The 257,450-nt window shown below is 47.6% G+C and overlaps 2 protein-coding genes across 14 annotated transcripts; one reads left to right on the top strand and one right to left on the bottom strand.

The window, feature by feature from the left end:
• Nucleotides 1-37,478: 37,478 nt before the first annotated feature.
• On the top strand, nucleotides 37,479-64,729 carry SCN3B (sodium voltage-gated channel beta subunit 3). 5 transcript variants are annotated; one of them, XM_061440650.1, is made up of 7 exons: nucleotides 38,062-38,474; nucleotides 38,778-38,958; nucleotides 47,453-47,616; nucleotides 50,765-50,990; nucleotides 57,126-57,264; nucleotides 60,382-60,461; nucleotides 60,990-64,729. In XM_061440650.1, the coding sequence occupies exons 2-6, from the start codon at nucleotides 38,904-38,906 to the stop codon at nucleotides 60,443-60,445; spliced, it is 648 nt and encodes a 215-aa protein (XP_061296634.1). In that variant the 5' UTR covers nucleotides 38,062-38,474; nucleotides 38,778-38,903; the 3' UTR covers nucleotides 60,446-60,461; nucleotides 60,990-64,729. The 5 variants fall into 5 exon arrangements, with proteins under 5 accessions (XP_061296636.1, XP_061296632.1, XP_061296634.1 ...); XM_061440649.1 differs by having other exon boundaries at nucleotides 60,821-64,729; XM_061440652.1 differs by lacking the exon at nucleotides 38,062-38,474 and adding an exon at nucleotides 37,479-37,591 and having other exon boundaries at nucleotides 60,382-64,729.
• A 1,045-nt stretch (nucleotides 64,730-65,774) lies between these two features.
• Nucleotides 65,775-253,773, bottom strand: GRAMD1B (GRAM domain containing 1B). 9 transcript variants are annotated; one of them, XM_061440638.1, is made up of 20 exons: nucleotides 253,256-253,696; nucleotides 205,694-205,783; nucleotides 114,711-114,921; nucleotides 107,983-108,003; nucleotides 98,356-98,440; nucleotides 97,704-97,807; nucleotides 96,515-96,610; nucleotides 94,895-94,975; nucleotides 91,389-91,504; nucleotides 89,510-89,666; nucleotides 88,060-88,249; nucleotides 85,680-85,823; nucleotides 84,555-84,673; nucleotides 84,168-84,310; nucleotides 81,987-82,090; nucleotides 80,963-81,166; nucleotides 79,670-79,760; nucleotides 75,401-75,508; nucleotides 74,794-74,911; nucleotides 65,775-70,922 (listed from the first exon to the last, which is right to left on the bottom strand). In XM_061440638.1, the coding sequence occupies exons 1-20, from the start codon at nucleotides 253,627-253,629 to the stop codon at nucleotides 70,833-70,835; spliced, it is 2,646 nt and encodes an 881-aa protein (XP_061296622.1). In that variant the 5' UTR covers nucleotides 253,630-253,696; the 3' UTR covers nucleotides 65,775-70,832. The 9 variants fall into 9 exon arrangements, with proteins under 9 accessions (XP_061296622.1, XP_061296623.1, XP_061296624.1 ...); XM_061440639.1 differs by having other exon boundaries at nucleotides 205,694-205,780; XM_061440640.1 differs by lacking the exon at nucleotides 253,256-253,696 and adding an exon at nucleotides 234,247-234,596.
• Nucleotides 253,774-257,450: the final 3,677 nt, after the last annotated feature.

Here is a 257,450-nt window from a genome sequence, read left to right as displayed (position 1 = left end):
CCAGGTACTGTCCTTATATGGCACGTTCATGTGGATTATATCATTTAATGTCTATGACTCAGTGAGGTATACACCCTGCTGTCATTCCCATACATCAAATGAGAAAGCATCTAGAATTTTAGTAAATGTTCCAAGGTAACACAGCTTGTAATGGGGCACAAGCCTAGGGTGTTAAATTCTGAGTTCACACACCCATAAATACCCTATACTGGTAGGTTGCATCCAAGACTTTACCTTGTTCTTTTCTCTTTTGGCTGAAGTATAGTTGATTTACAATGTTTCAGTGTATAATAAAGTGATTTAGTTACATTTATATATACATATATATTATTTTTCAGATGTTTTCCATTGTAAGGTATTACAAGTTACTAAGTAAGTATCTTGTTGTTTGTCTATTTAATATATAGTAGCATGGATCTGTTAATCCCAAACTCCTAATTTATCCCTCTCGCTGACTTTTCTCCTTCCTTTGGTTACCATAAATTTGTTTTCTATGTTTGTGAGTCTGTTCCTGTTTTATAGATAAGTTCATTTGTATCCTTACTTTAGATTCCACATGTAAGTGGTACCATATGATATTTATCTGCTTACTGCACTTAGTATGGTCATCTCTGGGTCCATCCATGCTGCCCCATGATTTCATTCTTTTTTTATGATTGAGTAAAATTCCACTGTAGGTATATACCATGTCTTCTTTATTCATTCATCTATCAGTGGGCATGCAGGTGGCTTCCATGTCTTGACTATTGTAAATAGTGCTGCTGTGAACATTGAGGTACATGTATCTTTTTGAATTACAGTTTTCTCTGAGTATATGCCTAAGAGTGGGATTACGGGGTCATATGATCACTCTACTTTTAGTCTTTTAAGAAACTTCCATAACTACCCTCCATTGTGGCTGCATCAATTTCCATTCCTGCCAACAGTGTTGGAGGGTTCCCTTTTCTCCACACCCTCTCCTTGTTCCTTTAGATCCATCCTTTGATCCTCAATGATTGAGACCCTGTCCTTGACGCCCAGGTGGTGGCTAGGCTTCTGCCATCTGATGAGAAAATGCCCTGCTTCTGCCTCCTGTCTGCTGAGACCCTGAGTGTGGCTCACTCCCAGATTCTCTACCACTGTGTTCTGTCTGTCCAAGGAGCACTCCCCCATTGCTCCTGTTGAGTCTTCCTGATGGAAACTGCTGTACAGAATTGCTCCCCATCATATGTGCCGTCCTGTTAATTCTATACCATGATCTGCTTACCAGACAGTACCTGCTCCTTCAGCTTCAGCTAAGTCTCCCCCATCCTAGGAAGGGCTAGTGTCAGATCCATGCCCATCCCCTCTGTCCTTTCCTGCTGTTTTAAACAGATCACGCCTAGCCCTGCTCATGCATGTGATGCTATGGGGAGAATCCTAGAGATGGCAAGAGTTTGAGACCTGGTCTCTGCATGCAAAGGGCTTGCAATCTCATTGGCAGACAGAATACAGAAAAAACAATGCAAGCTAGTGCATACTATGCATACTATGCAATGATTGAGTGGCACGGACATTCATTACGCAGTAAAGACTTAGCATTAGGAAGACAGTGAAGAATCGTGGTCAGAATACAGTTCAAACAGTTTCTGTTGGCCCTCTGCACCAAGCCCAGCATCCTAGTATTAAGGGGAGCCCCATGGGGTATAGGGGGAGCTCATCTAAGAGAGCCAGGTGGCAAAGCAGCTCTATGGCATGTCCCCTCACCTCCAGCTCCACATCACTACAGAAGCTGAATCCCACTTCTGTGCCTCACCATACAGGATCCTGAACCTCTCATTTCTGATGTGGAGTCCAGCACCATGATTTAAATTCCTTCCAGGACCTAGTCTGACTGGGTCACGTAAATTGCGGCCTAAAAAGCCACATTTACTTTTGTTTGTGCTCATGCGTGCTTAGTCGCTCAGTCGTGTCTGACTCTTTGAGACTTTATGGACTGTAGCCCACCAGGCTCCTCTGTCCATGAGATTTTCCAGGCAAGAACACTGGAGTGGGTTGCCATTTCCTCCTCAAAGGGATCTTCCCCATCCAGGGACTGAACCTGTGTCTCCTGCGTTGCCGGCAGATTCTTTACCACTGCGCCACCTGGGAAGCCATTACTTTTGTTTGCTGCTGCTAAGTCAATTCGAGCCACACAAACCAAGCATTTGCTGGCTTTTTTTTTTTTTTTTTTCCATTCTCCCTTCTGCTAGCTGAACGAGCTTCATTTATCTGCAGCCATTAAGTCTGTCCACAGGCAGATATCAGGCATGACCAGGAAATCAATACAAGCCAGAGAAACAAGATATTTCCTTCCTCTTTCACGCATCTTAATGGGGAAAGCTTCCAAGGATGCTTTGAGAACAGCTAGCTGCCCATCACCCTTTTTTCTCTGCCTGCATGGCAAATACAGGAATTATTTTCTGCCAAGGATATGGGCCAAGGCTAAATTCAAAGACTTTATTCTTATGATGAAGCCAGTCTAAAATCTCCTTCACGTCTTGGAAGCTGTTATAGAATCTATTCTGGGGAAGAATGGAGAGGAGAGATCAGAGATTCACTGGGTGGAGATGCATGAAATGTTCAAGCCCTCTATTTCCAAGCAGAACGACATGGGAGCCATCCACATTTACCTCTCAAATTCTCAGGAAACTTTACTTCCAAGCCCTGTTCTAAAGACTCATATCAGGTCTTCCCTGGTGTCCAGTGGTTAAGACATTGGCCTTCCAATGCAGGGGGTGAGGGTTCAACCCCTGGTCAGGAAGCTAAGATACCACATGCCTCACAGCTAAAAAGCCAAAATATAAAACAGAAACACTGTCATAACAATTCAATAATGACAAAAAAATAAAAAAGAAATTGTGTACCTTGGGACGTCCCCCCCACCCAACATCTGGCTTTTATCCATCTAAGATAATTTATCACTGATGATAGCATTTTTCCGGAACCTCTGTTGTTCAATAAAGTTTTGGAACCTGGCAGCTTTGTGACTACAGAGCAGGCTGAATTCACCATCACTGGCAGAAGTGGACACTGGGTAAAGCTGAGGAGGAAAGCAATGGGCAAGACTTAGTCAGCTTGGGCTACCAGAAAATACCATAGGCTGAGCAGCTTAAACAAGACATTTATATTCTCACAGTTCTAGAGCCTAGAAGTCCAAGATGAAAATTCCAGCATTGTTGATTTCTGGTGAGAGCTTTCTGCCTGGGTTGGTGATGGTCACCTCCTCACTGTGAGGGCACAATGACCTCTTATCTGTGTGAGAAGAGTTCTGGGGTCTCTTCTTTTAAAAATATTTATTTTTGGCTGCATGGGGTCTTAGTTTGTGGCATGCAGGTTTAGTTGGCCTGGGTCATGTAGGAACTTAGTTCCCCGACCAGGGATCAAGCACTCATCCCTTGCATTAGAAGGCAGATTCTTAACCTCTGGACCACAAGGGAAGTCTGTGGGGTCTTTTCTTATAAGGACCTTAATCTCATCCTGAGGGCCCCAACCTCATTACCTCATCTAAACCTATTACCTCCCACTGACCTCACCTCTAAAACCATCATGTGGGGGATTAGGGCTTTAAGATGGGAATTGTGAGCAGAGGGGAAGTTACAGTACAGTTCTGTACTACAAAATTCAGTACAAAGCAGAGTTGTACTCTAGATACTGTCTGTTACTGTATGAACCATCCTCACCAGGAACAGAAGGGCCATGAGGTGCAGGGCCACATATTTCTGTGATGGCTTCTCCTCTGTTTTCCTAGGCAGTTGTGGTTGGTGTGATGTGGTATAGTTGCTTTGTTGTGGTGTCACCACACTGAATTTGCAGTTGCAAGAAAAGACTTCAATCACCTCACGCCTATTAGGATGGCTACTATCAAAAACAGAGAAAATAGTGTTGGCAAGGGTGTGTGACAATTGACACACTCATGCAGAGTTGGTGAAATTATTCAATGGTGCAACCACTATAGAAAGCAGTGTGGTGGCTCCTCAAAAAATTACATGATTCAGAAATTCCACTTCTGGGTATATACCCAGAAGAATTGGAAGCAGGGTATTGGAGAGATATTTCTATACACTCATGTTCATCGCAGTATTATTCATCATAGCCAAGAAGTAGAAGCAACGCAAGTGTTCATTAATGGATGAAGAGATAAACAAACTATTTACTTATATACATAAAATGGAATATCATTATGCCTTAAAAGGGAAGAAAGTCTTTAACACATGCTATCACATGGAAATAGTGACCCACTTCAGTATTCTTGCCTGGAAAATCCCATGGACAGAAGAGCCTGGCAAGCTATATAGTCCATGGAGTTGCAAGAGTTGATCACAACTTAGTGACTGAAAAAAAAACAACACAACATGGATGAACCTTGAAAACATCATGTTCAGGGAAATGAGCCAGTCACAGAAATCAGATACTGTATGATTCCACTTACACGAGCAATCTACAGGAGTAAAATCCATAGAAAAGGAAAGTCGAATATTGGGTTACCATGGGCTGGGGAAGGAGCAACAGGGATATTCTTGTTTAATGGGTAAAGAATTTCAGTTTTGCAAGATGAAAATATTCTGGAGATGTGCTGCATAGCAGTGCGAATACACTTAACACTTACTGAACTGTGCTCTTAGAAATGGTTAAGATGGTAAATTTATGTTTTGTGGGGTTTTCCAAACCACATACACACAAAAAACTTTTAAGTCCAAACTCAAGCAGATGCTAGCAATGAAAGAGTCACTTAAACTAAGTTTCAGTTCCTTTATCTGTAAAAAGGGGGTAATAATATCTATCTCTCAGAGTTACAGTACAACCTGCATAAGATACAATGTGTACTTGATTGTCAACAAGTACAAGACTAGTTCGCTAGTATTGCTGCTAGAAATCGCTCTGCCATGGTTCCAATTCCAAATGCATTAGTTACTGGCAAGTATTTTAATTCTGGCCTCTATAAGGAACCTTATGCAATGTAGCAAAGGAATGGCCTGCCAATTCAATTCCCCGTTTGGGAGGTTGGTAGAAGTTTTAACTGAAGTTTTGAGACTGACAATACAGTGCCTTGGCAGCAGAAAACAGAACAGGTGACCTGGATCTAAAAGCATTGAGCTAGGAGTTTTCAGTAGCAATATGGACTCATTAATGATTTCTGTTTTTAAGAGAACAGTCACGAAGACTGGTTCTGTCTGATTCACTCTCCAGCTGCTATTCAGCAAAAGCAAGCCAGTAAAATCCATTTGTGGGCTGTGAAATACTTAATGCTCATTTGCACTGATATTTTCTCATGAGAAGAATTCATTTATAAAAAGAATACTAGGCATCAGGAAGGAGCACATATTCACACTAGCCTGCCCGTCTGTCTTCAGGAAGCTTGGCTGCCAGGTCCCTGGGTTCTGAGTAAGACGGAGACAGAACATACACTTCCTGCTACCCACTCAGACTGGAAAGTCAAGGTTTTTCTTTTGTTTAAAAAAAAAACACAAAAACTGTTGCATTATATTAAAATTTTTTTTGGCTATGCTGAGTGTCATGCAGGATCTTAGTTCCCCAACCAGGGATTGAACCCATGACAACTGCAGTGTAAGGGCAAAGTCCTAACCACTGGATTATCAGGGAATTCAAAAAAGGTCCTTTTTTTAAATTGATTTTCCTATTAAAGAACAGCCCAACTGGAACCCACTTCCCCTTTGGACATCTTCAAAAGAGGCTAGAAAAGTATTTCAAGAGACAATCTGTGTTCCTTCATTCATAGCCTGTTCCCAGAAGGGAATGGTCATCAAACCACAGAGGACCTGGTCAGCCCAGACTGCTGTCCACTGTAGGTCTGTAAAAAGGGACAGGATCAGAATTGGGGTGGGGTCCTAGATGTTAGGGACAAGGGGACAGCACATCTACAATGTATTTAACTCTCACTGATCTTGACCTCATAAGGGAGCAGCAAGAAGTGATAGGCTAAGCCCTACCAGTAGGTAATAGTCTTCAAAATTCGGGTTTGATTTTTGAATGTTGTTATTTCTTTCTTCCTTTCTTTTTTTCCCCCAAGATCTTAGTTCCCTGATCAGGGGTCAATTCTGGTGCAGTGGAAGTACACAGTCTTAACCACTGGACTACCAGGGAAGTCCCTGATTGTTATTTCTTTTAGAAAGTTGACATCATGGATGAAACTTAAGGGAACATTTCTCTTTAAGACCATATGTCTGGGTGTCTGACAAGCCAAATCAAAAGTATTTTTGCTGTTTCTCTAAGAAAGTCTTCAGTTTTCATTCCAGTTCATACCCTAGTAGTCTGCTTGTTATGTCAAGAATCCCAAAGTAGACAGGCAAAGGGCTATCCTGCCAACATATCGTTACAAACACACACCAACCCCAAGACCTCATTAGAATATAAGCTCAGTGATGAAAGGAAATTTTACTATTTTTTTCACTGCTTTATTCCCATCACTTGGAGGCATTGGGAGCACAGAGTGGGTGCTGAATCACTATTTTCCAGATGAGCAAATGCATACTTGCTGAACATGCACTCACACACACACTTACACAACTCAGAACAACACAACCAGTTTTTCACGCAGGGAAAGCACATGCATCACACAGGACCGAATGTACAATGCGGAAGGAACCTGATGTCTCAGTAGGAGGATGGTGTCTAACACGTGTGCAGGTGGAGAGAAGACATTCATGCCCTCTATCCAAACACCACCTCACAGCACAGTGTGTGTGCTTAGTCACTCGGCCGTGTTTGACTCTTTGCGATCCCATGGACTGAAGTCCTCCAGGCTCCTCTCTCCATGGGATGTTTCAGGCAAGAATACTGGAGTGGGTTGCCATTTCCTCCTCCAGGGGATCTTCCCGACCCAGGAATCAAACTGCCATCTCCTGTGTCTCCTGCATTGCAGGTGGATTTTTTACCAACTGAGCCATTGGGGAAGAGCTGTCCAACACTAAGACTATATTTGGTTCAGGGAATCTTAAAATTTGAGAAAACCAGCATGTAAGTAATGAGAACTATAGGGGACTTTCCTGGTGGTCTAGTGGTTAAGACGCGGGGCTTCCATTGGCAGGGAAAGGGTTCAGTCTCTGGTTGAGAAATTAGGACCCTGCATGTTATACTATGAGGCCAAAAAAAAAAAAAGGGAACTGTAAAAACAGCTGATGTGATCTTTAGACTGAGCAAAGAATGCTAAAATCTTAAAAATTAATCATATTAAATCAGAATAAATATTATAATTAAAAGATAAACTATTAATTAAGTAATTAAGGCAATGAAATTTAATCATATGACTGTGGACATCCCATCATCTGGTCTCTGTGTCTAGTTAAATGATTGTTTTATCAAATTTTCTTTCTTAGACTTAATTACAAAGATTTTACCAGACTCGTTGACTCGATTCTTAATTTGTGACCTTGTTGTGAGTCCTTGCAAAATTACACACTATAGATTTTTAAAAAACAGTTCCAGGCACATTACACTTTCCAAAGGATCTTAAATGCATTATCAAATTAAAACATCTTTGCAAAGACTGGGGAAGATCAAATTTCTAAAGTCCAGAAACTGGGAGCAATATCTAGTTTAAATTTTTTCTTTCCCTCCACAGCCTGCTTGTTTAGCTACTAATTGCAACATTCTGAGGCTTCCTTTAGCACAGAGTGAAGTAAATAGAGGAGGACAGGTGGAACTGAGACTTCTTATCCTACAGGTAACTGAAATCAGGGTTCTGGATGCATGTTTGCATAAATACCCTCGTGTTTGTGAGGTCAGTAATGGTTGGAATAGAACAGAAAAGTGAAAGTCAGGGCAGGTTCCAGCATTCCCAAAGGCTTCACTCCCAAAGCTAAGCATGGACCACCATGCATAAGAAGCCGATGAGAAAGTGTGTGTGCGTGAGAGAGAAAGGGGTTGGGGGATATATTTTGTGCCATCAGACTTTGGAATCAACACTGTTGCCCCAGCACCACCGCATCCCCAGCTGCCACATTACTGATTCTCAGCCCTGGCTCCACATTGGAAAAATCTATTATTTACTGTTTGTGCCCATTTCAGAGATTCTGAACATTCTGATCTAGCGTAGGGTCTAGGAAGGGCTTCCCTGGTTGCTCAGTGGTAAAGATTCCACCTGCCAATACATGAGACCTGGGTTCAATCTCCGGGTCGGGAAGGCCCCCTGGAGGAAGAAATGGCAACCCACTCTAGTATTGTTGCCTGGGAAATACCAAGGACAGAGGAGCCTGGCGGGTTACATACGGTCCACCGGGGCAAAGAGTCAGACATGACTGAGTGACTAACACACACACACACACACACGCACACATGCACACACACACAAAGATGATTCTTATATACAACCAGGTTGAGAACCACTGGGTCTTGCATTCCATCAGCTTAGATGTCAGAATTTATCATTGATGAGGTTATTTGATCTTGCTTAGGAAATTTACAAGTATCATCTTCTGAGCTTTAGAAAAGAAAAAAGTCTTTGAGTAATGTATAGTGGATTAAACATGAGTTCATCTACACTGTCTCCTGGGTTCCCGTAAAATAAAAATAAATGTTTGAAACCTGTAAGGACACAGAGAGGAGAAACCAATAGATAAGCGGTACCAGCCAAGTTTTGGAAAACAGAATGCAAACAGAGGAACGGAAGCTGAGTTCATCGAGCTAGAAAAGCCAAAACCTAAGTGTTTGCACAGGGTAGAGTGGATGAGAGTCAAGCTGATTTGTGCTGAAGAATACTTGAAAAGGCTCAGAAATTGCTGGCACTAGATATTAAGATAGGAAGAGGGGTGGGAGTACAAATTAGAGGATTTGGCTGAAGGTCTGTATAATAGGCAGTTAGTCCCTTGGGTCCCCTCCGCCTGTGTGAGAAGTCAGGTGACTCCCTCCCTCGATCGTAGAAGGTCTAGGATGTGCTCACTCGCTCAGTCCTGTGACCCCATGGACTGTAGCCCGCCAGGGTCATCTGTTCATGGGATTTTCCAGAGAAGAATACTGGGGCTGGTTGCCATTTCCTACTTCAATGGGTGTTCCCCACCTGGGGATTGAACCCATGTCTCTTGCGTCTCCTGCATTGGCAGGCAAATTCTCTACCACTAGCACCACCTGGGAAGCTCAAATGTATTTTCCTGACCAAGAATCGAACCTTGGCCTCAGTGGTGAGAGCACTGAATCCTAACCAGTAAGTTAGCCTCCAAAGACAGACCCCAGGGAACCATGCTTCTTGGTATTCATGCCCTTTCCCACATGGAGGTCTGCTGTGTCCCTGTGACTCACTCTGACCGATAGGGTGGATCAGACATGATGCTGGGCCAGCTTTTGGCCTAAGCCTACAGCATTCCTGCCAGCTTCTGCTTTTGGAAGACCAGAGCTGCCACATAAAAATTCTCAGTACTCCTCTGGGGAAACCATGTGGATAGGTCATTGGCAGAGAGGAAGGTCCTGAGACTACATGGAGAACAAGAGCTCAGCCCCGCTCCCCGCCATGTCCTAGCTGAGTCGTCTTCCTTCCATCTGGCCAAGGCAGATGTATGGATGAAACCAGACTGGCTATTCCAACCCAATCTGCCCTCTGACTGAGAGGGAGACCACATGTGAGGCCCCAAGTGAAACAGATGAGCCCCAGTCAATCCATGCAATTGTGAAAAGTAATAAAATATTTGCTGCTTTAAATCATTAAGTTACAGATGCTGTGTTATGCAGCAAATATAAAATAATTGCCAAAATTTCAAAATGATTCTGAATAGCATCACACTTAACAACAACCCTGAAAGCTAAAAAATAGTCGAGTGATAGCTTGAAAAGCCAAGGAGGAGGACGTGGGTGCGTGATTTCAACCTACACTTTTACACTTAGTAAAATTAGCAATCAAGCATAAGGTTGGGTTGAAGAGGATTTCATGCAAGGCCTCAAAAATTTATATCCTATGCAACCCTTCTCAGAAAGTTATTATCAGATGTGAGTCAGTTGCATGAAGTTCTTAACCGGAGACAATTTTTGCCCTCCAGGGACATTGAGTGATATCTGGAGACAATCTGGGTTGTTGCAAGTGGAAGGGGACACAGCTACACCCATCTTGTGGGTAGAGGCCATGGATGTTGCTGCTGCTGCTGCTGCTGCTAAGTCGCTTCAGTCATGTCCGACTCTGTGCGACCCCATAGATGGCAGCCCACTAGGGTTACCCCCGTCCCTGGGATTCTCCAGGCAAGAACGCTGGAGTGGGTTGCCATTTCCTTCTCCAATGCATGAAAGTGAAAAGTGAAAGTTGCTAGATATCTTATAATGGCAAGATAGTCTTCTACAACAAAGATTATCTGGCCCCATGTGTCAATAGTGCAGAGGCTGAGAAATCCTGGATTAAACCAAGAAAGAAGATATTTTATTAGGGGTTAAGATATACAACATGGTAGATTTGCAAAGGGAAGTTCTAGGCCTGCAGTTGTATTGCAAGCTTAGAGGACTGCTAGCCCAAATTGAAAAGGGGCCCAGTTAGGATTAAACCAGGATAGAAAGGATTCCAGTAGGAATCCACCAGGAGGAGAAAAAAAGAAAGATGGAACTGGAATAATACTTGATTATTTGACTATATAGAAACAGTGTATATGTGTGTGCTCAGTCACGTCTAACTCTTTTGTGACCCTATAGACTGTGGCCCACCAGGCTCCTCTGTCCTTGGGAGTTGTCCAGGCAAGAATACAAGTGGGTTGCCATTACCTCCTCCAGGGGATCTTCCTCAAACCTGAGTCCTCTGCATCAGCAGATGGATTCTTTACTGCTGAATCACCTGGAAAGCCATACAGAAACAGTATTTGAGGGGAATAGATGGGTTTTGGTTTTTTTTTTTTTTTTGCTGCACTGTGAGGCATGCAGAATTTCCCTGACCAAGGATAGAACCCATGTCCCCTACAGTGGAAGCACAGAGTCTTAACCACTGAATCACCAGGGAAGTCCAATAGTTCTTTTGAAGAATGGAAAGATTCAGTGTAGGGTCATAAAAAAGTAAACAAATTCATCACATTCTCTTGACTCAGCATGAGGGTCAATATATTAGTGACAATATAATCATAAAATAATGCTAATAGCAAACAGGTATATGGCTTAGTAGAGCTTTGATCTAAGTGCTTTATCTGCATTTACTCATTTAACCTCCACAAAAATTTTACAAAGTAGTCACTATTATGATCCCTAATAAAGGCGCAGAGTAGTGAAGCAATTTACCTGAGGTTGCACAGCGACCAATAGCAGAAGTAGATTTTGAACCCAGGCAGTCTGCATCCAGAATTTGAGCATTCTTCTACTGTCTTAGGCTGCTTCCTAATTTAGACAAACAAACAACATGATATATACCTGATATGCACTGGTATGGCCAGGCAATCAATGATTGTTCTGCATGTTCTCCAGCAATTACTATACGTCTGGAATATTATTCCTGGAACCAGAGAAAGAGGACAGAGAAGGGGAAATCTCAGGGCAACCACTCAAATCTCCTTTAGTGGAATGTGTTGAACCCTCATCGACTGTAATAGGAAATTTATATATGTATACGTGTGTGTGTGTTTATATGTGTGTTATTGTAATCAGTAGTGTTTGATTCTTTGCACTCATGGACTGTTGCCCACCAGGTTCCTCTGTCCATGGGATTTCCTAGGCAAGAATACTGGAGTGCGTTGCCATTTCCTTCTCCAGGGGATCTTCCTGACCCAGGGATGGAACCCATGTCTCTTGCATCTCTTGCATTGACAGGCAGATTGTTTACCTCTGCGCCACCTGGGAAGCCGCATATGTTTAAATATATGTATGTCAACAATTCAGACCTAAAGTTATAGCAGCACAGCCATATTGTTTTGTTATATAGAGGAGAACTTCAGAAGAAACTGCTAAAGGAGATTTGAGTGGTTGCCCTGAGAGACTGGAACTTAAGAATGGAGAGGGGGGGAAAGCAGGGAAGACTCTTATTATTATAAGCTTTGTGGTACTATTTGGCTTTAAAATTATGTATATTTATTACTTTGGTAAAATAATACAATTTAATTAAAAATTTAATAAACTCTTTTTGGTTTAGGATTGTAGAGATTTGTCCTGCCTGAAAACAGAGGCATAATCCATTGACTCTTAAGATATTTTGAGGTGAGAAAATCTTTCTCTTGTTTCTGAGAATTCCCTGGCAGTCCAGTGGTTGGGACTCTGCACTTTCGCTGCTGGCAGCATCAGTTCAATCCCTGGTTGGGGAACTGAGATCCAGTGGGACAGCCCAGAGGGGAAAAAACGATGGCTTCTGGGCTGAGGACTGTGGAAATATTTTGTCTCAGGGAATGGCTTAAGCTCCCTTTTTATATGTAAGACAGGAATGAAGGCATTTGTCTTGAGGAACTTAAGACTCTAGATGATCCATCTGGGTCTGGAAGCCTCTCTACTTCCTCCACGTGTGGCACTTTCATGACAGAGCTTCCGTGACATCCATGGGACCTTTTCTACGGAAAGAAAACATGGACTCACTCAGGCGGGAAGGGGTTTTTGCTGAGGAAAGTGGAAGATTGATAAACTCCATTCCTGGATACAAAAGATGAAGGTAAATTGTACCAGAGGGAGAATGATTGTATGAGAAAGTCAGGCTTAACTCTACTTATATTTCAAGCGAAGATTAAGTACAAAACTTAGGAGACTATTTTTGAGATTTCTTGAAACTTAACCAATGATTGGTTTATTCTTAAACTCTTTGCTCTTGCTTTTCACTGACCCCGTGCACCTCTTCTGCACCTTTGAATAGGCTCTCAGCTTCACCATCTTGGAGGCCTTGGATCACCTGTTCTAGGTCTACTCACTGTAACAACCACCTCTACTAAACAGACCAGCTTTGTGCAGCACAGTGAGACAGTGCTTTGCTTTAGGCCTGAGCTGGTACCACTCTTGTCCAGGAGATTCGCTGTTGACATGGAGGTGAGAAACCACTGGACCAGTTGGGCACTTACACATGAGCTCCTCAGCGCACAGGAGAAAGTAACCCCGTGATAAACTCTTAACCAGTGGAAGATGAGCTCCAGTGGATAAATTCTCTCTTCCTTCCCCAGAGAAAGTGAAAGTTGCTCAGTTGTGTCTGACTCTTTGTGCCTCCATGGACTATACAGCCCATGGAATTCTAGGCCAGAATACTGGAGTGGGTAGCCTTTCCCTTTTCCAGGGGATCTTCCCAACCCAGGGATCAAACTCAGGTCTCCTGCATTGCAGGCGAATTTTTTACCAACTGAGTTATCAGGGAAGCCCCCACAGAAACTTGCCTGAAATAGAGTTATGTATAGCTTGGGAGATCCAGTGAAATCAAACATCTAGTCCTGCTCTATGTCAGCTGATGATCGAGTCAGTAACATGCTCTTGTGTTGCTTCATCCTCCTCCCTTCTCAACTCCCCTTTCCCTCTCTCCCACTTTCTGATATTTCATCCTAACCAAATAATAGCCCATAAACTTGTGTCTCCAGTTCTGCTTTCTAGGAAATCCAGATTTCAGACTTAAAAAACATTAAAGACCTCACCTAATATAAAACAGATCATCTGAACATTATTAGAGAAGTGACATCATCTGTATTTATTAAAAACATTGAAAACTTCCAAGAAGGAACTCTTCAGGCCCAGATAGTTTCACTGGAGAATTCTACCAAACATTTGAAAAAAAAATTAGCATAAGTTCTACAAAATCTTTTTCAGAAACTAGAGGGGAAAGCATTACCCAGCTCATTTTATGAGGCTAATGTTATTCTAATACCCAAACCAGACAAATACAGTTTTTCTAAAAACCATAAAACTTCAGGCTTATATTTCTCATGAACTTAGATGCAAACATACTTTTTAAAACTCCTAGCAGTGACTTCCCCGGTGGTCCAGTGGTTAAGAATCTGTCTTGTGATGCAAGGGCTGCAAGTTCGATCCCTCATTGGGGAGCTAAGATCCCATGTGCCGCGGAGCAACTAAGCCTGCACACCCACTTACTGAGCCTGCCCACCCAGAGCCTGCAGGCCACAGCTAGAGTCCACACACCACGTGACATAACGAAGATCCCGCATGCTGCAACTAAGATCTGATTAACCAAATAAATGAATACGAAAATGTAAAACTCTGCTAAAAATAAGATTTATTTTTTAAAAACCTGAAAGAGCACCAAATCCAGCAATATATTAAAAGAATTATATACCATGACCAATGGGGTAAGGACTGGAATAATTCAGCTAGGCTGAACAATATTTAAAAATCAATTAATATAGAAAAGACATTTGACAAAATTCAACATCCGTTCATGATAAAACTCTCAGCAGATTAGGGACAAAGGAAACTTCCTCAACTTAGCAAATCTCATCTATAAAAATCAGAAGTTAGCATCATATTTAACAATGAAAGACTGAATGCTTTCCTCCTAAGATTAGAAACGCAGGAATGGTGTCCACTCTCCTTCTCCTATTCAACACAGTAGTGGAGGTCCTGGTCAAAGCAATAAGGCAACAAAAGGAAATAAGAGGTATACCAATTGGAGAAGGGGCTTCCCAAGTGGTTCAGTGGTAAAGAATCTGCCTGCCAATGCAGGAGAGCCTGGTTCAATTCCTAGGTCAGGAAAATCAACTGGAGAAGGGATAGGCTACCCACTCCAGTATTCTTGGGCTTCCCTTTTGGCTCAGCTGGTAAAGAATCCACCTGCAATGCAGGAGACCTGGGTTCAGCCCCTGGTTTGGGAAGATGCCCTGGAGAAGGGAAAGGCTACCCACTCCAGTATTCTGGCCTGGAGAATTCCATGGACTGTATAGCCCATGGGGTCGCAAAGAGTCGGACACGACTGAGCCACTTTCACTTTCACTTAAAGCACTTCCTGGGGACACACAGTTTTCAGGGCATTAGCCCTCTGTGGTCCCCTTAGCCTGGCAAAGCGATAAAGCTATTCTTCAAAATCAATCAAGCAAGAAAGCAATTTCTGTCAAAATTCAAGCAAGAAATTTTGTAGACATGGACAAGCTTCATATACAATTTGTATGAAAAAAGCAAAGGAGTAGAACAGCTTAAATAATTTTGGAAAAAAATAAAGTAGGAAGAATCACTGTGCCTGTAATAAATTTATTTTGTAGATAGTGTAATCAAGATGGTGTGGTACTGGTGAATGAATAATTATATAGATCAGTGGAACAGAATGAAGAATTCAGAAACAGACCGACACAAACATGCCCAACTAATATTTGACAAAATGCAAAAGTACTTCAGTGGAGGAGGGATAGTCTTTTAGACAAATGGTGATGGAACAGTTAGACATACGCAGGCAAAAAAATGAACCTTGACATAAACCTCATATTATATACAAAAATTAAATGTACATATTTAATTTTATATAATTATAAGTTAATTATATAAATCAATTTTACATTATATACAAAATAATTACAAATTAATTTAAATATTATATATAAGATATAACATAAATTTTATATAATTATAAATTAATTTTAATATTATGTAAACAATTAAATATATCAAAATGTATCACAGATTTAAATGTAATGTGGAGGACTCCCCTGGCTGTCCAGTGGTTAAGACTCCACCTCCATACTTCTACTGTAGCAGGCGTGGTTTTCATCCCTGGTCAGAGTACTAAGATCCCACATGTTGTGCAGCATGGCCAAATAAATGAATAAATATAAAACTACAATATTAAAAAAATAAAACTAAATACATGAAATTTTAAAAATAAATTAAATGTAATGTGAAACTAGAATACTTTTACAAGAAACCACAGGAGACAATCTTTGAGCTAGATGAAGACTTAATTAGATATGATACCGAAAGCACAATACATAAAAGGAAAAAAATGATAAAGTGGACTTCATTAGAATTAAAAACTTTTGCCTGGTGAAAAATATTTAAGAGGATGAAAGTAAAAACTACAAATCAGGAGGAAATATTTATAAATCACATATCTGACAAAGGCTTTATATCTAGATCATAGAAGAAACTCTAAAAAACAAACAATTTTTAAAAAGAACAATTATAAAATTCACGGAAGATATGAGCAGATATTTTACCAAGAAGAAGATATAGGTGGCAAATAAGCACATGAAAAGATGTTCAACATCACAGCAACGAACAAAATCATAAGATATCACAACACAATTTAAAGAACATTTGTTTTTAACTGAAGGATAATTGCTTTATTGTTTAGTTTCTGTCATACAAAAATGTGAATCAGCTGTAGGTGTGCATACGTCTGCTCGCTCCCTCTTGAGCCTCCCTCCCACTCCCCACCCCATCCCATCCCTCTAGGTTAAAAAACATTTTTAAGGACAGTCAAAATTAAAAAAAAAAAATAGTGGCAACATCAAAGCTGGCTGGGATGTAGAAAAATCGATCACTCATAGATTGCTGGTGGGAGTGAAATTGTTACAGCCACTCTGGGAAAACATTTGGCAGTTTCTTATAAGAGTGAACATGCAACTACCATATGATCCAGCAATTTCTGGGTCATATGACTCTTGGGCATTTATCCCAGAGAAATAAAAACTTCACTTCAGTTCAGTTCAGTCGCTCACTCGTGTCCGACTCTTTGCGACTCCATGAATCGCAGCATGCCAGGCCTCCCTGTCCATCACCAACTCCCGGAGTTCAGTCAAACTCACATCCATCGAGTCGGTGATGCCATCCAGCCATCTCATCCTCTGTCCTCCCCTTCTCCTCCTGTCCCCAATCCCTCCCAGCATCAGAGTCTTTTCCAATGAGTCAACTCTTCACATGAGGTGGCCAAAGTACTGGAGCTTCAGCTTTAGCATCATTCCTTCCAAAGAAATCCCAGGGCTGATTTCCTTCAGAATGGACTGGTTGGATCTCTTCCAGTCCAAGGGACTCTCAAGAGTCTTCTCCAACACCACGGATCAAAAGCATCAATTCGGTGACCGGCAATGGCAGCGCTGACGAGAGTCCTGGTCAGCTGAATGTGGAAACAGGGAATTCTGCTGTCACCGTCCATGGGCTTTCCATGTCACACAACCTACAAGTAGGGAGTGGGGACAGAGAGTGCGCCTGCATGCCAATTCTAAGCTCTTCAGGATCAAATGTCGTTCGTCCTGTCCAGAATGGCAGCCTGTGGAGGCAACTGCAAGAACAAAGTGTTTTTTAAAAAAAAAAAAAAAGCATCAATTCTTCAGCGCTCAGCCTTCTTCACAGTCCAACTCTCACATCCATACATGACCACAGGAAAAACCATAGCCTTGACTAGACGGACCTTTGTTGGCAAAGTAATGTCTCTGTTTTTGAATATGCTATCTAGGTTGGACATAACTTTCCTTCCAAGGAGTAAGCGTCTTTTAATTTCATGGCTGCAATCACCATCTGCAGTGATTTTGGAGTCCCAAAAAATGAAGTCTCACACTCTTTCCACTATTTCCCCATCTATTTCCCATGAAGTGATGGGATCAGATACCATGATCTTCGTTTTCTGAATGTTGAGCTTTAAGCCAACTTTTTCACTCTCCTCTTTCACTTTCATCAAGAGGCTTTTTAGTTCCTCTTCACTTTCTGCCATAAGGGTGGTATCATCTGCATATCTGAGGTGATTGATATTTCTCCTGGCAATCTTGATTCCAGCTTGTGCTTCTTCCAGCCCAGCGTTTCTCATGATGTACTCTGCATATAAGTTAAATAAGCAGGGTGACAATATACAGCCTTGACGTACTCCTTTTCCTATTTGGAACCAGTCTGTTGTTCCATGTCCAATTCTAACTGTTGCTTCCTGACCTGCATACAGATTTCTCAAGAGGCAGGTCAGGTGGTCTGGTATTCCCATCTCTTTCAGAATTTTCCACAGTTTACTGTGATCCACACAGTCAAAGGCTTTGGCACAGTCAATAAAGCAGAAGCAGATGTTTTTCTGGAACTCTCTTGCTTTTTAGGTTCACACAAAAATCTATGCACAAATGTTAATAACAACTTTATTTATGAGAACAAAATACTGGTAACAACCGGAAAGTTTTCTTTGAATAAATGATAGAACAAACTCTCATGTATCCATATCGTTGGAAAGTACTTATTAATAAAAAGAAATTTGATACATAAAACAGCCTGAACAGAATTCATAGACCTTATGGGTGTTCATTGGTAGGACTGGTGTTGAAGCTGAAACTCCAATACTTTGGCCACCTGATGCGAAGAGCTGATTCATTTGAAAAGACCCTGATGCTGGGAAAGATTGAGGGCAGGAGAAGGGGACAACAGAGGATGAGATGGTTGGATGGTATCACCGACTCGATGGACGTGGGTTTGGGTGGACTCCGGGAGTTGTTGATGGACAGGGAGGCCTGGCGTGCTGCGATTCATGGGGTCACAAAGAGTCGGACACGACTCAGCAACTGAACTGAACTGAACTGATACTTACTGAAAAAAGTCAACATCAAAACGTTACCTTAATAGAACATTCTAAAAATGACCAAAAAAAGAAATAGAAATGGAGAACAGATTAACAGTTGCTAGGAGACAGGGATAGGACTGAAGTGGTGCGGGGGTGGGCATTCATATGAAGATGCAGCATAAGGGTGTCCTTTCGTGGTGATGGAAGAGTTCTGGATCTTAACTGTAGGGATGGTTCTACAAATCTTTACATGGGATAAAATTGCACAGAACTATATACACACACAACCACAGAAATGAATGTAGATTTTTTTAAACAGTAAACAGTGAATGAGATCTGTAGTCTAGTTAACACTATGTACTGATGTGAACTTTCCGGTTTCGATATCATACTACAGCTATAAAAGATGTCACCGTGGGAAGCTGGCTGAAGACTGGCACAAGATTATTTATACTATTTATTTTTCTTTTTAGCTGCACTACTCAGCTTTTGGGATCTTAGTTCCCTGACCAGGGATTGAACCTGTGCCCTCGGCAGTGAAAGCCCAGAATCCTAACCATTGGGCAACCAGGAAATTCCCTATTTGTACTATTTTTACAACTCCTTGTGAATCTATAATTGCTTCAAAATAAAACCTTTTGTTTTAAAAAATAGGGAAACTAAAAAATAAAAATACATTTAAAAAAATGACTTATCTCCTCAAATTTTCAAAGGCCTCTTAGTCTTCTGAAGCAGGCTAAACTGACTTCGGAGAGTCTCTTCCTAATGCTGAAGATAGAGGCAGGTATGGAAAGAAAGCCCCAAAAGGAAGCAGCTGCTAAAGAGAACAGAGGTTGTTGTTCAGTCACTAAGTTGTGTCCGACTCTTGTTGATCCCCACAGGACTGTAGCCAGCCAGGCTCCTCTGTCCAAGAGATTTCCCAGGCAAGAATACAGGAATGGGTGGCCATTTCCTTCTCCAGGGGATCTTCCTGACCCAGAGATTGAACCCGCATCTCTTGCATTGGTAGGCAGATTCTTTACCACTGAGCCACCTGGGAAGCCCAAAGAGAACAGAGGTAAGTAGGCCAAATTTCAGGAACTAACGGGAGAAAAATAATATGCCTTGAGCAAGGATGTGGGCTACAGTTTTAGTAGAAGGGGGCTGTGTGTTCACGTACATCCAAACATGGAGAGAATAACAGGGTCAGACAGGCTGGCTCAAATCTGGGTTTGAGGAGTCAGAATGGGAGGAGGGAACACCTCTGTGAGGGTGGGTGGAGAGACACTAGAAGGAAATCATTTTGAAATGAGAACACAGAGTCTGTGGTTCGGGTGTTGCAGGGATGAACATTCAGCCTTATGAGCACTGATTGTCTGGCTCAGTCATTTGATCCCTGGCTGATGAGGACTTAGCCCCCTCCTGCCCCCGTAGCATGAGCTCTTCCTGCTCCCTCAGCGGCCCCCTCACCCAAACCCAAGGCATAATAATAATAGCCATCATCACAACCTACATTTGCACAGAACCTTCTCATTTTTCTCAAAATCGTTTCACATCTATGACCTCATTTGAGCCTCACTGTTCATTTGTAAGGTTGTCAGGGAAGGTGTTTCTGAAGGTAAGAGATTTAAGAAATCTAGAGATTTCACTGACTCATGATATACGGAGTTTCATTTTAGGTGTCTGGGCTGTGGTGATCAACTCTGAAATAGGAATTGTGGTCACTAGTTTCCTATTGGGTCGTATCAGCTCTCAGTTTATAGCTTCCTTTGCCACCTGACGTACAGGGAATAAGAAATTCAGAGAGAAAAGCTATCAGCGAAATCCTGCCTCAGAGAAAGGGCTCTGCTTTTCAAGGAGCCATAATGATAAAGAAAAAGCATCAGTTCATTTGTTTGTGGGTTTTAGTTTTCTTAAGAAAGGAAAGGAAAACATGCAGATTTCACTCCGACCAGTGGTTTTATGTTTTCAGGTAATTCCTGAACCTTAGTCATACACAGGTCCTAGATTAATCAGAATTTATTTTTATCTCCTAACCTTCCAGCTGAAGCTTAGAGTGCTGTTCTTTGCCTGCTGGGTGAGGTTGCCATAGAAACTCTTTCAGGGGAAGCAGTGTCTCCCTTTATAATGTTGTGACTGCAAATCAGGGACTAACGCAGACCAGCCGCTCTGAGACTGGAATAAGAACTATGGGAGTGGGAAGGCAATCATCTCCTCTACTCCAAAGATTTCCTGTGCCCTGCGATGTGAAGTGTTTCCCAAACAGATGAGTGTCTAAGCACACAAAAGGAAGTACCTTTTCCCTCTCTGAGCCTGATCTTCATTAGCCCCTGGCCAGAGGTTGGCTGGGAAGCCCAGATTAGAATTAAGAGCACTGCTATCCTGCTGTTGGTTTGAACTGGTTCACAAGACCCATGTGTCTATTTCTTCCCAATTCCATGCTCAGGGATGTCACATCAGTAGCTTGAAGTTAGTCCTGAGGACTTCGCTAGTGGTCCAGTGGTAGAGAATCCACCTTCCAATGCAGGGCACATGGTTTCGATCCCTGGTCAGAGAACTAAGATGCCACATGCTGCAGGGCAACTAAACCCAAGCCCCCAAACGAGACAGTCTGCGTGCTACAACTCCTGAGCCCTGGCGCCAGCAGAAGATCCAGGGTGCCACAACTAAGACCCGAAGCAGCCAAATAAATATACTAATTTTGAAAAAGAAATTAGTCCTAGTAGGAGTATTTACAGAAATTGATAAATTAGGGCTTTCTACTCTTTCAGCTCACTACCAAGAATTTATTTTTCTCAAGAACTTTAAAAAGATTTAAGATCTGCCACTGAGTATTTTGTCTTCCAAATATTCCTGGTTTATAGGTATCTCTAAAGATACCTATAAGCAACTCAGTGTTAAAAAAAAAAAAAAGGCAGAAAAATAAGTTTATTTAAAGAAGCCATTCTAGGATATGGTTGTTTTCACTCAGGAAGGGTTAAGTTACTTTTTTAAAAAATGATCTTAGATTCAAATGCTTTTATATTATATCTGATCTCAGACTCTTGGAATTTGTATTCCCTTTCTTCCTGTTCTGGTCTATCTGAAAACAACAAACATTTCTGAATCACTCTTCTCTGTCTCTGAGTAGAGGTCTACTTTTGAACCTTGGCTTCCTGGATATGTCTCTTTCTATTAGTTCAAAGAGGAGCAATGACACCACCCCGAGGGGCAGAATGGAGAAGCTGGGCAAAGACTGATGGCCAGCGGGTGCCTGGGTCAAGTGTCAGGCGAGGTATTGTCAGGCTGTCCCCTAATTAGTGGAGGCTTTGGTGCTGTTGTGAACTCTACCTGTACAGGCAGCTCTAGCCCAAGTGGAGTCTTTAGCGCCAGCCTCGTCTAGCTGGGAGCAGAGTCAGATTGAGAGCAGGGGTAACTTTGGATGAGAGTCTAAATAAAGCTCCCCATTCGGCAGCTGTCACAAACGCTCATCTTACCTCACTGGGTTGGAATGAACTCTGTGTTGCTGGGACAGGAACTTCTAGGAAAGCCATGGACGTGCTGCCCTTCATTCCACTGGGGGCTGTCGGGTCAGCTGAGCCTGGAAGCTGAGGAGTGGGAGTCGGCGCTTCTCAATTCCACGAATGAAGCAACATCAACAGATCCTGTCAGCTGGCAAAGAGTCGCAGCTGTGGCTCTGCCTCCTTGCAGCCAGCAGAGAGAAAGAAAGAAAAGGGAAGGAAGGAAAGAAAAGGGGGGAAAGAAAGAAAAACAAAGGAAAATGAAAATGAGATATAAAAGGAAATGAAAATGGAGTGGGAGGTGGGAGGGAAGTTCAAGAGAAAAGTGACATGTATATACCTATGGCTGATTCAATGGTGATACAGGGCAGAAACCAACATAATGTTATAATTATCCTCCAATTAAAAATAAATAAATTTAAATTTTAAAAAAGGATATCAGAAAGAGTTGAAATCCTCCTCTCACCTTTCCATCTGGTCCTGAAGATTAAGACCCAAACAGTAGATGGTTGGTGATGAGACTGATCTTATTTAATTTTTTTTATTTGGCTGCACAGGGTCTTAGTTGTAGCACATGGAATCTTTAGTTGTGGCATTTGAACTCTTAGTTGTGGTATGTGGGATCTAGCTTCCTGACCAGGGATTGAACCCAGGCCCCCTGCATTGGCAGCTTGGAGTCTTAGCCACGGGATCACTAGTGGCTCACTAGGGAAGTCCCAGTGATGAGATTTAAAGAAGAAATAGTTTCCTTACTCCTAGTTTCCACTTCAGTTCAGTCAGTTCCGTCACTCAGTTGTGTTCGACTCTTTGCGACCCCATGGACTGCAGCATGCCAGGCCTCCGTGTCCATCACGAGCTCCCGGAACTTGCTCAAACTCATGTCCATTGAGTCAGTGATGCCATCCAACCATCTCATCCTCTGTCTTCCCCTTTTCTTCCTGCCTTCATTCTTTCCCAGAATCAGGGTCTTTTCCAATGAGCCAGTTCTTCAAATTAGGTGACCAAACTATTGAAGTTTCAGCTTCAGTATCAGTCTTTCCAATTAATATTCAGGATTGATTTCCTTTAGGATTGACTGGTTTGATCTCCTTACACTCCAAGGGACTCTCAAGACTCTTCTCCAATACCGCAGTTCAAAAGCATCAATTCTTTGGCACTCAGCTTTCTATATAGTCGACGTTCACTCTTGCCATCTCCTGTTTGACCACTTCCAATTTGCCTTGATTCATGGACATAATATTCCAGGTTCCTATGCAATATTGCTCTTTACAGCATCGGACCTTGCTTCTATCATCAGTCACATCCACAACCGGGTATGGTTTTTGCTTTGGCTCCATCCCTTCATTCTTTCTGGAGTTATTTCTCCACTGATCTCCAGTAGCATATTGGGTACCTACCGACCTGGGGAGTTCCTCTTTGAGTATCCTATCATTTTGCCTTTTCATACTGTTCATGGGGTTCTCAAGGCAAAAATACAGAGTGGTTTGCCATTCCCTTCTCCAGTGGACCACATTCTGTCAGACCTCTCCACCATGACCCGCCCATCTTGGGTGGCCCCACAGGCATGGCTTAGTTTCATTGAGTTAGACAAGGCTGTGGTCCATGTGATTAGATTGACTAGTTTTCTGTGACTATGGTTTCAGTGTGTCTGCCCTCTGATGCCCTCTCGCAACACTTACCATCTTAGTTGGGTTTCTCTCAGCTTGGACGTGGGGTATCTCTTCACGGCTGCTCCAGCAAAGCGCAGCCGCTGCTCCTTACCTTGGACGAGGGGTATCTCCTCCCTGCTGCCCCTCCTGACCTTGAATGTGGAGTGGCTCCTCTCAGCCCTCCTGCGCCCACACAGCCACCACTCCTTGGACGTCAACATTCTAGGAATCAGAGAACTAAAATGGACTGGAATGGGTGAATTTAACTCAGATGACCATTATATCTACTACTGCGGCAGGAATCTCTTAGAAGAAATGGAATAGCCATCATGGTCAACAAAAGAGTCCAAAATGCAGTACTTGGATGCAATCTCAAAAACGACAGAATGATCTCTGTTCATTTCCAAGGCAAATCATTCATATCACAGTAATCCAAGTCTATATGCCCCAAGCAGTAATGCTGAAGAAGCTGAAGTTGAACGGTGCTATGAAGACCTACAAGACCTTTTAGAACTAACACCCAAAAAAGATGTCCTTTTCATTATAGGGGACTGGAATGCAAAAGTAGGAAGTCAAGAAACACCTGGAGTAACAGGCAAATTTGGCCTTGGAATACGGAATGAAGCAGGGCAAAGGCTAATAGAGTTTTGCCAAGAGAACACACTGGTCATAGCAAACACCCTCTTCCAACAACATAAGAGAAGATTCTACACATGGACATCACCAGATGGTCAACACTGAAATCAGATTGATTATGTTCTTCGCAGCCAAAGATGGAGAAGCTGTATACAGTCAGCAAAAACAAGATCGGGAGCTGACTGTGGCTCAGATCATGAACTCCTTATTGCCAAACTCAGACTTAAATTGAAGAAAGTAGGGAAAACCACTAGACCATTCAGGTATGACCTAAATCAAACCCCTTATGATTATACAGTGGGTGTGAGAAATAGATTTAAGGGACTAGATCTGATAGATAGAGTGCCTGATGAACTATGGACAGAGGTTCGTGACATTGTACAGGAGACAGGGATCAAGACCATCCCCGTGGAAAAGAAATGCAAAAAAGCAAAATGGCTGTCTGGGGAGGCCTTACAAATAGCTGTGAAAAGAAGAGAAGTGAAAAGCAAAGGAGAAAAGCAAAAGTATAAGCATCTGAATGCAGAGTTCCAAAGAATAGCAAGAAGAGATAAGAAAGCCTTCCTCAGGGATCAATGCAAAGAAATAGAAGAAAACAACAGAATGGGAAAGACTAGAGATCTCTTCAAGAAAATTAGAGATACCAAGGGAATATTTCATGCAAAGATGGGCTCGATAAAGGGCAGAAATGGTATGGACCTAACAGAAGCAAAAGATATTAAGAAGAGGTGGCAAGAATACACAGAAGAACTGTACAAAAAAGATCTTCACGACCCAGATAATCATGATGGTGTGATCACTCACCTAGAGCCAGACATCCTGGAATGTGAAGTTAAGTGGGCCTTAGAAAGCATCACTATGAACAAAGCTAGTGGAGGTGATGGAATCCCAGTTGAGCTATTTCAAATCCTGAAAGATGATGCTGTGAAAGTGCTGCACTCAATATGCCAGCAAATTTGGAAAACTCAGCGGTGGCCACAGGACTGGAAAAGGTCAGTTTTCATTCCAATCCCAAAGAAAGGCAATGCCAAAGAATGCTCAAACTACCGCACAATTGCACTCATCTCACACGCTAGTAAAATAATGCTCAAAATTCTCCAAGCCAGGCTTCAGCAATACGTGAACCATGAACTTCCTGATGTTCAAGCTGGTTTTAGAAAAGGCAGAGGAACCAGAGATCAAATTGCCAACATCCTCTGGATCATCAAAAAAGCAAGAGAGTTCCAGAAAGATCTGCTTTCTTGGCTATGGCAAAGCCTTTGACTGTGTGGATCACAATCAACTGTGGAAAATTCTGAAGAGATGGGAATACCAGACCACCTGACCGGCCACTTGAGAAATTTGTATGCAGGTCAGGAAGCAACAGTTAGAACTGGACATGGAACAACAGACTGGTCCCAAATAGGAAAAGGAGTACGTCAAGGCTGTATATTGTCACCCTGCTTATTTAACTTATACGCAGAGTACATCATGAGAAACGCTGGGCTGGAAGAAGCACAAGCTGGGATCAAGATTGCCAGGAGAAGTATCAATAACCTCAGATATGCAGATGACACCACCCTTATGGCAAAAAGTGAAGAGGAACTAAAAAGCCTCTTGATGAAAGTGAAAGAGGAGAGTGAAAAAGTTAAAGCTCAACATTCAGAAAATGAAGATCATGGCATCTGGTCCCATCACTTCATGGGAAATAGATGGGGAAACAGTGGAAAAAGTGTCAGACTTTATTTTTCTGGGCTCCAAAATCACTGCATATGGTGATTGCAGCCATGAAATTAAAAGATGCTTACCCCTTGGAAGGAAAGTTATGACCAACCTAGATAGCATATTGAAAAGCAGAGACATTACTTTGCGAACAAAGGTCCGTCTAGTCAAGGCTATGGTTTTTCCAGTGGTCATGTATGGATGTGAGAGTTGGACTGTGAAGAAAGCTGAGTGCCAAAGAATTGATGCTTTTGAATTGTGGTGTTGGAGAAGACTCTTGAGAGTCCCTTGGACTGCAAGGAGATCCAACCAGTCCATTCTGAAGGAGATCAGTCCCGGGTGTTCTTCGGAAGGAATGATGCTAAAGCTGAAACTCCAGTACTTTGGCCACCTCATGCGAAGAGTTGACTCATTGGAAAAGACTCTGATGCTGGGAGGGATTGGGGGCAGGAGGAGAAGGGGACGACAGAGGATGAGATGGCTGGATGGCATCACTGACTCGATGGACGTGAGTCTGAGTGAACTCCGGGAGTTGGTGATGGACAGGGAGGCCTGGCGTGCTGCGATTCATGGGGTCACAAAGAGTCGGACACGACTGAGTGACTGAACTGAACTGACTTTCTATATAGTCCACTTTCACATGCATACATGACTACTGGAAAAACTATAGCTTTGACTAGATGTGTCTTTGTTGACAAAGTAATGTCTCTGCTTTTTAATATATTTTCTAGGTTGGTCGTAGCTTTTCTTCTAAGGAGCAAGCATCTTTTAATTTCATGGCTGCAGTCACCATCTGCAGTGATTTTGGAGCCCCCCAAAATAAAGTCTGTCACTGTTTCCCCACCTATTTGCCATGAAGTGATCGGACTGGATGCCATGATCTTAGTTTTCTGATGTTGAGCTTTAAGCCAGCTTTTTCACTCTCCTCTTTTACTTTTACCAAGAGTCTCCTCAGTTCCTCTTCACTTTCTGCCATAAGAGTGGTGTCATCTGCATATCTGAGGTGATTGATATTTCTCCTGGCAATCTTGATTTCAGCTTGTGCTTTATTCAGCCTGGTATTTCACATGATGTACTATGCATATAAGTTAAATAACCAGGATGACAATATTCTTGACAGACTCCTTTCCCGATTTGGAACCACTCTGTTGTTCCATGTCCATTTCTAACTGCTGCTTCTTGACCTGCGTACAGGAGGCAGGTAAGGTGGTCTGGTATTCCCATTTCTTGAAGAATTTTCCACAGTTTGTTGTGATCCACACAGTCAAAGGCTTTGGCATAGTCAATAAAGCAGAAGTAGATGTTTTTCTGGAACTCTCTTGCTTTTTTGATGATCCAACAGATGTTGGCAATTTGACCTTTGGTTCCTCTGCCTTTTCTAAATCCAGCTTGAACATCTGGAAGTTCATGATTCATGTACTGTTGAAGCCTGGCTTGGAGAATTTTGAGCATTACTTCACTAGCGTGTGAGATGAGTGCAATTGTGTGATAGTTTGAACATTCTTTGGCATTGTCTTTCTTTGGGATTGGAATGAAAACTGACCTTTTCCAGTCCCGTGGCCACTGCTGAATTTTCCAAATTTGCTGGCATATTGAGTGCAGTACTTTAACCGCATCTTTTAGGATTTGAAATAGCTCGGCTGGAATTCATCACCTCTACTAGCTTTGTTCATAGTGATGCTTCCTAAGGCCCACCTGACTGCATTCCAGGATGTCTGGCTCTAGGTGAGTGATCACACCATCATGGTTATCTGGGTCATGAAGATCGTTTTTGTATAGTTCTGTGTATTCTTGCCACCTCTTCTTAGTATCCTCTGCTTCTGTTAGGTCCAAACCATTTCTGTCCTTCATTGAGCTCATCTTTGTCTGAAATGTTCCCTTGGTATCTCTGATTTTCTTGAAGAGGTCTCTAGTCTTTCCCATTCTATTGTTTATTTTTATTGCTTTGCATTGATCACTTCAGCCATCTCTCCTATACACAAAAACAGGACCAAGGGTGTGTCTCTTCCCTCCCTCATAAAAACAAAAGGCATCTTCTCCTCCCTCTGAGATCTGACTCCACCCTCATGGCCTTTAAGGCCCTCAGGGATTGCTGGCAAGGCACAGATGCTTATTTTGGGGTTGTATTTGGGTACCATAAGTTCCAGTGTATGCAGGAGGACTATGTTGTTATTAGAATTCATAGACTATGTTTTTATTTGTACTTTTAGGAACAAACTTCCCCCCAATTTTGACTGTTATGTCTTTCATTTCTTCACTGAATCTTTTCTTACTTTCTCCCTCAGCTCTCATCAGTACTAATCTTCACAGAATCCTTTGGAAGGAGGCTGTGTGCTCCACTTACTTCTATTCCCCTGGAAGAGAAGCATTCACTATCCAGGCTCCCAGTTGCCATAATGAGACCACAGTTTTATACAAATGACTCAACTCAGCTGCTCCTTTATGGGGCTCATACAGGTCACTATTCTTGTAGCTTCTTCAAAGTTCTCTGCTGACTTCCCTAGAAATCATCCATCTTCCTCTCCATCTGAGAAAGGCTGTTCTCTTTTTTATACCACCGTTGCCTTCACGAATGTCAGTAATCCATGCTGATAACTCTTCTTATATTTTGGCCTCACACGTTTTCTTTCTTTTAAATTCCAGAGATCTGCAAACATCCACCAGTTTTCAATCCAGTCCAGCTGACCATTTAGTGAATTTAGTCAAGAATTGTTGATTTACTGACCTGCATATGAACTTGAAATCTCTTCCTCTGTTTCATTTCTTTGAATGCCATGACTATTTGTTTTGATTTTTTTTTCTGCTTTGCAGTAATGTTTGCTTGTTGGAAAAATAATTCAAATTTGTAAATTAAAAAAACCCATTATCCTGATCACCTTAACTCCAATGTCCTCTATCTACAATGTACCCTGGTCGCTTAACAGGATGCCCACCATACAGACTTGTTTATCCCTCAGTGTAGCTCCATTCCAAAGAGTCCAACCCCCAGTATATCTTCTCTGACAATTATCTCCTGCTCTTCCTTTTCTCTCAGCTGCTTGCAATCCCTAAAATTGCTTCTTATTCTTACTGTCATCACAAGTCACTCTATAATTCTCTTTTAATGTTTATTTATTTGGCTGTGTTAGGTCTTAGTAGCTGTGGTGCACAGGCTTAGTTGCCCTGTGGCAAATGGGATCTTAGTTCCCAGACCAGGGCTCGAATCTGAGTCTGCTGCATTGCAAGTTGGATTCTTAATGACTGGACCACCGGGGAAGTCCCCTTCTATGATTCCTTATCGTCCTTTTCTATCCATCTGTTTGACTTGGCATATAATTAGCCATTTCACAAACATACTTACTACCACTCTAGAATGCCTCAACACTTTCAACTTCTGTTCCACCTTGTCACTCCCAGCCTTTGGGAATAGTTGCTTATTTTTATTGGAGAAAGCCTTGAAGTCACTGGAACTGCATTCATCACAAATCCATTATATATATATATAATTTATTAATGGCTGCACTGGGTCTTCATTGCTTTGCCCAGGCTTTTCTCTAGTTGTGACAAGCAGGGGCTACTCTCTGGTTGCAGTGCCAGGCCTTCTCACTGTGGTGGCTTCTCTGTTGCAAAGCACAGGCTCTAGGCGCACAGGCTTCAGCCGTTGCAGCTCTTGGGCTCTAGAGCCCAGGCTCAATAGTTGTGACACAAGGGCTTAATTGCTCTGAGGCATGTTGAAAATTCCCTGGCCAGGAATCTCCCTTAAATCACTCCTGTTATCTTTTCTATAACTTCTAACGACATAAAAAATTTCCCCACCATTTCCTCTGGTGGTCCAGTGGCTAAGACTTCATGATCCCAATGCAAGGACCAGGGTTTGATCCTTGGTCAAGGAACTAGATCCTACATGCCACGACTAAGATGTGGCTCAGTTAAAAAAAAAAAAAAAATATATATATATATAATTTCCCCATTGACCATGACTAGAATGACTTTTCCTCCCTTGCCCCATATCTGTGTGTGTTAGTTGCTCACTTTAGCTCACCAGGCTCCTCTGTCCATGGGGTTCTTCAGGCAAGAATACTGGAGTGAATAGCCGTTCCCTTCTCCAGGGGATCTTCCCAACCCAGGGATCGGACCCTGGTCTCCTCCATTGGAGGCAGATTCTTTACTGTCTGAGCCACCAGGGAAGCCCAACCTCACATCTGGTCATTTGCCAAATCCAATGCCTTTTACCTTCACATTTTCTCCAGGATCAGACGTCTCCCCCCTCGCTCCCTCTTCCCCCTTCTTACTTCAGCCCCTCCTTCCCTCTCACTACATCTACTGCAGTCATTTTGCCCATTTTCTCCACTCTGTGTCTCCTATTCTGCCAGATTAATTTGCCTAAACTCATTTCCTATCACCTTACTCATATACTTTGAAATCTCCAGTGACTCCCAATTACCTATCAAATCAGACTTTTTAAAAGGGCATTAAAGACTATTTACTTAACTTACTGTTCCAGCATTACCCACCATCATTTCTCTAAATGTGTCCAGTGTTCACATAAACTAAGTTGTTCACTTTCCTCATCTCAGATCTGAAACTCTCCTGCCTCTGAGCTTTTCCTCCATTTTGTTTTCCTGTCAAGAATGTCTTGCTTTCCAATTACCTCCTGTTGAGGTCCTATCTTTGCTTTAGGAGGGTTTCAATTGTACCCCCTTCTTGTTCCTTTTACTGCTTGAAATGTAAACTACCTTGCATCTCTATATGTTACCTTTTTTCTTCTTTTGGCCTCACACTGTGGCTTGCAGAACTTCCTCGACCAGGGATCAAACCCTTGCCCCCTGTAGTGGAAGCTTGGAGTCTTAACCATAGGACTTCCGTGGGGAGTCCCTGATCCTCTGTACTTTACTCTTAATATCCTTTGTATCACAATTATTTGTGAACCCACCTGTTCTCACCACTGATGTCTTATCCTCACTCTAGATTGTATCTTTAGTACTTACCAAGTACTTTGCTAGTTTCTGCAGATTCAAAGATAAAACTTCTTCCTAATTTCCCCGGGGAAATTCAAAATGTCTTTACCCAAAAGACATTGGTATTTATGTTTCTCATCTCCCATTTCCCAGCACAGGTTTCTCATTCACCCAGAATTTGAGTGAGTTCCTACTTTTTCTCACACACATAGACACACACAACATTTATCTAAGAACTTTCCATCGCACGATGAGTCATTACCTTTCTGACTGATCTGTACATAGAAGTGCCTTTTGATGGTCAATTTCTCATAGGACAAGTTAAGTCCTTAAAGTTTTGGAGACAAAGAACCTTATGTTTGGGTCACAGTTCTACCATCTACAAGTTGAGTGAGCAAGTCAATTCCTCTTGTTTTTATTTCTCCCAAAAAAAGAGAGAGAGAATTATAACAGTACCTACTTCTTAAGATTGTTGTGAGGATTAAATGAATTAATCCATATGAATTACAGTAGCATGGCTCTGGGCCAAAGCATGCCTTCAAATACCATGATGATGAGATACTAATGCTGATGATGATAATGATAACCAGAGTGGTGATAATCATGAAAAGCAGATTATTTCTCATCCTGCTGCTGAAGTTAACAGCTGAGCACATCTCTGTAAGGATTAAAGAAATCATCTAAATAGGAGCCTAATACCTCTTGGTTTTATAGGACTTTACAAGATCCAGAACACATCCACACACACGCGTTCATGTGTGCTCACAGTAAATCTGGGAGGCGGACAATTAGAGACAATCAGTTCAGAGAGGTTAAATGAAAATGTCAGAACTATTCAGAGTACAACTAGGCAAGCAACAGGCCTGTGTCCCAGACCTGGGCCTCATTTTGTGGTTTCTTTCTCTTGTTTTTCAATAGTGTTTCTGATGAGTTCTGTCCCAAATATCAGAACAACAGTAGTATTTAGAAAAGCAGCAAAGGTGGTGATGATACTTATTTCCCCAAGAGATTTTTCTTTCCTACTTAGTTTGAGATTTCCAGCCACATGCCTGCCAGAAATGCATAAAAAATTATGCCAGGCTAACAGAAATAATTGAAAATACCTTATAAGGACTTCCCTGGTAGTTCAGTGGCTAAGAATCCGCCTGCTAACTTGTGGACACAGTGGGGGAAGGAGAGGGTGGGACAGATGGAGAGAGTATCTTGGAAACATATACCATATGTCAAATACATATTATATTTACATATACATATTATATATACACATTACATATACATACATATTATAATACATATACATATTACCATATGTAAAATAGATAGCTAGTGGGAATTTGCAGGGAGCTCAAATCGGTGCTCTGTGACAACCTTGAGGGGTGGGATAGGGTGGGAGGTGGGAAGGAAGTTCAAGAGGGAGGTGAGAAATGTATACTTATGGCTGATTCCTGTTGGTGTATGCCAGAAACCAACACAATATTGTAAAGCAATTATCTTTCAGTTAATAATAAATAAACTAAAAAGAGAGAATCCACCTGCCATTGTAGGGGACATGGATTCAGTCCCTGGTCTGAGAAGATTCCACATGCCATTGGCCAACTAAACCCGTGTGCCACAACTACAGAGCCAGTGCTCTGCAATAAGAGAAGCCACTGCAATACGAAGGCCGTGCACTGCAATTAGAGAGTGGCCCTGTACAGCTGCAACTAGAGAAAAAAAAGTCTGCACACAGCAAGGAAACCTCAACATAACCAAAAATAAAATAAAAAGATACTTTTTTTAAGTTGGAACATAGTACTTAAAAAGAAAAAAACCAACAGAAAAGAAAATACAACTTTTCTTCTGAGGTGAAGTACCTAATCACCAATTATATTTTCTTTTTTCCCATTCAGATGTTTGGATTACCATAACTAATTATTGACAGCTTTCTCACTGATGTGCAACCATGAGTTTCCTGGAGATTGGTAAAAGCAGTGTGTGCATGCATGCTAATTGCTTCAGTAGTGTCTGACTCTTTGTGACCCCATGGAGTGTAGCCCCGCCAGGCTCCTCTGTCCATGGGATTCTTCAGGCAAGAATACTGGAGTGGGTTGCCATGCCCTCCTCCAGGGGATCTTTTTTTGTACATCGGGTGTATTATGAGTGGTAGGGGTAGGGGTCCTGCTGGGCATCAGGAAAGTTCTGGCTTCCCTAATCATTCAGATGAAATTCAATTCTACTTAAAAAGAAAAAAATAGTTCAGGCCCCACCTTACCTGCCAGATTCTCTGCCATGTGCAGTTCCAGAAAGAGATTGCACAGTCTGGTCACCATGTCACTGTTTCCTGTTCTAATCCCAAACATCCTTTGGCTGGTGACAGTACCCACGCAGCTGGCAGGCTGGATAAGGGAAAGATTTGAGGAAGCTTGATATCTCTCAGTCCCACATGTGCTCTGTGGCCACAGTTTAAAATAAACAGGTTTCTCCCTCTCATCCCATGGGGTGTGCACTATTTTTCAAAATCCACTTAGAATAGCAGAAGCAGGTCACTTGACCTGCCTACACTTGGCTCTGATTTCCGCATCTTGACTCTAAGTTCAGGTATATGTAGATCTCAAAATGCTTCCCTTGGCGTCTCTGGGTCAAGAAGGCTCCCACGGTGATTCCACACCAGTTCTTTTGTCCCCAGTTCCCCAGTCCCTCCCCATCCCCTCAGTTCAGTTTAGTTCAGTCGCTCAGTCATGTCCAACTCTTTGCGACCCCTTGAATCTCAGCACACCAGGCCTCCCTGTCCATCACCAACTCCCAGAGCTTACCCAAACTCATGTCCATCAAGTTGGCGATGCCATCCAGCCATCTCATCATCTGTCATCCCCTTCTCTTCCTGCCCCCAATCCCTCCCAGCATTAGGGTCTCCTGTTTTATCAAGATTTATGTGCATATATGTGTGTGTGTGTGTGTGTGTGTGCATATCTCTTAAGATCTCAGGACTTCCCTGGTGGTCCAGCGATTAACACTTCACCTTTCCAGGGCAGGGGACCCAGGTTCGATTCCTGGTCAGGAAACTAGATCCCACATGCTGCAAATAAAGATCCCACATGCGGCAACAAAGATCCTGTGTGCTGCAACTAAAATATAATAAATATAAAAAAAATAATAATTTTTTTAATTTAAAAAATCTCATAATTTATCTTTACTCACAGGATCACCACCACTACTGTTATTAACTCTTCCCCCATAATCTTAGTGAAATGGGTTTCTTTCCTCAGGAGGACTAACTTCTCCATGCATATCTCAGATGTCATTTTTCTTTCCCCTATCAGAATTATTCCTTCCCTCCATCTCAAAATCTCTGAGAACCTCAGGCTCGATCCACCCCACTCCACCTCCCCAATCTCTGAGCACAGTTAGCTGAAGACCCCTCTATGGAGGAGTGTCTCCCAAGTCTATTAATAGAGATTCTCTCTTCCCTTGCCTAGTGTGACACTGTATCTTTCTGCACCTTCTCCCATTCCTTTGACTATTTATCTGTTCCCTCTATTGAGTATGGCTTCTGCTCTTCACTCTTTTTGCACTATCCTCTCATTCCTCCATCCACTTATTCATTCATTCATTCAGGATTCCCAGAATATCCTCCTGGTACCAATCTAGGCATAGGGATCCCACAGCAAAAAGGACAAACAAGGTCGGTTTCATAGAATTTTGAGTTGAAAACAGAAAATAAGCAAGTACATAAATTTAAAATAAGATAAATTTGGAGAGTGAGAGAAGATGGGAGGAATAAGGAACAGGGTCATGAGAGTAGAGTAGCTTCAGGTGGAGGTGATGGGTAGGAAGCCAATTTAGACAGTGTGTCCAGGGAGTGTTACTCAAGAAGTCATCTGAGGCAAGCGTGGCATGATAAGAAACCAGCTACAGGATGAAGAGCATTCTGGGTAGAGGGGACAGCTCATGCAAAGGCTCTATTATGGGAAAGAGCTTGATAAGTTTGAGGTACATATTTAAAAAGTCAAGTGTAACTGGAACACTGTGGACAAGACAGGGAATGGTAGACCTGAGTGTGAAGAGACAGGCAGAGTTCAGGGCAGGGCTTGCTAGACCATGGAGAGGAGTCTGGGTTTTAATTATTTTATTATCCAGTGAAATGCAACTAAAGGGCTTCAAGCACGAAATGTGCATGGTCTCACAGGATACAAAGAGTGCTCTGGCTTCTGTCTGCTCTGGCTTCACCTTCAACTATAAGGGGAAGATAATCATCAACTTGGAAAAAGGTAAAAATAAAGAAATAAATAAACAATACCACCACCAACAAAAAATAAAAACAGCAAAAAGGGACTGAAGCCAAAATGGCAGAAAGGAGGAAGGGATAACTTATTTTAAATGAATTAAAAACTCTTAGAACAAAGCCAGATGTACCTTAGGGAACTAAAGGTACTGGTGAAAGTGACTGAGGTCTACTGCCAAAAATCAAAGGAAATGTCGGAAGACTGAAAAAACCAAATGCTCCTGTTTTCACTAGAGGGGACACAGGGGAAGTGGCTTGTGCAAACTAGAGGCAAGCACATTCTTCTTAAAATCTCATGTAAAATTTTCAAGGTGACTATTTAAAATGAGGTTGGAAAATATTTTAAAAAGAACATTGTGATAATTAGGAATCAGCACAAACATGAGACAAAATTATGTAAAATTAAGCCAGTTCGTGCTACAGTGGTGGTGATGGTTGTAGTATAGTGGTTGATAGGATTATCAGACTGAAAACATTTCAATCACTCTATGTATTTGGGTGAGACTTTCAATAAAATCATTGAATCTCAAAGATGGTTGGAAAAAAGTTTTTTAATATTTGTTTATTTGGCTCCACTGGGTCTTAGTTGTGGCATGTGGGATCTTAGTTCCCTGATGAGGGCTCAAACCCAGGCGCCCTGTATTGGGAGGATGGAGTCTTAACCACTGGACCACCAGGGAAGTCTCTGATTGGCACTTCATCAACAATCCATACCAAAGTTCTAACTTATAGAAGATTTTTTTTCTACAACATCCCAGTAACGCTTTGCATAACAACTGCTTGAACATAACAAAAGGTAATTCATTTCACTCTGGAATGGTTTGAAATATATTGTTGAAAATCTGTTTTTATGTAAATGTAAACCTCTCTTATCTGGATCATTATAAGTCTAATTCCTCTCACAAATACCCTTTGTTTTATTGATTGATTGATTAATTTTTTGCCTGAACCTCAAGGCACGTGGGATCTTAGTTCCCTGACTATCATTGAGATGGAACCCATGCCCCCTGCAGTGGAAGCACAGAGTCTTCACCAGACCTCCAGGGAAGTCCCATATACCGTTGTTTTAAAATTTCAGAACGTGTTATGATACAAATATGGAAAATTTGGAAATATGTTTGAGTATTTATTTGCGATTGAGCTATAATCACAATACCAAATATAATCACAATACCAATATAATACCAAAGAAGCCTAATTAGTCAAACTAGAATAAGGTCTCTCAAATCATGCCAAAGAACTCTTTTTTGTTTTTTCCCTATCCATTAAAAAAGTCTATATTTGGATCAAGTGATTGTCAAGCCTAAAGATGAGACAAAGCTAAAGAAAAGAGATGTTGGATAATTAGATCTGGATTCAATACAAGTATTAATAGCATGGGATAATAAACTAATAAATTTTAATAGCAATAAATACAGAAATTTTTTTCCCCCTAAGATACCCTGTATAACTCCAAGATAACTCTGCAACAGCTTTCCTGAAAAACACTTATGAGAATTTAATTGACCATAGCTCTTTATAAGTGAGATATAGCTGTAAATGTAATTGGACAGACACACCATCTAAAGCAAATGTGGCCATTATTCTCCTGGATTTACACCGCCCAGACCTCACAGAAAACAACAGTTCCTCTTCTGAATGTCACTTTGAGAATCATACCAACAAACTAAAAATCCTCCTGAGACAGCGACAGGGTAATTAAGGGCTGGAAACCAACCAGAAAATACACTGAAAGAACCGTATAAAGCTTAACCCCAAACAAAAGAGTCTGGGGTGGAGTGTGGGGAAGCTTAACTCTCTATTTAAGAAAACAGTTTGTGGACCACTTAATGGAGTTTGGGGAGGAAGGAAGAGTGTACAGAATTCAATAGAATATAAAGAAGAACTTTCTTAAACATTCAAAGGAACCAACTTGCGAAGTAGTAAGCTTTGGCCACTGACAAAGGCCAAATTTGTTCATCAGAAATGTCCCTGAGGCATACAAGAATTAGAAAGGAAATTGAATTAAGTCGACTTCTTATTAAGTCGACTTCTTTAACTTCTCATCCAAGTCTAACACACTGATTCAGGGCAGATCTTCAAAGCAACATAGAGTTTATGGCCCGGTGGCTCCCTGCCCAGGAAGAAGGACACTGTTGCTCTGTGATATGTTAGGAGGGAGAATTTCCTGCATGTGGTTCACTTACAGTCAGCTGTTACCCTGCCATTCTGTTTTGGAATATCAATGTCAAGCTTCCCCTTTTGGAAAGGGAGCAGTAGGGAATGAGAAGGGGGGGTGGGGGTGGGGTGGACGGTTCTTGGATTAACCTTTCACTCGGTTCCAAGCATTCCTAATCTATTATGTCAATTGAGTTTATAACTAAATTTGAAGGTTCAGGTTTCCCTTCCAGAGATGGGGCGGGGCATTGAAACAGCTGCTAGGACTAGGGTAAGGCTAATAGTTGAGAGACGCCAAACCCCAATCTATCTGCTTTTAAACTGGGGAGGGGGGAGTGATTAGAGCGAGAGGGAGTTGCCCCACCCCCAACAGCACTGTTGAACCGACATCTGGATCACCTCACTGGGTGAGGAGGCGAACATGGGAACAGGTGCGCCTCACTCTTACCCCATTTCTAAGCAGCGATTATTTTGCTGGGTTAAGTGTGTCCGGAACCAACTGATCAAGGCTAGACAAAGAACACACCGGGAGAGAAGGAGGGGATGGGGTCGCGAGAGAGAAGCCAGGGGCCATGTACATTTCAGATGACGTCACTGATCATTGCCTGCGAGAGATTTGGCCCTCCTCTTCCCGGAGCTAGAGGCTAGCACGTCTGTGCAGGAAGCCGGAGTGGGGTTGCCTGGCGGGTGTGAATGGGTGGGAGGAGGCGTGCCCCTGCTGGGGAGACATGTGGAGATGTGAAAGGGAAACCTGGAGACAGCCGGCGAGCAGAGAAATCGCGGGGGCTGAGGTGTTTGCGCAGCTCCGAGCTCCGCCCCCGCGCTCGGCAGCCGTGATCTGCCCTGGGAGGGGCACGCCTGTTTGGGGGTGGGGAGTGTTGCACGAGGGGGTGGGTCCGTGGTGGCAGTGAGGGTGGAGAGCCGCCTGCGCATGTCAAGGCTGACTGAGCACACACGGTCTAGGGGGCCTTGGAGAAGGGCAGCTGGTCACCTGCCACCCAGGGTCGGGGCCCTTGCACGATCTTGTGGGCGAGCTCCCGGGAAGGGGTCCATCCCCCTTCCCTGCCGCCCCACCTCTGAGATCGCCGGCCAAACAGAAGGTTCCACCTTCTTCCTGGCCGCTCCGGATCTCCCCGGGGAGCCTCGGCGGGTGTGGACGGTACCGAGGTGGAAAGAATTTTGTAGCTCAGACGGCAGCTCCGTGTTGGTTTCGGGTATATGGGCACGCCCAGTTGGAGAAGCCGCCAGGGCGGATGAAGCTGGCGCTCCCGGGTCTGGGTGGATCCTGGTTGGAGCGTATCTGTTCGTAAGGAGGTGAGAGGTGGATTAACATGGACCCCTTCGACAGCCCAGCCGCCTAGAGCCTGCCGGCTGCTCGGTTCCGAGCCAAGCTTTCCGCGACGCGCAAACAGGAGACTGGAAGTTCCGGGGTGGGCGGGGAAGGCGCTGTCCGTGGTGCTGATCCGGATCCCAGCAACGGGCTCTGGGGAGAGCGCCCCGAGCTGCCGATCCGCTCTTTTGAACTGGGGCGGCCCGCTAGGGTGGCTTGGAGCTGAAACCCTCGCTTGGCTCTAAAACCCCGAAGAGCCTCCCCAGTCACCTTGGCCTTTATTTCAGTCAGAAAGTCGCCTCCTTGGACCAGTTCGTCCCAGAGGGTTTCCTCGAAAGTCTCTGAAAGGGAGCGGTTGTTGACCCAGGGAATCTCTGTTTAGCCCCGAAAGCCACCCGCTGAAAAAAAAAAAGATGCCTGCCTTCAACAGATTGTTTCCTCTGGCTTCCCTTCTGCTCAGCCTGTGGGGTAAGTACCAGCATCCTGCCATGCGAGATGCAGATAACAGTAATAATGTTAACAATAATAACACATTGATATCGTTGGTGACAACAAGGAGCCCTGGTTGGCTTCCCTCTGTACATGTCTGCCAGACATGGGATCCAGAAGGATTCCATGAGAGCTAGGATTTTGAGATTGTCAAAAGGCCTCCCTATTCCTCTGATGCTTTATTCCCGAACCTCCCTTGGTGGTTTTCCCACCCTTCCTCCCGTTTCCTGCTAATTACAAAGTATTTTTTTCCCCTTTCCTGTTGCTGAAAGAGAATGCTGTCACGTTCATTATTAATATATATATATATATATATATATATATATATATATTGGTTGCAGTTGCATTTCATTTCTCAATGAGTTCTTCAAATTAATTTTTATACATTAAAAAATCTGGATGTGTGCATTTTGGGAGTGAAAATACTTTAGTTGTTGATCCTACTGTTTAATTTTAATAAAACTGGCTTCAGCCATTTGCAGTAATATATTAGATGAATAAGCACCTGGGAATTGCATCTTTTTTCTTTTTCATGAACATGGGGAACTAAGGTGCTTTGGTGTTTGGGGAGCTGGATTTTTTTGCCTTCAAAGATAAATAGGTTCTTGTTTATCTATTGTGAAGCAGTGAGGTGACCTTCTCTCGCCAAATAAGGGATTCCTATACTTGGAACAGTAAAGCTGAGCAGAGTGGTCTTAGAGATGGGCTTCAAGTGGGATGCCTGCTGTGTATGGCAGAAGTTAATGAATCTACATGATAATGTCTCGATGTTCGACTGAGAGAATGCTTAACTGTATTGATGTATATCCCTCAGCGTCTGAATGTGTGTGCCAGTTTGTGTTGGAGCATGTTAGCATGGGCATCTGAATGGACTGATGAGGATGTAGTAGTGTGTGTGTGTGTGTGTGTGTGTGTGTGTGTGTATGTGTGTGCCTGTAGTTGTGTGTAGTTGTGTAGTTATGGGCATTCAGTCTTGGTCAAATATACGTGCTCTCCAGTTGATATCCTTGCCATCATCTTAGCTACCTTCCTCCATGCTAAAAATCAATAGCCAGGATAATTAGATGTGAGCATGCCCACCTACCTTACTGAAACTAGGTATGTGGGATCATGCTCTATGATTGGCATGGAACTCATTCTGCTAGTGCAGTGGCAGATATGCTGATGGGAATTGCCTCTTTACCTTATTATCTCTTTATTAAGCCTCCAGGACTAACTCTGGCTGCCAGTGTTATCTGGATTTTGCATGTGACCAGAAGCAGAGCCAAGCTTCCTGTTGAACAAAATGCTTGATGAGACAGGCTGTGAAGGACAAAGAGGGAGAGTAAGGCCAGTCCCAAGGGCAGACTCACCGCCATCCATTCCCAGTAGAGTAGACCAGATCTGAACATGAAGCAGACATAATAGGTTGCCAATGATCTCACCTGTCTTGAAGACTAAAGGCTGAGATTTCCTCAGGGGAGGTGAAGACTAGGGACATGAGGCTTAGGAGAGGTTCTTTGGGCTGCGTAAGAAAGAACATGAGTAAAGCAATGACAGGTGAAGTTGTAGAGGAACTTGGGTGATACTCTACAAAGCCTTTCTTCCCAAACCCTAATTTAAGTTTTTAATGTCTGGATTCTAGTGGAGGGGAGAGTATGCTATAGTCTAGGACGTTTTGACTAGGACTTACAAAGCCTGAATCAGAGTCTTAGCTCTGCCACTAGCTTTTCATGTCATAACTTGAGAATATTTGGTTCCTCATATATGTGTATTTGGAAATATGTAAGTCTGGAAGTTGGGGCAGATATCTAACATCCTTTTTAGCTGCACAGTTGAATGGTAGGGAAATAACTTACAGAATATTGCTAAAATGCCAAAGTGCCCATCTTCCTCTCCACCCCTCAATCCCCCTGCCAAAAAAAAAAAAAAATCTGCGGAAGAAGTATATGTGTTACACCTATCCTTGTCCATCCTCAGCTTCTGAACATGGTTCACCAAGTTAAGAAGCTACATAAGGCCATTCTCACACCAGTCAGAATGGCCATCAAAAAATAATCTACAAACAACAAATGCTGGAGAGAATATGGAGAAAAGAGAACCCTCTTGCACTGTTGGTGGGAATGTAGATTGGTACAGCCACTATGGAGAACAGTATGTGTGTGTGTTAGTCACTCAGTTGTATCTGACTCTTTGCAACCCCATGGACTGTAGCCCGCCAGGCTCCTCTGTCCATGGGATTTTCCAGGCAAGAATACTGGAGTGGGTTGCCATTTCCTTCTCCAAGAACAGTATGGAGATTCCTTAAAAAACTAGGAATAAAACTACCATATGATCCAACAATCCCTCTAGTGGGCATATACCCTGGGAAAACTGTACTTGAAAAAGAAGGATGTACCCCAGTGCTCATAGCAGTGCTGTTTCCAATAGCTAGGACATGGAAGCAACCTAAATGTACATCGACAGATGAATGGGTAAAGGAGATATGGTACATATATACAGTGGAATATTACTCAGCCATAAAAAGAACACATTTGAGTCAGTTCCAGTGAAGTGGATGAACCTTGAATCTTGAACAGAGTGAAATAAGTCAGAAAGAGAAAAACAAATATCGTATATTAATGCATATATATGGAATCTAGAAAAAATGGCATTGATGAACCTATTTTCAGGGAAGGAATGGAGACTCAGATATAGAGAAAGGACTTGTGGACACAGTAGGGGAAGGAGAGGGTGAGACTAATGGAGAAAGTAGCATCAACCTATATACATTGCCATGTGTAAAACAGATAGCTGGTGAGAAGTTACTATGTAGCACAGGGAACCTAGTCTGGCAGTCTGTGATGACCTGGAAGGATGGGATGGGGTAAGCGAGTGAGGCTAGGGAGGGAGGGCATGTATGTATAATTATGGCTGATTTGCATTGTTGTACGGCAGGAACCAAAACAACATTGTAAAGCAATTTCCCCCCAATTAAAAATAAATTTAAAAAAATAAATTAATTTTAAAAAGGCACACACACCTAAAAAGAGAAAGAGATAGTTCAGGAAACTTTGCCATTAAATGTTAGAGAGAAGGCCTCACTTCACAAATGCGATCTCATTGTATTTGCCTGTAATTCCAGTATTGGAAAACACTTAGCTTAGATGCATTCACCCTTCCCAAACTGATTGGTCACATGATGCAAATGTGAATGGAATTTTTCCATTCTTTTATTTTCTGCATGAATTCGGCAAAATTCCACATTTCCTTCATTAAAGTAAATAGTAGTAATAATAATAAATCCACACTTGCCTAGTGCTTCACAGTTACAAAGCAGTTTTCAAATGAAGATTTGGTCCCCATAGCAATCCAGTGGTGTTAGTCAGGGAAAGTAGTGTCATTTCCAGTTTAGAGATAAGAAAATAAGTGCAGGGAAGGAGAAAGGACTTGTAGAGAACTCTTATCTCGTGAGTTTGGTCTTCTAGTGCTTGTTGTAGCTCTTATGGTCACACCTGCTGCCCTCTGTACAGGATTGCAAGGTGGGCATCTGTCCTTTCATTTCTCTTTGGAGCCACCCTTCCACTCCTCTCCCAAGCCTAGGGCCTTACTCATCACCTCCTAGTATCTTCTCAGCTCTTCCTCTCCAGGTCTACTCTCCCAGATGTCTGTTGTGCTGGGGAATGTTTTCCTCTTTCCCCCCAGCAACCCATTTTGCATCCCATTCTCTCAAGGCTTTGCTAAGTGACTGGCTAGATCTGATAGACCAAGTCATTTCAGGGTGTTCATATCTACAAATAATGTCATTTATTACCTCTTTCTGGAAAGTTTTACTTTCTAATCAAAGCCTTTATTTTCTTAATACAAAGGAAAGCAGTGTAGAGCAAAGTCAAGAGGGGCAATATAACCAGATAACCAAAGAAGAGAAAGATTAGAGGAGTTGGTTACATATACATTACTATCCACTGCTTAATATAGATAGATTAATGCTATTCCTTAGTTAAATATAATCATAACCAATCTATTCTTCCTTCTCATGTTTCCACATTATTACTATGGAAACAGAAAAGGAGACCAAAGGTCAAATGATTTGGCCAAGATTATTCCAGGAGTTTCTTATTTATAGTCAGCAGGGTGGGTTGAATGTCTACCATACATACAGTCTTTTCTAGAATCTAGAGGATTTCATGAAAAGAGAGGAAGTAGTATACTGGAGACTCACAGGATGGAAAAATAGACTTTACCTCTGGATGGAAGGAGTTGTTGTTCAGTCAGTAAGTTGTGTCCAACTCTAACCACATAAACTGCAGCACGCCAGACTTCCTTGTCCTTCACTATCTCCCAGAATGTGCATTGAGTCGATAATGCCATCCAACCATCTCATCCTCTGTCACCCTCTTCCCCTCTTGCCCTCAATCTTTCCCAGCATCAGGGTCTTTTCCAAGAAGCAAGTCATATTGCAAAGGGAAAGCGAATAAGGATGAGTGGATTTTGTGGCCATTTTTCAATGTCTTATCTGGGACCTCATGAATTTAATTGACCTCATGAGCAGGGTTCTTTCTTAGGACTTCAGACTGGACTTTGGCAAAGAGAAGGTGGTCAGTGGGGCTTACTCTCTGATGATTGCATTACTCAGGGGCATCTCATAACAAAGAGAGGCTTCTATACCCTGCTGACCATCCTGACTACATATATTCTGCTTTCCCCCCTTTTACTCTAAATGAACCAACTGTGTTTATAGTTAAGGCCAACTCATCCTCATGTTCACTGGAGTACATCACCTCACACCTATTCAAGGATGTTAGTCCAGCACACGACATTTGCAAGCCCAGCAGCTCTATTGCTATCTTCATCCAAGCAGAATCACTGAACCATCTCTCAGTCTGATCCATGTACCAGCCTTTTAAGTGTTCTGTTTGCGTCCACCCTGTGCTTCCTCACCTCTTCAGTTTATTCTCAACAGAGCAGTCAGATCATGTCGTGCCGTTCTTCCACTCAGAACCCTGCAGTGCTCCCATGTCATTCAAAGCAGAAGCCAAAGTCCTAGTCATGGTCTACAAGGGCAGCCATGATCCGGTCCTGGTTTATTTCTTCTACCTTGTCTCCTTCTATTCTCACTTTGTTCCCTGTACTTTATTATTATTTTTAAAAATATCTTGGGACTTCCCTGGTGGTATGGTGGATAGGAATCCACCTGCCCCCATTGCGGGTAACACAAGTTCGATCCCTGGTCTGGGAGGATCCCACGTGCCTCAGAGCAACTAGGCCCATGGACCACAACTACTGAGCCCAGCCTGTGCTTCACAAGAAGAGAAACCACCGCAATGAGAAGCCCAAACACCACAACGAAGAGTAGACCCTGCTCACCACAGCTAGGGAAAGACCACACGCAGCAACGAAGACCCAGCACAGCCCCCAAAAAATCTTATTTATTTTTGGCTGTATCCAGTCTTAGTTGCAGCACAAACCTGAGGCATGTGGGATGTTAGTTGTCAGACCAGGGATTGAACCTGTATTCCTGGCATTGGAAAGCAGATTCTTAATCACTAGCCCCCAGGGAAGTTCCTGTTCCCTGTGGTTTATTGTGCTCTTTGCTTCTGCCAGCACACTCCCATCCTAGGACTCTCGAGTTGCTTTCTCCTCCGTACACTTTCACATAGATAATTCATATAGCTTGTTCCCTCCTTTCTTTCATTTGGTGCCTGCTCCGTGTCATCTTCTCAGTGAGGCTGTCTCTAATGATCCTTTGTACAGAACATGTTTGTAGAAATCATCCCATAGAGTTTTCATGACAAATTTATTCGATATTATTTCCAGCATTTTGTTGATGAATAAACTGAGTCTCATAGAGATTAAACCATCTATCAACCTGGGATTTCCATAGCAGTCTAGTGGTCAGGACTTGGTGCTTTCACTGTGGTCCATCTCTGGTTGGGGAACTAAGATCCCACAAGCCACTCGGTGCAGCCAAAAAAGCAAAAACAGTCCGCCAAACCCAAGCCTTCAGTTGCCCAGTGCCATCTTCCTCCTGCCTGTATAAGTGTAACTGTACATTACTTGGAACATTTTCCTATTTTGCTCTGAAGTCATCTTCATTGAACTAATTCATCTTTACCACATCTCATTAAATATACATGTGCCTCAAGACTCCCTGCTACATGGGGTTTTCAATGCATAGTCTCTACACCTCTATCCACTCACAAACTTTTGCATAGACCATGCTTTCTTAAAAAAAAGAAAAACAGAAGAAAACAGGCCTATCCTCAAGACTTCAAATGTATCACATTTTGAAAATGTTTCTGATCAGTTCTCCCTGGATAAGGACCCTCCCCCCGTTAAAGTGATGAGCCATATGCAGAAATGTGTGAAATGAATTTGAAATGAGATGAATTTAAGCAAATTCCAGGAGATAGTGAAGGACAGGGGAGCCTGGAGTGCTGCAGTCCATGGGGTTGCAGTCAGACACGACTGAGAAACTGAGCAACAACAAATATGCAAAAGCAGGGGAGCCTCTTGCAGGCTGCCCACTAGAGCAGTCCCAGCTTGCTCAGAGTTTTAAAACCAAACCAATGAAATTTATTTTATCTCAATATGCTAAACTGTATCATAGTGCCTCTAGTTTTAAACACTATGTCTAAAAATTTAATTTGTTCCCTTCTAAGTCCAATATTTCATTTTTCACTCTTAATTAGTTGGTCAATCTCATTTTAAGTTCTGAATACAGCTTTCCTCTACTTTTAGGAAGAACTAAGACAGACTGAAGGAAAGACTGGCCACTCACAGTGGACCAAGTTTTTAAATGACAGTGTGTATTGTTTCATTTTTAGGGGCTCTGTTTTTATCATGAATGAGAAGGTGGCCTCAGGAGGGGTTAGAAGTCCTAATATAAGAATCCCAGATGCTCCTCTCACTTTTGAACCTTCTGTATAAGAAGGTTCTTACGAAAAAATTTTTTGCATTTGTTAACAGCTTCAGCACCAAAAAAAAAAATGTTTTTAATTGAGCAAGCCTTACTTTCATGTAGCTTTTGGAGCTGGTCAGAATCTATTTTCTCTTCCACAGAAATCTATTTTCTCTTCCTTCAAATATTTGAAGACAGATGTGTCAATGTCCAAGCTAAGCAGCCCCGGCCACCCCGCTTTGTTCTTACCAGACTTTGCTCCAGACCCTCTCCATCTTGCCTTCCCCTACAAACTTCCTTTTGTACACTGTGACACCGGAACTGATCCTCATAGTCCAGATTTGTTCTGAGCAGCACAGAGGAACTGTTCCTTCTCTGTTCTACAGCTACAGCTGTTAACACAGCCCACATTTGCACTTGCTTTGTTGGCAGCCACATCCCACTTTTGATTCATTCTGAATTTTCAGTCTGATGTACTTACCCTCTTTAATGAGCCACAAGTTTCTAGGGGGCAGGAACTATAAGTCCAGACCTCCGAGTGGCATGCAAGGTGCCCTCCGATCTGACACCCCTCCCAATGTTTTTCATTTCTACCACTCTGCATTTATTTTTCTATTTTGTTTTGTATGTTTTTTGATATAGAAATAACTTACATTTTAAAATTCTCTCCCTTTAAGAAATTTGAACATGTTTCTTACTACACTCCTCTAATTTTATGCATGTCTTTTTTCATGTAATTCTTTTCTATATTTTTGTGTGTGGTGTGAGATTTTGTTGTTGTTTGCTTTTTTATTGGAGTGTAATTGCTTTACAATGTCGTGTTAGTTTCCCCCTCCCGATTCTTAACTGTGTCTCTCCTCTTCTGCATGAAGCATCGCCCCAGTCCCACGGTCAGCTCACATTGTCCTCCTTGCTGCTCTGCCCTCCACTATGCCTCAGAATTACCTACATCTCCCATAAAACACAGATATGCTTACATCTCTCCATGGCTTTGAAACATATGCCCCCCTCCTTGTGCAGTACATATAGAGGTCCCCACAACATGGGTCCGATCTCCCTTTCTGGCCTCAAGTCTCACCATCCTTGTCTTCCTCTCTCCCCAGCTCAGCCAGGAATAACTGCCCCTCCTCTGGGAACAGAGCACATTACTAGTATGTCAGTCACCGCAGTCTGGTTTCATGACACTTAGGAGTGTGCGTTCCCTGCTAGACTATAAACGCCTTTGGGGCGTGGTGAGTGTTTTGTGCAACTTTGAATCTCAGCATCAGGCCTGTCACAGGGTAGATTTCAGTGGATGCTGGTTCAGTGAAGGGGTGCATGCAGTCAATGGGTGGATGCAGAGGTACCCTGTTTGCACCTAGATGCTGAGTCTTTGAGGGCAGGGTCAGATATGTGCTGCTCGCAGCTCACTGTTTCCCGTGAGCCTCTCGGTCAACGCCAGCTCATCCCTGCCGGTCGGGAGAGTGGGTACTTGGGGAGATACTTACACGTGCATGCTATTTTCCAGTGTGTCTCATGGCTCTTCCTTCTCTGTCTCTCCTCTCTCCCTTCTTGCTCTCCCTTCCCTCTGCCCAACACCTCCTGGCCCCTCCCTGTCTCCTGGCCTCTCTCTAGTCGGCGTCTGCTTCCCCGTGTGTGTGGAAGTGCCCTCGGAGACTGAGGCGGTTCAGGGCAACCCCATGAAGCTGCGCTGCATCTCCTGCATGAAGAGGGAGGAGGTGGAGGCCACCACGGTGGTGGAATGGTTCTACAGGCCCGAGGGCGGTAAAGATTTCCTTGTATGTCTGACTGCTGACTCTGGTCTTTGCTTTGCTGGCCTCTGCCATTTTGCACCTGGCTCCCGACAGTCTGGGGGAATGATGATCTGACAAACACTGGCTCCTTCTCTCCAAAGAGAGACAGCTCCTCTGCAGATAACTGACAGCTTCAGTGTAGCCCAGCCTCTGCAAAAGGGAGGGCGCCCGGCCAGCTCCGAGCACTCCTGGTTATAAACAGAATAAGGGGGGGGAAGACATAAATAGTATTTAGAGCCCACTGTGCGTCAGTCACCCCACTAGGCAGGTGTTTTCATTTAATCTCTGCACCATCCTACTGGATGGATTAAATTAGTAGAAAAACTGAAGGACTTCCCTGGTGGTCTAGTGGTTAAGAATCCACCTGCCAATCCCTGGTCTGGGAAAACCCCACATGCTGCGGGGCAACTCAGCCCGTGTACCACATCTACTGAAGCCCCCGAGCCCTAGAGCCTGTGCTCTAGAACAAGAGAAGCCACTGCAGTGAGAAGCCTGCCCTCCGCACAGAAGAGAAGCCCCCACATGACGGAACTAGAGAAAGCCCCTGTGCAGCAACGAAGACCCAGCACAGCCAAAAACAATACATTTATTTTAAAAATTAAAATAACGCTGTGTTATTAAATGGAATGACATGGGTTTAACCCATTTAAGTCTCACCGTCTCTTCATCTCACCCCTGAAGTAAGAATGTCGGGGTGACCAAAGCTGATGGTCAACTAGTACATGTACATCAGTGGGTAAAGTGTTTGGGCCATCCTGTAGTGGTTACTTGTGCTAAACCTCCCTAGTGGCTTCACCACCATCCTTCCCACGAGGAACCTCTGACCTCCTTGTGGTCTGGGAACTGAGGGATCAGCCATGACCAATGTTAGTCTGATTGGTTGGTGCCAGTGCCAAAATGGTAGTTATATAATCTGAGTACCAACTTGGGGATGACAGTTATTCACACTTTCATTCTCTCTGGGGCCAGGCTGCGTGGGATTGGTTCTTGACTCCACAGCTTATTAACTTGTGTCCTTGGACAAATTGCTTAACTGCTCTGTACCTCACTTTCCTCATCTCTAAAATGGGGATATAAACTATAGCTACTTCATAGACTTGTTACCAGGACTCTTGAGCTATAATTTTTATTTATTTCATTTTTGGCTGTATCATGTGGCATGTGGGATCTTAATTCCCTGAAAGTGAAAGTTGCTCTATTGTGTCCAACACTGTAACCCCATGGACTATACGTCCATTGAATTCTCCAGGCTAGATTACTAGAGTGCGTAGCTTTTCCCTTCTCCAGGGGATCTTCCCAACCCAGGGATTGAGCCCAGATCTCCTGCATTGCAGGTGGATTCTTTATCAGCTGAGCCACAAGGGAAGCCCCTTAATTCCCTGACCAGAGGTCAAAATCATGCCCAGTGCAGTGAAAGCGCTGAGTCTTAACTACTGAACCACCAAGGAAGTCCCATGAGCTATAATTTTTAACATGTTTAAAATAGTTCTGATATAGGAAACACTATATAAGTGTTTGATTAAGAACACACACAAGCACACACACACATGTGCGTGCTCAGTCCAACTCTTTGGGATCCTATGTACTGTAGCCCGACAGGCTCTCCCATCCATGGGATTCTCCAGGCAAGAATCCTGGAGTGGGTTGTCATTTCCGCCTCCAGGGATCTTTCCAATCCAGGGATTGAACCCACGTCTCACGTGTCTCCTGCATTGGCTGGTGGATTCTTACTGCTGAGCCACCCAGAAAGCCCAATACACATGCACACATATACCCAAAAGGGGCAACTAATCGAAGTTTAGTTAGTAAAGAGAGCTTAGATATGAAACAGGTTGTCTGAGAGCAGATACAAAGCCCTTTTTACTGTACTGCCTCATCTTCCTGGAGGCAAGTTTTTTCTCCACAAAGACCTAATGGAGACAACATTAGGATGAAATTGAATTTTGCTTGCTTTTGTCTCTAGCTCTCCTAAAGCTGGGCTCATTTCTAATTCTAGGCTGGACATGTCATTCTGAAGTGGCTTTGCTCCAATCAGGTGCCAGGCCTGGGACAGTAGCCTTCCCAGTACCCAGCTCAGGGCTGACCTTGACCAAGGCTAGTGTCCAGGACCTAGTGTTGCAGGAGCCTGGACATCTTAATGAGGTGGAGAGGTCCCCATGAAGCCTCAGGCCTGGTTATATGCCAGCCACCTGCTCTGCTTCCAGGCGTGCCCAAAGTAAAAAGATGGCTCAGATGGAGGAAAAGAAGCTTTAACAGTTGTGCTGGAAATACAGAGTAATGGTAATAGAAATTTTTGCGAAGATGCAAACATTCCATATTCATGCTGTCCAACTCAGTAGCCACCAGGTACAGGTGTCACTGAACATTTGACACGGGGCTGGTGCAACTGAAAAAACAGAATTTTACATTTAATTCCTAGTAATTTGAATTTTAATGTAAGTAGCCATGTGTGGCCAGTAGAGATTAGATGAACTGCACAGCTGTAGAGGGGGAAAAAATAGGTATGTCAGAAGGTGGAAGTGTCAGAGAAAAGAAACATAGAGATCAGCTCTAACTCCACCCAGAGTGGAAGAGCTGATGCACGCACATCACTGGCATCTCTCTGCTCATCTGGGCCACTCAAGCAGCCTGGGTCCCCTTCTTGTGGCCTGGCCACGACTGCCCATGTCCCCTCAGTGGTGATCAACTCTAAGAGTCACATTTGGAGGCTGGAGCTCTCAGATCCTTCATGACAAATGAAGCTGCCTCTCTGCCTCCATCTCTCGCTGGCGGCCCCCACGGCACAGCTTTCTGTCTTGTTCTTTTTTTCCATATCCTTCCAGTCCTTCCTTTCTCTCAGCCTCCGGTATGTGACACTCATCTTCCTCTGTTCTCTTTCTTTCCACCCCCTTTTCCTGCCTACCCCATCCTTCCACGTCCACGTGCCCTGACCCCCCTGTGCCTTTGCCCGCCCTGCCTTGGCTCTCTTCCCTGCCCCGCTCTGAGCCTCCACCCCGCTCCCACATTTTGGGAGCTGCTGGTAACATCACCCCCTCCCCCCTGTCCATGCACCATCTAGTCCTCTTCTCTGCCCTGTCCTCACCCCTCCCCTGTCTTCTCTCATGGCCCTCCCCCACCGTTTCTCCACGTACAGATCTACGAGTATCGGAATGGCCACCAGGAGGTGGAGAGCCCCTTCCAGGGGCGCCTGCAGTGGAACGGGAGCAAAGACTTGCAGGACGTGTCCATCACTGTGCTCAACGTCACCCTGAACGACTCCGGCCTCTACACCTGCAACGTCTCCCGGGAGTTTGAGTTCGAGGCACATCGCCCCTTTGTGAAGACCACCCGGCTGATCCCCCTCCGTGTTACCGAGGAGGGTAAGGCTGGGGCCCAGGCTCTCTCAGGGGAGGGAAGACAGTGGGTCTCCACACAAATGAGCCCCTTGAAGAATGCAAACTCCCATGTATTTGGAGTGGTGAGATCTAAAATTGCCACTGCTGGCTTGTCTTCCTGGAGTGGCCAGCTTCCGGCAAGCTGCCTGAGAGCTTGCCTCTTTCTGTGCCTTTCCTCAAAGCAGAAAGGCTTGGGATGATAACACAGGAATCTTTACCTGGTCCGTGGCCTCGCACCTTCAGAGAAAGAGGACAGCCTCTGCGAAGCCTGAAACTGCCAAGTCAGCTCCGTCTTCTCTGGCCTGTGTTGAATCTCTGATTCCATGGGCTCAGAGAAATCTCCTGCGGTTCCCTAGAGGTCATCTACCTTCCTGTCTGTGATCCATACGGACCTCTAAACTGGTGGTGCTCACACTTCAGCCAGCCTCAGATTTCCCTGCAAGACTTCTTAAACCCAACCTTTCTGATTCCATACACAGAGCCTGAGAATTTATGTGACTAATAAATTGTCAGGAGGTACTGATGCTGCCGGGGACCACGCTTTGAGAACCAGTGCTCCAGACCAAAGTCTGACAGTCTTTGTCATCTGTCTCCCTCCACAGTAATCATATGAGCAGCCCCTCCTCCGTGCATGGCGTCTCTCCTTACATAACTTCATGCTCAGCTGGGAGAAGGGGAAAGATGTTTAGCTCTCTAGTCTTTACATTTTTTCAGATTTCCCCCAGGTGGTTTCTTGTTAGGCTTGGAAGTCCTTTCATCATTAGAACTCAAATGTTTGTTGTGATTAAGTCCAGAATCGTGAAGGTGAACTTAGAACTGTTTTTGTTCTGCTTTTAATAGACTCGTGTTTGGGGCACCATGGCTCCTCACTCACCCCTTGCAAATTTTCCTTCAGGTGTCAGAAAAGTGGTATATGCATTTCCCTCTCTGTTTTCTCACCCAGGCAAAATGATGATGCCATTGAACCTAGCTCTTCCTAGACCGTCCATTTCCAGCACGTTCTCAGCACTTTGGCTGCCCCAAGATGCAGGACGGTGAACACAGACAAAAGCTGTGAGGCAGGAGAGGTGGGAGAGGTCACATTAAAGCCAGGCTCTTCCTATAAAAGGATGCCAGGAATCCTGACTTCCAGGCCACAAACGTATCATGTTATGGTGATAAAGTTCATGACGCAAGAGAGTGAACAGCAAGAGAGAGCCATGTCATGATTTAGTCATGATTTAGACTAGACTAAAACGGAAGGTAGGTCAATCCTGATGGTGCACAGGGATGCTCAGGGCACTTGGCTCAGACTTGGTGAACCACTTGCCCTCTGCAAGCCCATCTCTTCTGTGTGCATGGAAGGGCTTGGGCTGAGACCTCCCTAAGGGATCCTCTTCTGGTTACACACTTGTGCTCCCTGGGGGAAGGGAGCCTGGCGCCCTCTGCTGTTCACCATCGGGACTGTCGGCTGGTGATTGCCAGACGCTCGGAGGCTGCCTCTGTCTCTACCTCGTGCTCTCAAAGGTTTTGCCTCCAGAGTGGTGCAGCCAGTGGAAAGTGTGGCGAAGTGGAGCCTGTCCGCCTGCCAGGCACCAGAGCCATCTTTGAGTAGGAACAGAGGGAGAGTAAATTTGTTTTCAGAGCCACCGAGCCCCTCAGGCTCTCTTAGGGCTGGAAGGAAGCTTGGCTCTCTTTCAATCTAGGGGTTCTAACCAAAGAACAAGCATTGAAATCCCCCAGGGGGCTTTCCTTCGGTGTGAGTGGCTCTGCACCATTCCTGCGGTGTGAGTTCAGCTGGTCGGGGTGCCGTCTGGCGTATGTGAGTTGGAATGACTCCCCTGGTGATTGGAGGGTGCAGCTCTGGTCCCCCATCCTGTGGCTGGGGGACAGAGCTCTGAAGAGGAGGGCTTGCCCACACATGAAGCACCTTAGCGCCAGAAGCAGGACTGTAGTCCAGGTCTTTGCCTCTATTTGCTCTATTTCCACTACGTATTTTCCCCACAGCACCATCCTACTCTCTGCCCCTTTGCTTTCTTCCCCAACCCCTGCAACCTCTTGGCAGCCCCCTCCAGCCCACCCCCAGATATTCACTGCTCTCATGCTGCCCCCCCTCCACCATGACACATCCCCATGTCTGCTCCACCCCCGTGGTCCCAGACCCTCTCCCTTCTCTCTGCTCAAGCTGGACCAGCTCTAAGACAGAAATTTTTTTCTTCCCCTAAAGGCTAATGAAGGTACTAAGGACAGCTTCCTACAGTACAACTGCTGGCTACTGCATTCAAAAAAATTATTTTTTTTTACACAGAGTCAGAGGCCGCACAAAATGTGGGACCTTAGTTTCCTGACCAGGATCCAAACCTGTGTCCTTTGCCTTAGAAGGCAGATTCTTCACCACTGGACCACCAGGGAAGGCCCTGATTTCTGCACTTAAACAGGGATAGGGGACTTCCCTGGTGGTCCTGTCGTGAAGAATCTGCTTGCCAATGCAGGGGACACAGGTTCCATCCTTGGACTGCGAAGATGTCATATGCCGAGGAGCAACTAAGCCTATGCACCAACAATTACCGAGCCCACACTCTAGAACCCTCGAGCCGCAACTACTGAGGCCGAGTGCTTCAACTCTTGAAGCCTGTGCACCCTAGAGCCCAGGCTATGCAAGAGAAACCACCACAACAAGAAGCCTGTGCAATGCAACCGAAGAGTAGCCCTCAGTTCAGTTCAGTTCAGTCGCTCAGTCATGTCTGACTCTTTGAGACCCCATGGACTGCAGCACACCAGGCTTCCCTGTCCATCACCAACTCCCAGAGCTTACTCATACTCATGTCCATCGAGTCAGTGATGCCATCCAACCATCTCATCCTCTGTTGTCCCCTTCTCCTCCCGCCTTCAATCTTTCCCAGCATCAGGGTCTTTTCTAATGAGTCAGTTCTTTGCATCAGGTGGCCAGAGTGTTGGAGTTTCAGCTTCAGCATCAGTCCTTCCAATGAATATTCAGGACTGATTTTCTTTAGGACTGACTGGTTTGATCTTGCACTCCAAGGGACTCTCAAGAGTCTTCTCCAATACCACAGTTCAAAAGCATCAATTCTTCAGCGCTCAGCTTTCTTTATAGTCCAATTCTCACATCCATACATGACCACTGGAAAAACCATAGCTTTGACTAGACAGACCTTTGTTGGCAAAGTAATGTCTCTGGTTTTTAATATGCTGTCTAGGTTGGTCATAACTTTTCTTCCAAGGAGCAAGCATCTTTTAATTTCATGGCTGCAGTCACCATCTGTAGTGATTTTGGGGACCCCCAAAACAAAGTCTCTCACTGCTTCCATTGTTTCCGCATCTATTTGCCATGAAGCGATGGGACCAGATGCCATGATCTTCGTTTTCTGAATGTTGAGTTTTAAGCCAACTTTTTCACTCTCCTCTTTCACTTTCATCAAGAGTAGCCCTCGCTTGCCACAACTAGAGAAAGCCCATTTGCAGCAAGGAAGACCCAGCACAACCAAGAAAGAGAGAGAGAGAGAGAGAGATCGTGTGCTTTAAGTTGAGCACATTGCAAATCAGGCTGTAGCCAGCCCGTGAGAGGACATTTAATATGTATGGCATTCTCCTGTGCCTCCAGCTCCAGTTAGAAAATCTGGGTGTTCCTGTAACACTTGGACTGCTTCTCTGAGCTGAAGGTCATGGCTGTGGCTATGCTGTGCTTTTAATGAGCTAAGCCTTGGGGATGACTTGGGTCCTATGAATAACCAAGGACTGTGAATTTAATTTGCTGCCAAAAGGTAGCAAAGGGAAATCTGAGTGCAGCCTTCCTTCCCACTAGGAAGGAATACATATCAGGACATTTGGCATGTATCATATTTTATTTATTTTTTAATTAAAATAATTTTTTGGCTGTGGCTCACAATTGCGGGATCTTAGTTCCCTGATCAGGGATTGAATGCCAGGCTATGGCATTGAAAAGGCTGAGCCCTAACCATTGGACAACCAGGGAATCCCCGATCATGTTTTAATTGTCATTTTTTGGGTTAGGAAACATGGAAGATCAATATTTATTTATATTCTTTCATTCAACAGATACTTATTGAATAATTCAAGTATTCCAGGATTAGACAACAGGATGATCATTCAGAAATAAATATATTCTTAAAAAGCACCCAGTCAGTACAGAAGAGTGATAAAGACATCACAAAACAACTTGGGAAGTGTTATAATGGATGGAAAAGTGCCTGGAGAAGGACATGAGTGATAATTCTGCATGAGAAGTTGAGGAAGGCTTAAGAGGTGGGGGCTTCTGTGGAGCCTAGAGGAATCTGTGGGAGATTGAAAAACAGGAGACAATGTTGGCACAGAGGTAGCAGTGGGGTGTGAGATACAATCTAGGAAGAGGAAGAAGAAATGTTCACAGATTCCAGAAGACCACAGTGTGTATGAGTAGAGAGGTTTTTCTGGCCAAGAGAATGGAAGTGAGGCAAGGAAGGCTTCACAGTGAGTGGCCTTGAGAGCCCGTTGAGCGTTAATCGAGTCAGATCTCTGTCCTGAGAGAGATGTAGAACACTGAAGACTTCTCAGCAGGGATACAGCAGAATCAGATCCGTGTTCTGAGGACTTCTGTGGTGGTCCAGTGGCTAAGACTCCATACTTCCAATGCAGGGGGTCCAGGGTCTGATCCCTAGTCAGGGAACAAGATCCCACATGCTGTAATGAAGACTGAAGAGCTCACGTGTTGCAACTAAGACCCATCTGCTGCGGCTGCTGCTGCTAAGTCGCTTCAGTCGTGTCCAACTCTGTGCGACCCTAGAGACGGCAGCCCGCCAGGCTCCCCCGTCCCTGGGATTCCCCAGGCAAGAACACTGGAGTGGGTTGCCATTTCCTTCTCCAATGCATGAAAGTGAAAAGTGAAAGTGAAGTCGCTCAGTCGTGTTCAACTCCTAGCGACCCCATGGACTGCAGCCCACCAGGCTCCTCTGTCAGTGGGATTTTCCAGGCAAGAGTAGTGGAGTGGGGTGCCATTGCCTTCTCCGAGCACAGCCATGTAAATAAATAAACATTAAAAAAAAACTGTGTTCCAGAAGTAGAACTCTGGGGACAGCCTGGTTAATACACGGAATTCTCAAATCCTCATTTCTGTTTGGGTTTGGGATGACCTGAAAGGAAGCTGAGCTGGGGCCGTCCTTGTTTCTAATCCAAACTTGCAGAGAGCACGCCCAGGAGACTGGGTGGGTTGATAGCACTGGCCTTGTCCCTGTTTTCTGATACCCTGTGTCTCAGGACATGATGCTCTGCCATCCGAAGTTCAGAGGACAGAGTCTGTAGACCTAGGACATGTGCCTCACACCTGTGCAGACTTTTACATGTTATTTTTTTAAATTTTATTTATTTCCTTATTTTTGGCTGTGCTGGGTCTTTGTTGCTGTGGGCTTTTCTCTAGTCGTGGCGAGCGGCGGCTGCTCTCTAGTTGCAGCGCACAGGCTTCTCTTTGCAGTGGCTTTTCTTGCTGTGGAGCACAGGCTTTAGGTACGTGGGCTTCAGTAGCTGTGGCACATGGGCTCAGTAGTTGCAGCTCCCGGGCTCTAGAGCACAGGCTCAATACTTCTGCAACAGGGGTTTAGTTGCTCCGAGGCATGTGGGATCTTCCTGGACCGGGGATCGAACCCATGTCTCCTGCATTGGCAGGTGTATTCTTTATCACTGAGCCACTAGGGAAACCCTTACATCTTACAGATATTCTTAAATACATTAGATGATGTATGGTGTGAATTCTTATCCTTACTTTACAAATTGAGAAGCTGAGTCTTAAATCAAGGAAATGACTATTCACACAGCAAGAAGTAGGAAAATGGGGACTCAGCTGTGCGGTGTATCTCACCCGGCTCCAGGATTCCTTCCACTGCTCTACGACTTCTTCCCCAAGCCACCCTTCTCCCCCATGTCTCCCTCCAGAGCATCTGAAGAAAGTTAGTGAGAAAGCTGACAGACACTAGAGCTGGAGGATATTAAAGCTCTTTGATAACTTCTCAAGTTCCTTTAGACCATTGCTTATTTAAGACACCTAAAAATAGGCCTCATACATCTCGAAGCTCAGTGACAGCTCTGGGTTTGTTGGACTGCGCATTCTGAGTCTCATTCTCCCCCTTGCAGCTGGAGAGGACTTCACCTCTGTGGTCTCAGAAATCATGATGTACATCCTCCTGGTCTTCCTCACTCTGTGGCTGCTCATTGAGATGATATATTGCTACAGGAAGGTCTCGAAGGCTGAAGAGGCGGCCCAAGAAAATGCGTAAGTCCAAAGATGCCAAAATAGGGATAGCCTGCACCTTCAGAGCGCTTGCTCTCATGGGTAAGGTGGTGAGCGATTTACACAGTCCTCCACTTTCCCTCACAACAACCTTTAAGGTAGGCAGCAGGCATATACCCATTTTACAGATGTGAAAGTTGAGCCCGAGACCCTTTGCCCCAGACCATTATAAGAAGCAAAGCAAAGTTTGACTTCATGCCTTTCATTCTTAGCCATCAGGTAAGGCCATCAGTTGGCACCACAATCCCATAAACTGCATTTTATGACCATTTTCTAGATGCTGAAGCAGCTCACAGAGCCTAAGTGGTTTGCTGAGGCTGCACCTCAGCGTGAGGTAGAGAGGAGAGGCTGGAATTTGAACTGAAGCGTGTCTAATGTCCATGCTCTTCCCATCACATTCAGCTGTTTGCTGTAAACCACAGAGCTCATCAGGCTACCTGGGCCCTGCCCTTTATTAGCTAAGGAGCTCCAAACATGTTCTTCCCTCTGGAGCTTGGCAGTGACTGAATATCCAGAGAAGGGCTCTACTGCTTCAGTGTTCAGAGGGTGCCCTGGCCATTTTCACCAAGGCTCCAGTATATGGAACAAATGACGGGATCTGAGGGGCCACGTTGGCCTGTTATTTGGAGAGAGGAAAGACAGAAAATAACCCTCACAGATGTACATAGCTGAGGTGATAATCAAAATCTAGGCTACTGTCACCTGGAAATGCTTGATAAGATAAAGTACCATTTTTCATGATATCTGTCATCTCGGGAAAGTAAAAAATTACCATTGACCAAGATATAAAGATGGAAAGAAATGATATGCTGGGGAGGCTGTCAGTCCTGGTGACCTAGGCGATCAGATTTTAGTGCTAGAGCATAGTAAGTGGCCACACCTGGACAGGAAGCCCCACACTTGGACAGGAAGTGGCCACCCTTGGACAGGAGGTGCCCACAGTTGGGCTGGCATAAGAAACAGAGTTGGAACTGAGGTCACCAGAAGAGCTAGGATCCTCAGAGGGTTACAACTCGTGCAAAGTATTGATCACAAAATAATCAGTGCACCAGCCCAGCAAAAGCCAAGGAAACATATCTACTTGGCCTGCCTCCAAGTACAATCATAAAAGATTCTTGAGAATTGATAACCACGAACCTGCTCTCACAGTGTTTGGGATTTAAATTTATACTGCCCGCATGATCCAGGAGCCTGTAAGCTGAGAAAGTCAATAAAAAAAATTAGTCCCCAGACAGTGATAACTGTGTAAAAACAAATGAAAAACTATCCTGAAGGGACCCACTTTCCGTTGAGGCTTAATAGTGCTCTTCCGATAAAGCACTGCTGAATCTGATTTTACAATCTGATCCAAAACTATAAGACACAGCAGGAAACAATTCAGCAGGAGCAAGAGAAATAACAAATGGCAGGATTAAATCCCAGGAACTTCAGACACAAGAAGGGTCTGGTAAAATACAGAACATAAGTTTGTTTGAAAGAATGAAAACAATAAGAGGAGGAACCGAAGCGTAAGATTAGAATCAGTTACTAAGAGAAAGGAACAAGCAGTTCTCTCCCAGATTAATCTGCACGTGCAGTAAAATTCCAATCACAGTACCCATGGGATTGTTCAAGGACCTCAATAAGCTGATCTTAAAAGTCATACAGAGGCCCAAAGGCTAAAACTAGCTTTAAGCCAGAGGATGGCCAGTGGTAAATATTTTAGGCTTTGCACGCTACAGAGGGGCTCTTCACCTACTGCTCTTTCATTTGTTTGTGTGCAACCCTTTAAACAGGTAACAACCATTATTAGCTCATGGGATATAGTTTGCCTATTTCAAAGAGAAAGTTTTGGGGAAGGATAGGACTCTTCCTATCAGATACAAAGGTTACTTATAGAGCTGGACTGACATAGACATACAACAGGGGCAAACAGAAAAGGCAGAGAGCCCCCAAAAGGTTAATGCCTATATAATAATAATAAAACCCCACTGGAACTTCCTTGGTAGTCCAGTGGCTAAGACGCCAGGCTCCCAACGCAGGGGGCCTGGGTTCTATCCTTAGTCAGGGGACTAGATCCTACATGCCACAAATAAGACATGGTGCAGCCAAATAAATAAATTAAATAAATAAACAAATAAAATAAATATTTTTTTTAAAAACTGAAGGAAGAATGAACTGTCCAGTAAATGGTATAAGGACAATTCTTTATCCACATAGAAAATAAAACAGACTAAACGAAAATAAGTTGTGAGAGGATTTAAGACAAGATAAAATGTAAAACTATAAAATTCTATTAGGGAATGCAAGTGCATGCATGCTATGTTGCTTCAGTCATGTCTGGCTCTTTGCGACCCCACGGACGATAGCCTGCCAGGCTCCTCTGTCTGGGATTTTCCAGGCAAGTGCAGTGGGTTGCCAAGCCCTCCTCCAGTGGTCTTCCCCACCCAAGGATCAAGCTTACATCTCTTATGCCTTCTGCATTGGCAGGTGGGTTCTTTACCACTAGTGCCACCTGGGGAGCCCATGGGGATATAAGAAAATATCTTTATTACCTTAGAAGACAGAATTTCTTAAAATACAAAAGACAAATCAGAGAGGGGAAAGAACGATAACTTTTATTACACTATAAGTAAAGACAGTCAACAGACTGGGAGAAGATATTTTTAGGACATGAAACCATCAAGAAAAAAGATAAATATCTCAGAAGAAAACCTGGGAAAGCACATGAACAGTCATATCACAGAAGTACACACCCACATTGCTTATATGCTTATGAAAAAGATGCTCAATATCACCAATAGTCAGGAAAATGAAAACATTTTGTTTCCCATCCATCAGTTTGGCTGGTTTAATCTAACAGTATTAAGTCTTGAGAACAATGTGGGTAAATGAGAAGACTCATGCATTGCTTATGGAAGGAAAAAAACCAAAACTCTTGATTCTAGTCTGCTGAAAGGGCCATTCTTCTTTTCTCTTGGGTAACACGGCCAGAAGGAGATGCAGAGACCTCCTGTTCAAGAGGCATCCTTGTTCCTAGGCCCTCGCTCCTTCCCTTTTCCTGTTTCCTCTTCTGAATACAAAATGCACTGATTTTCTTCCCTGTCTCTCCTCCAACAGGTCTGACTACCTGGCCATCCCATCGGAGAACAAAGAGAACTCTGCAGTCCCAGTGGAGGAATAGAAGGGGTCAACTTGAGGTGATGTACAGGGAAAGGAGGGGCAGGTAGATAAGGAGGCAGGTGTACAGGTGGCCTTGTTATGCACAAACCAAGGTGACTTGAGATTTGGTCCCTTAGATTTCTACTCTACATAGAGTCCCCATCCTTAGGGTCCATCTTAAAGTTGATGCCCAAGTCATAAAGCTCTGTGCAAGATTCAAGTCCTTCAAAAGGTGAATTGCTTTGGCCTGAGTGTTGGGGGCAACTTGAATTCCTTACACACAGTGACAGAAAGTAATTCCCCTTCTCCCTCCTATGTAAGGGTCATGGATTAGGTCAGTCTTTGGCTGGGATAGACTGGGCTGGCAATCCTCAGTGAGCTGTTTTACCACTGGTAGGTGGCCTGAACATCGAAGGGCTGGCTGTCCCAGGTCCAGTGATATCAACTGCATCAGGAGGGTGCCCCAGGGACCACATCACTTCCCTTCGTGCGTCCATCCTTTCAGTTCATTCTTCATACATCCACTCACCTCTGAACTTTCACCTCTGCCTTGCTAACTCCACCAGACCTCTACACACCTCAAGACTTTGCCAGAACTGAGGAGCCAACATTTCTACATGACTCAATCTCAGCCTGCCCTCACTTTCAAGCAAGTGGCTCTCATGCCAACTGGACCCCTCCTCTGTGCTCCATTCAACTTAGAACATGTGCTGGAGGTGGACACGTGCATCGGCTCCCTCTGGCTAGAGCCGGCTTACTCTCCCATTGCTGCTAGTGGATGTCTTCTTGGAAGGAAGCGGGAGTGATGGATTTGGGTTAAAGCAAGAGTGTCATGAAGTGAGATTTCTTGAAGGAGACTTGGGAAGTCATACAATGTGTTCATGACCCTCCTGGGGGATAACATGTGTGTATCTTCCTAGGTGAGCACACCAACTGAGATGGCTGGGTGGTAGTGGGCACTGGGAGTGAAATCTCAATGTTCTTCTCAAAATTTCTGTGGATCAGTATTATCACGCATTTTATAGGAGGCACCCGAGACTCAACTCTAGGAGACCTTAAATGATAAACTGAAGCAGATATAAGCCCAAGGCACTGCCCACTTTACGCTTCCCAAGATGGGATAATTTTATGAAAAGACTTCAAAGTTGAATTTGGCCATGGCCTTGTCTCTTTCATAAGCACAGAAATGGGTGGATTACCTGGCTGAGGTGAAGTCTGATTCAGGTAACTAGAAACTGGCCAGAAAGGCAGTGGACTTGAAGAATTCCTTTAGTGAAAAGATTTGTGAATCTGAGACGTCTTCCAGAAGGATGGTGGATCTGGGAATGGCATAGAACTAAGAAATATGTTTTTAGTCTGAGACGGATGATGGCAAATGAGTGAGGTGATAGGACTGGGGCTAACCTGGGAATTCATAATGTCCAGGGTGGTTTTTTTTTCCCTAGGTGTTAGGAGAGCAGATGAACACTGCAGAAATCTTAAGTCGATATCTCATATTTCACTTTGAATGACTGGTTACGTGTGATGTCCTTCGGCACTCTGTGATGGGAGGGGGAAGGATGCTTTATGGGGGGATGAGAAGATGAAATGACTGGGATCTGATGAACAAGATATCCCCCAGATCAGAGGGAACTTCTGGGGGGAAGATCCTGCTCCCTTGGCCTTGGGTCTCACCTGAGAAACTCAGCTCATCTCTGCCATCCCAGGGAAGAGTACCTGAAATAAGTCCTTGTTCACATATTTGAGTGTTGGATTTTATTGAAGAAAACACTTTCCATAAATTCAAGGCCCTTCTCATTGGTAATTTCCCACACGATCCCTCTGAAATAGGAGACAGAATATAGATTTTCCTTACTTTATAGTGAGGAAAACAGGCCTGGATTATTGTGAGGTTTTCCTAGTCATGTGGCTCGTGCATAGAAGCTCCTTTTGACCATGCATCTAACCTGTGATCTAGAGTGCACGTTCGCCTTTTTTCCTTTTCAAAAGCCCAACTCAGGTATTCCCTGAGTGAATTTTAATGAAGTTGAATGGTACCTCTTTTTTTCTTATTTATCCTCATAAGTAATCTCCTAATTTCTCAACTCTTCTCATCTTTAATACTTTATTAGGTTATATGACTTACCAAGCATTTTAATTTCAGTTATCTTATTTCTCCTCCATAACTAGCTCTGTGAGGTGGGTACTGCAAGTACATTAACAAATGAAGGAATGGGCTGCCTGAGGCTGACAAGCTTTACCAAATCATAAGTTCATACAGGTGGTAATGAACTAGAACCTGGAGAATGAATGAACCTGGAGAACTAGAATCCAGGTCTTCTGAGCTCCCTGCCCAACCCTCTTTCCACGGAGACCACAGCTGCATCCTTTCATCTCTTTACTTCACCTAATCTTTGCCTCTCCTGCATGTCCTGAGATATTAAACATCTCTCATCCCTAGTCCCACTCAAGCGCTCCTCTACCACTTGGCTTCTTGAGCCATGCTAGAAACGTGTTTTCACAGGCTATCTCATTTTGCTTTTCCCCTTTTCGTTGGTTTGTACCTCATTATTTCCTCTGAGTTGCAATTAAACTCCTTCCTGGGAGACTTGATCATGACTATATATCCACAAGATACTGTGATCACCAGCCTATTTCAAATCCTCACCCACTTCCTGTTTCACCACATATCCCTACAAAGGACTCAGATAAATGTGCACTGCTCTGGAAGTTTTACCTGGCATGCTGTTCTTATTAAAGGGCTTAGAAATGTTCTCAAGGGCTATCATCACTCTAGGAACCCCATCTGTTGTATTGGTGCTGGATATTTCCCGTAACTGATCCTTAATACAGTTCACTCATGGCCAGTTAGGCTTGGTCTGGTTTTCCCTTTCCTTAACAGCCAGTGAACTTCACTGCTCAACTCGGTTGGCCCTGTAAGCACCTTGCCCTACTGACTTATACCAACAGCTCAGCCTTGCCTCACAGCCCCAGCTCCTGCGTGGAAACAACCTTGAAGGTCTGTTCCCATATCAGCCTTTATTTTCAGTCCACTTAAAAGCATTATCCTTCAGTGTCACCGCCCCTCCAAACACGCACACACCCAGACTTCTGATTCTCTGAGTTTCTGGTTTCTCCTTAGAGGCCAAACTAGGAATGTTAGTCAGAATTTTTCAAAGCAGGAATAGGCTGGAAATATATTATCAAGTTAAGAATGGTTAACAGAAGAGATAGCTCCTTTTCTTCCCCCCAAACTACTACATCAAAAAGAAAAACACACCCATCTCAGAATGTGACAAAAATCAGAGAGGAAAGACCATAGAACTATATCTTGGCAGGAAGAAGCAAGGAGCTAGATAACGTTTCAGAATATATCTTGGTTCCCCTTCCCTTGGGGACCTTGGGCTTCCCTGGTAGCTCAGATGGTGAAGAATATGCCTACAATGCAGGAGACCACGGTTCAATCCCTGGGTTGGGAAGATACCCTGGAGAGCAGAATGAGAACCCACTTCAGTATTCTTGCCTAGAGAATTCCTTTGACAGACCACGGGGTCGCAGAGTCAGACATGACTGAACGACTAACACACCCCTTCCCAAGTGGAAATGGAAAAATAAAAAAGCACCGTCTTCGCCCCTCCTTTTGTAAATGAAAAACCCCTAACCCTGCGAATCCTCCTAGTTACTGCAAATGTATCCAGATAGTATAGTACCTGGGGCATCATTATGCCCATGATCCATTCATTCTGCATTTCAGCACCCACTCTGCGTCGAGTACCAAGAAAGCCCCTGAGTGTGCCCTGTGCTCTTAGGTTTTTTTTTTTTTAAATCATCACTCAGGCCTTTCCTAATCTCTAAAACTCCACCGTGGTAGATGATTCATGTCTAGCTACCCCTCCCTTTCCTTGAGTCTGCGGTAGGACCCAGTAGATGAGCACTTGAAGCAAGTCTGAATTGTAGATCAGATTTAACCCCTATCACAGCCCAGCTAAGCCTCAAAGCTGGTACTATTCTTTTCTTCTCCGCATGGCAAGAGATGCGGCTGACGGGCAGTGTGTGTGACAGGGAGGGAGGAGCTGAAGGATGAGTGCATGTAGGTTTGTGAAGCAGCATCAAACACCATCAGCAAACTCGTGCAGCCGTGGACCTGACGAAACTTGTTACCACGTTATCAGCTTTGCGTGGCTTTTTCTTGATTTTCCACAGCCCATCTTTCCCCGAACTCTAGAAATGTTCTTCCTGACCACTCAAGATTTCAACAACCTAATGCCTGTTGGTGGTGTTTTTCAGTAAACTCCTTGTTCCTGTCAATAAAGTGTCTCTAAACATGGCTTGCTTCGGTTTTGCTTCACTGTGTCTGCTACACACATTCCGGCTTCTACTTGCTCTCCCAGCCTGCATCAATTCTTGAACTCAAAATCACTGGATACAAGCCCAGAGAATGCAAACTACATTTAATAGTCTAGAATTAAACACATCATCTCCCCATCTCCCTTCCTTCCTTACCTACCCAAATACACAGGAATCCGAGTCTCTGTGTTCTCACCTGAATGACATCACACAAGTCTCCTGCCAGGTGGTGGAGGGGTTCCCAGAAAGGAAGACCTAGTAAAGGAGGGCCCCCCCCTTACCAGGTCATCTAACATAAATAAAGTAAAGCTGTCCGCCAATGTCCATCTTCCTAGAAGGGCCAAGGCCCCCAAAGGGAGAAGTTACACAAGAAACTGTCATTGGTATTCACAGTCTATCATATGCTTCTGTAATAACAACAGTACTGATTAATAATGAAATCAATATAAAATTATCTTAGTATAGTACTAGCCACTATACTAAGAAACACACATACATATACACCAATGTATTTTATATTATCTAAAAATAAACTTAGGCTTGGAGTAAGGGCTGGGGCCCAAGAACAAGCCTGATAAACAGTGATGCTTCAACCTGGACTCAGATCTGATTCCCAGACTTCTTCTCCATTCCACTTCATGAGGCTGCCGCCCTCCCCTTGGAAGGAGGTCTTAGATGTTGAGTGGCTGGCAGTGCACCTGTGTCTGAGTGAAGGGGTCCCCAACCTTTCTGGCACCAGGGATCAGTTTCATTGAAGACAATTTTTCCATGGACCGGGTGGGTGGGTGGGGTTGGTTTTAGGATGACTCAAGCGCATTACACTTATTGTACATTTTGTATCTAGTATTTTTACATCAGCTCCACCTCACATCATCAAGCTTTAGATCCCAGAGGCTGGGAGCCCCTGCCTGAGCTTGTCTGCAAACAGATGCCTTCCAGGCTTGCGGTGACACCTGGGAAGACCAAAAACATCTGGGACAACAAGCACTGATGAACCAAGCAATGAACACACACACCATTCATGATTCGTAGTTCAGCATTTTTTTCTTTTAATTCATACTGTACTTCCATGGCTCTAGCTACTTTACATTAAGATTGAACCGGGAAGCCTTGAATGTTTCTAGGTACTAGCAGTAAGTTTTCAGACCTTGCGCACAGCGCCAGGCGAAGTAAGTTACAGATCCAAATGCAGATGGCCAGAGAATTCAACTGCATTCCTTCCCTAGTATGGCCCAGTGCAGGTGTTGGGGGCTGCTCCCTCTGCCTCACCCCACTCCACCCCAGGTCAGGATTATCCAGGAGCCGCGGTGGCCTCTGACCCATCCCTCCCCACCTTGGAGTCCAGGTTGAGTCAGGGGGAAAGCACCATGGGTTTGGGAAGATGATATCGTCCATGCAGAGAGTGGTCTGGCCCTAGAGTGCAGGACAGAGAAACGTGGGAGCCACACACTGGTGCTGGCAACGATGGCTGCTTTTATTCAGCAATCTCGGCGCGCGGCACCCAGGCCTACTCCCCAGATGGAGTCAGCTGTTCCCGCCTGGAGCAGAGGCCCCTGTTTTGCTTCTGCAGCATCTCCTCGTGTTGAGAGAAGTAGGCAGGGCCGAGGGGCAGAAGTGACAACGTCCTTTACGCCTTCACACGTCGGGTACATCGTCCGGCATCAAACTCCTAGCAGGCAAGGTGCTTCTCGCCAGCAGCCAAGGCTCCAATCCGGGCTCCCAGGCCTGCTGAGGGCCTCGAGTTACAACAGAAAACAATGCCCAAGACCCCTGAGCTTCACACAGAACATCGGAACCGGGAGCTGGCTGGGCCCGTCACAGCCATGGCCGGAGCAGGAGTGAGGTAACGAGGTGGGCAGAGAGGTGCGGGGGGAGCTCTCTACACCATGTGCAAGTTCCTGCTCCACATCAAGAAAGCAGGGGGGTGAAAAGACGGCCTTCCAGAAAAATGTTCCTCCCGGACCCAAAACCAAATCTTCTGGAAGAAAACTAGAGGTGGAGGGGAGTGGGGCCAGCCCTGCTGGAAGTTGGGGGATAAGGGCAGAGGATGCAAGTGGTGGATGCGGTGATTGTCCCATTGCCTAGAGACGAAGGTTGGAGGAGGAGAGGGTCAGGAAGAGAGGTTCTCAAGCTTCCTAGTGGAGTGGGCAGGTGCAGTCAGGGGATGCCCTGCCACCTGGGGGAAGAGAGGAGAGTGCTTTTCTCCTGGGGCCCCTGGGAAGATGGGCCGGCCTTGGCTGCTCTGCAGAGCTAAAGATGAAGCATAGAGGGCACAGGAAAGATCCTGCTGAGACCACACAGTCCAGAAAGATCCTTCCCTTAATCCCGCCTCTAAGATTTCACCCTAGAGATGCTGCCTGCAAACTTATAGACACGGTCAAGCTTGTGTCACGGACACGGCAATGAAGAGAATCCACTTCTCTTAAAGCATTCCTCTAGGTTTCTTGGTCCTCCGCCTTCCTTGTAATCCCAGGTTCTTAGTGTCAGTGTTCTAAGGCAACCCAAGGATTTTAGCCAAAGCTCCATACTTAATCCAAACCCCAATGAGGTTAGAGACAAAAGAGAGGTGGTCAAATCAGGAATGACTTCTCCCCACCTTTTGCTCTAGCAAAGAGAAAGAAGGATGGACAGATGAAAGGCTTCACGGCCCAGGAATGGAAGACAAGCTTAGTCCAAGATGATGTCCTTCTTCCCACCCTCCTCCTCTTTCCAGCTTACAAAAGTTCCAAGGAAGGAACTCTCGGAAACTAAGACTAGGCCAACAGAGGAAGAAACACCCTCCCAGGTTAACACTGAACAACACAGCAAGCTTGATCTCTCTTTCTCATCTCCCTTTCCCACCCATTCATTGGACCTCCCTAGTCCTCTTAGCCCTTAGAATAAAGTTTTACTACCCTGGATTTCCCGGGAACCCTGACACTACCCTACAACTCATCTAAACACCAGAGAAGCTCTTGTCCAGAAGGCCTGTCCTCTCTTGGCAGGGCGCCTTCCAAGTTAGAGAAAGCCCAGCCTGGCCAGGCTCTGACCCAGCCTCCAAGACCATGTGAAAGCTAGAGCTGACCTTAGGATAGTCTAGGTCAGGCCCTGAAGCTTAGAGGGAGCGTGTGTATGTGTGTGTGACTTGTCCAAAGGTGGGGCCAGGACTCAGGCCCAGGTCTCCTGACCCTCTCAGACCAGTGCCGTTACCGAGAGCTCCAAACTGCTGATCCTACTGTGCTGCAAAGCTACCCCTTTGTCCCAGGATGGGGACGGGGCAGCAGAGAGTCACAGACATGGCTGGCCTTGCCAACACCAGCCTCGTCAATTCCCCGCCCCCAGTCAGTGGGAGTGGACTGCAAACCTTACTATTGTTCTCACCTGTCTAGAAACTGCAAAACCTTTTGCAGAAAGTGCAAACACTCACATGTCTCACTACATGATGCAGAAAGACTCCTGTATAACTGAGTTCTTATGTAGGAAAGGGAAAAAAAAGCCCTGGCGAGGAGAAATAACCTCAGAAACGGCAGTTTTAACACTCCCTTACAAGCCAGGCTGCCAGCCACAAGTTACCATGTCATTTACATGTTTCACTCCCAGACTGATCTGCAAGAGTGAGGTCCCTTCTCTTTGACAGGTTATCGAGTAAAAGGGAACAGCTTTTGTCTGGGAGTGAACAGAGGTGTTGGTTTTCTCCTGGTTTGAGAAAATGCCTATAAATGATCCAAGATTCTTAGAAATGAGGCAAGCCAAGAGACGCTTCCCATGTGTACACACTCTCTCCTGCCCAAACCCCCAGAAATCCAGAGGGTTCCTCGCAGAGTTCCCTGTCACTGCTTCTGCCTGAGAGGGGCCTGTGAGCTGAAGCCAAAGTAAAACAATCCCACAGAGTCAGGCCTACCTCCACCACTTTATTGCCAGCAAATAGCCCTTTTCAAGTCACCCTGAAGGTCCCAATACACTATTTTTAATAACTGAATAATTTAAATAAATAAATATGCATGGAATAAATTAGAGAATTTACCATTTGTCCTTTCAAAAGTTTCTGAGAATACTTTTGACTTCTAGCTACTCCAACAAGAAAGTTCTTAGCAGCCTGCACTCTGCAGCTTGGGTCCTGTAAGCTTTGATGCTCATCAGGGTCTCCCATTCAAAGTCCTGGTCAGGGCTGATCTTGACGGGCTGGCCTGTGGGCACATGCACCCTTCACAAGGATTCCATGCAACTCTATTTCCTCGTATCTCCTTTTCTAAACGAGGGCTATCAGTTCCAGATGACCCTCATGGAACCTTCTCATCCTACCTGGTTGCAGCATCTTTCTGTCTTCTCTTCCTACCCTTAGGGCAATAACAAGAACCTCTTTTTCAGACAGAATGAAAAGTTAAAAACCTTTTTTTAATTGCCAAAGTGGGATGCTCAGGCCAGTCCAAGAGAATATAATATAGCTCTTCTTTTTGGCTAGGTGAGTGATCAACTCTCCCTTCCCTCTGCCTGTTCCATTAAGAGGTCTGCTAGAACAAGAAATCTGGAAGAGCTCTCCTTGCCAAATTGGTATAATCCCTTCCTGATAAGAATCTCTACAAGCCCTGTCCGGAGCTGGCAGGATTCCTTGGGTCATCACAGGAAGAAACAGCAGTTAGTGTGAAGGATGCTAAGCACGTGCAACAGGGCCCCATGAGGTCAGAAGAATCACGGGTTCTGTAAGCCAGCCCCCAAAGGCCCTCAACAACTCACTTTCCTAACCCATGGCCTTCTTCCTATTCCTTAATGATCTCATACCTCTCTTGGGCCAGAGGCCAGGGAAGGCTTTGCTCCTCCTGCTAGAACTTCCATTCCTAACTCAGATAAACAGGGTCTGGAACAGCCCCGAGTGGGGCAGACTTGATTGGCTTTTTCCTGCCCAAACCCATACACTGGGGCCAAATTCATTCCTTCCAAGGCTTGGGTCTTCTTTCATGGGCAAAGTATCTCAGATAGTCATCTCCCTTGACTAAGTAGGTTCCTCAACGAGAGGAAATGATGCTGGCAGCCAGAAAGTGCGTGGATGTTGGTGCTCACTACTTAAACAGGAACTCTGTGGTGAGACCCTCCATTCCGTCCATGGCTAATACATTCACCTTCTCAAACCCTGGAGGTCCTAGAACACCCTGATTCACCCTAGAAATCAAAAGACAGCTCAAAGGGAAGGGGTTAGAGCCACAGACCTGACTTGCTTACAATCACTGAAAGAGAAGTTTACAAGATCAAAAACGCTCCACCCTGACTAATAAACAATGTGCTCTTAGGGCACAGAGGAAAAATAGGGCTTTAGGCACTAAAAAGTGACACTTCACCCAGATCCAGCCTGGGAAAAGACCAGAGAGAAGGGGTGGGGTGGGAAAGGAAGGAACCCCCACCCTTACTGGGTCCACGCCCCACGCAGGTTAGAGGAAGGTGCAGGGGGTAATGGAGGAGGATGCCCTTCATCAGAACACCAGCCCTTAGGAGCCTGCAGCCACGAAGCCCACACCCTTCAGAGACGCCTGCCCAGCCGGCCTGCGGGACCCCTTCACGGGACTCGTGGAGCGCGGTCCACACACATGGGACAGCCTTGTACAGTGGAGCTTAGATCAGGCTCCTGCCCTGGACGCTTCCTCTTTCCCAAGAGAACATCTTGGGGGAAGCGTGGGGTAGGGAAGAAAAGATTCTCTTCTGTTTTGGAAACAAACCAAAAGGGGATTCGGGAATGAAGCACCTTAAGCAATGCCCCCCTTGAGACCTCTGCTTGCGACCCCAGGGTCTTCACAGGCATAACTTTGGCTCGACATCTCCCTTCTCAGAGCCGAGAGTGGTCAGCAAGGAAAAGGGTGGGGACGACAGGATGGGGAGCAGGAGGGTCGGGGGAAGTCGGTGCTGAGAGGCGGTCCCTGCCCTCCTCGGCGCTCCGCCGGCCAGCACAGGGGGCGGCCCTGCTCCTTCTCCCTGGTACATAGGCATTAGCTCTTTTTAAAATCTGTATATAATATATATATTTATATCTGTATATATATATATTTATATATATTTATATGGTCTCTGTACATGTATTGCACAGGCCTCCTGCAGCCACCCCAGCTCCTGCCTTGTCAGTGGTACCGGTTCCTCTTCTCTTCGCTTTCTGACGTGTAGTCTCGGGACCTGATGCCGTTCTGAAGATTGATGAGTGAGTCCTTCATCTGTAAGACAAGGAAGCGTACCCCAGCCCGGGTTTGTGCCCTCAAGTGGGCTTCTCCAGCCAGCAGCACCCACCGCGCCTGAGTATGGGAGGTCCCCTGCCACGCCAGGGAGCTGAGGGCAGGCTCCTAAAAGAGGGTGGTTCTCCAGGGACACAGCCTCAGGGCGAAGGGGGACAGCTGATCTATTAATAGCACTGGGCACCCCCAGGGTATGGGTCGCTGTGTCACTGAGTCTCACCCCGCCCTCACCCCATGGTTCTCGTTGCTCTGAATTAAGAATTCTCTCAAAGTTTCCACTGCCATCGGGACCTGCATACAAGGCCACTGGCTTGGCTGGCTTGGTCTTCTCCTCACTCAGCTTGGCTTCCTGCTGATCCCAAGTATACTGCCCTCCTATCCTGGAACAGTTGCCACGCTGTCCTCCCCAGCTCAAACACTTCTCTCTTGCCCATCAATCTTATGCATCTACTATTTTTTTTATAAAGCTTTTTTTTGTTTTTTGATATGGACCACTTTTAAAAGTCTTTATTGAATTTGTTACAATATTGCTTCTGGGGACTTCCCTGGTTGTCCAGTGGCTAAGACTCTGCACTCCCCATGCAGGGAGCCCGGGTTCAATCCCTGGTCAGGGAACTAGATCCCGCATGCCCCAACTAAGACCCAGCACAGCCAAATAATTAAACAAAAGTAAATATTTTAAAAAATATATTGCTTCTCTTTTGTTTCTTGGTTTCTGTGCCATGAGGCATGCAGGATCTTACCTCCCTGACCAGGGATCGAACCCTGTACCCGCTGCGCTGAAAGGAAAAGTCTTAACCACTGGACCACCAGCGAGGTCCTTCCCCCATCTACTGTGAAGCCCCAGAACAAACCCAAACTCTCTCTGGCTCACAGCCATCTCTCTCCCTCCTGGCCTTTCATGTACCACTCCCTAGGGTTCTGTACTGCAGTCATCTTTAATGCCTTTGTTTCAGGTGTGTTGAGACTGCACTGTCCTATCCTTCCTTTATTCACCACGGGTGCCACGCAGGGAGCTGAGAAGGCTCCTGGCTGTACCCATATCACTGAATTAACGGAATCCTAACTGAATTTCTTAACCTCCTGTAAGAAACACACGCATCCCACATCACAGGATGGAGTCTACATGGGGCAATTCCAGCGAGAGAATCCTAAAATGAGGTCCCCCGCAACACATGTTTCAACCCTGGCTCTGGATAAGCTGCTTTGTTACAGCCCAGGACAGAGAACATTTCACGGGTCAATAGTTAAGGATTTTGAGAACCTCTGATTTCTCTGCTTAATCCACCACTTTCTTCTCTTTAGTTCTCCTGTATCCTCTGCTCAGTAGGGATGAGGGACTCCTTAATGTTCTTTTAAAGGGAATGGAATGATGGGAATCCCCTGGTGGTCCAGTGGTTAGGATTTGGTGTTTTCACTGCCAGGACCTGAGTTCAATCCCTGGCTGGGGAACTAAGATCCTGCAAGCCACAAAGAGTGGCTAAAAAAAGGAAAAAAAAAAAAAAAAAAGGGAACAGAAGACACTGATTTTTTTTTAAAGATTTTTTTGATGTGGACCATTTTTAAAGTCTTTATTGAGTTGCTTCTGTTCTATGTTTTGGATTTTTGGCCGCAGGCATATGGGATCTTAGTTCCTTGATCAGGAATGGAACCCATAGCCTCTGCATCTGAAGCTGAAGTCTTAACCACTGAACTGCCAGAGAAGTTCCAAAACACCAATCTTAATGCTTGTAGAGTCAAGTCTGCATACATACTAAGTTGCTCAGTCGTGTTGGACTCTGCAACCCCATGGATGGTAGCCCTCCAGTCTCCACTGTCCAAGCTATTCTCCAGGCAATACTGGAGTGGGTTGCCATTTCCTCCTCCAGGGAATCTTCCTGACCCAGGGATTGAACCTGCATCTCTTATGTCTCCTACATTGGAAGGTGGGTTCTTTACCATTAGCACCAACAGGGAAGCCCATAGATTCGAGTCTACTAGGCTACAGATCTGATGGCCCCAAGCTCCTCCTGAAGGAGACCTGCCCTGAACAGGATTCCACGGCTGGGAGAGGATCAGGTCATCCAGTAACTGCCCCTGCCCCCTTAATCCCTAAGCCCCTCACCCCACGTATCACCTCGTTACCCAGGGAGCACTTTCAGAGGTGGAACCACAGTCCTTCGAAGCAGCCCATCCCATTTCTGGACTGCTCTAACCATAAGGCGGAGAAGGCAATGGAAACCCACTCCAGTACTCTTGCCTGGAAAATCCCATGGATGGAGGGGCCTGGTAGGCTGCAGTCCATGGGGTCGCTAAGAGTCGGACATGACTGAGCGACTTCACTTTCACTTTTCACTTTCATGCATTGGAGGAGGAAATGGCAACCCACTCCAGTGTTCTTGCCTGGAGAATCCCAGGGACGGGGGAGCCTGGTGGGCTGCCGTCTATGGGGGTCGCACAGAGTCGGACACGACTGAAGCGACTTAGCAGCAGCAGCAGCAACCATAAGGAGTCTGCTTCTAGTTGATGACTCAGAAATCAGATACCCTGTAACTTCTGGCCCTAGTTCAGTCCCTCTTCTAGCTGTTAGACCCCAACCTCTGAGACTGTCCTCTTCTGCTCACCCACCCAGTCTTCCCTGTTTCCGAGCACATCTTTAATTCTATCGTTCTTCCTGATGCGCCAGAGTTCCAGACTCCTTGCTATGCTGTCTACCCTCTTTTGATAAAAAAAAAAAAAAAAAAACGCGTTCCTTAAACGTGGCTCCAGTACTCTAACACGTGATACTTTAAACCCACTGGGGCTTCCCACATGACACAGTGGTAAAGAATCTGCCTGCCAAGGCAGGAGATGCAGGAGACTCAGGTTCAGTCCCTGGACTGGGAAGATCCTCTGGAGAATGAAGTGGCATGGATTCTTGTGGAATCCAGTATTCTTGCCTGGAAAGTTCCATGGACAGAGGAGCCTGGTGGGCTACAGTCCATGGGGTCACAAAGAGTCAGACACAACTGAGCGTGGGCTAAACCCATTAAGCTGGATCCTGGTAGTTGAATTAAAATTCTCTCTCCTTAATTGAGAACTAAGAGACCAAACCATGAAGGAGAAAAAAAATTTAATATTAATGAGTGCCTATGTGCCATCAGAGCAAATGTGACAGCAGTTTCATGAAGCAACGATTACAATTTCCATTTTATAGATGAAGAAATGGAAGGTCACAGATACAAAATCCTTTACTTAAGGTCAAAAAACTAGTTAGTGGCAAGGGGAGGATCCCACCTTTGATGAAATGAAGTTAATGATTTCGCCCCAGGAGGACTGTCTTAAATAGATGCATTTAGGTTTCAGATAGCAAGAAGCAGCAGGAAGAAGATGTTACAAAAACAAGACACAGTACAACCTTCTTTTCAGACTTGCAGCACAGCCTTGGAGGAGAAGCCATGTCCTGAAGGCTGGGTGTCGTGTCTGTGTTTTGAGGGCAATAGGTGGTGGAGGACGGATGGAACACATCAAAAGGAACTAGAAAGACATGCCCTCTGGGAAGATAAATCTCAGTAAAAAGGGAGCTATCTCTTTAAATGCCTGTCAGATGGCTATGGCTTACCGAGAAAAAAAAAAATAGCTCTCCTTCCATCTAATCTATAGTTTTTTCCTCTTGCAAATCCACTGTGTTATTTCACTGATGTAACTTTGGGGAACCTGGGTGTTTCCAACAGCTCACTCAAGGATGGCTCTAAAACGAGAACCATTGCTGGCCTGGAGAAGAAAGGATGGAGGAGGAGGTCTGGTGGAGGGAGACGGTGCTCCTCTCAGAGCGCAGGGAAGACGGTCTGTGTCTAGAAGCCCAGGGCAAGGAGGGCAGGTAGGGGCCTCTCACCTGGTCAAGAAGCATCACCGAGGATTTGATGATCTCCCTCCATTTCTGGAGCTCAGTATCGTGGTACTTTTGCTGGGACTCTAAGAGCTGGGCCCACTCTGTCTGGGACTGGGGTAACCTGTGGGGTAGGAAAAGGGGTGCCCCAGCAGCTGGAGTTATGTCCCGTGTGCCCAGACCCCACATCAGGGTGCTCTGTCCTTGGCGGGTTCTCCTGTGCCCCAAACCAGAAACAGACTGAACTACAGGGACAACTGTCAGAGCTCATCCACGGACTCATTCCCAAGGGCTACCCACCCCCACCCCGACCAAGGGCAGCAGGGCCGTCCCAGAGACTGAGAGGCAGGCGCTAGGACATGCAGGGGGTAGGGAGGGTGGCGAGGGAAGAGGCTGGGGTTACCGAGACTGAGAGGCAGGCGCTGGGACACGCAGGGTGTAGGGAGGGTGGCGAGGGAAGAGGCTGGGGTTACCGAGACCGAGAGGCAGGCGCTGGGACACGCAGGGGGTAGGGAGGGTGGTGAGGGAAGAGGCTGGGGTTACCGAGACTGAGAGGCAGGCGCTGGGACATGCAGGGGGCAGGGAGGGTGGCGAGGGAAGAGGCTGGGGTTACCTTTCTTGGAGCCGGAGACCCTGCCAGGCAGTGAGGGTCTGGGTGGTGTACTCCAGCATCCAGAGTTTGTAGAAGAGCATCACATTGAGGATGACCAGCAGCACCAGACTGAGGAGGAGATTGGGGGAGGGGGCAGGGGGCGGAAACAGCAGCCGTGAGGTGGAGTCTAGGAGGGCACCCTCCCTCTCAGAGGCAGGGATGTGCCCCACCCCAGAGGCCACCGTCCTTGACCACTGGGTCACCTGAAGCACCGCAGTGAGTAAGTGAGCTGGGGAGGTGGCGGGAGGAATGCAGCAAGGGGGAGAGACAGAGAGAGAGACGCACTCTCACCTGTAGGGGCTGGGGCACAGCAGCAGGACCATGGAGGGGTGTGTGGGATGCAGGCCTCAGCAAGGAGAGACACACACCACCCAGAAGTGGGTGCTGGGGAAGAGAGGTGGATGGAGAGGAAGAGAGATGAGGGGGTGAAAGAAGCGATCAGACAGCACCTGAAACAGATCCTAATGGGAGCAAGGAAGAAAAGTGGGGAGGAGGCAGAGGTTAGAAACAGACTCGTGCGGGGAAGGGGAGGCTGCGCCTAACTTGAGCCAGAGAGAGTGAGAAAGAAACACCAGGAGCAGAGAAAACAGCAGATGAGAACAGTGAGCGAGGAAGGGATGGGGCAAGCGTAAGTGGACCTTTGGTATCTCAAGGGAGATCAATTGAGACAAGGTTCCTCCTACCAACCCGAACTGCGGGAGGAATTTCAGGGGGGTTCCCAGCTCTGACCCCCGACACCTCCCAGATGTTAGCACAGCTGCCTGAGGGCTCCTGGCTCCTCTGTGCATCTGCCAGAGCCCCCCCGGGGGCATGGGGACCAGCAGAGGCTTCCCAGGGATAGGCCGGAGCTACGAGGAGACAGGGAGCTGGGAGGATAAGCAGGGGTCGGACCCAGTGGGGAATGGAGAGTCAGCGAGGGCCTGAGAACTCTCTCCTCTCGGCCTCAGCGGCCTCAAGGTTCATGGGATGGAGAGATGAAGACTCTGGGACAGACAGGATGTAGACACGCAGAACTGGGCACAAAGCCTGGCTCCCAGCTTTGAAGCCTCTTAACTTCCTATCAAGTTTCCCAATAATACCCACTCTACTGGGGTGACTCTGTGCACAGAGGGAGTGTATGTGAAACCCCTCACGAGGGGTGTGGTTACTTTCATTAAAGGAGGAGGTCCAGACACACAGGAAAAGGAATGACAAAAATGGGAAGATAAATAGATGGAAAAAAGACCAACAAAGAAAAGAAAATCTTTGCCACGTCTCTGACCTTTCAAAATGTGTGGTACATATGGCATGTGTTTCTGTGTTTCTCACCCTGGCTTCCGGCACCCGGGAAGGCTGTCTTCCTTAAAGGGGCGCTACAGATCCCTGGGGCTACTCAGCTGTGTTCTTGGGGCTCTGAGCTCTCCACAAGGACTTCTAAGCGATGTACTGAATCTCAACGATACCACCTTTAATTGCACCAGACACCTGGATCTTCTGAAAGCCACCTCTTCAAGGTGCCCTGCAACCACTTCAGCACCTGCATTTGGGACTGTGCTTACAGTCTGGTCTGTGCTCAGCGGAGGCCAAGGGACATCCCTTGACGTGGCTCAAGTGAAGGCCTGAGGGTGGTCTAAACAGAGAAAAGATGCGAGGGTTGGATGGCCAAAGGGCAGGCTTACGGTGGCGTGGGCCACTTAGACAGACACCCTGCATTGTTCTCAAAGGTTCCACTTGCACACTGGGAGCAGACCCACTGCCCGGACGCTCTAGGGTTGAAAGATGAGGTCTGAATATCCTAAACTATCAGAGCTCCAACCTGACTTAATCCACTATACAATTTACTCAGGCCACCTGATCTTCTCTACTTACAACAAAACACAGAAAGAGCTGAAACAGAGCTAACCCAAGGTTAGAGTTTTCTGTTAAGCAAACCCAACATCAGAGATTCAGTTTTGACAGTGGTAGGAATGACATTAAAATGCTGCTGCTCAAAGTGGATTTTCACTGGTCTTACAGTTGTCTTTGTATTTACTTATATAAAAATATGTGGGCTGCTTATGCCATAGTCATAGTCAGAAGACTTGCGTCTATTTTTATGCTACATATTTAGGTGCGGTGAACAAGAGCACCCCCCTCCTGACACTCACGGGCCCCCTCTTGCCACCTGGTCCCCGGTCTGTCCTCAGCCCATCCCCCTTCTCGCGCTCCATACTCGCCGCCATGATGATCTCGTGCACACCATGGCTCTGATGCTACTGACAAATGAATCTGCAACTGCAGCCTAAACTCCCCCTCTAAGCTCCAGGTCCACACTGACAGCTATCTGTCTGTCATGTCCATTCGGACAACCTCAGAAACACTGGGGACTGACAGTATCTTCCGCAACATCTTTTCACTAAGTTCCAGGTTTCTGTCCACGACACAACCCTCACGGCCACGTGGACCCGAAAGTCCTCACTTCGCTATGTAACCAGGTGGCACAAGCCTTAACCTCTGGGCCCTCTCAGCCCCCGGCCCTCAGCCCGACCAGCCCCTCCCGCTGAGATCACTGCCATCTGCTCCACTGGCCTCCCCGCCTCCTGCCTGTTCTTGTCTATTCTGTAACAATGCTGCCGTCAGGGTGATTTTTTTTTAAGTGCAAATCCAACTATGTCAGTGCAGGGCTTCTTTCCCAGTTTCCTGTGGGCAGAGCTGTGTGCCTGCTTCTGTGTTTCTGAAAATGCCTCAGTGAAGGCATGAAAGCTGGGGTGTGGGGTGGGCATCACAGAGCAGGACAGAGCTACGGACAGTCTAGTGCCTGGTACACCCCTGAGAGGGCAGCATCTTGGCAGCTCCTGAGTCCCCAACTCCCTCAGCTGTGCCCCCACATCCCCCAGCACAGCTCCAGGCAGGAAGGGCCAGGCTGTCAGGCCATGGCCCAACCAAGGGGAGGAGGGTTGTCACTCAGCTGTCTGAGCTGCTCCTGCCCAGTGTACGGAAGTCCTTAGAGCAGGCTCTGGGCTTACATGTCAGAGCTGTGTTCTCCCGCTTTGTGTGTTAGTTACTCAGTCGTGTCCGACTCTTTGCGACCCCATGGACTGTAACCCGCCAGGCTCCTCTGTCCATGGGATTTCCCAGGAGTGGGTAGCCATTCCCTTCTCCAGGGGATCTTCCCTACCCAGGAATCAAACCCAGGTCTCCTGTACTGCAGGCAGATTCTGTACCATCTGAGCCCCCAGGGAAGCCCTCCCACCTTACATCCTCATTTCTCTCAATGAACTTCCTGTGCAAGTTACTGAGCCCACAGTTTTATAGCTTATGGCAATGAGTATACATTGCTTACAATAAAATAAGCACACACTTTTCCTGGACTCCAAAGTCTGGACTTTGTCTGGCCACCCAGTCAAGGGTGGGCCCGTAAGTGCACAGTCCCAATGCCCAGCACAGAGCAGACACCCAGAACACCAGCCACAAACAAAAGGGTGGGCTCCTAAAACGCCTGTGGCATCTCTGTATTAGCATTTATCCAACGCTGCTGCTGCTGCTGCTAAGTTGCTTCAGTCGTGTCCGACTATGTGAGACCCCATAGATGGCAGCCCACCAGGCTCCCCCGTCCCTGGGATTCTCCAGGCAAGAACACTGGAGTGGGGTGCCATTGCCTTCTCCAATGAGTGAAAGTGAAAAGTGAAAATGAAGTCGCTCAGTCGTGTCCAACTCTTCGAGACCCCATGGACTGCAGCCTACCAGGCTCCTCCGTCCATGGGGTTTTCCAGGCAAGAGTACTGGAGTGGGGTGCCATTGCCTTCTCCAATGAGTGAAAGTAAAAAGTGAAAGTGAAGTCGCTCAGTCGTGTCCAACTCTTCGAGACCCCATGGACTGCAGCCCACCAGGCTCCTCCATCCATGGGGTTTTCCAGGCAAGAGTACTGGAGTGGGGTGCCATTGCCTTCTCCGATCCAGCACTGCAGTAACCATCAATTCCTGCCCGTCTGACCCACTTGAAATTGAGTTCCTGTCACGGATGCTGTATGCAGCGTTTTCTTCTGAGTCCTGAAGGCCTAGCACACAGTAAAGCACTGAATCAAACAGAAAAAAGCAGCAAAGAGGCAAGGAGTGACAGACAGAGCAACGGATCTGGAGAGATACTAGAGGAGAAAGCAAGAACCGGGGCAGCAGCGAGGCTGTTTGGACGCCTGAGGACAGATGGGGAGGAGGCGGCAGGCGAGAAAGGAAGGGGCGGGAGCAGGGCTGGGGGAGAGCTGGAGTCCCTTACACACAGCTGATAACCAGCAGCAGCTTGGACACGCTCTGCAGGTGGAAACCGCTGGGGCTGTCCTCGGGGATGTGCCGCGTCTGTGTGGAACCTGTGGGGAGAAGGAAGAGGCCATCATCACGCGGCCTGCGAGCCTACCACCAGCTGACATGAGGCTGGTCCTGCACAGAGCTGTCCGTGATGCTGCTGTCTCAGAAACCACGTGCTTCGTGGGTAGCCCTCTGCCCTCTGCAACTAGAAGGGAAGTGACTGAACGGATGAGAAAACCACCCGACCCCTGTAGCTGGGACCTGCAGATGCAGGACAGGGACCTGCAGATGCAGGACAGAGACCTGCAGCCGTGGAAGGCAAACAGCACTGGGCTGGGCCAGAGGCAGCTTTCAGCGCTGGCTTTATCCCTAACCGGCCACGTGATGCTGAGAAAGTCACGTGAACGCTGAGGGTCAGTTTATTCAAGTGAGAAGTTAGTCAGAAGTCCTGTACGTAAAACACACGAATAAGATGGGAGTGCTCTGGCTAAAGCTGGTCGAGGGACATGGAAGGCTGACACCCCCCTCCTCCCCCTGCCTCAACCTCCTCTGATCAACACCCCAGTATCCAGGGAGGGAGGGGCAGAGCATAGTCTGAAAAACCCCTGCTGCAGGTTTCCACGACTGAGCAAAGACAGGAGTGTGTGAACAGCTCCATGGGAGGAGGGAGGCACACGGAGGAGGGGGCCACCTTGGACCCCCTGACCTGTTACGAGGTAACACTGGGGTCTGAGCTTCAGCTTCTCCGGGAGCCTTTCCTGAGAATGCGGACGCTTCAGGCTCAAGCTCATTCAGGGAGCCATGGAGCTCAGGGAACACGGAGGCAAAAACTCAAAAGACACTTTCTGTTCAACAGAGCACATAAGGGTACAGCAGGGGCTGGGGAGCTTAAGGGCAAAAGGAAATAGTAGAGCAGGGGTCCCCAACCTCTGAGATCTAATGCCTGATGTTCGGAGATGGAGCTGATGTAATAATAGTAGAAATAAAGTGCACACTAAATGTAATGAGCTTGACTCATTCTGAAACCACCCTGCCCTCCACCCCAGTCCATGGAAAAACTGTCTTCCACGAAACCGGTCCCTGGTGCCGAAAAGGTTGACGGCCACTGCAGTACAGAATCCAGAGCCTCAGACTTTGTGAGTCGTGAGCCAGTCACACCCAGTCTATCCCAGGCTGCAGGGTGAGTGTGCCTGTGTGCCTGGTACAGGCTGGGAGCTCTGCCCACAGCCCCATGACATCCACCCCGCCCCCGCCTGGCACGCACCTGCCACATGTTTGATCCTGTGGCCCACGTCCTCATCAGTGGGCGTGGTGACGGGGCTCATCACCTCCTCCAGGTGTGGCACCCGCAGGTGGGCATGGGGCCGTTTTCTCCTCCGCACCGTTGGGGGCTTGCTGGCCTTCTCTTTAGGAGACTGTCTGTGCATCTCCGCCAGGTAGGTGCTCTCTGTTTTGGTCAGCTCACTCTCTGTCAGGGTCAAAAGACCACGTAAGAGGCCACGTGCCCTCGCCTCCAACCTAACATACTGACCTCTGGAGCAGCTCTGTCCACTGCTAGCTGAATGCCCTCTAAAAGTACCATGTTCCCATACCGGACTCTGGGGTGTTGCCTGGAGGCCGGGGGTCCCTCAGGCATGCCCCTGAGCCCTAGAAAGTTCTCCTGGGACCCAGCCCAGCCCAAAGCCCTCTTCTGGGTCGTTCGACAGTGTGTAGACAAAGGCTTCCAATGCACACCCTCACATATGCAACCCAGGGCACGGCACATTTCCCAGTGGATGCCTTCAGTGGCTATTTCCTTCTAACAGTATTACCACCAGTGTGTCTAGATCTCAGGCTCATTCTGGGGGGGGGGCGGTCACGGATCCTTTCTATTGTGGTTTAGTCGCTAAGTTGTGTGCGACTCTTTTGTGACCCCATGGACTACAGCCCTTCAGGCTCCTTTGTCCATGGGATTTCCCAGGCAAGAATACCAAAGTGGCTTGTCATTTTCTCCTCCAGGGAATCTTCCTGACCAAGGGATCGAACCCATGTCTCCTGCATTGGCAGGTGGATTCTCTACCACTGAGCCACTAGGGAAGCCCACCCATCACGATTACTATCTCATAAAGGCCGCAGTCAGAGACTCTTAACATGCACACGTTCACATATATGGACCCATTTCTGGGCAGACTCAGGGACCCCATGAAGTCCCCCTCACCTCCTCCGTCTCTCCCTGTGTCCCAGGCCCCCTCCCCTGCCTGAACAGGGACAGAGGGACAGTTCACCCAGCAGCATCGACAGGTGCTCACCCAGGTGGCGGAAGTAGTCCTCCAGCCCACTCCAGAAGTTCTTCTCGATGAATGTTTTCACCAGCCCCCAGGGCTGTTTCCGATAGCGCAGCTCCGTGGAGACCCTGAGGAGCAAGCCAGAACCAAGATCAGCCCTTTCCTGGGTGGACCCTCCTCTGCTGGGAACAGGAAACTTCAGGTTTAAGGTCAAAGCAGCCTCATGCTGCCCTTTACAGGTTCGCATCCATGACCTCATGTGATTTTCCTGGGCACCCCGGGAGGCAGGTGAAGCTAGTGGGGTTATCCTCATTTTAGGGATGGGAAAACTGAGTCTGACAATTTGTAAGCGGACCAAAGACTAACATAAAGGGCCCTGACTCCCAGCTTAGAGCTCACTCGTGACACCATGGGGCCTCCTCCTGGGAGGGCCCAGGGCCCTTCTCTCTGTCTCCAGAGACTTCGAGCCCAAGGCAGAGTCTTGGGCTTCCTAGTTTCCACTGTTAAGAGTTTCACTGGCTACCACCCGCCTCCTGCCTTTCCACCTCCCCAGCACTTTGCCAGCTTCTGCTCTGCCCGTGGGCCTCTTGCTGCCTGGTCTCCTGCAGCATCAGCTCCTTCTGCTCCTGCTCAGCCGCTGCTCTGCTCTCCTGAAGGTTCACTTTTACTGCCAACACTCCTCACGTCTAAGGCTGCCAGCTCTGCCCTCACAAGGAAGAAGAAGGGACCCCTCCCCAGTCCGATGTGTGCACGCCCATGGCCCCTCACCCCGCTCCCAGCAACCACTTCCTGGACTAAGGGTGGGCTCTGTGGGGGTCTAGCTGGACAAGCAGCTACCTCTAAGGAAGCTGGGCAGAAAGGACATCCAGCTGGAAGACCCCCTCCCCAAGGAATCTAGAAGCAAGGAACACAGACCCTGCAGGAGAGGAAGAGAGGGGCTGGAGCGAAGTCAAAGAAGGGAGAGGGTGTGGGAGAGGGAGGAAAAAAGGAAGAAGGAAGGGAGAAGAGAAGGGAGCGGGGAGGGAGAAGAGAAGGAGGAAAAAGAGAAGAGCGGGATGGGAGGGCTTGCTCTCACAGAAGCCAAAAAGGAATTTTTTTTTTAATAAGAAGACAAGAAAGATTCAGACCCTTTTCCAAACTGTGGGTATTCATTTGATCTTCCTGACTCCCCAAAGACCCCTCTGCAACCTTTTATCAAACTCCTATTCAATTTGAATGACACGAATGAATTTCTGCTCCATCAAAGATTTTGGTTTAAGATACAGGTACACGACCCAGTTATTCTCAGATGGGTGTGTGTCTTGGCTTTTCAATCCAAATGATGGGCAAGCTTCTTGAAATGTCAGAGTCTAAATTTCTTCCATCCTCGAAACGCACATCACAGTGCCCTGGACAGCCATAAACAGCATCGGACTAATCACTCAATCAACACTTTCTAACTCCGCTGTGTGCAGGCCCCATCCTGGGTGCTGGGAACAGAGTGATGGGTGGGCTCCTGCTGGCCTGGACGGCTGGAGCCACTGCCATCAGCAAGATGCCCGGAAACTCGCCACATGCCCAGCATTCAGCAGGACAGAAGGGCAGAGATTCGATTCTCTAAGACCTGGGTTTCAGTGCTTGTGACTCTTGGAAAACTTACTCATCTTGTAATGACCCTCAGTTTTCTTACCTGAAAAGTGAGGACAAACTCACCTCCTTGGGTTACTCTAAAGAATCCAGTTCATGGAGGTAAGTAAGTACACAATGCTTATAAACTGCAGACAGTCAGTAAATAGCAGTGGCTCTGATACTTTTACTAAAGAGAGACACAGAGACTTCCCTGGTGGTCCGGTGGCCCAGACTCCTCCCTCTCAGTGCAGGGGCCCGGGTTTGATCCCTGCTCAGGGAACTAGATCCCACGTGCTGCATCTCAGAAAAGATCTTGCCTGCCGCAACTGATGGTGGTGCATGCCGCAAGCAGGGCCTGGTGCAGCCAAGTAAATATTTTAAAACAAAAGAGACAGAGATACACAGAGGAGTGAAGGAAACATGTGGTGGAGAAGCAGGAGCTGTCAGGTTGGGCAGAGGGCATGGGGCGGGTCTTGAGGTATTCAGAGAAAAGACAGAATAAAGAATGAGCTCACAGCCAACACCCCTCGCCTCCCTCCTCCTCCTCAGGAGCACATCAGTGCTGTCTGATAACCTGCCCACCCGCAGAGACAGCACCTGAGTCGACTCTTGTTGCGGGCCACGCGGGTGAGCGTGTAGCGGTTGATGGTGTAGAAGTAGTCGTGATACGGTACATCGTGCGTGAGGACCTCGGCATCGATCACATAGCACTCGCTCTCCTGGCTCGCCTTGTACATGGTCTGCAGGGAAGAAAGGGCGGGGGGACGGGGCTGAAGAGGAGCAAGACGGGAGAAACCCCTCCTTCCCGACGACCTCCCCCAGCCCGCTCCTGACTTCTGAACGGGGACCCAGAACCGAGGGAAACGCAACATCTAAGCACTGTTTCAGGCTGAACATCACTCACGCCCAGATGTTCATCCTGACGTCTTTCTCCTGAATCCTTTACAGCAGAACAGAGGCCGTGCCCGCCCGACCTCAGCTCACCTGTGTCTCCCTGACGGTGGCAGTTTTGGGAGCTAGAGGGTTGGTAAGGGTGATGGTGTAAAGGATCACTCGGCTCTGGTTTCCATTCTCCTCCTTCTTCCACGGATGGAAGATGATATCTGAGGGGAGAGGGGAGCCAGGGGATGAGGGAAGGAAAAAGGCCTGCTGTCCCCACCTCTGAGTGGCCCCCTCCAGCGACCTTCTCTCGGCCTGGTTGCCGACTGGCACCCCCCAAAGGAAGTCAAAGGGCCGGGGGAGGAGGCTGAGAGGAGGGGGCGTCCGAGCAGAAAGAGGCTCATTGTAGACTGGCCGAGGACCTACACAGGCTCCGGAATGCGGATTGTTCTGGACTAGGGCAGGAGGTCCTGCGGGCCACCTACGGGGTGCTGGCAACACTGGAGCTACTGTGACGGGGGCCTGGGATCCTCGGGAAGAAGCCCTCTCCTCTGAGACGTGACCTCCCATTGCTCTCAGCACGCCCCTCCTCCTGGCAGAGGGCTGTGCTGATGCCCAAGGGCTCCTCCGCAGGCCTGGACGCTGAGCAGCCTTACTGGTCTCCGGGGAGCTGCAGGGCGGGAGCAAGGAGCATCCGGTGCAAGGCACTGACTCTGAGAGCCCTAGGTTTGAATCCCCGTTGGGCCCCTTCTCAGCTGCATGATCTTAGGCAGGTAACAGGGGTCTGAGATCCACCGCCCTCCCTGGTATCATGGGGACCACAATACCAGCACCCAGGGCAGACTGGAGGACTGAATGAGACAAGACAGGGTCAGGAGCCTGGTGGGTGCAATGTGCCAACCAGGACATGGCAGCTGCTGCTCTTAGCTAGATGCTGAGCCCTGGGGGTTCCTGTTCACCGCTGAGCCTTTGGGGGCTGGTACTGAAGGTCCGGGTGCAGAGGACAAGTACAGCCACAGTGGCGTGGAGAGGAGCAGCTGGCAGGGCCCCGGGAGCTCCAGAACCACGTGCAGCCAGAGAGGGAGTGCCCTGGGCCATCAGGTGGCTGGGAAAAGGAGGGTGTACATCAGGTGGCTGGGAAAAGACGGGTGCATCGGAGGGGAGGAGAGGAGAGCAGAGCAGACAGAGAGGGAAGGGGTGGGAGGCACCAGCCTGGGGAGGGGCACGGACCTGAGAAGCGCCGCTGCTCCATGAAGTCCCGCTGGAAGGGTGAGTCAGTGAACAGGAGGTCATAGAGCTTGTCCACGCTGAAGTTGAAGACTTCGTTCACGTACTGCCGGCCACTCAAGTCCTCGTAGAAGGCTTGGACCTCCCCTGCACAGAGAGGATGAGGAGGGTAGGCTGGGAAGATGAGGGACACCCCAGGGACACCCCCAGGGCACTTATGTCTCTGCGGTTAATATGGGAATGGCCGCCAAGGCTCAGAGGAGGCCTCGGGTGGGGTGGGGGAGCCCTGGCCTCCTCCGTTTGTGGCTTCGTGTCCGCTGGCCCCATTCCTCGGCTGGCACGCACGCTGGATACCAAGGGGACTAGTGCAACGGGACTGCAGTTCCATCCCATTCACTCATCCTTCACAAGAGCTCGTGGAGCCGCTACTCGCCCTTACACTTTCAGCCTTCCAAAGTAAAGTGGTCTTTTAGACCTAAGTTTAAATACAATCAATGACTACTCCCTGGGCCTGCCGGACGGAACCCAGAGGATCAGTTACCAACTGTCTGTAAGTTAAACCACGAATGACAGCAAATGCCATCGCAGCCCAGGGCACAGGTGTGTCCAGGGACGCTTATGAGTCTGTTTATATAAAAGCTTCTAGGCTGGACTACGGGGCGGAGATCTGTGATGTGTAAGGTCTGCTCTCCTTCCATAAAGCAGCCTCTACCCCCATGACTTCATAAATGTCATTTTCTACAAGAAGAAAGTTTCAGAGTACAGGTGTGTGCATGCTCAGTCGCTCAGTCATGTCCAACTCTGCAATCCCATGTATATACAGACTATAGCCAGCCAGGCTCCTCTGTCCATGGGACTTTCCAAGCAAGAATACTGGAGTGTGTTGCCATTTCGTTCTCCAGGGGATCTTCCTGACCAGGGATCGAACCCATGTATCCTGCATAGGCAGGCAGATTCTTTACTGCTGAGCCACGCAGGAAGTCCCTCAGAGCACAGGAGAGTTGCTCAAACCTCAGCACTCCTCCTGAGCCCTCAGCACCACACAGGACGTGATTGAGGGACCCACAAGGGCTGGAGTCTGATCTCAAGCAGGATGCTGACATTTCTGGCATCCCTGTGACCCTGAGAAGGCCAGGGCATCCTGGAGGGTCCATGCCCACGACTGTGCAGGATCAGGACTGTGGAGCACAGTCGGGAGGGACGCTCATTTCTCAGTTTACAAGAGCGGCACCCCAGTTATCACACAGTGACCACCCGTGCAGCCCTAGACGGCAGTGGCAAAGCAACCACAGGTGAGATACTGCTATAGGTGACTCACAGGAGAGACTGACCACAGACGGAGAAGTGGGCACTGCTGGCCCAGCCTCACAAGTCCAACCCCACCAGCAACTCACAGTGCTCGTCAACCACACTCATGAACACTGAGCATCTGGCCTCTCGCCCCGGAATGTAAGAGGCACCATGTTCCTGGGCGAGGGTGAGAGGCCAACCCTCTGCAGGAGGGAAGTAAGAAGCCACCTACTTAGAAATGCCAGAGAAGCACCATCTCCACAGTCTATCTGACAGCAACAGACTAGGTCTGAAACCCTTATGCTGAGTCAAAGCAAGTGTCTATTAAAACCTAACTAATTTTCCAGGGGCTTCCCTGGTGGTTCAGGTGGTAAAGAATCTGCCTGCCAACACAGGAGGTGCCGGTTTGATCCCTGGGTCTGGAAGATTCCCTGGAGGAGGAAATGGCAACCCACTCCAGTATTCTTGCCTGGGAAATCCCATGGACAGAGTAGTCTGGGGGGCTACAGTCCATGGGGTCGCAAAAGAGTCAGTCATGACTGAGTGACTAACTTTCTCCATTGAGAGTGTTTTTTTTCAAGGCTGCCACTAAATCCCACAGTCAGCTCCTATGGTTGATCAGCTCCTATGGTTGATCAGCTCTTCCTGTCTGAACACTTTCTATTCTTAGTCTCTAGGAAAACAAGCTCTCAGGTCACGGCTACTTCTTCTCCATCTCTTTGTTGGTCAGACACGACCATGAATTTCCAGGGGCAGAGGGCTGGTACTTTGCTGGTGGCATAAACACTGATGGGCAGAGCTGTAGGAAAGCCAGTGCCAACATGCAATGACAAGACTAAACGGCAGGATAAAGCACTGCCCGCTGAGCAAAGACAGACAACTATGAAACGACAAGGATCCTACACTGAGTACCCCCAAAAAGGGATATGTGCTAATAACAAGAGTATCTTTTTTAAAAAAGAGCTCTATTACCCACACACCCTTCTGCCGGGAAGTCACACTGACTTCTGTCTCCATTATGGGAACGTCTGTTAAGCCTTCAAAAACGTCTGGAGAGAGGAAGGGCCACTCTACCCCCACTGTGGACACCCACCTTCGTCGTGGGTGTCTGAAGAGTCACTGAGCTCAGTGGGGATGTCCTCGTTGTCGTTGAAGTCCAGCGAAGGGGAGTTCACGGGCGCGATGATCTCAATCTTTTCCCCGATGATGTTGTCGATGGCGAGCTCCTTCTCCAGAGACCCGTCGCCCTCTAGCACCTCCTCCTCCAGGGGCAGGCCGTCAAACTGGGGTGGAGACAGAGCGGTCAGCCTGGTTTCCTCTCCAGGGGGAAGTCTAAGAGCTGGCCGAGGGGGCCTGCACGTTCAGAATGCTCGGGAACTGGGTTGTGGGGGCCAGGGTTCTCCCCAGTTCTGCTGTGGAAGACAGAACCCAGCAGGAGGCCCTGTCCTTCTCCTGACCCCAAGCCCCACGTGTGGGCACAGCCGGATCCTTTAGTCCCGCCCTTCTCCTGGGTCCCAGCCTCTACCACGTGAGCCTGTCTCCACTATTGCCTGTTTCCTGCGAGGTTCAAAAGGCTTCTCAAGCAATATTTGACTCATTCTCCCTTTAGCCCTGCGAGGGAACAGGTACACCTCTTTATATTTTAAAGTTAACCTCAGGGACTTTCCTGGTGGGCCAGCGGTTAAGAATCTGCCTTCTAATGCAGAGAATGTGGGTTCAATCCCTGGTCAGGATACTAAGCTACCACATTCCTCCTCAGAGCACCTAAGCCCACAGGCTGAAACTAGAGAGCTCACATGCCACAACTACAGAGCCTGGATGCTGCAACAAAGACTCGTGCCAGTCAAAAAAAAAAAAAACAAACTCAGACACAATGACTTAAAAAAACAAGTTAACTTCAGAGACAGAAAATGGAGACCAGGCATCGAATGGATGTTTTCATTCTAAGGCCAAGTGGTCTGACTCCTAAACCACTACAACACAAGGCTCCCTTTTCTGGGAACCCTTTCTTCGACCTGCCAGCTCACACCCGGACACTTCCTTCATCCAGCTTCTCCCGCTCCATGACCAAGTCCCAGAGGACAGACTCCTTCTTCCACAGTTACGTCTTTTGCAAAGCCAGCACAGCAGGTAGGTAGCAAGGAAGGTAGCCCTGAGTGTCCATACCAGGGGCTCCATCACGCTTTATGGAATGAATGAACAGAGAGCAGTGGTGCAGTCCTGTACTCATGTGAGACTTTGACTTCAGATCAAGGCAGTGAAAAGAAGACCTGGAATAGTTCTCCACCAGCGGGCTGATTACGGCAGGCCACCAAGGGCAAAGCTCATACAATGGACTTGAAATGATTCTCATCTGCTAAGCCAAACAAAATCTGGTACCCGCCGCACTGAGAACCCAGCTCTGGATTCTACACTCATTCGAATGTGGAGCCCCTCTGCATAAACTGATCATGGTATAACCAGCCTCCCCTCTACCTGCTCCCCAGGCTGGGAGACACCATCACTGGGCTGGGGCGGAAGCAAAGTGGGGTCCCTGCCCGTACCGAGACGGGGGCTTCACTGCTCCCCGTGGACGTCAGTGTGCTGTTGGTGATGGATTTCTTGGGCAGCTGTGGACTGGCATCCGGCTTGGTCTCTATGCTGCTTTTGGATGAGCTGTCGTTCACTTCATTCTCTTCTACGGGGATCTCCTCACAGTAGCTGAAAAGAAAGGCAACATGAACCTACGTTAACCTCGGTGGCCAAGATGGCCAGCTCACGAGAAACTCACACTCCTAAAACTATACGGGCTTGTCTGTTTCTTTGCTGTGTCCATGGCCTTCCTCTATTCACTACTTGCCTGTGAACTGCCCTTCTAAAGCCTCCTTCCCACCTTACCTCTCCTTCCCGTGGTAAAATCTCTATCCCCAAATTCACCTTTTCCAGGCATTCTCTTAAATGTGACCATTATTTGTCTTAAAATTCCTTTTTTGCCCATTGGCACCCCATCCCACCCCAACCTGACCATTTAATGAAACATCTGTGCTCTGAGCATACATCTGATTTCCCGTAGCGATTAGGACAGGACTCTGAACGAGTGCCCTTTGCTGGTGCTGCCCAGATTCTGGATCATAAATAGCAAACTTCTCTGCATCACACACTGAGGAAAAACCCTCCTTGAGAAAAAGGCAGGCACCCTTCTGTGGACACCACAGGTATGCCATTGTAGCTTCTCCCAAGGGAGAGACCATCATCACCATTCTCATCAGCATCTAACCTCTACTCATTACCACATCTGGATGCGTTACAACTCTGCATCAATCATGATGTGCGTTTTAGAGACAATCAAGTAGATACACAGTGAAGTGATAATACTATTCAGTGTGAGAAGTGGTACCTGAGCGTAGGCCTATGCACTGCACATCTGATGCTCTTTCCTTGAGGTCTATTCTTCTATGCCTCTCACACGACCACGACACCTCTACCTCAAGCCTGCCTGCACCGCTTTAACCCATCAGTAGCACATGGTACAGCAATAGCCCCTTCTCTTCACAACATCCTCCCCTTGGCTTCCAGGACACGAAATTGCCAGCATCCTCCCACCTCAGTGAATGTTCTTTTGTGTTTTCTTTTGCTGCCTCTTTCGCAGGCCCAGTCCCTGAGCTGCTGCTTATGTTAATTCAGTCACCTGGTGATCTCAGCCACTAATAACCTCCGAGGTTATGGCCCGAGCCCAGACCTCCCCACACTCACACACATCAACACCCACGTGACATCTCCACGTGGCTAACAGTCATCCCAAACTCAACTTGCCTAACATCAAGCTCCCAATCTTCCTTCACAGCTGCTCTTCGTCTAGAATTGTCCATCTCAGTTCAGAACAACTCTATTCTTCCAGCTGGTGGATCCTTAAAGCCACTTGTGAGTCCTTTTTGACTCATCAGCAAATCCTCCAAAATATGTCTGGTTCTATCTTCCAAATATATTCAGAAACTAACTACTTACTGCTGTTTCTACAGCTACCCTCCTGGTCCAAACCACCATCACCTCTCATCTAAAGGATCTAAATTATTCAGCAGCCTCTTAGCCGGTCTGCCCTGGTTCCCCTTCAGCCTATCTTCAACCCAGGAGACAGAGTGATGTTAAAATTTTAAGTCAGGTCTCATCAATTATCTATTTGAAGCCTTCCCTGGCTTCTCATCCTCCTCTGAAGAAATCATGCTGGCCCAGCAGCCCTCAGAGTCCAGCCTGATCTCCTGCTCCCTACCTGGCCTTGGCTGGCTGGCCCAGCCACCCACTTCCTCCATCTGGGAGGGGCTTCCCACAGCCCCGTCCCGGGTGCCCCCTCGCTTCCCTCAGGGCCTGACTTAGATGCCAGTCTCTGGCCATCCTCGCCCCTCTGGAAGGGCTCCCCGCAGATGGCCTGCCCCCTGCCCCGCTCACCCCATCGTGTTGAAGTCGTCATCGGGGGGCACGTAGTCCTCGTCGTCACTGGTCAGGCCCAGCTCGTTCCCATAGCACTGGTGGACGAAGTGCCACAGCTCCTTGGGGCACAGGGGCTGCAGGGGACGGCAGAGAGGCTTGACCCTCCCTTCCTCGGGACTCCACTCTCCTCAGAGGCAGAGTTTACCTGGACTCCCTCGAGGGATGAGAAGCCAAACTCTACCCTCCTCGGCTGGATAAGTGGAGAGCGACCGCTCCATGAAAACCCCACCCATGCCCTGCCCTCTGCTCCGGATCTGTTTTTCCCCTAAGAACATGGCTTTTAGCAAAGCCAGGAACTTGACCTGTTTCCTCTATTCAGGTCTGCACAGCAGAACCGATGGGCCCTTGAACTGCCCGCCTCCTGCTCCTGTGAATGAGGCCCTGCATTAAGCAGCATAAACCAAGGCACTCTGGGGCCAAAACGATCACAGAGCTTTTGAGCTGGACTCAGAATGAGACAACCTTGAGCCAGTCTCCCTAACTCAGCAAGAATCTCCTGATGCTAACAGTGGCCTCACAGGCCCCAATGGATCAGATCCAGGAAAGATGTGACACCTCCAAGGTGGCCCATTCCTCAGCTGGGCAGTTCCTGTGCTTGGAAAGAAGCTGCCATTCTCACAGCTTCAGGGGCCTCAAAGGTCACTGCATCCAACTCTCTCTTCACTGCCTGAATACTTCCTTCTTTATCCTTAATCACAATCAGTTCGCCTACAGGTCTATGTATTAGTTCCATATACAGTTTTTCTTATTTCACTGGATGTCTACATATTCTTCCCAAAAGCACTGTTCTAAGAAAAGTTAGCTCTCACTGAGGTTCAGAGTTTCAGGCAAGAGGCAACAGAATGTCAAAGAATGAAGGTCAAAGGTGGAGACCATGGATGAGTCTTGGTTTGCTGGGAGGGAGAGATGCTGGGAGGGATACATATGTGAAAAAGAAAAGCGTTAAGAAAAACAGAAACAGTAAAGAACGTTCCCACCAATAGATCTGATAAGGAATTGGAGCTTTCTGTTGACGTCACCCTTTTAAGGTATGGGCTTCCCTCGTAGCTCAGTCGGTAAAGAATCTGCCTGAAATGCAGGAGACCCAGGTTCAATTCTTGGGTTGGGAAGATCCCCTGGAGGAGGAAATGGCAACCAACTCCAGTATTCTTGCCTGGAGAACCCCATGGACAGAGAAGCCTGGAAGGCTACCGTCCATGGGGGCACAAGAGTCGGACACATCTTAGTGACTAAACCACCACCGGTTTTAAGGTATAGTTTAAGAAGCAGGCAGCTGGCAGGACGCCATGAGCCAGGGTTCCAGGATCCAGTGGAGAAATGCCCAGAATAGCAGTTGGAGTTCTCTCTGAGCCAGCGAGGTCCAGGGTGTGTGTGTGGGGGGGGGGTGTGTGTGTGTGGGTGTGGGGGTGTGTGTGTGTGTGTGTGTGTCGGGGGGCAGCTCTCTGTGTTCGCTCTCTTGCTTCTCCTGTACCTGGACCTCCTCCCTCCAGCTTTCATGGACACCATCCACCGTGCCCGGGACATGCCTGCCTCCCTGCCGGACCACGCCCTCCCCTTCCTCACAGTTTGCCTTCTCCACGCAGCCTTCCCTGCCTGAGTCCACCGGGCTCAGCTCATCTGACCATAGCTGGGGCAAGCACAACTGGCAGACTCTGCTCATCAGGCGGAATTCTTGATTATTTTGTGAGAGGTTTTGCAAACCATATGGATGATCCTCTGTCTTAGAAATGACAGTGCTGTCTTAGAAATGACAGTGGTTGTGAGCTGAAAATTCAAACCTGCCAGTGGAGACCCAAATGCATTATCATTTTACCACTATCCATGGCTGATAAAGGTTGATGACCAACTCAAGTTATCAGGATTTACACGAGGGCTACAGACTTTCAGGTTAGAAAAAGCTCTAAATAACACATCTGTTCAATTTCCTTTAGACGATGGTAAGTCTGGGCTAGAGTCAAGGTAGATACACACATTATACCTAACTATATACATGTCATATATATAATTGGAATTATTATATCATCATATAATTTCCCCCCCTAAGTTTCTTTCTCTGGCAAGGAGGCTGTTTCTTAACCCCTGCTCCCCTCGCCAACTTTGGCATCTGCATGGGAATTCTCTAATACCTTCAGCCAGGTCTCCTTCATCTACATTTCCCACAGAGTCCCCTTCACTCAGGTGGTCAACTGGTGGCTGTATTAACTTATTTTCCTACTTTCTGTATTTTTTAAAAAAGATTTATTTTATTGAAGTCTAGTTGACCCATAATATTGTGTTAATTTCTGCTGTTCAGCAAAGTGATTCACATATGCCTATATATCAATATGTTCTTTTTCATATTCTTTTCCAGTTTGGTTTATCAGAGGATATTGAATAGAGTTTCCTGTACTATACAGTAGGACCTTGCTGTTGATCCATTCTATATATACATGATACTTTGCATCTGCTAATCACAAACTCCCAATCCTATTTTCTGTATTTTTCATGTTCTGACATCTAAGGCCTTGCTGACTGTGGGTGGCCTGTCCCTTGCAGGATTAGCTAATTTCTACGGATAAAAATCACCCCATGAGGAAGAACACCTTTTCTAGGCAAAGCCTCCAAGCCAAAGCCACACCCCCAAGGACCTCCCCCTTTATAGCTCTTACATTCCAGGCCAATTCTCTCTTGCACTAATTACCGTTGGACAGTCTCTCTGGAGAGAAGTCTCTCTATCCTGAAGCCTGATGAAACATTCAAACTAGCCAGTCCTAAACCTGCTTGGGCTTCCCTGGTGGCTCAGTGGTAAAGAATCCACCTGCCAATGCAGGAGATGCATGTTTGATCCCTGGATCAAGATGATCCCCTGGAAAGGGAAGTGGCAAACCACTCCAAGATTCTTGCCTGGGAATTCCATGGACAGAGGGGCCTGGTGGGCTACAGTCCATGGGGTTGCAAAAGAGTCAGACACAACTGGGCAACTAAGCAACAGAAACACTCATTCGTTCCTGTGAAATGAAGGCTCTTGTTCTGCTGTCCCTCCTCGCTCTCTCTGCCTCCTGACTAACCTGGAACTTCCTGTATGGTATGCTGGGCCTCTGCTCCAGGGATCTGTGAGTATAAAACCTTCTTCCTCATGACAGTTATTTCTGTTTCTGTGTGTTTTACCACACCTGATTGAAACAAACCCCAGTACATTTTAAAACAGCAGAACTGAGTGCCCTAAGTCAACAGGGCCTTGCTCCAGGCAGCCAGGAGGCTGTTCACTTAAGAGGACATGTTACTCCCAGCACCTGAGTCACCAGCAGTGGAGGACACGTTACCGCGAGCCTGGAGGAATTCCGGAACCAGGGGGAAGCAGGGGCTTCCTAAGAGTGGGCCAATGCTGCAGCAAGAGCCATCACCCCAGTGGCTCCCACCCAAGAGGCAGGGACATTCTAGTGGGTGTGCATCCTCAGGCTGAGGAAGGAGCGGGCAGGACTTACCTTTTCCAGGAGAGCATTCTGCCAGAGCCGGAACATCATCATGTACGTCCGATCCCGGGCCCCGAACGAAGTGAAAAAGTGCTGGATTGAAAGAGAGCGTGGCAAGAAATGTCTGTGAAGACTTACAAAATAATGGATGGAGACATGGGACTCCTTCCTTTAAAAAAGCTACCGAGGGATCTTCCTGGTGGTCCAGTGGTTAAGACTCCATGCTTCCAACACAGGGGGTGTGGGTTCGATTCCTGGTCGGGGAGCTAAGATCCCACATGCTGCGTGACATGGCCAAAAATTAAAAAAATATATATATATTTAAAAAGCTACTAATCCATCCTCAAATACTGCACCCATGATGACAGCACAGGGCTCCGCAGTGAAAGGGGTCAGTTCGCTGAGTTACCCACTGTCGTCAAGTCCTTTGCCATGGCCCAGGCACCTGGGACCTCTGAGTCACCCACTCTCTCTAAGTCCTTCAATGTTCATCCAACTCTGCTCAGTGCTTCTCTTTCTGGTTTGAAGTTTTCACCTCCATAAAAAGCTTCCTTTGCCTCCATACATAGATTGGTAAGTGGCGAGCTGGGAACCAGCCCAAAGGAAGAAGAAGGTAAACCCACTAATCACCCTTTGATTCATTAATTCAGCAAACACTTGAATATCAGTGTGTGCCCTCTTCTACATGTACATACACTGACGCATGTGCAAACACTTTTCTACATATTTTGAGCTCAGTAACAAAACAGAAAGAAACTGCTGCTCTTAAGAAGCCTACACATTTGTGGGGACCTTTTATAATATGCGGGAAGAATGCGACAGAAAACCAGATTTTACTGAAGACATTCTAGGTGCTTCACAAATACTACTTCATTTAAACCACACTAAAACCTTGGAAAATAAACACAACAGCTAATATTCAATAAAGAGAAATAGGGTGGTGATGGTAGGTGACCCCTGTAATTACAAAGCTGCTTCATGCTAGAAACAGAACTCGAAGCAGAGACTATTGGACTTTGAAGTCTCAGGGCTCTTGATCCTGAAGTGCCTGAAGTCAAAGGGTGTTATAGACCTGTGTTCAGTCCATCTCTAGCCCTGCAAGTATCAGTCTTCAGGGCCTGGTTAAAGGTCAAAGATCACAGTGCTTTCTGCACTCTAGATTTTATCTACCACATCTTCCCCATGGCAATAATATAGACAATCCATTTCCTATCAGACTCCTCACTCCTTTTGATGAGCTGTCCTGATACATAATGACACAACTTCCGTTGTTTAGTGCTTTACAATTTAGTGTTTTCAAATGTGGGAGGTCATTCCAAGATTCTGACAAATAGGCATCGCTGGCTCCATTTCACACATAAGAAAACTGAGGCTCAGGTTACATAATGTAGCCACGGGACTCTATTTCAGGTGTTCTGGCTCTAAGTTCAATGTCCCAGCACCCCACTCTCATGTCTGCTAGACTCTAAGCACCTGCCCACCACAGAGGTGGTTCCCACAATCCACTTCACTCTACCACCTCTCACCCCAACCCTACTGGTCTCCCCATTAATGCGACTGAAGGGCAGGAATTCAGGAGTAGAGGGACTGGGGTTTGGGGGAGTAGTAAGTCCAAGATCAGACTCTACTTACCTTTTCTGAGTCAGTGCAAACTTGGATGGCATTGGGGATGAGGCGAGCTGTCTTTTCTTTAGTCATGGAGCAGATGTCTTTCAAACGCACAGTTAGCTGGCATCCACACAGAAACAGAGAAAGGAAAACAAGCAAGAGGCAGCATTAATAGTCAGGTGAAGAGTGTTCTCCAGGCACCAGTTCACACAGAGGAAGTCAGATCACAGGCTATATGCTTCTCAACCGCGAAGGAACCTCCTCAGAGATCACTTGGTTGAGTCCCTTATTTCAGAGGCTGTAGAGCAACCCTCATTGGGAGCTCAAGGGTCTCTTGATTCTTGGTCCAAGGAGCTTGCTTTCTCATTTCTACACAGCCTGATAAACATGCATGGATCCCATCAGAATCTGCCACTTACAGAAACACAGAACCCTGGCACCAGATGAGACCTTACAGTCACTTATCTATCATTTCTCACTTTATTTTGTAAGACTAGGAAATAGGCAAATGAAGAATAAAGGACTAGCTTCAAATTGCATGGCTAATTGGTTGCAGAACCCAGAAAGTACAAGCCAGTTCTGCTGAGTTGCAAGGTCAAGTTTCCTCTGACTCTTACGACTCTGCTTCTGTGGTGGTGGTTTAGTCACTTAGTCATGCCCAGCTATTGGGACCCCATGGACTGTATAGCCTGCCAGGCTCCTCCATCCATGGGATTTCCCAGGCAAGAATACTGGAGTGGGTTGTCATTTCCTTCTCTTGGGAATCTTTCCTATCCAGGGATCAAACCTGCAACTCTTGCACTGCAGGCGTATTCTTTACCACTGAGCCACCAGGGAAGCCTAAATATTTACCTGCATTTCCCCCAAATCAAATGGTCTCCACACTCTCCTCCATATCCAAGAAGGAGGGAAGAGGGAAAGGCATGGTAGAGAGACCTATCCTTCAAGACTCATGCTTTTGTGAATTATAAAAAGGCTTGGGTAGAGCATGAAGTCAACCAAAGAACAAAAGTGGAGGCCACTTCCTCAGCCACAGCCCAGGGGACAGCCTCGGGGAGCAAGTCTCAGGTTTTTTTTTTTTTTCTTAATTTAGTTTTTGGCCGTGCAGCTAGTAGGAGCTTAGTTCCCTGACCAGGGATTGAACCCATGCACCCCAGCAATGGAAGCTTGGGAGTTTTAACCACTGGACAACCAGGGAAGCCCCAGTCTTTACCAGAGTTTCCCAGCGGAAGATGTTGCTGTAGAAGCAGATCCAGTTTTCGGAGAGGTAGAGTCGGCCCTGAAGAAGAATGTCTCTTTGGAGTGCACAGGAGTAATCTGTAGCAGAATATGGGAGATGGAGCTCAGGGACAGGGAGGCTTCTCAGTAAACCGCTACAATTAAGCACGACACCGCCTCCCCCCGCCCCCCCGCCCGCAGCCCCAGGGAGCCCAACTGCCCACCACAGACTAGGTGTGAGAGATACCAGCCTAGCGGCCCAGGGAGTCCCTAGCAGCTTCTGATTGGGAACATGAAGGGTGTGAAACAGGCTACTGCCTGGAGGCCGAGGCAAGGATGAGACAGCAGAGGAAGCAAGAACATTAGAGGCAGAAAGGCCAACATAATTCAGCTAACGCCACTCCCCCTCCATGATTTCCCCAGTCCCCCCGCTGGGCCATCTGCAGACACAAGAGTAGCAACGACTCCTCCCAGGCGGGGCTCTCTGGAGACCATCACACACGGGGCTCAGCCCTGAGCCCCCATCATTGGGTCAGCACTCTGGATGTCTCCTCTCCCAGTTCCCAGACAGACACTCTCACTTGGGGACCCTCTAGTCAGAGAAGCAGCCTTCCTTCCTGCCCCCACACCCAGGTCACCCCGCTCACCAACAATGAGGCGCTCCGTGTCTGGAAGTTGCTTAAAGAGCTTTCTGAAGTCTTCATTTCTCTGCTTGTATGTGGGGCTTAACACCTGAGTGACAATGGCCAAGGTTAGCGGATGCTGCTAGGTTCATGGGTGGGGGAGGAAGGTGCAGGAGGAGAGCCTGCTTGCATATTTAAAGGCAAAGTTGAGGTTCCAGTTAAGGCAGAGACCCCAGGAGGCCAGGCTAGGCAAAGGGGGCTCAGCGTGGAAAAACATGGTGGAGAGAATTTGAAGCTGCCAAGGGCTTCGTACCCAGTGTTACCCAGCGTCTATCAGTGAGAAAACGTCAACCCTACTAAGCAGGGCTCACATAACCACATCCCAAGTGGAGAAAGGAAGAGGGGACCACACTGGGCTTCTGCTGTCCTGCCTTCTGCCAGCAGGAAGCACCAACTGACAGTGAAGTAGGGGCCCAAGGGGACCCCCTACCCCCACAGCAGGACCCAGGATATACGACGGTGCCTAGTACAGCTCTCAGAAGCTGCCATCGTGAATAATATAGTAAGCACTTGGCTGGGTCTGAAATTTACGACAGGAAAAAAAAAAATCCTAAAACGTAAGACCAGTACAATGTTATGTCAATTATATCACAATAAAACTGGTGCGGGGAGGGGCAGAACTGCCCTGGGTTTTTAAAAACCCATAAAACTAGGACTGAAAAAAGCATACAAGTAGAGAATTAAAAGCCTAACTGGCAACTTGAGGTACTCAAACTTCATTCGCTCACCACCGCGTACAAGACTATCCAATCCAACTCTTTTACATTACCACCAAGGAAACCAAGCTCAGAGAGCGGTCCCTGCCCAAGGTCCCCTGGCCAGTCAGGGGCAAATCTCTGGATCCCTGGTTCCCAGCTCACCTCCTGCCACCACCTGAGCTGCCAGACGTCCCTGCATCCACCCACCTTTTTGGTGCCTCAATGCAAACTCCTGATGATAGCGAATCATTCCGGGAAATCCCATAAACCAGTTGATCAGACAGGAATTCTGCTCTTTCTAAGCTTACAATCGTGTGCCCGTAGATGAAAGGACCCAAGGACAAGTGCACAACCCGGGAAGGGCCAGGTATCATGATACAGACCATCTGAACTCCACTCGGGTGACCTGCTGACCGACTTACGTCAGGAGCACACCCAGGTAGGCAGACTGTCCTGGTGTTGCTGACTGACGGGTCTTGGCCATTTACGCTTTTTCGCCCACTTTCCTGAGAATCCACTAGCTGTGGCAACAATGGAGTGAGCTTCACACTGTTAGCTTTTTGGCTTTTTTGCAGAACCAACAGCCTGCAAGACAGGGACTGCTGCAGCCTGGCCACCCTGGCAGCAGGTTCTGACTCCCTCAGCTCAGTTGACTACCTGTGCCAGAGAGAAGAGGATTTTAGGAAGCTGGAGGAGAGAAAACAGCACGACTTCAGTTTGGGAAGGTTTTCCATGTAAGAGAGAAGACAGCACTTTCAACTACTTTGCCCAGAGTTAATTTGAAATTTAAACTTGTTTTGGCTCATTTATAAAATGAGTTGTATTTCCAAGGGGATCCTCTGTTACCTTCCCCAAAGCAATAACATGCTGTAGAATCCCAAACTTCAAGAATCAGGATCACTCACTGGGAGGAAAAATCTGGAAGCCAGCCCACCCCATGACTTCGATAGCTAGAAAAGACCTCAGAAGACAACACTCCTCTGACCTACATGTTAGTTTGTTAGTTTCAAAAGGACACAGATATCCAACCTCAATGTGAGGCTCCCTGGCCTCACAGAACAAGAGTCCACACGTTGAAAACCCTTGCCTGACCACCTGACTGTCTATAAGTTCCTGACTGACCTCGTAGAGCTAACATGGAGTGAGAAATAACCACGCTCCAAGCACTGTCAAAAGCCTTTCACATCCTTTCACCTGACTACAGGGTCATCTTTATTATCCCATTTTAGACTCGAGGAAACTGAGGCACAGAGTTTAAGCAATTTGCCCGAGGCACATGGTTACAAATGAGAGTGTAACCATGGTACTAGCACAGTGTGGTCCACAGCTCCTGGTCTGAGCTGTCACTCTGCACGGCCTTGGGGTTCCTGAGCCAAGAAGGGAACCACCGGGATGCCCCAGCCGAGCACAACCTCTTGGTGATGAGATACTAACTTATGTGGGGGTCCCCGCTAGCTTTCCATGCCTGCAAGTGGATCTTTTTTTGGGGGGGTATGGTTTCAGTTTTGCAAGTTCCAGAAATTTTATGTACAATAACGTGAACCTACTTAACACTACTGCAACATACATTTAGAAATACCTAAGATGGTAAACTTTATGTTACATGTATTTTAACACAATTTATTTGTGGGTTTTTTTTTTTTTTTTGCTACACTGTGCAGCTTGCAGGATCTTAGTTTCCTGACCAGGGAATGAACCCGGATCCCTGGCAATGAAAGACCCGTGTCTAACCACTGGACTGCCAGGGAACTCCCACAATTAAAAAAACAAAAACTATTAGTCGAGTCAGTCTTTATATTTTACAAAGTTCCAATATCAGCCTGAGGACCAGCCTACCAGATGGCCCCAAATCCCCCCTCAGTTGAAACTGGACGTCAGACACGCGAGTACCCCCAGCCTGGAAGTCCTCCCGTTGCTAATGCTCTCTCCAGGGAGCTTTGTCACCCCCTGCTCCTCTCACATCCAGTGAGGACTCAGATATCAGCAGAGATGCAGGTGCAGGGAGTCGGGCCCTAACCTCCAAACCAGAGGCAAATTGAGGGAGACCTCCTCTCCCCTCCTCTCCTCAAACACAGTCCTGGCTGTCAGGAGGGGAGGGCCCATCCAGCCCTGGTCTTGGAGGTCTGCCAGTGCTACGAGGGCTTCCTGGGGTGTAGGAACCCCTTAACCCAGGCCTGCAAATCAGTGGCCTGATCTGAACAGGCTGCCAGCATGGAAGGCAGGCCAGCTAGCCTCCCAGGGTCTAAAGTACAGAGATATTAGTCGGCTGCCACCAGCTACCTTACTGACGTGGGAGGCGATGACCCATTCTCCCTGGCGTCCTCGCGCTCTTAAAGCCATCTCCTCCCATGGAAAGAGAAGCAAGGCTCATGCATTTTCATTTTAAATGGCCAAAGAATTTTGGTTCAAGGATTGTCAAACCCGGGGCCCCTAGAGCACAGAGAAGCGAGGACATGCACTCACGGCGGGGATCTCCTCAGACCCGGGCCGGCAGCAGAATTCCGCACCGGCAGGTCCCTCCGTCAGCTTCTTCAGGTGCTGCTGCAAAGGCTGGCTGTCCTGCTCCAGCAGGAGGCTCCAGAGGACCCCCGATTCCGTCAGAGACTCCATCGCTCCCACAGGCTACCTCCCCACGAAACGCTGATCCTCGAGCTCAGATCTCTCACCGTGCTCCCAGGATGCAAACAGTCAGTCTCGCCCGGGCTGGACGTGAATGGGTGGCTTCGGGCTCCTCGGCAGAGGGTCTGTGCGACTCTTGATACCTCCTTGGCTTCCCTTGAGCTTGGTTCCCAGCGCCAAGCTTCACAACTGGGCGGGTGTGGTCAGCATGGTTCTCAGGACAGGCTGGCTGGCCAGCCTCCTGTGGCCGGGCTGTTTCATCCCACTTGGCTCCCAGTGCAGGTCTCTGGGCTAAGGGTGACCCAGAGGGGACGTGATGAAGCCCTTCTCCAGGTTGGTGTGGACAGCTGCTCTGAGCAGCCGGCAGTGGCCAGGATGCAGACGACGGGGCAGGTGCACAGGGCCGCCACAGGTCCGCCCTGCTGCGGCTCACTCACAGCCCAGTGGCTTGTGGTGGGTCTCAAACTCCCAGGAGGACGGACACCCAACTCCCCAGTGCCGTCTGGCCGGTCCCACAAGGCAGCCCGTTCAACGTGCAATCGCTCCTCTGGGCGGGCGCTGGTGGCTATGACTCATGGTCCTCACCCAGGCAGCACAGCCACGGCTGGCCAAGGCACCAGGGCCTGCTCCCACCCCCACCCGTACACACCCCCCTTTTCCTCCCAGGCCGAGCTCTCCTCGGCTGACCAGCAAACAACTTCTTTGTTAGAGTCATCCGTGGCAGGAGGGGGGCGGGGTGGCTGGGCGGGTGAGCGGGCAGGGCCAGAGCCCTACACATGCCTCAAGTTACAGGACCTGGGTGATGGTACCGGCCAATGTCCTGCAGTAACCCCCGGCCGAGCCTGGCCTCCCCAGCAGATGTTTCCTGCAATGGAAAGTAGCTGGCCAAGGCTCCGAGTGGGGGAAGGGCGGGGAGGAGGTGCCAGGGGCACTCCTGTTATGCTAAAATCTAAAATTGAAGATGCAAAACAGCCAGGGACTTCTTGGAGACACACTGGCCCCTCACTGATCCATCCATCCACCGACCTCCCCAGAGCAGCAGCAGGAGCCTGGAAGTTGAACTCATCCCATTTCAGAGGTGCAGGTGGGGAGAAGTTGAGGTCAGCAGTTTCCAGGTCCGTCTGAGGCATCTCCTTCCTTCCCGGGGACGCTGTCCTGTCTCCAGTACTAGCAGGATGGGGATCAAGGCCAGGATGAGGATTCCCAGACAGCCGCTCAGACCTTGGCGGCCAAGGAACCGTTCTCTGAGCAGAGAGACTGGGCCGGGTCAAAAGGAGCAGGGAAGCTGAGATCTCTGGTGAGGACGGGAGCCAGGCAGATGGAAACAAGGAGGCCTCCAGAAAAAGAAGCTGGGGGCAGAGGTCTGACAGCACTGGGGCCGGGAAGGTTGGATTCCCAGGCAACGTCAGAACTTTGAGACAAACAGGGCACCTTCCTCGCCCTCCCCAGCTACGTCCAGCCCAGGAGGCTCTCCAGGCTGCACACGATGGAGAACGTTGCCTTCATCCTGTTTGACTCAGATGTGACTGTACTTAAAAATGATCTAACAAATGTATGCAAGATACAGATTCTTGCTTCTAGATCCCGAACTTCTGATTCAGAGGAACCTGGCGTCTCCCAGTTATATGGTGCTGGAGGAAGCAGAGGGAGATTCTGAGTCCTTTCCAGGACTTGTGTTCCTGTCTCTCTCTGTGCACACCCCGGATGCAGCCACCACCTCCACCCATCATATCACACAGGGCGATTGTTCCATCAGACTACCACTGTCTCCAGGAACACGCTACGCCTCAAACGATCTCCTCCAGCACTCAGCATGGTGAATTTCAAGTATCAGCTGCTCAAAACCTATTTACCAAATGAACGCATTCCTTATACACCTCTGACACTGTTCCTGTTGACATGGCATCTCGTGTGCACACATCCATACACGTCCTCACTCCTATTAGGCATGGCACCCCAGCGCCTAGTCCATGCCAACACTCTCCAAGCCACATATCCTAGCTTCTCTCCACAGTATCATCAGCAGTAAGACAGGAGAACCCAGCAATTCCATTTTACAGGGTGACGGGAATGCCCCTCTCCTGGGCACCCCCAGATCCAATGATCTAGGCAGTAAGCAGGACCCATGAGGGCTGAATCCTGGAAACGCTTGAGTATCTCTGGAGCCAGATGAGGGGATGACTGGGCTCCAGCGGGGTGACTCAGGGACAGGACACACCCAGAAAGATAAGCCCTGGGACCCTTTGTCTCCTACACCCCCTCAAAACTGCCGCCGGGCAGGGCACTGCCAGCTTCCAGCCTGAGAAGAGGGAACTGACCTGGGCTAAATATTAACTCCACGGCAAACACTGGGAGCTGGGACCAAGTGGTACCTGCTCCCTGGGTAGAGCAGCAGGAGGGAGAGGGTGGAGCAGCCCAGGAGAAAAACAGATGGATTTTGGTAGAATGTTGGCCTCGCCTAGGAAGAAAGCCAATTAAGACCCTCAGAAGAAACGCTGGACTTTCAACCAAATCCAGGTAGGGAGGAGCCGGATGTGGACTAAGGGGAGATGGGGGAGGTGACTGAGCAAAGGAAGGAGACGGGGAGGGCGCAGGTGTGACAGAGAGACATGAAGGAGCAGGACTGGGAGAGTCTCAGTTGGAGACAGGTCACTCTGCAGAGTCAAGACGGCTACTGGGGATGCAGGGGTCAGCATGTGGAGGAAGCGGAGTCCATCTTCCCCAGAAAAAAAAACCAGGTTGCCAAGGCGTCGCTGGGGATGCCTTCAGCACTCACTCTCACTTTTCTCACCGACGACCTAATCTGAGTTTCATTCCTACAAAGCTCTGTCCTCTTGCTCAGTCATGTCTGTCAGACATGCCCGGTCACTCCGCAGGACTGGCACCATCCCTCTTCCCCCCGGACAGCCAGCATCGCCCCCACCTGGACCAGCAGGCAACTTGGGCCCTAAAGCCTCAGGGCAGCCACCAGGGTCTGGGCTCCTTCCCTGGGTTGCCTGGAGACAACTGATCCCAGGAAAGAGGCAAGGCACCTCTGTCTACCTGGAGCACCAGAAGAGACTTCTGTGACTTGGCTTCCTCCCAGATTTGAGTCTGCTGCATCCAGCAGGGCCATCTTTGGGGGCAGATTATTCCCCCTCCTGCCCCTTGGCTCCCTGTTTCAGCTTATCCCTCCGTGAACTTATCCCCCAAACTAGGCGCCTTGACTAATAAAACTGTGGTGGTCAACGGTGGGTCTGGCGGGGTGGGGAGCAGACGAGGGGGACTCAGGGGCAGTAGATGTGATCAGCCCTGGGAGGGTCTCAGGGCAGCTGCCGACAGCCCCCTCTTCAAGCCCCATTCTTTTGGGCCATGCTGCACAGCATGTGGGATCTTAGTTCCCTGACCAGCTATCGAACCCATATGCTCTGCATTGGGAAGTGCAGAGCCCTAATCACTGGACAGCCAGGGAAGTCCCTCAAACCCCACTCTTGATCTGAAGAGCCCTTGCTGGAGACCAGAGGCTCTTGTCTCAGCATTTCCATGTCTCCCTGGGGTCCAAACACCTCCTTCCATGGGACCCACTCTTTATAACTGCCAAGGTGGTTTGTCACCATGGTGACAGTTCCTCCCCAGATAAACAGAAGAAGAAAATGCAGGAGAGAGGCAGGTAGAGGGGGAGGCTGGGGCAGAGGGCAGGGATGCATTGGGTTGGCTTCCTCTCTTATCAGACCCAGGCCATGCCAACGGGCTGGAGACATTCTTGCAGCAGTCAGCAAGTCTGCGCTGACCCTCCCTGTCCTGGATCCGGCCAGGCACTTCTAACTGTCCCCAGGGCCGAGGACGACAAGGCCTTTGCTCATCCAAAGGACTTCCAGAGCCAATGATGGCGCCTCGGGCAGCAGAGCAGCCGGAGAGTCACCACCGGTGTCAGGGAGGGCTGAGGACAGAGCTGAGGAGGAGACACCCACCTCCTTCCTGAAGGTCCAAGTCTAGCCGCCTCGGGGCAACACAGAGGTGGCACAGGAGGACCAAGCAGATGCAGCAAAAAGAGAACCGGGTCAGAGCAACAGAGGCCCAGCAAGCACCTCCCAAGAAACCAGGAATGGAGCACTGGCGGGCAGTGCTGGGGAGAGGGTGTTGAAGGGAAGCTTCCTGGTGGAGCCTCGGCACGCAGGCACTGACACAGCACAGTGCTCTGCGGGGGACAGGGCCTGGCATGCCCGTGTGCATGGGCTCAGGAGGCTGAGCTCGGGCTCCAGTAGGGGAAGCCGCAGGACCTGGCTTCCTGATCGAGCCAGACCATTCGGCCTGGAAGCACAGCCACGCTCAGGCCGTGCCCGTGGATAAGCACGCTGGTACATCTGAGTGGGCTTTCCAGGTGGCTCAGTGGTGAAGAATCTGTCTGCCCAGCTCTGCCATCTCTCACTCATCTGCCAGCAGAACCCCCTGACCCCACAGGGCAGCTGGCCCACCTCCATCATCCAGCCCAGCGGCAGCACCTATTTCTAGCCTGTCACTCTGCTGAGGGCTCAGACACCAGGTCTTCTGAGCAGGGCTGAGGGAGAGATTAGAGGTAAAAGGGTGGGAGGGAGGAAAATCCATTAGAATCAGAGAGAAAGAGACAGCCAGTTGGGATAATCAAGCCAGAAAGGAGTGGCAAGCGGAGGTGGAGAGACAAAAATGGGGGAGTCAGCCAGGAAAGGGGAGGGAAGGACTCCAGGGAAGGCAACATGAGAAAGAACGGAAAAGCCTGCTGGAAAGAAAAGAGAGGAGCAGGGGAGAGGGAGCGCAACAGGGACGAGGCCCTGTGTGTCCAAATCCGGTCGTTTTAACAGACTCGTGGGTCTGCAGCCACGTGTTTCCTGGTCCTCTGTGAGGCACTAATTTTACAATAGCCCCTCACCCCCACCCCGGGTGGTGGAAGATTCTGTGAGGGAAAGGATGCTGGAGGTCCCACCACTCCCAGGAAAGCATTCTCCAGCCTCACCTCCTCCCACAGACAGCAAGCTCCTCTCTCCCCTGGGATGTCAGCCCTAAGCCACGGGGTGGCTTTGAGCCCAGGCGAAGACCACAGTTGGCCCAGGGGGCTGAGGGGCTGCAGCCCCAGGCAGGCTTCTCCTCCAGGCGGGCCATCTCAGCCCTCAACTCCCCTCCCACCCGCGCAGCCCGCCAACCTCCTCGTCTGTGCCATTGTGATGTCAAGGCGGGGATCCAACAGTCCTATCTCAGGGCCAGTCCCCTGAGCAGCAGTGGGTCGGAAGCTATAGGGCTGACTGCTGGCTGCTTGATTCTGGGGGAACTGCTGAACCGTGTGGGAAAACACTCCCCCGCCTCCACACCCCCACACACAGTGACTCTGACAGGAGCGTCTACATGAAACCCAAGCCTCTCCCTTCCTCCCCTGCACCAAAGCATCCTCCAAGTCTGTCTCTCAGCCGCCCGCTCCCACACTGTCCCCAGGTCCACCATGCAACCGGCCCTGGTATCAGGGGAGCAGGGAAGATGCATCCACAGGACCAGGGAAGCTCGGGGAAGAGCAGGCTCCGGGATGGAAGACAGTGGCTGGAGACCAGTTGGTGGCTGTGAACTGCCCGTCCATCCACAGGGCAGGAGGGTGGAGTAGGACGGGGCAGGAGGCTGAGACTTCAGTCTGTGGCTCTTCAGGGGAGAGTTAGAGACCCAGAGGATGTGGCCTCTGCAGGGGCTGCTTGCTCCATAATTGGCCTCCCAGTAGGAGCTCCCGGCTGGAGCGCCCCCAGGGACGGGGGATGTGTTCTGGGTGGAGCATGCCAGGGTTGACTGAGGAGACCCTGGGGCAGAAGTCACATTCTGTTACATAAGCCAGCCTCTGCTAAATGAAAAGGTTTCTGGCTGCTTGTTTTTTCCTCCAAATGTCTTGGTAAAAGGAGGAAAACTTGGCCTTAAGATCAGGCCCCAGGATGGTGGTCCCCGTCCCAAGTTCTGTCTGCGCTCTGGGGGGGCCTCCCCAGCCTGGTCTCCTCCATCAGGGCTGGAGGGTGTCCAGGATCCGGGGGTTCGGGTGGGGGTTCGGGGAGACAGTCCATCCCTGCGTGGTCTCCGGGAATTGCACACCCTCCCTCACCAGCAGTCCTGCCTCGCTACAGAAGGTAACTGTGGTCTGGTTTTTGAGGGAGGGGTCTGGTCAGGGGCAAAGCCCACTGTTCTAGGCTCCAAGCCCACAGGGAGACCACAGTGCGCCCCCACGACTCCATCCCCTAAGCACAGCCATCCCCACCCACGCGCCCAACAAGAAGAGAAAAGGGATACTTACATTATACCAGCTCTGGCTTTTCTGAAAGAACAAAGTAAAAGAGAAACAAAGTTAGTGGGGGGAGAGGTGGCAGGAGCGGCCAGAGTGCTCCTGGCTCCAGGGGGAAGTTACACAGACAGCGGAGGGCGGGCGGGGAGGAGGAATCCCAAGGCAGCTCAAGGCCCCCTGTGTTGTTGCTCGTGGCGGGGGGAGGGTCCTCCTTTCTCAAGACAGCTCCCGAAAGGAGGCCCGGGGAGCAGTCCATGCTGGAAGCCCCCGTGGCTGGGGTGGCAGGCAGCGCAGCACCAGCGAGAGCTTGACTGGGAGGGAGTCGACCCCATCACAAGGCTCCTCTGATGGGGGTGGGGTGGGGGGGAGGGATGCGCTGCAGGCATCCGAGACCCAGTCCCCAATGGTCCCTGATCAGAAGCAAAGTACCCATGGAGACTAACACAGCCGTCTGCTGCATGTCAGCCCCTAGGAAAGGCTGGGTGGAACCTCTGGGGTCGGGGATCCAAGGGATCGCTAGAAACTTCCTTCCAACTGGGCAAATTCCTCCTTCCACCCAACTGGCTGATCCGCAAAGAGATAATGGCCAAGAAGTGGTTGGGGCTCTGCCTTGGGAGGACAGGTGGAGCACGTAATTGCTAAAGGTCCTTCCTGACTTTGTGAGGCTCTAAGTCAATACCAACACAGCGGGTCCGACCCAACTCCACCATGAAGGTGCCCTCCATTCCCAGCCCTGCTAGAAAGGCTGCTCATTTTCACGGGAATGGGAAGTTTCTTAGGGAAAGAGGAGGGATGAGTAAGATTGTGCTTGGTCCATCTTCCATCTCACAGGCCAGGAGTCCCTCGTACACGGCCCACTTGAAGACAGACAGACAGGCAGACAGAGATAAACAAACACACACCTGTCTAGGCCTCTGCCTCGAGGGGCTGATCTGGCAGGTTCAGCTTGGGTAGACTGGAGTATTTTCAGTTTTAGAAACTTTGCCAAGGGTGTGGTTCTGGAGGAGAATGGCTGGGTGCAAGGAAGCTTTGCCTGCAGGTCCACATCTTAACTACACACACATCTCATTTGATTGCACTTTGAAGATATTGCTTTTTTTTAACAAATTGAAGGTGTGTGGCAGTCCCATGTCAAGCAAGTCTATTGATGTCATTTTGCCTACAGCATTACATTTTAATTAACATTTTATTAATTATAATTTAATTAAACATACACTGCTATTTTAAACAGAATGCTATTGTATACTCGACAGGATGAGGCACAGGGTAGACATAACTTTTATACGCACTGGTAAATGAGAAAAGCCACATGACTTGCTGGACTGTAACCTTTGCTTCACTGTGGTGGGCCCTCCAAGGTAGGGCTGTGCATGCAGAGGTGTGGAAGCTGGGTGCAGTTAGCAACCTTTATCCCATCCACCTCGTCCTACGGGGTCTGACTCATAAGGGAAGGAGGAGGCAGTCCGTCCCAGGAGGCCTGCTGTCTGGTGGAGCCCGGGGGGTGAGTGTGACTGCAGAGATGAAGCCTGGTCATGCCATCACTCCCTCTGCCAGTGACCCCCATCCTGCCAGAACTCCGTAGAGCCCTTCACCTTCACTCTGAAGAGGAAGAATGTCAGCAGGGGAAGGACAGGCATTGTGGGGGTGCTGCCTCTATCTGCTCATCTCCACACCCTAGCTCACTGGCCAGGGGGCAGACGGCAGGGCAGGATCTCAACCCTCTTCTCTCTGCAGGATGCTCTCCGTAGTCATCTTCCAACAAAAGCTGTCCCCATGGCCCCATCTGGGAGTCACATATTCCCACTACAGCCTTGTCTTCTCCTCCAACCCAAGTCCAAATGTTCAAAACCAATGATTCCATCAAGAAGGGAGTTATTACCACAAGAGAACTGGGGACTGAAAATTAGCCTCTAGTCATCCTGGAGGAGAGAGGATGGGGCAAAGAGGCTGTGTCAGACTTTACCTGCACCTTGTTGTGGTCTGGTTGCTAAGTCATGGCCAACTCTTTGTGACCCCATGGACTGTAGCCCACCAGGCTCCTCTGTCCATGGGATCTTCCAGGCAAGAATACTGGAGTGGGTTTCCATTTCCTTCTCCAGGGGATTTTCCAGACCCAGGGATTGAACCCACGTCTTCTGCACGGGAGGTGGATTCTTTACCACTGAGCCACCAGGGAACCCCTACCTGCATCTTAGGGCACCGAAATTCCTGGGTCCTGATTCTGAGCTCACAGGGCATGAAGCTGTGCAGGGATACATGAGAATGCCTCTCAACAGTGGAAAGGCACATTCTAGGAGCCACTGGCCTCAACTGCCCGCAGTGTGCCTGCGTTTCACCAAACCAACCCTTCTGAATCTGTCTAGAACAAGGAGATTCAGGACAACTGAGAGCCTGCACCAGGGAAGCCGGGCCCCTCTCTTGTCTCGCTGGGTGGCTCCTCTGTATGTTACCTGCTTGTGTAAATTGGGGATAAGAATATGGGTTTGCAGGTACTGCCATGTCGGATACACAGAGCAAGGACTTTTGTCCCTCTGTCTAAGACTCTGCCTCCATCTACTGCTCTCTGGGCAGCTGGTTACCCATCACCACTGAGGGTGTCCACCCCTCTGGCCAAATCCACAGCAGCCCCTGGGAAGAGCCATGTGAGTGTGAGTCCCTGAACTCCAATCAGCCTTGCAAGAGCAAGTTCAATCCCCACGGCTCTGCTTTTGAGGACCGAGTTCTAAAGGAGCTGCTGGGCCAGGAGGGCCTGACTCACAGGGCAGAGAGGCCAGGCCCAGTGGACCTGGAGAGTGCCCCCTGGCACCCGTGAGGTCACTGGCCAGCAGGTTCTCAGCCCCCTCTGTCCTCCTGTGCAGAGAGGGCTGGGGGTGGGGGAAGAACAGAATGAAGGAGTGGGCAAGGGCTTTCTAACAGGTTACGTATTAGTGGATTTAGCCAGGAGGGGAGGAGGGGACATCAGGAAAACTGCCCAAAGACAGCTGCTAGGTGAGGGCTGAGCTGAGCAGGCTTCTATGCTTTTCCTAGAAGTCTGCAGAGCAAGCCCCTGGGGGACCCCAAGGTCCCTGGAAACAGCAACTTTCTTACACATCTCCCCAGTGCAAAGGCCCAGGAGTCTGGAGATGGGATGGGGGCAGGGGAGGGACAGAGGAGCGCTACAGTTCTAGGAGTAGGGAGCAAAGAACAGTTTCTTACTTTGATCAGGTAAAGTCTGTCGTACTGGAAAGGAAACCACAAAAATTAGGATCGAAAAACAGGGCGAGGGTCAAAAGGTTAAAGGCACACCAGAGCTACAGAGCCCGTGACACTGCACACCCAGCGCAGGGAGCCACAATGCGGGGCCAGGCAGGGACCAGCCTGGGTCCTACCAGACAGCTCAGTACCCAGTTCAGGAGCTGGTGGGGCAGGCAACGGCTGCGGGGCTCCCCCTGGTGGCCGCAGGCCAGCACTACAGAGCAGAAGCTGGGAGGTGGCACCAACTAAGGGGTCCTGGAACAGAACTGGGCCTTGATGTCCAGCCCTGGGCTCTGGGCAGGGCTGCCCCAGCCAGGGTCAGCTGCACCAGGATAGCTACAGAGTCACAGGAGCAAGACCTCCCTGGCTACCTAGTCCAACTCCAACGTATTACACAAGGAAATGGGGGTGCGGAGAAGAGGAGACAGACAGTGAGTGAGGTCTGGCTCCAGGGAAAAGTGGGGGCACTCTCCAGTCCGTCTGAAGAGTATATGAGGTCATCTCCCCTAAAAGGTGCAGGTGACACAGGGAGAGAGGTGGCCTGGCTGTGAGAACAGTGACGATAGCTCTAGCGGCCAGACCCCTCCCTGTGGGTACATGGGGTCAACCTGAAAAAATGCTCCATGGGGGATGGGGTGTTCCCACCACAAGACCCTCCTCCTCTCTTTCTCTCCCCCTTGTAGCTTTCCCTCGCTCTCTGCTCCAGGCACTGACCTTGCAGAACCTGATTTCTATACTGGTCCTCAGGTGTCATCTTCGAAGTCTGTCCCAGACCGACCACGGCCGCAACCACGTCTCCCTGGGGTGGCACGGTACCCTCCCCGCACAACTCAGTCCTTGTTAACTGCTGGGGTGTCGGTGATGAATGGGGTGGGGAGGCGGGGAGCTCGTTCCTTCCCTCTTCAGCTCCTCAGCAGGAAAGGGGCAGAGATGCACTCTGGGTTTACACTCAGGTCCCGGTCCCTTCTGAGGCCCCCTTGTGCCCCTCCACAATCCTACTGGGAGTTCTAGCCCAGCTCTGGGCACCAGCTCCCTGCCTCAGACATGAGCTCTCCCCTGCCTTTGAATTCACGGAGCATCCCAACTACTCCTGTGGTCCTTAAGGTCAGGTTTGGTTTGTGGATAATCTGGGAACAGACAATGTGGATAATCTGTGTTTCTTATCTCTCTTTCCAGACTGGACGCTGCCTGGGGGTGAGAATCTGGTCTTCATATTCCTTTCTTACAGAAGATCTACTACTTACAAGTTTTAAAACCCCCCATTATTGGATGCTCCTTTCAACCTCATCACCTGACCAAAAGAGGCACTCTGTGAGTGCTATTGACCATAAGTAAGTGTTCTGCTCGCTGAGTGCCTTGGCACAGGGGTAAGAGGGTGAGGAAGCTCGAGGCTTGACCTTAGGATGGCAAAGGTACACGCCCTGTGGGCAGAGGCAGAGGAACAATAACCAGACACCTTGTCCAGCAGCATCTGCCCTCTCCCCAGCCAACGGACTGAGGCACTCTGGAGGGGTGGACAGAGGTCATCTCCAGACCCCGTCCGTCCCACAGCCCTGCACCGTTAAGTCCCAAACCCACAGCAGACTCCTGGGGGCCTGCTCAGTACAGGCACAGTTTCCTCCTCCTGCCCACAGCCAGCAGCCGTCATTCAAAATCCTTAGAGCTAAGATGAGCTTTTACCCTCAAGGTCACAGACTGCAGGATTAGCCCTGTAACCTCTCGTTCACCCCTCAGGAAGCGGAACAGCTGTTTATCCTGCTGCTCCCCAAAACAGAGGCTTGAGACTATGATTAAGTTCACCTCTCAGCTCTCTTTTCTCTAGGCTGTAGCCACCCGCTTCCCCTGTGGGTATCATTTCCTGAGCCCCGCTGTTCTGAAACACCTACTATTCATCCTCCACTCCCTCTAAGTTCTCCTTAGGCTTCTCAAATCCTGGGGTCCCGGGTAGACTCTTGGCACAGGCTCCCTGACCTGATCATATCTATGCAGGGCCTGGTAGGGGCTGTCTATGTCCATGACCTTCCAGTGTTGGCACCATGCCCTCTGGGAAAAACGTTCCCCTCTGATCACGAGCCAGGATCCTAAGAACACCACGAGCCGCAGGCTGGACGGTGGATGGAAGCAGTGAGGAGCGCTCAGGCTGAGCAAGCAGAAGGAAGGAGTGGCTAAGGTGAGCTCCTAGGGTTGCTCTACTGTATCAGGGAACTCACGTAGGAGAATCTGTGAGCTTCAATCAACTCACCTGAGCAGCAGGCATCAGGTCCCACTGCTCCACCAGATCCGGAGCCTCCCTTCCCCAAAGGAATGAAACTAAGCCCCGGCAGGACTCTGCTTCTCAACGGCACCATGTAAGGAGGGGACAGACTCCCTGCTGAGGCAGTGTTTGGGGAGCAGGCAGAGACGGGGTTAGGGGTGGGGTGGGGAGGACGGGGGCGGGTCTGTTCTCTGACTCCAGGTGCAGTGGGAATGGTCCCTTGGTGACCTCAGCCAGCCTGCCAGGGTCAGTGGGGCTGGCCCTTCTGGGAAAGGGACCAAGCAAGACACATGGGCCAAACTGGGCAGGGGGCGGAGGGTGGGGTGCGGAGCACTACAGACAATTCAACACCGGAGGGGAGACCGAAGACAGAGACAAAAGATGGCTTACTTTTGAGAGGCGCTTGTGAGACTAAGACCATGCATGCAAAGAAGGTATTTGGGGGATGGTGGGGAAGAAGAGGAAGAACAAGAAATCAAAAGACAAATTCAGCTGGGATGCCAGCTCCCGAGCCTCCCAGGGTCTCCCCACCTCCCCAGGGACTGTGAGTCAAGAGGGAAAGAGAAGCTCCTCTAAGGAGCTTCAAGGCAGAGACACTGTCTGCCTCCCAAAGGACTAAAGGCGGGGGCGGACGACTCTTTGTGGAAGCATAAGCAGCCCAGGCCCTCTCAGGCAAACGGGGGCTCCGGTGGTAACAAGGACATACTTGGGAAGGGTGGACAGCCCTGTCGCCCTCTTCTTGGCCAGGTGGGTACCAGGTGGGTTATTACCGAAGGTAAGGCTGGGTGATGGCCAAGGCCAAGGTCAATACAGCATTCTGCAATGGTCCCTGAGGACTCCCTTCCCAGCACTGTATTTGTCCCGAATAATGTTCCCTTCCACACCAAATTTGGAAACGGTAGCAGTGCTGAAGAGATGACCTCCACCTAACCCCCAGAGCTCGCCTCCTCCAAATCTCAAGGCTTGTGAGCCTCCCTCGCCCCTAATGAGAGACGGTGGTCATTGTGGAATCCTTTTACTAGCTCCTGGGGCCTCTCTGAGGGCTAAGCTAAGAAGATCAAGATTTAATAGGGGTTCTCCCCTGCCTCCCACTCTCACCTCACAGAACAGAGGCTCTCTCTGGTACACTAGAGCTGGTCAATCACATCAGGTCCCTCCACGAAGGGGTTCTCTACCTCACTGTTCCCCCAACGCCAGCCTCCCTGCAGCCAGCTAATGAGCAAGGACAGAGTGGCCGGCGGGTCAGGCTCACCTTGGAGTTTTTGCCACCACTGCGGCCGGACTGTGAGGAGCAGCTGCGCTGCACGCCCTGCTCCGGAGTGGACGGCGACTTGTCCGAGGAGTGATCTGAGCCCTTCTCCACCATGGTGTCTCCGTCTACGTTCTGCGGGGTTGGTGAGCGAGACCGCTTCCGGAGGATGGGGGAGCAGGCTGGCGTGCTGCGGTTGGAGTTACTGGCAGTGCTGCAGGGGCAGACGGAGAGAGGGAGTGGGGTGACAGGGAGGGGCAGGAAAGACAAGCTGTCAGTAATTGAGGGCCAAAGACAGGTCCCAAGGAGCCAGCTCAGGGAGCCAGGGTTTGGGGCTGGGGAGAAATAGGGACGAAAGGGCCCAGCTATGGCCCACCTATGGACTGCACAGTAATACTGCTGCTGGCCAGGAGGGGGCGGTGGTGCCCACGTGAAATGGAAATAGCAGTAGGAAGGTAAGTAGGGCGAATAGACATTTAGAGATTCGTTCATCCAGCCATCCATCTGTCTGTCCATCCACCAAATTTTGTTAGGACCTACCCTCTCCCCCCATTATATGCCAAGAATTGTCTAGGGAAAACGGAATATAAGAGCTGAGAGACTCATTAGAGATCATTTATCAATATTATCAGCTCATTTTATACATGCTGCAAAATTCAGGTTCTACATTTTGCCTCACAGATATCTGCCCATAAAAAAATAACAAAAATAATCCCACTTTCCAAAGCATTTAAGGAATCATTTCACCAAGGTAGTAATGACAAGTGCCACAATTCCTATTTTTAAAATAAAGACCAGTACATGGCAAAGAGAACCAAGTGTCCTCTGATCACAGAGGGCTTAGAAATGAAATCTGGGTCTTCTGACTTGTAACTCGCCCACACGTCTATTCCCTTGCAAGCTATGTTATCTCTCAGAGAAGGCAATGGCACCCCATTCCAGTACTCTTGCTTGGAAAATCCCATGGACGGAGGAGCCTGTTAGGCTGCAATCCATGGGGTTGCTAAGAGTCGGACAGAACTGAGCGACTTCACTTTCACTTTCATGCATTGGAGAAGGAAATGGCAACCCACTCCACTGTTCTTGCCTGGAGAATCCCAGGAATGGGGGAGCCTGGTGGGCTGCCGTCTATGGGGTTGCACAGAGTCGGACACAACTGAAGTGACTTAGCAAGCATGTTATCTCCTGCTCCCCTTGCCCAGGGCAAAGGTAAACACAGCGGAAGTTCCCACATGCTATGTCCCCTCCCCCAAATTCATTTCCAACAACTACCTTATACACCCACCAAATCCCCTCATACCAAGGCTTGTGCACTTTATAAATATTTATCTTGTGTTCTTAAAGGACTAGAGGAGATGAAGGAAGGAAGTGGAGAGGAAAACTCGATGCAGCCAAGTTCTAACAGGTGTTTGCTTTGCTCTGAGAAAATGGGGAAAGGAAAGGTTATGTAGGAAAGAGATGGAAAACACACAGGAGACAGGAAGGCCAAAGAAGCACAAGGGGAGGGGCTGAGAAGTGGGCAGTCAGGGCAGCGTCAGACTTTGGGCACTGCCAGATCCAAGGCCATCGGGGCCCCAGGAAACACTCTGGGCCCTCCCTAAGCGAGTGGAGTGCAGGCTGGGGAACTCTGCCATTTGCATGAAGATCCAGCTGCAACCTCAGATGGCCCACTGGACCCATTTGCAATGAAAACCATCCCCTTTGGGCAGAACCTTCCACCTGGGGATCCTCGGCAGGGAGGACAGGAGGGGAGCCCCAAAGCCCCAGCCAGCAAGTGTGGGAGGAGGGCAGCAGTGGGACAAGGGTGAGCCTTTGACTCCTGGAAGGAAGCTGATGCAGAGCAGAAACAAAAGGGAAAAACGAACCGCGAGAGGATGTGTGGAGACACTTGTGGCCAATGCTGTGCTTTACCCCAAACAGAATTTGAAACTCGTTACAGTACCAACAACAACTAGGATTTACAACAAGCGGCTCTTCCAGGTCTCACCACATTGCCAACATCCTTACCCTCTGCTTCTAAACTCATTCACTACGACAAAACCTGGAGAAAGGAAATTACGTTCCTTTCCTTCAGCTGGAAAAGCGGAACATTAAAACGGTGGCAAGTGGATTCTTGGACCCATCCAAAGAGCGGACTCAGGTGCTCATCTCCCTGGGGCAGCCCCCTTTCTTTCAAGCCAATTTCAACCCATGGCCAAGTACTCCAGGGCTGACACCATCTCCTAAGACTGCTCTGCTGGAACAACAGTCAGGAATTCTGCCCCTAACCTCACCCAGTGTGCTCAGAGAAGGACTAACTAGAGAGTGGATGATACCTTGCACAAGCCCATCTCAGACATATGATCCCACAGGTGGGCTCCCGTCTTTTTCTGAGATAAGACATCCTCACACACGGTCATTCCAGCCTTGGGAATAGAAAGGAGGTCCCTTTATCCTTCCTCAAACTCTGCATCCCTGCTGATAAGTGGCTGTTGAGATTCCAGCAAGGGGTGGGCAAAAAATCCCAACCTGGAGGAAACGTACCCAACTATCTAAAACCTCCTGCCTCTCAGGCACCCAGGATGGACATGTCCATGAGATATCCTCCACCCTTAGTGATCCCATGTCAGCTGACCCTCCACGTCACCCAAAGACACTGCTTTCAACATGTCAATCAACAATTTACACGCTCATGTGCCACTTCCATCTCTGTGCTTATAAGGCTGTTGATCATTTGCGTTGCTCTTGAAAATCTCTCCCCTTCTTCCTGATGACACACACCTCTCCTATTCCTCTTCCTGTCTCAGCAATTAGTTCCACTCTCACCTTTCTGCCTATAATTCAGTTCCTCTCCAAAGGTGGGCTCTTCACCGCCCAAGCCATTTCCTGTTTTCTGTGACTTCAACTATGCCTGGAATCAAAGGACTCCTCTACCTGCTTCTGACCCAAATCACATCTGTTAGCTTCAGCCCAACAACCTGCTGCCAACAGGACAGCTCCTCTAAACGGGTATCTCACGAGCACCTCGGATTCAGAGCCGGGCAGGTGGTCTCTCCTCCCAAGCCTCCTCCCACTACGGCCCGTCCTCAGTGGCACCACCACTTCCTAGTCTCTCAGGCTGCAAATTCACCACTTCCATGTCCCCCCACAAAAGGTGAGTCACTGAATCCCATCAATTCCATTTCCTTAAAGTTCTGGAATGCATCCTTTCCTTCTTTTCCCAGGGTCCTAGTTCAAGTTCTCAATGCTTCTGCCCTAGAGTTTTCTAAGAACCTTCTGAGTGGTTTTCTCCTCGCCTTCCCTCTTTTGTGACCATTCATATCTTTGTCCTTTTTAAAAGTCTTCCTAAATAAAAGCTTGATACTACCTATCTGCCCTCTTACTGACATTCATATTAAAGTCTCAAATCCTCAGAATGGAATTCAAAGTTCTCTACCAAAAATCCTTTGACAGTTACCTAGACCTCAATACTTTCTCTCTGTACTCACTTAAAGAGTCCCCACTGGACTTCCCTGCTGGTCCAGTGGCTAAGAATCCACCTGCCAATGCAGGGGACGTGGATTTGATCCCTGGGCTAGGAAGATTCCACATGCCTCAAGGTCACTAAGCCCAAGAGCCGCAACTATTGAAACCTGAGCACCTAGAGCCCGTGCTCCGCACCAAGAGAAGCCACAGCAATGAGAAGCCCGCACGTCACAACAGAGAGAAGCCCCTGCTCAGTGCAACTAGAGAAAGCCTGAGTGCAGCAACGAAGACCCAGTGCAGCCAGAAAAAAACAAGAGTTCCTATCTTCCAGGCCTGCTTATCTCCCCATAGTTTTCTTAGCATGCATCCTCTTTCTGACTCCCCCACTGTTCACCACTTGTGCAGGAAACACTCTCCCTTCACATCTACCCAATGGAGTCTCATTCATCCTTTAGGACCCAATTCAACCCCACCTTCTCCAAAAGGCTTTTCTAAATCTTCACCAATGAACTGACCAAAGCACTGATCACACTCTGCCTGGTGTTAAAGCGAAGAGCTGCCACTCCTGGGGGCACGTGCCTCTGTACCTTCCTCATGGTTCACCAGGATGCTCTGTAAGTATTAACAGCATGAGCTCAGCTAACATCTGCACCGAGTCTCCTTCCGGGGCAGCTCTCCACACCACCCACGGCTTTAACAGCCCCCAGGATCACGACAGCTCCCGCATTTGTACCGCCAACCTGCTACTATGAACACAAATAGCTAAGTTCATGAACGTTTATGAGCTCCTGGCATAATGGCAAGCACTTATTAAGCATTATCTAATTTAATCTTTCAAACCACCCTGCCAAGTATTTAGGGGTGTTGCTAGTCCTACTTTTCAGGTGCTAAACTGAACAACTGACAGAGTAAGTAGTTTGCCCAGCGTCACACAGATGGGTAAGGGGCAGGAGAGGACTGATCAAATGTGGGCCTACTGATTACAGAGCCTGTGCTCAGAACCAAGCATTCAATAATGCTTGTTTGCTGAGTAAAGCGAATGTAGGATAGATCACAAGGACTGATGGTGAGCTGGGTGAATGGAAAGAAGAATCAACTTTCTGCCTCCAGGCTTCCATCCATTCCCTATGTTGCTGTCAAAATGAACTTTTTACAAAAAGTAAAGCTGTCATTTTTAGCCACCCTCCTCTCTCTGGTTTTCTACCGTTCTTGGAATAATGTGAACTTCAAACTACGGTCAGAAATTCCCCAACTATCACCTCCAAGTACCCTTGAGAGCTCCTGCTTGGCCGCTCCTCCCCGCACACGCTCTGCCTCAGCCATCGAAGCCTGTCCCCAGATCCCTCCCATACTCGTCCACCTGACACCAGACCTTCCCACACAACGCTCACACTCAAGACGAGCCCAAAAGCATTCTTATCCCCTACCCCACGCTCCTCCTCCACTCTGATCCCTCACTAAATGAGAAGAAAATGCTTGGAGCTACTAGAGCCCTAACTCAGCAAAACCACCACTAGATTTGCTGGACTGGAAGGACTGGTGCTGAAAGGACTCAAGCTCCAATACTCTGGCCACCTGACGTGAAGAGCCAACTGACTAATTTAAAAAGACCCTGATGCTGGGAAAGATTGAAGGCAGGAGGAGAAGGGGATGACAGAGAACAGGATGGTTGGCTGGCATCCTGACTCAGTGGACATGAGTTTGAGCAAGCTCTGGGAGATGGTGAAGGACAGGGAAGCCTGGTGTGCTGCAGTCCATGGGGTCACAACTGAGCGACTGAACAGCAACAACAAAACTCTTTTACTAAGCTTCCCCCCGCCCCCACTTTGGCCACCCTGTGCGGCTCGTAGGATCTTAGTTCCCTGACCAGAGATTGAACCCAGGCCCTTAGCAGGGAAACTGCTAAGTCCTGATCACTGGACTGCCAGGAAATTCCTTCTAAAACTCTTATTTTTTAAAAAAAGCTTTACTGGAGTATAGCTGCTTTAAAATGCGTTAGTTTCTGCTGTATAGCAAAGTGAAGCAGCTATACATTACACAATCCCCTCTTTTTATGGATTTCTTTCCTATTCAGGACACCACAGAGCATTCAGCAGAGTTCCCCCTGCTCTACAGTAGGTTCTCATTAGTTATCTATTTTATACATAGTATCAATAATGCATATCTGTCAATCCCAATTTATCCCACCCCCTTTCCCCCCTTGGTGTCAATGCATTTGTTCTCTATGTCCATGTCTCTGTTTCTGCTTTGTAAATAAGACCATCTATATCAATTTTTTCAGATCCCACATATATGCATTAATATACAATATTTGGTTTTCCCCCTAAAACTCTTTTAAAGGCACTCCATTCTACAGATTCAGCTGTCCTGCTGAACAAATAAAACCTATTCTGATGAATCTTATAATCTGTAATATTGTCTTTCCAACAAACTCCACGATTCGCCTTTAATCTGATTCGGCCATCCTTATTAACAATAGTAATACATTATATTTCAAAATCTGCAGGTTTTAAAGCTAAACATGACTGTAGATTTGCTGTAGAAAGAAAAGGAAGACAAGGATTGGAGGAGCTAGTGGACTAAGAACTCCCCTCGTAGATTTTAGAGTTAATATAACCAACTCTTAATTTCACGTAAGCAACCTGAGCAATAGAGGTTGTGTGCCTGGCCTAGGTGACAGAACTTCTTACCTGGGTCTTCTGTTCTACAAACATACACTGAGCACCTGGCATAATCCTAGGCGTTCAAGTTCAGGTTCACACTGGTGAGTGAGAAAGGATCTTTATACTTGGGACACTGCCATCAGGAAGAGCTAGACACATGTTCCTCTCATTTTAATAAAAGCAACAAGCAGTGTGACAGGAAAGAGGAAAGGCGTCTTAGACAGGGGTCCATAAACGCTGCCTTGAAGATATGGCCCTTGGGATTTAAGCTGGGTCCTGGAAAATGTGTCAGAGTGAGCCAGGTGAAGGGCATGGTAGCAGGAAGAGAAGGTTCCTGAAAAATCAAAATATGTAAATAAATAAGCCAAAACATCAGCAAGAACAAAGGTATGAAAGCCTAAAATATAAGAGAGCATGGAGTACATAGCACATTACAAGGAACTGTGTGCCTCTGAAGCATGACGTACGTAAGTGAGTACTTAGAAAAAGATTCTTGTCATCATTAGCTTTCCCCAATATTAGGTCAGCTGAGGCGACCTCCCCTAGTCACTTTTAACCCATTGCAAGGGGCCCAGAGGTCATTCACTCACTTCCCATCTCTCCTGTTTTAAAACCTCCAACAAGACAATGTTAACTCCTCTCCCGGTTACCTTGCTAACAAACAGTGCTTCCTAAAGTCTGACCACAGTCCCACATGCTACAGTTCGGTCCTGGCTTCCCACAGTTAGGTCTGCCTGAAGTCCCCAAGAAACAGGGGCCCAGGGAAAGAGGACCAAGGCCCTTGGCTTTCTGCGGCGACTTTCCTGGCTGCATCTCCCACCCCCACTGGAGACACGGGAGCCACAGCCCCCGTCCGCTTGGCATCCTGTTCCCATCCTCCCGCCCGGTGTGGTCGTGTTGGCCCGGGTAGACAGTGCCAGCAAGCCAGCTTCCTGATCAGCTACCCACACAGTCTCAGATCCCCGAGCAGAACAGGTCCGGTGCTCCTCACCTAGGTTAACTCATTTGCTTGCACTGAAGTCAACTGTTTCTACCCCAGAGATTTCAAGGTATGTACTGGCTGCCCTACCCCCAGCAGCTCCATCCGGGGTCTCTGGCCACAGAGCCTTCCAGCTCTGGCTCATCTCCAATCAGACCCCTCCTCCCCACCCCCAGATTCTTCATGTTCACTTTCTGGTTCCCCCTGGGCCCAGTTCTGCGAATACCTGGCTGATCAAACTTAACGGCTGTCACAGTTTCAATGTGCTGTACAGGCACATTGTATAGCATTAGAAGACTGCCCGATACATTCCAGGGCACCCTACTCTGATACAGCATCGGATTAGAAATTTAGAAAGCCAGTTTCAACTGAAACAGTTTGCTGAAGGCCTGCCTGGGCCCTGCAGGGTCAGGATTAATGCCAGTGTGTGGAGTCAGCAGGCTCAGGGTTGAGGCCCAGCTCTGCAACTTGCTGTACAAACCTGGCCCCTAAGCCTTATTTTCCTCATAGGACAAATGAAAAACATGGATACCTATCCCAGAGGACTGTTGTGTTAAATGAAATAACACAAGTGACACAGATCTTTAGTGTAGTGCCTGAGACATAATGAATGCTCAATAAATATTTCTGAGCTGATAGTATTAAGGTTTTTGTTCCTCTCTGTAAAAACTGGATTATTCTTGCCCTTTTCCCTCAGAGTGGTCTATGAACATGCTTTGAATGCTCCCAAATATTAATTCCCATCAAAGTGAAAGTGTTAGTTGCTCAATCGTGTCTGACTCTTTGTGACCCCATGGAGTGCAGCCCTCCAGGCTCCCCTGTCCATGGGATTCTTCAGACAAGAATACTGGAGTAGGTAGCCATTCCCTTCTCCAGGGGATCTTCCTGACCCAGGGACTGAACCCAGGTTTTCTACATTGCAGGCAGATTCTTTACCGTCTGAGTCACCATGGAAGCCCTATTACTTCCTAGTGAAAATCGCTCAGTCACGCTAGATTATTTGCGACCCCATGGACTATATAGTCCATGGAATTGTCCAGGCCACAATACTGGAGTGGGTGGCCTTTCCCTTCTCCAAGGGATCTTCCTAAGTGGGAACCAAATCCAACTGGGATGCTTCCTTGAAGTGCAAAATCCCAACCGCACCCCACTCAATAAATGACAATTTCCAGGAAACCGTCTTGTGAATCTGCATTGAAAACAAGCACCATAGCTCATTCTGACGCACTCCAAAATTTGAGAACGAGTGTTCCCATGGACTAATCGTGTAAGTATCAAGGGATAAATCTGTTTATAACTCTCTTTAGTATATTAGCTGTTCAGTGTCTACTGGGTGGGTGGACTCGCTGGAACAGAAAATCAGCTGAGCTTGTCAGTTCAGTTCAGTCGCTCAGTTGTGTCCGACTCTTGGCGACCCCATGAATCGCAGCACGCCAGGCCTCCCTGTCCATCACCAACTCCCGGAGTTCACCCAGACTCACGTCCATCGGGTCAGTGATGCCATCCAGCCATCTCATCCTCTGTCATCCCCTTCTCCTCCTACCACCAATCCCTCCCAGCATCAGTCTTTTCCAATGAGTCAACTCTTCGCATGAGGTGGTCAAAGTACTGGAGTTTCGGCTTTAGCATCACTCCTTCCAAAGAAATCCCAGGGCTGATCTCCTTCAGAATGGACTGGTTGGATCTCCTTGCAGTCCAAGGGACTCTCAAGAGTCTTCTCCAACACCACAGTTCAAAAGCATCAATTCTTCAGTGCTCAGCTTTCTTCACAGTCTAACTCTCACATCCATACCTGACCACTGGAAAAACCATAGCCTTGACTAGACGGACCTTTGTTCGCAAAGTAATGTCTCTGCTTTTGAATATGCTATCTAGGTTGGTCATAACTTTCCTTCCAAGGAGTAAGCATCTTTTAATTTCATGGCTGCAGTCACCATCTGCAGTGATTTTGGAGCCCCCCAAAATAAAGTCTGACACTGTTTCCACTGTTTCACTCATTTCCCATGAAGTGATGGGACCAGATGCCATGATCTTCGTTTTCTAAGTGTTGAGCTTTAAGCCAACATTTTCACTCTCCACTTTCACTTTCATCAAGAGGCTTTTGAGTTCCTCTTCACTTTCTGCCATAAGGGTGGTGTCATCTGCATATCTGAGGTTATTGATATTTCTCCCGGCAATCTTGATTCCAACTTGTGTTTCTTCTAGTCCAGCGTTTCTCATGATGTACTCTGCATAGAAGTTAAATAAGCAGGGTGACAATATACAGTCTTGATATACTCCTTTTCCTATTTGGAACCAGTCTGTTGTTCCATGTCCAGTTCTAACTGTTGCTTCCTGACCTGCATACAGATTTCTCAAGAGGCAGATCAGGTGGTCTGGTATTCCCATCTCTTTCAGAATTTTCCACAGTCTATTGTGATCCACACAGTCAAAGGCTTTGGCATAGTCAATAAAGCAGAAATAGATGTTTTTCTGGAACTCTCTTGCTTCTTCCATGATCCAGCAGATATTGGCAATTTGATCTCTGGTTCCTCTGCCTTTTCTAAAACCAGCTTGAACATCAGGAAGTTCACAGTTCACATATTGCTGAAGCCTGGCTTGGAGAATTTTGAGCATTATTTTACTAGCGTGTGAGATGAGTGCAATTGTGCGGTAGTTTGAGCATTCTTTGGCATTGCCTTTCTTTGGGATTGGAATGAAAACTGACCTTTTCCAGTCCTGTGGCCACTGCTGAGTTTTCCAAATTTGCTGGCATATTGAGTGCAGCACTTTCACAGCATCATCTTTCAGGATTTGAAATAGCTCAACTGGAATTCCATCACCTCCACTAGCTTTGTTCGTAGTGATGCTTTCTAAGGCCCACTTGACTTCACATTCCAGGATGTCTGGCTCTAGGTCAGTGATCACACCATCGTGATTATCTGGGTCGTGAAGAGCTTGTCAGAGGAATTGCCGATGGAGAAGACCCCAGGGTTGCTGGGACTGGGCATGAAGGTGTGGTTCTCAAAACTATGGACCTCCCTAGTGGCTCAGTGGTAAAGAATCTGCCTGCCAATACAGGAGATACAGGTATGATCCCTGGGTTGGGAAGATACCCCAGAAAAGGAAATGGCAATGCCTTCCAGTATTCTTGCCTGGGAAATTACATGGACAGAGACGCCTGGTGGGCTACAGTCCACAGAGTCACAAAGAGTCAGACACAACTTAATGACTAACCAATAACATGACACAACACACCTTCTTTTGGTGCAGGAGCTTGATAATTAATCATGAGATCCCGTGCCCACAGCCATACTACAAGCACCTCATCCCTCCCTGCCCTTAGTATCATCGAGTTAAAGCTGATTCTGATATCCAGTTGTCCCTAATTCCCAACAGCTGACTATTCTGTTAACCAGCCATGCACCTCCCATCCCCATGACAATTCGGAAGTCTCATCAGTAATCCTCCTCACTTCTTTATAATAGCACTGCAAATATCCATGCAAATTAGCCAGCTCCACTTTGAATTTTCCTATAGCACATGTTCGAGTGTCTGAGACAGGAAGGCCCACAGGTGTATTTGCATAACATTTGCATGAAATTTCCATGCTACCTGCAAATGCCTCCATTAAATCTGTCCACCTAAAATGGATCCAAATTCAGAATTTAGGGGAATTCCCTGAAGATGGTTGATTTTCGATTCCTCTCTGTGTTCCTGCTTGTCACATAGTGGCTCTGTACCCATTAAATGCACACAGCACAGAAGATGGGAAGGGCAGACCCAATCAGAACTTTGTAAAGAAGAAAAATGGCCCAGATCACAAATCCTAATTGGGCTCCACGCTCCCCTTGGGCTCTCCTCCCTGGAGAGCAAAATACCAAGTCATTTAGGAAACAAACAAACAAACAAACAAAAAACTTCCCAGGCCTGTTCAGTTCTTGTTACAATGTCCTGAAGCTCTTGGTCTTGGCCTTCTTTACCCATGAATACAAAACCACAGTCTCAGGGATGACTGTTCCAGAGTTAGAAGGGCTCATCTGATCCAGTCCTCTCTCTGTTATGGATGAAGCACAGGTCCAGAGAGATGATGTGACTGTCCACCAAGGGGTTAGCAGGAAGCCGGACGGGGTGCTCAGTAGGGGAAGTCTCAGTGACATTCCCCCCTCCCCACGCTTTTTAGGATAGCAGATGGGGTGGGGTTTGGAAAGGACAGAAAATGTAGTACAGTTCCCCTAAGAGGACCGCCTGGTGACCATGTACAGAGCTCACTCTTTGAGAGCCTAGCACTTAGAACCTAGACCTGGCAACAACTTTGCCACTGGGTCCAATTCCTTGTTTAAGGGAGAAAAAGCCAACGGTGCCTTATGTGTCACACTGTGATTACCTGGTTGAAGAGAAGGGCCAGACAGCCTCTAAAGAGATGCCCTTTTGTTGCTGTTGGCACTTTTTGCTGGTCTGTTTTATTCTTGCCTGGAGAATCCCACGCACAGAAGGAGAGCCTGGTGGGCTACAGTCAACGGGGTCACAGAATGGGACACAACTGAAGTGACTCAGCATATACAGCACGCATTGTTTATGGCATAGAAGCTCTCTTCCCAACTTACGCTAAAGCAGGTCTCTCTCAGCCTGGTTCCAGCACACCACACTCTGGCCAGAATGTAGCATCATGCTACATTTCAGCAAGGTTAAGGATAATGCTCTTCCTTCCTGCCACAATTCATACAATACAACTTCAGACCGTGACACAGAGTGGGTCTCCCTCCACTGCCAGAAGACCAAGATTCTGACAGAGATGAACAGCTCGTTCCCTCTTTTCTGTGCTAGTAACTTGCTGAAATGCCCTGGGGGCTTTCCAAGTTGGGCCTTTGGGTGAAATAGACACAGTGTTCAGGGACAGGTTCTGTTTGAAATTTGGAACCAAGAACGCAGAACTAGATTGTTACCAGATCAGACCAAGGGCAGGGACACTTTACAAACGGAAGCTCGACAATTCTCCAGACTCACTATGTGGCCAATGGTCACCCCAATATTGGCTCAAAGGGTCCACATGGCCCAGCCCCCACCCCCTCTCTGCACTGTCCCTCACTGGGTCCCCATCTCTGTAGCTACTGTGTAGACAATTCAGGGCACTTTTTATGGCCAACAATTTCCACTGACTCATTCTTCCATCCCTATCTTGTTCAAGTACCTATGTGAAGTTAATTAAAAAAAAAAAAAAATCCTACAAAAGGAATGAAAGGTAGCAGAGCCCATCCAAAACATCTGCAGCCAGCCGTCTAATGTCTTCTAGGTACATACTCGATGGAGGCTTCCCAGGTGATGTGGGGTAAAGGATCCACCTGCAGATGCAGGAGATTGGGGTTTGATCCCTGGATCAGGAAGGTCCCCTGGAGGAGGAAATGGCAACCCACTTCAGTATTCTTGCCTGGGAAATCCCACGGACAGAGGAGCCGGGTGGGCTACAGTCTATGGGGTTGCAATGAGTAGGACACGACTGAGCACACGGCAGGTACATACTAGATACATTCTCATTAGGGAGTTAACTTAAGCCTGGAAAAGTACTTGTGGAGAAGATCTTAGCAGTGACTTCAGTTGTTGATGAATTTATTAATTGACCAATTAACAAAAAGACAAGGTCCATGGAAAGTCTTTGGCCAGGGAGAAAGGCAGAAGGGTATCAGTTACCCTTTTACTGGTGTTTCTGGTTCAGAGAGGTGATGGGTGAAGAGAGGGTCAGAGACTGGGCAAAGGTTGCCTGCCTTTTCCAACACAAGCCAAGGAGGACAGATTCTCATCACAGTGGCCACAGGCTCCATCCACCCCACTCCCCCACTCCCTGGCTTTCCTGAAGCTTCTGTTCAGCCCAGAGTTTGGAATTCAATCCAGGAACAGGCATGACAAACACTATTTTTCATTTCCATGGAGACCAGGGCCTGCAGTAGAACCAGGACTCCATGCCTGAAATGCCAAAACAGCCTGACCCACTTTCCCCCTTCCGACAAGAACAAAGTAAGTTCATTTGAGTCCGGCCAGAGCTGAGGGACAAGCCAGAGCTCCAGTCATCTCTATGGACGTTTCAAAGAGGAACAAATGACGATAACCTCTGAAAATTGATGACGCGACAGAACCAGTGGACATGAATTGTTTTGCCCAAAGGGTGCACAGGCTGCACCAAATCCATTCTGTGTCCTTGGCCTCACCTTCTGGAGGGATGGACTTGATGGCCAGCAGTCCATTCCTGGGATCCACACTCAGGGATCTCCCTCAACTTCTTTTGTACCACTTTCTCCTTCCCTCTGTTCTGGCCTCCTTGGATCTTTCTGTTCCTCAAACACACCAAGTTCACCCCTGCCCCAGAACTCTCCCCCTACAGTTCTGAACTCGGATTCCTTTTCAACCTTTAAGTCAAAATTCAAACGTCCCCTCCCTAGAGTAGCCTGTTTTGAAGAACCCCTGCATCTACGGTGCCCTCCCTGTCTCCAGGAGGTCCTCACATCATTCCACTTCCCCACTCCACGGCACTTGTCAGGACTGGGAGTTGTCTTTATTTGTTGTTGTTGTCATTCAGTTGCTTACACTGGACTGAACACCCCGTAGGGGCCGGGGCCTTGTCTACTGTGTGGTTCCCCAGTGCCTCCAGCTCAGTAGGATCACAGATATGTATTGCATGAATAAAGGAATGAGCTCTTTCAACAACGACTGTTCAGCTACTCCATTAAGAGATTTCTTTCTCAAGCTTGCCCCAGATCTGCCTTCTGAGAATACCAGCCCACTGGTTCTTATTCTGATTTCTGGATCCATGAAAACTAAAATGTGACATCACTTCCAGACTTTGCTGGCCTGGTCACTTTGTCTAGACATAAGCGTACATATCTGAGTTTAAATTCTGTGCTGTTTCGTGTACCCTTGAGAAAAGTCCCTTTATCTTTCCATGTATCTGTGTTCCTTGCCTGTTGGATGATCACAACCTAGCTTACTAGGATGGGGGACAGAAGCTTAAAAAAAAAAAGCAGCACATCCCCAAAGTAAAGGGGTCCCTATAATCTGTTTACGGAGGCAAAAGGGGGGTTAGAAGTAGGGAGTGAATTTCCAGTTAAGGAACTGCATCCTGTTTCTACATTCCGTCCTGTCCACGAAGCAAAGACCTGGAGTAAAACACAAACTGCCGCTATTCACACCTTTAGCTAGCCCCCACTTCCACAGGGCTAGGAGGGCAAAGACTTAGCATGAAGCAGGAGATGCTGAAATGAAACAGGCACTTACTGATGACGGACGAGTTCCCTTCTGAGGCTGTTCACAGCAGGACAAACCTAAAGTCTGGGAGAAGAGTCCTGCGGGTTTGCAGGCAGTGCTGGCTGAACTGATCTATAATGACAGTCTGCAGTCTGGAAGCGGCCTTAGTGGGCATGCAATCCCAACCCCCACTGGATGCAGGAGCTCCCTCTTCGAGGCCCTGACAACAGCCACCCAATCCCCACACCTCAGGTTTCCAAGGAGAGAGCACCCACTAGGTGGCTGCGTACATGTTAGAACAGCTCCAAAGTTTTAAGCCCTGTGGTCCTTAGTTCTCCACGATTCTTGGTGATCATTTTCCATCCAGCTATCTCTGAGCTTTACAGTCTTTAGAAATTAAGCTGACTTTGCTGACTGGGTGTCGTTAAACCGGCAATTACTGAACACCTACTACGTATGCGTCTCCCGTGTTTTACACATTCTCCCTGAGGACCCCACGGGACAGCCAACTGTGTTGTGGTTCTTTGTAGATACACAGGATTAAATACACATTATTAAACATGATACTGAATACACAAGAGGAACTTAATACATTTACACTTGACTATCAATCTCAATCAAATATAAGTACAATCCACTCAAAATATTTCAGAAGCCTCAATACCACAAACCACTGGGACAAGGCAGGGAATTCAACTGAATAGAACTTCTGGCTTCGTCTAAGTTTGATCCACAAGGGCCCCACACCCAACTTCTGCAAGAGAAATGTTGCTACTAAAACTACAAGGAGCTTGTGCAGAATCCATCCGTTCCTTCAACTGTTCATCCATCCATCCATCCATTCATCCAATTAACAGCTGAAGAGACACACTCCAAGCCAGATAATGCTCTAGGCATGAGGGACTCAGTCTTTTTCTTTAAGGAATCTATCACCTGTGAGAGAGACAGACGTGTAATTAACTAACCCTGCAGTAAGAGCTACATGCTGCTGCTAAGTCGCTTCAGTCGTGTCGGACTCTGTGCGACCCCATAGATGGCAGCCCACCAGGCTCCGCGGTCCCTGGGATTCTCCAGGCAACAACACTGGAGTGGGTTGCCATTTCCTTCTCCAACGCATGAAAGTGAAAAGTGCAAGTGAAGTCGCTCAGTCGTGTCCGACTCTTAGCGACCCCATGGTCTGCAGCCTACCAGGCTCCTCCATCCATGGGATTTTCCAGGCAAGAGTACTGGAGCTACATGGAGTCAATCAAAACAGTTCCCCCAGTCACCTGTCAAGGAAGCCAGGCAGTCCTGATTTGGCTCCTTTCCCTGTGTGTGAAGTGAAGATTGCTCAGTTGTGTCTAACTCTTTGCGACTCCATGGACTATATAGTCCATGGAATTCTCCAGGCCAGAATATTGGAGTGGATAGCCTCTCCCTTCTCCAGGGAATCTTCCCAACCCAGGGATTGAATCCAGGTCTCCTGCATTGCAGGCAGATTCTTTACAAGCTGAGCTGAGCCACAAGGGAAGCCCAAGAATACTGGAGTGGGTAGCCTATTCTTTCTCCAGTGGATCTTCCTGACCCAGGAATCAAACTGGGGTCTCCTGCATTGCAGGTGGATTCTTTATCAACTGAGCTATCAGGGAAGCCCTCCCTGTGTGTGATCTGGGAGCAAATCCCTCCTCTCTGCACTTCAGCTTCAGCCTGTGAGAAGATTGGATGTGAATGTGGCCTAGCCCCCCACAGAGAAGTGGGGTGGGGGTGATAAAAAGCATATACAGGACACATGGTGAACTCCTGAGAGCAGAGCATTCTCTCAAAGGAACCCAGATCTAAATCCAGCAAAGGATCCAGAAACAGGATCCAGGCAGTCTGGGGGGTGTGTGTGTTAGTCGCTCAGTCGTGTCGACTCTCTGCAGTCCTGTAGACTGAAGTCCGCTAGGCTCCTTTGTCCACCGGATTTTTCAGGCCAGAACACTGGAGTGGGCTGCCAGTTCCTTCTTCAGGGGATCTTCCCGACCCAGGGATCGAACCCAGGTCTCCCACAATGCAGGCAGATTGTTTACCATCTGAGCCACCAGGCAGTCAGGCCCCTAGTTATTTCAGCATCACCTGCTTTCCCTCTGGTCAGGGCAACGCCACTGGAGGGACCAGAGGCCGGGGCTGGCTGTCAGGACAAAGTCCCAACCAGGCCGGCAGTCCAGGTGGTGTGCAAAGTGTAGGTGCCCAGGGGTACAGAGCAGCATTTGGCATATTTTTCCCTCCTGCGGCTCCTTCCTAACCTTGCTGTCTGAGCTAAGCAAGTGGCTAAACCCCTCCAGACCCTGTGGATTCAAACACAGTTCTGACTCACTTTCTGGTAGAGAACAAACAGAAACAGAGCTGAAGAAGAACCATTACGTTGGGCTTCTCAAGTGGCTTAGTGGGTAAAGAACCTGTCTGCAATGCAGGAGACACAAGAGATGCAGGTTCGATCCCTAGGTTTGGGCAGATCCCCTGGAGAAGGGCATGGCAACCCACTCTAGTATTCTTGCTTGGAGAATCCCGTGGACAGAGGAGCCTGGCGGGCTGGAGTCCATAGGGTTGCAAAGAGTCGGATACGACTAAAAAGACTGAAGCAAGTAAGATCATAGAAATTTTAGAACCAAGAAGTCTGTAGGAGGCTCAGCCAATCTGTCCATTTGCTGGCAGACATCTATGTCACCCAGAGAGGCTGTACCCTCATATAAATATATTCAGAAGGGGAGTGGGAGGGGCTTCCCAGATGTTCACAGTAGCTTTGTATCCTGGGTCTTGCCTGGTGGTCCAATGATGAGGACTTCGCCTTCCAACGCAGGGGGCACAGGTTCGATCCCTGCTCAGGGAGCTAAGATCTCAGAGGCTTCATGGCCCCAAAAACAAAAACATAAACAACAGAAGCAATGTTGTAACAGATTCAACAAAGACTTTAAAAAGGGTCCACATTAAAAAAATCTTAAGTAAAATATATCTTGAGCTGGTGCTGGTTACACAGGTGTATTTAGTTTGCAAAAATTTATCAAGCTCTATGCTTGTGATATGTGCAATTTTCTGCATATATGTGTGTGTATATTATACTTCAATAAAAAGTTTTAAGCACACAAAATTTTAATAAAAAAATTTTTTTTTTTTTTTTGGCTGAGCCACATGGCTTGCAAGATCTTGGCTCCTTGACCAGGAATCAAACCTGGGCCATGGCAGTGGAAGTACAGAGTCTTGATCATTGGACTGTCAAGAAATCCCAATTTAAAAAATTTTTAAAGAACATAGAAACTGAGGGATGAATGTCCGCTCTTATCAGTAGCCTTCTTTAAAATAAAATATATTCAGAGTACAAAATTCCAGGGCTTTCCTCTATGATCCTTCTCATTGTCTCCTGCAACCATCAGGAAGTTCTTTGTGATTAAAAAAAAAAACAAAAAACCTTGTTATAATGCACTCAACGCCATTTTCTTTTATTCCAGCTTTCCCAGACTTGAGGTCGGTTCATTAACTACAGCACCACCTCTGTTCCTATTCTCCTTCCTTGGATAGAATGCATCTAAGGCCTCAAACCTATTTTTAGAAGTTTAAAATCATTTCTCCTACATCTCCACCTAATCTTTGTTTACAGTCTACCTCAAGTGACAGGGAGAGAATTAACTGATGATGTAACTCATTTCACCTTTGGACAACTGTTCTTATTTTAAGCTCAATCTGTTTCCTGTGGCTTCCCACCAAAGGTCCCACATATCTGCCCCCTTGGCAGGTGTAGAATAAATCACATTTCTCTTCCAAATGCACTTTTAAAGTGGCTTTTGTGCTCCCTCAGCCTTTTCTCCTTCAGACTTGCTAGTCTCTCCAGCCTACCCCTCAGCCAAGGGGTTCACTCTCCTCTAAATGAATTCCAGTTCCTCAATCCCCCTTTAACTATGGAGCCCAGACACGGTTGTAGAACAGCAAATAAGTTTTCTGATGAGCTCAGAATAGAGCAGAACCATCACTCCATGTGCTCTGGAAATGAGACTGCAAACATATATTTTTGGAGTCATCTTCTGAATCAGAGGAATCTAGAATTAGTCACTGGTCTCTTACATATCTCTGGCTACAGCCTTGGGGCTACAGAGAGTGCCTGGATGCACAAAGTATGCTTGTATCCCTACAAGAGATACTCCCCGCGCCCACCATTCCTTCCCCCTCCTGGACAAACTCAAGTTCTGGTGGAATGATGAAGAATCCACTCAGCTCTCAGCCCAACTCAGGTTATATTCCAATTCTGAACCTTTATATGAGCATCTCCAGGACAGATACGGAACCACAGCAATGCTCTCAAGTGCAAATGCTTTCCTCCTTTCAGTCCAAACACTTGCTCCTTGGACCCTAACTGCCTGACTTGCAGAAAAGCTGAGGTTTCACCTGGCTGGCCAAGAGCAGAACAGTGAGCTTCCATCTGAGGTCACTAGGAAAAGTGAATTCATTCAGCCCTCTGTCTGTCACCATATAGAAGGATGTGTGTGTGTGCAAACATGAGCAAGGTGAAGGCCGCTCACGTCTTTCACACTTTCTCAGGGAGGTCTCAGGTGATCATCAGGCCATTCTAATCAGGACTAATTCACAGGTCAGCAAATTATGACCCAAGGGCCAAATCCAGCCCAACACCCATTTTGTGTGACCCACGAGCTAAAAATGGTTCTTAACATCTTTAAACGGTTGGGGGTAAAAAGCCTATCTTGTGATGTGTGAAAATTGTATGAAATGGAAATTTCAGAGTCCATAAATGAGGTTTTATTGGGAACACAGCCATGTGCGTTTGTCCTTCTATGTCTGTGGCTGCTTCTGCTGTACAAAGTAGTGTTGAGTCATCGCAACGGAGACGGCCTGGGTCACAATGCCTAAAGTATCTATGCTCTGCGTCTTACAGAAACAGCTGGCAACCCCTGGCCGAACAGTGTGTGACCTTGAAAGATCAGTGCGGTGCGTCTGCCTCTCCTCTGTCAAGCTGGGGAGGAGGGTGTGTCTGTGACCCACCAATAAGGCACCTGTGCTTGACAACTCCAAGGCTGAGAAAAGGGGCTGCAAGTTGGCTCTTGCCTGCACAGAACATTCGTAGGGCCAGGAACAGGAGGAGCTTTTCTCCCAGGTAGGATGACAGAAGCTCCCACTCCTTCATTCTCTCCCAGTGGGGTACCACTGTCCATGGCCTCAACACTGACATACTCCTGCCACGGCAGCTCCCTGAAACACCCCTTTCTCCCCCTTTCCTTCAAGGCCAGCTCCTTCCACCCGGGTCCTAAACTTCTCCAACCCACAGAGTACTATCCAAGGCAAAGGAGGAAGGCATGCCCACCTCCAGGCTAGCCGGGAGAGGGAGGTGGGAAGCGGAGGAGCCAGGGGGTGTCCACAGAAGCAGTTTGCTGCGAAGTGTCACAGAAGGTAAAGAAGCGAAGATCCCTTCCCCCCAGCCCTGGCTAAGCGCCTGGCTGAGTCTCCGAGGAGACAGAGCTTCAAATCCTCCCCCACCCTCCACTTGCCTAAATCAAGCAAATAACTAACAATGCAAGGAGGTGTGGGGGAGTAAGGCCCAGCCACTGGGTATCTATTTTCTGAAAACACATGGCAAATCTCTGAGCCAAATGCCGGCTAAGCCAAAGAATAAACAAATCCCTTTATTTCCCTGAGACTGGAGCTATCAACTTGCCCTCTCATCCTCTCCTCCCGTTAGCCAGAGCCATCCATCAAAGCAGCAGTATCTGTCTGTGAGAAGGTGGCCTCACCTCTGCTCTGGTCACCTCTCCCCCACCAGGGGCACCCCAGAGTTAAGTCAGTGGGTGGAGACCTGGAGGAGCACATGGCCTGTCCACACCTCCCCCAGAAGCTCCGGCCTGGTCGCCCCAGAATGCAATCCTCTGCCCTTTTTTCTCCAAGTTACAGGCCCTTGAATAAGTCTCTATGGCCAAGGGGACTCCATCAGCCTGAACCCCACCCCTCCCTCCAGCCGCCCTGGGCCCACCCCTCCCGGCTCTACGGCTCAGCTCAGGCAGTGCTGCCCTGAGGAAGGTGAGGAAGGGGGAGAGAAAAGAGCCAGGGAGGAAAAAGAATGAGGCATCTCTGTAGCATGATGTCACCCCGGCTGCTTTTGGATCCCCCCAACACAGAACAGAAGCAAACAACATGGACTCCGGATTTACTGTGCCTGGAAAGGTCTGTGTTCTCGGCGGTTCCGGTGGCCTGCGCCAGCTGGAAACAGCTCGGCAGCTAGAGAGACAGGCCCTTGCTCCAGCCCCCGGGGCCCCCATCCGACTCCTGGGCATAGGCCCCCCTTCCAAAAAAAAAAAATGCGCGGAGGAAACAAAGATGGACTGACATATACATACACGCACACACAAGCGTCAGCAAGAGTGAGCACTAACCTGGCAGCCATTGGGAAGGTAGTGGAGCACAGTGCAGAGCTCATTCATTCATGCACTGGGCAGTGGGGGGCGGGGGCGGGGAGCGGGGGCCCTGGGGGCGCCGGAGGGCACGCACCTCCATGACCATCCCACGGCCCTGTGGCTAACGGCGGGGGGCAGGGCGCTCACAAGCTGGGGGAGCTTCCTTTCTCTGCTGTTGCCAACCGCTCTGGAATGGTAAGCATGACTCCCCGTCAATTTCTACCCGCCTCCCTCCCCTGCGGCCGGTATTTGGCGTGGTCTTGCAGTCGAACCAGAACACCGCCGAGCCCCTCTCTCCCAGCCCTCACTCCTTTTCTCTCTCTCCCTCGGACTCCCTCCCAAGACAGCTGTTCCCGGATCCTGCACGCACGCGCACAGCGCACAGACACACTCAGCCACGCACCCCTCCGGCGCGCGGACACACTCGCACACACGCACGCAGACACGCGCGCGCACACCCCGCCGCCGCCGCCGCCGCCTGCCGCTTTACATAAGCAACTCTTCGGTGCAGTCAGCTTGCTCGCTCTCAATTATTCATGCCGCCCTGGAGGACCGAGCCGCTGGGGCGGCGAGCGCCGTTATTTCCTCTCCATCCCCCAATCTGACAAAACACCAGATGATGCTCCCGAGAGATTCTGCTCCCTTTGCTGCCACCAATTATTTCCCAGGTGTTGCCTATTAGGTCAACCTGTATCAAGGAGGTGATACTAAATCAAAACACAAGTGCCTGGCTCAAAATAGAGCCTTGCATCTTTCAAAGGATGACAACTGCGCTTATTGCCTGAGCCTTGGGAACAGAGGAAGGGAAAGCGGCGGCATTGGAGACCACAGAAAATGACCGGGACTCTTCAGGGAAGCCTACCCCGGACTTCCAAGGCAGCAGGCCGTGATACCTGTGGGTCAGAGCCTTAACAAGTAAAACAATTACATCCACGACAAAGCATGGTCATCTCAAACTCTAAGCGGCACCTCCAAGAAAAAAAAAATTTTTTTCTCCTGTCCATTCACTGGAATGGGGCTTCCCTGGTGGCTCAGTGGTAAAGAATCCGTCTGCCAATGCAGGAGATATGGGTTCAATCCCTGGGTTGAGAAGATCCCGCAGAGAAGAAACCCACTCTAGTATTCTTGCCTGGAGAATTCCGTGGACAGAGGAGCCTGGTGGCCTACAGTCCATGGGGTCACGAAGAGCTGGACACAATTGAGTGACAAAACAACATTCACCGGAATGCAGCACTGGTACAGAAACAGTCCAGATGAATATTCTTTCGGATGAGAGGTATTCTATTCAAAATGACTTTAATGGAATACTGTGAAAGTCATTTATGACTTACAAAGCACTTTCATTCACATTAATTCACTTGATTTCCACAAGAATCACCTACAAAGCCTTTGTTAGGATCACAGCTATCAAAAGGATGCTGAGCCCTGGAAAGGTGGGAGGTCCCATGGCAACAAAGGCTGAGCTGGGAATCCAGACCACCTGACTTGAAATCCCATAAAACCCCAAGGATGACTGTCAGAATTCAGAGTACCACCAGTATTTTTTGAGGGGAGGAGCAAAGGGATCCAAAATCTGGACCAAAACAAACATCAAAAGCAATGGTGACAGCTCACTGTTTCTCAAACTTTAAGGATCTTCTTAAACCACAGATTTTGATGTACTAAGTCTAGGGGAGGGCCCAAGAGTCGACTGTTATAACAAACTCCCAGGTGATGTCCATGTTGCTATTTCATGGACCACACTTTTGAGTAGCAAAGGATTGGTTTATGCATTCTCATTCTTCAGGTGTCCCTAAAGGGCAGAGTTTGGTTTGCCTGCTGCAGCTGCACAGGATAACATGCTGAAGGTGAGTAATAATTATGATCCATCGATGCCACCTGTGTCCTCACCAGACTCAATACTTGTTGGGCATCTGTTGGCAAAAAGTCTCATTCTGGGACTGCCAAGCCCTATCAGCTCATCAAGAAAGGTCCTTCCGGGATTGTTTGTACCTGCAACCTGTTGAGAGAACAGCAGCCTCACAGTGTCTAGGAAGCACCTAGGTTTGCACTGTCTGGCCCCCACCTCATTTACCTAGAGGAATTTCAGTGCCAAAGAAAGGTGTGCTGGCAACGCCCTGGGCCGCAAGCACTGCCCCAGTTCTACCTGCCTGCACTTGTCTGGTCAAGTCCGGCTTTTTCTGAAATGCTGACCACCTACCTACCTCCCCTTCTGTTACTCTAGAAAAAGATCTCAGACTCTGGGGTCCAGTCTGCATTCAGAGCTATGTTTTGATGCTTTCTGGCTCTGTGACTGTTGGTTGCCCAGCTACCCTCTTCTCAGACTCATTTTCTTCATCTGCAAAAGCCAAAAATAGGTATATGTCCTCTTGTACATGGTTGAAAATAAATGATAGAATAAAGGTACAAGGAGGCTGGTTATGTCCCCCACCTCTGAGCTTATAACTGTAGTACAGAATATAGAATTTAATTGTAGCTTTTGTTGTTCATGCTGTTAGTTTTATATCCCTAAGCTTGTAGGCGACTTCTTTCATGTCCCTCCAACACGTAGGAGTACTGGGTACAACAGAAGTATCAGTAAGTATCTTTGCACTGACTGTCCCATCCTCCATTAAGATAGGCAACAAAAGGGCTAGTGAGGCCAAGCTGCCCACACCCTGGTCTTACCTTCCCTATTCACTATGTGACTCTGGACAAATCATACTTTCTGGAGACTTTGCTTCTTCCACTATGAAATGCAGAGATTTCACCTTTCTTCTGAAAGAGCTCTGCATAGCTCAACAGTGTTAGTATCTACATGATTCAGATCAACAGCAGTGGGTTAAAAAGGCAGATGCAGAGATCAGACAAAAGTCTAGTCAAAGCTATGGTTTTTCCAGTAGTCATGTAAGGGTTGGACTGTAGAGACGGCTGAGCACTGAAGAGCTGATGCTTTCTGTGTTTTTGGAGAAAACTCTTGAGAGTCCCTTGGACTGCAAGGAGATCAAACCAGTCAATCCTAAAGGAAATCAACCCTGAATACTCATTAGAGGGACTGATGCTGAAGCTCCAATACTCTGGCTAAGTGATGTGAAGAGCCAAGTCATTGGAAAAGACCCCGATGCTGGGAAAGACTGAAGACAAAAGAAGAGGGTGACAGAGAATGAGATGGTTAGATAGCATCACCGACTCAATGCACATGAATCTGAGCAACTCAAGGAGACAGTGGAGGACAGAGGAGCCATGGGGTCACGAAGAGTCAGACACAACTTAGCAACTGAACAACAGTATAAGGTTAATGAACATTACAGCATGTTTCTGAAACCTAGGCCCCCTTAGTCGAGTCCTATTCTCAACCATTAATTGTGTATGAATAGAAGGCTACTGACTTGCCGTGAGGCGGGAAGGGGCCTTTTCATACTCATGGTGTTTACAGACTTGCAGTGCTGTGCTCATCCTTCCTCAAGTCACAGTACAAACTCCAAAGAGGCCAGCTGAACCTCAGAGAGTTGGCAGTGACCTGGACAAAACTGACCGGGCTTCCCCAGATGGCATTCCTGCCCCTGACTCAAATCTCCACATTTCAAGGGCCGAACAATTTGCTGCCTAAATTCCCAAACTGCTTTTTTGTAAATGAATTTAGGACACTGAGGAGAGAGTAAGGTATCTTTTTCTGAATTAAACCTTTCCCTCAGAGATATGGAAAACTCACATGAGTTTCTATTTTTGAAAGGAAAAGCGGTTTCTGAGAGCCTTGTGCAGCATCAAAAGCACTTTCCAGAGAGCACCCTGGAGGGATCGGGGGAAGAAAAAGTTAAGGCATCTGCAAATCCAACTGAACCAAGTGGTTCCATTCAATCCAGTCCCATTCAATCACATGCTATAAAAAGGTCGGTGCCTCCACGGTATCTTGTTCATCTCAAGTGCTGTTTCGGATAAGAATGGAAAGTAGGGATGATAAAGATAAGGTCTTATCTCTGAATCCTACGCCCACCCCCAAGGAAAACAAAAGAGTTTTTAACATAGCAAACACTTCAAAGATTTTAACTAAATCTGAATTTGTTGAATAATGGGCCATGCATGCATGCTCAGTCCCTTGAGTCGTGTCTGACTCTCTTTGATCCTATGGACTGTAGCCCGCCAGGCTCCTCTGTCCATGGAATTTTCCAGGCAAGAATACTGGAACGGGTTGCGGTTGCCATTTCCTCCTCCAGGGGATCTTCCCAACCCAGGGATTGAACCTGCAGCTCCTGCATTGGCAGGTGGATTCACTAGCGCTCCCCATCCACCGGAAGCCCATTAATTACGGGAGTGATAGGCTAAAGGGAGCCTGACTCTTATCATCTAAAGCACGCGTGCTTTTCCAAAGCATAAACATCTAGGAGATTCTGAAATGTGTGGGGGTAAGTCAAAGAAGGAAAAGGAACAAAGATCTATAATGTTTACTGAGAATCGACCATGCACTGGTCACATATTTTATTTTATTATATATTTTCTTATGAAACTTTAGTCAAACAGATGAAGAAACTGAGTACAGAAACCCATCCTTACCCAAGATCACAGAAATATTTCTAAAATCCACATTTTCAAACCACACCATGCTACTTCCATAAATAAACCCCTTACTAAAGAAAAGGCACTTTTAAGTTCCCTGCGTTTAATCATAATTGCTTAGCAGCAGCAGCACTGCGTTTAGTCCTCAACACAACCCTGCAAGGTAAGTTCTATTCTTCCTACTTAGGCGAGGTGTCCATTTATTGCTCCTCAGCTCCAAATCCACCCTTCTTTGCCTCACCTTGTGATGCGGGATCTATACCCACTTTGCCAGCCAGCCTGTGAGCCTCCCTGGCACCCCAGCCTGCAGTCTCTCAGGAACTTTCTGTGCCATATACTGGGTGACAGCCACACCCATCCAAAGAGCTCTGAATCGTATTCCTATGTTGGGGGCACACTTACAAACTGTTCCCTTGTTGGGTGTTCTGCCTTGTTCCTAGAGGCCATGACTGCTCCCTACCTCTGTTATTCCTGCATTCTTTAGAGTCTGCTCTACTCATTTACCCATTAATGATTCTTCATATTGAATTTTCCCTGTTTACCATATTGGTGTGGTCTCAGTCTCCTGACTTCTCACTGCTCTATAGGGATGAGCACACAGCAGCTCAGAGGAATAAGACACTGCCCTTGTCAGTAATAATAAAATGGCTAAAAGCTTATAGAGCAGGGGTCGTCAGCCTCCGGGATCTAATGCCCGATGATCTGATGTGGAGCTGATATTTTAACAATAATACACCCAAAGTACACAATAAATGTAATGGACTTCTGCTGTGATAAACTGTGTCAGTCGTGTCCAACTCTTTGAGACCCCGTGGACTGTAGCCCACCAGGCTCCTCTGTCCATGGGATTCTTCAGGCAAGAATACTGGAGTGGGTTGCTGTGCCCTCCTCCAGGGGATCTTCCTGACCCAGGAATTGAACCCGTGTCTCTTATGGCTCCTGCATTAGCAGGCGGGTTCTTTACCACTAGTGCCACGTGGGAAGTCCCAGATATCAGTAACTGGCTGTGATCAATTAATTGTAAACACCATGGTCCTCGGACCAGCTTGAATGCCCTTAAATCATCCCCAAACCATCCCCCCCCCATGCCCCTCCCCTGCACCTGTCCGTGGAAAAGCTGTTTTCTGTGAAACCGGTCCCTGGCATCAAAAATGTTGGGGACCATGGCTCTAGGGCATTCTATGAGCCAAATCGTTTTTATACATTTAATGTGTACTCCCTCATTTAATCCTCACATCAACTCTCCTTTACAGATGAGGAAACTGAGGTATCTCAGAGATTAAATAATTTCCCTGGATTACACAGCAGAAAGAGAGACCAGAGTTTCTGACCCCACAGTCCATTCTTGGCCAGGCTGCTATCAGTTGGCTGCAGTCAGAGAGAAAGGGGGTCAAGGAAGCACAAGTGGGACATAGAAACACAACAGTCTTCCACAAAGTTTGGAAGAGAAAAAGAAATTAAATTGTTAGCTGGAGAGGTCCACATATCTCTGAAGACTTCAAAATATGAGGGGGTACCATTAAAGGTCTTTTAAGTCAGCCTCAGTGTAAAAGACTTGGTGTACCCTGGTCATCAAATACCCAGGAGACCCTAATAAATATCTCTTTTGGAATTAATGCTTGTCCGTGTTTTATGAACCATTAATGTGGGAGAACGGATGATTCACAGGTCCCCACTCTGCCCTCCCTGAGGTCCCAAACCCAGACTTTAATCCAGGGAAGCTGGGTTGGGGGTTCTGAATGAGTAGATGGATTGCCTGTGACCCAGCTGTAACCCAAGACCTCTCATGAATACTGCATCTCTCACATGAGGGACAGTGATGTCTACATAATTAAAACCTGAAGCAAGAAATGGCCAGAAGGGTGGGGACAGAGGGATGAGGATTCAGATAGATCCAGCACCACTCACACCCTACCGTACACCAACACCTCCACTAAAACCGTGCTCACTGGTTAGGTAGACTTCAGCAGGATACAAGCTTTCCCGAGAGTCAAACGCACTTGAGTAGGACAGAAAGATCCATCCCCTGGCCCACTGGGAAGAGAGCTTTCTGGGAAGGGGCTCCCTCTACGTATTAGTCACAGCGCATGTTGCCATGCCTGCTGATACTACCAATTTTCTTAGGTGTGTGCTCAGTCTCTCAGTGGTGTCCAGCTCTTTGTGACCCCATGAACTGTAGCCTGCCAGGCTCCTCTGTCAACAGGATTCTCCAGGCAAGAACACTGAAGTGGATTGCTATTTCCTTCTCCAAGGGGATCTTCCCGACCCAGGGATTGAACCCCTGTCTCCTACAGTGGCAGGTGGATTCTTCACCAAGGTGCCACCAATTTTCTTGTAACTCTATCCAAATAAAATAACTGACTCCTGAGTATCACTGTCTTCTTTTCTAAATGATCCTGACCATCAGTCCTAGATTTTCAGCCAGGATCAAATATAAATCCACAGAATGGTCTATACCAGTGACTCCCAAACTTTACTACACCCTGTATTTTTTACATACCCCAATGCCCGGTCCCAGCGTGTACCAATTAAATCAGCGAGTCTGGGGGGTTAGAGCTGGGCTTCTGTATTTTCTAATGATCCTGATGTGCAGCAAAGTTTAAGAATCACTGGTGTATAAAATTTTAATCTTAATTCACTTTTAATGTAGTACAAACATTCTTCTGAAAGAATAGTAATCTGTATTTTCCAAAAGTCAAACTTTTTTTTTTTTGAACCAAGACATTTTCCCCTATCTTTTTAGAATCTTCAGAATTAGAGTGGGTGCTCGGTGGCCATGACAAAAATCTACACACGAGAACAGTCCTTGTGTCCTGCCCCAGAGAGAAAGAAAGCCCAGACCCCCACATTACACCTCGCATGTGGAAAGGACTGGGGGCAAGGAACTGGAGTTGATTCCTGGGGAGACAAAAAATGGGATTGAGGCCAATGAAGATAATCTATGATCATGATTCAATGGGAAGCAGTTGGTAAGAAGAGTCTGTGTGGATCCCAGGAAGCATTGGGAAGTGAAAGTAGAAAAAGTGAGGAGGCCGACAGATCTGATCGGCAACTCAGGGGAAGGACCTGGTCTCACAGAAGAGGGACCATTCTAAGGCAAGGTGTCCTCTTTCCTGGAGAACCGAACTGCCCAAGCAGGAAGGCCCATGAAGAAGAAACTGCCAGGAGGGTGGCTGTAAGTGGGGTTGGAGACCTTCAAAACACAGGCACAGAGATAAGCTAATTATTTGATTATGCAAATGAAAGTTGTTTAACTTGCCCACAAACCCCAGGGTTAACGTGGAAGAGGATTAAATAATAATGTACCTGGCTCTATAAGAAGCGATTATGAGGAAGAAGAGACTTAAGGCCAAGTGCAACGTCCTCGACTACGAGACACATATAAGAACACCACAGTGCGGTGATTATCTGCACGAGGCTTCCCTTTCAGACCCAGGCACTCATTTCCTGGCTGCCTGCCTGCAGGAAGCGCTGCCGATGGGTCATACCTGAGCTCCTCCAGGGGCCCTGCCCTTGAGAAGGCTTAAGGAAGAGGGTGCCTCCTTCCTAAGAATGTGCTCAGTTGTTCAGTTGTGTCTGACTCTTTGCAACCCCATGAATTGTAGCTCGTCAGGTTCCTCTGTCCATGGAATTTCCTAGGCAAGAATACTGGAGTGTGTTGCTGTGCCCTCCTTCAGGGGATCTTCCTGACCCAGAGACTGAACCCTCATCTCCTGCTTGGCAGGCTGCTTCTCTACCACTGAGTCACCAGGGAAGCCTCCCTGAGAACAGACAGAACCAAACGGCTGGTCCATTGGCAGGATACGGAAACCTGTCCCTTTGCCTTGGTTTGGGATAATTCGGTAGGGGCATCCAGAACCAGAGCCTGGGCCGCCCGGGACTGGCCCAAGTGCGTCAATCTTGAACTTCTCCATCTATCCAATCCCGATCCCCTCACCCACTTACAGGCTTGTTCCCAAGAGCACTTTCCAATAAACCTCCTGCAGGAAAATCTGTCTCTATGTCTCTTCCAAGGTCTCTTTTCAACCTAAGACACACACCAATTACTATGAAGGAATGTGCAAGTAGGGAGGTCATAGTCCTGTCACAGGACTGTCCCCTGAAATTTAAGAAAAATGCCAAATTTCAGGCTCAAGAATTCAGTACCAGTCTAGAATTGAGAGAGAGAGAGAGAGAGAGAGAGAGAGAGAGAGAGAGAGAGAGAGAGAGAGAGACCTGACCACTTGGGACAAGTGGAAGCCCATGCTATGGTTTCTACCTCTGTCCGCCTCTGGGGAGACTAAGCCCCCTTCCAAACCACCTCTTTGTGGAGGTAACTGACCTCTCCTTAATCCTGGATTAAGGTTTTAGAGAGGGACGCCTGTTCGCTGGTGCCCCAGTTAAGATGTTGACACGTGGTACTTAAGGACAGATCTCGAGTCCTTCTGGCCGCTGGCCTAAGGCTAAAGTCGCATGACCAGCCCTCCGTCTCCCTCTCCCCACCGCCCACTCTTCCTTTAACCTAGAGAGAACCAGCCAGCTTTGGCAGCTAAGAGCTCACACCATGGTTAGGCGTCTGCACAGCACTGGAGCGGTAGGGAAGAGACGGGAGGAGCTCTGGGCTGGGGCAGGGTGTGTGTGGGGGTGTGGGGGGATGGTGACAAGTTGGAAGGATCCTAGTCACAACAACGACCCTGCCCCAGCTTGGGGTCCCTGGTGTGTGCCAGGGAGGCTGCAGTTGCCTCCTGGCCCCACTCCACACGTCGTGTCTCAGGAGTTTGGTTGGTCAGTGGAATTGGGACAGAAGAGCCAAGTAGAGAGAAAGCTCAAGAGCTCACCGGTCACGCCCCAGCTCCTCTTGAATTCACTGCAGACTCTCCGGAGGGGAACTTCCGGAGGGGAACTGAGCGGGCTCTCACAGAGGCGCCGAGAACTCGTCGCCTCCCTTTCCTTGGACCCTGGAAGTGCCACCTCCATCCAGTCTAGCTTCTGCAGGTCTGTCCAAGCTGCTCTGTGGGGCTGCAAGACCCTGCCTGGGATCCCCGATGATGTGAGTTGCTCACATCTGTGGACATCTTTTCTCAGTGTCCACTTCTCCATACACATCCAGCCCTGGCAGCCAGTCTGCTAGGCCACCCTCCCCAAGGGCAGCACTTGGGCTGCCCTTTTGGCCACTGTTCCCAAGACAGGCCTCCTCCTGGTTATGGACACAGAATATACTTGACTCTCACTGAGGACGATGCAGGCTAAGGGAGGAGTTACTGACCAGCCCCAATCCCCAAACTCACTTTATAAGACAGCACCCTCCTTCAAAAGGCACAGGCGCCCAGAGGACACACCTTCAGTGCATCCTACCTTTTCTCCAGGACTCAGTTTCCCAAATTGTTATAAGAAGTGGTTGGTCTAGGGACTTCCCTGGTGCTCCAGTGGTTAAGAATCCACCTTCCAATGCAGGAGACACGGGTCCAATCCCTAGTTCCTCCATGCCTTGGAGCAACTAAGGCCGTGGGCCACAGCTAAGATCCAATGCAGCCAAATAAATAAATGAATAATTTTTTTTAAAGAAGGGGTTGTTCTAGATGACCCCTTAAATTATTTCCTGTTCTAGAGGCCCATGACCATTCTTTACCCTCACACATCTCCAAGTGCTAATAATTTCCAAGAGAAAAAAAAAAAAGAGTCCTGTGGCCACAGACTGAAGCAGAACAAGGCAGCAAGGCTGACCAGAACAGCCAGGGCCCGTGACCGGCCATGGGGTCTGTTCTCTCTATACTCTGTCTCTTCTGAACACATCATTGCCTCAAATCACCTGCCTCTCGGCTCCCTTCCCCTGCATCTCCTATCTCTCCAGAGAAGAAGAGCTGAAACGCCGTGAGGGCGGCTGTGCCCGGCAGCTGGGAGCCAAGCCTTATTAAAGAGTTCGGACCTGGCCTTGACCTGATGAGAGCTGGAAAGGAACAGGTAGGGACCGAACTAAGAAAGTGAGCAGCCATGGGGCAAGCTGGGGATGCTGACTCACCACACGGGCATATGCTGTGACCTTCCGGCGTTACCACGTGATCCAATCAAAATCAAATCCAACCAGCACTAGCTTCCTTTCTCATGATCCACACGCTGTTATTCATTCAGCCATGCACCCCAGGTGCTGGAGAGTCCTTGATGTCAGGCGTACTGCAGAATAAGCCCTGACATATGCTAAGAGCCTTTTTCTACAAAAGGCCGAAGAATATACAAGTAGAGTGGGCGGAGATCACAATGCTCAGCATGGACCAAAACAACTGGGTTGGCCAAAATGTTCATTCGGATGTTACAGGAAAACCTGAACGAACATTTTTGGCCAACCCAATACAAAGTGGCTGTGAGAGGAACTCTGGAGACACGGGTTCGGTCCCTGGGTCAGGAAGATCCCCTAGAGGAGGGTACAGCAACCCACTCCAGTATTCTTGCCTGGAGCACCCCATGGACAGAGGAGCCCGGCGGCTACAGTCCATGGGGTCACAAAGAGTTGGACCAGACTGAAGCGACTTAGCGTGTACAGTATGCACGTGAGAGTAACTACAATACACCTGGGCTTCATCCACAGAAGCAAGTGAAGGGAGGTAATAACCCCTGCAAATAATACCTAGAAAGAGGACCTCTCTTTACAAGGTCCATTGTTCAGATAAGATAAATAAGACAGTGTGGGTCTGAACAGCCACCCCTATGACAAAGTGTAGAGTAACCAGGAATATTTAGACTAAAGGAGACATGTCTTAAAGCAAGCAGGACAGGAAATATTTGACAAAAGGAAGAGAGAGAAAAATCCAAAGGAGAGAAGAGTCCCATGTTTTGTATTTCTAGAGAGAAGTTATCAGATTGCATAACTGGGTTTGAAGGAATAGGGAGCTTTCGTAGAGTAGAGGGTATGCTTCCAGGCAAGAGGTTCATTTCACATCCTGACCTCCAGGTTGGTCCAGACGATCTTATGAAAACTCCCAACTCTGAGACATCATCTGAGGCTGAGCAATGTCCCGTCACAGATGACACCCAGTGAGCCTACAGGGTAGGGATGAGCACGGGGCCTTCTGATTTCATCCTGGAGACCAGTAGGGAATCTCCATCTGCTCTTATTCTATAGATACTTCTCCAGATTGAGAGGGAAGGTCTCCTCTCTCTTATAGGGGCCAGAGACATAACCACAGACTCCAAGAATCTCCAAAGCAGAAGGTCTTTTGATCTCACTCAGCCCGATTTTTCACCCAAAGCACTGATTTCCTCTGCAGCTTCCCCGGAAGAGAAGAAAAAGAAACCAAAGGATCATTTCCATAAGCCTCCAAAATGAGTCAATCTTGTTAACTAATGGGGCAGGTGGCCAAATCCTTCTCTCAGGAGAGGTTGATAATATGTCTCCCACAATCCCCCGAGCCCCACCTCCTGCCCATCACTGCGGGTCTCAGAGTCACCGGAGGTACCAGAATCCCCACCAAGAACAGAAATGCGCCTGTGAAGCTTCCTGGAAACCTTGAGAAATATGCTCAAGTGGGAGTGAGTGGGCAATAGGAAAGCTCTGCCCACTGCTGGGTTCCCTGTATGCTGACATTTGTGATCAAGATGGAAAACATCCATGAGACGTGCCCGGGAGACTGGCTTGTTTTCTTCTAAATAATCTAGCATTTGACTCACCAAAAACCTTTGTATTAGGATCTATAAAATACCACCGCCTGGGTGTACAGCATTAGAATTCTCTACTAGACCAATGGCCTTTTGTCCAGCCTTGGTTATTTCCCAGAACTCCCTGGGACGGTGCGGATGTGGGCTGGGGGTGGCGCAAGGTAGAAAGCAACCGCTCAATCCTGCCAGGTTGGGTGTCTCTCTCCCACCCTCCTTCAACCGCATGCCAGGCCCATAAGCAGTCAGATAAATGTGACTCCTGGGTAATGAATGCAAAGAGAAATTAAAGAGCACAGGAAGAAAAAGAAGCCTTGAGCTGGATACTAAACATGGAAAAATGTAGTCCAACAGAATCGTTTTCAGAAAAGTAAGGGTTGAGCAAAACCAGAAAGTTATAATAAAATCTTGGATGCATGCTGAACGGTCCATTCTGGCTCCCTAGCGCTCTGCTCCTGAGGGTGGGGCCACCCACACACCCCAATTACACACACCCCCGATCTCCCACGGATGCTTGTGTGCGTGTGTCTGTCTCCCTCCTTGAGGTCAGGAAGGCTCTGCAGAGGGTTCCATTTAACTCAGGGCCTGGTGCTGGGTGTGGGTAGTAATTAGCATACCTTGTATTTATGTCTAGCTATTTCTGGCCTGCAGCTTGTTTTCTCCTCCTTCAATTCCCTCTGAAGAGGTCAGTCAGCCTTACACATGTGGCTTCTGGCCTTCCTGTGCCAGTGTTCCAGTACTCAGCAGCATCACTTCGCCCAGAGGTAGAAATCAGGCCAGGATTTTTCTCTTCACTCTACTGGCCAAGGGACAGTGAGAGGAGTTGGCAGGGCCACCTTCTCAGAGCGAGTCACACAGATGCACCTGAGAATTGCTGGTCATTTACAAAAGCATATACGGCTCCCCTCCCCTAGGCCACCTTTAGCCAGGGCACGCCACCACTAAAAGACTATCACAATCTCCTGTATGAAACTTGGATAACCAGTTTACCAAAAGGAAAGATTTCACAAAAAAGTCTACTATACGGATGTGCTAGTTTTGCTGTGCTCTCTTTAGAAATGGGCTTCCTGGTGGCTCAGTGGTAAAGAATCCGCCTGCGATGCAGGGGACAATGCAGAAGAAACGGGTTCAATCGCTGGGTCAGGAAGATCCTCTGGAGAAGGGAATGGCAACCCACTCCAGTATTCTTGCCTGGGAAATTCCATGAGCAGAGGAGTCTGGAGAGCTACAATCCGTGGGGTTGCAACAAATTGGACAGGAGTTAGTGACTGAACCACCATCACCATTTTTGCAAATATCATTCCTTTCATCCTTTTAGCCACCCTGTACAATAGGTTCGAAACCGCCCCTATTTTCACAGGTGAGAAAACCAAAGCACACGGAGGTTGAGAAACTTACCCAAGATCACAGAGATAATAGCTGGTGGGCCCCAGAGTCAAGGCCAGTGGGTCACCTCCAGGATATCCACCCTTAACCATTAAAGAGAAGCAGCCTTGCTTCAGCCGGTGGGCCTCATGCAGATACTCTGATTCAGTGTGTTCCCACATGGTCCTGAGGGCCAGGCAGGTGTGGAGCTTGCTAATGAAGTTAGCGGTTCTCAAACAACAGCGTGCGCGTGGATATTCAGATTCCGGGGTCCCGGAAGTTCTGGAATTGGAACCAAGAACCTGCAGTTTTAACAGGCGCTTAAGACCAGGCCAATGCAGGTGGCTCACAAAAGGCCCGTGGGCAGAACTAGCCCCGCCACCTCACTCGGCTCAGCTGGGACGAGGACACGGTGCCCTGGGCCCCTCAGTGGCGCCCACGTCGGCCCCAGGGAAGGGGAGCAGATGACAGGCCGCATCAGACGGTGGAGCAGGTGAGGGCACTGAAGGGAGCTCGCCGTCCCTTGGTCCTCAACAAGCCGCACATCAGAGGGGCACACGAGGTGGGGGACGGGAAAGGGAGAAAGGACTGGGCGGCCTGGGCCCCCATCTCCTGTCGCCAGAACAATGGCTTCTTCAGATCCCTGGCATCTGAGCTGGCAGCCGGCCACCAGGGAAGAAAAGAGCCCGCTGTCCCTTTAAGGACGCCCTCTCTCCACAAAGGTCAGAAATGCCAGCTCAGCCTGCCCGGCGGCTGCCGTTTTTGCCACTTTGGTGCCCTGAGGCCCTGGGCCATGCACCCCGTTCCAGCTGGTTCTCCGGGCACCTGCTGTCTTTGGGAGAAGGCAGACCACCTGCGTGACAGCTGTGGCTCCAGGCGAGGTTCAGTGATGGAGCAGGAAGTGCCGATGCAGAGGAAACGCAAGACCTCATTTGTTTCTCAAACTCATCCTCCAGGGAGAGTTGGCCCCGAGGAAAGGGGACTTGGGGAGCCAGGTCACGGACAACTCCTGGCAGGGGGGTGCGGGGGGGCGGTCCAAAAAGAAAATGGACGAGGAATGGATGCTCCAAGAATATTTCATCCAAGAGAGGAAAAGCTGACAGATGATTGATCCAGAAATCAGAGAGAAGCGGGGTGGGGAGTGGAGGCTGGCAGGATATGCAGCGGAGTGGTTGGGGTTTCCTCCTACACTTGCCATGCACTTAGTCGCTCAGTTATGTCCAACTCTTTGCCACTCCGTGGACTGTAGCCCACCAGGCTCCTCTGTGCATAGGATTCTCCAGGCAAGGATAGTGGGGCGGGTTGCCATTTCCTTCTCCATGGGATCTTCCTGACCCAGGGATTGAACCCACGTCTCCTTTGTCTCCTGCATTGCAGGCAGATTCTTTACCCCCTAGGCCACCGGGGAAGCCTTCCTCCTCCAGAATGAGTTCAAATCCTGCAGTTTAATGTAACCTGGAGCACAGGCTTCCTAGAGTCGCTGAGCTGCAATTCCTCTGCAATACTGGCATATGGGGGTGGTGGTAGTTGTGGTGCTGTCATGTCCAACTCTATAGCCCATGGACTATAGCCTGCCAAGCTCCTCTTGTCCATGGAATTTTCCAGGCAAGAATACTGGAGTGGGCTGCCATTTCCTACTCCAAGGGAAATTCCCGTTCCAGGGATTGAATCCATGTCTCTTGCATCTACCTGCACTGGCAGGTGGATTCTTTACAACTGCGCCACCGTATTGAGCAGTAAATACATGTTAGAAATTAATAATGTCTATTTTCAGAGTACTAGCCACTCAGTGTATCCTCAAGCGGCCTGAACCCCAGACCACACCACTGGTTCCAGTAAGTGATCTTGCAAATGTATACCATGAGGAAAGGGGGCCTCATTTAGGAAACTGTGTGGGTTGATGCAAATCATGACTCGCACTGGAAAACGATTCAAAATTAGTCATCTATTCATCATATAATGCCAGGGTCAGTGAACTCTTTCTGGAAAGAGCCAGAGAGTAAGACCAGACAGTCTGACAATACTACTGAACTCTGCTGCTGCAGGTTAAAGCAGCCATAGACAACATGGATGTGAAAGAACATGGCTGCGTCCCAATAAAACTTTATTTATAATACAGAACAGGCGGCAGGCTGAAGCTGGCTGACCCCGGAAATAAAGGATGGCATTAATAGAGGAAATGATGAATGCTGATAAGGAGGCAGAAACCCATTTCTTGCTCTTCTCTTGGGACTGAGAGTACTGTAACCATTTACTTGATATTCAAGAACAGTTTTTAGTCAACTGCAATGACTCCCATATGCTGGTTTCCTCAGCATCTATGCCCAGAGTTTGCCAAGTACCTCTCTGCACTACAGAGGTTTCTTTTCCTTGTTCTGCATTTCCTCTAATACCTGAGACTGGGAGGTCACAGGGCAGCATCTCATCCTCCTCCAGCAAATGTGGTGGGCCTGGCTGAACGGCCACCCTTCAGGGTGTCCTCCTCAGAACCCCTCATCACAAGACACCCGCCCCTCACCCAGTTCCCCAGGCCACAGCTGGCTGGGTCCTCCAAGTCTGTTCTTCGTCAGCTTCCTGAACAGTTGTGCATTTTAGGGAACCCATGCAGATTTTCACTCTTTCACTGATTTATTTAAATTGGGGTGTGCCCACCATGTGCTAGGTAAATCTTAGAAAACACAAATTGCCCCTCCGCTTTGACTGAAGTTGGAGAGAGGCTGTTATGGCTGGAATCTTCTCAAAAGGCTGCTCTGAGACATATTTATTTCCCGCTCCCTGGTGTCTTTCTACCCGAGAGCTCAAGTGCTTCAAAAATAACTTTCTCAACTGTACTAACAACTTTTAACATGAGATTTCTAAATGGCACTAAAAGCAGGAAGGGTAAGAAAAGCTGAGAATAGGCAAACAGTGAGATCCAAAGCAAAGGTAGAAAGGAAAGAAGGAAAAAAAAAATCACTATTTCAAAAAAATATATTGCTTGCTTACTTACATCAATCTCTCTGCATCAAATGACCTCATCCCACAAATCCAATCTGTATGTTTCCAGCTTCCTTCAAAGCTCTGCTCCCAGTGCATCTTCCCCAATTAGATTTTCTTGATAAACCCCCCCTAAACCTCAAACTCTCCAGCATTCCCTGGAATTCTCCAACACTCCGTGGAATTCTCCAGTACACCTCCCACTTGCTTATATACCTTAAGTGTGGTGTATGAGAGCCTATGGACTCTGCCCTAACCCACGGACTGTCACCTTCTTAAAACCCCTATCAGGAGTCCTCCTCCTTCCACGTTCCCCAGGGCACACTGTCAACGGCAAATGCTCTCCCTACACTGTTGCTTGGCCAAGGTCCCGCTTCAGTGGAGGAGCTGCTTCTACCTCACGGTATCCTCAGCAACCTGTCATCGCTGCTCAAATCATCACTCACTCATTCACTCAGCAAATCCGATGCGAACTGCTCATGTGCCAAGCAGTGTGCTGTAGCTTGTCATACATCTCAATTTGCAAATTTATTTAATCCTCAAACCATCCTACTGAGATAGGTATTATTAACATGAAACTGGCACATAATAACAGGTGATTTCAGAAAGCATGATGGAAAATGTGAGTGACGGATGGGAAGGAGGAGACTGTCATACTCTGGCAAAGAGGTCCCATCTGCCAGGGCTGGTGCTCTGATGCTAGGAAAATGAATGTGACTTATGATAGTCCCTTTTCATCCCATGACTGAAAAATGTAGTCAGAAGTACAGTGTCAGTTTTACAGAAGCAGATACAATGTTACATGAAATGGACCAATGTATTGAATTTAAAAACAAACCACAGAAGAAACTAAAGAAAGCACACATGCATATGTATATTCTAAAGGTTGGTAGGGACTTTCTATGAATAATACCAAACAGGGGAAGAAAGAAGGACTTGATCACATTTGAACAAACAAACTTCAATATGCTGAAAATCAGCCTGATGTGAAAAGGCAGAAATTCCAGGGAAAGTACTGAAAACATGTATGATAAAGGGTTAATAGCCTTATTATGATAAAGAGTTGTGAGCAAGGAGAAAGACAAACACCTCAACAGGAAGGTGGGCAAAGAACAAAAAAAGGCAATTCATAGAAGAAATATACGTGGGTAATAAGGACTTTAAAAGCGTATCACCAGTGATCAAAGAAATGCAAGTTCATGCAACCCTGAGATACCACTCACGGAGTATCAGATTGGCAAAGACTAAAAAGAATGGTAATGCCAGGCAGGCAAGGACAGGGGGAACAAAAGCTCTCATAACTTGGGGGCGTGGGCTGTATATTGGAACAACCTTTCCAAGGGCAACTTGGCACATGTGTGATACAGGCTGTTGACCTAGAAATCTGGCTTCTAAATTTTTATCTGAAGAATGTTAACATGACATTATGTTTAATCCTGAAGAATTAGAAACAAGCTAAATGTCAAGTAAGAGAAGAATGGACAAATACTTGCAAATTTGTAATAATACCCTTAAAAGGAATTAGGTAAATCAATGTTCATGATTACAGAGAGATCAGAAATTAAAGAACTTAAGAACAGTGTATAGAATGAGCTATAAATTTCATCTATTTATCTTTCTATGAACAATAGCTCAAAGCATATAAAGTAAAATGTTAACAGTGATTATCTCTGAGGGGTGGTACTATGAATGATATTTTTCATTTTATATTTTTAATTTTTCTACAATATCCACAATATTTGTTGCAAAAAATAATCTAACAAGTTAAAAGGACTCATGTTTTTTTTTTTAATGTCTTTAATTTTGATTTTCAAAAGAGGAGACATCTATAAAAGAACTTTGAAAAGCAAACTGTAAATACAGGAATACAATCAATTATCCAGCAAGTATTTTTTTGAGCACCATGTGTAAAGCCCTGTAGAAAGTACAATGACAACCAACAGGGACCTACTGCATAGCACAAGGAACTCTCCTCAGTATCCTGTAGTAACCTATATGGGAAAAGAATATGAAAAAGAATGGATATATGTATATAAACACGATTTGCTGTACACCTGAAACTAACACAATACTGTAAATAAACTATACTCCAATGTAAAATAAAAATTAAATTTAAAAAGTACAATGGAAAAAAACCCCCAAAATTAGAATAACTCTCTACTTTCAGAGAAGACAATATTATAAAGACGTCTAACCCAACACAATGTGATTATAAGAATCCTAGCAAAGTACTCAGAGAATGGAAAAGGACTAATTAACTCCTATTTGAGGATAAGATCAATCTGGGAAAGGCTTTTTTCAAGGAGGTGATAGTAAACCTGAATTTTGAAGGATAAGTAGGATTTCCATGGGCAGGGAGGAAAGGAGCACGAACAAAGGAGCAGTACAATTAAGACTGTAGTTCTAGGAAAAGGTATTTGAGATCTCTTAGAGAGTAGGTATGTTAGGCTGGTGGGGACAGCAGATATCTTGGAAGGATGGAGTGGATGACAAGGCTGGGCAGTCAGGATGGAGGCAGATTGAGAAGGCCCTGAGCGACATACCAGGGTGTCAACTGCATTCTGTGGGCAACATGGAGCCAAATTCAGGTTCTGCAGAAGAGCTGGGAATCTGACCTGCATGATAGCTGAATGAAAAATGGATCCCAGAGTTACAAAAGAAATGAGATGATTCAGCCATAAGAAAGGAATGAAGTACTGATACATGCTACAACTTGGATAAACCTTAAACATATAATACTAAGTGGAAGAAGTCAGTCACCAAAGTGTATGCATGTGAGTATATATACATATATTTCACAAATGGAAAATACGTATATACATATATGTGTATACATGTATGTATGCATATATGTTGTTGTTTAGTCATGAAGTTGTGTCCAACTTTTTTGTGACCCCTGGACTGTAGTTCATCAGGTTCCCCTGTCCATGGGATTTTCCAGGCAAGAATACTGGAGTGGGTTGCCGTTTCCTTCTCCAGGGGATCTTCCCAAGCCAGGAATCAAACCCGCATCTTCTGCATCACAGGCGGGTTCTTTACAGCTGAGCCACTGGGGAAGCCCTGTATGTATATATACATATATCTATATTACATAAAATCCAGAACAGGGCAATCTATAGAGACAGAAAGTAGATCAGTAGTTGCCCAGGACTGGGCTGGGAGGGCTGGGGTATGCCAGCTAAAAGGTATGGGGTCTCTTTTTGATGTGATGAAAATGTTCTAAAATTGGTTGTTGTGATGGTTGTATGTATCTGTGAATATACTAAAAACTGAATGATGCATTTTAAATGAATAAACTGTATGGTATGTGAATTACGTCTCGATAAAACTGTAAAAAAAAAAAAAAAAAGAAGAAGAAGATGATCAACCAGATGGCTACTGCAACAGGCCAAGCAAGATATTCAAAGGTTCTGAATTAAGTCAGTGGCAGTAGTCACGGGAAAGACTGGGGGATGATCAGACAGACACTACAAAGACGGAAGTAACCGTGTGGGGAGTGAGGAAGAACAAGTAAAAAAATAGCTCACAAGTTTCCAATGCGAATGACTAAGAGAGGATGTGAGGGGAAGGCTGGAAGGGAGATTGTTATAAATTTGCTTTTCGTGTTGTGAGTTTGTGGAGCGGAGCCCATTTCCAGAACTGAGGGAACAGAAAGTGGGATGCAGATCCAGAGTTGACAGTCCTTCTCCCAGCAATGGTGGCTAAGGGTCTTTTGTGACTGGTAATGAAAATTATTAATTATATTTAGCACTGGTGGGTGGTGTGTACACGCTCAGTTGTGTTTGACTCTTTGCAACCCCATGGACTGTAGCCTGCCAGGCTCCTTTGTCCATGGAATTTTCCAGGCAAGAGTATTGGAGAGGGTAGCCATTTCCTACTCAAGGGGATTTTCCTGACCCAGGGATTGAACTTGTGTCTCTTGAGTTTTCTGCATTGGCAGGCAGATTCTTTACCACTGAGCCACCTGGGAAGCCCATATTTAGCACTACTGACCAATTTAAAAGTGGTCCTAACTTATGCCTACAAATATACTTAGGAGAATTTAGCCAGAGAAAGACATTAAGATTGCAGCAAGCAAGCAAAACCAATTCTATAGCTACACATACAATATTCCAAGCATTTAACAGAGCTGAGTATTTACTGCTCCACGTACAGACTTTTGTAAAAGGGAGTATAATCATTGCAGTTATAAATGTAATGGTTTATACAAAGACTACTCAAAAGCTGAATGGCAGTAGTTAGCTCCTATTACTAATGGGCCTCACAAGGGCACAAATCTATTTTTTCATTTGTTTGTATCAAAGAAGGCAAGAACCTGAAGTAGAAACCTAGGTTCATAAAATCAGAGGGTTAAAAAAATATCATTTGAACATGCCAGAGTCAACAGATGCAAAATAAATATATAAAAATGGCCCATTTTAGAACAAAAAGATGACTAAGGAAAATAAAGTGCAATGAGCAAAGCAAATCACCTTCTAAAGCCCAATGGTCAGAGTTCCCAGAATTTTTATCCCCAGGCTTGTCAAGTTAAGCTGTGGAAAAACAAAGAGGTTTTGCCTATCAGGTCATAATGCCACCGGATATAAACCATGGCCATTCAGTTAGGATAAAAAGTTGAGATCGCCGCAGAGAGGCTATTATGAAACAATGAGGCTCCCAGTCTCAGGAGAAAGGTCCAAAAAAAGATCTTAACTGGAAGATAAATCTATTTGCACTACAGCAGGAGAGGCGTCTGAGTCCCTCTGTGGAATTTTCCTATAATATGCAGCGTTGGCGAGACCCTACAGGGCAGGGAGTCCAGTGCCAGCTCCCCCTCTACTTTGAGCCCCACTCCCCTGGTCGCTCAGATGGTAAAGAATCTGCCTGCAGTGTGGGAGACCTGGGTTCGATCCCTGGGTCAGGGAGATCCCCTGGAGAAGGGAACGGCTACCTGCTCCAGTGGTCTTGCCTGGAGAATTCCATGGACAGAGGAGAGTGGCGGGCTACAGTCCATGGGGTCACAGAGAGTCAGACACGACTGAGCAAATAATACACACACACACACACACACACACACTCTCTCTCTCTCTCTCTCTCTCTCTAGGGCCAGGACCCGTTCTTACTGCTCTTTGTGCTCCTACCACCTAGCCCAGTGAAACGGTCATTGAGTCAACAAATGAATAAATGAATTCAAGGGACGATAGGAGGAATCCAGTGGGAACCTGGCAAGAATTTTTTTTTTTTTTTGGTGTGGACTATTTTTAAAGTCTTTATTGAATTTGTTTTCATATTCTTCTGGTTTTCTATGTTTTGTGTTTTTTTTTGGCCCCAAAGCATGTGGGATCCTACCTCCCTGAACAGGAATTGAAGCCGTGCTCCTTGCATCGGAAGACAAAGTCTTAACCACTGGACCGCCAGACAACTCCCATGGGAAGAATATTAAAAGGTCCTGTACTCTAAAGATCCTGGCCTGTAGTCCATGGGGATTCAAAAGAGATAAAATCTGCCGCTCTCATCTTGCCTACCATCTTAGGCATGACGGCACTGGTGCCTCGCTGCAGGCCACACACCCAGTGAGTGGCAGAACAAGTTCCAGCCCCCAGTTAAGTATCCAAGTAACCATATCCACCTAGCACAGGAGACAGAAGAGCTCCAGCAATGAGACTAAAACATATGATTTAGGAAGTTGTTAAGTTGAAAGGAGGGGTGAAACTGACCGATAGTGGCCTAGGCAGTAGCTCCTGGGTACCCAGGGAAGATAAGGATCAGAGTTCTCTCTGTCCATCTAAGGCATGAAAACAATCTTGGACTTTAGGTGTGGAAAGCAAGGACCATGACCATGCACTCTTTGAATGATGCCAAACACAGAACAAAGGAGATTTTAACAGCAGCTCAACATTTATAAGGTGGTTACAATGTGCCAGGTTTCCTTCTGAATGCATTAACAGGAATGATCTTGTGTAATCCTCCCAGTCTTTACAACAGACCTCCAAGGCAGCTGTGGTAAGTCCCATTTTGTAAATGAGAAAACCAAGGCTTGGGGACAGTAAGAAGTTGCCTAGAATCATACAACTAGAAAACAGCAGAACCATCTGTATCTGTCCTTGGGGTCCACATTATACCCAAATGCTTAGCTGTCCAACTCTTTGCAGCCCCATAGACTGTAACTCGCCAGGATCCTCTGTCCATGGGATTCTCCAGGCAAGAATATTTGAGTGGGTTGCCATGCCCTCCTTCTGTGAATCTTCCTGACCCAGGGATCGAACCCGAGTCTTCTGCATCTCCTGCACTGCAAGCAGATTCTTTACCAACTGAGCCACCAGGGAAGCCCAATGGAGCAGCCACTTATGCCAGTGTTAGAACAAAGAGGTGCCAGGTGAGAAGCAGCTCCTGGCTGCTCTAGGAAGGAAAGTCCCAAACCCAGGTTCAGGAAAGCAGTCAGTGCTCCATTCCCAAGATTTGCATTTTGCTTGCCCTCTCCGCCTACGAATATCTCCATAAATCTTACAAAAGGAACAAAAACTGAATGGCTTTCAAAGGTTTACGTAATGTCCTCATGGTTAACTGGATGGTGACAAGGTTTTAAGTACTCTTCTTTGTCTTTGCAACTCACGGACTGTAGCCTGCCAGGCTGCTCTGTCCAGGGAATTCTCCAGGTAAGAATACTGGAGTGGGTAGCATTCCCTTCTCCAGCGGCTCTTCCCGACCCAGGGATGGAACCCACGTCTCCTGCAGTGTAGGTGGATTCTTTACTGTCTGAGCCACCAGGGAAGCCCAGTGTTCTAATGGGTAACCGGCTGGTGACAATGTTTAAGTATTCTTCTTTAAGTTATACAGATACATTAATACACTTTTTTTCACATGCATGATACACTTTATAAATTAAGAGAAAAAAAATTTTTAAGGAAACCCTGACCCAGCCCTGAAGTGACAGCCACCAGAACAGATGACAGGATTACAGCTCAGCCTGCAGGGGTGAGTGCACCGGAAAAAACTATTCTACTGCATGACTGAAGGACGAAGGGAGCACCACCACCAAGAAAGGCTGTCCCACCTGCTCTGCAAACCTCTGCTGAAATGCAAAGTATAAAGCAGTTCTACCAAATAAACACTTTTCATACCATCGTCAAGAAGCAGAGTATGGAGGTTAAGGGCACAGGCTTTAGAGCTAGCATCTTTCATTTTATTCCAGTTCTGCCACTTACCACATGGTCTTAGGCCTGTGATTTAAACCTCTCTGAGATTCAGTTTCCTTACCTGTAAAACGGGATGAGTATCACTTTTCCTATAGGGCTGCGTGAAGCTTATTATGAGAATTGTTTAATGAAAACCTCAGAGAAGTACTGTTATTATAATTTCTAATGCTAATCTTCACACACGCTACCAAACTTATTCTAGTTCTCAGCCAGAACGGCTCGCCTTCCAAGTTGGGAAATGGCATTCCCACACGTGGGTCACCCTGAGCTTAAGGGCTTCTCACAAAGTAAGACAGCAAGCCCGCAGCCTCAGCCTCTCTTTGGAGGCTGTGGGCAGGTGAGCCCCGACTTGCCTCTGAACATTCAGCTCTGTTCTGATCTCTTCATCCATCAGGCCCTCATTCTGGTTCTGTGACCCACTTCTTGATTCTTCCTTGCCTGAGAGATCTGCTATACCCTCTAGAGATCTCAGTGGCCTCCATCCTTCAAAGATCAACTCACATCCCACCTGCTCCATCCAGCCCTTCTCCATTGATTTTGCTCATTACTACTCTTCCCCATCTGTTCCTGCACATCATTAGTGCTTATAATTCATATCATTAAATGTCTTCATAAATTATCTTGGAATATTTCTCTACCTTTTCATGGGTATTAGTCTTCTTTCTTTTTATGGACAAAGACCTGATTTCCAACTGCTTTGTAATTGGGCTCTGGAGTCAGATTGTCATCTTGAACACTTCTGGGCTGTGTGATCTTGGAACAATCATTTTACCTCTCTGTGCCTCACTTACTAATTTGTAAAACCTACATAATAATAGTACAAAGCCCACATAATGGCCATGAGTTAATATACAGAAAACACTTAGGCTCCTCTGTCCATTGGATTCTCCAGGCAAGAATACTGGAGTGAATTGCAGTGCCCTCCTCCGGGGGATCTTCCTGACCCAGGGATCGAACCTGCAACTCTTACATCTCCTGCATTGACAGTAGGTTCTTTACGACTAGTGCCACTTGGGAAGAATTATTATATAAGTACTAGCTATTATTATTAACATCTTTACCATCATCACTGTTACTATTAAGGTGCTTGGAACAAGACAGCTAGCTAGGATGGAGCCAGTAAAAACATCACTTCATTGTACTTGAGTGGCATCTCTATTTGCCTAAACTAGGGGCTAACTTTGAGTCAAGGGCCAGATGATAATTATTTCAGTTTTGGGGGTCACAGATCTTTGTTACAACGCCTTATCTCTGATGCTAAGGCATGAAAGCAGCCACAGACAATGCATAAACAAAGCTTTATTCATGAACACTGAAATCTGAATTTCGTAATTTTACATGTCATGAAATATGACTCTTCTCTTGGTTTTTTCCAACCATTTAAAAACAATTTTATGAACACCAAAAACATTCTTAGCTTGCCATCTGTATAAAAACAGGCAGCAAGCTGAATGCAGCTCTTGGCATCCACACAAGGTCACACAGGGTCCTCCATGGTATCGCAAATTAAGGCCCTTGTTCTACAGGCGGTCAGAATACATTGTAAGGTTTTGAGCAAGCATGCGCCCACACCCACACTCTCATAAAAACAGCTGCGGTGGGCATCACTAGTGTCAATAATACCTCTCTTCCTACCATCATAGGCCTACATCTCCCAGCTTTCCTGCAGCCAGGCAGGGCCACGTGACTACTTCTGGCCAATGCACCGAAAGGGCAATGACAGTGTATTAGCTTCCAAGGGGAACCATTCAAGTGGCATGCTCCCTTCCCCTGCAGTGCTTGTGGAGGAGATGCCAGGAGATTCTACAGCCTGGATCACAGAGCTAACCACACGGAGGATGGATCCCTACAGAGTTTTCCAGAATCTCGGGAGGACACGGATGGTCAAAAACTAACTTACAATGAGAGCTGAGGTGCTGAGTTTGCAGGTGGGGAATGGGATGGTGGTTGTCATCGTGGCATAACCTAGATAATCCAGTTTAATTCAACAGCTTTCTGCAAATACCCACCAAAGAACAGCACTAAGGATAAGTAAACACAAAAACATCTAGCCAATACCCCGTTTATCCTATGCTTTCTTCTTGATGGCTCATTTAGGAGACCAATGTCCAGACTTCTGGACAACTGAGCAAGAGATCAGAAGTATTCTCTTCCTCAAGTTCTGTCATGAGAAACCCTAAATCATCTCTTCCAGCGGTAAAAGGCAATGACAACAAGTCTCAGAATAGCCAAGAAGAAGAGTTTCTAGCCAGCAGCAAAGACTCTGGCATCCACACAACTGCTCATCATCAAGTGCTCATCATCTGATTTGTTTGACATAATCTCTGCCATCCAGAGGCTTACATTTTAATATAGTGAACCTTTCTTCCTAAGTAATAATGATGATGACAACAACAAAAAAACAAAACAAACACAAGGAAAATAATGTTTAGTACTGCTTATTTCAAGCCAGATGCAGTTTCTCAAAGTAGGAAAAAAAAAAAACACCTGGGTAAGAGGTAGGAAAAGGCCTATCCCTTTAGGAAATCTTGCAGAGTCAGAAGATTTGGTCCTTGCCCTAAGCTCTCCTGATCACTCAAGGGATTTAATGTCTATATGACGAGTACTCAGTGCCCCGGAGTTACCAAGACCATGGGAAAATGCCACTTCTCCCATCCCACCAAGTAATAAGTAACTCTCACGCTGTTAGCAAGAGGTGTACCTGCTGGGGGATGTTTGTAAATGAATATTTAATATTTTCAAGTGAAGGTTTATTTTTAGGGTCTCCTGCTGGCTGAAGAAGTGCACCAATGGCCCACATCACAAGTGATCCGCTCTATGGGGACTGTGCCTTTTTTTAAACCATTGGTCAAAGAAAGCTGAGAGACCCTCTAATCTGCCCAGCACTGTTACTTAATCCCACTTTCATGACGGCTACACTGGGGGCAAACGGAAGTCACCTAACAAGCAGGTCACACAGTAGGTCAAAAGGTGATGACAAGGACATCCCTGGTGGTACAATGGATAAGAATCTGCCTGCCAACACAGGGGACACGGGTTTGATCCCTGGTCTGGGAAGATCCAACATGCCCATGAGCAGCTAAGCCCACGCTCTAGAGCCCAGAAGCCACAACTATGTGAGCCTGCATGCTGTAATTACTGAAGCCCGTGTGCCCAGAGCCTGTGCTTTGCAACAAGAGAAACCAACGCAATGAGAAGCAACTGCAAGAAGAGTAGCCCCGACTAACTGCAACTAGAGAAAGCCCTGTAGCAACAAAGATCTATCACAACCAAAAAATAAATTAATTAAAACAATTTTTTAAAGGTGGTGACAAGATTCAGACTTCTGAGTTGGCTTTCCAGAATCTCCAGTCACTAAGCAACCCCAATCTTGACTGCAGCTCACTTCCTGGTAAACTTGAGAAGAGCTGGGAAGCTCGGTTCTAGAGAGGGTATGCAGAGGCCATGCCCAGGGTCCTCCTCTACAGCAGACCTCACAGAAAGGACCTTAAAAGATAAATACACATCCTGATCATAACACTCCAGAAATTCCAAACTTTCCCTTACATCTAATTTAAATCCTTCTTGTTTCAATCCAACCATTTCTTCCTTCCTGGGTCTAAACCAGAGCTGAAGAAGGAACAAGGCTCCATGTGTTAACAGATGTGAAGAGAAGGCACACACTGGACCAGTGACCTTGTATCAAATAAAATACAAAATCAAATCAAATCAAAAGTGATACCTTGTATCACCACGGAAGATGGAGGTGTGCAAAACAGACTCCCTTCCAGTTACCCGGTAAGAACATAAGTGACTGGGTTCTCTCACACGGCATTCACATTCCTAAATAAACAGCGTGAAGCCACATGACTGCTTGCTCACCCACTCAAACACAGAGACGAACTCAAAGTTCCTCTCCACTGGGGACCAAGACCTGGCCACAGAAATGCTTCCCCCAGCTACACGTCAAGACCTAGGCTCTGTCTCAACTCTGTTTTTTTTTTTTTTTTCACTGAATGCAATTCTTCCAGCACATGGACTTTTCTGAAGGTCTGTCACAGCCCTTAACAGATGTGAGGACTAGGAATGTGAGGACAGAGAATCAAGACAGATGTCACTTCAGGCTGCCAAGCCCTGTGGAGGCCAAAACAATCTGTACAGGGAGCAGCCCCACCAAACTGGAGACTTTTTTAGTGACTGAGTTTCTAAAGCTCTGCAGGAATTAAGAACAGCTTTACATCACACATAATACAAAAGAAAAAATTAACCACCAAGTAGAAGCTAAGGAGGACTGGTGAAGTGGTCTTTAAATAACTTCTTTAGTTTCCAAATTACGTGTGCTGCAGTTCTGCTCGGGCACAGCCCTATCTATTTATGTATGTACCTACTCTCCCGGGGGGCTTCCCTCGTGGCTCAGATGATATAAAGAACCTGCGGCAATACAGGAGACCCTGGGTTCGATCCCTGAGTTCGGGAATATCCCCTGGAGAAGGGAACGGCAACTCACTCCAGTATTCTTACCTGGAGAATCCCATGAACAGAGGATCCCGGCGGGCTACAGTCCATGGGGTTGCAAAGAGTCAGATACAACTGAGTGACTAACACACACTCCTCTCCCAATCTCCGTGCTACCTTCACCTTGCTCACCAAGTTAGCAGGAGATGGAATCACAGAATCATCTCTCAAGAGAACCTAAAGCCCCTGGCCCAGAGAGAAGGAGGTTGGACTGCAGGGAGGATTTCTAGCTCATGATCCAGGCACTTGTCATTCACAGACATGTATCTTGATCAGCTTTGTCCAAAAGCACCCCCCGTGATAACCTCGTAACTCCAATAGGTGCAGTGTTAACGCTGTACACAGGACAACATCCACTGACCTAACACTGTCTGGCCTTCACACCCCCACTAAGTGCTAATTACTTCAAGAAGTGTCTCTGCCACCCCAGCTGAAGTCAGTTCCAACCCCCTCTGAGTTTCCAGAGCGCTCGGTGTTCACTGCTTTAGTACTTCCTGACTTGCTCTGCAGGTTGTGTGTGTGGGCATGTGTTTGTGTTGAGGGGCATCAGGTCTCATTCTACTGGTGAGGCTAGGTCACGTGACATGTCCTTTCATTTTTTCATCCCCCACAGTATCTAGGCACAGGGCTGTGAAAACAATAACTACTTGGCCAGCATTTGTAGAATGAAGGGATGGATGATTTATGAATTTACAGACCTTGGACCTTGCGCTCTAGAGAAGTGGGTCTAACCAGATACACTATGCTGTTGTTGTGGCAGGGGCAAAACTGCAATCATGGTCAAGTAAAAAAAGTTTGCATTCTGGCTTTTCACTAACTAGTTGCAAGAATTTAGTCAAAACCCTTTATCGCTCTGTAGCTTAGTTTCCCTAGCTTGAAAATGGAGATGCCAGCCACTTCATGGCATTATAGTGAGGACTGGATGGGATAATGCACTTCCATACACTTTTAAAAGACTAATAAACTAACAACATCATCAACACAAAAGTAAGGCAAAGAGACAGCAAAATAGAAAAAAAACACCAGCCAATATGTGCATGCTCAGTAGCTCTCAGTCATATCCAACTCTTTGGGACCCTATCATCTGTAGCCTGCCAGGCTCCTCTGTCCATGGGATTCTCCAGGCAAGAATACTGGAGTGGGTTGCCAAGCCCTCCTGCAGGGGATCTTCCTGACCCAAGGATTGAACTGGTGTCTTCTGCGCCTGCTGCAATGCAGGCGGATTCTTTACCCACTGAGCCCCCTAGGGAGCCCATATATTCACATGTATATACATAAAATACAGAAGAAAGAACAAGTGAATCACTGGGGAGAATTCCTGCAAATCCAAAGCCAGACTTGTATCTGCACATCTCGAAGCAGGTTATTTAACCTCTCTGTTTGTATTTCCTTGCTCTGTGAAGTGGGGGGCCTTAATTATAATTCTACATGACTTAATACATGTAAAGTGCTTCATATGGTGCTTGACACACAGTAAGCACTCAATACACGTTAGTTTAATCACTAACACATAGCAGGCATTTCAGAAATGTGTCTAGAAATGGTTCAAACATTAGAGAGTTAATTCATTCCATCCTCTTCTGTAGACACAGAGTATTACCCAAAACAAGGCAGCAAAGGTATCTATCCCCTTGTTTCCGTCAAGTCCTGCAATTGGGAGAGAGAGAGTACCCCAACACAAGATCGTACCAAACGGAGCCGCATCTCCAGCCCAAACAGCCACAGCACAACTACAGGGTCTGGCCCCAGGGCCAAAACGGACCGATAAATCTGTACCTAATGAGATGGTGAATCACGGGGTCTGAGAGTCCCTGGGGCAGACACACACACACACACCATTTCCCTATCCTGCTAACATTATACATTATACTTGGCTGAAAAGGACAAGGTTACCCCAATTATAGTTCCTAGCCTAACACTGCACTCTGGTTGAAATGCATCAAGAGATACTGGAGGCAGATTTTTAAAGGCAAACATCTCTGCATGTCCCCAGGGGACCAGCCCGGGCTGGGCAGAGAAACACTCTGCGTTAAAGTGATGTCTCATCTTGAATGACAGCCAAGCACCCCTTGGCCCCGACCCCAGCGTGCTGACAGCAGGGGCGCGGGGGAAGCTGAGTGATCTCCGTGACGAGCCAGCGTCCCTGCTCTCCGGGCGGCACCCATGCTCACCTTGGAGGCCTCATGCAAGTCATGGGCCCAGCTCGGCTCTGCTGGGGAATAAGGGGCCAGCTCTGGATGCTGACTGGGCCTGCTAACCCTGCCAACCCAGGAGGAACAGGGAACCTGGCCCCAAGAAAGCCAGGGCAGGAAAGGCACCACGGTACCCCCACCTCCATTTCTCAAACTCAGAGGGGGCTTTCCTTGCGCACAGGAGCCAATACACGAGCAAGCGAAACCAAATGCTGAGGAGCAGAAGCTACAGGCTGGGTGGTTACTGCTGTGTACCAACTGCCCCAGACCTCACAGTTATGAAGGGTTAAGCCACCAGAAACTAAGTTCCTCCACTTTCTTTCCACAAAGTATCTTTTCTAAAGTATCTTTTCACTGAAGGACCCTCTTGCCTAAAGGAGGAGGGCTAGCCTAGAGTGACTCTTCTGGGGTTTAAGCTGGGGTGGTGGTGGTGTTGGGGGAGGGGGTGGTTCTGCAAAGCCAGATGTGGCCAAGAGCCAGACCAGGACTCTCTGCATTAAACAGCTCAATACCCAACTCACCCTCCATTCTAGAAAAGTGACCCAACACCACCCCACCCAGGACCTCCGGCCACAGGGAGCACTCCCAAGCCTCCTCCTCCTCCCACCTCCACAGCCTTCAAGAAGCAGCTCCATCTCCAGCCAGGGAGTCTTCTTCCTCGGAGCTGCACACGCCACCTTGCAGGGAATGGCGAAGTTTTCCGAGCAAAATCTCCAGTTGCTCAACCAGAGAAAAAGCCAAGTCACCCACCCATCTGATTCAAAGGAGAAGAGGGAGAGGTAGGGTTTTATTTTTAAAAGGGAAAGCAAAAATATTCTGAGGACTTTGGCGGCTACAGTACAGATACCCACACCCCAAGCAAGAGGAAGAAGGGCTTGCAAAGCCCCAAGGTGTGTCCATGGTGGGCAAGGGACATCAGGCACGTTAGAGGGGAGAACCTGCAGCACCCCTGCCCCCCAACTCTCTTCTCAGAGAGAAGCCTCTAAGAGGTCAGAGACTGCTCACCAGGGGTGAGAATGCCCCAGGAGCAGGGGGATAAGGGCCCCCTGGGATGCTCTCGGGTAAAGAAAGTCTGCACCACCAGCTTAATGCGGACATACGGGATCCTGTGAAAGGTTTCTTTCTTTATCCAGTTCCCTCAGCGTTCGCCAGCTCTCGGCCCCCTCGAAGTTGGAGCCTCTTTTTCAGCTGTAGTTTGATTCTCTCCACAGCCCCTCAACTTCCAACAAACGCCTCCCCCAGGAAGAGGCTGGCAGAAAATACTGCAGCGGTGCAGAAGCTGGGGGGTGAGCCAGATAGGGCAACCCAACTTTGCAGAGTGTGTGGACCCCACCTTCACCCCTCGATACCCGGCTCAGAAGAGGGGGCCTATCTGAAGGAGACCTCTCCTGAGGTCGTGGAGGTGCTGGGGGGGAGCAGGGGAAGGGGGGCGGGCAGGAAACACTGGGGTGAAGAAAGACAGCGACAGGGGGAGCTGCCTGTTCCCTGCTCTACTCACCAGGACAGCTTGAATCCTTTCATTAGTACAGTCACGATAATCCACTGACCGTGTCCTTAGCATCCCGGGCACAGCTCCGAAGGTCCCAGAACATATTTGAAAAGATGACGAAGTCCCAAAAAGAACAAAATCCCATGAAATGTGACTTGAACCCAGAAACAGAAAGGCAAGAGAGAGAGAGAGACACAGAGAGAGAGAGGCAGCGCCAGCCAGAAGAAGTATTCCACTGTTTTCTCTCCCTCCCTGTTCCCAGCTGAAAGCTGGGCGAAGAGGCAAAGGACAGCTTCTGCAAACCCAGCCCGGGGCTGGAGCTGCCTGCCCGCCTGCCCGAGTGGCCGCTGCCACTGCCAGTTTCTGATGAGGATGGGCACGGCTGGCAAGGCTGCAAAACAAGCCCTGGAGTTGCTGTCAACAGGCAGGCTGGCCGGCTACCCTCCCACCCTCTCCTCACACCGGCTCCGAGCAGCCTAGGGAAAGGACCCCCAAGCAGAGCCCCGGGAGGAGAGCAAAAACAAGTAGAACCTGCACCTCTTTTCCCCCAGGCGGCAGCTCCCGCAGCTCCATATAATCTCCTAATCAATGCAGTACCCAAGCAAAGCCCTGCCAGCCACTTCCGCCCATTTAAAGACACAGCACACGTTTTGTCCCAGGATGGCAGGATGGGACAGAAAGTCAGGGAGAGGATGGGGGAGCGATGTGGCTGCCGGAGAAGGAAGAGGACAGGGCAGAAAGGTCTGAGGACAAGTGCTTCCCTGGGTATCCGTCAAAGGGTTAAAATGCCCCACACTGGGAGTGGGAGGGGGGCATGGCCCCCAGGCTCTCGGTAAGCCCCGAATCTGAAGCTGAGCCAACTTAAGAGGCCAGGTGCCTTGGTGTCCTAAGGCAGGTGAGCTGCCTGGGACCACCTTAAATAGAGTCCTCGCCCTTCCCCAGCAAGACGGGGCAGGCACAGGGCTTCGAGGTCCCCAGCAGTTCACAGCACTCAGAACTCTCAGTTCTCTTCCCTGCTGGGGACATCGCCTCTCTGGGCTCAGGATGAGGCAGCTCCTTGTGGTGGCCCAGCAGCGCCCCCAGTCACCTGGGCCCAGGAAACCCTTTAAGGTGGCCACCAAGGCCTGGTGCAGGATTTAAACAACATTTTATCATCACACAGGGCCCCATGAAGATCCAGACAAGACCCAGCATCAAGTGAGGAGGGACTGAGATTTTTCAACATCAACTCGAACACTGGACTCCCAGGAAAAGGAGACATGGCTCTTCTTACAATCCTCCAAGCTGAGGTCCAGGAGTTCCAGCCCCAGCAACTCCTCTGACCATGCCATTCCCTTTTGTCCTCCCCTAGATTACTGACTATCTGCGTCAGTAATGCGGATGGGTGAGAATGAACAAAGAGGAGATTAATTATGACATAGCAACCGTCAACTGAACCATAATAAGGCTTTACCCTGTAACTTGCCCCAAAGCAATCAAGATATCCATTTGTGCTATAGGCACACACCATCTACACTTGACCCTCTAAGGTGACACTTAAGAAAAACCAGAGTGCAGATAATTACTTGTTCATGATCTGCCTTCCTCCTTTTAGATGATCAGCTCCATGAAGGCAGGGGAAGTATATGGGTTCAGCTTTATCTCTCCAGTTGAGTAGGAATGCTTGCCCAGTAGGGGTCTGATAAGCCAGTGTTTAATTGACCTCATTCAAACCTAACTCAAGCACTGTTGTTTCTCTCCAGCGTCCAGATGGTTCTGCAGAAACACTGGTAAAGATATCCTTGGGTGATGGAATTTCTCTCCATCCATAGTCCCCATATGGGACACCACACTGAAACACTTACAGGAACTTCTGAAGACATCTGTGGTTATGTTTCTAAAGCTCCTTGAGCTTGTCCCTTGGCCATACTGTCAGCCTAGGTATTATAGGGATGCAGAAGATTCCAGAAGTGCATACAATTCTCCTTTACAACCGAGATAATTCTCTCAAAGGACTTTCCAGGACCTGTGACCCAGCCCCTAGGCTAATGTCACTTAGAGGACTCCAGGAAGATGCTTTCATTCTGCCCATCAACTGCTCTGATCGCAGGTGATACATAAAACCTGAATCAAAGCTTTCCAAGCATTACATTAGAAACACTATTGTAATGTTCAAATTCTTTAGCTTTTACACTTTACCTATTATTTTTCAAACTCCCCTTTGCTTCACAATTATTAAGTAAGACTTGAGGGCAAGCATTATCTCACTGAAACCTCACACACATTATGAAGTAGTTAACTCTCATTATTTTCCAGGTAATACAGCTAATGGAGAGGTGCAAGACAAAACCTGGTAAACTAGAGTGTAGTGTCTCGATTTGTCTAATACCAACCAACAAGCTGCAACCTTGGGATTTGAATGCAGGTATGGCCAACTCCAATATCCAGTCTCTCCATCATAATGTATGTTGATGAAAGAAAAATCTTCTCCATCATCAGACAAGCTGATGATAAGGGCTAATGTGCTCCCAGAACAAAAAGAATCCAGGCCACAGGTAAAAGGAAGACTGAATCAAGCTAGCTTCCTCTTCCTTTAACTGATGAGTTAGCTGGCTTGCATGTCACTGTGTGTATGTGATGTGAGGAGCACCCTGAGATTCCTCATTCAGTATATGTTCCTTCTTTTATCTTCTCATAGAGGACAGTCTGATTTGTACGGTTTGAAAAGTTCCCCGACCGGTAAATTGTCAGCACTGACGTAATTCTACATTCATCTGTGTATGATCAGGCAGGTGCGTTAGACTCTCCTGTTTCTGCCTGACTGCAATCTGGCTGGCCACTCCTTGATACCCATTTTTCAAGAAGGGCAAGAATTTCCAAAAAAAAACTAAACTCAGAGGACTTCTATTTCTGGCAATATGGTAGACTAGATATCCTGATGGTCCTTCCTGCTAACAACTAAAAAATGCTGCATAAAATAAAACACTAACAAAGAAAGAAAAATTCTTTTCAAAAAGCTTGATGAGCTATCAAAACAGGAATATTTAGAGGCACAAATGTAGTGAGTGCAGAAACCCAGAAAATCAAGGGATGCCTTGAGGATACATTTTTGGAACCTGTGAAACTGGTTTTGGTTCTGATGGCCTCACAGAGCACACTGGACAAGGGACAAAGTCAAAAGCCCACCTGTGTGAGGCCATGTCCTTCTCCAGGGGCTCTTCCCGACCCAGAGATCGAAGCTGGGTCTCTGGCATTGCAGGCAGATTCTTTACCACTGAGCCACCAGCGAAGCCCTATGTGATGCCAAAAGCCCGCTAATGTGAGAGAAGACTTGGGAAAGCAGGTCCTGCTAACTAAACTCTCACCACAAGGGTGAACTTGAAAGACACGGTGCTGCTGAGGATATAAAAGGAAAACTGTCTTCAACCTTGACAGTGAGTGAATGAGGAAAGAAAAACAATCTCCCCAATAAGTCATAATTACAAATGGATCCTCACACAGATCGTTGCCTAAGAATTTCCTAAGAAATTCACCAAAAAAAAAAAAGTCCAGAAAAGGAAGGCTGTAACCACAGTAAGATTAAGAACATATGATCATCAGCACTGACCACAGAAAAGACAAGATTTTTCTGAGAGAAGACTGCGCAATATATGTAATTGGACTGTGTAATAACTGGAGTTATTCAGAGTTTATTTTTAAAATTCTATAAATTAATAAGAAAAAAACCACAATGAGAAAAATAGACAAATGATTTGAATAAGCACTTTCAGAAGAGGAAATGATCAATAAATATACGAAATGGTGCTCAAGTTTATGAGTACTTAGGAAAATGCAAATTTAAACTTTGGTGAGATACCACCTCATACCCAGATGACTGGTAAAATTTTAAAAATCTAACGGGGACTTTCCTGGTGGTCAGTGGTTAGGACTTCACCTTCGAATGCAGAGGGTAAGGATTCGATCCCCGGTCGGGGAGCTAAGATCACACATGCTTCACGACCAAAAAACCAAAACATAGAAACACTATTGAAAGAAATTCAATGAAGACTTCAAAAAAGGGTCCACATCAGAAAAAAAAAAATCCTAATAAAATAAAATAAAAAGTCTAACAATATCAAGGTTGGAAAGGAGCTATGCAAGTGTGTATTAGTCTGGTTCCTAAGGAAACTACTTGGTACTATGTGGGCAGGCTGAAGACGTGCCTCCCCTAACGTCTAAAGTCAGGGCTCACGTGAGAAACTCCACACAACACTGAATATGACAACATGGTTTGCAGGGACCCACCAAAACACTGGGGAAAAAATGTCAACAACAGGAAGGAAAATTAACTGCTCTTTTCTTGATCTGGGATAGTATACAGCAATACGTGCCTGCATGCTCAGTGGCATCCAACTCTTTGTGACCTCATGGACTGTATGTAGCTCGCCAGGCTCCTCTGTCCATGGAATTCTCCCGGCAACAATACTGGAATGGGTTAGCCATTCCTTCCTCCAGGAGATCTTCCCAATCAAGGGATCAAATCTGCGTCTCCTGTGTCTCCTGCACTGGCAGGTGGGTTCTTTACCACTGAGCCACTTGGGAAGCCCCAGTATATAACAACAGCATACAGAAAATGTATACTTTACTGTCACAAGTGGATGAATCTCAGAAACAATGTTGAACAGAGGAAGTGAATCAGAGAAGAATACCTACAGTATGATGATATATATATATAACACACATGATAGATAGATGAAAGTGAAAAGTGAGTGTTAGTTTTGCCCAAGTAACACTTAGTTTTGTCCAACTCTTTGTGATCCCATGAACTGTAGCCTGCCAGGATCCTCTGTCCATGGAATTCTTCAGGCAAGAATACTAGAGTGGGTTGCCATTCCCTTCTCCAGGGGATCTACCTGACCCAGGGTGTCTTCTGCACTGCACCCAGGTCTCCTGCATTGCAGGCAGATTCTCTTCCATCTGAACCACCAGGGAAGCCTGAGATCGATAGATTGAAGCCAGACATTTTATAGCCAAATAGAGAATCTGTATAAAGAGATAATCTGTACCCATAAAACGAAAAGTCACGGGGATGACACAGCCAACATTTAGGAGGTGGTCACCTCCATAGGGTGGGAGGACAGTGTGGTCAGCAGGATGGGTAAGAGGCACAGCTGTGTTCACCTGGCACCAGCCTTTGCCTATTTTTGTGAACAGACTTGATGAAAGGGCAGGACGGTGGTGGGGGAAGGACTGACAATGACAACCTTTTGTGTTATATGCATTTTCCAAAATCTCAGTTCAAAAAACTGATCTTCCCAGTCTCACAAATATTCACAAGTTGGCTGTGTGCCCAAGGTTCCGTTCACTCGAAGAAGGTTGGTTTACATGACTCTAAGCTTCTTGCTACAGTGGTTCCTTCCAAATGTTACTGGGTTTGGAATGAAGGCTGGAAAAAACTTCCTTTCTGATTTTAGCTGCCCTGGCTCCCTCCTGGCCCCCAGGAGCCTGAGGTCTCACCCACCCTCATGCTGTTCCTCTGCTAACCCGACAATATCACAACTGGACTTTCTGCCTCATCTGTGAGTCAGGGCCAGAATGGTGAGAGAGGCCTTTCAACCAGAGCACACAGCTGGTGACCAATAACCGGACACCAAAGGCCCCCAGCCAAGGGACGCCTTGCATCTGTGAGCCAGAGCGAGAACTCAGCCCCGTGACTCCCACCTCCCCACCAGCGGCTCTTTCCTCTTTCCGGCAGCAGACGCACATGCCTCCTCACGACCTTGGGAAGTCACTGGGAGTGGAGCGTATCTGGAGCAGAAAATAGATGGACAATGTGGTCCCCGCAGGCCCGCCTTCTCTCTTGCTCTCGGATCTGCGCTGCCCTCGCTCTGCCCCTGCTCCTGAGGAGCGCCGCAGTTGCAGGGCAGAGCCACATGCCTCCAGGAGCTGGCAAAAACTGGGGCAGAGCAGTGCTGCAGTCACACGCTGGGGAGACAGAGAGCTCCGCGCTCAGGCAGACGGAGTCGTCAGGCGCCCAGAGTGTTATATTTAAGGACCATTTTGGAGGTCAGGAAGCTAGCGGAGAGGAGCAGTTGGGGGAGGGGGAGCCTCCTGAACACTTGAACAACAAGCCCCCACACCTCGTCCTCCAGCCAGAATTCCACGCTGCGGTCAACAGAGGCTGTGTGAGGGGACGGCAGATGGCCAGAGCTGCGCCCATCAGGTGCTCCCCACCACTTCCCCGTGCCTCCTCCCTTCCTCCCTGCCCTCCCTCCTCCACTCTCCTCTCCCCACCCTCTGCCACTATTAGTCACTGGCTCTGGGGTGACGGTGTGGACTGCAGGCATTGGCCTTGCCCTCTGGTCGGCACCCAGCCTGGAGCCTCCTGAGCCCGCCCCACCCCTCCAGTGCATGGACCTGTGCCCTCAAGCCCTGCGGGCCACTCTAGGGAGGGGCGGCTCAGGCCACGGAATAGCTGGGGTAGAGAGGTTCGTGGGGAAGGCCAGCCAGGCTCTGATCATTTGAAGGACGCTTCCTTCTGCCTCTGCACCCCAGGGATTTGCTTAGGGTGCTGGACAGACAGACTCACCTCCCCCCCCACCCCCAGCCTTCTTCGCTCCTCCTTCACAATCTGCTAATCCAGAAGGTTCCTCCAGGCAACCAATAGGATGGACAAGGTCAAAGTCAAGCTCTGGTAGGCTTCATCCCACCCCCTCTTCATCAGGACCAGAGAGGAGGGAGGGAGATGAGATGGAGGCGGGCGGCCAGGGGTTCCACACAGGGGTGTCTGTCCACGCGAGTTTCGGATGGCCTCCCGTGCGTTAGGTCTGGGGTTCTCACAACAACCCAGTGAGATGTGACTAAACCACACTGGATGGAAGGAGAAACTGAGGCCCTGGGAGGCCTCGTTCTGATCCTACTCCCAACCCTGAGATAAGGTGGGGGTTGGTGAAGAGAGCAAAAGCTAGGGAGCAAAGCCTTGTGCCCAGAAACCACAAAGGCCTCAAAACCATCTGTGCTCTCCAGCCCAGGCCCTTCTCCCTCTAATCCAGGCCAGGATGGGAGCTGCCTCCCCTGCTCTCCTGGGGAGGGAAGCCAGTTAAGCTTTCCCTCCCTGTCTGCTGAAGCAGCTCTTGACATCCCCTCTCCATGATTACTTCCCGGCTTGATCAAAGGAGACAGGACCATCCTGGGCTCTGCTCTGTATGGCAATGAAAACCCCAAAGGGGACTGGACTCCTGCTCTTTATCCTGCCTTCCACTTTTCCTCCAAAGTCCCTCCCTGCTTTCCAAACCTGCCTGCCTGACTCAGTGCTGCTTTACCTGTAGGACTCCTTCATCAGGGGCTTCCCTGGTGGCTCAGAGGTAAAGAATCCGCCTGCCAATGCAGGACTCGCAGGTTCGATCCCTGAGTCAGGAAGATCCTCTGGTGGAGGAAACAGCAACCTGCGCCATGATTTTTGCCTGGAGAATCCCATGGACAGAGGAGTCTGGTGGGCTTCAGTCCAGGGGGTCACAGAAGAGTAGGACACAATTTAATGACGAAACAACAACTCTTTCATTAGCAGATCCTGGATCACAACTTCTTCTGCTGCTAGACAGACGGGCAGCCTCTAGGAGGTAAATGCCCTCCTGTCGAGAAAGACATCGCACACCTCGGAGAAATCCCACCCCCCAGGAGAGGGGAACGTGGCCTCATTTCACTCCTCATTCTAATTACACTCATAACAAAAGGAAACATGTCTGCTGCCAGATGGAAGAAACAAGGCAGATTTCTATTTACCCCTCCCTGCTCCTCCCTGGTTTATTCTCTGGAGAAATTCGGGGTGACTGATGGTGTCAGGGACCCTGGAGGATGCGCATCAACATTCTCAGGTTTTCTCAGGGAGGGAGCCCGAGCACCCATACACCCACAGCCAGCTGCTTCCTGCTGTCCTCCCACCAAATGGAGATTTCTCCTTTCTCAACTAAGTGACATATGAGAATTGCCATTAACAGACAGCTGAATCAAGTGTTAACTCATTTTCACAGTGGAAGTCTCCAGGCCAAGGACAAGACAAGAATCTCTTGCTGGCAGAGAAACTGCTTGCTTGTTGACAAGGACCAGCAGAGAAAAGCTGCATTCTTAACTGACACGGGCCTGACACCAGTCCTGGAGATATGGTTTTGTGGTTCAGCACAAGGATTCCAAAACTAGACTTCAGTTCAAATCCGTATTGAACAAGCTGCGTGACCCTGAGCAAGTCACTTACACCTCGGCTCTATCTATAAAAAAGCCATGATGTCAACAATCCATGACAATGACACAAGGCGTGATATAATATCGAGTAAGTGCTCAACACTTTTTAACCCTTATTTTGCTTATTCTCAACCAGGGACCGCAGACCACCACTACCCACTGCAAAAGAACCACAGGTTCCATTTCTGTGCTTCCTGATCTACTTTTTCTTCTTTGCCAAAGTTTCTCACGTTTCCTATTTTTTTGGAGATGTTTGGGTGGTTTTATTTTGTGGTGTTTCTGTTAGGTCAGTCCGCTATTTATTTATTTATTCAACAATAGCTGTACTCATTGAGTGGCTAATGTGTTCATAACCCAGGCAAACCAAGATGATATTTCAATGATCAATCCAATATCATTCTTGAGCTCTAAAAGCTCATAAGCTAATAAGGAACACAAGGCATGGGCATTAAGTAGTTATAATAAATCTAACATAAAGTTTAAAGCAATAAGTCCCATTAGAGAGACACAGCTAATCAGACCAGCAGAGTACTTCTGTTTTTCAAAATGAAGATAGGTTTGTAATCATTATGCCAATTTTTCAATCAACTAATGAGTAACGGTGAATGTTCTCAGCTAAGCCTATATTAAATCTGTGTTAATTATTTCTTGATTAGTATGGCCTTAACTCCAAAGAGTTAGCCAAAAAAAGGATCCAATATTTGTCATCATCCTCTATGGAGACCAGAACTTCCTCTTTGCATGACAGGTGTCTAGAAATAGTGCCTTCAGAACATATTGCTACGATCGCTGCCAATAAATACAGGTTTATTTGGATGGAGCAGTGTCTAAAAGGATGCATTCTGAAGTTTCACTTCCTACATCAGTATATTCTCTCATCAGCATCTTAAAGTTGAAAATTAAATGTTCAAAGATGATTCAGGCTGCTATACCTACGATATTCTCAAATCACGACAGACAGGAGACTGGTAATAATCATGAGTGAACCTAAGAGCCCAGGTTGCAGGGCTCCTCAGTAAATGCACCTGTGTCCTCCCGTAACTGTAACTCAACCCCCAGTTACCTGTGCTGCTTCAGGAGCGCCCAAGTGCTGGCCTGCACCATGATATATCCATGCAGATCCACAGACAAGTGAGAAAAATAAGGGCAATGTGGTTAAGCTCCCCAAAACTAAATATACTGTATCTTTAATTTTTAATAATTCATCCTTTAAAATTTTGTGTTTAGATTCTCACTAAATACTGGGTTGGCAAAAAGTTCATCTGGGTTTTTCCATAAGCTGGTACAAAAAATCCTGAACCAACCTTTCAGCCAACCCATCACAAATGGTGGTAGTGGTAGTTTCTACATTTTAGTTCAGTTTAGTCCTGTTGTTACCATTTATGGGTTAAAAAAAAATATGTGGCAATTCTGGGTCAGTCCATCGACACTTTTCAATCTCTCTACAAAACCCACAAAGCTCAGACTCTCCTATGAAGAAGGCCTTCTCAGTTCCAAGATCTCACACTGCACTTGAAAGAGAGCCTCCGCCTCGTAACTGCTGATGAAAAATCTGAAAAGCTTCTCCAGTCCAAGGGGGCTGTCTGGGTCACAGAGGTTCCTAATCTAGTCTTTTTTTTTTAATTGAGATATAATTGACATAACATTATGATAATTTCAGAAGTACAACGTAATGGTTCCATGTATGTAGGTACTAAAAAAGATCACTACAGGAAGTCCAGTTAACATCCATCTACACACACATAGCTACAACTGTTCTTCTTATAAGGACCTAATCCAGTCCTGGCTGTTTGAACAATGCCTTGGAGCTAAGACTGTGCCTCCCAAATATACATGTGTACAGCTATGACCACTCCCCTGGGCACTCATACAAATTCCCAATTGTTCCTGAATACCTTCACCTTCATGTCCCATGGGCACCTCAGAGCCAGACCAACAAATGAAATTCCACATCACTACATCTCCTCCTGACCATGATCTCCTGAGCCTATCCCAAAAGATGGCACCACCCAGTCAGAGACCAGGAATTCATCCTACATGCCTCCTGTCCTGCCTCCCATTTAATTAGGCATAAAGTCACATCAGTTCGGGGGCTTCCCAGGTGGTGCTAGTGGTAAATAACCTGCCTGCCAATGCAGGAGACGTAAGAGATGCAAGTTCGATACCTGGGTTGGGAAGATCCCCTGGAGGAGGGCATGGCAACCTACTCCAGTATTCTCCTCTGGAAAATCCCATGGACAGAGAAGCCTGACGGGTTATAGTCCATGGGGTCGCAAAGAACCGGACCCGACTAAAGCAACTTAGCACATGAATCGGGGAAGACAGACGTGGAAAACATAAAAGTTTCAGAGAGGGCACACAATGAGGAAAATTCTAATGATCTGTCTACCCTGCAGTCAAAGAATACTTTTTCAAAAGCAGACCTGAGGCTATCTTAAATAAAGTCCTTCAATTGCTCCCAGTATTTAAGCAGGGCTAAGGCTGTCCTGGAGAAGGCGATGGGACCCTACTCCAGTACTCTTGCCTGGAAAATCCCATGGACGGAGGAGCCTGGTAGGCTGCAGTCCATGGGGTCGCGAAGAGTGGGACATGACTGAGTGACTTCACTTTCACTTTTCACTTTCATGCATTGGAGAAGGAACTGGCAACCCACTCCAGTGTTCTTGCCTGGAGAATCCCAAGGACAGGGGAGCCTGGTGGGCTGCCGTCTATGGGGTCGCACAGAGTCGGACACGACTGAAGCGACTTAGCAGCAGCAGCAGCAGCAAGGCTGTCCTGATGGGTCAACTCCTGCTTCCTTCTCCACTTTCATCACCTGCCTCCCATCATCCACACGCATCCTATGCGCCGATCAGGCACAACTACTTGTGGTGACCTGGGCTTTGCCACACGCTTCTGCCTCACGACTGGTCAGTGAACATCTCCGACGTGCAGGCATTTTACCGAAGGTATTTAATCCTCACAACAGTCCTGTAGGGGGGATGATATCACCCTCATTTACAAAGGAAGAAACTGAGACTAGGAAAAGTCAAAATAACTCGCTCAAGTTCACTGAGCCAGAAAACATGGACTGCCAGCATTTGAACTCAAACCTGTCCAGCTCCAAATTATAACCAGACCATCTCTCTCCCCTTGTCCACACAATAAACTCCCACCCATGCCTCAGATCAAATGTCACTTCTTATAGAAAGCCCTGATGCCTGCACAGGCAACATCCAAGTTCTTTTGTGCTTTCCTGGTGACTTGAGCTTCTATTACAACCCTTATCACCTTTGTGCCATCATAATCTGTCTATTCATCTGTCCTCCCCAAGAACCCATGAGGAACTAAGTGCTCACAGTGATCCTGTGTTATTCATCAAAAACTTCCACATATTGAATCTCTGTGGGCATATAATCGGCATTTAATAAACATTTGTTGAGTGAATGGATTAATGAATGCTTATCAACCCGTTTTCTCAAGGCTGAAATGGAATCTCTCAGGACACAATTTATCATCTACTTATGTTAACAGTCATGTTGGGACATCCGATGACCCCAGTCTGAAACTGCAACCTTAGAAAAAGAGTAGCACCATCTCAATGCAATAATGCAGACTCCCAGAGATGAAGTCACACCTCTAAAAGCCCGCCTCCAGGAACTGAATATAGTCTAAATAGGCGGGGCTCTCATCAAGTGACCACACCTTCCACCAAAAGTTATTTCAGTGGGGAGTAATTGAACAGAGGAGCTGAGTGGGCTATATAGACCATGGGATTGCAAAGGGTCGGACACGACTAAGCAACTTGACAACAACAATAAATTAAACCCAATATATTGGGAGCTGAAGGGATCCAGGGAACAGGATATCAGATATTACAGAGTAAAGGTAAGGGAGATGCATTTACATGTATTTAGACATTTTAAGGTCTTCCCAGGTGGCTCAGAGGGTAAAGAACCTGCCTGCCAATCCAGGAGACGCAAGAAACTTGGGTGTGATCCCTAGGTAGGGAAGATCCCTGGAGAAGGAAATGGCTATGCACGCCAGTATTCTTGCCTGGGAAATCCATGGACAAAGGAGCCTGGTGGGCTACACTCCATGGGGTTGCAAAAGAGTCGGAAACAACTTAGTGACTAAACAATAACAATATATTTAAAAATGACACCCACATCATATTAAACCAGTTACCAGTGAGTCACATTATGAAATTTTACTCCATGGTTCCTGCATGTGCACATCATCCTCCAATGTCAGTGTGCCAACCACAACGTACAGGTTTTCTTTGTAGCTGGGTTGTAAAATGCAAGCAGATTCTTTATGGGAGTTAAAAGAATTTTAAACTTTCCTGAGTTATGAGCCCTCTGAGATCTGATGAGACCTGTGGATATTCTTTCCAGAAAAATACAGAGACAGGAATCTACAAATGACTGAAGCTCCTGGACCCTCTCCTAAAGTCCATCCAAGGACCTTAATGGTTCATGGACCCAGACTGAAAACACTTGAACTACACTCTCCCCAAAAGATTTGGGCTACAAAAGGTTAAAGAAAAAGAATTAACGCTAGGGTTAAATGTTGTCTGTTTCCTTGACCAATCAGATTCCCTCTTGTGGTCAAGGTCCTGAACACAAATGTTAGCCTCAGGAATGGTTCAGCTCCAAGGTCTGGTTTTTGTTTTTTTTTTTTTGCCTGATTAGATAATCCACAATCTAGACAAAGGAAGGGCAAGAACCCAAGAAAAATGAAGCCCATTCCGTTTCTACCTCCATAGGCAAATGCAAACACAAATCTCCAAACTAACTGTGTAATAACTCCCCAACCCCTGCAAACCACACCTTCCCCAGAGCACTCACCACCACAGCCCCTTGACAGCCGGCTGACTGATCCCAAACCACTTACAACTGTAAGAGCGAGTTGACTAGCAGGTTTGTAAGAGGTAAGCCTGGTGAGAAATGACACTTGACATCACAGAGAGCACCATTACAGCCAGACAGCAAACTGCTTGGAGCACACTGTTTTGGATCCAAACACAGTTGCAGATGCCTGCTCCCACGGCTGCCACAGCACACAGCCAAGGGGATAGAGCACCTTGCACCATGCATGCTTGATATGGGTGCTCAAATGTTTGTGGAAGGAAGGAAAGAGACAGGAAGGATGGGGGGACTGAGGGGGGCAATGTGGTCGGAGAATCCAGGGATGCCTGTTCCCATTCAGTTTTGCTCTCCCTAGCTTCTGTCTGCAAGAAAAAGGAAGTATCTGACAGAATCTAAGCTCATTAAAACAACACACGCATGTCATTTGCACCATTATGCAGACGAGGAGATGAAAGCCCAGAGAGGTTAAGTAACTTGGATCAGAGCACAAAGCACGTGGAAGTGGGAGGAAGGGGCTGAGAACTGAGCTCTGCGGGTCCCAGAGACGCATCCTAACCGCTTTAACACATTACTGCCCAGAGCAGTGTTGCTGGCTGGAGCTCCTACCTCCCTCTCTCTGCCACACGCACATGGGGTACCCAACCTGCTCCAGAAGTCTGAACCTCGTCCAATCGTCCATCTCTGAGAGAAAGGAGACCCTGCCATCGGCCAAAGAGGAAGGCCCCCAAACCAAGCCCTGAGATGTTCTGGAAGGACCACAGAGGCTTACACACTCAGCCTCCTTAGCGCCCCATCCACGCTTAATGGCTCAAGCTGCTTGTTTGGAAAAAAAATACACAGAAAAACAAATTGCAAATTGCAAGCAGGAGTCAGGAGAGACTCCAATCTCAGGGACGCCCTCTAGCGTGCCTACAGGGTCCCCACGACACAGCACCGGGCACAATTTCCTAGATGCCCAGACCCGCACTTCCATTGGGGCATCAGACGAATGGTGGGAGGGGCAGCCGCCACCTCCACCACTCAGAGCCAAACCCCTCGCCAATCCCAAGGCCAACATTTGCTGCAGGATGACAGGCAGTCTCTGCTCTCAAGACTGTCCAGCCCACGTCGACCCCACCCGGTCCTTATACAGCAGGCAGAGGGAAAAGAGGAGCAAAGGAAGGTGAAAAGAGAGTGTTGAGGTGGCACAGATGGGTTAAGACAGCACTGCAGTGCGGGGAGGAGGCAAGGAGAATAAGGGAGAAGGGTGAGAGAAAAGACACAGGATAAAGGTCAAGGAAAACCGAGGCAAAGCTAACAAGAAAGACATGCACACACACGGGTCAGCCCAATCACAGTCACAGGTCACCGCCCCCACCCGCCAGGCTTCCAGGCGCACAGAGGTGAGGCGAGTGCACTGGAGGGCCCGGCCTTCCTCCCCTCCGCAGGTCCTCACTCTTGCACCATTTCCCTTCACTCTGACACGGTCCCTGGGTACTCTCCCGGAGGGAGGGGCTGAGGGACAGGAGGGGAGAGAGAAGTGAACCGAAGGTAGAACTCGCCAAGCGAAGCCACTTACGCACAGTGCGGCCGGCAGCATTTCCATCCTACCTTTGCTGTCGCCATATCAGCCGGCTCCATGATTGCGGCTTGGCCTAAGGGGCAGCGGCGCCGTCCAGAGAGAAAAGGCAGAGTCACAAAGGTCCACCCAGAAAGAACAGACAGCCCCTCTGAAGGTCGGGAAATGAGAGACCTGTTTCCAAGCTTTGGCCCCGGGACCTCCTCGGCTGGGGGTGGGGAGCAAAGAGCCTTGGGGTCCCCCCCGCATGTCGGGGGCCTGCCCGTGTTCCCACAGACGCCCACTTCGGGCTGAGTCAGGGGGCCCTTCTTCCCAGGAGTTAAGTGCAGGTCTCGCCAGGGCTCCCCCTGCTGGGGGAGAGCTTACAGAGATGAAGGCCCTGCCCTCCCATCACCGGGCCAATTGGTACCCACAGGTCAGGGCGAGGGGAGCTCGTGGGAAGAGGCCAGCTGGCGGGTGCTGAGCAAGTTCCGGGGGTAGCAGGAGGGGAGAAGGCTGGGGGGCGGTGGGGTGCGGGTGTGAGAACCTCAAGAAGAAGGGGCAGGCCCTCAGATGGAAGCAGAAGGTGCTGTGCAAGGAGGTGCCAGAGCCACAAAGCCAGAGCCCGGCAGGCAAGGCCAAGAATGCAGAGGGAGAGGAATACGCCCGGTGAAGCCACTCACCTTGCAATAACATTCAGACTGACTGAGGCCTACACAGGAGCCGGGGCGGGCGGCTCGCACCCCCCCACTCCACTCCCAGAGACTCACAGCCTGTCTAAAGGTACATGAGAGCAGCCGGCAGCCGGCTGGATCTGCAGAGGCCCCTGGATCTCTCTGGAGCAGCCTGATTGGAGGAGCAGGATGACTTCATCCGGCCCCATTCATCACTCTAGGTTTCCTGCCCAGCAGGGACAGGCCGCTCTGCTCACAGTGACTACCGCTTCCTCTCTGGCCCATTTCACCCGGGCAACCGGGGATAGGCTGTGGCAGTCAGGGCAGCTGCGGGGAGAGGGATCAGAGCACCCGGGGCCTAGGCGGAAGGGGGCATGGGCTGCTCGCATTTGTGGGGAAATGCAGAGTCTCTACTTAAAAGCACAGCACACGTATCCATTCCTCCAAGTCTGCCAGGTGTCAGGAGCAGCAAGAATGCAAAAGAGCAGCTCAGCTCCTCGGAACCAGCAAGGAAACAAGTTTGTGTGCTCTGGTGAACCACCAGTCTTCCTGCTGGAGTTCAACCTAACACATTGGCATCTTTAGATCTTTCTCCCAATCAGAGAGAACCACCTATGGACGAGCAGGTCAATATCCCAGGGCATCCCTAAGTACCTCCTTCCATCATTCTACAGCAGCGCTTCTAATGTGCTAACCTGGGCTTGCTGTTAGGGACACAGATTCCTTAAAGTCTGTAATTTCAGACCCGCAAAAAGTTACAGGTAGATGAGACTTTAAAGTTTCAGCTCCTTCTAACAGAGAAGAAAACCAAGGCCCAGCAAAAAAGCAAAAGGATCCAAGAAAGGTCTCCCAGCACTTGTTCCCCAATTCCACACAGATTTTCCCTCAGGGGTGGTGAGATCCTGAGAGAATTGATGCCCTCGTTCCCCAACTTCTGCAATCCAGCCCCCAGAGCACAGAAAACCCAGCAAAGCAAGGGTTAAAGGGAGAGATTAAAACACAGCAAATAAAAGAAGAAGGCAGTGACCCAAGGTCTCAACCCTTACCACCTGCACCTGCCCTCATTCTTTCTAGTACCTGCTTCTGTTTGTTCAAGCCTGACTTCACAAGGAATCCAAGCAGTCAGGTAACCAGCACATCAAGGAAAGAGCTTTCCAAAAGAATGATTACATCAACAATTCCCCTAGTTTATTTTACCAGCATCTGTGGGTCTGGCAGGAATAATAACAGTAGCAATTCCCACTGGTACAGTGCTCCATAATTTACATGTTTGCCAATCCATTACCTCATCTGACACTTTCAGGCATCCAGTGAGACAATATTGTTTTCCCCATTTCACAGATAATGAAACAGATTCAGAGACTTTAGGTGACTTGCCCAAGGTCACACAGACAGTACGGCAGAGACTCAAACCCATGTTCACTGACTCCAAATCCCCTTCCACTAAACGTTATTCTATCAAACTTCTCACCCCTCAGTCCCCAACTCCTGCTTCCCAGGACTACAGACTCACATAAAACCTCAGTTAATTTGCAACTTCCCTTTGAGACTCCACCTTTCTGTTGAAGATGGCAAATTAGAAAATACACTATCAAACGTTAGGAGAAAAAAAAAAATCCTGGATCCATCTAGAGGGTACTGTATAAATTTAGCAAATCTCCTGTGTCCGATGGAAACTGCTTTTAAAAAGAATCATCAATGGGCTTCCCTGGTGGTGCAGTGGATAAGAATCCACCTGCCAATACAGGGGACAAAGGTTCTATCCCTGGTCCGGGAAGATTCCACATGGCTCGGGCTACTAAGCCCGTGCTCCAGAGACCTCGAGCTGCAACTACTGAGCCCATGTCCTGTAACTACTGAAGCCTGCGTGCTCTAAGGCCCTCGACCCACAACGAACGAGCCCCTGTGCTGCAGCTACTGAAGCCCAACCACCACAGGGCCAGCAAGTTGCAACTACCGAGCCCAAGTGCTACAACTACTGAAGCCCATTTGCCTCGCACCTATGCTCTGCAACAAGAGGAGCCACTGCGATGAGAAGATCGTGCACCACAGCGAGAGAGTAGCCCCTGCTCTCCGGAACCAAAAAATAAAAGAATCATCAAAGATTCATTCATGATCACTTTCTATAAGCAAAAACGTAGACCAAGACACCTGACCAAACTGGTCAACCATCAAGATTAAAATTAAGGAGGGAAAAAAGATGCATATCCTGGTTCCTGGAGGTACATTCTTTTCCAACCATCATCAGCACCAGACAGATCACTGCTCCCTTCCCTTTCCCATCTTAACGCTATTAGCCAAGGGCCGCCAAGTTCCATAAACCTAAATGAAAAAGGACAAGGATGAGAGTAAGAGAAAATCATGCAGGTCAATGAATTGTTTTTCATTAACTCATTGCCTGGTTTCCATAAGCCCTAGACTATTGTCACAGATACCTATTCAACCTGAGGTGAGTAAGAGACTTGGTCAGTATCACAGTGGTGAGATTCCATCATATTTCCACACCTTTGCGTGTGGGGCGTGCCAGACCCACATCTGTCAGCTCTGCTCAGAGGCCTGGAATGTGCCTTCTGGCCATCGCTGTGGCCTACAGGCCTCTCTGTTCCTGGACTGACAGTCAGATGTACAAACAGATGGAGAGCAGAAGGTTGGTACCCACGAATGAGGATGTTCTGTTTCATAAGAATCACACAAAAACCGGACCATGTTAATGGGACGTCACCCAGTCTCCCCAGAGACCAAACACATTCACCTACTCAGTTCTTAAAAGCATCCACCTCACACAGCCCTGGATGGTGAGCTTGGAGACAGCATGTAGAAGGGGTGCTTCACCAGAAGCATTCATGTGTATTTTACAAAACAATTCATCTGTCCTGAACTTAGAGCAGGGCAGAGGGGAGTGCTACTAGCTACAGAACAGACAACCTGGAAGCTGGGACAGTGGGGGGAGGTAGGGGATAGTGCTAAGCTTTGATGAGAGAGAAGAGGACTGTGTCCCTGAGTCCAAAGACACCTCCAAAGAAAAAGACAGAAAAGAGAATGACATTGAAGGAAAAAAAGCAGAGTATCTAATTAAGAAGCCACTGAGTCTGCATCTCTGCTACTTACCAGCAAGAAATTGATCTGGATGATTCCTTATAGGATAAATAACTCCTCTATTCCATGCACTTGCTTTCTGAACTAGGTCCCAGAAGTTCTCCAACAGCTTCATCTCCTTACATTTTGCCTAACGTTTACTGAAAAGATAGACCAACAGATAGATATATAGACAGACCAGACCGATAGGTAGACAGACAGACAGATAGGCAGAGAAAGGCTAGGAGGGCCTCTTTATAACATCACTACAACATTTTCTCTCCAGGGCAATTACTCATACTAATTACGCGCATGCTGCATGCTCAGTCACTCAGTCATGTCCGACTCTTTGCGACTCTATGGACTGTGGCCCACCAGGCTTCTCTGTCCATGGGAGTCTCCAGGGAAGAATACTGGAGTGGGTTGCCATGCCCTCTTCCAGGGGATCTTCTCAACCCAGGGATCGAACTTGCATCTCCTTTATCTCCTGCACTGGCAAGAAGGTTCTTTACCACCAGAGCCACCTGGGAGGCCCAATTACTTTACCCTAGATACTATATTCTAACTTCTTAATCACCATACTTATGTACAAAGTTAAGGAGGGGGAAAAAAAAAAAAACACCCAGATGCTTGAAAAGAGGCAACAGTGACTCTGGGCAGGGGCCGGTTAGGGCGTGGGGTGGGGAGTCCAGGCACCCAGTCCTAGAGGACAGCTCAGAGGCAGGTACTGCAGCTGCTTTTTAGGAAGCGCCTCCTTGGGCACCTGCCTTTGGGAGGAGGCACTGCCAGGAAGAAGCAGGACTGGCTGTTTCAGACCCTGGTCAGATGAGTGAGCCTGCTGCACCATGCGGCTGTGAGGTGCCCTGAGTGAAGGGCGGTGGGGCAGCCTTGTCTGCATTGCTTATAAAATCTGCAGCCGGATCACTGTGCCTGTCCTAAGACCACAAATACGGATCAGGTGCCTGAGCCAAAGAGGTGAAATCCCTTCTCTCTAGACTGCCGACACTTCCTGTGAACCGAAGACGGCGATGAAACAGGGAGTCTCCCAGCACGACAGACCTTGAGAGGTCACTTGATGTGTGCTCTCCTCGTACACAGAAAACGGCAGCTTCTCTTGAGAGACAAAGAGACAGAACAGGAAAGAAGGAGACAGCGCAAGTGAAAGGGGGCAGAGTGTGTGAGCTCCCACGACGGCGACTGTGTGTCTGACGGTTTGGAAGGTGCCAGCCTCTTCTTTGCTCGTTAGCCATCAGCTCTTCAGAGGCAGCTGAGCCTCACGGCAAGCCTGCCTCTCAAATCCTCCTCCTTAGGTCTGAATTCTGACTCAACCGCCCACCCTGCTGTGTCACCCTGGGGAAGTTACTGCCCCTCTGTGCCCCATTTCCTCATCTGTGAGACAGGGGTAACACTATCCCTCAACTCACTGGCTACTATGAGGGTTAAATAAGATAACATAGGGAAGGGGTTGAGAAATGCGGGAGACCTGGGTTCAATCCCTGGGTTGGGAAGACCCCCTGGAGAAGGGAATAGGCTACCCACTCCAGTGTTCTTGGGCTTCCCCGGTGGCTCAGCTGGTAAAGAATCTGCCTGCAATGTGGGAGACCTGGATTCGATCCCTGGGTTGGGAAGACCCCCTGGAGAAGGGAAAGGCTACCCACTCCAGTATTCTGGCCTGGAGAACTCCATGGACTGTATAGTACATGGGGTTGCAAAGAGTCGGACACAACTGAGCGACTTTCACTTCACTTCACAGGAAATACTACTTAAACGTTAAGAGCTTTAAAAAAAAAAAATTTCAGTGGTTCATTTCCTGTCTTCCTCCATCCAAACAACCTCTCCTCACCAGAGCAAAACCTTTTAAGACCCCTGCAGGGGTGACAATGGTGGAAGGAGGTTGGACAGAAAACAAGCCCCGCCCCCACTGCTTTTTCAGTGGAATGAAAGCACTCGAGCAGTGTGGTGAGGCAGTCACCAGAACAAGGAAAAGGTAGAAACGCAACAGGAAGAGACCACCAGGAGACACTTGCAGGGAACGCTGAAGGCTCCTGGACTCTGTGGGGACACAGAGGGGAGTTTAGCGGAGAAAGCCATCAAAGAACAAGGAAAGACTCCACATGAAAATAAGAAGGGAAAGAAAGATTCACAAAGAAAATCCAGGGCTTCCCCGGTGGCTCAGTGGTCACCTGTTAATGCAGGAGACACGGATTTGATCCCTGGTCCAGGTGGATCCCACATGCCACAGAGCAACTAAGCCCATGTAGCACAACTATTGAGCCTTTGATTTAGAAGCTGGGAGCCGAACTACTGAGCCCACACACCCCAACTACTGAAGCCCATGAGCCCTAGTGCCCGTGCTCCGCAACAAGAGAAGCCACCACAATGAGAAGCTGGCGCACGGCAATTAGAGAAAAGCCTGTACAGCAATGAAGACTCAGGACAGCGAAAAAATAAATAAATAAAATTAGAAAAAAAGAAATAAGAAAATCAGGAAACCAATCTGACTGGAAGTGGGAGAAGAAAGGAGACTAAGCAATTCCAAACTCAAAGTGGAAATTTCCACTAGAGGGCTTAACCGAAGTGTCCGAGAGGAGCCGTGGCTGGAGAGTAACTGCCCAGCATGAGGGAGACTCGGGAGCTGGCAGCTAATCCTGCCAAGTGCAAGTCTGACTTGGTCTCACGAAGCTGAACTGCTCCCTGGACGGCACCCTCCACTGGCTGGATAAGGGACCATGCCAGGCCGCCCACCTCCCACGGGGGCTCACTTGGGGAAACCCACAGCTCAGGCCAGACTCCGAGGTCTTTGCCAGGATCACTGAGGCTTCACATCAAAGCTCCTCAAGGTACAAGACATCCAAAGACTCATCTGCCTCAGCCAGCAGCACTTCCCAGGACCTCACAAGCAACAGGAGTATCAACAAGACTGCCTGGACATCAGCCTCTAGAACTGGACAGGGCAGTGTCGCATAGTGGTTAAAAACTAGAGTCAACTTACCTGGATTTCAGCCTACCACTTAGCAGTGGTGTGTTCCTATGCAAATTCTGATACCTCCCTAAGCCTCAGTTTTCCCATCTATATAATGGAGGCAATAGTTTTACATTTCATAGAGAAGTGGGGAACCTGAAACAAGAGCACAGTGACTGACACCAACGGGCACTTTCCACAAACGTCAACTAAAATAATGTCGCCTGTGTGATGACTATTTTAAGGACGCTCGGGAGTTGGGAACAATGGGAACTCCCTGAGTTCCCTCAAATCCTAGGCCATCTGCACTTGGTGCCAGGGCAAAGCTGGCACTGGTCTGGTTACACCAGTCCTGCCCTGACTCACCATCTCCAGTAGAGTCACACTACTTCCAGCCAGCAGCTGGTCCCTGAGCGAGGGGACCACTTGACAGATTTGTGCGAGTGCTTCAAAAATAGGAAGGGCCATAAATGCCTAAGGTGGGAAATCCTCCCACTCCTCTCACTGGAGGTTGACGCCTATGCCTGTATCAATTTTCACACAAGACTTCGAGCCAGCCAGGTAGCAGAGGACCCCAGAGCCCTTCCCATCAGGGTTCAGGGTGAGAGATGAGAAGCCACGGGATTATCTGAGCAGGGGGGTTAGCAGCCAGGGGAGAGGGGAGAAGGCCAATCACACTACCTGACCTTTTTACGGTACATGTTAATAGGAGCTGCACACGTTGCCACTGTACAACCACACACTCTACTGAGGATGGAGGCAGTGCTGGTGGAGGTCAGGGTGGGAGAGCCGGGGGCCCTCCAAAGGTCACTAGGACATCCACTGGACACGGGATGCGGTACCTTCTAACGACTACTGCTGAAACCGAGAGGAAAACAAGATGAGGAGACAGACGGAGGTCACAGATCCCAGGGAAGGCGTACTGAACAAGAGTGTTTCACTCCCTCATTGTTGTTCTCTGCAACTGCCAGACCAGGCCAATGGGAGAGGTAAGGGAGAAACTGAGGGCAAGTTCCCGAGGCAGGGTATCCTCCTCTGGGTCCCAAGTTTCTCCTAAGGGACCAGGGTGGGGTGTGGGGGCGGACAGAGGGAGGGCTTCAAGATAGTGGAGGGGTGGGAGGCGGGGATCACCTTCCTTCCGGCAAATACATCTCCTAAGAGACTGCAAACGCAACTGAAAGATGCATATACAGAACCGCGTCAGTTCTTGGACCAGGGGCTGGGGAAGAGATGCAAGCCAGCAGCACACAAGGGAAAACGTGGAGAGCATGCCTCTGGAGCCGACCACCCGCTCCAGACTGTCCTTGGCTTTTCTTCTGAAGGTGACTGGCTCCACTGCATCCTTGGAGCTGCCGCTGCAGCGCTTACATCCAGAAAACAAACAGACCATTAAGCTATGGAAGCTGGGTGGGGTGGGAAAAGAACCACGGAACCATGCTATTTAAATGTCGAAGGAAGAACTCATGGGCCCCAGAGGGATCTGAGCCGAGGGTCTAAGAAGAACATACAAACCCATTTGCACAGCAACACCAACCAGCAGTTCTTCCTTGGCATTGGCCGTTCCCTTCCCCCAGTGTCCTCTCTCACAGCTACGAGGTGGAAGGTGTCCTGCCAGGCAGACACCCCAGCCCTCCACAACTGAAGGAGTGGAGTCCAGGCCACTCCCTTTGCCGTCTCTGCCTGCTGACTCACCACTGAGCTCAGCTACCATTGAGGGATCAGATGGCCACTCCCTCCTCTCCTGGGAAGTCACCACCAGCAGAGGGTGCTGGTGAACCCCCAGGGAAGTGAACTTTTGCCGGTCCTGCAGTTGACCACAGGGGCTTCACCTGGTACCTGCTGGGAGGTAAGAGTAACAACAGTTCTGTTCTGCAGTTGAGGCATAATGGTGAAATGGAAAGAAAGCTGTATAAAGAGATACTGTCAAACAGAGATGTACAGAAACTTTTGTGCATATAACTTGTTAGTTAAAATCCTAAGGCACTATTCAAAATCAGCATGGTATAAGAAGCATAGGATTCCCAGATGGCTCAGTGGTGAAAAATCTGCCTGCCAACGCAAGAGATGCAGGAGATGTACGGTTTGATCCTGGGTTGGGAAGATCTCCTGGAGGAGGAAATGGCAACCCACTCAGGGAAGATCCTCTGGAGGAGGAAGTAGAAACCCACTCCAGTATTCTTACCTGGAGAATACCATGGACAGAGGAGCCTGGTGGGCTACAGTCCATGTCGTCACAGACATGACTGTGTTGGACATGACTGAGCATGCTCTCGCATGCATGCACAGGAAGTATACTGAAAAAAAGATAAAAAACAAAAAAATCTATTTGGCCTCTGGGCATATTTAACTGTATCATTCAGAATCACTGTGGTCTCTTCTCTCCCTGTTTGTTTCTTCTTCTGTCTGATTTTGAAGCTTTCTGAGATAAACTTCATTAAAAGACTACTAGCTCATACACTTCCACGTCTGACGCTTCAATTCTAGGAAGTTGATAACGAAAGGCCCACTAGATATAAGGAAAAGCAGAGGGTCCTGCACCGGGCCCCCATGTGTATCCTCTTTTAAGGGGAAGTCATAAAGCGATGCAAATAAAACTTGAGCTTTGAAGTAAAGTGGTCAGCTCTGCCACTGACAAGGAAAGACAATGGACTTTGTCTTATCTAGAAAATGGGTAGAACAGTAACTTCCCTTCCTGGGTCACTATTATGATTAAATAAGAACAGCACATGAAAAGCACAGCATTGAGCACATAATAAGCTCTCAAAATAGGAGCTATTATTAGTAATAACAAATAATACCTCAGATATTGTGCCCACAAACTAAGCACACAGACACTCCATGTTGTCTTGCATTTGCTCTTCTCATTTGTAGATTTGCAGTAATTTCTTATTAATTATATATTTCGTTACTGAAAAAGACCCCAATGAATGTACTTAGCCGATTTCCCATTATGGAAGTGATTCATAGAGAGGCAGATAACCACTTGACATAGATAGTGAAGAAGAAATTCATGAATTAGTAAAGAATAGAGTGTCTGGCGGAGAAGGCAATGGCACCCCACTCCAGTACTCTTGCCTGGAATATCCCATGGACGGAGGAGCCTGGTAGGCTGCAGTCCATGGGGTCGCTAAGAGTCGGACTCCACTGAGTGACTTCACTTTCACTTTTCACTTTCACGCATTGGAGAAGGAAATGGCAACCCACTCCAGTATTCTTGCCTGGAGAATGCCAGGGACGGGGGAGCCTGGTGGGCTGCCGTCTCTGGGGTCGCAGAGTCGGAGACGACTGAAGTGACTTAGCAGCAGCAGCAGCAGCAGCAGAGTGTCTGGCCCCTCAAATTCTTTGTTAAGGGCTTCTTCAGTAGGTCTCTACCCTTATTTACAGGGACAACTGATGTCAACTCTCAGCCAGAAGGGAATCTCACGCCAGGAAAAGGAAATGTGGGTAATAGCTGCTGCATTTCCAGAGGGAAAGGAGTTGAGCAGGTCAAGTGTTCACTTTGTGGATCCCAAAGCAAGTCTGGCATGGAGCCAAACTAATAAACTAGAGAGTTTCAAAAGTCAACCCAGAATTCTACTTACTAACTCACCCATCAGGCTCACACAAAGAATGACAAAGGGAGCTTTTGTGTTTGTGTGTGTGTATGTGTGGGGGATGGGGGGTGGGGGTGAAATACTCAGACTTCCTCCACTCCCTCCAGCTCCCCCAACCCCCAGGACCAGTTCCAACCAGGGTAGCAATGGGATTCTCTGCATCTCAGTGGATGAGCTGCCTCTTTTGGATTAAAGAGTACTGGCAAAGAGAGGGAGAGAGCTCAGCACTTAACTGCTTGTGGCTCCTGGGTCTGAGGATCAGAAGAGGCAGGCACTGAGCAGCCCAAAAAGTGATGACAGATAAGATGAAAATGATTAATTACACATCCCAACCCACCCACCTTTCTCCTTGCTGCACAGTGGTGATTCTTGGGCTATGCAGAAGGTAAGGGAAAAACACAAGTCAGACACTGACCCAGCATCCCAGGTAAAAAGGGACCAAGGGTCTGCCAGAGATTCCCTAAAACATGTCACCAGTCAGGACACCTAGGTCCTCCCTGGTCCGGCCATATTAAATTGGGTTTTTGTTTGTTTTGGCTCCTCTGGGTCTTCCTTGCAGCGCATGGGCTTTCTCTGCTTTCGGCAAGCGTGGGCTCTAGGGTGTTCTAGCTTCAGTAGTTGCAGCCCATGGGCTCCACAGCCCAGCCCACAGGCTTAGTTGCCCTGCAGCGTGTGAGATCTTAGTTCCCAGACAGGGGATTGAACCCATGTTCCCTGCATTGGCAGGTGTATCCTTAACCTCTGGACCACCAGGGAGGTCCCTTAAATTGGATTCTTGATACAGCTAGAAGGTTGCAGGCTACAGAGTGTGTTCTCAAAGACCACTGGCATGGAAACCACTTGGGAAATGTGTTACCTGTGCAAATTCAGAATTGGGGCTCAGAATTGGAGAGGAGGACCCAGGAATGTGAATACTGAATTAGCTCTGCAAGTGATTCTGCTGCTGCTAAGTCGCTTCAGTTGTGTCCGACTCTGTGCAACCCCACAGACAGCAGCCCACCAGGCTCCCCTGTCCCTGGGATTCTCCAGGCAATACTGGAGTGGGTTGCCATTTCCTGCTCCAATGTATGCATGCATGCTAAGGCGCTTTAGTTGTGTCCAACTCTGTGCGACTCTATGGACAGCAGCCCACCAGGCTCCTCTGTCCCTGGGATTCTCCAGGCAAGAAAACTGGAGTGGGTTGCCATTTCCTTCTCCAGCAAGTGATTCTGAAACCTGTTAAAAGGATGAGGACCACTGCACCCTGGGCTCCCAAGCTGGCTGCTCTTTATCAAGCAGATATAAACCCTTCCCATGCAGTGAAGGAACGAGCTATTAGAACTTACATTTATACTTTTTAGCTCATCCTTTTAAAATGTCCACTTGTTTATATAATATACAGAATACTTCATACAGTAGTGCAAGCACACAACTTCTGTACATACATACATTCACACATGACATTAGTGATACCACTCAAAAATTTTTTTACTGATGGGGTTTGCCACCAAGCTGGAGTATCAAATAATTCTGGAAAAGTATTGCTTCAAAACAAGGAGTGGCCTCTGCAAATAGCTGCTCTGAGCTTACAGTATTCATCAGTGTCATGTTGAGAAGAGAATCCAGGAGTTTGAGCCTCCAACTGCATTTTAGCTCTAGAGTAGAGAGGAAGACAAAGAATGCAGCTCAGAGCGGGACAAGCCTGAAGGTGGGGTTCCGACTTGAGCCCCGAGCTTCACCCACTCACATTCCTTCCTCACCCCCACCGAGAGGATACCGTTTCTCCCAGCAGGAGGTGGAGATGCTGGGGAACGAAATTTACTAGCCAACCTGCCAGTGATCCAAATCTAAACCCCAGCGATGGTATCCACAGAGAGAGAGAGAGTGGTATGCTGAGCTATAATTAATAACCCCTCTTTCTCAGGCAGAAAAGGAGAAATGCTGGAGTAGGAGAAACACGGAGCAGGTGACGGCTACACCTGCAGACAGTTCTGCTGACAGCAACAGAAGCGGCCGGAGCGGAGCTACAAACTGGGAACTCGGGTGGGGATGGGCGGTGCAGGCAAGCTGGAGAGCCCTGCCCCCAAAGTCAAGGCTGAGCCCAAGCGCCTCTGTGCTGTCTGCCCCAGACCGCACATCCTCTGAGCATACATGTCTGTGGATCAGAGAAAGGGGCATGTGTGAGAGGCAGTCACAGATCAAAGACCATGAAACTGTCACAAAGGTTAACACATGTTAAGGGCTACAGCGGCCCTCTGTCTGGGCCACAGTCACAGAATCCCATGATCACAGAACGTTAGAGCTCGCAAAAAGCTTCAGACAGGTATTCAAGTTCCAGGTAGTCACGTCACAAATATTTATTGGGCACCTACCATGTGTCAGGGCTTCCCGGGCGGCGCTAGTGGTAAAGAATCTGCCTGCCAATGCAGGAGATGTAAGAGATTCGGGTTCAATCCCTGGGTCAGGAAGAGCCCCTGAAGGAGGGCATGGCAACGCACTCCAGTGTTCTTGCCTGGAGAATCCCATGGACAGAGGAGCCTGGTGGGCTACAGTCCATGGGGCTGCACAAAGTCGGACACAACTGAAGTGACTTGGCGCACACGCACACACCATGTTTCAGTCACAACTCCAAGAGTTGGGTACAACTAGCAAATGAAACAAACACAGTCCCTGCTCTCACGAAGGTTAGGACAAGCTGGGGAGACAAACAACCGAGTAAACAAATAAATACAATTAAGACACCATTAATGCCAAGATGTAGGAGAAGGCGATGGCACCCCACTCCAGTACTCCTCCCTGGAAAATCCCATGGACGGAGGAGCCTGGAAAGCTGCAGTCCATTGGGTCGCTGAGGGTCGGACACAACTGAGTGACTTCACTTTCACTTTTCACTTTCCTACATTGGAGAAGGAAATGGCAACCCACTCCAGTGTTCTTGCCTGGACAATCTCAGGGATGGGGAGCTTGGTAGGCTGCCGTCTATGGGGTCGCACAGAGTCGGACACGACTGAAGTGACTTAGCAGCAGCAGCAGCAGTGCCAAGATGTAAAGGAAGCTGGGCTTCATGCGTGGCTCAGTAGTAAAGAATCTGCCTGCAATGCAGGAGACATGGGGTTCAATCCCTGAGTCAGCAGGATGCCCTGGAGAAGGGAATGGCAACCTAGTCCGGTATTCTTGCCTGGAAAACCCCATGGACAGAGAAGCCTGACAGGCTGCAGTCCATGGGGCTATAGAGTCGGGGACGGACGGACTCACACACACACACACACACACACACACACACACACACACATAAAGAAAGCTGAGAGGCTGAGGACTGGAGTCGACTTGACTGGCTTCCCTGGGTGACTAAGGAGTCATCAAATGCCACCTCTCCTAGACTCACTCTGACCAAGTCTCCAGGTATGGTTCTCTGAGCGCCAAGCTGACCTTCCTCTCAGCTCCCAGGGGTGGCCTGAGCCGACAGCAGTTCCAACAGAAGCTACCATTTCCTGCATGCCAGACAGAGTACCAAGTGTTTCTCCCATTTTATCTCATTGTGATCCCCACAACCTCCATAAAGCAGGTACAGTTATCTCCACTTTCAGACAAGGAAGCAGAGGCAGAGAGGATAAGATGATGCTGTGAAAGCACCACAGCCAGTAGGTGGTAGAGTCCGGATTTAATCTGAGGTCATCCTTTCATCTTCAAAGTGCAGTCCTGAGTCCCGCGTGACCACTGGACAGAGATTGCTGTCCCTGCCACCAACACCACAGGGTTCTGCCATGGCCCGCTGGGGGTCTGCCGCGCGCCCACAGCACTGGGTCCTTGGTACCCGGGGAGCCACCACCTGAGAGTGAGGACTGGGTCTCTCTGTTCCCCAGCCTCAAAACTCCACCTGAAAGCTCCCTGGGAAGAGCACCCTTGTCAACAGATGGCTGAACACTCATGGGCGTCCACGCCGGAGTGCAGGTGCGTGTGGGCAAGAATCCAGACCATCACTGACCACTTCCAGCCCGTACCTACCTCTGAGATGCACCGAGCCTCTCCCTATCTCTCTTCTCCCTGTCCTCCCCACCCGTCTGCCCTGTCTTTCCTAGTCCTCACTACTGTGTTTCTCTTCACAACAAATCACAACTGCCCATAAGCTTACATGCCTCCCCTCTCTCTCCAATGTCCACCAGCCCCTGAATTTAACTCTGATCCTAGAAGTTGGGACCTCTTTCTCCTCCAGAAAACCTCCTCCCCTCTTCCTGTCACAAAGCCCAAGGTACAGTGTGTTTGGCAATGAGACACCACCCCACGATTCTGCCAGGTTCAAGGCCCACGTTAGCACAACGGGCCACGCACCTGGACCTCCTCGGCAGCTTCTCAAGCGAAGTCCCCGGTGAGCAGATATGATGTGAACACACAAAGGCAACACCCCCAAAGGTCCCTATGCACAGGTCCCTATCACTGGAAGGAAATTAACACCCCCGAAGACCCTAGAGATTACGCCTAAATCAGGCAGAACACATCGTTCTCTCTCTCACCTTTCTTTCTCTTGGGAACCCCGAGTTCTTTACCAAGTGAAGTAATTTACCATGAAAAAGGAAAATAATGATCCCTGGCTGGGCATGAAGAACCCAAAGAGCCAAGGAAGCTGCCTGGAGACAAGGTCCACTCAAGCAACGCATCCTCCAAGGAGTGCACAGCCTCATTCATTGCACCCCACATCCTTCACCTTCAGCCTCTGCCAACACACCATACTCCTTCTTGGGGACCTGTCACCCGGCAAGGAACTGCAACATCCCCAAACACGGCAGACAACCCCACAGCGCTCCCGCCTCTGCGACGAGTCCCGGGTCACCCCAAACCAGCCAAGGGCCACATCCTCGTGCCCTGATCTCCATTCAGGGGCCCTGCACCTACTTGGCTCGTAGAAAGGACAGCTTCTTCCTCAAGGAGGAGACGTGGTGGTGGCAGGCCTGCTTCACAGCTGTGCTGCAAGACACTGTCTGGGAGCACAGGTTCTGCACCATGCTGGGCTCAGGGGGAAGCCCAGCACACGGCCACAGGGACCTCGCGGGCTGGGGGCTCGCTCTAGGGCCGCTGCTCGTGCAGCTCCTCCAGCTGTCGACCGGCCCCTGTAGTTGAGCTCTCCCCGCCCTGAGGTTCCACACAGAACACAGGCGGGCGGAGGGCCTGGGCTGGGAGGGCCTCAGGCTCCGACCTAACCGGGATGCCCCCTGCCCGTGGCCCGAGCCCTCCTCCACCCTCCCACATCTGGCAGCGCTCCGGGCACTTGGTGAGTCTCCTCTCCTCCTTTGTCCTCAGACAGGGAGGATGGAGCTGTACCTGCATGTGATGTCAGCTGCTGGAAGGGGGGTCGGGTGGGGGGAGCGTGGGCACCGTTCCCAGAGGGTTTGTTACTCCTGGCTCTTTCCTCCCAGTGAGGGAGCTGACCGGGGAGATCACCTGAGTGTCCATGGGGCCGTGGGGAATTCGGCAGCCAGGCGGGTAGATGGGGCTAGAGTGCCCTGGTGATACAGGATTTGGGAACAATTTCTGGGACAGAAACTGAAAACATCTTTCCTTCTGATAGGAGGCTAGCTATTTCGATGGCCAGACCTGAGCTGGAAGAAACGGGCTTGCTTTCTGGCCTTGCTCCAACCCCAGGAGCTCCAACCCCAACTGCGTTGGTTTCTTGTTGGTTCATTCATCCATTCCACAAACATCTGCTGCTGAGCACTTACCCTGTGCCACATACGAGATACCGTTTGTGTCCTCCAGGGTCTCCCAGGCTAGAGGGGAGATGGAGAAGTGAACCAAAGAGTGCACAGCACAGAGCATGTGGCGGGCAGAATTAGCCACAGCCTGCTAAATACTATGCCTAGAAAACAGATGTGATGAAACCTGCCTTCCCTACCTTAACTGGGAGAAGTGAGGGCAAGTTCTAGTAAGACATGCACTTCTTTGAAGCTCATCAGAGAAGACGTGATATAAGAAATCCATAAATTAACAACACCCAAGCCTCTTACTACACTCCACCTTCCTTGATCGTAGGAGCTGATCTTTTTTCCTATTTCACACAGAAAAGGGGTGCTGCTGTTAGTAACCTCCTCACCTTCCTCCTCACCTCCTCCTCACCTGTGAACTCACCTGCACCCACATCCACTATTCTCTCCTATTCTAGACTAGTCCTCTCACCTCTGATCTAGATCAATCTCTTCTCACCTCCTCCAAACCCGTTTCCTTATCTTTCAGCAGAGGCACCACCCAGCAGAGCACGATAGAATCCTAGGACCAACTCTGAAGACCTCCCCCTCTCACACCCCTTGTCCAGGGCATCACAAGTTGAGGACGTTTTATCCCCTAAATGTCTCTGGAACTCACCTACTTTTGCCCCGACCCCCAACAACCAGCATCCCACATCCAAGCCACCAACATCCAGCCCTTCGTCTGAACTATTGTAACAGCCTTCTAACTGTACATCCTTTCCCCAAGTTGCAATCTATCTAGAATCAGATCTGACCCCATCAGCTCCCTTCTTAAAACTTCGATGGCTTCCTAGTGCTCTGAGCATAAAGACTCAAGTCCTTGTCGTGGCCAACCAAGCTCCTCTCATCTCGTCTCATTATCTGCCTCCTCTCACTGCTTCCCTCCCATCTCAGACTCATCCTTCTGGCCTTAGTTCATCCACCACACTCTCTCACCACCCCCACTTTGGTCCTGGCCCAATTTATTTGATATGTTTCCTCATGAAACCATGTTCCCTTTCTTCAATACACATATAAGCTTGTATTTTCTCTGCCATACACTCACTTTGCCGACAGAGGTCCATAAAGTCAAAGGTATGGTCTTTCCAGTAGTCATGTATGGTGTGAGAGCTGGATCAGAAAGAAGGCTGAGCGGTGAAGAAATGATGCTTTTGAACTGTAGTGCTGGAGGAGACTCCTGAGAGTCCCTTGGACTGCAAGGAGATCAAAGGAGTCAATCCTAAAGGTAATCAACTGAATATTCATTGGAAGGACTGATGCTGAAGCTGAAGCTCCAGTACTTTGGCCACCTGATGGGAAGAGCCGACTCACTGGAAAAGACCCTGATGCTGGGAAAGATTGAGGTCAGGAAAAGAGAGCAGCAGAGGATGAGATGATTGGATAACATCACTGACTCAACTGGACATGAGTTTGAGCAAACTCCGGGAGATGATGAAGGACAGGGAAGCCTGGCATGCTGCAAGTTCATGGGGTCACAAAGAGTCAGACACAACTGAGCAACTGAGCACAACAACTTTCCTTGTCTATCTGCTTCCAGCGTTTGTTCCTTGAATCCATCTCTCACACAAGGACCAAGAGGTTTTTCTCACAAGGATACCTGGGACAGACCTCACTCTCTTCCCTCTTCTATAAATACAGTCCACTCCATCCCGGCAGGATGATACATGATCAGGCACCTGCCTACCTGTACAAAGATGATCTCCAGCCACTAGCTAGCTACCCCCACTCCTGGGCCATTGTTGGCATCCATACTGAAGTATTTGCCATTCCTGAGCACGCCTTGCTTTCTCACACCTCCGGCTTATGTACATCTTGTTCCCACGCCTAGGAACGCTGCCATGTGACAGACTCCTACTCCCCTTGCAGCTCTCAGCTGAAGCACAGCCCCCTCCGTGGAGTCTTTCTGGATACCACCGCCCTCTCCCTCCTTCCTCCCCCATCCTACCCTATGTGGAGGACCTACATTATTCTATTCAGGCAAATTTCTTAACTCCACCGAGCTTAAGTTCTCTAAACTCCAATATAAACATAATAATAGCATCTATTTGAAAGGGCTGTTGAGAGGTTTATATTTAAAAGTGTACATAAGAGTCTCTGTACAGACTAGGAACATTAGAAAACAAATTCTTTAGTTCTATTACAATGAAATTCTATGAGACAAAGTGCCACCTGTCAATTATTACATTATACTTACTTTCTTATAGATATGTGTCACTGAAAGATAAGAAGGCTCTTGAGAGCAAATGTCATGCCTTATTCTATTTATGCTTAGGATCAGTATCTGATATTTTGTGGATGATCAATATTCTACACATTCTTTCTGTCTCTGTTTCTTCAAAGACAGAAGAGCACAGATCTGTGAAGAAAGTGATAGTAAAGGGACTTCCCTGGCGGTCCAGTGACTAAGACTCCATGCTCCCAATGCAGGGGGCCTGGGTTCGATCCCTGGTCAGAGGACTAGATCCCACATGCTGCAACTAAGACCCAGCACAGCCAAATAAATTAATATTAAAAGAAAAAAGTGACAGTATAAATTCACAATAGCCAAAACCATCAGAGTACTGGCAGCTACCACTTACTAAGCACCTACTAAGCACCAGGCACTCAACACATGCTATCTAATGTACTCTTTACAAGAAAAGGCTTTTACAAGTGATGAAACTAAGGTTCAGAAAAGCTGAGTAAAATGCTTTTAAAAATGCACAGTCAACACAGAAGACAAAACCAGGTCTGCTGACTGAGGCTCTCGCTCTTGCCTGCATCTTGCAGGGCCAAGCGGCAGAGGGCCAGGCTCTATTCTTCCAGCAGCCTGACTATGGCAGGCTCCAGCATCTTGTAGACACTTCACGCCGGTTTGTGGCAACCAGGCCGGCATGCAGCGTGGAACTGGCATGTGAATGCATGCAGCCCTGCCTTGGTCCTCAGCTGCACTCCAGCCCCGTCCACGTCTCATTTTCCTACTATGAAAAGGCTTCCTGGTTCAACTGAGATCACGTTCTGTTGAGACTAACATCCTGTACAGAAACGGTCCTTAGTGAAACATCTCTTTTTTCTATGCTTGTGGCTTTGTATAAAAGGTCCTGACACTGGGTGAAATGTACTAAATAAAGACTTAGTGGGGACTTCCCTGGTGGTCCAGTGGCTGAGAGTCTGTGCTTCCAATGCAGGGGGCCCAGCTTCCATCCGTGGCCAGGAAACTAGATCCCACATGCCGTAACGAAAGATCTCACGTGCTGCGTCTAAAAGATCCTGTGTGCTGCAACCAAGACCTAGTACACCCAAGTAAATAAATATATTAAAAAAACTTTTTTAACCAACGGTGTAGTTTGAATAAGCAAACAAATAGAGAAGATTGAAGAAAAAAAAAACTAGGGACCTGGGAAACCTTTACCAACTGGTCCAGTTTGGACCTGAGAACTACTGTTTTGTAAATGCACCCCTGGCTTCACCTCGAAACATGAAACTGGATCAGCATCCTAAATTCCATGATACACATACTTTGAGGAAGCTAGATCTAGTGTGCTTTCAAACAGAAACCTGAGGGGATTATTCTTATCTCTGAGACAATCTCTGTTTCCAACAAACTGATTCTCTAAAATCAACACTTCTCCCTGGCACTCCTGCCCAGAAGTGACTGTCTCTCTGCAGCTACTTCCTGGGCTGGGAACTCTGCCCCCCATCATGGTTCCAAAGGCTTTTTTCCTTTCTGGATAGAAGCTGATGTGAATAAGGAAAATAAATTCTCAGAAGCCCTTCAGTTTGGATGTCTTATTAAGGCATTTCTCTCTCTGCAGTATACAGACTTTAAAAAAAATATTTATTTTTATTTACCTGCTTATTGGCTACACTGGGTCTTAGTTGAGGCATACGAGATCTTTACTTGAGGCATGTGGGATCTAGTTCCCCAACCAGGGATCAAACCCAGGCCCCCTGCACTGGGAGGTTGGAGTCTTAGTCACTGGATCACCGGGCAAGTCCCAATGTGGATTTTATAAAGATTACAGTACAGTAGCTATTTTATCTCTAAATATGATATCCATTCTAAACCTTTTACAAGAAAAAAGAAAAATCAATGTTTTATTTAACCAGTGGAAAGTTATTTCATACTGAAGGATTATAATTTTGATCTTTAGAACAGAAAAATCAAATTTTTTTTTTGTCTGCTCTATGAAACAATCCTTCATTCTGCAATTGACAATGTGGTTTGCAGAATTAGGAGCAGCCACAGAAAAGGGTCCGTATTACCCACTATACTGGCCAGGCACTACACTGGCCGGTGTGGGAAATGCCATCGTAACCAGCAGGGTGCGCTGTCCATCAAACTGGGCCCAGAGCAATGAGCACAAGTCAGGTTCCCTCTCCCCAGGGTTCAGATCGCACACTTGCTCTAGGCCAGCATATCACAGACCAACATCTGAAACGCCCCAGAGAGTCTCTTAATTGGTCAGAAACCTGCTGGAGGAAGGATTAGGTGAAGGGTGTAAAGGTTTGTTCCGAGCTGCGGCTGAGTGATTAATTAGCACTCTGAGGACTTGTTCTCTCCAGGAGAACCCACTGACTGTGAAGGAAAAACCGAATTCATTCAGAAAGACCACAGTGAGCACACACCAGTCCTGAGTTTCCAGGGCAGGGGTCCACAGGGACCGCCACAGAAGCATCCTTCAGCTCACGGCCTTCTCTGTTTCCCACACTGCCCAACGTGAGCTAGGGCAAAACCATATCCAACACCCACCATGAAGCGCTCAAGGGGCTGTCCGTGGGCCAGGGATGAGGATGAAAGGACCAGGGAAGACATTTAAAGGATTTTTCTGAGCAGAGGTTTGGAGGAGAGATCATCCATAATATTTCATTTGGGTTGTGGGAGGGGGCAGAGAAACAGCTAAAATATTACTTTTATCAGCGTACAATCCGAAGTACTGAACAAAATCAAGGCTGACTCTAGTTAGCAAGGAGCCGTGGGAAAAACGTGCTGTAGAGTCTGTGCAAGTCGGCACCTATTCATCTCTCCCAGGAACATAGCAAGCGGCAGAGATAAAATAGAGGACTAAGGAGTTGCCGATCAACTGAAGGTATGATGATCAGAAATGGACAGTTTCTGGGGATGTTCACTGCACAACATGGGGAAGGGAGTTGTGCTGGGGAACTCTACAGACTCTTCCAATTTTGGAAGCATGGGTTGTCGGAATCCAGAGAGCACTGAAAAGAGGGCGAAGGCCACTCTAGATGATTTCAGATGCACAAAGCAGTGAGCAGCAGCTGGAAGCGAGACCTTAATTCCCTGGTCAGGAATCAAAGCCTGGTCACCTGGGTGGAAACCAGGAATCTTAACTGATAGACCACAGGGACTAGTGGCTAGAATCTAAGTCCCCAGTCCTTGTCTACCTTGAAAGGAGAAATTAGGCAATGAGGTAGAGGAAGTAAAGTATTTATTAGAAAGGCAGAGCACATGTGCAAACTCCATTCAGTTGCTAGAGTTGTGCCTTGGGAGGTTTAAATCCTTTGTGAGTGGCCAGTCTTCCGGGTCTTTGTCTGCTTCTTAGTCAATCTTGTTTTGACCAGCCCCAGCCCACCCCCCCTCCCCCCACCCCCCTGCAGCTAATTTGTCTAGGGACCCTCCCCTAGGTGGGATCATACCGCTCAGTGAAGATGGATTTCATCCCAGAGGCATACGGGAGGCAGACGGCAAGAATTCCTATAGCCTGGCACCCCCTGCCTTTTTGGCCTCATTACACCTTTTGTGCAAGTGTAGTTTCTCCCTTGCCCCAAGGATGGAAATGTATGACCTCTTGATCTTCTAATAGGGCTTAGCTCTGTTCCTACCATAAAAGCGTCCAATGTCATGTTATTCACCCTATTCCTGTCGTTTCTTTTATCGAGGTGTAGATCTCAAAATGTAGATAGGAGTCTGGCCACAAACATGTAGCCTGGAGCGCATTTGTCTCTTGGCTCAGAAAATGTAAACAGGGGCCTGGGAATGAGTGTTGGGCCTCCAGCCCATCTTTTTGTCACCCCGGGAAGTGTGAACAGGGGCCAGTTGTCAGTGTCTAACCTGCAGCCCATCTAATATCTCCTGCCTCATAGAGACTGAGGGAACTCCCAGCGGATCATAACTGATCAAGCATCTTGATGAAAGTCATTAGTCTCTGTCCCTTGGAGACCCCATGAAGAAAATGAAAGTGTTAGTTGTTCAGTTGTGTCCGATTCTTTGCCACCCCATGGACTAACCCCATCAGGCTCCCCTGTCCATGGAACTTTCCAGGCAAGAATACTGGAGTGGGTTGCCATTTACATCTCCAGGGGAACTTTCCAACCCAGGGAGTGAACCCAGGTCTCCTGCATTACAGGCAGATTCTTTACCATCTGAGCCACCAGGGGCGTCCCATGCTGCTGCTGCTAAGTCACTTCAGTCGTGTCCGATCCTGTGTGACCCCAGAGACGGCAGCCCACTAGGCTGCTCTGTCCCTGGGATTCTCCAGGCAAGAATACTGGAGTGGGTTGCCATTTCCTTCTCCAATGCATGAAAGTGAAAAGTGAAAGTGAAGTCGCTCAGTCGTGCCGGACTCTTAGCGACCCCATGGACTGCAGCCGACCAGGCCCCTACGTCCATGGGATTTTCCAGGCAAGAGTACTGGAGTGGAGTGCCATTGCCCTCTCCAGGGGTGTCCCATGCCTCCACCTAAATTGATGAGCTTAACTGTCAATCATGGTTAGTAATAAGCACAGAACTGAGAACTATAGCAAGAGACATAAAGCTTTATAAATCTAAAGAAAAGGTCCCAGCCTCTTAAGCATGTGTGTTCTGTTGTATCTTGACTCTCTCTGTGACCCCATGGACTGTATGTAGCCTTCCAGGCTCCTCTGTTCCTGGAATTTTCCAGGCAAGAATATGGAAGTGAGTTGCCATTTCCTCCTCCAGGGGATCTTCTCACCCCAGGGATCAAACCTGAATCTCCTGTGCCTCCTGCACTGTAGGTGGCTTCTTTACCACCAAGCACCCTGGGGTCCCAGGAATGGCTTTCTTGACATTAAGAGAAGCCATTCTGTGATCCAAGAAGCTTAAGAGAAGTAAGGGAAGACAGGGACAAAGGAAAATCAGTCAGGAAACACAGTCCTAGTTTCCACCCCCCCACCCCTGTCAAGGACTACACATAATCATCTGATACAAGTCTGCAAGCTCTGCAGGAACTAAGGCCCCCACCCAGGTGGAGGATGGACGGACCCTCCTGACTTCATTCAACTAGAGCCTGAACTCTGTTGACCTTTGTCCAAATTCTATGCTGAATTCTCCTCCATTCAAGCGCCTGCATGAATATTCATGTACCCCTAGCTTTAGCAGAAGTCCCCTTCTCCGGATCTTTGACTTGGCAGTATCTTTTGGTTGACACCCAGCAAGAGGCAAGCCCAGCTTTCAGGTACCACTCTAATGACACACACACCATCCCAGGCCACGCCGTTTTCCTCAGGCTTGGCTTGGAATCACCCTTTCCCTCTCCAGATCCACAGCATTCCCAACCTTTACAGGACACCTCAGGTCCCACTCCAACATCTTTCCAACAGACTTGGTTTCCACACACTGACTTCTCCCTCTACTGAGCACCCAAAGCCTTTAGAACTAGTCCCCTCTCAGGTCGAGGGGGTAGCATTCTCTTTCTGAACCGTGTTGGAGCACAGAGGTCAGGCCAGCTTCTGTTCCTCTGCAGTTTCTCATGGTTCTCACTTCTGGCAGAAACTTGATCTTCCTCAAACATCTTCCCCGTCCCCTGTCATCGCTGGCCTCCCGTCCTCCCGGGCCTCCCGTCCTCCCTGGCCATGTGATCTCACCTTTCTTCCCGCACGCGAGGACTCAGGAACCTGCTGGAGTCATCGTCATGGCTGCTCTGCTGGCTGCTCTGCTGGCTGCTCTGTTGGCTGCTGAGGAAAGACAGGATGTGAACCGTTAACGTTCGCCTCCTTTCTCAACCCTGGGGGAGCGCCGAGACTCCAGCTCGACAGGGAAACAGGGTTACAACATTTTAAAGGTACATGTTCCCTCCCCCTACCATGGAAGTTGACACAGAGGGCATAACTGGCAGGCAGTGGAACTGAGACCTTCTGAAAACCCCACCCATCCTACCTAAAGCTCCCGGGAAGATCCTGACCTATTACCTGGCTCTTCCCAGGCCAGTTCCATGGAGCAAGTGCCTCTGGCATTCTCTGTCCCTGGGCCTCTAGATCTGCAGGAGAACCCCGTCACCTGAGACCCACAGTTGCGGGCACAGCCAATGGGGCAGGAAGGGAAGGGGTGGCGGTGGGGGGAAGAGAGGGGAATTCCAGCAGGAGAAAGACTTGAGACCTGATGGGGCCTGGGGCCGCCTGGCAGGATTCTTCGCCTCCTGGGAGGGCAAGGAGGGTGAGCAGAGGGATTAGAAGGTGGAGTCTCTTCTCTCCTTAAAGCCCTGGAGGCACGATGATTATGGAGCTTCAGTTCACAGAGTTCTTAAAGTGCATACCGTGGAGCCCTGTACTAAGGTCACAAGATAAAAATCTCCAGAATTACCCAAGCCCCATAGCAACTGTTGCCAGGAGCCTTCGGATCTAAACCTGCTAGGCCCTTGACCCCGTATTAGGTAAAATACCCACCCTTCCAGTAGGAATATTCTCTGCCTTGTTGTTGTTCAGTTGCTAAACTGCGTGACTCTGCAATCCTGTGACCTGTAGCACGCCAGGCCTCCCTGTCCTCCACTATCTCCCAGAGTTGGCTCAAATTCACGTCCATTGAGTTGGTGATGCTATCTAACCATCTCATCCTCTGCCGCCCTCTTCTCCTGCCCTCAATCTTTCCCAGCTTCAGGGTCTTTTCCAATAAGTTGGCTCTTTACATCAGGTTGGCAAAGTCCTGGAACTTCAGCTTCAGCATCAGACCTTCCAATGACTGTTCAGGGTTGATTTCCTTTAGGATTGACTGGTTTGATCTCCTTGCTGTCCAGGGGACTCTGAAGTCTTTTCCACCACCACAATTCGAAAGCATCAAGGCTATAAAAACTGGCTACTAGCCTGTGAAAGGGGTCAGTTCTCCCATGAGCTGGTCAGCTGTTCAAAGAGCAATAAACTCTATTCTCTCATTCTGCCTCTGTCTGGAAATTCTCTTCCAAACAGTGCATACCATGCATGACACTTACTTTAAAATTATGTGGAATTCAACAGTCATTTATCTTACTCAAGAGAAAGAAAAGCTGTTTGGACATCTTATGATACTAGCTGAACCCAAAGCTGGTGATCAGTCATTGTATTAACTGCTATTAAGTACCCCAGGTATCTAATCAAGAGTCCTTAAGCCATAGCCCCCTGGCCAAATCTGGAGCCCCTGCAGGCTAAGAATGGTGCTTACTTTTTTAAATGGTTGGGAATTTTTAAAAAAATTTTTAATGATGATAATAATATTTCATGACACATGAAAATTACATGAAATTCAAAATTATATGTCCTAAATACAGGTTTACTGGAACACAGCCACCCTCATTCATTTACATAGTAATCAGGACTGCTCTTGCTACAAGGGCAGAGCTGTGTATTTAAGGCAGAACTGAATTAAGTGCAGCAATGAGGCCATTAGTCCCACAAAGCCTAAATATTTACTGTATGACCCCTTACAGAAAATGTTAGCAAACCCCTGTTTTGTATAAATTCTATTAATAATAAATTGTTATTACCATACATGTCACTCTAACGCAGGCCCAGTAGGACCAATATTGTTCCCTTGTTCTGCTGGATAGTTTACAGCCATAAAAAGCACTGATCTCTACACCGTATATTCCTTAGACTAGATCCCCAGCAGACAGCAAACTCTGAACGTTCTCACAGGTAAGTGCTGGTCGCAGTGCCTGCACACTTTCCATCTAAGAAGCAAGTGATTTTATAACCATGCTCTCATGATCCCATCTTTCAGCAAGAAGTAAATGAACTCAGAAGCAATTTACAACACATTTTCAAATACACACACACACACATGCCAGAAATCAGAAAAGCGCCACATACGAAGCTTCCAGTTGCCTGGCAGAACAAAGTGTGCACACAGAGCACTTTTTTTTGCAGCTCATTCCCTACGGAATGGCTCCTCGTCATTCGACTTGCCTTTTAAAAACATATATTCCATCATATATAAAATAGATAGCCGTTGGGAATTTGATGTATGACTCAGGGAGCTGAAACAAGTGCTCTGTGACAACCTAGAGGGGTGGGATGGGGTAGGAGGTGGGAGAAGGGGACATGTGTGTATCTATGGCTGATTCATCTTGGTGTACGGCAGAAACAAACACAAGACTGTAAAGCAATTATCCTTCAATTAAAAATAAGTGAATTAAAAAAAAAACTCATAACAAATTATGCTATCATGTTGCTGACCCACTGGACTTTTTTACATTGGGACTGACCTGTCATATGGATCAAGTATCCTCCTCTATACAACCTAGGATAGGTGTTAAGGCTACAGCAGGCAACCCACAGATGACTAGAACTCAAATCCCAAAGCAGACCCATTATCAAGAGAGGAATACCAAAACAATATACTAAAAAGAGAGAGAGAGAGGAATATCAGTCTACATCTCTGGCAGCACATGTGGAGAGTAAGGAGGAGGGGTGTCTGGAGCCCCGTGCTTTACACCATCTAAAACTTAAAGGGGCGCCACCAACCCGATGACCACGCTCAGCACTACAGCCTCTTCATGGAAGAAATTAAACTTGACTCCATTTAAACTATAATGGGCTGTTCTTCCTTCTCACCCTACCTTCCCTTGGGCTATCAAAACTGCTCAGTTGTGTCCGATCCTTTGTGATCCCATGGACTATAGCCTGCCAGGCTCCTCTGTCCATGGGATTTTCCAGGCAAGAACAGTGCAGTGGATGGCCATTTTCTCTTCCAGGGGATCTTCCTGAACCTTCGTTTCTGGCATTGGCAGACGGATTCTTTACCACTGCACCACCCCGGAAGCCTAAAAAGGGAGCTCCCAGAACCAAACGGCAAGAACCAGGGTTTCAGAAAAATAATTGAGCTGATATTAACAAGTTACCCCACTAGATGGCACTGCCGTCTTCCAAACCAGAACCTGAAGGCAGCCAATCCCATCCAGCCTCTGAAACCAAAACTAGAACCAACCTTCTGGCGCCCCCTTCTGGCCTTCCCATTGCTTAGAAAACAGTTCAGAAAGTGGAGGTAAAAGCAACCATGGATCACCTTCAAACTATTTATTGGTTCTAAGCAACTAAGAAATATCAACTGCATGCATTCAACAAGTATTTATAATGCCCTCTAAGTGCACATATATGAAGAAGAGGCAGCATCAAGGTTAGGTTTAGACCTTAGAATATTCTGCCTCAGATTATCTTTCACTTCCTACTATCACAACCCTGAGCAACTTATTGAACAGTGTTTTCCTTACCTACAAAATGAAGACAGATGTTATGACAGTTCTTAACAATCATAAGGATTAAAGAATACAAAGCTATTCCAAGAATTAAAGAAATATCAAGAACAGTGTTTGGCACATATTAACGGCGGTGTGTGTGCGTGCTCAGTCGTGTCCGACTCCTTGTTACCTCATGGACTGTAGCTCACCAGGCTCCTCTGTCCGTGGGATTTTCCAGGCAAGAATCCTGGAGTGGGTTGCCATTTCCTTCTCCAGGGGATCTTCCCAACCCAAGGATCAAACCCTTGTTTCTTGCATCTCCTGCATTGGCAGCCAGGTTCTTTACCAGTCGGGCAACACCGGAAGCCCATCAACTGCTGTAAAAAATGCTATGATTATGTGTAAGGCATCATTTTGTGGGTCATGGAAAATAAAGTCATGAATCAGACAAGGATCTCTGTCTGATCTCAAACATCTCTCAACATGTTTACAATCTGGAAAGTAAGAGTCAATATAAACTACATTTAAAAGTAGAAATGACAGCTCTTAGAAGTCAATATTAAATGTTACAGAAACAAAGACCAGAGAAAGATCATTTCCTTCCGGGGCTGGTAAGAGAAAACTGACTCAACAGCAAGGGTTTTTTGCTGACACTTGAAATTCAAACAGATTCAGGATGAGCAGAAGAGAGGGTTCTGGTTCAGTTCAACTCACCAAACACAGACCACATATTAATTAATTAACCTTCATTGAGTATTGCGACACAGCAAAGGCCACAGGGTGAAAGGCCACAGGTCGCAGACACTTGTCCTGGGGGATTTGAGGCAACACAGTGAAGAGGTGAAGGTGAGACAAGAGGCCTCCAGGTAAATCCATGGCAGCAACCGCTGCAGAGTGCACAGGCTCCTCCCCCCAACAGGAGGAGCCTGCTCCTCTCTCCTCCCATTTTCCGAACATTTTTTTCACCACCATCTTTAAAAGTGAGATAGAGGCCAACCACTCCCATCCTCCACTCAACTCCATGAAATGATATTTGTTGAGCAGACTTTTCAGAGATTCAGATATGGCCTCTCTCTCAAAAAACAAAACAAAACAAAAAACCTCTCAGCTCCTCTCTTATACGAGCCTTTTCAAATGAGACAGGCTACCTGGACACTGGGCAGCTTGCCCTGCCCTCTACATCAATCTGCCAGGCTTCTGAGGTCATGAAGAAAAACCACCACCAGAGCAGGGTGTTTACAGAGGAGTGTGGGAGGCTTGGGGCTTCCCTGGTGGCTCAGTGGTCCGTCTGCCAACGCAGGAGACACAAAAGACAGGAGTTTGATCCCTGGGTGGGGAAGATCCCCTGGAGGAGGAAACAGCAACCCACTCCAGCATATTTGCCTGGAGAATCCCATGGACAGAGGAACCTGGTGGGCTCCGGTCCAAAGAGTCAGAAAATTACTGAGGTGACTTAGCAGGCATGCATGCACGTGGAGGCTGGAGGGTCAAGGGCTACACCCACAGTGACTCCATTTCAGTCAAGGCCTTGGAGGGCAGGTGACCAGTGTGGGTTCTGCAGCTTAAGGAAGGTAAGAAGAACTTGGAGGAAGGCCAGCAGAGGTTGCTCACAGATGAAAATATTTTGTCAGACAGTCTGATTTGGGGTGATTTAGCCTGGGCACCAGATGACCCAAAGTCAGCTTAACAATGCAAGGAAGCAGTTGTATAAGCAACTGTTTTTTGCCTTTTCCTCAGAAGAGCTAGTTTAAGGCAGGAGGAAGACTAAAAGTCTCTCCTGTTATAAATTCAAGCTGCTGATAAAATTCACTATAGAAATTCAATTTTGAAACACCAGACGGAGTTACCAAATAAGGTGGGGGAAATGCTTCTTTACATTCCTAAGGGAAACTAGCTGAAGTGAATCAAATCCAGAGTCCTGGTTTTGTTTCTCTGCCAGCAAGTCAGTGCTGGGAGCTTATCCTAGAAGGTCACACTAAACCAGGAACGTTGGCTGGAAAAAATCCACTCCATCTGAGGCAGTGTACACCCCAGAGGCAGAAATTCACAGGCTAGAGCAGGAAGCTCTGCAATGCAGTCTGGGTAAATTCCCATGATTCCACTGGTCTCCCTTCTCCACCCACCTTCATCCCTGGGCACTGGCAGGAAGGGCGTTCAGCCTAAACACACAACCTACTGGGAAGGTGTCCTTTTGTCCTCTATAAAGTACCGCCTCACTCTGAGGGAAATTAAATTTGGCACCTTTTTTGAGCTGGTGCTTTGTAAGTAGAAACAACTCTTTCTTACCCAGATGACACTACTGTGACTCCTAAACCCAGAAGGGGTTTGAGAAATTCCGGAGATTCCAAGCAGTTATGGGGATGTGTGAGCTGTCATTTAGTGTTTCCAGAGCCTGGTGGAATCTGTACATTTACCCACACTAAGGCTGTGCCTCATTTTTCGCATTTGTTTTGGGCTGTAATCAGAGCAATTTAGTGTGTTGATACCAATTATCTTATGCTAATTAGAAGCTCTGAAAAGCTCAGAGTGGCTTTGATTGATGTATGTCTTTGGTTAATAAAAGTGGGGGAAGAAATTATTTGAAGCAGTGGATGTAACAGAATTACTCTGAAAGTGAAAGTGTTAGTCGCTCAGTAGTGTCTCACTCTTTGTGACCCCAGACTGTAGCCTGCCAGGCTCCACTGTCCATGGGATTTCCCAGGCAAGAATACTGGAGTGGGTTGTCATTGCCTTCTCCAGAGGATCTTCCCAACCCAAGGATTGAACCTGGGTCTCCCGCAGTGGCAGGCAGATTCTCAGCCATCCGAGCTACCAAGGAAGCCCTGTCTTTATAGAGACAGACACACCTAGGTTCACCCCCGGCTTTGTTTCTTTTTGGCGCTATAAGTTTGACAAGTCATTTACCCTCTCTCAGCCTATTTCCCTGGAAAATAAGAACAGTAACACACCACTTGTAGAACTGTACTGAGGATTAAGTTGTGAGTAATCTAATCACAACATCTGACTTCAGGATTTGGAGTCTGGAAGATTTAAGTTTTGCCACTTAGCACAGTGACACTGGGCAAATTACTTTACTTTCCCAAGTGTCAGATATGGATATTCTACATGACTTTAAAGATTGTAATGAGGATTAGAAATGGTAGTAACCATTTACCATGTGTAAACATCTAGGGCCATGGCAATGGCACCCCACTCCAGCACTCTTGCCTAGACAATCCCATGTGCAGAGGAGCCTGGTGGGCTGCAGTCCATGGGGTCGCACAGAGTCGGAAACGACTGAAGCGACTTAGCAGCAGCAGCAGCAGCAGCAGCAGGCCCATGTTGGGCTTCTCAGGTGGCTCAGTGGTAAAGAATTCCCCTGCCAATGCAGGAGACCCAAAAGACTCGGATTCGATGGCAAAGTGGGGAAGATCCCCTGGAGTAGGAAATGACAACTCATTCCAGTATTGTTGCCTGGAAAATTCCATAGCGAAGCCCCAGGCCACAGGGTTGCAATGAGTCAGACACAACTGAGCACACACAGGTCCATGCTGGGGCCTTGGTAGGTGCACCTGAGATGTTGGACACTCATTGGACTTAATATTCACAGTTACTTTGGCAGCAGATAAATACTTTGAAACATCCAATATATGGAAGGGAAACAGCAGAAGAGACCTTTATGGTAAAAATGTTGAGAGCCACTGACTTGAAAAGTAGACTCACGCCATCACCGACAAAAGACTGAGTTTTCATGTTGGATTATATGCACCTGTGAAATGACTCTGGCACCTACCATTTTAGTTTAAGTAAGAAGGGTGTCTGGGGGGAGAAAATAAGTAGAGGATAGCAAATAAGCAATAAATAAATAAGGTAGCAAATAAGTAGAGGATAAAAGGGAACAGTTTCTGTTTGTCATCTGGCAAGCGGCTATAAGAAAGTCTAATAATAGAAAGTAAACAGATGTGATTTGAGACACTGCCAAGGACTGCTTTTTACACAACATACCTGAATATTCTCAACTACTACTTAGAAAATTACATGCTATGCATGAAAATTAATGATATGTCTGCAAAGATAGCAGGGACTGCTTCTGCTTAATGACTCCCCTGGGAACAAGTAACAGAGTGGGTAGCTGGTCAAAGATTCAGGGATTCAGAATCCAGCTAAATGTCTTTTAACTCACTATAACTCACTACACTCCTCTATTTAGGTTTTGCTGTTGCTTTTGGCTGTGCTGCCCTGATTATGAGATTTTTAATTCCCCAACCAGGGATCCAAGACTCTTGAGAGTCCCATGGACAGCAAGGAGGTCAAATCAGTCAATCTTTAAGGAAATCAACACTGAATACTCATTGGAAGGACGGATGCTAAAGTTGAAGCTCCAATATTTTGGCCACATGATGCGAACAGCTAACTTATTGGAAAAAGACCGAGGCTGAGAAAGATTGAAGGCAGAAGAAGAAGAGAGCTAAAAGGATGAGATGGTAGGATGGCATCACCGATGCAATGGACATGAACTTGAGCAAACTCGGAGATGCAGAGGGACAGGGAACCATGGCAGGCTGCAGTGCATGGGGTCGCAAAGAGTTGGACACGACTGGGCAACTGAACAGCAACCAAACCAGGGATCAAACCCGTGCCCTCGGCAGTCAAAGCACAGTCTAACCCCTGGACAGCCAGGGAATTCCCAATACTTCTCTTTTTAATAGCTTTTTTGCCTGTAAACATACCCATGTCTCTGACTTTAAAAAAAATCTCTCCCTATCTCCTTCATGATTCCTTCCTTTCCTTCAGGGCCATTATTTAATTGAACGAACAAATTATTTGGTGATTGCCAAACTTCATCACAACTGTATCACAGATTTACATCTAATGTGTTGTGATGATTAAGTAGTTATTAAAAATAAAGAAAAGATACTTATCTCCCTATTTCAAGCATATCTCATTTATTCTGATTTTTCTAGGTAATTTAAAATTCTTCATCTTAAAACATTTAAAATATTATCACATCTAACGCTCCTTTGTGTGTGTGCCTGTGTGCTCAGTCGTGTGTGACTCTGTGTGACTCTATGGACTATAGCCGCCAGCTCTTCTGTCCATGGGATTTTCAGGCAAGAATACTGGAATGGGTTGTCATTTCTTCCTCCAGGGGATCTTCCCAATCCTGGGATCAAACCTGTGTCTCCTGCGTCGGTAGGTGGATTTTTTACCACTGAGCCATGTGGGAAGCTTCTATGGCCATCAGTAAACTTTAAATTACTTAAAAAAAAAAAAAAAAACTATCAGGATTCTTTGGCCTCTTCCTCCAATTTATGAAGTCAGAGTCTGAGCCTGCTCAAGAATACATATTTTTAAAAAGTGTCCAGTGATTCTGGGGGGCAACCAGGATGGAGGCCTCTGCCTCTACTTCTTCACCACTGACTCGTGAATTAGTTGTTGCAACCTGGACCACACCCCTACCCTGCCTTGCCATCAACCAGGACCTCTGTTACTCCCAGCCAATGACAATAGTTATTTATCTATCCTAACCTCATTTGACCACCCAGGCAGTTCTGCCACTGATGATTATTCCCATTCTTTAAACTTCATTCTTCTTGCCTTCTATGACACAACCATCTGCTGGTTCTTGGATTTTATCCTGTTTATGGGTTTCTCTTCTTTTTTTAGCAAACTTTGTGGACTCTTCTGTTTGGTCCTAAAATGTTTCCGAGGACTCATTAAGCCACTCATTTAATAAATTATCTGATACCCATTATTATGAAAGAGTTAGTGGCTCAGTTGTGTCTGACTCTGTGCCAGGTTCCTCTGTCCATGGAATTCTCAGTACTGGAGTGGGTAGCCGTTCCCTTCTCCAGGGGATCTTCCTGACCCAGGGATCGAACCCGGGTCTCCTGCATTGCAGGTAGATTCTTTATTGTCTGAGCCACCAGAGAAGTCCACAATACCAACTATAGACCAGGCATTGTTCTAGAATTTAGATACGAAATACAGAGTAGTAAACAAAACTGAAGAAACCTCTATGCCTCAGTTAAATTCAGTTCAGCCGCTCAGTTGTGTCTGACCCTGCAACCCCATGGACTGCAGCATGCCAGGCCTCCCTGTCCATCACCAACTCCCAGAGTTTACTCAAACTCATGTCCATTGAGTCGGTGATGCCATTCAACCATCTTATCCTCTGTTGTCCCCTTCTCCTCCTGCCTTCAATCTTTCCCAGCATCAGGGTCTTTTCCAATGAGTCAGTTCTTCACATCAGGCGGCCAAAGTACTGGAGTTTCAGCTTCAGCAGCTGATGCTGAAGCTGAAACTCTACACCTCAAGGAGTTCACATTTCATTGGGTATCTTGCTCTTCCAAGCTTTATACCCAGGGAGCCTAGGTTTTGTGGATCTATGAAATTGTTATATTACACATTCATGGGAGAGGATTTATAGCTCTCATCTGATTCTCAACTACAGAATGTAATCCACAGGAGATTAAAATCCACTGCAATATATCTCTGGGGGAATCATATCCACATGCAAAGCTTCAATCGTGATGGATACATTAATGACACCCAAAGATAGCAGAGAGCTGAGCAGTCACTAGTCACATGTGGTTACTTCAATTCAGTAAAAATTCAGTTCCTTGGGACTCCCCTGGTGGTTCAGTGGCTGGGAGTCCACGTTCCCAGTGCAGGAGGCCCAGGTTCAACTCCTGGTCAGGAAGCTAGATCCCATATGCTGCAACTAAAGACCCTGCATGCCACAACCAAGACCCAGTGCAGCCAAAGAAATAAATCAATAAATGAAATATATTTGTAAATTCAGCTCTTTAGTTGTACTAGTTACATTTCAAGAACTTGATAACTACATGTGGCTACTAGCTTCCATATTAGTACAACTAGAAAGCTTTATTACACAGCTTAGAGATTTCCAGATCAAACCTAGGATTTGAGTTCCAGCTCTGCCTCTTGTAATCTGAGTAACTCAGAGCAGCTTGTTAACCTCTCTTTACATTCTTGCCCCCTTGTCTTTTAAAATGTAAGTCACTTCACAGACCTGTTTGGAGGACTATGCAAGTTAATGATATAAAGCACTTAATAGAAGTCTTGGCAAGTAATAAGTACCACAAAAATGTTAAAATGAAAAAATAAATGAAATGAAGTTGCTCAGTCATGTCCAACTCTTTGTGACCCCGTGGACTGTAGCCTACCAGGCTCCTTGGCCCATGGGATTCTCCAGGCAAGAATACTGGAGTGGGTTGCCATTTCCTCCTCCAGGGGATCTTCCCGATCCAGGGATCAAACCCTGGTCTCCTGCATTGCAGGCAGACGCTTTAACCTCTGAGCCACCAAGGAAGCAATAATACTTAAAAAAAAAAAAAAATATATATATATATATATATATATATTTGTTTATGTATTTGGCCAGCACGTGGATCTCTGATCTTCGATGTAGCCCTATGGGATTTTTAGCTGTGGCATGTGGGATCTAGTTCTCTGATCAGGGATTGAACCCAGGCCCCTGCATTGGGAGGGTGGACTCTTGGCCACTGGACCACACGGGAAGTCCTCAGTAATACTTATTTTTATTATTATATATTTGCCATGGGGCATCCCTGGTAGCTCAGCTGGTCAAGAATCCACTGCATACAGGAGACCCCAGTTCTATTCTTGGGTGGGAAAGATCCCCTGGAAAAGGGATAGGCTACCCACTCCAGTTTTCTTGGGCTTCCCTGGTGGCTCAGACAGTAAAGAATCCACCTGCAATGTGGGAGACTTGGGTTCGATCCCTGTGTTGGGAAGATCCCCTAGAGCTGGGCATGGCAACCCACTCCAGTATTCTTGCCTGGAGAATCCCATGGTCAGAAGGGCCCAGCAGGCTGCAGTTCGTGGGGTGACCAAGAGTAGGACACAACTGAGCAACTAAGCACAGTGCAGCACATTTGCCGTGGTATTGGACTCTCTTGGGTGCAACAGGAATCTCAAACTGAGCATGGCCCAAAATGAATTCACCATCTTTCTGTCCTCTCCCTTTGACTCCACAACTAAGGGTGCAGTCAAATTAGAAATGCACGTCCTCATCAACTTCACACCAGGTCCTGCAGATGCTACCTTCAGTTCAGTTCAGTTCAGTTGCTCACTCGTGTCCGACTCTGTGACCCTATGAACTGCAGCACGCCAGGCGTCCCTGTCCATCACCAACTCCCGGAGTTCACCAAAACTCATGTCCATGGAGTCAGTGATGCCATCCAGCCATCTCATCCTCTGTCGTCCCCTTCTCCTCCTGCCCCCAATCCCTCCCAGCATCAGAGTCTTTTCCAATGAGTCAACTCTTCACATGAGGTGGCCAAAGTATTGGAGTTTCAGCTTCAGCATCAGTCCTTCCAAAGAACACCCAGGGCTGATCTCCTTCAGAATGGACTGGTTGGATCTCCTTGCAGTCCAAGGGACTCTCAGGAGTCTTCTCCAACACAACAGTTAAAAAGCATCAATTCTTCGTCGCTCAGCTTTCTTCACAGTCCAACTCTCACATCCATACATGATCACAGGAAAAACCATAGCCTTGACTAGACAGGCCTTTGTTGGCAAAGTAATGTCTCTGCTTTTCAATATGCTATCTAGGTTGGTCATAACTTTTCTTCCAAGGAGTAAGCTTCTTTTAATTTCATGGCTGCAATCACCATCTGTGGTGAGTTTGGAGCCCCAAAAGATAAAGTCTGAGACTGTTTCCCCTGTTTCCTCATCTATTTCCCATGAAGTGATGGGACCAGATGCCATGATCTTAGTTTTCTGAATGTTGAGCTTTAAGCCAACTTTTTCACTCTCCTCTTTCACTTTCATCAAGATGCTACCTTACTATCGCTCAAAGGGGCTTCCCTCATAGCTCAGTTGGTAAAGAATCTGCCTGCAATGCAGAAGAACCCAGTTTAATTCCTGAGTCGGGAAGATCCCCTGGAGAAGGGATAGGCTACCCACTCCAGTATTCTTGGACTTTCCTTGTGGCTTAGCTGGTAAAGAATCAGCCTGCAATGCAGGAGACCTGAGTTCGATCCCTAGGTTGGGAAGATCCCCTGGAGAAGGGAAAGGCTACCCACTCTAGTATTCTGGCCTGGAGAATTCCATGGACTGTACAGTCCATGGGGTCGCAAAGAGTAGGACACGACAGAGTGACTTTCACTATCCCTCCAAGGCATCCCATCCTCCATTCATCACTCTGACTGCCATTGCCTGAGGTCAAGCTCTCATCACTCCTGGCGGGGATTACTTTAATCGGCTCCTAACTGCTTCGCCCATTGCCAACCCGGCCCTGCTCCAGTCTATCCTGACGCTGATACAACAGTGTTTTTCTTGAAATGCAGATTTGATCATGGCTCTTCTCAGCTTAAAATCCTTCAGGCATCCCCTAATTTCAGAACAAAGCTCAAACTCCTTACTTCAGACTTAAAACTAAGTTACAAAAGCCCAATAAGCTGAATGCCATCTACTTCCCAGTGCCCACATCTCCCGCACGCACTCCAGAATTTCACTTCCCACTCTGGTCCTTCCAGTTGTCTGGCTTTGCCTGTGCTATTCCCCAGCCTCGTATCAATACATCCTTTCCTTCACTCCCCTCTTTGCTTCACTCATTCCTATCACTGAGGTAGGATCTTCAGGAATTAAGACTGAGGGCTCTAGTTTTAGACGGTCAATGTACGGATGTGAGAGTTGGTCCATAAGGGCTGAGCGCCGAAGAATTAATGCTTTTGAATTGTGGTGCTGGAGAAGACTCAAGAGTCCCGTGGACTGCAAGGAGATCAAACCAATCAATCCTAAAGGAAATCAATCCTGAATATTCATTGGAAGGACTGATGCTGAAGCTGAAGCTCCAATACTTAGGCCACCTGATGCAAAGAGCCGACTCATTGGAAAAGACTCTGAGGCTGGGAAAGATTGAAGGCCAAAGGAGAAGGGGGCAGTAGAGGATGAGATGTTTAGCTAGCATCACTGAGACTCAATGGACATGAATCTGAGCAGACTCTGGGAAATAGCGGAAAGAGGAGCCTGGTGTGCTGCAGTCCATGGGGTTGCAAAGAGTTGGACACGATTTAGCAACTGAACAACAACAACATCCAAATCTCAACTTTTTCACCTGCTCAATTTCACCCTCTATAAAATGGGGATGGTACAGGCATCACATATTCTGTTCCTGAATTTTCCGTGTGGTTTGGGGTAGGTAATTTATCTTCTCCATCTCTCCCATCACACTCACTCGTTTGTGAAGTACTTTGTACTCCTTAAATAAAAGATGTTATAAATTTTAAAAAATGGGATGATAAAAATATCTTTTTCAGCACAGTGTTGTAAAAATTAAATAAATTAGTACCTACAAAATACTTAGGTATCTGGCATTGAGTCATACTCAACATTAAAGCTATTATCATCCTCCAAAAGTAGTACCTTCTCAGGGAAATCTTCCCTGATGGCCACCGCCCACACGGTGGTCCTGTATCACACTGTACTTCCCTTTATCACGACACTTCTCATCCTCCCTGGGATACAGGAATTACTGATTCTGTGCCCGATACCTTCCACCACACTGTTAGCTATTTGAGAGCAAAGATCCTATTTCATGTGTCGTTTCTGTTCATCTCCAGGGCCTGGAACTGTGCTTAGCACATATTAGATGTACACTATGTGTCTGATAAATTAATTCCCTGGTGGTACAGTGGATAAGAATCCACTGGCCAATGCAGGAGACACAGATTTGAGCCCTGGTCCAGGAAGATCCCACATGCCTTGGAGCAACTAAGTCTGTGCGCCACAACTCCTGAAGCCCATTTGCCTATATAGCCTGTGCCCCGAATCAAGAGAAGCCACCGCAATGAGAAGCCCGTGAACCACAGCTAGAGAGTATCTCCCACATGACCGAACTAGAGACAGCCCATGCACAGCAATGGAGACCCAGCACAGCCAAAAATAAACAAAAAAAAAAATCAACACACAAATATCTAGGCTTGTCCTTCCTTTGACATGTCCACTTCTGATGAATACTCCCCAGCCAGTCCAGAAAACACTTTGCTGAGTACAGTATTACCCGCTTCCTCCAGATTACAATGTGCTTCCACATGTTCAGCAACCTTTCCTCAATACCTGTGTTCAAAGTATCCTGCTAGGCTTTACTGAATGTGTAAGGCCCGGACTGAGACCTCCAGAAGCCCACCAGCCTATACAAATTCCTCATGGGTCACTCACTCATTCATGCTTGCAGCAGACCAAGCTTCAAGCTTTGGTGCCCTGGAGACACCAACTTGAATTAGATGCATTCGAACCTTCCACATAAAGCCACCCCTGTAAGAGAACCCACGGGGGCTGGCATGGGCCTCCTAACACCAGCCCCACCTCTGTGCCAAAGTTGCGACCCAGCTCTCAGATATGCGATGTGAAGAAGCCGTATCTCATGCTTGACAGAGCCTCCATCAAAAGGCAAACAGGAAAGAACGTGCCCCTCCAATTAGACATCACAGGTAAACATCAGTGTGGAAAGATTTTGCAGTCTAAGCCTCCAAATTTTTGTTTGTTTCTTTCTTTCTAAGATGCCATGAGCATTAAATTTTTTTTATTCAAAAATTTTAAAATTTTTATATATTTTACTGAGGTATAATTGACATAAATTACATTAATTTCAGGTATACAACATTCGGTTTTGTATGTATTGCAAAACAATCAACACAGTAAGTCTAATTAATATCCATCACCTACATAATTACAGTATTTTTCCTGTGATGAGAGCTGAACTTTTATGATTTATTCTCTCAGCACTTGCAAATACATAATATAATGTTGTTAACTACAGTCATCATGCTGTAAATTATATCCCTGTGACTTATTCATTTATAACTGAACATTAGTACCTTTTTGGGGGCTGACATTGGTATTCCTTTTTTTTCTTGTTATTGAAGCATAGTTGATTTACAATGTTGTGTTAGTGTCTGGCATACAGCAAAGTAATTCAGTTACACATACGTATATAAATGTATTACAGATATGTGTACACATGTGTATTCAGTTACATATATGTATACAAGTACATTTTTTTTCAATTATGCACATATGTACAAAAGTGCATATTCTTTTCCATTATAGTTTATTACATGATATTGTATAAAATCCGTGTGCTATACAGTAGCACTGTGTTATTTACCTATTTCATATACAGTAGTTTGTACTTGCTAATCCCAAACAATGAGTTTTAAACTTTCATGCTCATCTCCAGCTCTCATGTATACAGAAAATCAAGCTTTGATTGAAAAAAAAAAGTTTCTTCTCTTGAAAGCTTTGATTGGAAAAAAAAAAAATTTCTTCTCTTGAAAGCCGTGTTCTGAGATAGTTTTCACAAAGGGTAAAGAACCCCTCACCCATGACAGAATCCTGGGCCTCTGGTCTCACATAATGAAAAGAACTATACTCACCCATTACATCCCTCGGATGGGGCCTGAAGAGATGGGGCAAGGAGAACTTGGGTCAGCTTAAACTCTCTTCAGTTGCTCTCAGCTAAAGGAATATACTGCCTTTCCCCAGTTTTCCCACATTCCAGTAGTATCGTTGGCTTTAGTCACTACTTAGCTGCACAGTGAAATCTTAGGTCCTCTGAAGAGAGTAAATACAACTTCACCACATCTCCTATTGGTAAACTCAGGAGGTCACGGGGCCGAACAGTTGTTTTCCAGGACTTGAAGTCTCTGAGAATTCACTAAGACCTTGGGCAGCACAGTCTCAAAGGCCAGCCAGCCCCCTGTGGCCCCTCCGCCTTTGGAAAATCCCCTCGTTCCCAATCCAGTTTCAGGAAGCTGCTGAGGGCTCTCAAACCCCAGGAGAGCCAGAAGCCATTTGGTCCACAGATAACCCCCAAATATGATCTTCAAAAAAAAATTGTTGCCACACTGCACAGCTTATGGGATCTTAGTTCCCCAACAAGGGATCAAATCCAGGCCCCTGACTGTGGAGTCCTAACCACTGGGCAACCAAGGAAGTCCCTTGGACAATCCTCTTGATCCTGGTCCTTTTAAAGTGCTCAAAATGAGAAGCTAAAGTTCCCTCTCTGATGTCAGAGGGGTAAGTCAGGAGATTTGTCCTGCAGATATCCCTACTTCCTCCTCACCAAGAACCCTTACCCACATTCTCAACTATCACATTTTGAAAGACATAACTGATAAGAGACTATCTGTCTCCTGGCTAATTTGCATGTGTGTTTTTAGTGAAAGGCACTCAACTGTCATTCAGCTCAGCACCCAATAACACACCTCAATACCCTGGGTTGATAGAATTCGAATCAGACAACGTGTGGTTTCTATTAAGCCTTTGGATATTTTGTAGATGGAATCCCACCCTCCAAGGAACCACTGACTTTGGTAATCAATATATAAACTGGGTTTGCTGGATCTCCTCTGGCTTCTCTTCTGTTGTTATTCAGTCACTCAGTTGTGTCCGACTCTTTGCGACCGCATGGACTGCAGCATGCCAGGCTTCCCCGTCCTTCTCTATCTCCCAGAGTTTGCTCAAATTCATGTCCATTAAGTTGATGATGCCATTCAACCATCTCATCCTCTGTCACCTCCTTCTCCTCCTACTCTCAATTTTTCCCAGCATCAGGGTCTTTCCCAGTGAGTCAGCTCTTCACATCAGGTGGCCAAAGTACTGGAGCTTCAGCTTCAGCATCAGTCCTTTCAGTGAATATTCAGGGTTGATTTCCTTTAGGACTGACAGAGTTTTGTACAGTCCCCTTCTCATCTCTACAAATTCTCTCTCAATGATCTCATGCAAGTCCATGGCCTCAACAACCCACATGTTGACTCCCAAACCTGTACCACCAGCTTGGATCATTCCACCAAGCATCAATTCCCTGGATCCAGCTCTTTACAGAACATGACCAAAACCCTGCCTCCATGGACTGCTCAAGCAGCATGTCTAAAACTACCCTCTCCTTTCCTCACTCTCACCTGTACTACCAAATAACTCACATCTGCCTTCCTTCACTCAGCTACCTGTACCACGATCCATCCACTTAGTTGTACAAAGAAGAAACTCAGAAATAGTTCTGGCAATTCCCTCTCCTCCACTCCCCACCTCCAAGCTGTCACTGAGTTCTGCTGCTCCTACCTTTGAAACACCTACTATATCCATCCCCTTCTCCCTCCCTGTCCTGTCCTTGCCCTGGTCATACCAGACTGGTTGCATAAGAACTGACTGAAAACATTTTAAAAAATAGGTTCCTACTGCCTGCCTCACTTGCCAGATTCTGATGCTGGGGGTCTGGGTGGAGCTTGAAGGATTTTTAAGGCACATCTTAAGTCTGCAAACCACTTAAGTCCTACCCTACTGAAATGGTCTCTTAACCGTGCTGAAAAAAAATTTTTTTAACAACCAATCGGAAAAGAGACTGATTTGTATCATCTGCTGAGTTTTGTGCTGTAAATACTCCCACAGCGGTTGATTTCAAGCACCAACGTGATGCCACTAAAAAAAAAATCACAATGGGGAAGCTAAGTGCACAGCTGGTAGAGGCAAGGTCATCCCGCAAAGAATGCACCTAGAGCATCACCTTTATCTTCTAAAACAACCTCTTCCCAGGTTAAAGTCTTTTAAAGGTTTCCGCTTATGTCACAGATGACGGTCCAAAGGTCTTACAAGATGAAACCAACTTCTTCTCAACTTACCCGACAGGAAGTTCTGCCTAAGCCCCAAAGTTCTGTTGACACTGAGTCAGTTGTGCCCCCCAAATACACTACGTCCACTCACTCCTCCAAGCTTTGTCCATATTGTCCTCTAAATGTCTATTCTACATGGACCCACAGTGTGTGAGTCACTCAGTCATGTCCAACTTTGTGATCCCATGGACCACAGCACACCAGGCTCCTCTGTCCATGGAATTCTCCAGGCAAGGATACTGGAGTGGGTTGCCATTTCCTTCTCCACATGAACCCACAGACTCCACCTCAAAAACTGTATTTCCCAATACTTCCCTGGTGGTCCAGTGGTTAGGACTCTGAGCTTGCAATGCAAGGGGAGTAGCTTCAATCCCCAGCTGGGTAACTATGACCCCACATGCCTCGAGACATGGCCAAAAAATAACAACAAATAAAAAATCACAATAATATTGTTGTCTCTCCAGGGTCTAGCTTGTTGGTTTTCTCTTCTTACCTGACCCAAAGCTCTGCTCCCTTTGAGCCACGGAGCTAGGACAAGTCCAAACCTTAGCAGTTATCGCCAGTGATAATAGTGGCCCCGCCCTAGCCTTGGAGATAATCCTTTGGCTGCATCAGAGAAACCCTTCTTTAGCACAGACACTGAGTGTTATTTCCAGTGTATTCAAGCTATTGCACACTAACATGTTGTGTTTAATACTAATGGCAATCCGTAACATTTAAACAGTGCTTTCCAGTCTACAAAGTGCTTTCTTGTACATTTTTCCATCTGACCTTTCCAACCTTATAAAGTAGATAAAAATATATATATACTTTATCTACTTTATAAGTATATATACTCTATACATATACTTTATCTACTTTATATATATCTACTATATATATACACACACACACACACACACACACACACACACACATACACACACTCCGATCCTCATTTTAAAGATGAAGGGGACTTCCCTGGTGGTCCAGTGGCCAAGACTCCACACTCCCAGTGTAAGGAGCCTGGTTTGATCCCTGGTCAGGGAGCTAGATCCCACATGCTGCAACTAAGAGTTGGCATGTCGCAACTAAGACAAATAAATAGTTAGAAAATGCAGCCAAATAAATAAAGAATAAGTATTTTTAAAATAAATAAAGATGAGGAAAACAAGGACTCAAGGGAATATATGACATGTCTAAGCGTAAACAATTGCTAAGTCAAGCAGTGAGGATTTCAATCCGGTTCTCTAACCCTGAACTCTTTATTATTTCACCTTGAGTTGGGCCACAGCTTTCACTTAAAACTGGGAAGGGGTGGGTGGCAGGAATGACTTCAGTGATGAGACTGGGGAAGATATGAACTTGGGGGTGGGTTTGCTGGGAAGGGCCTGAATGTTCATTCTGTTGAAATTGTCCATTGTTTCTCTTCTGCAGGAGGCAGCCCTCAGCCAGAAAGCAAGGCCATCTGGGAAGTCCAAAGCCGCAAAATCCTTGAAATGAGAAGTGATAAGAGTTAGCCCTAACCAGTCAATGGGCACTGACGTGAGATGGGACAGATAATGCAACTTGCCACAACGTCTCAAGGCCACAAGTGAAATCAGAGAAATAAACAAGTGTTTGATGATACCTGAAAAATACAACTTATGCTTCAGAGTCGAGCTGTTTCATCAACCAGCTGGTGAAAAAGTCACAGGCACGCCAAATAAGCCAGAGCAACGTGCCTGGAAAGACAGTAGGACTTCCTAGAGCCAGAGCCTGGCTCAAAGACACTTTTAGGAAGCCAGTGGAAGGTTGGCCTGAGCCCAACGGGGAGGCCTGTAAGACCAGAAAGGCCAAGACCATCCCATTTAGGTCTGAGAGCAGGACTCAGGAGGGGCGGGCCAGCCACAGACCAGAAATTCAGGTGCCCTGAGGGCCTCTGCACAGAAATAAGCACAGGAAACACTTGTCAGTGCCACCTTGACTCTACTGCCAGCCAAGGTAGAAGAAGCTTGATTTAGGAGCCAATGTGGAGTAGACTGGGCAGCTGATGTTCCAGAAACAACTGGTGAATTCCTACAGGAATGTTTCAGATTCTCCCCCCTCCCCAAAATGAAAAAGGTGGCCAGGGTTTACTTTACAGCTGATTAAAGATCCAACTGAATTAAAAATAAATATGTTTTCAAGACATTTGATTACTGTGGCTTCCCAACTGGCAGTTAATTTTGTCACTACCTGTTTCCCTCTAGTTAATAGAATTCAAACCCCCGAAGCTGAAAGTGTTTGAGTCCTAAAGGTTACAGTAGGCAAGATACAGAAGCCTTGCGTTCTGCCCCAGGGATTGAGGACAGAGGCACCCAAGGGAAGAAAGGACAAGGCATCTGGAAAGAAGGTCAAACTCTTTTGAGTCCTACAGGACAAAGGACACACGGGGGAGGAGGGGTGTTTATGCAGAAACCCTATTGCAAATAAACGGTCAGATGCCACGTAGGGACCATGACCTTTAAGGACAGAGTGAGGGTGTGCTCTTTTCCAGAATCAGTCTTTCCAGTCTCCTTGTCTCCCCTTTCCCTGACCCACCTCCACTCCCATCCCCAAATTCATTTGTCCTTAGCCCCAGGAAAAACTGGCTTAAGGTATAACTGTTATCGTGGTTTTTTATATTTTTTTCAATTAAAAGAAATAAAAACAGTCCTGTTTTTATTTCAGTTGCTCAGTCATGTCCAACTCTTTGCTACCTAAGGACTGTAGCCTGCCAGGCTCCTCTGTCCATGGAATTCTCCAGGCAAGACCACCACGTGATGCAAAGAGCCAACTCACTGGAAAAGACCCTGAGGCTGGGAAAGATTGAGGGCAAAGGAGAAGGGGGTGACAGAGGATGAGATGGCTGGATGGCATCACCGACTCAATGAACATGAGTCCAGGAGATGGTAGAGAAGGACAGGGAAGCCTGGTGTGCTGCAGTTCACGGAGTCGCAAAGAGTCGGGACACAAATTAGCAAATGAACAACAACAACAAAAGCAGTCCTAACCAAGAACTCTGGTCATTTACCAACTCAGACAGCCCCTCAGGGGCCTGGGAAGAAACAGCATTGACTGGACCTGGACTGGGGACATCTGGGTGGACTGGGGACACCTGATCTGTTTGCACAAAGGATTTTCCACCCAGGAGGTAACGCCTATCTTTTCAGCTAAGCACTCTTGACAACTTTCTGATAAGGTATACGCCACTCATTGCTCACTTTTTACTAGCAAGAAGGCAACAGGTACTGGAACACCTTGAGAATATGAGAATTATGAACAAAAGTATATGAGAATATAATTATGAGAATTACATAGTTATGAGAATAGTGAACAAAAAATAACAGAAGGTGAATAAATCATAAATCATTAAGTTTTCATATAAGGATGTTAATGAAACAACCTCCCACCCGCCCATCACATCTCCTCTTTATTTCTGCTCTAGGAGTCACATATATAGACAAAGGCATAAAATAGATTTTGATGATCTACAAAGTGGATAATTCATTCACTCAAAATTTATTTAAAGAACTCTTTAAATGGCAGCGTGTAAACAGGGAAAAGATGAGAAAGCAGACTTTAGATGGACCAGGTACCGCGCTGAAAAGTATGGACACAAAGTACCCTAAGATCTTAATGTGTGCTGAGAAATGCAGCAGAAAAGTTAATGATAGCTATTTATGAGACCAAGTTTGTTTCATAGAGGAAGGGGAAACTAACATGTACTGAGTGTCCACTATGTGCATTTTTCACATGATCTCACTTTAAAAAGACAGTATTCGAAGAAAATGTATTTTAATTCAAATTCTAATCTATTCATCTTATTTATTGCAAGAATACAAGTGTACCATTTTATGTTACCAAGTATCCCCATCTGTCCTAATTCCATTGTAAATATAACCCAACTATGACTTTATTATCCAGATTCTATTTGTATTTCCTGGGAATTTTCGGTTTTAACTTTTTATGTACTGGAGTGCAGCCAATTAACAATGTTGTAATAGTTTCAGGTGGACAGCAAGGGACTCAGCCACACATATACACGTATACATTCTCCCCAAACTCCCCTCCCATCTAGGCTGCCACATATTGAACACAGCTCCATGTGCTATACTGTAGGTCCTTGTTGGTTATCTATCTTAAATAGAGCAGAGGTGGAGCAATGGTAAAGAATCTACCTACCAATGGAGAAGCTAAGGCTTCAATCCCTGGGTTGGGAGGATCCCTTGGAGAAGCAAATGGCAACCAGCATTCTTGCCTGGAGAACTGAATGGACCGAGGAGCCCAGCGGGCTACAATCCATGCGGCTGCCAAGAGTCAGACACGACTTAGTAACTAAACAACAACATGTTTGATCTCAAACTCCCTCACTATCTGTTCCCCCCATTCTTCTCCCTGGAAACCATAAGTCACAATGACATTCTTTCTGACCAACACAGCACCCCTGAACAAACTTCTTTAAATGCTTTTCCAAGCTCAGGGCTAGGCAGGCGATTGCATTGATGATGCCAGAAGCTCACAAGACTGCTGAGTCCTCTATGTAACTCTGCTGGGCTAAGAGCATTAAGATGCTTATACACTGTATGGGAGCAGAAATCAGCATCCTAAAATACATCTCTTTTAAGGGTGATTCCCCGGTAGCTCAACAGTAAAGAATCCACTTGTAGTGCAGGAGCCGCAGGAGACATGGGTTCAATCCCTGGGTTGGGAAGACCCCCTGGAGGAGGAAACGGCAACCCACTCCAGTATTCTTGCCTGGAGAATCCCACGGACAGAGGAGCCTGGTGGGCTACAGTGCTCGGGGTCACAAAGAGTTGGACACAACTGAAGCAACTTAGCATGCAGGCATGCACACTGTCACATAAATATTTTAAGCTGGTTCTTTTCTGAGAAACAGCAGACCTGGGAAGGACTCTAAAAACCAACTAGAAGTTGCCCTTTTGAAAGAGACACTGACATCTGTAAGAGAATTCTCCATGTACAAAGCTGTCTTTGTCATCACCTGGAAGAGGAGGAGAACAAATCTCTAGAAACTCTTACTAGTGGCGAAGATAGCAACGTAAATCTACACCACCATCGCCCTTGTTCACCGTGCCTTTCCTGTGACTCTCCCACCCTCAGCATCCTCTTCTGTTTTTAGATGAGGATGGTGTTTATGGAGAGGCCTTGGGGCTGCTGTGGCAAATTACTGTTTTCCTGAATCTCTCCCACGTGTACATGCTATTAAACTTCTGTTTGATTTTTCTCCCGGTTTAGCCTTTTCTTTTGGCTGTGCCACACAGCTTGTGGGATCCTAATTCCCTGACCAGGGATCAAACCTGGGCCATGACAGTGAAAGCACTAAGCCTTAACCAGTGGACCAGCAAGGAAGTCCCTAATTTTCTCCTATTCTTCTGTCTCATGTCAGTTTCATTCTTAGGCCAGTCAGAAGAACCTAGAAGGATATAGGAAATTTTTCTTCCTTCCCCAACAATGCACATCACTAGTTAAGGAGATCTGACTCAGAGATGGGAAGCAGTTACAGGAGCCCAGAGGGCTAGTCCAGAAGCTCCGCTTTCATTCTATAATCACCCATCTGCAGAGCTGACACCTTAAAGTGTCACACCTGTACATACACACCCTATACACTTTATCACTCAAAATGCTCGTATTCATTTCTGTCTTTTCTGCTCGTCACCCACATTTCAGCAATAAATAGTGTGTGTCGGGGGTCGGGGGGGCTTTCCTTATGTCATTAGCTAGGCTCCTTTAAAGCAAAAAAGCCACCTAGGGACTTCTGTGGTGGTTCAGTGGTTAAGAATCCACCTGACAATGCAAGGGACACAAGTTTGATCCCTGGTCCAGGAAGATCCCACATGCCACAGAATAACTAAGCCCCTGCACCACAACCGCTGAACTAGCACGCCACAAGTACTTAAGCCCGAATGCCTAGAGCCTGAGCTCTGCAACAAGAGAAGCAACCACAGTGAGAAGCCCGCGCACAGCAACTAGAGAGTAGTCACAACTAGAGAAAGCCCGAGCACAACAATGAAGACCCAGTACAGCTATCAATCAATCAATCAATTAATTAAAAGGCCATCTGCTCCAGACTCTGTTTTACATCCAGTTTCTTCTCCAGGCAATTTTAGTAAGAAGGTAATGAGTGATACTGCATGGGCAGGCTCCATTCCTGACTCAGCTGGGAGAGTCTCATTTGCATCAGATAAGTTGGTATCCAGTTGCCCCCAAGAGGGCCAATATTCACCCCAAATGGGTCAGACCATTGTGGTTTCATCATACTTCTTGAAGTTACCACATTTTCCCTTTGATTATCCCCCTCTCCTAACTGGTGGTCTCCACCAGTTGTATTCACTTCCTCTCTATTCACTTCACCCCACAATCAAGCTTCCAATTCTACCCCTTGATACAAACTGTTCTCTTATCAAAGGTCACCAATGACTGCCTCGTGGCCTTTTTTCCTATCTCAATTCTTCCTGACATTTCTACAACATCTGGAATCACTATTCCTTCTCGGGGTAAAAAGTACCCTTGGCTTCATTTCAGTACTTAGTGAAATAACCTTGGGCATTCAAAGTGGCATTTCCGGGGCACTTACTATATGCCAGGCTCCATTTGAGGGAGAACACCAAAATTAAAAAGGAAAAAGATACCGTCCATTCTTAAGGAATTTACCACCTAACAGAGAAACAGACAGTCCATCGGATACTGAGATCACACACAATGAAATAACTGTTGCAAGCGGGCAGGGTGCAGGAAGTGTGTGTTCAAAGTTCAGGACCCACAACCAGAAAAAGAACAGCTGGGTGGCATGGGAACGCAAACAGCGCTTCCCAAAGAAGGAAGCATTTGAGCTGACATTTGAAAGTAAAATTTTATGAGCAGACCATATTCCAAATGGAGAGGTTGGCACAGGGCAAGAAACAGAGGCAAGCTCAGTCAAGGATCTTGACTTTATCATGAGCTCCATACTGCTGGAGATGGAGGAGGAGGTGGGAATGGCCAGAGATGAACATAACCAAGTAAGCGGGGTGTGCATCATGAAGGGCCTTGTCTGTCCCAGAAACAGGATGAAATTTCATCTTGTAGGTCAGGAGTCCCCAACCTCCGGGATCTAATGCCTAAAGATATGCGGAAGAGCTGATGTAATAATCATAGAAATAACATGTATGATAAATGGAATGTGCTTGAATCATTCCAAAATCATCCTTCTCTAACCCCCACCTGTGGAAAAACTGTGTTCCACAAAACCAGTCCCTGGGTAGTGAAAGTGTTAGTCGCTCAGTCGTGTCCAACTCTTTGTGACCCCCATGGACTGCAGCCGCCAAGCTCCTCAGTTCATGGGATTCTCCAGGCAAGAATACTAGAGTGGATTGCCATTTCCTTCTCCAGGAGATCTTCCTGACTCAGGGATCAAACCTGGGTCTCCTGAATTGCAGGTGGATTCTTTACCGTTTGAGCTACATGGGAAGCCCCCATGGGTCCCTGGTGCCTAAAATGTTGGGAACCGTTGCTGTAGGTGACAAAGAGGCACTGAAGAAATCTGAAGAGGGCAGTGATTTGTTTATTAGAAGAAAAGTAGAGGGTTACATGGGAGACCTATAAAGAAGCCCTCTTGGAGGGACAGCAGTTAAGACTCCATGCTTCCGATGCAAGGAGTGTGGGTTCAATCCCTGGTTGGGGAAGTAAGATCCCACATGCTGCATAGCTCAGCAAAAGAAAAAGAAAAAAATAAAAATAAAAAAGGAAGCCCCCTCAAAAAAGCAGAGGGGATGAAGGCTCAAGCTAAAGAGATGATGGAAAGAATCGATGAGCAGGGAGAGGTGCAGGAGGTGCCTGACTGCAGGTGATGGGAACTGGCGTGGGAAAAATCTAGGAGGCCTTGCTTCCTCTGCTTGCCAGACCTTGGGGGCACTTCCAGCTTCGTCTTGGGCATTCCCACCACTTTAGCACAGGGCAAAACAAATGTGAGGCAAGCAATGAATACCTGCTGACTAGTTCACATCTACCACCTTCATCAACTAAAGGTAAGGTAAAGTGAAAAAGTCAAAGTGCAAGTCGCTCAGTCATGTCCAACTCTTTGCAATCCCATGGACTATACAGTCCATGGAATTCTCCAGGCCAGAATACTAGAATGGGTAGCCTTTCCCTTCTCCAGGGGAATCTTCCCAACCGAGGGATCAAATCCAGGTCTCCCGCATTGCAGGCAGATTCTTTACCAGCTGAGCCACCAGGGAAGCCCAAAGGTAAGGTAGAGTGAAATGAAAGTGAAGTCTCCCAGTCAGTTCGTAGCGACCCCATGGACTGCAGCCTACCAGGCTCCTCCGTCCATGAGATTTTCCAGGCAAGAGTACTGGATTGGGTTGCCATTTCTTTCTCCAAGGGATCTTCCCGACCCAGGGATCGAACCCAGGTCTCCTGCATTGTAGATAGACACTTTACTGCCTGAGCCACCAGGGAAGTTGAAAGTAAGGTAAGTCTGTAGCAAATCTTCGGTAATCCTTGTAGCAAGGATGAGAGCAGGATGACTGCTAAAGTGGATTATAAAAAGACTTCAGAGCACCCGACTGGGTTCTCTAGAGCATCCACATACACTCATCTTGGAGTCGTGTGTAAAGAAACACTCACCTGTCAAAAATAAAAACATATGGAAGACACTGCAAACAGAGTGGAGCAATAGCTCCGGAGCTGGTCTCAGAAGTCTGGGTCCAGCTCTGGCTCCCTGAGTCGGCAGCACACACAGCAAGGAGCATCACTGTTCTGAACCTCGGTTTGCTGTCTATGTTGGGCGACCACCTTCTGGCCTTAAACGTGCAATGAAGCTAAGGTTGGGCTTCCCTAGTAGCTCAGCCGGCGAAGAATCTGCCTGCAGTGCAGGAGACCCCGGTTCAGTTCTTGGGTAGGGAAGATCCCCTGGAGAAGGGATAGGCTACCCACTCCAATATTCTTGGGCTTCCCTGGTGGTTCAGACAGTGAAGAATCCGCCTGCAATGTGGGAGACGTGGGTTCAATCTCTGGGTTGGGAAGATCCCCTAGAGGAGGCTAAGGTTTAAGTACGGAAGGAAATCTGCAGGGAAAATCAACTTGAAAGCTCAGTGAGTGGCAGAGAAGGGTGCTGCATGAACTGAACCAGGAGGGCAAGGCGGCCTGGGCTGTACAGCAGGGAGCCGAGGACCAGAGTCACTCAGACACCTGGAGTGGCAATTCACCGGCAGAGAGAGAAACCTGTCATCCTGACTCACTTCTGCGGACTTCCATTAAGCCCTGCTTCCTTTCACTGTCACTCTGTCTCCAGCTTATCATTTTATCATCGTCTATAACTTTACTAATAAAACTATGGACCAATCCTTACAGCAAGAAGAGGCCAAAAAGATGATCTTCCCACCTCCTTTCCCCTTCAGAACAGGAAACCAAAGGCCAAAGAAGTTAAGAGATGTGTATAAAGCCACAGAGCTATTTAATAGCATTGCAAAAAATAACACTCCAGTTGGCCTAAGAGCAGAGTTCTGCCCACAGCTGCCCTTCAAGTCTGAGAATATAAACTCCTGGGGTGAAGAGGAGGTATTTTACTTTTTTTCTTCACCCTTCGGTGTTCTCACTCATAATGAGGACTAACTTACTAACTGCTGTTTCTTCCATAAAACGTGGGCTCTGTGTGCCCTTGTTGAGTGTTTTCTTAGTACCAGTTCAGTCCTAACCAGAGACATAACCCTGCTCCTAAACACCTTAGATTCTAATGGTTCAGCAGCAGGGATGCTGAGATGGGATACAGATCATCAAGAAAGAGACAAATTTTTAAAAATGAGACAATTTAAAAAGTGAAAATATTATGAAGATAATAAAGCTGAGTGGTGCGAAGTCTCAAAAAAGAAAAAAATACGTCCAGGTCACATCACTATTAAGTGACAAAATTTACCAGATCAGACTTAAACGTTTGCTTTCCTACTTTCCTAAATATTAAACAGCTCTCTTACACAGTACATAGTCAAACAATATTTACCATTGTTGCTGATGAGGACAAAACAGATGTCAATATTCCTACTAATATAAGATTAAGTGCTCATAAAACATTCAGATATAACAAGTGTTTCTCAAAATACAAGTTCCATAAATAAGTCTCATGAAAGACGGCACAAGCACCACAGGGTACACACAAAACCAATTCTAATCTCACAAACGCCTCATATCTTTTTTAATTTAATTTTTTTACTTTTTATATAATTTTTAAAGGTTACCTTCCATTTACAATTATTACAAAATATCGGCTGCATTCCCCATGTTGTACAATCCATCCTTGCGCCTATCTTATCCCATGTATACTGTACCTCCCACTCCCTCCAAATTTCTTTTAAAAACTGTCTTTAAATCTTACCTTGTCTCCTTCTTACAAGTTCTTCTCATTTTGCTAAGAGTTTTCTCTCTGCATCGTCTCCCTAGCACCAAAAGCATCTTCTCTCCTTATTATCCTTCATATCAAAGACTCACTCATCTCTAACTCAGAAGACAATCCTGCCCTCCATCATCTAGAGTCCTCCAGCCGAGCCTTATGGCAGCACTGATTAAGCTGAAATCATAGGTTCACGAAGCCACATCACAGGAAATTCAGTGCTGGGAAAAACACACACAACACCTTCGGGGCTGGCTCCTCGGTCCCCTCCCTCTCCTATGAGAAAGGGGATCGGGTTTCAGAAGTGTACTGGGAAGTACGGACACAGGACAGGCTGCCTGAACTGATCACACAACAGCCCTAATCACCTTCTGGACCACTCACTATTTTTTTTTCAGGTCCACCAACCCCAAGTGACTCAGCAAAGATGCCGCAATGACGAACAACCACAAGTCCCAGGGCCTGTCCTTCATATCAGATAAAGTTGGCCCCAAAGGACACCAATTGGAAAACACCTCTTTCCCTGGAAATGAAAGGGGAGGGAGATAAAGAGAAAATAATCAGAAAGTGACCATGCACTGTGCACAGAGAGATGCTTTTTACCTTTCCTAGTTCATCCTCAAACCAACCTACAAGGTGGGTATTACCAAGATCCTCTACTTATAGAGGAGGAAACTCATGACACAGAGCAATCTAAGGGAAGACAACTTGCTGTGGGCTGGAATTTTACCCCATGGAAGCAGGCTGCAAATTACTACTGGGATAAAAGTCAAAGGGGATCCATGGAAAGCCATTTGTGTAGACACTGAGAGGAACAGTGTAGGCCTGGGAAGTTAGCGACAGTGTTTTGCAAAGAAATGACACATGCTCTTCCTCAGCTGCCCCCATCACTCTCTAATTCACAATCAGTGGCCACCTGTGACTCCAGATGCGCCATCACTCAGCTGCAGGTGGGCTTACCTGCCCTCACTCAGAACAGGCCAGGCCAAGTCTCTAAGTCTCTCTGAGGTAGATGGAACTAACTTGAATGCTGACATCAAGGCAAAGATAGTATTCAACAGGCAAATTAAATTTTTTTTTGTTTTGCTGGTTAAAGCTGAGTCACCATCCCACAGCCAATGAGGACCTCACTTGTTCTAGGGCAGCGGTCCCCAACTTTCTTGGCACCAGAGACCGGTTTCGTGGAAGATGATTTTTCCAAGAACGGGGGAGGGTTGTGGTTTCAGGATGATTCAAGTACATTACATTCATGGTGCATTTGACTTCTGTCATTATTATATTGCGAAATTTGTTGTTCAGTCACTAAGTGTCTGACTCTTTATGACCCCATGGACTGAAGCATGCCAGGCTTCCCTGTCCTTCACTATCTCCTGGAGTTTTCACAAACTCATGTCTATTGAGTCAGAGATGCTATCCAACCATCTCATCCTCTGTCACCCCCTTCTCCAACCTTCAATCTTTCCCAGCATCAGGGTCTCTTCTTATGAGTCAGCTCTTTGCATCAGGTAGCCAGAATACTGGAGCTTCAGTTTCAGCATCAGTTCTTCCAATGAATATTCAGGGTTGATTTCCTTTATGATTGAATAATTTGATCTCCTTGCAGTCCAAGGGACTCTCAAGAGTCTTCTCAGCACCACCACCTTTTTTATATAACTCACCATAATGAAAATCAGTGGGAGCCCTGAGCTTGTTTATTTCCTGCAACTAGACGGTCCATCTAGGGGTGATGGGAGACAGTAACACCCAAAGTGTATTGCTGATGTCCAGTCTACTCTGTAATCTCATTTTGGTTTGCACCCCTATGAGAATCTAATGCCCTCAGGTGTAATGTAAGTGATGAGGAGAGGCTGTAAATACAGATGAAGCTTCACTTGCTCACCCACTGCTCACCTCCTGCTGTGCAGCCTGGTTCCAAACAGGCCATGGACCGGTTGGGGACCCCTGCCCTAGGGAACACCCAGGGTTTAAAATTATATGTATATACAGGGACTTCCCTGTAGCTCAGATGGTAAAGAATCTGCCTGCAATGTAGGAGACTCAGGTTCGATCCCTGGTCAGGAAGATCTTCTGGAGAAATGGCAACTCACTCCAGCATTCTTGCCTGGAGAATCCCATGGACAGAGGGGCCTGGCAGGCTATGGTCCGTGGGGTTGCAAAGAGTCAGACTTGACTGAGCAACTAACACTACTACTATATAATATGTATAATTTAAAATTATATGCAAAATCATATGAATATGTATATATTGAGCTGTTCAGTCATGTCCAGCTCTTTTGAGGCCCCATGGACTGCAGCCCACCAGGCTCCTTTCTCCATGGGATTTTCCCAGGCAAGAATCCTAGAGCAGGTTGCCATTTCCTTCTCCAGGGGATCTTCCCAACCCAAGGATTGAACCCTTGTTTCCTATATTGGCAGGTGGGTTTGTTTTTTTTTACCACTGAGCCACCAGGGAAGCCCCTGTGTATATATACATACACACATATGTAATGTTTATATCTATTAAACATACATTTATTTTTAAAGGCTCAGTAGTTCATTCATCCCCCAGTACTGATCCACTTAACCTGGAGGAGTGAGGTTTGCAGTTTCCTGCATTGTGCCAACTATTTCTTAGTAAGAAATACTAAGGACACAACTGAGCTGATTAAGAAGTAAAAGTGACTTAACAGCACCTGTCACCCGTAGGGGCCTTAATCTAGCAGAAAATGTGAGGTAGAGGCTCTAGGACTCCAGATTCTCTGTGGCTACAAGGGAGAAAAATGCATAGTTAATTAAGCCCCAAATGCCTAAGTTCTGAATCACTGCATCAATGATGCTTGTGAGAAACAGAATTTTTAGTTTTCCGTGCCCACCGTCTGCTGTAGAAACCAAAGCATCAGTGGTTCCATGTCCAGTATAAAGAGGGAGGAGCAGAAAAACCACTGGTTACCCCATGTCCACAGCCAGAGTTCTCCAGCCAACAAAACACAGGCCACCTTCGCCTACTCTGAGATGAATGAGCTAAGTCCTTCGCTAAGAGGAAACTGCTTCTCCTCTCCTAAAATAAAACGTCCATCCAACCCCACTTCCTCAGGAAGACTGTCCACAGAGAGGATGTCCTTCACAGCAAGGGCTGGCCAATAACCAGGACTAACAAGGGAACAGCTACTGCTGTCCCCTCTGTGGAGACACCAGTCACATTTTTAAATTTTACATTTATTTCTATGATTGGCATTGACTGCCTAATAGACGCCCAATTAAAACCTGCTGTTGAACAAATGAGGGGATGAATAATAAATATACTAGACCGAACTCTTCAAAGCACAGAGGCCAGTCAGAGCTCAGTGGCAGGTACACTGCAGCCAAGCTGTCAGATTTTTGTAGAATTTGGACTCTTCTCACTGTGCCAGCCTAAAGAAGGCTGAATGTGTGTGTGTGTGTGTGTGTGTGTGTGTATGTGTGTGAGTCGCTCAGTTGTGTCTGCTGACCCACGCTGTCAGCACATGAACATCAGCCTGGGTACAGTGCCAGATGCACTTATGTTTGTACAAGACGGAAAAGGCCTGAATTAAAGGTGCCGGGACACAACCTTTCTGAGTCAGGTTTCCATCATTACTCAATTGCATGGATGTGAGCACGTTTCAGAGCTTCAATTCCCTTCCAAGTGGGCATACTTGTTACATCCACCCCATAGGATGTGGGGACAAATGAAGTGGTAGGTTGTCATGCCAGAAGCATATTACTGAAAGGCTCAGTGTGTGCCAGGCACCATGGCAGGTGCAGCAAATACAAAGAATAATTATATCCTGTGCCACCTTCCAGAGCCCAGGGCCTTGTAAATCACACTGAAAAGGATCAAATGCGCCCCCAGATTAAGAGATGATTACATCACTATGACGAGCACTGTGTTTCTTCATGTCCAAGTGGGCACCACTGTCTGCCGCTCTGACCGGAATCTCCCAACAGCAGGCATCAGCACCCCTTCTTTCCTCTGCACCACCCTCCTCCCCAGCTCCCAGTTCAAGGCTCCACACTCTGGAGTGCCCCAATCAATGGCATTCCCGACCTGCCTTCAAGGCTGTCAGGACTTGGCATAATGAAGGGCCATGTGTTACATTGGCCCTGCTAAAAAATAGAATATAGCATCTTTCATATGATAGGAACCAACAAGGAAACTTTCCTTTAATTCCCTTTTTATAGTTTATGGTAAGTAGCAGGGGGGAAAATGCATATATAGATCATTTCTAAGCAAAATTGTGAAGCTAATAACCAACCTATTTCTACCTATGTGCAGTCTTTTACTAGAAATGGGAATTATGGCCTCTTGAAAAGGAAAAAAATCGTCATCCTGCATTTAGCTGTATTCATATATTGCAATTCTGTATTTTTTTGTTTGTATTGTAAAAAATTCACATAATAAACAATGTTGTGATATAAAAAAATAAAAAAGAAGGGCCATGTGTATTGGCAGCCCTTTGGCTCTTGGCTTCCATTAACACTAAGAGGAGGAAAGAAGCAAAACACCCAGAGAACAACTGCTCTGGCGCCTGACAGCTGCAGAGAGAGGCCCAGCTTCATAGCGTGTCTCCCGAGGTCTTGGGAGAGGTCAGAGCAGCAGGTGCATCTGCATTCTAGAACTGAATGAAGTTGCACTATCATGGGGAGGGGAGTCGGGCCCCAGCTCAACCCCATCATCTCTCTCTCCAGAGTGGGGTAGAAGACGCTCCTTTCACAGCTCCTGATTTTCCAGTTTTAGAAAACACATAGATTCTTCCAGGGTGGTCCAGTGGTTAAGAATCCGCCTGCCAATGCAGTCATCATGGGTTTGATCCCTGGTCTGGAAGGATTTCACTTAACGAGGAGCAACTGAGCCCATACACCACAACTACTGAGCCCACGCTCTAGACCCCTCTCAAGTGGCAACCACTGAGCCCACATGTTGCAACTACTGAATCCCGCGCACCCAAGAGCCTGTGCTCTGCAGCAAGAGAAGCCACCGCAATGAGAAGCCCGTGCAACTAGTGAGTGGACTCTGTTTGCCGCAGCTAGAGAAAACCTGGAGGCAGCAATGACAACTCAGCACAGCCAAAAATAAATAAATTAATTAAATAACAATAATAAATAGGGATCAATGTTGTTAACAAACACATGTTTATCGTCTCTCTCTCCCCTCCCTAGGATGCATATTCTGCTAGGGCAGAAACTGTTTTGTTCTCTATTGTTTTTGGTGTCTAGAACAGTACTTGGCATGTCCTATGTGTTCAATAAACACTGATTGGACTAAGTAGGGGGAAAAGGGGTAGAAGGAAGGGTGCATCTATCACAAAATCCTTCTCTCCTGCAAGTAGAACAACCGTTGCCCCGACCTAGAATTAGAAGACTCAGAGAAAACTACGAAAAGGAGTATTATCATGGCAATCACAGATCCAAAAATAAAAATAGCCTTCAAAGCTGCCACAGGTCCTCAGTGGGAAAAGGCTAGTCACTACCTGGGCCCCATAAGCCATAAGGTTGACCATAAGCCAAAACATTGTTCCCAAAGTGCCCTTGCACTCTGGAGTCTTGTTTTGGGAGAGGTCAACCACTCTCCACCTCATGATGCCCAAGTTTGTCTCCTGGAATAGAGACCACCCTTACAACAGCAGCTGTATCTGGTCTGTGAGCACTCACAGTCTGAGGGAAAACACAGCACAAAGGAAAAACCATGAAAGAAATCAACAGGCTTAAAACAGACCAACAACATGCAACAATCCAGATTTACATAAATGGCATAATTATTCAACTTCAAGAGGACTTTTTGCTTTATAACATGATTTCCAATAGAATTTCATGAAAATCAAATTTCCTTACAGCTCTTCATCCATTTGACTATTCACTCTATAAGTATATGTTTACTGGGCTCCTACTAGGATCCATGCAGAGAGTCCAGCAGGTACTGAATAAAACAAGCACTGAACAAAATTAACTCAACCTTCATAGCTTCTGATTCAGTGAAGGATACAATGAGACCAAACAGTCACAACTTAAGAATACAGATTTGTAATAAATACCCCAGTGAGGAAATACTTGCCAGAGGAGAGGGTAACTGAGCTAAGATACAAAGGAGATGAAGGACAAGATGGCCAAGCAAGTCAGGGTTACAAAGGAGGAATTCTGTGTGGAAGAACGATGTCTGTGAAGACCTGGAAATAAAAGGAAGCATCCCTGGGACTTCCCTGGTGGTCCAGTGGTTAAGAATCTGCCCGGCCACACAGGGGACAAGGGTTCGATCCCTGGTCAGGGAACTAAGATCCCACATGCCCTGAAGCAACTCAGCCCGTGCACCACAACCAGGAAGTTCATACACCTCAACAAAAGATCCCGTGTGACACAACCAAGAGCTGATGCAGCCAAAAAAATTAATTAATAAATAAACAGGAAATAAAAGGAAGATCTCATCTGTGGCACTGAATGGTTACTCTGGCTGGAGGCCGAGGACTGGGAGTGGCAATGAAGGAAGCAGGAAGGGGAGCAGAAGTGAAGCCATGAGGACCACTGTGGCTGCAGACGCCTGAAAAATATATGTGAGAGACGGTGGTGGCCCAGGGAGCTGTAACAGTGGGAGAGGTGAGAAGACAGACTTTCTTCCAGGGAAGGAAACCTGGTGAAACTGAAGGGTACCAACCCCCACCACAAGGAACAGAGGGGAACTGGTTTGGAGGGAAAGATGAAGAGTTAAGTTATGAACTGCTTTGAAGAACATTCCAATGGACATGTCCATCAGCCAGCTGAAGGGCTGAGCCTAAAGCTCAGGAAAGAAATGAGGTCTGAGATGTGTATGTGAGACTGCTCAACATGAGGGAATGACTAAATTCAAAAGAGTGAATAAAATAGCCCAAGGATAATATGTAGATTTTGGAGGAGGAGAGAGGTGGGAGAGTGAGGGGAGATAGAGAAGGAGAAATAAACCTAGATTCAAAGCCTTAAGCAGACCAACAACAAAGAGACGAGACAGCCAAGAGCAGACACAAGTTATAAAATCATAAACTCATTTTCAGTGCCTATTAATAGATCAGAAAAGTGACATCTCATCAAAGAAACAACAAACTGCTATTTCAGCTTACCCTAACCAGAGGAGCAGACTCAGAAGCCTCATAGACCACCAAAGAAATCAGTTATTAACTAATGACAAAAACAGCATGATTCTTCAGACACGTGTACTTAATTCTGTCTCACAACTCCATATTACAAACAAGAAAAGACACTGAGGCCCAGAGAGCCTGAGTAACCTGTCTAGGCTCACATAGTAAAAAAAAAAAAAAAAATTAAAGCAGAGCCTCCACTCCCATGGTGCCTCAGACAATCCCTTGGACTGATGTGAGCGAGGGCATTCGTCTAGGACAAACCGTCATCCTGCCCCTAACAACAGACAAGGCCTGCCGGAGCTTCCTGGGTTCACTGATGAAGATATGGCTCCATCCTGGGCAAAGATGAGCTCCTTGGGACGTGGAGTCGGGGGATCACACAGTAAGGCTGCAGATCTCTTCTAGAGCTATCTCTGCCACTGACCAGCCTCCTAGCCTTGGACCTTCCCAGTCTGCTCAAAGTTGAAATGACTGGAGATTTCCCTGGTGGTCCAATGGTTAAGAACCCACTTTGCAATGCAGAGGATAAGGGTTCAATCCCCGGTCAGGAAACTAAGATCCCACATGCCACAAGGCAACTACTGAGCCCATGAACTCTGGAGTCTATGCGCCGCAACTACTGAGCCTGTGCACTACAACAAAATATCCTGCGTGATTCAACAAAGATTCCAACTGTTACAGCTAAGATCTGATGCAACCATATAAGTAAATGCTAAGTCACTTCAGTCGTGTACGACTCTGTGTGACCCCAGAGACGGCAGCCCACCAGGCTCCCCCGTCCCTGGGATTCTCCAGGCAAGAACACTGGAGTGGGTTGCCATTTCCTTCTCCAATGCAGGAAAGTGAAAAGTGAAAGTGAAGTCTCTCAGTCGTGTCCAACTCCTAGCGACCCCATGGACTGCAGCCTACCAGGCTCCTCAGTCCATGGGATTCTCCAGGCAAGAGTACTGGAGTGGGGTGATATAAGTAAATAAATATTTTTAAAAAAGAGATAAATGACTGAACAAACCTCACCCACCATGAAGACTAGATTCTCTGACAGCGAAGGAGAACCAGAGCTGCAGGTACTAACAGGTGGCAGCTGAGTCCGAGAAAAGTCTAAGCAGGAGTGAAACCTAGGTCCCAGGACCCTCCTCCCTTCTCCCTCCGAGCAAATCTTTTCCTCAGACCTACTTTTTATGTTTTAGTCAGAATTCCATATGCTACTGAAATTATTTTTTGCACACTGGTCTCCCCCAAAGGCTATGAACTCCTCAAGGAAGGGCCACTTGTCTCCATCTCTGTGCCCCAAGTATACAGGACAGCAGCTGATTCTCTGCAAGTGTCCAAAAGTGTTTGTTGAACTTGAGAATTACTTCTCCTGAATTATCTACATTTTCAGCCTGAACTGTCTGGTGTCGACAAACAGAGACATTTTGGGGAGCAGTCCAGGCATGGAGAAGGCACTTCGGAGAACTGTCCAGTGTTCCTGAGAACTTTCTGAATGGGCGGGCCACTTCCTGCCTTGTTCTGTCTGATTCTGGCTCTGCTTTTTAACACGTGTGGCTACCAGTCCCCCCACTGCACCTGCAGGGTCCCAGAGTCACCACCGGAGAACCAGTGAGGACTTCTCTTAGAATCTGGAAGCAACAGCCCGAGTTGTTAATAATAAGTCTCTGAAAGAATATTCTCAAAGGACACTGACCAGATAGTCTTCTCACCTTCGCTGAGGACAAAATAAGAGAATGTGTTTGAATTATACCATGGAGGATTTCAGTTAGATCTTGGGCTTGAAAACACAGAAAGAAGTGACCAAGAGAGGAGAGGTAGTACAATCCTCCTTCCTGGGACTATCTTTTTTTTTTTTCCTAATGGGATCTGCACATGTCAGGAAGACGTGCTTCATTGTAGACACAGGGAAAAGGCATGGTATCACCCAAGCTAAGGGCAAACTGTTCTCTGGAGAAGCTCCACCCTGTTCAGAGTAACCTTTATTACTGCCATTCCATCCAAAAATCTTGAGAATCAACAGAAAGGTCAGGAAGCGCTCCAGAATATAATGACCCAGCCGGGAAACAAATGGTTACTGGACCAAGGCAGACTGCTCGGAGGGGTCAGACTGGCACTCACACCAAGCTTGGGTCATGCAGAACAGGAGGACGAGGTTAAACAGTATCTTTTTGATGAGAGGGCTCATATCCCCCCACTTCAGAGAAATATCTCATCCTGATGACTCCTCCAGAAACAATGCTTCAGAAATTCTTCTTTTTCCTTATTTCACAGACTTATTTGTCCTTGACCTATGGGTTTATGTCCTCCCTTAACCTTCCACCCGTACAAGATATAGAAGAGTTGGTGAAAAGCCTCTCAGTTAAAAAGAAACTCTGAGAACTTCCCTGGTGCTCCAGTGATTGGGAATCTGCCTTCCTATGCAGGAGATGTGGGTTTGATCCCTGGTTGGGGAACTAAGATCCCACATGCCATGGGGCAGCTGAGCACACGAGCCACAGTGAAGAGCCCACGTGCCACAACAAGGACCCAGCACAGTCAAGGATAAAATAAATAAAATTAAAAAAAAAAAAAGAAAGAAAGAAACTATGAATGAGAAAAAAATACTGGGAAATAATATTCCAAGCATACTACTACTGGTTGGTTTAGCACAGTATTAATAAAATGATGAGCTCTTTTCCTTTTCCCTACTATCCAAAAGTTTGATATTAACTAGCTATATGACTACACACAGTAATCACTGACTTTTTCTTTCAATCTTTTGGTCAAACCATGTGGCATGTGGGATATCAGTTCCTCCATACATTGGGAGCATGAAGTCTTAACCACTGGACCACCAGGAAAGTTCCTCATTGACTTTAATAATGTAAAAATTCCTTTTAAGACAACAAGCTGTAAGACTCTTAGATTCAAAAATGTATCTCTAAACTAACTGTCCATTGTCTTTCTGTATTTCCTGAGTTCCTGGAACAAACAATAAAGGGTTAACACACTCAACCCTGCCCAAATGGGGCCCCAAGGCAAATTATTTCTGCATAGTGGCAAAGAAAAGGGAAAAAACAAGTAGGTTGTGGATTATTTTTTTCAGTCCCCTTGCTCAGCCCCCTCATTTCCTGACTAAACTTGTGAACCAAAAACAGAAAGAGCAAAAAATCTCTGTGGTCAGACCATGGAGGAAGGAGGCACCAGGCTGGAAGAAGTTCCAGAGATGTGACAGATAGAAAGTAGCCCAAACGTTAGAGGTTAAAGTCAGAGGCCTGAGTTCCAGGCTGTAACCCAGATTTGCCGCTGAGATGTGTCTAATCACCAGATTTCTTTATCTCATCTACAAAATCAGGGTGGAAAACCTGATTAGAGCCAGTTAGAGTAAGTGCAAAGGACGCAGAAGAAAGCGCTTCACAACCATCTGACCCAAAAGATGTATCAGGGCCTCAAATGAAAAAGCCACGGGTTTCCACCTCCCTCTCCTCTTTACCACTGGTCAGAGTGAAAGCACAGCCGCATCTTCCTGGCGATGACTTTGATCAGATTATCGGAACTGAAAATCCGGACACAGGGTCTGAAAACAGGGGAGAATACTTGACACCGGGACTTTCTGTTTTTAAAAAATATTTATCTATTTATTTTTGGCCATGATAGGTCTTAGTTGCTGCATGGGCTTTTCTTTTTGCGACAAGCAGGGGCTTGCCGTGCGTGGGCTTCTCATCTCGGTGGCTTCTTTAGTTGCAGGGCAGGAGCTCTGGGGCACTCGGGCTTCAGCAGGTGCTGCTCATGGGCTCCAGAGCACAGGCTCAAGAATTGTGGCGCCCAGGCTTAGATGCTCCGAGGCATGTGGGATCTTCCTGGACCGGGGATCGAACCCATGTCTCCTGGATGGGCAGGCAGATTCTTCACCACTGAGCCACCAGGACTTCTTCCAGGAAGCGGCATGCAGCTACCCACCCTGTGTCCAAGTGGCCTCTGTGCATCAGCTTGAAGCCTCTCCCATCCTGCCTTCCTTCCACATTCCATTTTCTACCCTGTGTCCTTCATCCCTGAGAACCCTCACTATCTCCTCTAAGAGAAAAAAGGTTCCTCAGGCTCCAAAGTCACAGGACAAGGGTTCATTAAGCTCCTCCCATGCTGAAAAGCATCTCTCTTCACACGAGGTACCAACTGCCCCTTGGCAAGTCACCACACCAATCTGGGCTTCAGAGGGAAGCACCCCAAGAGGCCAGAGGCTCCAGGAAAGGCCTGCAGACATCACAAAGCTCTGGTACATACAGCAAGCCTGCAATCACTCCCCAGCTCTCGGACCAGCTTGGCTCTGTATCTGAACACCTGCTTCAGGGGCCAGTGGCTCACTCACTGGAGTCAGGAAGGAAATTCCCCACTGGCAGCTCTGCCCTTCTAGTGCCTTAAGGAAAACTCCAGAGTTACCCTAAAAGCAATGATCAGTGACCAGCATAGCAACTGGTGTTGCTGGGAGAGACTAACCAAGCCAGGCAGAATTATCACCTGTTAATCTACCCCACGGAAATCCCAGTCTCTCCCCTTATATGGAACTGGCACCCGCTGAGTGTATAACCACCACGGAAACTGTCAAGATATCAACTGCTATGAAGGAAACTGGCCAGTGTGAATCAGCCCACAGGGCTTAGATCTACCTTCTCAGTGGCTTAGATCTACCTTCTCAGTTTCCGCAAATTGTCTGAATCCGGAAACCACATCTACAGCCCAAGGCCGGCTGTTTCTCACGGAGCAGTTCCACCCTCCATGGAGGTAGCACCACCCTCACACATCCCCATGCTGACCTCCGACCCCTGGCCCCTACACACGTCTCAGCATCCTATCCATCCTTCAGACCTCCTTCCCACCTCCCCCTCCACATGACGTGCGTGCATGTGTGTGTGCTAAGTCGCTTCAGTCCTGTCGACTCCTTGCGACCCTAGGGCTGTAGCCCTCCAGGCTCCTCTGTCCACGGGATTCTCTAGGCAGGAATACTGGAGTGGGTTGACATGCTCTCCTCCAGGGGTATTTCCGACTCAGGGATAGAACACATGTCTCCTGCATCTCCTGCTTTGCAGGTGGATTCTTTACCATTGAGCCACCAGGGAAGACCCCCTCCACGTGGATGGAATCTCAAATACGCAAGGGCCAACCATTCCCAGGCCCTGGGGAGATGGTGCTGTGGAGCTGCCAAGAGCGCGGGTCTCTGGAATTAGAAGAACATGACTCAGATCTCACCCCTGCTTCTGTGTGACCAGAGCAAACGCATCTCTGAACTTCAGGTTCCTTGGCTGTAAAAACCCACCTGGGGCTTTGTAGGGAGGATTAAATGCATACTTAAGGCTCTTAGCAGAGAGTAAGATACAGTCCCGCCCTCAAGGAATTAAGGGTCTGGGTGAGGTTTAGTTTAACCTTATCCAGCACCAATTACTTTATCTGCTGACAAATCACAGGTCTCCTCTTTGATGCTCTGTGTGAAGAAAGACATGAATTCTCTCCTTCTCACACTCTCTGTGCTTCTCCCATATGGAGGGGTCCTCACCAAAGTGATGGGTGTGGCATCTGGATGCACTCATCAGATTGCTCCCTGGAAACTGAGCTAAAACTGGAAGCAAGACTCCCTCCTAAGGTCAGGGGAAGGGGATGAAGACTTAAGATAAATAAGCCAAGGAGGGACTTCCCAGGTGGTCCAATGGCGAGGACTCCACGCTCCCAATGCAGGGGGCCCAGGTGCAACAAAGTCACACGCCAAAGACCCGACGGAGCCAAATAAATAAATGAATGTTTTAAAACAGATACATTAATAAATACACCCAGTGATGGGTAATCATTACCTGCAAACACGCATGTCAGCTAGGCTGGCAGCAGACAGATAACCAGGCCCACCAGGCCTGCAGAGTCAGTGAGAGGTACCAGCTGAGATCAGACGTACAGCCGGGCAGAAGACATGGCAGGGTCGCTACATCACAGAGAAGAGGAGACAGAAATGCCGAGGGAAAGCGGTGCAAGAGGTAGTGCTAAGGAGGGTGTCCTGGGGAGACAGAGAAATGCTCTGTGTCCCCCAGAAAGATAGCCCGAAGTCAGCCAGCCACACCTACTCACCCGCTCCTTGGCACTCTCCCACCCTCCTCCACAGAATGACATCAGGATGCTGTCAGAAAAGTTGTATCTCTGTCCAATTCTGACCTCTTGCTGTATTCCAGCAGGTGAGAGGGACTCTGGTGCTCAATTTGGGTTTTGGGGTTTTTTTAAATTTAATTTATTTATTAACTGTGCTGGGTCTTTGCTGCTCTTGGGCTTTCTCTAGTTGCCGCGAGCGGGGGTTACTGTTTATTGTGGTCCCTGGGCTCTTCAGCGTAGGCTCAGTAGTTGTGCTGCATGGGCTAAGTTGTTCTGGGGCATGTGGGACCTCCCCGGACCAGGGATCGAACCTGTGTCCCCTTCATTGGCAGGTGGATTCTTATCCACTTCGCCACCAGGGAAATCTCTCAATTTGGGTTTTAAACAATCACCAAAACCAGTTATGGCCAAGGGATCTGGGGAGACATGCGGGTACTAGTTCTAAGAGCCTTCCCCATCAACTTCAGACTTCATTATTCACAGAGCTCAGAGGGCAACATGGCCAGCAAAAAACTGTGCTACCTTATGTCAAACAGTGGCCAAGATGACAATCCCCAGCTGTAATAGTAACTGCTGGAAGAGTTGTGCAAGGCTCCAGCCTCCACCTCACACTTGGTTCACACAGAACAGCAAGAATTCACTGCCTCCCATACCACTCTGCGCATGTCTCTCCCAGGTTCCAGAAGCTACAATGGCTCCCCATTGAATTGAATCCTCTCTGCAGACAAAGCACACTGTCCATAGGATCTCAATACATCTTTGTTGACTGACTCATTAATTGAAATTCAAACTCTTCAGCACACATCATAGTCTGTCAGCCCATCACATCACTACCCTCATTTTCCCACATCCCTCATCAAGACCATCCCCATCTTCAAGCCAACACATCCAAATTGTCTTCACTAAGAGCATCTGGTTCCCATTCAAAACTCAGCTCCGCATAGAAAAGACTTGTGACTGCCTAGTCTGGAGGGGAGAGGATGGAGGACTGGGGATTGAAGGCAATATATAAAGGGTATGGGTTTCTTTTCAAGGTCATGAAAATGTTCTAAAGTTGGGGTGATGACTGCACATATTTGTAAATATACTAAAATATACACTGAATTGTGTACTTTAAAGGTGACTGAATTGTATGGCATGTAGATTATGTGTGTGCCAAGCCACTTCAGTTGTGTCTGACTCTGCAACCACATGGACTATAGCCCCCCGGCTCCTCTGTCTATGGGATTCTCCAGGCAAGAACACTGGAGTGCATTGCCATGCCCTCCTCCAGGGGATCTTCTCCACCCAGGAATCAAACCAGAGTCTCTTATGTCTCTTGCATTGGCAGGCAGGTTCTTCACCACTAGGATACCTGGGAAGATTATGTCTGAATAAAACCATCATACAGCAAAAAACTCAGTTCTGGACTCATCTCCTGCAGGTTATTTTCCCTGACTCATGAATAAGGACACTTTCATTATAAAGAGTAGAGTAAAAGTAATCATTCATTCACCCGTTATTAATTTATTCATCAATGAACATCTATTGATCATAACAAAAGGCCAAGTACAGTGCTAGACAGTGAAAATACAAAGATGAGCCAGAAAAAATTAGACTCGGAGTACTCCAAGGTCCTTGCTAACTTCATCATTTTCTCTACTTCTATCTTCCCAAAGGAGAAGAAAGAGGTCTCCTGATTATATTTTTATCTTTGTGCAGTTAAAACCCACAAGCTGCGACTTCCCTGGTGGCCCAGTGGTTAAGAATCTGCCTTCCAAAGCAGGGAACGTGAGTTCAACCCCTGGTCGGGGAATGAAGATCCTGCATACTGCAAGGGAACTAAGCCCACGCGCTCTGGAGCCTGCGTGCTGCAACTAGAGAAGTCCAGGTGCCACAGCAAAGACCCAGTGTAGCCAAAAAAAAAACAACCCACAAGTCGAGGCCCTCTCAGCCCCGTGCTCTCTACCACATGGGATAGAATGGCATCGAAGGCCTGCAAAGGTCTTTTCCTTGGTGTGGAGAGGTAGACCTGGGGTGAGGATCACGAAGAGGAAAGATGCCCTACAGGGCATGCTGTGCTCGTCCCCTTATCCGAGCCAGAGCTGGGTCACTTCCCCATCAGCATCTCCAAATCCTGTAACATGTGAGGAGCCCCGGGTTGCTGCTCCAGGACATGCGGGTATGTACCCTGTACTCTCCAGCATACATCCCCTCCATGTGAGCCACTCACAGGAAGAGGACAATACTCCTTCCCCCTTGCACAGCAAAGGGACGTTTACAAAACATGTCCACACCTATCACTCTTGAGACCGGCCATTAATCCACAGGTAGAAAAGATGAAAGGAGTTGTGCAAGGTTCCCCAGCTAACAAAGGACAGAACTTAAATTTAAACCCAGGTCTCCTGACATGGGGCTTCCCTGGTGGCTCAGATGGTAAAGAATCTGCCTGCAATGTGGGAGACGTGGCCTTGAGCTGGGTTGGGAAGATTCCCTGGAGAAGCGAAAGGCATCCCACTTCAGTATTCTTGCTTGGAGAACCCCAAGGACAGAGGAGTCTGACAGGCTACAGTCCACGGGGTCACAAAGAGTCAGACACGGCTGAGCGACGAACACTTCACTTTTTCCTGGTATGAGATCCAATGCTCTTTGGGCCCTATTGCCTCTAAATGCCAGTTCCTTCTCAGGGAACCATCCTGGCCATCTATAGTCACTCATTCACTTGACTGCTTCTTTTCTTTCCCAGAAACCTTCTACTTTCAAGGCATAAAACGAATGGGCTTTTGTTTTAGCCACAATCGAGACAGATTCCAACAGGAGGCAGTTCCACAGCAGTTAAGAGTAGAGACTGGAGTCTGACAAATCTAGGTTTGAATCCAGAGATTGCCTTTTTCTGCATATATACCAACATTCTTCTAACCCAACAAGTCACCACAGAAAACTACTGCCAGTTTTTAAACTATTCCCAGAAGGTGAAAACCCTTCCTGATTTAAAAGTATATTCCCTGGGACTTCCCTGGTGGTCCAGTGGCTAAGACTCCACGCTCCAAATGCAGGGGTCCGGGGTTCGAACCCTGGTCGGGGAACTGGATCCCAGAACTGGATCTTGCGACACAACAAGAGCTGGGATGCTGCAACTAAGGACCCCGCATCTCACAGCAAAGATCGAGGATCCCGCATGCTGAAGCCAAGACCTGCTGCACCCAAATAAATGAAGAAATATGAATACTTTTTAAAATAAATAAATACAAGTTTGTTCCCTGCTCCAACAAAAATGAAGATTCCACTGAACCGTTTTTTTTTTGGAGGGCGGGGGCAGGCTGTGCCTCGGGGCTTAGAGGATCTTAGTTCCCTCACCAGGGATCAAACTGCTCTCTACAGTGAACTCGCTGGACTGCCAGGAAATTCCCTGTACTGCACCTTCAGAGAACTCAAAACCAAGAGCAACATCTCAAAACCGAGACACTACATTTTCCTAAAATAACCAAATCCACCCTATCCCCACCCTGACTACCAATGTAAGACTGTCCTTAGTACACATGGCAGAATCTCAGGGTCAAAACAGGGCCTCTTTTAGGGTCTCTCACATTTGAGGTGAAGCTGACAAACCGGGATGAACTATTTTAGTTCAAGATTAGCTCCCATCAGGCTTCCCTGGTGGCTCAGCGACAGAGAATCTGCCTGCAAATGTAGGAGGCACTGGTTTGATCCCTGATCTGGGAAGGTCCCAAATGCCGTGGAGCAACTAAGCCCACGTGACACAACTACTTAGCCTGTGCTCTGGAGCCCGGGAGCCGCAACTACTAAAGTCTACAGGCCCTAGAGCCTGTGCTCTGCAATGAGAAGCCTGCACACCAGAGCTAGAGAGTAGGCCCCCGCTCGCTGCAACTAGAGAAAAGCCCACACAGCAATGAAGATCCAGCACAGCCAAAAATAAATAAATAAAATTACAATTCTTTAAAGTACAGCCTTAATCCTTTTAAAAAGAAAAAATTTATAAATTAGCTCCCACCAAGTTTGTCCCATTTCCCTCCACTCTCTGGGAAAGGCGGAAAGGCGGCAGGATGATGGACAAGTACAGAAAGAACTGTTATCCTCAGGTTCCCGAAAAGCCCCAGAACAAAGCTTTACATCTTCGCCTGCAGAGATAACCACATCCAGTCATTACAACCAAAAAAAAAAAAAAAGAGAGAGAGAGCCTGGCAGGCTGAGAACACTCATCATCCATATAACCCGGCCCAATTTCTTAGCATCCTCTCAGACACACCTCATCCTGTTCTTATGTTCGCAGGTACTGTTCCCCTTTCCTGATCTCATGTCCCCAATATCATACTCTTTCTGCTGTTTTCTACTACCTGTCTGTACGTGTCCTGGTTTGAGCCTCTGCCTTCCAGGAGTCTTCCTCCTCTCTTTGCTGTACAGTCAGTACCACGTGGCATGTGTGTGTGCTCTGTTGCTAAGTCACATCTGACTATTTGAGACCCCAGAGACAGTGGTCTACCGGGCTCCTCTGTCCAAGGGATTTTTTAGGCAAGAATAGTGGAATGGGTTGCCATTGCCCCCTCCAGGGGCTCCTCCTGACGCATGAATTGAACCCTTCTCTCCTGTGTCTCCGGCGGATGCTTTACCACTGCACCACCTGGGGAGCCTCCACCACGTGACACACAGTGGTGACTTCTAAAGATTTCATCTCCTCAGTACCAGCGAAACTCACATGCCTTAATTTCTTATCCCAGTCACCTCCCATCCTCCTTCTTAACTACCACATCCCCACATCTACCCAGCGCCCCCTACCTCCTGCCTCCTGGCCACAGCACCATCAGCTAATATCAGACGACTCATAAGAGCATTCAATCAATACTTGTGGAACTGAAATGAATGGAATTGAACAGACTGGGAGCAGGTGTCCAGGAAAAGGTGGCCAACTGCTCAGCTGCCTCACACAAAGGCACAGACCATTGTTAAGATACAGGGCCTTAGAGTCTGAGAGTAAATGAGTAGGGTACAAGATATCAATGAGCCAGTAAGGACAGCCCCCTGTCCCTCCACCAGGCAACTGGCTTGGCTTAAACCTAACTCCCTTCTTCCTCCAAGGCTGTGTGGAGCTGCCCTACCTGTCTCTTATACAAATTCTCTGCCTAGGGAAAGCGAACTTCCCAACTACTCAAACGCCACATCTACCCAGGCAAAAAATAGCTGGCACAATCTACAAAGGTGTGGACCCTGCCTAGCTGTCTAAAGATTCTCTGTGGTAGGAAAGCTGACTCACTCAATGTGAATACACCTCCTCTACACGTGGGGGGCCAGGAAAGACAACCTGGGATGGCCAAAAATAAAATAATCAACATTAAATGGAGCTTACAAACTGAAGTTTGAGTGGAGGAACCACTTAATTTCTCTTGCCTTCTACGATCTCCATCAGTGGTACTAAGAGTACCTACCTCAAAGAGGTTCTGTGGGGATTAAATGTGGAGATAGACGGTGAAGTGCGCATCCTACTGACCCGAGTTTGCTAAGGGTTCAGTAAACACTAGCTGCTAAGGTTTTTACTGTTCATGTTGCTGTGAGGATCCGATGGGTTGGAACGCAGCGTGAAGCCCCGTGTACACGTGTACTGTAAAGTCACCGGGCCCCACCTGGGCTGGGAAGATGGGTGACACGTGGGCAAGCCGTCCACTCGGGAGAAGGGCTCCTGCAATCCTCTGCTTAGTTTCCCGGGTGCCCTGGGAACGCCTCCCCCCCTTCCCCCCGCCCCGGCGGCTCTGGGGAGGCTGGAGAAGGAAAGGGGAAGAAGGCGGGGACGGGACGGCACGTACCTGCTTTCGCTGCACTCCTTCCGCTCCCTCACCCGCAGCCACTTGCGCAGGAGGAAGCGTTTGCGGCGCGGGGAAGCGCTGGGCGTGGAGCAATTGGACCACGGGGTGTCCTCGTCGCTGGAGGGCGTGATCTCGATGGATGGCAGCTGCAGGAACTCCTTGCCGGGCACCAAGACGCCGGGCAGGTCCCCGCTCAGCCCGGCCTCTAGGCTCGGCTCCTGCACGTTCTTGGTGCGGCGCATTTTGAAGCGCCGGCGGCGAAGCGTGGGGGTCGACGAGCTGGACCAGACCGGGCTGCCCTCGGGGGCGCCCCGCGGCTCGGGCACCTGCAGGGCGGGCGGCTGCAGATTCTCCATCATGTTGGCCGCCGGCATGGGACCCGCTGCTTCCGCGCTGCCCCGGCGCCTCGCCGCCCGCCGGCCCGGCTCCCCGGCCCTCGCCCGCGGCGCCCGGCCTCTCACGTTAGGAAACGCTCGCCGCTCGAGCCGCGAGCGGAGCCAGCTCGTCCCCCGGAGCGCCGCGCGGGCGGAGGGGGCGCGGGGGCTGGCGGCGCGGCCGCCCGGATTCGAACTCGGCGGCCCGCCGCCGCCCAGCCGCCCTCTCCCGGGCTCCCCTCGCGCGCCCGCTTGTTTTCCTTCGGCGGCGTTCCCTCGCCGGCTGGCGACCGTGCCGGAGTGGGACTGGGCGGCCCGCGCCCCCGGGGGAGGCTCGGCAAACTCTCAGTGGTTTGCGTTCGGCAGACTAGGCTGGGGAGCCGGCTTGGCGCTGCAGGGAGGCAGAGAGCGGGAGGAAGGGGTAGAGGAAGGAGGAAGACGGGGAGAGAGAGAGAGAGAGAGGAAGCACACGCTGGATAAAAACAAAAGAGGAGGAGCAGGGGGCGAGGAGCGGGCAAGGGGGCGGGGGTCACGTCTGTCCAGAAGGGGCGTGCACGGGCGGCGACAGCTAGTGTAACAGTACCCGGGATCCCTGGGGAGGGACTCTACCTTCGAGTCCCGGCTGCTCCAATCAGCCTAATGAAACAGGATCACGGCCCAAACTTTCTCAAAGCGACGATTGGCCAGGCAGCTCTCACTAGTCTTTACTCCCCCTAGGAGGGGGAGCGGGGCGGGGTGGTGGTGGGGGAGAACCCGAGGAATTCAGTCCGGAATCGCCAGGGCCACCTAAGGATACAGGGTTGAGGCGGGGAAACTGGGAGACTCTTGGGGCCGGATCTCCTCTACCGAGAAAGGTGTTTTCTTTCAATCACTTGGGGTACAGGTCGGGGCACAGGCAGCCCGGACACAGTCAGAGGGGGGTCAGTAAGGTTCCTAGAGGCTGCTTCCAAAATGACAAGCTGAGAAGAGAGGACAGCTCTGTGGAATAAGCTGAAGACAGCAGACATGACATATGGGGGAAGGACAGACAACAGGACCTAAGAGACACAGGGCACAACGGGACCAGTCAGGAAAAGGGGGGTGGTCTCTATATCTTGAGTGACCCCCTCCATATCAGAGCCCCATTCCATGCACAGAATAAAATCAGAGGAAGGTGAGCATGAAGGGTGTCCCAGGGAATTGAGGGTACTCCCTTTACATTTCTGGGGGTTGGGTCAATTCTGCTTCCACTTGCATGGACTGGGTCACAAAACATCTATATGTCCCCAGGTCATGGAACCTAGAAAGTTCACTCTCTAGACCCAGGTTCCACCCTAAGAGACTGGCCCTAGAACTGATCCACCTCACTGAGGAGTCCTCTGTCAAGATTGAGTCTAAAGAGCCCAGCTCCTATAGCAAAGAAGTTAACATGTACCCTCCCTCCCAGCCCAGCCCATCTGCCTTTCCAGTAAGTCTTACATGTAAGAACCAAAGTAGAGATGTGTGTATGTGTGTGCTCGGTTACTTAGTCATGTCTGACTCTGCGACTCCATGGACTGTAGCCCACTAGGCCCATCTGTCCATGGGACTTCCCAGGCAAGAATACTGGAGTGGGTTGCCATTTCCTCCTCCAGGGGATCTTCCCAACCCAGGGATAGAACCCACGTCTCCTGCACTGGCAGGTGGATTCTTTACCACTGGCCCACCGGGGAAGCCCCAAGTAGAGATGAGAGCTGTCAGACAGACCAGGAGAAACACAGATAATGCACCTTGAAGTCCAAGATGCGGTTCTTGTCTTTTCTGCCCTTTCTATGAGTCCAGGAGGGAACCAATGCCTTGTTTCTGTGCCAGGATGAAAGTCACAAGAGCATGTCACAAATGTCCCTAAACTGAGGAGAAACCACATTTCTCTGCGAGAAAACACACCCCTTCAGTTTGTGTGACAGCTGGCCCTGGGTCCACCATGCCCTGCAGTGACACCTGGGGAGGGGGGCATGGCTCCAGGCATCCTGACACTGCACAACCTCCCCAAGGCCGGGAATCTGGGGGAAGTACATTTCGCTCAGGGTGAGAGAGACCGTAGCCAAAAAAACTAGAGCCAGTTGTTCGGTCACTAAGTTGTGTCCTACTCTTTGCGACCCCGTGGACAGCAGCATGCCACGTTTCTCTGTCCACTCTCTCCTGGAGTTGGCTCACGTTCATGTTCATTCAGTCGACGATGCCATCCAACCATCTCATCCTCTGTTGTTCCCTTCTCCTCTTGCCTTCAATCTTTCCCAGCATCAGGGTCTTTTCCAATTCCTGGCCAGAGCCAGACCACCCATAAACGTCTCCCTGGAAGAGTGGCCTATCTTGTTTCTGACTCTTTTCCACATCCGATCACTGGCTCTCTCAAGGGGGCTCGGTATCACTCTATTTTCACTCCTGGATGTGTCACGGAAAGGAGAAACCCCTTGCCATCAGGTGTCAGGCCGGGCAAGCAGCCGGACACTGCATCCGGCTCTGGGAACGCCAAGGAGGCCGGGCTGTAACTCCACTCTTCAGGCTCCAGAACTAAGCCACGGAGTTGCTCACTGCCTTGGATTTCCTCCAAGGATGAGTGCTCTGCCGGGGATCTGATAACTTCTTGGTACAGGGAACCTGCTTGTTGAGGGGCTGTTGAAGTCAGAGAGCCAGGTCTCAGGTGTTTAGCGGGCAACAGGAAGGTGAGTCACTACCATTCACCAGGAAGCCACAAAACACAACGAGACAAAACAAAACAGAAGGGTCCACAGACAGGTGCCCAAGGACCCCATGGGTACTTGGGGGAAAGGGAGAGTCACCAAGGGCAGCCCCCTTTGACTTTGACTGTGAGCCCTCTGAATTTAAACGTATGCCTCTTAAAAGGAAGAAAACTCAGCAGTTTCCTCTTCCCACACACCTCACCCACTTTTCCACCCATGAGAGATTCTGGATCTAAATTCCTGTGAGATTTAATTTAAGCCTTGTGCCCAGCAGACCTGGAGAACGATCATTTACGTCTCTTCTGGCCTGAGGGAAAACCTCCTCCACACTCAATCTGTGAGTGTTTCACTTGGCTGGAAAGCAGACACGTGAAGCCCTCAACCACTGCCCTGGCTCACCTCCACCTGCACTCTTGGCTTCAAGAAAAGAAAGTACTTGTCACCCAATAAAACTCTATTTTTTTAGGTACAATAGTTAAGGCTTCGCCTTCCAATGCTAGAGATGAGGGTTTGATCCCTGGTCGGGGAGCTAGGATCTCACATGCCTTGCGGCCAAAACCACCGAAACATACAACAGAAGCAATACTGTAACGAAGTCAATAAAGACTTTAAAAATGGTCCACATCTAAAACATAAAAATTAAAAAAACCTTTCTCAAAGCACATCCACCAGAAACTAACACGACACTGTAAATCAACTCTGTGCTAAGTCGCTTCAGTCATGTCTGACTCTGTGCGACACTATGGATGGTAGCCCTCTAAGCTCCTCTGTCCGTGGGATTCTCCAAGCAAGAATACTGGAGTGGGCTGCCATGCCCTCCTCCAGGGGATCTTCCCGACCCAGAGATGGAACCCATGTCTCTTATGTCTCCTGCATTGGCAGGCGGGTTCTTTACCACTATCACCACCTGGGAAGCCCCAAAATCAACTCTCCTTCAATTAAAAAAAAAAAGTTTTTTTAAAAAACACATTCCTCATTCCACCACCCTCAGCTGTTTACTTGTTCCTATCAAGTAAGATGATAAATGGGACATTAGTTTGAAAATGAAATGCCCTCCAGCTACAAGTCATCATTACAGTGAAAACTCTACGCACATTGAGGGAAGAATGAAGTTTGTCC

This window comes from Bos javanicus, chromosome 15 (genome assembly GCF_032452875.1).
Source record: "Bos javanicus breed banteng chromosome 15, ARS-OSU_banteng_1.0, whole genome shotgun sequence".
NCBI classification, from domain to species: Eukaryota; Metazoa; Chordata; class Mammalia; order Artiodactyla; family Bovidae; genus Bos; species Bos javanicus.
Note: the sequence above shows the minus strand (reverse complement) of the source record. Positions and strands in the feature narration are given on the sequence as shown.

Excerpts from the sequence above, each read along its gene's own strand:
- SCN3B (XM_061440652.1), top strand. The coding sequence starts at position 38,904 with ATGCCTGCCTTCAACAGATTGTTTCCTCTGGCTTCCCTTCTGCTCAGC. Across the intron at positions 47,617-50,764 it reads AGGGCGGTAAAGATTTCCTT|ATCTACGAGTATCGGAATGG; the intron begins GTATGTCTGACT and ends CTCCACGTACAG. Across the intron at positions 50,991-57,125 it reads CCTCCGTGTTACCGAGGAGG|CTGGAGAGGACTTCACCTCT; the intron begins GTAAGGCTGGGG and ends TCCCCCTTGCAG.
- GRAMD1B (XM_061440638.1), bottom strand. The coding sequence starts at position 253,629 with ATGCCGGCGGCCAACATGATGGAGAATCTGCAGCCGCCCGCCCTGCAG. Across the intron at positions 94,976-96,514 it reads TTTGCACTGACTCAGAAAAG|CACTTTTTCACTTCGTTCGG; the intron begins GTAAGTAGAGTC and ends CTTTCAATCCAG. Across the intron at positions 84,674-85,679 it reads GGAGCAGCGGCGCTTCTCAG|ATATCATCTTCCATCCGTGG; the intron begins GTCCGTGCCCCT and ends CTCTCCCCTCAG.